The sequence below is a fragment of the Anser brachyrhynchus genome, assembly GCF_964034855.1.
Source record: "Anser brachyrhynchus genome assembly, chromosome: 13".
Classification (NCBI taxonomy): Eukaryota; Metazoa; Chordata; class Aves; order Anseriformes; family Anatidae; genus Anser; species Anser brachyrhynchus.
In genome coordinates, this window is record NC_137708.1 from 17,693,871 (window position 1) to 17,980,052 (window position 286,182).

The 286,182-nt window shown below is 42.4% G+C and overlaps 8 protein-coding genes and 2 long non-coding RNA genes across 29 annotated transcripts; 6 read left to right on the plus strand and 4 right to left on the minus strand.

Moving 5' to 3' along the window:
* Positions 1 to 353: 353 nt before the first annotated feature.
* Positions 354 to 23,776, minus strand: LOC308177150 (uncharacterized protein). Of its 8 annotated transcripts, none has more exons than XM_080553947.1 (6): positions 23,639 to 23,763; positions 22,563 to 22,710; positions 21,306 to 21,387; positions 4,908 to 5,091; positions 1,335 to 1,566; positions 354 to 692 (listed from the first exon to the last, which is right to left on the minus strand). In XM_080553947.1, the coding sequence occupies exons 1-5, from the start codon at positions 23,647 to 23,649 to the stop codon at positions 1,548 to 1,550; spliced, it is 444 nt and encodes a 147-aa protein (XP_080410073.1). In that variant the 5' UTR covers positions 23,650 to 23,763; the 3' UTR covers positions 354 to 692; positions 1,335 to 1,547. The 8 variants fall into 8 exon arrangements, 3 of the variants coding, with proteins under 3 accessions (XP_080410073.1, XP_080410074.1, XP_080410075.1); XM_080553948.1 differs by lacking the exons at positions 354 to 692; positions 1,335 to 1,566; positions 4,908 to 5,091 and adding exons at positions 7,753 to 8,714; positions 10,086 to 10,184; positions 11,033 to 11,883; XR_013938922.1 differs by lacking the exons at positions 354 to 692; positions 1,335 to 1,566; positions 4,908 to 5,091; positions 22,563 to 22,710 and adding exons at positions 7,753 to 8,714; positions 10,086 to 10,184; positions 11,074 to 11,883 and having other exon boundaries at positions 23,639 to 23,776.
* On the plus strand, positions 23,298 to 34,465 carry FGF16 (fibroblast growth factor 16). The gene is made up of 3 exons (XM_080553946.1): positions 23,298 to 23,747; positions 29,895 to 29,998; positions 33,848 to 34,465. Exons 1-3 carry the CDS (start codon positions 23,474 to 23,476, stop codon positions 34,091 to 34,093), a joined length of 624 nt encoding a protein of 207 aa, XP_080410072.1. The 5' UTR covers positions 23,298 to 23,473; the 3' UTR covers positions 34,094 to 34,465.
* Positions 23,980 to 26,331, plus strand: LOC308177152. The gene is made up of 2 exons (XR_013938926.1): positions 23,980 to 24,115; positions 24,205 to 26,331. It is a non-coding gene; the product is annotated as an uncharacterized lncRNA (long non-coding RNA).
* Positions 34,466 to 40,118: 5,653 nt separating the features above from the next.
* Positions 40,119 to 126,224, minus strand: ATRX (ATRX chromatin remodeler). Of its 6 annotated transcripts, none has more exons than XM_080553916.1 (35): positions 125,951 to 126,224; positions 115,633 to 115,745; positions 112,485 to 112,540; positions 111,097 to 111,149; positions 109,293 to 109,417; positions 107,895 to 108,014; positions 104,203 to 104,312; positions 102,043 to 102,110; positions 98,238 to 101,158; positions 94,855 to 94,933; positions 88,248 to 88,378; positions 87,541 to 87,720; positions 86,445 to 86,538; positions 85,784 to 85,892; positions 84,946 to 85,125; positions 84,411 to 84,552; positions 83,173 to 83,282; positions 78,186 to 78,332; positions 77,803 to 77,980; positions 70,307 to 70,444; positions 69,186 to 69,361; positions 66,992 to 67,109; positions 63,112 to 63,242; positions 62,729 to 62,817; positions 62,374 to 62,546; positions 59,979 to 60,132; positions 59,586 to 59,689; positions 57,435 to 57,543; positions 56,390 to 56,567; positions 54,718 to 54,912; positions 46,962 to 47,111; positions 45,638 to 45,763; positions 44,594 to 44,689; positions 43,922 to 44,050; positions 40,119 to 43,084 (listed from the first exon to the last, which is right to left on the minus strand). In XM_080553916.1, the coding sequence occupies exons 1-35, from the start codon at positions 125,968 to 125,970 to the stop codon at positions 42,806 to 42,808; spliced, it is 7,281 nt and encodes a 2,426-aa protein (XP_080410042.1). In that variant the 5' UTR covers positions 125,971 to 126,224; the 3' UTR covers positions 40,119 to 42,805. The 6 variants fall into 6 exon arrangements, with proteins under 6 accessions (XP_080410042.1, XP_080410041.1, XP_080410044.1 ...); XM_080553915.1 differs by having other exon boundaries at positions 87,541 to 87,723; XM_080553918.1 differs by lacking the exon at positions 125,951 to 126,224 and adding an exon at positions 113,797 to 113,925 and having other exon boundaries at positions 87,541 to 87,723.
* LOC308177153 lies at positions 118,230 to 125,708 on the minus strand. Its single transcript, XR_013938927.1, has 2 exons — positions 123,110 to 125,708; positions 118,230 to 122,570 (listed from the first exon to the last, which is right to left on the minus strand). It is a non-coding gene; the product is annotated as an uncharacterized lncRNA (long non-coding RNA).
* A 4,486-nt stretch (positions 126,225 to 130,710) lies between the features above and the next one.
* Positions 130,711 to 144,462, minus strand: MAGT1 (magnesium transporter 1). Of its 4 annotated transcripts, XM_080553358.1 has the most exons (10): positions 144,308 to 144,462; positions 143,272 to 143,441; positions 142,313 to 142,430; positions 140,814 to 140,954; positions 140,049 to 140,189; positions 139,649 to 139,738; positions 137,141 to 137,204; positions 135,604 to 135,678; positions 134,069 to 134,159; positions 130,711 to 132,396 (listed from the first exon to the last, which is right to left on the minus strand). In XM_080553358.1, the coding sequence occupies exons 1-10, from the start codon at positions 144,386 to 144,388 to the stop codon at positions 132,381 to 132,383; spliced, it is 987 nt and encodes a 328-aa protein (XP_080409484.1). In that variant the 5' UTR covers positions 144,389 to 144,462; the 3' UTR covers positions 130,711 to 132,380. The 4 variants fall into 4 exon arrangements, with proteins under 4 accessions (XP_080409484.1, XP_080409486.1, XP_080409485.1 ...); XM_080553360.1 differs by lacking the exons at positions 130,711 to 132,396; positions 134,069 to 134,159 and having other exon boundaries at positions 135,677 to 135,697; positions 137,118 to 137,204; XM_080553359.1 differs by lacking the exons at positions 130,711 to 132,396; positions 134,069 to 134,159; positions 135,604 to 135,678 and adding an exon at positions 135,837 to 135,872 and having other exon boundaries at positions 137,118 to 137,204.
* A 945-nt stretch (positions 144,463 to 145,407) lies between these two features.
* On the plus strand, positions 145,408 to 147,652 carry COX7B (cytochrome c oxidase subunit 7B). The gene is made up of 3 exons (XM_080553362.1): positions 145,408 to 145,567; positions 146,774 to 146,898; positions 147,461 to 147,652. The coding sequence occupies exons 1-3, from the start codon at positions 145,531 to 145,533 to the stop codon at positions 147,533 to 147,535; spliced, it is 237 nt and encodes a 78-aa protein (XP_080409488.1). The 5' UTR covers positions 145,408 to 145,530; the 3' UTR covers positions 147,536 to 147,652.
* Positions 147,653 to 147,860: 208 nt separating this feature from the next.
* Positions 147,861 to 176,379, plus strand: ATP7A (ATPase copper transporting alpha). Of its 2 annotated transcripts, none has more exons than XM_080553356.1 (23): positions 147,861 to 147,986; positions 155,442 to 155,578; positions 158,623 to 159,112; positions 159,797 to 160,537; positions 161,718 to 161,924; positions 162,977 to 163,140; positions 163,515 to 163,676; positions 164,283 to 164,359; positions 164,551 to 164,776; positions 165,204 to 165,437; positions 165,859 to 165,950; positions 166,340 to 166,467; positions 166,653 to 166,807; positions 167,115 to 167,249; positions 168,060 to 168,254; positions 168,447 to 168,629; positions 168,793 to 169,006; positions 169,675 to 169,821; positions 170,047 to 170,189; positions 170,528 to 170,731; positions 171,301 to 171,418; positions 171,954 to 172,056; positions 172,883 to 176,379. In XM_080553356.1, the coding sequence occupies exons 2-23, from the start codon at positions 155,471 to 155,473 to the stop codon at positions 173,157 to 173,159; spliced, it is 4,503 nt and encodes a 1,500-aa protein (XP_080409482.1). In that variant the 5' UTR covers positions 147,861 to 147,986; positions 155,442 to 155,470; the 3' UTR covers positions 173,160 to 176,379. The 2 variants fall into 2 exon arrangements, with proteins under 2 accessions (XP_080409482.1, XP_080409483.1); XM_080553357.1 differs by lacking the exon at positions 147,861 to 147,986 and adding an exon at positions 148,123 to 148,239.
* A 6,154-nt stretch (positions 176,380 to 182,533) lies between these two features.
* Positions 182,534 to 195,003, plus strand: PGK1 (phosphoglycerate kinase 1). Its single transcript, XM_080553487.1, has 11 exons — positions 182,534 to 182,695; positions 184,935 to 184,985; positions 186,086 to 186,241; positions 186,360 to 186,504; positions 188,254 to 188,357; positions 189,083 to 189,202; positions 191,060 to 191,174; positions 191,452 to 191,631; positions 192,349 to 192,526; positions 192,782 to 192,880; positions 194,520 to 195,003. The coding sequence occupies exons 1-11, from the start codon at positions 182,631 to 182,633 to the stop codon at positions 194,558 to 194,560; spliced, it is 1,254 nt and encodes a 417-aa protein (XP_080409613.1). The 5' UTR covers positions 182,534 to 182,630; the 3' UTR covers positions 194,561 to 195,003.
* A 2,973-nt stretch (positions 195,004 to 197,976) lies between these two features.
* AMOT (angiomotin) lies at positions 197,977 to 259,973 on the plus strand. Of its 4 annotated transcripts, none has more exons than XM_080553483.1 (13): positions 197,977 to 198,210; positions 222,776 to 222,937; positions 224,324 to 225,242; positions 231,032 to 231,482; positions 233,341 to 233,485; positions 234,956 to 235,048; positions 237,716 to 237,861; positions 247,384 to 247,533; positions 249,374 to 249,564; positions 251,762 to 251,884; positions 252,523 to 252,755; positions 253,616 to 253,840; positions 254,901 to 259,973. In XM_080553483.1, the coding sequence occupies exons 3-13, from the start codon at positions 224,371 to 224,373 to the stop codon at positions 254,999 to 255,001; spliced, it is 2,730 nt and encodes a 909-aa protein (XP_080409609.1). In that variant the 5' UTR covers positions 197,977 to 198,210; positions 222,776 to 222,937; positions 224,324 to 224,370; the 3' UTR covers positions 255,002 to 259,973. The 4 variants fall into 4 exon arrangements, with proteins under 4 accessions (XP_080409609.1, XP_080409610.1, XP_080409612.1 ...); XM_080553484.1 differs by lacking the exon at positions 197,977 to 198,210 and adding an exon at positions 208,837 to 209,572; XM_080553486.1 differs by lacking the exon at positions 197,977 to 198,210 and adding an exon at positions 209,590 to 217,804.
* Positions 259,974 to 286,182: the final 26,209 nt, after the last annotated feature.

A 286,182-nucleotide genomic window follows, 5' to 3' on the forward strand; every position in this document is an offset into this window, starting at 1 on the left:
TCTGGGTTATCAGTAATAAACTGTAGGCCCAGTCCTGCGAGAAGCTGAAGCTAATGGAAGCGCTCAAGAAAGGCATTTATCACTTCTCAGGGCTGCACCTGTGTTCCACAAACTACAGAACAAATTAAATCCGTCAGCTCCTGAGCAAAAAACAGCCATTAGGAAAATATGTGAGAGTAATGACTAAAAGCAGCAACGCACACCATTCCCCCCATAACTTTTCCCCATCTAATCTTCTGACAGAAGACTCACAAATACTACGAATACATTGCAAATGCACGTTCTTCTGTCCGATGACACTGTTGTTCAGATAGCATTACATCCAGTTTCATAATGTATAAACTGAGGTGCAAAATAGTTGACATAAAGACTTCAAACACAGCTTTGGGGTAGGAACCTACGTTCCAGCAGCACTGGGAATCCAGAGCTTTCACTGAATTTAACAGATTGACAACACAGGTAGCTGCATTAAGGCTATTTGAAATAGGCGAATAAATAAGAAGCAACTTTCCACTCTCAGACTCCAAATGCCTTACTGTGAGGACTATGTTGATAGCAAGAAAAGAGAGAGTACCTTTGCTTTATCAGAAAATGCCACCTGCTTGGTACTGTAGCAAAATTCCCTCAAACAGAAAAGATTGAGTAGTAGTAGTATGTGGCATCCACCTCCAGCTGGGGAAGACAAACATCAGCTAGGGCCAAACAGCATACCGTAAGAATGAAAACAGACCCACACTAAGGGAGACAAAAATGCAGCACATAGAAAGGTAACAAATAGACCAGCGTGAACATTTATCAGACTGGGATGAAGCTTGGGCTGACAAACACAAATGGCATTGCTCAGAAAAGGGGTTGGAAAAGATGACACTGTCTTTTAGAATTACTTGCTGAAAAGAGAAGGGGGAAAAAAAGAGCCAAATAGCAACACGTCCCTGAATATCAGGCTTCAAAACTACAGACTGGACCTAGTAAAGGTCACTATTATTTTTTATATAACAGGAAAGCCTTTCTACTTTTAAGCCTATAATTAGACTTCAATGGAAAGTTACTTTGTAAGCTCAAGAAAATTGCCAAACTTTCAATATAATTTGGAGAATAGTACAATCTTTATTCAAGCCTGGTCTAGTCTGGCCTGGACACGTGTTGTATTTTAACAAGTACTTTGCATTGGAAAAGTTCTCAGTCACAGCAAATTTTTAGTACCATTGGAACCAGATATTTCAAAATACATAAAGAAACAGATCATTGTAAAAGGGACATCAAAAGTTTTACCTTGAAGCTCTCCAAGGCATGCAAGTATAGCAGGGTAAGAATAATAAAGGCCTACTGCCTACCTCCATACCTCCCGCCCTGTGGGACTGCATATTTTGCAGTCCTCCGTGAACGTCATTGCCTCATGGAGGCCTCAGTGGACGATGGGTCCTCATCACATCATCATCATAACTTTGTGCAGTTGGCAGGCTTTCTTCCAAGGAAGTCAGAACACATTTAGCTCAGATATTGAATTTCCTTTTGCCTCTCCAGAGTATGGTCTTTCCAACTCAGGGTTAAGCTTGTTTGCAATTCCTGGGGAAACAGATTGCTGCTGTTGCTGTAGTCTGCACTGTGTATGGCTTACGAACAAAGAATTCAGGTTTCTAGGGTTCTTGCAACACTTTAAGCAGTCACTGCCCAAATGAAAGTTTCCTGAAATCCAACCCTCAGATACAAATTTCTTCAAAACTCAGGGATAAACAATCTGGATATAAATCATCAAAAACCAGTCTTGTGCTTCTTTGTTTTTAATTTATCCAGACCTTGACTCAAGACAAACAGATCTGACCCCAATATGGCCAAACCAGAGACCTCGGCCTTAACAAGTCTCACCCCAAAATGACAGAACTGTTTGTGGAGGAGAAAGTTGCTCCTGCAAGAGACCTGCCATCTTCCAGTCTAATCGTGCAAGACCTGGAGGTGAGATTTCAGCAGTCAGTAATCCCTGTCTCACCAGATAGGCCTGAACACACAAACCTAAGCTGAACACCACCTCTTCAGGCACTCTGCAGTCCTGCAGCATGGGGAGCTGGACACTCCTGCAATCAACAAAGCCATAAGCACTTCATTAAAGGTAACAGTACCTTCCCCTTGCTTGAAAATAGTAGTAACAACATTAACCTGTACTTTAATACTATGTACTATTGCAGACATTCCATAAACACCTAATATTGCTCATTTATTAAAGATTAAATATAGCTGCCGTTCTCTGCTGCTTTCCAACAGCCAACGAGACTCTCTCCAGACAGAGTTTTGATTTTCCAGACAGTGGGGGTCAACCATGGGCAGACAAAAACTGAACTTTGAGAGCTCTGCAGCGCTCCCTCCAGTCATCATAAAACTGCTCTGATGGGATCAAAAGGCAGCGGTGTCAGATGGGACTCGGGGGAAGTTACATCAGACCTGTATTTGCCCGAAGAAGGTCAGCAAGTCAGAGGGTAGAGAAACAGCATGCAAAACATGGCACACATTGCAGGGCGTGGAGAAAGAGGAAGGATCTTTCATAAGAAAGAAAAATAATTGACATGGCATATTTCATCTAACTACTATTTTCCCCCGTTTCCTGGAGAAACCAAAGCACGGAGATAACAATTTGCACACATTCATGCACAGCAAGTGTATCAGGACACATATCTCTTGGTCTACAGAACACACCCTCTCTGTTTCCTAACGTGCCATTTCGGCAGTGCTTAGAAATGAATGCACTGGAGACTACTCTTGTAACTCTCCTTCTTTAAGCGTTACCTTTTTTATGCTTGTCACCCTATTGCTTGAAAACCCAAGCAGTTCCAACTGCTGGTCGTCTCAGTCCCAGCTCTGCTCAGCTCCGACCAGCTGTGCATGTATTTAGACCCTTGCTGGTGAAAGAACCAGCAAGTCCAACAGCTACTTCTGCTTTCCAGAAACTTAGCACTAAAAAAAAACAGCAAGTCTGAACAAGGGAGGACAGCTTGTAGGTAACATTAACTGCGCTTGACAATGGAAGTTAAATTGTATTATCACTTATTATTTGTAGCAAGGTGTCATCTTTGCCAGCTTTTCTGTGTGCAAGATGAAATTTTCTGTATATTGTCACCACACACCTGGGTAGTACTCCGCCTAAATGCTTGACCAAGACTAACTGGCAATTAAGAAAGAGGTAGGCATGTTCTGACAGTACAGCAGAAGCCACCTAGCAGTCCTTTCAGATAGTTGCACTGTCCCCTAACTGCCAGGCGAGAATTCTAGGGGTGAAGGCTCTCGGGGCAGTCGGAGAGGAGTGGGACCCATGACCACACCGGTCTCACCAGCCTCACATCTCGTCTCAGCTCAACACCCCCAGGTTGCCCTGGAGAAACAGAGCTCAGCATCCCCATTCTTGCAGTCTCCCCTCCCCACTAAAACTGCCTTAAATGGGCTTATTGTGGTACTGCCTGTAAACTACAAAACAAAAATCACTCCAGAAACCCTTCTAGTTGTTTCCCAGAAAACATGTTCACCAGTTCTTTTCAGCTTCATTACAACACAGTGAGTATTTTTTTTAACCCAGAGATTGGATGGAGGCTCACAGGGGTGAAGACTCCTGCTGTTACTTAATTCCCTCTCCAAAGTTTGAAATAAGGTCTTCTTCCTTTCCTATCTCAATATTTTTTAAACTCCTCTGCAATGTATATGAGCTTGAGCTCTCACGCCATTAAGAAAGTGTAACTCATGTTTAGAGAGACCTATTTAAAATGAGATGAATGCACCAGAAATTCTATTCTGCTGTTGAAAGGCACACTGACCTTGAGGCTTGCAATAACGTCCAGAATTAGCTTGTCAGCAGCCCAGAGATCCAATCTCAGTTTTCATGGAACCGTTCCCAGAGCAGGTAGATAATGCCGTCTTCAAAGTAACTATGTCTCAAGTTTATCAAACAAGCAGAAAAAAAAATGACAGACCAAAGGGCCTATTCACTAAACAGTGGCTTACATGGATCGGCCAAGCATGTGAAGATCTATTTTTCTTGCTTGGGTGACAGAAACGTTGCACTAAAAAGGGCAAGAACACAAGTCGCAGGTAGATTAGGTGGGTTCAGCAGGGACAGGATGAATTATTTCAGCCTGATCACAAATCCACTTTGAACATCAGAGTTTAGAATTTGATTCAAGTATTAAGTTCAATTTGATTAGTGGAGACCAAGAAAAAGAAAACTAGAAAAAAAGAAGGGAAGCTAATGAAAAACGTAGACAGTCTCAGCAGCTCAAGAAAAGCACATTCCCTTAAGCTGGTGTAACACTTGCTGGACATTTCTATCCAAAGACTGAAGAGGAAGTTGTTTCAAAATTTATTTAAACAAGATTCAAACCCCCTTGAAGAAACAACAACAACAACAACAAAATTAGTTATAGGCTTGAACTACAAGAAGCAGGCACTGAGACCTCCGGGCAGTTTGGGGGGTCTGTGTAAATGACACACACAAAAAGTTCTCCAATGCAAAGAAAACTTGGTCTACACCTCTGCTGAAGCATGGATGTACCTGGAGCAGAGAACAACAGCCATCATCCTCAGGAGGGGTAGCTAAGACATCCTTAATATAAAATTAGTATCTGTAATCCTCAAACAAGCAATGAAGACAAACCCTGACTCCTACAAAGCTGTACTTGCGTTCCAGTAAAGGGGAGCCTAAACCTCAATCTTCCTAGCTTTTGCTACATACATTTTATTCCCTGCTGCCCCTGTACATCACCACACTGGCTGATACACCAAGAGACAGAAGTAGACATGGTTTTCAAGTAACTTACTGCTTCTAAAGTCTTTGTGATGAATTCTGTAATCCTCACACAATTTTGGTCACCCCAAAGCATCATCCCCAAAACATCAAGATAGCTCTCAGTTCCACTCTTAGACTATACTTATCAATCTGCAAATCCTGGAAACTCCTGCCTCTTCTCTTCCCCTTCTTAGTCAGCATGGACAGAGTCTCAGAGAAGATCTGCTCCTCATCCCAGGGCTGAGACAGCAGCAGCAGCTCTTGGCAAGCAGATGGAGATGTTTCAAACCAATTCCCCTTCAGCCCACAAAAGATGCACAGCAGAACTGGAAACGCAAGAGCACAGGGTCAAAAAAAAAGCCCAGACCCCTCCCTAGGACCATAAAGAAAATGTTAGACAAATGTTTCTAGCCTCAACTTTTTTTTGGGGGGGGGGACAAGCCCAATTCTTTGACAGCGTCTGATCAAAATCCTTTTGCACTCTTAGGTTTAGGGAAAAGGAGTGATTATGAGGGCATTACACTTTCTCGCTGCCAGGGATGAGGGAGGGCAGCTGTACTGAGAGGTGAAGCTTTGATGTGAAGCAACACGCAAGTATTTGCCATAGCCTCTGAGCCTGACACTAAGCTGACTAAAGTAATCCACTGAAATCAATTAAATGACATCAGTGTAAACCAGAATAAGTAAAAATAAGGTCTAGGGGCTCCTCAGCCTGACTGCAGAGATTTGCCAGCAGCGTAGAGATGTTTCTGATTTAACATCTTCTTTGCAGGTCTAATTTTGTTTTGGTGCTAGGAGGAAATAATCAGTAGAAGAAAGAAAGAAAGTTGTGAACATGATAGGAGCATGTCATAACATTTTCCTTAACAAAGGTGGGGATAGTAAAAGGCACATGAAGTATTTGGTGCTCAAAGCCAGAGGCTGAAGCCTTTAAGTCATTCTGTGGCAACACAGGCAGGAATTTCAGAGCTGGGAGAGATACACTGCAGGAAGTGCATTCTTGTCTCTCATTCTTTCCAAAATTTCTGAAACCCAATTGCTTCAAATCCAGAATTAAAAAGCCTCACCCCCCCCACACACAACATTGTAAAGAGACTAAAAGCTCAGTTAAGCTGATAACAGCCTGGAACAGCTCCATTCACCTCCAGTGATGGAGCAGATGACCAAACGTAGGCCTCCCATTTCAGGCCCAAAACCTTGTTGGTGAGTGCACCTCTGCCATTTCGGTCCTGAACTTCACAGCTTTATCCTAGATTCAATCCAGATCTAGACACTGCTTCTTCAACGCATCCGGCCTGATGAACAGGAAGAACTTTTTGCTAAGAATATGCCAGGACTCAGACAGAAGTTACCACATGCCAAGTAACGAGGTACTGTGTAATGCACAACAGGTAGCTGATGCTTGCTCTGAAATGCTGGCAGTGTGCAAACCAAGGTAGAGAAGACAGACAAGGAAGAGAAGGCAGAGAAGCTGATGTTATTTTAACATATTGCAGCTTACTAACTCTGAATACGAATGAAGATGTGAATTTAAAGAAGGTTTCTGAACCCGAGAAGTGGTAGTTTAGGAAACCAGAATGAAAAATGGGATTGGCATTGAGACACAAGTGGGAGAACCACAGCCTGTAATACAGAAACCAGTTGAGAGGAGAATGTAGAAGAGGCCTAACAGGAGACAGCACAAGCAGAAAAATAAAGAGCTTAAAGCATGTTAACCACACAAAATGTAGTTTTGTGCCCAATCTCTCAAGGACCAACTATTCTTTGTGTAGCTTAACAGAATTTAAACAGAATTTAAATCCTAAAAGAAACAACACAAGCAAATGTGTGTTTTCCTCTAGACTGAACTCTCAAAGATCACAACTTAATGAACAGTACAGTAGAGAAGGAACAAATGACCTCACAGTTACATTAACATCTGAATATTTTTGGGGGAAAAAAAAGAAGTCCTTTATAGTTTCAAAACTTAAAAAATTGACTTGCTTGTAGAGTCGGGTCATGCCATTTCTGCTGTTCCCATTTGGCATAATTAGAAATACTGTTACTGAGAGAAAAAGAAAAAACACGCAATTCACACCAGCAAATACCAATGTTGAAAAGCAGAAAAACAGATTGGATCAAAACTGCAGCCTGAATGCATTTGTTTCTATCCATAATAATGATTAATACTACGGCAACACCCTGTATTGAGGATATAAAAACAAAATCCTCTCCCAAGAAATGACTCAATGTCTTCACTCTCAACTATCTGTGAGATTCCTTGGAAAGAATTTGAGGTCCTTAATGCACAGCTCTATTTCATCCCAAAAAGCTGTCAGTCTTCACAGAGCTGCAGGGCAGCGAGTGCTTCATCACAGTCTCACACCTGTCCCTGTACCTCCTGACAGCCACTGCGGCTCTGGAGCACAGAAATCATCTCGCAGTTTCAGGTTAGGCTCCCAGTAAGCATAAGCATCTTCGCTGCAAATGACATGGACAGAAATTTCAGGACATTTTAAAAGACAAGTCAAATGAACCGTGACTCTGAGCCAACGCCCACTGCAGTCTACTGGAAAGCACTGCATTAAATTTCTTTTCTTCGTGGTTCATCTTTTTTCCACTCCTTACAGGATTACCTAGAAAACCACAGATACGGGACTAAGTCCTACCTTATGTTTCATCAATTCTTTTTAATTTAACTTCAATTATATTAACTAAAGTTTTCTGCTTATGCACATTTTACAAGAAAGAGTAGTTTAGAAAAGGTTCTATTCTCCTCTTTTAGCTCAATGAACTGCCCATAAAATAGAAAGCCCATGACTCATCCCTTTTCACTGAAGTTTCAATTTTTGCAGCAGAGAAAGTCAACTGTCTTCCCAATTCAGTCTTCAGACATCATCTTAGATCAGATCTGCTGCTGAGTTTTCTGGTAAAGAATCAGAGAGGAAAAAGAACAACAACAAAAGAACAACAACAAAAAAAAACACACCACACTTCTGCTATGCTAAAGCTGGGAACCCCTTTCTGCTAAACACAATTCTTCCAGGCTTTTGAAAACAGACAGAATGACCTAAAATCTGCTACACCTGACACTCAGAATAGGGCCTATGTTCCAAACGTAGGGGTCATTTGAACGCTCCTGGGATCCCTAGAAATAAAAGAATTTTTCTTAGGCTTGACAGCATCTACCCAAGTTTTATTTGCACAGACGTGGGGGATCAAGCCATGGCTCCGATCATGCCCACATAGCCTCCATCACTTGACATTGACTTCAGATGGTGCATGGCACCTATAGCCCCACTGAGGAAGTGGAACTGAATACAGCATTTAAAAAAAAAGGTTTGGCTCTCAATTGGAGCATAAAGTCTAACATTCATGACCCAAATGGATTACACTGCATACATACAAAGTGGGAGGCTGAAAGGCTTTCTAGCCCCAAAGTTCTCAAAGGGGCTGTGTAGTACAAAGGAATGTGCAGTAGCTCCTGAACCTGCACTGTACCCAGCAGGGATGCAAGTCCAAGCTGTGGCAGAAATCTGAAAGGAGACAGTGCTGGGGGGGGGAAGACAGTGTTTGTGAGAATTTTCCTCTGTGGAGGCCTTTTATTTTTTAATTATTTTTTTCTGAGCATAACAGAAAATGCTGCAGGAGCAGAAACTATTTCTGAGAGCAGGATTATGTCTGCAAACATCACAGGATGATGGAGAGGACATTAATGCACTGAATAACAAAGTGGATCGGGGAAAGGTAACTGGATTTAGGACAAACATTGCGCATTGAGTATTCAGGATCTCCCCTATCCTCTTTCCATATGAGCTGAAGGGTGTCAGTGTCATTCTCCCAATGTGATAGGTTCTGAGGAGATCACAGCTCGAATCAGTGCATGAGAACAGCCTGGCCATTGTTGTTTCAGTATCTCTTCCCGTTCTTCCTTTTGGCCCAGGGCATTGGTATGGTCTTTGAATTTCACCTTGGAAAAACAAATAAACACATAGTACACATGCCAGGCATCCACGTGATTTAGTAGAGAAATACTTTTTGTATTTTTCCTTGTTCTAGGAAACACTTCAGATGCTGACGTAAAACAAAAAGCAAATGAATAAACCTGGTGAATTTTCCTCAGACACCTCAGATTGGGCAGCTGATTACTCAGATGAAACCTACTTTCCAGGTAGATTCTTACCTGCCAGTCTGACAGGTTCTGCACAGCTAAGCACCGATTTACATTACAGCCTACATTGACTTCCGTGACTTTTCATCTAACAGGTATCTATTTTCACAGGTTTTGACAGAAATTGTAAGTCCTATGAAGTTAAGTGTGTTCAAGTTTTGCTTGCTCTAAGAGTCTTAGAATAAAATTTAAAAAGTCAAAGAAAACATCAGACAGTCATGCTTTTATCTGTCCCTGAATTTGTTTACTGGAATTCATACAATTAGCCAAATTTTCCAAAATATCTTTATGGCCATCTCTTCAAATTACAGAACCCTGTGGCCACTGCTGCACTGCAAATGCAGCTGAGAAAAGAACTGCTTAAAGGCCAGCCAAGTTGATATTTTATGTAATCTTTCACAGTGATGAGATCATATTCTACTACCAAGCTAATTCTATAATCAAGATAAGTCCTTGTTTTAGAGGGACCATGACTGGCACATTCCTTCCTTCTGCCTTAAAGGCACAATCCTGCTCCTATAGCAATCAAGTGCCTGATGCTTTAGATTTTGTCAGATGTTTCAGAATCCTATCTTCAGATTTTAGAAAAATAAATATTCATTTTACCCTTATATATAAAAATAGAAGAACAAGCTAATTTAATGAATAAAATATCCTTGAAATCCCCGGTCAGATTTTAACTTGTGTAAAGTTAGCTGATCTCCATGCTGGCCCACGCTCCAGTTAACCCTGCACACAGGGCTGCCTCGATGTACGGAAAAGGCTTTCGGAGTGCACGCTACATTAAACTCCTCCAGATAAAGCTCTTCTCAGGCAACCTCTGGAGAATTTATGCTGCAGAATTTATACACCTTATTTTTGAGTGCTCTAGCTAGGTTCACTCAAGCATATTTAGTTTTCAACCTGCGAAAAGGCAAATGTGTTTGTAATTAAGCAAGTCCTTACTTTACTGTATATAAATCAGGAAAAGGGAAAGATATTGCTAAATGAAGACAGCTACCAAAGGAACTATTTTGCTGCCAATTAGGTTCATAAGGAAAAAGCCTTTTCAATAGCTGGTTTCCGTTGTGTCTAAATAGATGCTCTCATTTGTTTTGCAGGGGCCCAAAGATTAGCCCTTCATTAGGGCAAAGTTTCGCGAAATGGCTAATTTAAAACTCATTCCCTTACTCCACAGGTTTTTGTCTTTGTCTTCCTTTTAAGTACGATGATTTGCTGGTAAGTCATTTATCTTCTCTGACAGATGCTGCTGTTCAGCTTCTGATCACTCTGTAAAGTGCATACACCAAAAAAAAAAAAATCAAGGAAATTTTTAAACAAGAAAAAAAAGTCAGTTTTGTAATGGTGTTTACTATTCTAACACATTACCCTCCACAGTAGTTAGCTAGCTATATTCTCCTTGATGCAACCTCCTCCCCTATTTTATATGTCAATCATAACTAAGCAATCACTCGGATCAAACAGGCGTAGTCAGTATTTGACAAGGAAGACAGCCTTCCTAAAAGCTCTTAAGAAACACCATGGAAACTCATACAGGTAGACTTGATGTACAACAAATTTTTCCTTCCAAAAAGGATTAAACAAAAAGCATTGCTAAACGTATCCTTTTCAAGGACAAGTCCAAAACAGTAACTCTCACTATTTCTTGCCCTTAATATAATCCGGCCTTACTTCATTTTTTTGTGTAAACTATGTTTGTTTTTTTTGTGTAAACTATTTTTTTGTGTAAACTATGTTTCAGAAGGCTTCGGTAAGGAAGAAAGCAACTGCTTCCACAACCACCTCTGAAGGAAGGGAAATGCTACTCTGCTCTAATTAAGTTATACTGCAAGAATTACTTCCACTCTCTCAGACTTGCCCCATCTCATTGCAGCTTCTGATTCACTTCCTGGCTCGAATGGCTAAAACCTAGGTGCTGTGGTAAACCATTCCTTCATTAAATCTACAGAGGCAGTAGCAACACGCAGGCAGTTAAAAGAAAGATCTTTCTTCAGGTTTGTAGGCATCATTCTAGGTAAACCATGCTGTTAGTCACTGCATTAATGAACACATCCAGTGTTATTCACTAACTCTAAGCTAAACAATGTGGCCCTGGATAGCATATAATTACACATTACCTCTCTTCTCTGAACTCTGATACTGAGAGGGTCTCCCTTACCCAAAGGAAAGCTGAGTAGAAACATGCTGATGTTGTTTTGCAGCTCTGTGCTATTTGATTAAATCCCCATTTGTGGTGTTCTTTTGCCACCCCTTTTCTCAAGGCTGTATCTATCACAGCTGTTGCACATTGAGTTGGGGAATTCATGTGGAGACTCAGGAAAGCAATAGCTTGGCAATTCCAGTGCTGCAAAGGCAAAGCTGAAATGCCTTTATGTAGCACCTGCTGAGGAGACCTTTTACTGCTTTCATAATATGGAACAGGAGTTTGGCCCCAAGGGGAGGATCTCACTATACACATGCAAAACCCCAGGTTCTGCCTCATTATAGTTATTGGCCTACCAATTAACTTGCTTCCTGTGAGAGCTGGGAGGAAAGCGTTTTGTTCATGAAGATATTCAGACTCTACAGTTGGTGAAGTTTTTTTTTATTTTAAGGACTGTTTATGTCCCTAATTGGCATTTGTCACTAGCCATTCCAAACACTTTTCCTAGGCCAGAGCCTATACAAAGCATCACACTCGACTTTTTTACAGATGGGTAACCTGAGGCCCAGGACAGGACATCCCATCCCAGTTCTCCAGACTCAAGACACAGTGTGCAATCTGCCCCCGTGCAGCTTCTCTGCTGGCCTGGGTTTCAGGTAACTATTTGTACGTGGTTCTAAATGGGAGTGACAGAAATACTCATTCCTAGAAATGTTCTGTGTTTGGGAATGTTTCTGGGATGCCCGGTTCTTAGAGAGTTTACTCTAGGTCATTTTAAATGTCTTTCTGGTACGATCATGCAGAATTATCCATTGGCGGTACCATCTGCAACGATAAGATACTTCATTTGTAATAAGAGTGGAAAAAAACATTAATGTAAAAATGCCTGAAATAAAAATTCCCCTCTAAATAAACTGTGCAATGCTGTTTAACTTGAAGGCTATTTAATACAAGCAGCACCTATGATGTAGCACATACCTACAAAGTGTTAAATTACGCTACTGCAGTAAATCTGTCGGTCTTGATTATTTAAAAGCTGACGACCTGTAGGCTTCGCTTTCATTAGCTGCTGTTATCAGTACATCCCACCTGTCTGATCGGACTGCCCAACGATCCATGTTGCTCATACTACATTCGGCCCCTGCTTCTGGTTCATCAGTCATAAACAAAAGTTTGGCTCACACTTTCTGAACAGCAAAGACTTACTCTCGAGGCATCTCTCTGCAGTCAACTAACAGTAACGCACGCCAGTTCTCGACAAATCCACACCACTGCCATCAACATGCAGCAGCGTTGCAGCCAAGACGATGACTGTTTGTTGTGACAAAAGATGCAGATCACACCAGTGTTGCGGTTGATTTTGGCATATAATAGAGCTGACGTGTGAGCCATGGTTTCCAAGCCCACTTGTTCCTTCCCACCCACAGCTTTTCTTCAGGCTTTTCCAGCTCTGTCTGTGGCCCCGTCTCATTCTCTACATCTGTAACTCCCATCTGAACTCAAGTCTAGCCTCTGTTCACTCCATGCACCACTGAAAAGAGGAATACTATCTAGTCAATCTCTACACCGGAGTTCAACAAGTATGCTTTAAAATAAATACAGGCTGGATTATCTTTGATGTGAACCTATAGCTGGGATTTGTATTGCTTACCAGATTAATTAGTCCAGCCAAAATTTTTAATACCCTTTTGCTTGCCTCAGAGAGACAGAAAGATAAAGATTTAATTTTTTCTGAATGGGCCACTACAAACTATGAAATTGCTTGCTGTTATCTGCAGCAAAGCTCTTTGTGGTCTAGCTGTATTTGTTCTGCATAATGAACAGAATGCCAGTGGTTTCCATCTACATGCAGCTCTTCACTCAGGGCACTTTACAGACACGGCTGACTAGCTTTGCTTGCTACAAACGGAGTAACCAGAGGCAAAGAAAGCTTTAGCGGTCAAAACCCACTTCTGTGGCAGAGTCAGGAATAGACCTTGGAGCTTCTAAGCAGCTCCCAAGGGCCTGTTTTAACCACCACACAGCACCACGCTAGTAGGGTGCAACCACAGGTCGAGTTCTGCTCCAAAGGGAGCAGCTGCCTGCAGTGCCGTCAGCTCCCCTGGAGCTGTCTGCCTGCATGTGTACAAACACATTTCCCTCCCATCCTCTCAGAGCTTTATGGAGGTGGGACTTTTTGTTTTAATGTGTCACCGGAGAATAAATGCCTGAGACATTATCTGCCCCTTCCAAGAGTTCAGAGAATGTGTATGACATCATGGGCACGACTCCCCCACTAATCACATTATATGCTGTTTAACTTAACACTGCTAAGCTTTGTCTGATAACGTTGTAAATACCATTTTATTGTAAATTAGATTATACAAACCTTCCCAGAGTTTAGGTCAGTTCTTGCATGAGGTCCTTGTTCTCCCTCCCCTGTACTATCCCAAAGTGAATCCTTTCAGTGTCTAACCCAGGGCATTTCTACAGGAGGAAGCACAAGAAGAAAAGTCTAACCCATTGCCTATTTCTAAGTCAGTACTGCAGACTGCAGTAAGTGGACAGAAGACTCCGTATATCTGTTCTTTTTCTCATTCTTTCCTCGGAATAAAATCAATATTTTTTGTTTTTCTCTTGAAGCTGGCTGGATTTCATTACAATCTTCCTGTGAGGTAGCTTATACCTGAGACCTATCATTTTCTTCTATCAAGCCTAAGCTGAACTATTCCAGTTAGTAGCTGTTGTGTTCTTATCCAGCCTGGCCTTAAGGTTTCTGGTTTGTTTACAAAGAAAGCTGTAAATTTTATTTTTTTTTTCATTTGATTCTGTTTTCTCTAACAGAAGAACCAGATTCTGACCATGGGGTCTTCTGGCTAGTCTAACCATAGCCCCACCATGAGCAAGATTTTCAAAGCAATTGACATATTGATGCTTCCTTGTGTCTGAGAAGTAGATTATTTTAATTTTCCACATTTTGACACATTTATTGCTGAAGGCGATGTCTGAAAAGTTTCTAATCTTTTAGAAAACCTCAGCAATGGTATATCTCAATATTTTTAGCCTATTGCATGAGAAGATACTCCTCATCTTTCTTCCCTCATTTTACCAAGGCCATAACTTCCCATGCTATTAAAGCAGAGGCCAGAGGAGCCAGACTTCTGGGTCTATGCTCAGCTCTGCCCAGCTCTGTGTTTCTGTCCTCACTACAGTCAACACGGTCTCTTGGTGTCAACCTGAATTCTGCTGCACATCCAGAAGCAAAACTCTGAGGCTCGCGATGCTTCAGACACAGCTATACCAACCCAGGACCAGAAATCCCAGCTCCCAACACCGAAAGGAGGCTTTGATTTTGGCTGGTGTTGGAACCACTTCTCAGGAAGGATTTAGACCAAGCTGTTGTGCCTTCCCCACCTCCCATACTTGAGGCAGATAAATCTTATCATAATCAACTGAGAAAGAAAGCATAAGCAAGGCTTATCTTTCCTCAGCACAAATGAGAGACATGAGAGAGTTGCCTGTGCTTGTTGCTCTGGGCCCTACACATCCTTAGGACAGCCTTCCTGCAAAATATGGTCTTAAGGAGTGCTAGCAGCTCGCAAAGGGAATGCAACACAACCCAGGTGACTGCTCAGACCAAAGCAAAGCTAACACAAGTGCTAGCAAGGCACCAGTTAACTCCACTAAAGATAGTTTCTCACGTCCTTGAGCAAGCCACCTGCCTTTTGCTTTCCCACGTTCCCATCTGGAGAAAGGCCACAGCAATGCTATACAAACATAGCGAAGGATGCTGTAAAATAAACATTTTGGGATCTTGCATGAAACTCAATCTGCGATTACTATATACTGCAGTTGTGTAAGGACAATGCTATAAAAACTGGATCCTATTAACTCCTAATTTCACATGACATTTGAATGAAACTCATATAACAAAACTCAAGTGGTTGTCCTGAAAAGAAACACTTCTCATCCCAAAGAAAGTTAATGCACATTTCAAAGGGTGTCCATCAGATGCAAGCAAGTCTGTGCTCCCTTGGATACCTTCTCCCTATCCATTGGCCACTTGCAGAATTCATCAAAAATGTGTCTTTACAGTGGTTTTCATAGCCAGTTAATTCCGTTCTTCACAGACACATAGCGAGGAAGCAGTGTGACTTGTGGTGCAGCTGGCTGCTGGATCATGGAAGTCTCATACAATGCAACGTTACTCTAGTCGAGTTTGCAAAGTACCTCGCTGTTTTTCCTCACAGCAGGTGTGTTATGATGTAGTTTAGTTAACTGATTCACTGGAGAAGAGAACAAGCCAACTGAAGTATAGAGGATTTATATACAGAAAAGAGTAATTACAAAATAATATGCAAATCAGGCTATTCACTTTTTTTTTTTTTTAAAGTTTCTATGTCTCGTAAGCATACAGCCCACTACTATAAAAATGAACTTGAGTAATGTTACTCATGTGAACCATCAGCAGTGAGGCTGAGAAGTTTCAGTCATCACAAGTGCCACAACCGTGGCCTATTAGCATATTTAGGAAAAGAGTGTATTTATTTATTTTCGCCCTTTTCTGTCCTTCTGTTCACTTCAGGCTATTCCATAAAAAACTAGTCACCCAATTCTAGAATAACTTCCAGCACAGACTTCCTGACCCCACCCCACATACTAATGCATTCCAGTTTTAGTTCTGCAGGGAGAGAACAAGTGTCACTGTCCTCAAAGACACACACAGAGAAGTTCAGCTACAGGACCAAAGATCCCAAAGCAATTTGACCACAGAAAAATACAGAACTCTGTTCCAATTTGTAAATCTGCACTGCAGTCGCAGGACAAAGTTCACAGAAACAAGAGCTTGTGGAGGTATTTAGAAAACACTTCCAGGCGATAAGGCAAGAAAGCTCAATGAATCTTTGTATCTATGTTAAATACACAAAGCTACAGCCCTTTAGCAAGGAGAATGAACTTGAGGCAGCAGCACAGATAAAAATAACAAACTCATATGAAGAATTAACTGATAATCCCTACAGGTACCACTTGGGAAATGACCAGACTATTAGCTATGGCATGAACTCGAGCTCATAAATGAACCTTGCTGTAAGAAGAGAGAAAGAGAGAAAAGGCGACATCATGGCTGGTGAAAACATCGTAGCCAAGAGAAAAAGATGTTCTGCATCAGGGATGTAGGGAGCTCCCCCGAGGGCTCAGAACAGGGTCTGTGATGTGCCTATTGCTGTTTCATAATCCATAAACTATGTGGAAATGCTGCAGGCAGGTTGCTGATGATACAAAGTCATTCCCAAAAACGAAACCTAAAATGTATTCAGTGAGTGGGTGTTAAAATAGTAAATTTAATTCAAAGTTCATAAATGAAAAATAACGTATGAGGAAAGAGCCAACCTCACTGTTCTTTAAATCAGCAATTGCCACTTCTGAAAGAAATCCTGGAGAAGTGGATAGTTCTCTGAAGAGATTGTCAGGGTGTTAGAATCTAGGAAAAAGACATCTCATTAGGATTTGTTTGGAGAACGAAGCAGAAAATGTCGTTATTCCTCTGAATATACCCACAGTATGCCCACCTCTTCAACACTGAGCAGAGTTTCAGTAATTGTGGAAATACACAGCTACAGAAAGGACAAGAATAATGGTGCTCCAAAGCTGCAGGTGATGTTGGGAAGCCTTAGCCCAGGGAAAACTTTAGCAAGCCGGAGCCTTTCAGCTTGGAAAACAAGAAGAATAACAATGAAGTTCTAGACAAGCTGTTACAGCATGGAAAAGGTAAACAACAATGATTATTTAAAAACAGTCTTAACAGAAAAAAAAAATAGGGCATCAACTCAAGCTGGCAGGCAGCAAGCAGGTTCAAAAGCAAACAAAAGGAAATTCATTTTCACACAATACCTAATGATGTTGTGGAACTCTCTGCCACGGGATGTCACGGCAGCCAAAAACACAAGTGGGTTTCAAAAAACCGATTAGACAATTTTATGGAAAAAGGTCCATCAAGGAGTATCAAAAACAATGATACAGCTACAGACTCCAGCTCAGGAAGGTGCCTACACCAGAAAACGCTGGAAGGCTTTGCCAAAGGAAGTATCACTCCATCCTCATCGTGTTTTCCATACTCTTTCCATACACAAGTTATTAGCCATTATCAAGAAGCAGGATATGGGGCTAGACAGACTTTTGCTGTGACTCTTTTATATTTGACCAATACCAACTGATACAGATACAGACATACACGCCCCCGTGGTCATGGACAATTCTGTAAAAATTTGATATAGTTAAAAGACACGCATGTAAGAATAACATAATAAATGACATTTTTCATTGGAGTAGGACTAGAACCGGCTTTTGTGTTTCCTTAGGTATGTTCTGAGTCTATGCTTTCCAGAGAGGAGTTACAACATTATCCTTTTTATTACCTAACTACAGCAAGAGACGGATCCAGTAGAAAGAACTAGCTCCATATTTCACCTGTAAGCCACAGAACAATTCACATCCTGGTGACTGAGAGCTTCTCAGCCTAAAACAGAGAAGTACTGAGGTACTGAAGTGCCTATCAAGTCTGTTGATCACAACCATGCTGCACAGGTGCTTCAAAACACAGATTACAGCTTTAAGTCCCACTCTAGGTCTAGGATATAATTTGAAGTCACAGTAAGGCTCCAACACTAGTGAACACGAGTGAAGCAGTCCTTTAATTTGTTGTTGCTTACAGACTTCAGCAGCCTGAACGCACTTTGCAACTTGAATGGCCTCCTTATCTTCTGCTTCTCCAGCAGTGAAAACAGAAAAGGAAGTGACTCACTGCTAACTGGGCACCCCCCCACCCCTTAGCAGCCATGACAAGCCTGCTGTAACAGATTACTTACCACCCCTAATTGTTTCCCAAAGCATGCTTTTAAAAAAAAAAAAAAAATAGATGATGACAAAAGGATTTTACCAAGATACCCTTCTTCTAACTTCTGTCATGTTCCTTGGTTCAACTGGTCTGAACTGAACTGAAGGAGATGAAGGACTCTGACTGAAGGAATCAACTGAATCAACTGAAGGAGATGCTGCTGTCTTGGCATGAAATTACAGTACAGACTACAATGTAAAAGGTATGTGAAAGATACGAGCACCGTGGACAGAAAAGTTGTGCATCAGTCAGTGGCTACGTGGCAAGCTGCACTGGCATTGTAATACACTGAGTGGCACAACTACACAGGTAAGTTTCTTCTGGTACACTTGGCCAAAAGCAGAAGCCTAACAACTCAGCAGTCCTGTAATTCCAGCACTAATCCCAAGAGAAAGTTCCAAATGGAAACTACTGTAATATGCACCACTTTCCCCCCGTAAAGATTCCCCCTCCGTTCCTGACACAGCCTCTAGTACTGGGAAATGTATCAGTATTTGAGTCAGGAACCAAACCTGTGACAAGGAAAGGTGTAATTTTTCAGGGTGAATAAGCCCCTTCAGTTTTCAAAATGGGAAAGAACCAAAGCAGAATTGCATACCTGAGGATCAACAAAGCGCTGATGTTCCTTTACACATGCGTGTACATAACTTGTTCCCCTATACAGGACTATAGAGAGCTGACTTAGATACAGGAATTCATGCTAAGTGGGTTCTCATGAGTCAGCAGTGAGACAGAAAAACTCTGCTTCCTACTTACTGATTCATATTGGGATTACTAAAAGCAGCAGATCCACGTCTGACGCTGAAATAAACAGTAACTGGAGAAGGTGGGATTTCCCCCTTTGAAAAACACATCATTCATTTAGGCACCTGATCCCAAGACCAAGGCAGACAAGTCTGGACCTGTATCTTCAGACCCATACTTTAATTCTGCCACCAATTCTAAACTTGCTGCAAAAATATATACATACTTCTATATATTGACTGAAATCCAGCTGTTTCATTCATGCTGCCTTCCATTATAAACCTTTCCAAAAGAGAAAGCAGTGATGTTTGTAACACACTTCTTAATGCAGTATCTGGCACAAACCGGGCCTACGCTGGGTTTAGGGCCTGGAAGTGCTACTACAAAAGATAATAATAATACTAGCTTAAGTAAAAACAACCGAAGATAAAGACCAATAAGCCATCCTTCACCCCCCTTAAGAAAATGTGTTTATTCACCCCCTCACAAAGGTGGTTGCCCTGTTTATCTGCCGGGGAACTTCAGACATTCCTTCCATGTGCAGCGCAGATGGTCGCCACACAACAAAAGGCAGAAGGGCTCCCTTCACATGCGGAGTAGACGTGTCTGGTTTCTGGATAGACAGATGCCTGGTTGGAGCTACTGCTCCAGCAGGGCTGCTGTGCATTCAAAATCCCCCAAAAATACAGAAAACCATCAATATCCTTTGAAAAACATCTCTTAGTGGAAAATGAAACTGTCTGGGAAAGCATAGATGCACAGTGACCTTGGTTGTGAGTCTTAATTCATTAGTGTGCATAAATTGTTTTGAGATCCTGCAGTGGGACGTGCTAGGGAAGCAGAAGAATTATTTTAAAGTACAAGGCTCTGCTTTTTTCTTTATCCTCAGATATTCTTCATGTCTGATTTTTAACTTATGGTCATTGTTACTTCAATTATTATTATTTTTTTTTTTTTTAGCTATCCTGACCTTTTCTTGACCAAATGGAATTGCCCCAGGCAGAGGATATGCAGTACCTAGGTTTGCTCACTGCATTTGTTTGTCTTACTCTTTTCTAATTAATTTACTGCTTTGACCCCAGTCCTGCTCTTCCTATCATTTTATGGCAAGATATCAAATGCAGCTGCTCTCTGCAAATAGTAATTATTTTGCAAATAAATGACATTAGTATTTTTACTACCTAGCTAAACATCACAGTGTATGGGAAAGGGCCTACAAGGTTCACATTGGCCAGCTGAGTATAAATATCATTGGTAGTTCTTCCGTAAATTGAAATACAAGATAGTTTGGCAATAACCATTTCATTTACCAAGGTAGACAATACAAGCTTTAATCAACAAGTAAACCAGGTGAACTGCATAAACTATAACACAGCAGAGCAGAAAATTAATTCTGTAACACATCACACCTTGTGTTGCAAATTGTGTAAAAGTTCTATCCTCATTCAAGAAATTGCTGAGTGAAGACCTGTTTTCTATCTAATATACAAGAAAATACCTAAAAACATTTCTTTTTTCAAAGAATTTATTCTAGCTTTGAGCATTCAAAATGCATACTTTTTCTTCAAACAATACAGGGCACAACTCTCTCTGCTCTTTCCTCAGCTTAGTAAAAATGTAAACAAACCAGGAAATTAAAAACAAAAAAAAAGAGAAAGCTACCTTTTCTGCATCCTGTTGTGCCTAAATAGAACATGTTGTACCTGCCCATACAACTTCCCAATAAAACGTATTGCGGACACTTCAAAAGCAGACCATAATAATGGAGAGTTAAGTGAGGAATGCCAGCTTGGATGAGGGATTTCTCTGATTTTGTTATACATTATTTAAGTATGGAGATTTGTGGTTTCTTACTTTATCTTGGATTTTACTGTAATGTAATTGAAATCTGTTACTTTTTTTCAGTTTCCTAAGTATTCCTATAAGTAATTGTATGGATTTGGGTTTAAGGATATTGTAACGGATCCAGAGCCTGTTGAAGTCAGTGGCAGAAGCCTCCACAGCGTTTACTTAGTCCTTTCATAAGAAACTGTTTTTTTCTCTCTCTTCTTAATACCCCTATGATCTACCTTCAGACATATTTAGAAATTAGGTGAAATCCTGGTCTCTATGAATCCAGAGGCAAAACTCACTTACTTAATTCAGCAAACCCACGTTTTACAGAAGAGCGTATTTGATTGTACTGGGATCATTCACATTATATGAATTTCATGCATTAAATTCACAGCATTAACAGGATTATGACCTTAGCAATTATTCAGATTTGGGGTGTTCCTCCTCCCCTCCCCTTCTTGGGCTTCTCTCATTTTCAGCAGGCAGAGTTTGTTTCCTTCAGTTACCCAATCACACCTGAATCTTCATTATAAATAACACAGACATAAAAACACCATCTTTGCTGTGGGATGCCTGAACTCCACAGACATTGGTATCCCCACGTAACCATACATGACAAATAGCCAGCAAACACACTTGCGCAGATTTTACTACCTCAGGAACAGACTACGCTTTAAAAATACCCATGGTTTTAGGCTTCATGTGTCAAGTTCTGCATCAACTACACCCCTTTTACAGCTGCAGCTCTGACAGGAAAAAACACCCCCATCTCGCATTTAAAAACCAGATCCCTCACCCGCTGCAGATGCACGTGTGGATACTCCATGTCGTAATATCACAATTTTCTTCATGTCTTCACAACAGAGTGTTGCCCAGGCCTGTGGGCGAAAGGGGGATGCATGTTACGGTCATTTCAACCCTCCCTCTGCCTTGGGATAGATGTGGGGAGAAGCATCCCACTGCAGGGGGGGCTTAGGGGTGAACCCCCCTGACGGGAGAGCCTCCATGAGAGGAAGCCCATGAGGGCACAGATCCCACTGAGGGGAAACCTGCTGAGGGCAGAGACTGGCTGAGGGGTGAGTCCTCCTGAAGGGGGCTACCTGCTGACGGGAAGAGACCCCACCGAGGGGAAACCTGCCAAGGGGAGAGACCTACCGGGGGGAGATACTTGCTGAGGGGAGACCCAAGAGGGGACAGACCTGCTGAGAGGGAAAAAAACAGGGAGCGGTGAGTCCTCCTGAGGGGAGCTACCTGCCAAAATGTGAGGCCTGCTGAGGGGAGATCCATGAGGGATCGGACCCGCTGAGCTGACAGACCTACTGAGGGGAACCCTGCTGAGAGGCGTCCTCCCCTCCTGGTGGGAGCTACCCGCCGAAGGGGGAGATCCCTGAGGGGACAGACCCACTGAGGGGGAAGAGACCTACAGAGGGGTGAGTCCTCCTGAGGGGCGCTACCTGCCAAAATGTGAGACCCGCTGAGGGGAGATCCATGAGGGGACAGAGCTGCTGAGGGGAACCCTGCTCCTCCTGAGGGGAGCTACTTGCAGAGACCCTGTGAGGTGGAAGACTTGCTGAGGGGAGACCCACTGTAGGGGAGACCCATGAGGGGAAGGACCCGCTGAGGCAGAAGAAACCCACAGAGGAGTGAGTCCTCCTGAGGGGAGCTACCTGCCGAAGGGGGAGATCCGTGAGGGGACAGACTCGCCGACGGGAAACCCGCTGAGGTGTGAAGCCCCTTAAGGAGGCCGAGACCCTCTGAGGGGGGGGTCCGATACTTCAGCCCTGCCCGCTGTTGCCCCCCTCGAGGATCCACCGAGGCTGCAGCCCGAGGTGTCCCCAGCAGCAAAGCGAGCTGCCGCGTTTGCGGGCTGTTTTTTTGGGGGCTGTTTTTTGCCCGTGGTTCTTTCCCTCCCTTAGCGTGGCACGGGGCGATGTCGATCTCCGGCTGCCCTCAGCGCCCGGCCCCGGCAGGGCAGCGGCAACGCGGCGAGCAGCGGCAGCGCCGCCTGGCGGGGCCGGGCGGTGGCGGGGCGGCTCCGGCTGCGGCTCCTCACCGAGGCGAGGCACGGGCGCTGCCCGGCCGGGCTGGCGTTTTCCCCTCCCCTGGCGGGGCCCGCACGTCTCCCCGTGCCTGCCTCCGTCTGTCTGCAGCGCTCCCGGCAGCTGCTGCCACGGATACGGTGTCGGAGGGCGCGGAAACACCTGTTTGCAACGGGAGGAAGGTGGGGAGCGAGCCCGGGCTGCCCAGCGCCGGCCCCGGCCCCTCAGCGCCCGCCGCTTGTAAACCCGGCCGTAAAAACGCCGCGGGATCACTTTTCAAAGAGATCGCTTTGCAGCTCGGACGCTGGAAAAAAAAAATAAAAAAATAAAAAAAACCACACTCCTCGAGCCCTCTCCCCTACACGTTAGTTTTTCCACAGTGGTCGGTGTGAGGGGGGGGGAAGGACACGGCCGGGGCTGGAGGGCACTGACAGAACCTCGGGGGCCACGGCCGCGAGGCTCCGGCCTCAGGGGGCCCGGGAGGGGGCTCCGGGCCCCGCGCACCTCCTGGGAGGGAGCCGGGCCGGGGCCGGGGCCGCGCCGCATCCGCGGCTGCGTGCGGGGGCTCCGTGCTTCCAGCCGGGACCTGCCCGGAGCCTCGCGTGTAGCTTTTCCCTGCCGTTTTTTTTTTTTTTCTCATAATAAAAGAGGGAGTGAAGCTTTTATTTAAAAAAAAAAAAAAAAGGATTAGAGAAAGGAAAAAAAAAAAAAAGGCGATAGCCAAAGGGGATGCCAGTGAGGTGTGGCTTGCATTTAAATATCCAATATGTCAATGTAAGGGGAGTGTGTACGTATATAAAGTGCCGTTTGCATCCGCGAGCGGGCCCCAGCCAGCCATGGGAGGCGCGGGGAGCCGGGGCGGGCCGTGCGGGGCCGGCCGGGCTCTGAGGGGGCCCTGAGGGGGCCGCTGCTCGCCCGCGGCCCCATGGCCGAGGTGGGCGGCTTCCTGGGGGCGCTGGACCCCGAGCTGCACGGCTTGCCCCCGGCTCTGGCCGGGCTGCCCCTCGCCGACCCGGCCGGCTTCCTCAACGAGCGCCTGGGGCAGATCGAGGGGCGGCTGCAGCGCGGCTCGCCCACCGACTTCGCTCACCTCAAGGGCATCCTGCGGCGGCGGCAGCTCTACTGCCGCACCGGCTTCCACCTGGAGATCTTCCCCAACGGCACGGTGCACGGCACCCGGCAGGACCACAGCCGCTTCGGTAAGGGCTCCCGGCGGCAGGTGGCGGCCCGGCCCGGCGGCAGGTGCCTCCCCCGGCCCCGCTAATTAATTAGCCCGGCAGCCTAAAGCGGCCGGATATAATTAGCCTCCTAAACAAACGCGCTCGCTCGCCGGCGATGCGGGCGGGTTGTGTTTTCCGATTTCCTCCCCTCCCGGCGTCCCCGCAGGTGCACAGGGACGAGCCTTAGGAAAGAAAAGAGGGGGGAAAAGAGAAAAAAAAAAAATAAAAGCGGATGGGGGGACAGTGGGACGGCCGCTTCAGCTCTGCCTATGCCCCTGGACTTAAAACTAAGGCAGGCAAAAGAAAGGAGGGAGCACGTCGGAAAAAGCCAGAAATTTCTTTTTCGGGTATTTTTTTTCCTTTCTCCTTCTTCTTTTGGCCTCGGCAGATATTTGTGAGCTAACGTGATTTCTTCTCCTTGCGTGAATTTCATTAGGAATGTCTCCCCCAAGCAGGCAGGGATCGGTTGGCTGGATTGGCGTCTGAAGCTCTGTTTTGGGAGGTTGTTGGAAAGGAAAGGGGAAGCTGAAGGGGAAAAAGTGCTTAGGGGACCTCCAAAAGGAGAAGACGGAACAATAGGCAGAGCGCTGTGGATTTACCTTGCTGTCTGGGATAAAGCTGGAAGACTTCAGAGCTTGTATCTGTGTCACACAAGAGCAGGGATCTCTAATGAGACTATATGTAATCTTCAAAAAATGCATCCCAAGCCACAGGCGAAGGAGTACAGTAAGTTTGAGCAGAGCTAAAAAAAATTCCCGCTACTTCAGCATCTAGTGCAGGTGTCTGGGTAAGCTATCAACAAGTCCCATGCCAGTGATCTCAGCTATGTTGTCAACAGGTTGCAAGAAGTGTTCGCAAGACTTTTTACAGTTTTCAAGTGATTTAACTCCTCGGTGAAGGGAATTCTTTTTTGCCTTTAATTGTTTGCAACCGGTGCTTTCTGATACTTCAGGAACTCCGCCGCTGCCGCTATTGTTGTTGTTAGTTTAAGGCAGGTTTTTGGAACAATTGGAAAAGCTTATCTGTGAACTGTGCTTTCCATAAACACCAGGTGTGTGTGTAACATGTCCCTGCCTAAATCAACAAGAAAGTCATAACCTGCAGGTCAGAGTAAGGTACTAATGGGCTCATGGGGCAAGTGTTCTTTAATTACCTCCCGAAAGACACATATCTTTTAACCTTTTAAAAGAAACTGAAAGCGAACCCACTGCATCTGTTTGCTTTTTAGTTTAATCTGCCAAGTTAGTTTAATCTGCCAGTTCTTTTTTTTTCTTTTTTTACCTATCTTTATATGGGTAAACCGTTTCAGATGGCTACATCTATCTCAGTCCCATTTTTTTTAAAAGATTGAGTAAAATAAATGTATTTCCAAACAAATTTTGGAAGAATGCATTAAACAGGCTAAAACTTTTCATGAATTTTGCACACTTAAGCTTAAGTCACACAGTGTGTTCAATAAATTGAAACATTGGCATTCCCTAAGCGTTTTAGCAGTCAGCATCCAGCTACGTAAACTAGACCAGACTTCAGATATAAAATATTATAGTTTTCTGCTTCAGGGTTTTCCCAGAGGCAGTGTAAAATAAATAGTTATTTGTTGTAATTGCAGGACAAAGCCCCACAGGATTAGACTGGAATCCTCATGTTCAGATAAAGTTGGACTGAATCTCGCTGCAGCAGAGACTCAAAGCAATAACGTATTGGCACACAGTATTCACCATCTGCATTCAGTAGCCATGAATATTTAAATTCCAATGTTACTGGTATGGTTTGTATTAGGATGTCGTGTATCGATGCATTCCTAAATTTTGCATGCAGCAGGCACAAAGCAGTAACTTATTACAGAAACAGGCAGGCTGTACGGTGCTGGGGAACTACAAAACTAAACTGAGGGATACGGAGCTAGAGAGGTTTTCAGGGTAGCAGTTTGAAGCTGCCTTAAATCTAGGGGCACCTGGGGAAATACTTAGAAACCCTGTATGATGGTTTGGCAGATCAAGCGCACATGGCTGGAAGGTGCTCCCTGATCTCACGAGCAGATTATTAATGTGCTTGCTCCATGGATGGCTCGCAGGGACGCCCCGGCACAGGCATATATGCAGCTGCAGAAGGGATGTAGGTTGGAACTGGACTTTGTATCCCTATCTCTGATTACTGGAAGGGGTTCAGGAAAAGACAGGCAGTATCTGCACCTTCCCAGAAGTTAGCAGATGTGTAGGACATCCAGGTCTTTCAGGGAGAAAAATAATGAGCTGAAGCCCTGGTGATGGCAGTCGAGGTCCTAACAGGAAGGGTTAAGGGAGAGATTAATTCGTACCACAGAAGTCAAGGGATGTGCCCGTAGGAAACAGGGAAAGCAGCAGAAGCATCTACCCACAGCTCCTGAGCAGTCACAGCAACTATTGCCTCTCATCTGTTGAGGACTGGAGCTTTCTGAAATCACACCTGTCTCCTGGAATGTGACATTTTATACTTGTAAAAATACAGATTCACACAAGAATGACAGCGTGCAGCTTATTTTTCCTAGAGGAGGCTTAACGCAAAGTTTGGTGAAGCCCTTCAGGATCCTTGGAAGAAAGCTCATTCTTAGACGAGAGGAGTGCCCAAACGCTCTCTGAACTGGCAGCTCCACCTGAGTCATCCCAGAAAAAAAATGGAAGCGTTTTAAAAAATGTATCTGTCTTCTCACTGCATCTGCTAGGAACCTTCTTGTACAGAGACATAAAGGATGGTCAAAGGTTGGAGAGGGTTTGGACTGACATTACCACCCCTACGAGAAGAATCCTTCTGAGGAGGGAAGTGAGATAAGTCTGCCAGGAAAATCCTTGCCAGGAGGAATTGCTCCCCTTCTGCCTTGAGTCTGTTTTACACCAGCATTCAACAAGCGACTCCAACAGCGCTTCAGTGCAAGGGAGGAGAGGAAAAGGCCTCGAGTTAGTGCTGGAGACTACTAAAGGGAGTAAACAAAGCTCTTCTCGGGTACAAATCTGGTAATGGATCTGTAACAGAGCCTCTTAGAGAAGCTGGTGAAACCTCCAGAGAAAGTTTTGCAGTAGATTTTGACATTCAGACTCCAGTGCACCTGTTCCCAAACAGTTGTTGAGGTTTTTAGCTGAAGCTTTAGGTTTGTAGACATTGATACAACATCTGAGGTTGTTTCTGTACCCCGGCTCGTCAATACAGTCATGTAGGAAGAGACAGGTGCAGCAAGCTGAATTGTTCTTTGAGGGATAGTTTATAGTAATGCGAGAGCGTGTGGGGCTGGCCGCCACAGCGCTCAGGAGATCATTCAGTGCTTTGGTGTTAAATGAATCCAGTTGGAGCCTTAATCAAATCTCTCCTAATATTATCTAAAAAGACTCAAAGAACAAACAGAATGAATAATCAAAGCATGAAAAATGAAGCAAGTCCTGAGGGAAAAGAAAACAAGAGAAATGGGAAAAAAAAAAAACACCTCATGGTCTACCACAAAAATACACCGCTACAATTCGAAAGAAAATTCTTGATCTGGCCCCAGTGGCCACTCCCTGTGCTGCTGGAGATCAGATGTACGAAGCTGCAATTTTGTCTAGCAATTGGAGTGAGCTAAGGACAGGATGGATATTTGCCCACATTTTTTCAGCCTTCACTCCGTCTCCTGACTTTTGTGGGTTTAAGTTACGTTCTTAATGCTATTTCAACAGAGTTGTCTTCCGTGCCCGTCTCCAAGTGCCATCAGAGATCAGGAGAGGGGAGTACTGCAAGTGACATTGTCAGAAGAGGTTGTCACAGGTCCACCTTGCAGAAATCTCAGTTGCAAGAACAGCAAGTGCACAGCTAACGTGCACCAGAGGAGAGGTGTCTCGCCCTCTGGGAAGGGCCAGCGCTGCTCTGGGATGCCCTTACCAGGTCTTTGGAGATTGGCTTCAAATGCCACAGACAGAGCCTGCTGGTGGGTAAACTCAAGAAGAGCTTTCTGCTTCCCTTTCTCAAACATCCCTCAGTTCCTAAACAGGACTGGGAGCATTTTCCTGCTTCCCAGGGACGACTGAAGGTAAATCTAAAACCAAAAGCAAACCAACCAACCCAATTAGTGCCAGTAAGGAGGTCAATCTATGGCTCTCCAGTTATCAGACATTTTTCACTTGAATATCCACTTGTCATCAGCCTGGGAAGGACACCCCATTTCTAGGGATCCCTCTACTCCTTTCCCCCTGTATTACTTTTTTCTTTATTTTTCTGAATAACCGTACCACTGTTCAAAGAGGGTTGAGTGAAGTTCCCGTTACTCAGAAATAGCGGCTGTCCTCATTTTTGTCCTACAGGTGGGGAAAGGGAAGTGCACAGCGGCTCGGTAACTTGCTCCATGTTTCAGGACTGGTGGGGAGCGGAGGCAGAAGAAAATGCTTCATCCTGCACCTCTTCCCTCCCTGCTCATACCTCTTTTCAGATAAGAAACCCTGAAGCTAGGTGCCCGAAGAGCAGAGCCAGGTCCTGGTCTGCCTGCCCTGGAAGGCTGCCCGTGCGCACTGCCTGCTCTGAAGGCAACGTGTGTCCCAGCCTGGGCACGCGGGGGAAAGGAAAGAACCGACTCTCTGGGAAACCAGTAATTCTGGAGTCCCTTGAAGAAAACGTGGGACATTTGGAAAGGCTGTGCTTTCTTTGTGTTTTGTAGGATCCGATAGAAAACGAATGCAATGATGCATTGTGCTGGTCTCCAGGAGCCCAAAGCCCCACGGAGGACAAGTTACCCTGCTCTGAGTGTAGCTGGGCATATTTCAGCCTGGCAAATTTCTGCACTGGTCTAAAATTCAAGTTGTCTGTTAGCTTTCGTGTTTGTCTCAAGGAATTCCAGCTCCTGAGTCCGAATTTCATCTCCACCCCGCAGCACCTGCTGGCTCCAGGGAGGGCTGGATCAGACACACGAGCCGTAGCGTAGACAAAAAGTCTGACATGAGGCAGTAAGACTAATTCTTGCAACTGGTGTGGCTGCCAGCACCTGACAAACCCGTCTGCGCCGGGCCGAGGGGTCCGTGGCTGTGTATCTGTCCTATATTTAGGCGGTGACACCCTCTGAAAGTCATCACATCCACACCTGACCGTGCAGAAGATCCATTTCCAGAGCCGAGGGCTGACTGCCGCTGGAGTCAGCCGGCTCAGGTGGCCGTACGTCACGCGGTGGTTTTAGACCCAAGGCATACTTTTCAGAGGAGCTCTGGGAGGTAACCCGATCGGAGAGGCAAGGGGCGATTGCTCGGGACTGGACATTTTGGGAGCTATATTAAGGCACCTGGAGCCAAGCTAAAGGTTAGAGCAACTTTGCCCTCCTGTCAATGGAAACGCCCTACCCATTCATTAGACATATCTGGGATGGTGAGAACCCTCTTCCTGCCTCTACTGCAACCTCCTGGCTAACTCATTCAGTGCTGGACGTGGGCAAAAACTGCCTGCGACCTCTGGATTGGGAGCATGTGATATATTCAGAGTCTAACACAGTCCCTCTAGCACCGCCGGGAGGCTTTTCCATGGAGCTTGAAGGGGGCAGGTGGCAGGTGCGTTTCTACCTGTGCATATCTGAAGTTGGTTTTATCCCTGAAGATTGCATACATTTTGGGGTGGCAAGCACCTCACTGCAGCAGCGGGAACAGGGCAAGCCTCACAAACACCTTTTCTAGTGCTTTTTATTTATTTTTATTGAAATCATCACTTTAAATTGTGTGGGGCTGTCTTCTCATACCAGAAGCTCTGTGGGGACAAAACTCACTTTGCTTTCGGTGAAGAAGAAAGACCCAGTGTGGTAAGAGTCTTGTAAAACTGCTAGTGGGCCAGGCACACGTTTCTGCATCTCTCTTTTTGGTGATTAAAAAAAATAAATAAAAGCAACAGCTACGCCTAGCACTCCTTTTCTCATTAGTAAAGGTCATTTCCCTTGGACAAGTCAAGTTCATAATGCTGGGGAGAAGTTTGGAGTGGAAATTGAAGGATTGCATGCGTGTAGGACTAGAGATTTAAGAACTGTGCAGTTATAAATAAAGCAAGCAAGGTCTGTGAGAAGCTCTGTGTTTGGGAAATGCTGTTTCATGTTTGTCACTTGAGCCTGGTGTCAGTTTTGTCACCTGTATGATTTGCATTCCTTTTCTGTTTTAGGGATTTTGGAGTTTATCAGCCTGGCGGTGGGGCTGGTTAGTATCCGTGGGGTGGATTCGGGACTCTACCTCGGCATGAACGAGAGAGGCGAGCTGTATGGGTCGGTAAGTTTCAGATCTCCTGACGATATGAAATATACAGCATTCCAGGCTGTGGGGCCTCATCAGTGACACCAGCTGTGTCCATCACAGGCCTCCAAAGTCCTTGTGGTGCCACATTCCTCCATCTTACCCACTGGTGTCAGAGCACCAGTGACAGATACAAAACAGGGGATTACAGGGAGGGGGATGCACTCACGCAGCGATGTCCAGCACAGGGTGCAGCCCCCGAGCCCTTTGTGGGAGTTTACTGGCCTTCAGCCTTTTGGAAACAGGGCAGGAATGGTCAACTAAAGGCACAGGAGGGAAATTTAGTATAAAAACAGGTGGTATTTGAATATTTTCACAAGTAACATCACATTTATTGCCCACATGCTCAGGATCTGCATGTATCTGCAGGTCTTACATTTGTGTTATAGTTCTCTCATGGAAGCTGGAAGTGTGGTATAAGTGTTATTTTTATTATAGCATTTTCTACAACTCCTTTTAGGACTTTAGGGAAGTTTCTCATAATTTTCTAAAAATACCCTTTCAGACTGAAGTTTTTCTTGTTTTGCCAAAAGCCACAAGTAAACTTCTTGCTAGCTTTCCTCTCAACACAAACTCCTTAACACCTAATTCAGTAGATGGGGCTGAAATGCTGCAGGTCCCCCATGGGTGCACCCAGTAAGAGCTTTGCCATCATGGGTTAAGTCCCCATTGACTCAAAGAGAGCCAAGCTGTCCTCTGCTCACTTCTACTTGAGTGTTTAGGCTTGTAATCAAAATGCCAGGTCTCAGTAGCTGGGCAGAGTCCTTCCTACAGGACTCAATTCCTAATTATTTAATTCAATATAAAATAATTATTTCTAGTTAGCTAGAAGAATTGCTTCTATTCTGAAAATTAATTGCATTCTAGATAGCTTTTTTTTTAAGGTTATTTTTCTGTAGCTGCTGCACTGCATCAGTGCTTTTTCATCAGATGCCCCATTGCCTTGAATTCAACTCATCACCAGGGTGTGGTTTTTTTAAATGCATCTTTCTAGATCACCACCCTATGTGAGGACACTGATTTTTTTAAGGGTGGATCACAATAATTTTAAAATGACAAAATAAATCGGCTTTAAACCAAAGTGGAAGGCACAAACTTCCTCTGCCCAAGCCAGATCAACCTCATAGTGTAGAACTTTTAACCTCGTGTTCAATGCACATAGAGAAGCCTTCAGAAAACTTCTTCGAGAACAGTAATGATAAAACATAAGTTTCCATCATCTTTTCTTCTCCGATTCCCATCTACTGAGACTGCTATAGCCACTTTCACTACTTTTAAGGTTCAGGTACTGAAGTTTATATGAGATAATCAAGTACTAGCATTGATTGATAACTTTTCTTTTTCCACTTCACTTCCTTAATGATATCTACCCAAAACAAAAGAGCAGAGACAGTGATTACATTACAAGCATGCAAGACAGATAAAAGGTAAAGTCACCAGGAATCCATAAAACACAGAAATTTTAAACTTCAGAAATAGGCTCAAGCCTAAAACCATGCAGCAGGACCCCTCCTGTTAAAATCCAAGGCTCTTCAACAGCTCCTGGAATTGCAGCTTGTACTCATTCACGCTGAAAATGAGGGCACAAACCTGCGTATCTCCTTTGCTTTCAAGCCCTGCAGCTCTGATCATGAATCAACAGAGTTAATTAAGTTCCAGGGCCTGTCTTAATGCTACCTCACAGAAATAACAAAAATACAGTTTTACAAGACTACCTGGAAACAGAATTGACCTTAAGGCATAATCATGAGAGTTTTCTCTGTTGTTGCATCCTGCACACTAGAAAACACACTGGACACTGCAGGGATGACAGTGACCACCAATCTGAATTGTACAAAAGTCACAAGCCAGGTCCCCAAATAACCCTGAAGTTTTAAAATACGTAATATGTGGGTTGTGCAATGATGGCTTTTCAAAAGGGAAAGCCACTACAGCATTCTTACTTACAGGTCCATAAAGCAGTGTGTAACAACAGCATTAGCATTACAATGGTATTTGAGGAGATTGCAGGGGAGTGGTATTTTTAAAATTTCTGCAAGTGTAGTGTTCCCCTCAGTGCCAACTTTGCATGCTGCGCTTATTGATTTAGCAGCATCAAACACCAGAGTCAACCACTGCCACAAAGACACACGAGGTCCTCTGGGGAGTGCCCGTCAGCCTGCCCTGTTAGCTGTGTCCCACCGCTTCTGCTACGTTTTCCACCGATTTCAGGAATAGAAGCAAGTACCTGGAGCAGTAAGAGTCCTGGGCAGTGCCCTGCATCGCCTCAGGCTCAGTGGGGACAACCCAGGGCTGGGAGGAAAATAAATGACAACCTGCGGAGTCACCCGGGACCTGCAAAATGTTGTACAGAAACCCAGTGCCTCCAAACAGCCCAGTGAAAGGCATGCAGGTGGGGACAACGCAGCAGCGCTGCACTTCAGTTAGTCAGTAGCTTCCAGTGTGTTTTGAGTAGGTGCCATCCTAGGAGGGGAAGAAGTGCATGTTCATTGACAGATCTGGGAAGAGAAACCTGCAGTTCCCCTGCTCTCAGATGACACGAGCTGTGGCGGAGGCTTTTGGAGGACTCATGAGTTTCCTCAGGGTTTATTTAATTAGCAGCAAAACATTCAAAACAGGTTCTGAGCGCAGGTGAGCTCCTGTATCTTATTACAAAACATCCACTGCAGGCAATAACATTTACTTAGCACTCCATACAGCATAGATAAGACACATTCCCTACCCAAATAGTTTACCGTGTGGGTACAGTCTTTGTAATGTTCTAGCATCCTACGTCTGCAGCCCGCCTTTCATCTGAAAGGCCTGAGCCCCTCCTGGGCGATCCCCATGGGGTCTGCGGGTCCCCTGGCACTCAGTGCAGCCACCCCAGAGCCCCCCAGGTCCTGGTGGGGCTGGGGACAGCCCCGCTCCTCGCTGCGACCCGGCCCAGCCCGACAGCTGGCACGGGAGAGATCAGAGCCCACGGATGATGGCCACTGCCTGAAAAGCCACCACGTGCTGCCAGCAGCCCCCGGGGTAAGGGCTCAAGGGGCTGTGGCTACGTGACACCGGTGGCATCCATCCCCCAAACCCGGCGTGTGATGCCCCGGCCATGTGCTGGCCTTGCGCCGAGGCCGGTGCTGGCACGCACTCATCGCATCACCTATCGCCGCCGTAAATCTTCCCTGGGGTTAGGCATCCCCGGGGCGCTGCTCCCCATCCAGACCTCCCCACGTCTTGTTATGCCCTCACATCACAGCTATCTGGCGCTTCAGAAGATGAAAGGCCTGAGGAATGCTTTCATTCGTATTGCAGTGTGTATTATTATGTGCCTTGAACTTTCAAACATGCTGCTCGCTCGTCCTGCCGGGAGGTGCCTCGCGCCGCAGCGTGCGTTCGCTGTGTGTGTCACCTGTGCGTGGGGCTGCCGGGGGGACGGCCCCAACTGGACACCCCCTTCCCCAGACAGGTGCCGGTCCCACAGCCAACGCAGCAATCTCCACGTTCACACCTCGACCACAGACATGTGGCTGCCAGGTTTGGAGTTTTGCTGCAGCCGTGTTTTATTTTTAATGGAGGGCCTTTGCAAAATGCACACCCACCTTCTCCTTCCGTCTCCTTCCTCCTCCAGCTTTGGAGGTCTTTGGGCCCGGGCTTGTGCCCATTTCCAGCTTTCACCCATGAGAATCATCCCCAGCAGCACAGTCCCCTCCTCAGGGGAGCCAGAAGCAGGTAGCTAGGAAAATTATAGGAAAAGAAAGTGAAGGAAATAGGAAGAGATCTTTTTTTTTTATTTTTATTTTTTGACACCCATCTTTTTCTTCTCACATCTCTGCCCCAACGCAGAAGAAGCTCACAAGGGAGTGCGTTTTCCGAGAACAGTTTGAAGAGAACTGGTACAACACGTACGCCTCGACCCTCTACAAGCATCCCGACTCGGAGAGGCATTACTACGTGGCGCTGAACAAGGACGGCTCCCCCCGTGAGGGATACAGGACTAAGAGACATCAGAAATTCACTCACTTTTTACCGAGGCCTGTGGACCCTGCCAAAATACCTGCAATGTACAGAGACCTCTTCCACTACAGGTGATGTTTCCTGCAGCTGCCCCGTCAGTGTACATACTTGGGCTCCCAAGCTTTTTCCCAGAGCACTATATTAATAGTCATTCCATCATTCCTGTAAATGTAGATGACATAGGAAAGCACTTACATTGAATTCAGACACTGCTGTTCCTCCTTGTTTCAAGCGTATATCGAACGTGGGTTATTTATGGGGGTGGGGATAGGGGAAGGGAGGGAACCCTACATATAATCTTTCATTTTCATTCACTTTCTTTACTCGGTGGCTGTCAGAGAGGCTGAATATTCAATGTTATGGTTGCTTAAAGGAACAAATAGGCGAGCAAACTTGATCACTAGGGGGGGGAAAAAATAAAAACAACTAAAAAAAAAAAAAGAGAAAGGAAGAAAACAAAAGACCACAGAACTGCTACAGATGCTGCTGATAAGCTTGGGATAGTTACCGGCAAAGAAGAAACCTTTCAAATGGTGCCCTGCTTCAGCGGCCCAGGAGTTTGCTACGTGGATGATGCTACAAGGACTGGTCCTGATGTGTGGGGTGTTTCCTGCTGTTGGGGTGGGAAGGGGGTGAGGAACATTATTCAGATGTAAGCATGGATACTGTGCATAGGGACAAAACTATTTATAAAATGTATATGATATTTATTTTATATATTTATTTATTTCAAAATAATTTTATTTTTAATGAGAGATGCTATGACCGGATTTTCATCAGGAAGAATAAGGTCCTACTGAAACAGGAAAAAAAAAAAAAAAACAAAGAGTTTTAAGAGCTTATTGGCAATAAAATTGTCTTTATATTGTAGATTTCTTGCTAGCCCTTTTTTTTGGTGCTCCTTAACAACTAACCATGTATTTTCTGATCAATGTGAAGATTAAGACCATCTATAAAAAGGCTTTGGACTTTTGATAAATTTCCTAAACTCCAAACTCTTACAGAAGGGCAACATCAAATTATAGCTGGAACGGCTCTGGGAAGTGTGACCCCCCCCCTGAAACAAGCAGCTGGACATAAAACGAAGCGTGGGAGCTGAGAATGGCAGAGCCAATCCTCCCCTTTGTGGTGCCAGGGACAAAGTCAGCCCTCAGGCCACACCAGGCACCAGGCATGCCACCACTCCTGAAGACCTTGTGTAGGATTTCCCAGGAATACGCACCCCTGCTGCGGTGCAGGGAGGAACCGCCCAGTTCACACCTGTTAAAACCACCCGGCCTCACACCTGAACTCTTACCTGAAGCATTGTGGAAAAATCAGTGAAGAAAAAGCGGAAAGCAACAAAAGCAATTAAAACCCACTCATTTGTAAGTAATTGCCACGGATGAAGATTATCCCTGCAGGCAGCGCTTGGACATTCATGGCTGCGTGGTGCAGAAAGTGCCTGGGCACACAGTCCCCCCAGTTTCCTCTGCCTCCCGGCGAGCTCAGCCTGAGGTCAGCAGGCAGGGTTTTCAGTGCAGGGTGGGAGCAGGAATGTGTCACTGCTACAGCCCCTGCACAGCACAGACAAGCACCTGGTATGAGACGTAGTTCTCTGGAGCATGCAAAAATATGTACAAATGCAGATGTTGTGGCTTTGGGTTGGGGTTTTCCTTACCACAACTTCATTTTTCACGGTATAGTTTCTCAGTCTCCACTTCACAAAGCAGGCTAGGGAAGATCTCAGCTCCTTCAATTCCCAGGACGATTTCACTGAAGTAGGAGCGACCCACACCAGCTTCTTCATGCGCTGTGTACCGCTAACAGAGCAGCAGCTCCTCCTGGCCATCTCTTGTCCTCTCCGCCACCTCCCAGGTCCCTGCTGCAGCCTTTGCTATCCAAACATCCCAGCCGGTGCCGCAGCTGTCCCAGACAACAGCCTGCAGACTGCAGTGAAAAGATTAAAGGAGCTTTACCTTGAATGATCCAGACACGGAGGAATTTAATCGTGTGTTTTAAATAAAAAAACGTTTATTTACCTTTTTCCTCTGAGTCATCGCTGAAACATCTAATCCTCAGTGGCCATGTCAGAAGCGTGATCGTGAAAAGCATCCTAAAATGTACTTTTTATGTTAGCAAAGGGAAACTCTCAGACCTTCAGCTTCACTCTGCAGCCTTCTCACAGCCTCATTCCATGGGTGCTTGTGGCCATCCACGGGGTCCCAGCGGCATCGCTGCTGCAAATGCTGTCCCAAAGAGCCCAGCTGCCTCTGCAGGAGTGGGGCGAGGGATCCTACCTGCCGGCTCACCCCTCTCGCCAGCTATTGCTTCCTTTTACATTTGAAGGTAGTTGTAATGCTGAAAATGCCGCTTCTCATCTCCAAAATGAAAGTCAAAACTGAATCTCAGCAATGTGCAGTACGTGTTTTTCACCAACCTGACAGGGAGCTGATTTGGCCCATGGGCGCAATGCAGCGGGCTCGTTCCTCTGGCAGCAGAATCCAAGGTCTGCCGCGGAAGGAGGCTCCTCCTGCAAAGGGCTGCGCAGGCGTGAGAGTGGAAAACTTTTCAGGCTTGGGGTTCGAAAACACAATACCAGCAGTAAAATGCACCAAGAACTCACTGTAAGGGTTGGTACCACCACCACCACCAAAAAAAAAACACCACAAGAACCAACAAAAACAAAACCTAAAGATTTTTTTCCTCCAGTAGGAGCCTTATGCCTACGTGTTTCCCTTCCCCCCGGGCTGTTTTACATGCAAAAAGCCATGTATCTTAATACACAACAATAAATGCAACAAAAGGAATTGTTTTTAACAGTTCTCCAGCTGGAGAGAGCTGGGCATGTAATAACTGAGACCTGCACAAAGCAGGAGGAAGGAGGTAAGCAGCAGAGATGGACAATTTCCCAAGTCTCGCTGCAGCGTGGTGTGGAAGTGGAGGAAAGCCCTTGGCATGAGGCTGAAGCAGCACCCAGCGCATCACAGCATAAACCTGGCAAAAGCAGTCATCCCCCCAGCTTTAGTGCATGATTGGAGGCACGGGTTGCTCTCCTGGGCAGGAGAGGTGGCTCAGGGCTGCCCAGCGCCTCCTCTGGAGAATGCAGTGGAGCCCAAAACACGAATGCGAGTGGATAAACTCCTTGTGGACAGGTGAGGAAGGTGCCCTCCAGGGCAGGTACTGCCCCGCTGGGCTGTCTGACAGAGGTGTGTCAGCTGCTGACTGTGGCCGAGACGTCCCTGAAAGGACACTTGGCTACAGCACGTCCCCGAAGGAGAAGAACCGAAATTCTTGTTGATGGCGAGACAAAGACATCTGCATCCCTCAGGACAGCGCCGGCAGAAGACAATCCTGGGGACCCGAGCCGAAGGGCGATGTCCTCTCCTACATCCCAGCACCTGGAGTTGACTCTCAGCCTTGAGGCTTTGCTGAAGCGTAACAGTCTCGGCAACAGGAGCTGTCTGGAGGGCAAAGTCTGTCTCCAACTCAATCCAGAAAGCTTCATAAAGACAAAGACACTGCAAGGAAATAAAGGGAGGTTACTGAGCGCTCACCCTAAGCCACAGGACATACAATACACCAAGGGTAATAACTGGGTTACCTGATAGCTCAGGGTCATTATTAGCCAGCAGATGTGGGTAAATCATTTCTCCACACTTTGGTGAACAAAATGCTTGCCACAACCTTGCTGGAAAAGCATTTGGACAGAAGACAAGGTGGTGGGGACCTGTGCTGAAAATAATTCTGCCTTCCAGGGCAAACATAGAGCATAGGTGTGATGCGCTGCTCAGCCAGCTGCTGCAGGCACCCAGGGCAGCCATCCAGGAGAGACACGGTCAGGAAGGCAGGCACAGAGCTCGGTTTGTTGGAGGGAGGCAGGCAGGACCACAGGAAATGCGGCCAGAGTTGAAAAAACGCAGGCCCTGGTCCTGATTTTGAGATAAAAAACATCTGTAGTCAGGTGGGGAGAGCAAGCAGCCCAAGTCAGCATGATAGCCCGCGATCTGTGCAGGCACCGTGCTACTGTGTTTGGTAACGTGAGAACTTGGAGTAAAGTCAGAGAGAGGGACGTAAACCCAGCAAACCGTGTTGTGCGCGGTACCACGTAAGACTTATTTTTCTCTCAAAGCAAGTAACTGCTCTGGAGGTGTTCAATCCTCATCATAAAAAATACAAGGGAAGTAGTTTCTAACCTGTGCTGGGTAGGTTTGAGAAAACATCTGCAAAGCCAACTCCACTGAGGCATCTCAGGTCATTCCTGAATCACACCAAAGTATTTGTTACCAAAAATTTGTGTCCACACGTAACCAAGTGTGACTGATCACCCTGTGAGCACATGCTGGTGCCAAAAAGAATCCCCGGGGACAACTTTTTGTGTAATTCAATTAGAAAAGTAGCCACATCCCCGGATGAAGCTTTAAAGCCCCAGTTACTGTTTCACATTCAGCATCTCAAGCAGCAGTGCTCAGGTGTGCCAGTTACCCAACACAGAACCAAGGAAGCCTTTGGAAGAGGCTGAGCACAGAACGAGGGGGGCCTCCCTTCCTGCCTCCCTCCTGCCCTTCTCCAGCAGTGTCCCCATTTTCTGCCTCAACCCCTTGCCAAAACTCCCCTATGCCCCTCCTGCCATCACTGCCACTCGCTCGACACCCCTTATGTTCCCTTCTCACTACGTGCAGCAGGAGGGGAGCTCCGACCTGCTCAAAAAACACTTTCTTGGACGCTGCTGCATGGCAACAGCCCACATGGAGATGGGCTGGGGTCAGGCACAGAAGTGTGAGCGATCTGTCAATCCCACGAGTTGCAGCGGGCTCCGGCTGTGGCCACTGGAGGACTTCTGCAGGCCCTTGAGACCCAAACCCCCTCCGAGTTTTGCTCTCAGCCCCTCCTGAGGACAGGGCTGGGCAGGGAGCTGGTGCCTTACACCAGGACGCGCCTGCAGGGTACACCTCACAGCGTAGGTGGGGCACGGGGTTATCGCAACACCTGCACAGGTTTGGGTGGGAAGGGAGTACTGAGGAGTTCAGCACTCACCTATATACACTGTATCCCGCTGCAGCCGATGCTGCAACACTAATTTTTCCAAGCGTCTCCAGCTAGGAGTATTTAGGACATTTGTCTTTTCCATAAACACTGAAAATTTACCCAAACTCAAAACTCGCTTTGCTTAAACTGATAAAATGACTTTTATTTACTCCACTCGAACTGGTTCAGGATTTAAGGATCAAATGTGAGTTTTCTACAGACCAAAAAAAAAGCAGAAAAGGAAAGCATTCAGCACCTGACACATCAAAACGCCACCACTGACCATCGGCTCTGACCGTGCTGGCCTGACATATAGCAGCCTCCAGCCCCAGCGCCTGCCTGAGCCTCCTGCTGACCGCGGTGGGAGTTTTTCCCCGTTCCAACTGTGAGCAATTTCCAAGGATATTTAAAAACTTTACCCACAGTGTCCTTTATGGCACCACCCGATTAAGAATTGTGATTATTTTCACTTTAAGCAGCTTCCACAGCACTAGCCCCTTGTCAGCCAGCTGCAGGACTGGCCGCACCTCATGGGGCAGCAACACGGCTGCAGCACTGGCTAAAGAGAAAGCTTTAAGCACAGGGAACAAGGGTAGGGACAGCTTTAAACATAATTGCCACTTGATTTTTTTTTGTGGTTGTAGTAAAGGCTTTTTATTTTTTAATTTTTGCCCAACAGGAGGGATTTAATAACTACAAAAGTAAAAAAAAAAAAAAAAAAAAAGTACAGTTACGAGGCTGAACTACCCAGGTACCTCATTCTGATTTGACCAAGCAGAACTTCACCTCGCTCTGAATGATTTATTCTTGTTGGGCAATTCCTCCCTGTTCATCATTTTTAACAGAGAGATTGGCTGCAGAAGCCACTGTCAAGTGTTTATTATTTGAAAACCTGTCCCACAACTACCCTCCCTAAAAATAATGACTGAATTGAGTAATGGGTACCTCGCTGTGGCAAAAAGAAAGAGCTTAACTCCAGCACAGTGCAAGTTCACAGCTCTCAACAGACAAGTTCTCTCTCAACAGACAAGTTCCCAGACCACGTCCCTGTGGAATTCATGCTGTACTGCAAATGTAGCACAAGGCACATGGATGTATTTTGGTCACTTTATTAAATGAGATATTAAATAGTTTAAGTTTCAACTACTAAACAGCACTTTGAATGGTGAAAACACAGATAGTATATCGTCCTACTTGAATGCTTCTTTTCTTTAAAAACACATTTCCAGTCCTTATATGTATTACAAAACAGCCTTATAGGAAGAGGTGACACCTTTTCTATAGTAATTAAGATATTTAATACAGAACTGAAAAGCCATCTAATAGAAACAAAGGCAAGTCTTCACAGCTGTATGATTTCAGCAGCCAAAGCTGGTTGATGGACTGAAACATTACTATACAACTGGGACAAAACATATACAATATCACAATACTAAGCAAAAACGCTTTACATCCAAAGGAATAAACAGGTTACAAAATGTGGAGAATTTCGCAGGCAAAATTGTATTACAAGCAACAATTTTATTCGTCATCTTAAGCCATCTCATCTAGTTAAAACATCTAAAACAAATATAAAAATGAGCCTTTTATTATCTTATTGATGTACGTTGTCTTTAAATATTTGTTAAAGCTCGATGTTATACTCAAAGCACATTGTTATGCAGCTAAAATGTCAAGTGAGAAACATGTATGCAAAGTGGTCCAAGTTTTATTTCAATGCTCATCTCCAATTTCTTCTTATGCATTAGTCTTCTGTTATCCATAGTTTTGTCCAGAATGAAAAAAATGTGCCTTTAAATGTTGCCTAAAACTTCCACATTTAAGTCTTTGAGTTACTGTAAAACTCCATTGAACATTCCCAGGTTTGGTAGAAGATACTTCTCTTACTCATGACACATAGGAACATCAGTGAGAGTTGCCCGGAGTACATTTGCCTTCGATTGTTGGTTTCAAAGTCTCATATTTTCATTACTTCTAGTGTGAATAGATCTCTTTTTGCTCCCTTCCCCCCAAAATAAATGTAATTGTAGAGCTGGCAAAACACTAGAACATACTGAAGTTCATTTGTGGAATCTTGTAATAAAGAGTCCAAGATGGCAATTTGTTAGCTGGTTTTGCAACAGATCAAAGAAACTCTGTTCAGATCACAAACCAAGTTTTTATCACAAAATGAAATACCACGTAGTATTTGCATATTTAGATGCAAAAAAAAACAAAAACAAAAACAAAACAAAACAACATTTGTCCATTCAGGGCAAGATCTCAAACTCCTGCAAGAACGGTTCCAGAAACCAAAACAATTTCAGTTCATGTCAGCAAGCCAGAAGAGTCCAGCAATATCTACAGCAAATGCCTTCATCCGCTTGTTTGTCGATAATTCTCCAGCTCTTTTCTATACTTGACACACCGTTGCCTCAAATGCTCCTGTCGTTTATTTTAGCCCCAGATTATAAGCATTTTTTCGGGGAAGAGTCCACAAAGCTATATTCAAAGAAGAGCCCTATTTGTGTTTAGTTAGATCTCCACAAGCACAAGAAGTGTGGGTAAAGAGAGTGCTGTTGATATAATAATAAACGAGAAGTTTATCTCTGGTCTACATAAAAAACAACAAAATCAAGCTCTTTGTGTACTAAATTATGTTTTCACACAAATGAAAGGGAATGGGGAGGAGTGCATAAACAAAACTCTTATCTAATGGAGGAAAAGTTACTTCACTGTTCTGGTAGCTCAGGAAGTTGTTAGAGCACTTTTTGGTATCGATTTTAAATTTGCAATGGTTCTGCCATTTTAAGGTTGATAATGTAACAGGGTTTGACCCTGCCCACCATCGGCATCCTAACTCCCAAAATACCAGGAATTTAAGTATTCTTGGCCTGTCTCCCATTGCTGGCAACGGGCAAAGACAGTAGCACCAGCATTAAGGAGTTAACAGAAATGTGCTTTGCATTGGACTCCACGTAGAGCGAATTCAGGTGAAGGAGAAACATCTCCTACTCCCAGATCACCAGCTGTTTTTCCATGACATAAAAGTGAAAATAAAAAATGGCAGAAGACTAAGGAAGAATAATTTTCTTCCCCAAGTCACTATTTAAGGCTGTAGACACAGTTTCTATGTAACTGCACGACTCAAAAGTTTCAGAGCAGTAGTACTTAAGAATATTGCACTCGATTCTATTCCAAAGAGTATTTTCAGTTCCTATGTTTCGTTCAGCATAGATGCGATAGTACGAGTCCAGACCTCAGCCAAAAGGAAACTGAACTATTTCTGTTACAATATTCCCACCAATTTCAAGAAATGGGTAAGCAGAAAAGTATTCCATAATTTGAGGAATCAACTCTAATCAAGAACTCAGCTGTGTACAATTCACATATGGTATACTGAAACATACAGACCTGCAGTCCTTCCTAAGCTTCTCAAATATGATGACAGCTTCACAGCTACTAAAAGCAAGCATAGGAGTTTAGACAGGAAACCTGTGGAGATGCTACTGTTACGGGAGGACTTGTTTTCACTGAAAACAACTTGATATCTCCTGTACTCAACATATGTAAGAAGATTCTAGGCAACATCACTGACAACAAGGGAAAACATATGTCCTATTTAAACAAAGCTGAAACGCTAACATGGAACATGGCATTTAAGGGGACCAACCAAACTATTTTTTTTAATTACTTTTTTTTATTTTTTTTTTACAGTTGAGTTCTGTTAAGCCATTGATTCCTAAAAAAATAAAAGTTCTTTCTCTGATTTTAACAATCCTTTAGGCTTTTAGTGCAAAATCACATTGATTTCCCTTGGGAAGGCCCTGGATTTTTGCCTCTCATTGGGGGTGGTGCTCGTTGTAAAGGTGGTGGTTGCATACCACCCGACACTGACTGATATATTCCTCTCATATCTATCTGTTGGTAGTTGGAAGGATTCATGATTAAATTTGGAGGCTTTGGCATCATGAGATGACTCATTGCTGCTTGCTGGTAAGACATCTGCTGCTGTTGCTGCTGATTGTACTGATGCTGTAGTCTTCTGTTCATAAGTATCCTCTGAACACAACCGATTAACTGTGAAGGGAAAGCAGAGCTGTTAGAAGTGCACGACCCGTCTCAATGCTGCCAGTATCAAGTTCAGAGTTAAAATCAATTTGTTCGGGATAGCATGGCTGAAGGAAAAAGCACTATTGTTATCACCATCACTAATGTGATGGTATTCACAAGCTGATTACTGCAGAAACCATTTAGTAACACCATTTAGGGCTGAGTTCTCTTAATGACTTGCCTATTGTATTGCATGCAACATTTGGGTAAGTTCCTACAGCAAAATGTGCTATGCTGTGAAATTACTCTCAGGTATAAATTACAGCATTTTTTTTGTCAGGTACCATTTATCATCCCTTTGAAAGTCCTGCATGCAGATTGTCACTAAATGTTTGCCTAAGAGAAAGTTCTACCACTTGACATAAACTGGGCAGCTTTCAGATTTTGCAAAAATAATTCTAAGCTAAAAACCATTACCAATACTTTCTATGATTTGTGTTTTGTAAATTGCTTTCCTAGCACTGGAGTTAGATTTCTCTTTAAGCCTCATGACCTTCAGGCAAACTACTTCAACAGAAAAATCTGGTGAGTATCTTTTGAAATGAACTTCTCATGGAGCCTCCGCCGATGAGGCTGAGCGATCCAATCCAGCATACTGCAGAAGTCAATTCCTGATGTTACATCATATACACCACTACACAATGCCAGCAAATACTTGACCCATGGAAACTCATACTCTGCGAGTACATATTTATACATATCTAAACATACACCTCTATTTTATAAACACGCACACGCGAAGTCCATACTCAATATCCCAGTTCAAACTTGGACAGCTGATCAAATAATTGTTAGATATTTTACCATCTGTTGTTTAGTAAGGACGTCGTTATAGATGGCTTCTCGGCGCTTAACATCAAGCTCCTGGCTTGCCTGCCTGCTTAGGGCCAGGGCCTGTACTTGGCTCTCTGTGAGTGTTACATTCTCTTTCCACTGAAAAGGAAAAAAAAAAATCTTGGCATTAGTCATTTTGACAAAAGCGTAATGGTGACTGAGGTCTTGCGTTACATTCTGAGTTGCATCAGGAGTTAAAAAACAGCACAGTTTCTGGAAAACGCAAAATTACACTTGCCCAGAATCAGAACTAAGAGTTATCAGTTCTTTAAACTATTAATTGAGGTAATATGCCTCTAGATTATTGGTAACAAGTGAGACATGCAGTCTAAGATAGATATACAGGGACAAGAAATAGGCAGTATTTCTTATTTGTGTATGATTATTACACTTATTTGTAGAAAGCCATGATTTTCAGTGCATAGCAAGTAGTCGTGGATCTGAAGTGCTAGTCCCATAAGGCTCGATGACATCTATATGCCATAAAGGGTTACTGCAAGCTGCAGTGATACACGTTAACACACACTGGAAATGACATAAATTAATAACAACTAATTAGCTGAATGACATATATAATGATAATTTCTTTGCCTGATAATGTTCAGCTGTAGGTCTAAACCTATAATGAACTCTTTTACTCACTATCGTTGAAATGATGTCTTCAAGGGGCTGAATTCTTGCTGCAGTTACATTGTTGGTTGCTTCCACAACTTTCTCTCTTCCTTGATTAATGAGGTCCTGAGAAAACACCAATAAATTAACTATAATGCACAGATGCAAAGAACACATTTCTTTGCCAACTGTTTCTAAGTTTTCCTCATCTTTGGCTTATGTACCTAGAAAAATTACGTTTTTCTCCTCATTTGCACAAGTCAATTTGTGAGTAACAAGACAGACTCGGACTTCCACACAACTGAACTTCAGTTCAGAATAACTGAACAGCACATACAAAACTGGCAACCTACACAGGAGACGGTATTTATAAAGTAAACAACTATTTTTGTACCTAAAGGTTTTCAGACCATCACAGGAGTGATGCTTTTCTGCTCAGGCAAGTTTTCTGCAACACTGAGTTTGATGATGTCACAACCTCAGCTCATTCTCTGTGCTCAAACTACTGTGACCTATTTTAGCATAATACTGGCATGTCACGTATTATTCCACAGATGCATTCAATATGGGTCCCCCTGATTTGCATACTTTGCTAGAGATTTTCAATTCTTTCACACAAACTCCTCACCAGACACTAGTAGGCATCATAAGACAACCAAATGCCCTTCAACTACTGCAGTTTACAGGGTGGTACGTTAGGAAGAAACATCAGCAGCTGCTTCAGCTAAGACCTGAGGTAACTGGGAGCAGAGCACACTTTCCTCCCTCCCACTCCTTCTCAGACAGAAGGCAGATGGAGGCACAAAGCTAGATGTGGTAATTAATGTCTGCAAGGAATGCAGTTAATCTTCCAGAACCCTGAGATACTACCCAGATAGAGGTCTTGCAGGTTACATTCATACAAGTTAGACTTCAATTTACAGATATGTAACTAAGCAAAAAGTTAGCTATTAAAAGTAAGAGACCGTTACATAAATATCAGAATATTAAAGAACGACATGAACCACCCATGTGTGACAGAATAATACACGCATGCTTACAGCAACACAGATGTTCCAACAGATCGCTGCTTACCTCCAGCTGCTGGTTGCTCATTGCTGACAGAGCACCCAAATTGAAAGGAATATATGGGGTCTGAGAGTTGAAATTTGTGGGAAGCATGTTGGTCCCAGTCGGCATGTTGAAACGCATGGTCAAGCCCTTGAAAACACAAAATGCACTTGTCTGAACAACTGGAATAATTCACGTTCTCTACCAACCCTTGAAGCAGCACACGCAGACAAGTCAGCCCGTAGAGATGAACACGGCCACCATACATGGCACAGGGAGGCTGAGCTATCCCACTGCACTGAGGAGCCTTTCCAAACCCCAGTTCAAAAGGACATCTCAATCGCAGGGGAACCTCAATTCTAGTCTTAAGTTAATATGGGCATTGAGCTTAATTATTCGGTCATTACTAAGACAAGAATAGCCAAGGTTTATTATTATATCTAAAGTTATTTAAGAAGCATCTTTTAATTGCAAACCCATTACTTAATGTTGATTTTGACTGGATTGTAATAAAAATCTAAAGATGTGAAAAAGATAATTTACTAACAGGAATATAAAGCTCATCTCCCAAATTGCCTTGTAGAAAGCCATGTAAGTGCTCACTGAAATTTATTGTATCTTCCTATTTCTTCTCCTTCACAAACCCTTTTCCCAATACTCCATTTCATTTGTCATTTGTTCATTCAGGATTGTCAGTGGCATTTTATATATCCAATTTTTGTCATTTCAGATTACTGATCAGGTATGAATACCAAACTTAGCCTTTCCAAATTTTTTTTGATGTTATATTCCAGTTACACCAAGTTACCAATACTGCTTTTACAGTTTAAAACGACAACAAAACCAAACCAACCCCCACAGAACCCACCGCTCTATCCAATTTAGTTTTCTTTCTACCACCTGCTTAAATATGAAATAAACAAGATACAGGAAATAAGGGGGGAAAAAGGCAAGATTTTAAGCCCTTTCTAGCAGATGCATGTATGTTAGTAAGATTGTGGCAAAAAGTTCTGAAATCAATTCTACACCTTTAATGGATCTAGAAATTTCCTCAAGTTGTAAAAGTGAGCTATTAAACAGGAGACCAGTTGAGTGTTATTATGAAATGGCAGATTTCTGTGTGCAGAAGTAAAAAGTTACTTATAAATGGAAGTAATAAGGAAGATACACACAAAAGAAAAGCATCAGAAGAGTAAACAAGACATGGTATCCTTGTTTTTCATGAGTTTACATATCCATTTCTTGGCCTATGAGAAAATGATTTTCCCCTAAACAAACTGAAAAGGTGAATGGTACTTATATAGAAAGGCTATTTTCATATACAGAAAACTGGTACAGATAGTTTTACCTTCTTTTCTGCTTCATATTCTGCCCATGCTGCCTTCCTTTCTTCTTCAGTGAGCTCCTCTTCCTCCTTATGGTCCAGGAGCGAATCATGTTCATGATATCCAACTATATACTCTTTATTGATCTGAAGCAATTCTGCCAGAATTGTATCCTGATCAAATGAAAAAGGGATGAGAGAATAAGAAGTCACTCAGTTGCTCTGTTATATTTACTCTTTGTGCAGGCCTTACTGCTTTGACCCAATTTTCATGAACAGCAGCTCCGAGCACTTCAGGGAAACAAAATTAAAAAATAATTTAAAAGTAGAATTTTCCTCAGAGGGAGGGTAATGGATTAACAACCTGCTACAGAGATGACAGTCAGATCACTTAATGAACCACAGGAATGTTCTCAGATTCCACAACAATAAATGCACTTTAACAACCTAAAAAGAAAGGAATGTGCTAAATGATTTTTCCTTTGCTAGGACCGGATACCTGAGAGGACCTATCAATAATCTGCATCTGTAATCTATAAAGAGCACTGCTGCTGGTTGCAAAGCTCTAAGTCATACTTTGGTTCATCAGCTGTCTGTCGGTACTCTGCAAAAAAGGCTGCTTTCTTCAAACTGTCAAGATGCATGTTGAGATAAATAGTCCCCCATCCATTTGGGCTAAAAAAGTTCAAATCTCTGTTGTGAGCTGGATTTTAACAGCAGGTGGCAAGTTCGCTTTCTATATTTCACAACACCCTTACATTTAACTGCTTTTAAGGTTAAGGGAAATGTTTACAATGCCCTTTACAACTACAGTCTATTGTGAAGGTTTTGTTTGCAGACATACTGAAATTGGTAGCTATATTAACACCAAAAATCCTACTCCTGTTTTCCAGTAGGCAGCACTACCAGAATGTCACATAGCTCCTGGGTGAAGCAAAAAGAAGCTAGCTGCCACCCAAACTGGCTAGTGGCTACTGCTCTCAACTGGACCACAGATGCCACATTTTGGTAGATCGTTATCTCAGTTCAGAAGGGAAATAAAAACAGAACATGAATGGGAAAAGCTGGGATTTCAAGGCAGTGTGTTAATAATGGGTTTGCAGTCCCCATTGTCACCGACTCAACATTCCTGTCTCCGCAGCTGTTCAAAGATGACGCCTCTCTGTAGTAAATAAAGGTAATGCTGCAGAGGATCAAGGAGGCTCTCTACAAAGACTATTAAAACCTGCCCCTCCCTGTACCACAGGAGTCCCCATTTCAGAAGGAATGACTGAATGCTTTTTTTTTCTTTTTTAATGCACCTGCAGCACTGATAAGCCCGCCTAACTGAGAAGCTCCAGTACCCCTCAGCATTCCACCTAGGATTAATAACACAAAACCATCGTTCCATTAAACTTTCTGATCCACTCCTGAAACAAATTACGGTGAATGCAGTGAAAGAGACGTCTTTTTGCAGCAGAATTACACAAATACCTACAGACCCAATCAATGCCAAGCCCTTCTTCTGCCAGACCTTTGTACTTTGGGAACCTTGTACTTGGGAACTGCACTTGAGAGTCCTGACCAGTGGCTTTGCCATGACAGCTACAGAAAGTTGTTCCTGTGCATGTTTAAAGCTCAGTTACAGTAAGCAGAAGGTAACTGTAGGTAACATAAGGAACTATATAAGCCAGTCTTTGTTTTATCCTTCTGTTATCAACTAGTCTTCCTAAATTTTGACCCATGCTTTCTTCTCCAGCTCTTCAAGAAAACATTCAGTGTAAGACCTGCATGACTCATGGGCACAAGAAACACGTAATGGGATTTTGGGGTGGTGGGAGAGAAGGACAAGAGAGAGAGAAAAAGGGGATGCATTAATGGGATGTGCAGAAAACGTCTAGAGGAAGGGGGTAAAGAAGTCAAGGAGGTATTACAAAATTAAGTTAACACAATTAAAAAGCACTCTCAACACACTGTAGCTGTACATCAGTGCGTGGAGGGTTCCAGGCCATGCACATGCATTAATTTCCATGGTAACACTACTATTGAAAATAATACTGGAATATAATCCACACTCACTTGGCCAAGTGTCTTCAAAATGTGGTTTAAATTACATCCAACTGCGTGTTTGCTTTTCTTTGTCTAAACTTTATTTTGCATTAAATATGATGGAGCTTGAAAACTGGTATATGGAAGGTACTGCCATGTGATTTATTTTAGAGTGAAGAAAAATAATAAATTCACCTTATATACAAAAAAATGCAGCAGATTAACATTCCTTTCATTTGTTTAACTTGTTGATAAGAAAATTATTATTGTTTATAAGCTTTTAGGTGATATCCTGGTGATGAATTAAAAATTTGAAGAGAGATTTTCAAGTTTTTTATTTTTTAAAAAGGATTAATTTGTCATTTATATAGAAATTAAATGCTATGGAGAGATAGATATATTAGAAAGGAAATCTTCCACAAAGGAATCTAAGTTATGCTGTAGTTCATAAAGGTGTGTTTTTTTTTTTCCTCCACCAATTTAAAATTCAATACCAAGGTTAGAAATAAAAATGAACGAAAAATAAAAGCCAGCAAATTCTTTGGGTTCTGAAATTAAAAGCCTTCCCAAAATTCACAGAACTGTCCCTTAGTACAAAAATACAATAAAAATCATGTCCTAGGAAGAACGGACAAGGAACAAGGTGCCACGGTGCCAGTTGCGAGGGTCGCGAGGGCCCCTCAAGCCCATTTTGTCCTTGTCCATCTCCTACCTCACCTGCACTATTCTGAAACACTGCACTGGCCAGAGCAAGCCGTGGGCATTGCACTGATCGCAGCACCCAATTATCAGCATTTGTGGTAAAAAACTTCAGTGATAGCTACATGATACCAGCCAAGTCTCCTGGATACCCCAGTGTAATCCTTTGGGAGCTGAGTGTTAAGGGTCTGAGAACCTGCTTTTAAAAAACCAAAACAGCCTAGTCATCATAAATCACACTGATTTTAAAAAGGACTCAGAATCTATTGTTAAATTCAGGGCAAAGTGATACGTAACACCTGAAAAACAGTCACAATGCACCAAAGAGTATTTTCGCACTTTACACTATCTTCTCCTTTTACTATTTCTGTAGAGTAGCAATTTAGAGAAAGTTTTTATGCCTCTAGTCTGTATTAGGCAATGAGTCACTACATTTGCATAAAGCTCATGGGCTATATACAGTGATTAGTTCTAATTATTTCTATACTTGAATACAATGAATCTGAATCGACGATTACTCAGTCTTAAGATACCTGTTATGCCCTTCAGACAGCACTTCTGCGGCAGTCATTTTCAAATCTGCAGGGACAGCGGATGAATGAAATGTACTTTCAAGCAGTGGAATTTAAGACTAATTTAATAATTCAGGTGAATAGCATTCATGCTAAAAATACTGTGTTGAAACCAAGTATTTACATTCTTCAAGACGTAGCAGGATTTTCAGAGGGCTAAGGGCAGAGAAATGGCACTGTGAAGTTACTGTTGTAGTGCAGCACGCCTTTTCCCCCGAGAGGGGCGTACACTGGCTCTTAGTGCTCCCGGGAAACCTGCAGGTCTTGCTCAGACTGCAGTGTGCGGAAAACTGCTGCTAAAATTAAAACTTGACATGAAACTTTGATAAGCTTCCAGGAAAACCTACATATTCCACGTTTGCCATGTGGCTTTTCATATAAAATAGCAACATTCAGCATCTTCCCCTCCACCCCCACCTATTAACAACATTTTCTAAGAAAACCCTTCTTTGACTGAAACTTGGGATTATTGCATAAAGGAATTCTCAAGGACGTATTTTGAAAATCAAGTAGCACTCGTTTCTTCACTCACATTAAGGCTTTACTTCTTTCTTTTAAAACAATCCACAATGAATTCTCCTAATTTTTTAGTAAGAAATGAATTAAAAATATTTTTTCTTACATCAAAGCTGCTGGAAAGCGTGTCAAATCTACAAGTTCCAAGAGCAACCCTAATGCTCAGCTCTGAACCACTCCTCCTCAGCACACGATTCCTGACTGCTGACCTTCTAAAAGGTGGCTTCGCTGAAGTCAAGAAGTAAGGTGACTTAGCAGACAATCCGCAGAAAACTTATTTCTCTAGGGTTTTCCACATTTATGCTTAGACAATCAGAGGAAAGATGGAAAACACGTCACCTAATTCTTATTTATAATTCCCTCTAAAGAACATGCATTTTGGAATTGAACCCTTCAAAGCACGTTTTCAAGTACTTATGCATCCATATTGTGAGGAACCTGTTCTCCAGATCCTAGCTGTATCTCTACTTGATGATTTTATTATGTTTAGGTGCTTTTATTGTGCACTTCACACCAAGGCTATGGATTACAAGGGTAACCCCCGATCTTGCTGCCTCCACAAGAGTAGAGCTACACAATGTTATCGTTCCTTGTTAAGAGACTACGCTTTGGAGATGTAAAAGAGACGAAGAGGCCTGAAGACAAGACAAATGTATACGTAAAACCTGTAAAAAGCAAAACAAAAGCCTTCTTTTAGCCTCAATTCCTACTTGGCTTTGCTGATAATTATAAAGGAACAGCTCAGTCTTTTTACGTGAGGAGCAGGCAGCTCAATGCTGGAAAAGGGTAATTCAGGTGAAGTTTTAGTGGCCTCTGCCTCCAGCTGAAAGCTGCAGAGATCAGGCAGGGCATGCTGAACTTAGCACAAAGAAAGCATCTTAAGTGAAGTTTTAAACTCCAGTTGCTGTGCAATTAAGGGCTGTTACAATAAAATGCTTCTGAAAGCATATCAGTCTTTATAATCAACTGTTTTCTCTCCAAAAAATGCAACAAATGCAGTGTTAAATTCATCAAATCATTAAAAAAATTATTATTATAAAGGTAAGTCATGCATCTCTGCTCTAATTCCACTGAAATAAGGAATAGTGAGCTTTCTGGATGAGTAAGATTACATGATTTTGATATTTATACCATCCACTGCAATGTTTTCTACAGCTGGTACTTGCTTTTCGTTGTTTATGTAGAACTTCTAGAGAATTGGACAGAGCAAAAGAAATAGGTAAATGAAACAGAAGTTAAACAAATGATATTGTAAATAAGGTATGAGCCACCATTCAGTTAAACAGAACACAGGGATCAAGAAACAAACCGCTGCAACTGCTGCGCTAGCTCACCTGTGTGCAAAGCAAGAACCTGACTGTGGATAAAATGAAAATAACAGATCCCAATCAGCTGAGAAGACACACAGCCAAAATAATAAAAATTGGGATAATCAAAATAGTTAAGGGGAAAGAGTTTTGTCTTTACATTTTTTATAGTAAATATAAGAAACAAACAAAAAGTTCTGTGACATAAATTACTTTGCAACAGTTTACTACCTTGGCACTAGTCACCCAGGCACCCTAAACGTTCCTATTGCATTTCTTCTTGGATGAACTATCCAGGAATCGCTAATTAGATTAAGCTGCTGCTCACGCGTGTATGATGCCCTTGCAGGACAGATTGCACTCCTGCCCTCAGACTGCCTGGTCCAATCCCAAACCACAAGTAATACTTTGTGCAATGACAGCTACCGACATTATTAACACTCCTGAGACACATCTTTCCCCACTAACAATTTAACATCATTTCACCACAAGCAGCCCAAAGACACGTGAAAACACTGGCTACCACGCATGCTACAGGCAACACTGCTCCCAGCTACCAGAAGTTACGTTACTTCCTGTGCCACCTTCACACCTCACCTCCCACTTCCCCAATTCAGCAGGAACTGAGGGAGCTCAGCATCCCGCAGGATTCTTCCTCACTATCGCAGACCCAAGCCTAATTCGGGGACACAAAGAAAGGGAAAAGATTATTTAGGGGCTAAACTAACTGCTAGCCTTCCACATTCTGTGGAATCAGAATCAGGAATACAAAAGCCTGCTTCCAACAAATAAATACAGAAACTGCTAAAATAAGATGAATCTATCTGATTTAGAGCCCTTTCAACCATCAAATGAAAACAAAACAGATTAAAAGTGTGCACGAAGATGCACATCTTAATAATAATAATCCTGTTCAATACCATTTGCTAAAGCTATGAAAAAGAACCACGCAGAGTTCCTATACACAGATCTGCTTCACTTCTAGCCAGGGACGTGGTTAAAGCTTTGTATTCAACTTCACTTATATGAACCACATGTTGATGGCTAAATGGAATTAAGTAAGTACTATTAATTAAACTAAAGGAACATGTTTTAGGAGGTAAAAAAACGAATTTGTAAATTTACAAAATAGTAAAAATTGAATCTGTTATCTACAATTTACTGCTTACAATGTGAAACACCGTAAGAAAAAGAGCTTAGATACAGTCATTAAAGATTGTTTTCAAGGGTTTTAAATGCATGCGTAACAGCGACTAACGCTTTATAGGGCTACTGCTTCCTAAATCCCCCTGACAGCTGCATGGACACTGTAGGTGGTCAAATAAACTCCATTTCAGACAAAGGCCTAAATATTAAGAATGCCAGTGTGATGCTCAACCGCAATTTATTATATTACAGTGGCCTACAAACAGTTTCGAATGAAAAGCATACCATTTTTCCTTGAAAATTAATAGATGTACAAACTAGGAAACCTCCTTCTCCACACCCAGACAGTGTGTAATGACCTAAAGCTAACAGCTCAGAGATGTAATCAGGTAATTAGCTACAAGCTGTACGTTTACTTGTTACTATTTACTAGCTATTCACCTGGTAAGCTAAAGACAACTGCACAAGTTATTAATCGATTAGCCTTTGGCAGGCCACATTACATTAGTGTATGTGAACAACACCTAACACAAAAAATATAAAATAGATGAAGTACAAACCTTAGACTAACCTTAAATATAAACTGACTTGGAAAAGGAAAGTAAAATAAACGATCTGATCATTCTTTCCCCTGAACTTCACAGGCAGGAATAAAAGTTACAGTTTATACTTTCAAATTAAGTTCATAAATTTTTTGGTTCCCCAAGAACTGCACAGGATACTGAGACATTACTACGTAGCCAATAAACCACTACAATGAACCACTACTACATGTCACAGCCACTACAAATAGATTAGGGCAAGCCTCCGTGAAAACAAACTACTGTGATCTTAGAAGTCACTACTTTGTATTACCCCAGAGCACAGAACGTCAGCGCTCTCACCATGTGCAGTAAATGACCGTCTGCAAAAGGAACAAAAATGTCACTGGTCTCTGCTAGTACTGACAACACTAAAAACACATTAAAACCCTTAGCTTGTCCAATTTTTCTTCACTTAAACAATAAATATCTCTTTCCCTATCTCTACTGTATTTCTATTAATGGTCCCTACAAGAAGACAGTAATAAACAACTAAAAAAAAAAAAAAAAACACACAAAAAGGCTTGGCAAAAGAGATCATGGATTAATTTGACTCAAAGTCTTACCTAGGGAAATAAAAAACAGACCCTGAAGCCCAGCATCTCCTGATAGTTTTGTTATCACTAACTGAGGTAATGCTAGGTGTCACCAGCACCCACTTACGCATTCATCTTGGCTTCCCAGGTTCTGTTTGTTCTAATTTAAAAACTCTGTCTTTTAACTGAAGATCTTTTTCTTAAACTGCCAATTAGACTGAAGGGCATTAGAGCATCCATGATATTGATCACACGTTTTATTGCGTTATCTGCAATCTACCACTTTCAAAGTAAAAAATACAGCACTTCTCCTTGCAAGATCGAATACCCCACATCCTTCAAAAGATGTAAGTTTCTTTATAGAATATAATTCCCAGTGATCTGCATCAACTTACTTTAGGCAGCATCGGTGTATCTCTCTTCTTTTTCTTTTCTGAATTAGGGTCATCCAGCAAATCTGGCTCAAAGGTATACAGCTCTGTGAGCTCATTCATAGTGAAATGACGTTCAACTTGCTGTTGGTCAACAACCCGGAAAGACAGCGACTGCTTTGTTACCTGTCGATCATAGATCTTATCTTCCATCGTTCCCTAGAAAACACAGTTATTCACTTTTACACAAAACCGACCTTCTGTTACATAGGAAAAAACTAACAGACAGAGAAGAGCAAGAACAACAACAAAACAGTGCTCTATTTCCCTTTTTTCTGTGCTCCTTATCTACAAAGTAACCTGAAAACAATGAAGAAACCTGAAAATACTTCACTGTTTGCTGAAGGGAAAAAAAAACAAACCAACAAACAAACAAAAGAACAAAACCCTCCTGGAAATGAATAAAAAGTAGCGTGCATTGTGTAAGCGACAGAGGTCATCTAGTTGTTGACTAAGTGTAAGAAACATGTTATCAGCAGTGGCCTGAAGAGATCAGGTTTTGCTTTATTTCCCGAAGTATAATTATGACAAAAATGTTAATTTCCACAGTATGTACCTTTTTTGTACATTTTGCTGCTTTGGGCAGCCCATAAAAAAGGAAAACAGATACCAAGTCACTGGAGTGGGAAGGACAGGGCAAGGGAAGCAGTCAAGTCTAATTCATCACAGCTGGGTACGAACAAACTAGATCTTTGATGAAAAAAGGAAAATTACATATTTAAAAAAAAAGATGACAACTACGAAAAGTATGAGAACAGCACAGCTTGTTCTAAACACTGCAACTTAAAAAGGATACCAACAGTTCAAAAGTGCACGTAGAGAAAAACAGACTGAAGCCTGAAGAAAAAAAATCCATGTCTGACAGTAACATGTTACAAAAAGTGATCTATTTAAGTTGGCAAGTGAATAATGATTTGATCATGAGTTAATTACTGTTACTAGGGAAAAAAAAGTCTTCAGTTTGTCCTGTGAAAACCTCAGAACTAGGAGATGAAGCAAGACACTACCTGTCAGAAGTAATGGCATTATTACTTATAAAGAGGATAGATCGGTGACCATCGGAATCATTACAGATCTTTGGGCTCTGATACAGGTTTTCAAATCATGATTGCATGCCTTTTTATAGAAAAAAAAAATCTTTAGCTACCAGCATCTTCATTCCATTTGGATTTTCAATGACCCAGAGACCAGTTTTAAGGGGTCTGTAGAAGTCAGTCACATTCAGCAAGGCTACTGACAAATGACAGCCATCCTCTATGTGGTCTATACAATTAAGAATTTTTCGTAATGTACAAATTAAAGCAGTAAATAATATTCCGAGTCTGAATGTGTGAATCCCTGCTAGAATTCCAGGATTTGTGAAATACAAAGTGCCAGATGAAGTGGGCTTAACAGCAAATAATTTCAGTGTTGTTTTTTTTTAATTATTATTTTGCAATTTATTTATTTATTTTACCACCATTTCCTTCAAGATTTTTTTCAGTGATTTTGGGACAAATACTGCTATCAGATTAAAGCTTGAAGATGACTGGATCAGTGTGGACCACTACGGACCTCAGCAGAAGTCCAAACAGTTACAGTTTACAAATTTGACTGCAGAACCAGAATATCACAAAAAAATCACACAGAAACCTACCTGAGCCAAAAACCTGTACACAAACACAGGTTTGTTCTGCCCAAAGCGGTAAACCCTGAAAATACTCTGGATATCATACGATGGGTTCCAAGAAGCATCAAAGATGATTACTCTATTAGCAGCCACAAGATTAATTCCAAGGGAGCCTGCTTTAGTGGAGATAATAAACAAGCGGCCTCTGGAACAGAGAAAAGTTGCAATTTTTTAATATTTTGGAAATGTATTAAATATATATTTTTATATATTGAAACAATGTCAACTGAGAGACTAGTATGGTTAGTATATTATTAGAATTAACAAAATGTCTGTTTATATAGAAATGTCTTTTCCTTCTACTACAAAACGATCTATTTACTGTTGTGCTACTGGAATAATATTTGGAAAACAATCAGAACAGTACCAAAACGTAGGTATTACACTTTTATAAAATGCACCTAGCAGACTTATAAATGGTGAAGAAAGCGTATTTACAATACTAAAAGCATATTTTATCACTTTTCATCTTCATGTTTGAACTGACTTAGAAAGACTAGTGAAGTACACCCATGCCAGGTTAAAAGCCAACTTTGCTACCAAACAGCATTTGCCTGTTGTAGCAGCATTGCTAGATAACCTGCGAAACCTCTCTGACCCAAGGCATGGAAACTGCTAGAGGATAAACAGGCAAAACGGATAGAAATCCCAAGTCTATTTATTCTTAGTTCCTTCTCTAACATGGAAGAACCACTTCAGCTGAAATTAAAAAACAAACTGAACTGCAAGGATAGAACAAAAGAAACAGCTCATCTCTGCAGACAAAGAAGCTCCAGCCACAAATAAATAGTAATATGCAATTGAGCCACAAGCATCGAAATAAAATATACACACTGAGGAGTGGGGACAAACAACAATAACTGCCTAAAACTACTATATGAAGCAGTCCTGTATTTGGCAGCACTGTGATGCTTTATTCGCACAATGTTAATAGGTCAATAAACTAATACAAGTAACAAAGAAACGTGGAACAAAGAGGGAAAATCAACACGTCTATCAGAAGAGATCTCACCTCACATTAGTTTCATCATTAAATTCTTCAGCCCATTTCTTTCTTGACTGAGCTGTAGTTGAGCCATCTAAGCGATAGTAATCAATGTTTCTGAACCATTTTCCTTCACCTAAAAATGTTAAGAGTCAAATTATTAAAATGTCTATTATGTAAGTAACCAGACTGATAATGCTGGATATAAACAACTCTCAAAATAGTACAAAAGCAAACATGGAACATGAAGTATGCTACTCTGACAACTTAGAACAATGGGAAAAGACTACAGGTTATTCAAGACAGAAAATCCAGGATAGAAAATATTTTGGGAGAATTCAGGGGTTTTCCACAGGCATGCCTTCAGATTATATAGTGAGGATTGTATAATAAAATGTAAAACGTAACATGAGAGAATATAATGTCAACTGCATCTGTAAGAATAATGCTCCTACAACCCTAAACCAATTCTGTCTAAAACAATTCGAAAAGTAGACTAAATGTCAATAGCACTTTACTTTGACAAAAGCATCCAACGTCTATCACTACCCTTTTCTCCTTAAGAGTTTAATCTTGTAAAAATTAACAACTGTTATTAAATGAAACTCCTTAAAGCAGCTTTATAAAGATTGGAATTTCAAGATGTGAAGTTATAATCAAGCTATGTTTCAAGGTTAAAATTTAGATGAAGTATTTGAGAAGACCTTAGCTTTTTTGGATGGTTCCTCTGATTTCTAACCAATTCTACTTCTATATCCACATTTGTATAGAGATGTTTGGAGATAAGGTTACTTTTTAAAAGTAACTACATCTAATCTTCAAGTATTATACTACTAGTTGCTTTACTAATTGATCTCCATAATTTCATATTTTTAATTAACATAACAGTCTCTCCCATACAAATAGCATCCATAAGTAAATACTCAAAAGGAGATTTCAAAAGTCAAGGTCTAACCATTTTGGAACTGAATTCAGAACAGCTGTTTGAGCTTAAATATACTGTGACTTATGGCTATTTCTTGCCAGATGAAAAAAAATTATATAGAAGATTCTTCTCTCCTGAATTCAGAAGTAGCCTTTCATTTTCTTGACTATCAAGGTACATATCCACAAAATGAACCCCACTGTGCCATCAGTTATAAAGAAAACAGCATTTTTAGGAGACAACACTGCTTCATACAGTCAATTATGAGAAACAGATTTTTGAGTCGTGCCTGGAATATATAAACGCACACATATATAAAATACAGTCTAATTGCTTATTGAAAGAACTATTAAAACCAGAAAAAAAGGCCTTAAAAATTATCTCCAACTAAAGGCAGAAACCTGAAAAAAAGACAGCTTATAATATTTGAAGATAACAAATATTCAGAAGCTAAGGAAAGCAGCACGTGGGAACAATAAATCAGAGAGACACTGGAGATCTTCATCTAACTACCGTGTTGATACCACTAAGCCACATTTCTCTTATGCAACTGTTCAACATGTTTATACTTAGAAATGAGATATTTGAAAGGAATGACAGATTCAAAGAAATTCTTCAATCCACACACACTGAGCACTGGAACTTCACATAAAAATTAACTGCATCATCAAGAGCTCTGGGAGGGCCACACAGAGGAAACAAAAGAAACATCCTGCACAGAGGACACATCTGGCTGGTGACAAATTCCTCGCCATTCAAGCATCACTAGGATAATGATTAATTCAATACATTGCTCTCTTTACAGAATCCATAAAACAATCTGCTGCAGTATACATAAAGCCTAAATTCACATTTCGCATTCAACATCAAGACACACCACTTCAAAATAGTGTAATTTTCCTTCATTATCTCTCTCCCAGTAGGAAGCATCAGAATTTGCCATGCATGAGCATACAACATCACTTCTGTACAGAATTTAATAAAATGCCTTCTCTCAATTTTGGATGATGAACATTTAATCTGCTTAGGCTACATTAAGCACAGATGATACAGAATGAAATCAGAAGCAAGAGTCCATAATGGGATAGCACAGACCTCCTGCAGAGTAGAACAGAAGTCCTGCCAGCTTCGGGAATGGCAGAGAGCACACAATGCTTCTCATGCAAACAATTATTTTAACTCCATTCCCTTCGGACCAAATAGAGACTTGTAAGAGAGTTCTTAGCTTTGTAACTGTCCAAGCTGACACTCACCTTTATAAATAGGAGCCTTATCTTTGTCAGTTTTCTCCCTGTTGGCCAGCTCCAGAAAATCTTCTATCAAATCCAGTGATATTAGTGATTGGCTAAATACTAGGCTGAAAACAGAAACACAAAACCACAACATTAACCTCTGAGGTTATTTTAAATATTGTACTGCTTTACTTTTCTCCCTTGTTCACTCTGATAAAACCTTTGAAATGAACAATCCACCTAGATACAGCAAGGGGCTTTGGTGGAGTACGTGTATGGGAAAACTCTCCCATAAAAAGAGCACACACATTTGGTTCAAAAACCTGAGCTACAGCATTATAAAGACTGAATGAAGAACACTAACAGACTGATGTATTTGTAAGATTGCTGAAAATGCTTCTAAAACTGACTTACACTTTGTCCCCAAGCTCCTCTGCCATTCGAAGAATTTCAAAGAGAAGCACCATTTTCCCAGAATGTTCCAACACTTCAGCATCTGCATCAGTGACGAAATCTTTGTACCAGTCTGGAGCTGGGCTACCAGGATTTGAAGAAGATGTAGCTTTACCTATAAAAAACACAAACAAAAACTCAGAGATAAAGGCATTGTGTCCATTAAAATGCTTTGAAATGTCTTTATGTTGCAGAACATTTAGAAAAATAGTTCTACTATCTGCAGCTTTTCCCCATGAGTATTTTTCAACAGCTTTGTTTCCAACAAATACGCGTCTTTGAAAACTCAATCATGTTCCAGCAATTAAAAAGAAGCTTTTCACAAAGTGATTTTGAATCTGAAACAAACATCTGAAATTCCTAGAAAGAGAATGGTCTTTTGGGTTACACCTAGGTTGTCTATCAAGATGAACTCTCAGAAGAAAGCTTTCAAATGCTACATATAATATTGGTTTTCAAGACAAAACATAAACCATCTCCTCTTTTGTTATGCTCAGATTTAGAATCTTTTTCCTAATCTATTTTAGAAGACAACATTAGTACATACGGGGGAAAAATTGTAACTTTTTCCCCCCTTTTTATTAATTTACAATTGAAGAAAAAAGAGATTCCACCAGTATATTCTGCTTTTCTGCAAAGTTCTTTAGGAAAGCTTCTTGCCTGCTGATCTGCTAACACACCACTGGAATAACAACAGCTGCAGAACACATACATGAAAACAATCCCATTTTTAACATGTCACCATCTTAGAAATTAAATTAACTTTTTTCTTTATTGTTGTTAATTTGACTCCTAGAAATATAAAAATACTAGAACTATAAAGTACAGTTTCTCACTGAAAACTACACCAAAATAACTAGCAACACCAAGTCCTTCTGGGTTTAAATCATCACTCAAGAGTGTCAGACACCAACCATGCTGATCTTTAATGATATTTGCATTATGTCTACTCTGAGACAGAGCTGAATTCAACCAGAAAAAGCTTATATTCAGCACTGTAATCAGAACCAGAATGGCAGACAAGAACCACGAATGATCTTTATTTGCATTACTTAATTTCTTTTTATGACATTGCAATTTAACCTTCTTTGCATTAGAGTGATAAAAATTGATTAGATTTATTAATGCTATGTTTTTTCACATAAAAACTTGTATCTTACTGAAATATTTACTTACATAGGAGAAAACTGTTCTATCTCATGAATAATTCAAAATGCTTACGTTTGAAGACTATGCACAGCAAATCAATTGTGACACACCGATAAATTTCAGGTGCAAGATAGAACCGATCTTGACAAAATTCACAGTTGAGCCCTCTTTCACACAAGCTTTTAAAGAACGTATTTTTCAATACCAGACTGAACAATGAACAAGTTAAGAGATTTAGTCTGACGTGACATAGGAAAATCTTATGCACACCACCTATTTCTATCCTCACCCCTAAACTTTGCAGAAAGGCCTTCAACAGCTGAAATGAAATACCAAGTTTGCCCCCAAACCTCATCTGATACAGCATCAAATGTCTGTTTAGAAATTTGCTACCTACATTAAATTGAACAAGATTGCATGAGAGAGATGTAAAAATTTCAGTGCTCCACAGACAGAAACTCATGCTTCCTGTAATGTTAGTAATGAATTTAATACACTTAATCTGTACATGTATGTATTTTATGCACACACACTCATTCTCTCCCCCTCACCCATTTTTGATATCTCTGCTGTAGGAATAGGGGACAAAAAATAAATTCTCTCCCCCTAAAAATACTTATTTAGGGAAGGTGATTAGGCATTGATATATCTGTTAAACACATGATAAATGATAGTGCCAGAAAAATAGCTTTATGATATTAGATACAATGTTAGAAGTAGATTATTAAAGGAAAAATAAAAGAAAATCAAATATATAGATATACATAGCTTGAATAACAAGTCTTTAAAAAGGTTTCTTATGCCTCTGCATTATACCTGCTTGCTTAGTTATTTATTTCAAATTCCAGGTGCAACAAAAAAGGGCATACATATCTATTAATCATTCCATTCATCTTTCATCAACATCCTAAAATAAAGATGAAAAGCATCATAGTTCTCTGTTAACCTTACACTGTTTTGTACTTATGAATTAAAGTATTTGTTCAGCTTCTCTGTCACAAGACCCCTCACTTCTAAATTGATGCCCTTTATTTTTCCTGTAGGAGATTATTAGGAACAGCAGGAACTGTGAGCATAGAAGCACTTCACGGATTTAAGAAATTTGCTGTTTTGCAACAAAGCAGAACTCTTGACAGCAGCACTCTCAAAACACATTTTCCAAATGTCAAGCTGCATCGTATTTGATTTACTTGTATACTATACTCACCTTCATCTGATTTTGTAACAGACGGAGGATTGTTTACAAGTTCTTCTGCATTTCCTTCTCCACCTCCACGAGATCTTGAATTCCAGACTTTGATGACTTCTACATCATTATCACTGCCACTCCCACTTGAGCTACACTCTTTCTTCACTTTTTTCCCCTTGGATTTTTTTTTCCTATGAAGATAACATCGTACATCCCATTATTATTTTTTAAGATCATATTGCTAGAGGATATATTCTAACAGAGATATATATATATACACACATATATATAAAACCTTTTACTTTATAGAAATCACGTAAGTTCTATTAGGGAAATAAATCCAACAACAAACAACAAATAAAAGCTCAATTACTTTGCATAATCATCAGAGCTTAAACTCATTGAAGTTTCATCAGAATCTGAAGCTATGAAGTCATCCAGACTGTCTTCATCAAAATAGCCCTCAAAAGAGAAAAAAACAGAAATTTTATTAATTATGCTCATCCAGAAGCTCTTATTAAACCTCTAGCCATCTGCTTATTCTTCATTTGAAGAATGTTAAGCTCTACAACAGCATGGCCTTTCAAAATGTTTAAAGAGTGACAACATATCCAGAAACTAAAAATACGACAAAACCAGCGGCACGATTACCCCACACCAAAGGTTTCCATTAATTTGATGAAATTTTACCTAGCATTTAGCATAGCTTGTTTGAAAAATGTCTCAATAGAGAGTATTTTAATACATCTAATTTACCTTATTTTCTTTGCTAATATAGTCCAGCTGCAAACACCAGGGGTGAGTCCAGATTCTGCTCAACATCTGGAAATCCTGGAATAGTTTAGCTCCAGCTTTGCCTCGTCCACCTTCATTGCCGCTACCTACACCTGACAATAAAGTTCAGGTATGAGAATGAAACCTTGCAGTAAGTTAGCCACATAACATTCCCCCTTTGAACAATCTGGTGGTGAAGTACTGAGTGTTCTTTCCAGATGCACATCATACTGTAATGTCTGTTGTAAAAGAGATCAAATTACTCAGTCATAGGCATTTTTCTCCTAGTTAAAGTTGTCAAAATTATATTTTCCCCTTTTTCTTGACAATAAGAAACACGATTTCATTTTTACATAAAAGCACATTTCTTCCCAGTATAGGAAAGAATCCAAATCCTCTCTAAAGGAGTCATGTCCATGCATTTATTTGTAAAATCAGCTCTTAAAGAGCAGCCCAAGCTACAAAACAAAATAAAATTTGCACTTAATTTTCAATGAATTTGACTTATTATTTTAAGCTACTTTTTTTTAAAACTTGCAACTCTGCATTAATTTGCTACAATAAAAAAATGTAAAAATGCCCAGCCTATTTGCATTGTTCAAGCACAAATTAGAGCAAAGTAATACATTATGCAGAGTTGAACATTTGTTGTAGTCTTAATGACTCATTAAACAGTACAATAACTTGAAATTGATTGGCTTTCATATGCATTGTAAACATAATTTAAGGTATGTATACCTAGCAGAAAATAGTATTTGCTGCATCAAAATTCTGAAATGTTTATGAAATGTTACGGTGAGGCAGGCATAAAGCTTGTTCAGTGCATTTGCTCAACAAGTCAATCAAATAGATGTATACAGAGCACAAGTAATCAACAAAGTGACTTCTTGCTATGTTTTAATCATAAAACACAGCTTTAGAACTAACTTGTACTCCCCTACGATGCTGGGAAATTGAATTATAAGGAAGACAAATTCTTAGGTTCAACTTGGCTAAACTTGAGCTAATATGACAGAGAAACGTCCTCAGTTAACAACTCCTACAGACTTCTTAATTTTCTGTATTACAGAAGCGTTCATATGTGATATGTGTTCACATATTATTACAGAAGTGTTCATATACAAACATGTTCATTAAATGAATTAAAAAATGACAACCTTGGAATATTGCATCTAAAATGCGTATTTTGGTATATGCCTCTGTTACAGGGCACAGGAAAACAACTTTAAACATTTGCAGAGAAGCAGCAACTTCCCTTGTATATTCGTCTTCAGCAGCAAGACTCACTTTTTATTTAATGAAAATCAGAGAGCACATCTTCCTCAGTGGAACTCTCTAAATACAAAGGTAATCCAAAGAACTCATGCAGGCCTCAGTAACCATTTTAGAGATTTCCTCTGAAGACCTGGGCCACGGTTAGCTTGCACAGCTTTTTTCTCTGGAAGAGGCAGTTCTTCCTGCCTTCCCCTCTCGTCCTCCTCTCTCTCATGTTGTCTCTGGCCCTAAGTACCAGATGATTTGACTGAGCTCACCACAGTGGCAGGACACTAACCCGAGAAGGAGAGAGAGAAAGTAAATGATGCTTTCTACTAGCTCAGGGTGTTGAAGAAGCTCACCAAGGGCTAGTAACCCATGAAACTGTGCAACCCGTTGTGACAGCTGCAGATTTCAGCTCAAATAATTGTGTCGAGCCCTCTAAGTTTGGACAGATTAAACTACCTGTTAGGGAGTGTGTTTTCTCAGTTAGTTACACACACAACCCAATAATAAATTAATTGTTCCAACAACAGAACAAACGTGAAGCTCATTATATTAGGCTTTTTGCCTGAGGAAATCCTTTCCTTAGCTTTAAGGGACACCAGATTAGAGGTTACTTCCTCTTATCGGCTGCCTGCTTTATTAGAAAAGGAAGCACCGAAAGCCAGTGTCTGCAAAGATTTCTGCACCAAGTAAAGCAGTTGTAAACAAACAGCGCTAGCTCTTATGTTAATCAATGATCCATAAAAGATTTACTTCACCATCTAAAAGCATGCCAGACCAACAAAGTCAGGGTTGTAGAGTCTGAAATTGCAAAACCAGTCCTGCTTTGTATTAGAAATGGGCCAAAGGAAACCTACAAAACTATTGTAACTCTTGAAAGTTACAAGACACCATGAAGAACTAGGATGATTTAACCTAAACCATTTGGATGCATGCTTGTAGAGTAAATAACTAATGCTCATAATTTTAGGCTACTTGCTTTTGGAATGCATTTAGAATGATGAAGGACATGGAATGCACATAAGCAGCGTTTCAGCACATTTCTATAAAGAAGAATCAATGCAGCAATACAGGACAGACTGCAATATAGAGCTCATTAGGTGTGAGCACTGCATAAAAGTTTGGGCTTGCTTGTGTACTGCTTTGAAGTACTATTAATCTAAGAACTTTTACTTCCTTTTTTTTAAAAAAAATACATAAAGCAAGAAGTTTTTACTCCCTTCGAATGAAAGGCTAAAAGGAGCAACCTGCATGTAGATGTGCAATTATTACTGGAGATTATCAGTGGAAGTGAAATTGCTTTCACTGGCCCTTTAAAACTCTCTACGTCCGTAACTTACACCAAATGAAGGCATCACACAACACAGGTGTAGAAAGGGAATCTAGCTGGCAGTTTGGCTAGGTGATAGAAACTGCACTAACCAGAACCTAAAGCAATCAAGACAACACAGTGAATTTCATACTGCTGTAAATCACAGCTTGATTTGAGATGTAATTAATCTCTGTAATTAAATTTGGGAGAGTAACCAGAATAGAAAAATACAGTTTAGAAATTCCTGCAGCAGCAACACGCGGGCATTAAGGCAGGTGGCTTAACAGGTGCAAAAAAAATAGGAAAAAAGGATACTAATACTACTAAACTGGCACAACAGTCTACGTAATACATTTTGTAGCAACTGCAGAAAGGGAATATATGTTTCAAGGTTTAACAAAAGCCTATCAGAGCACCTTAAACATGACAATGTAATTCAATGCACAATCACTAAGACAATTATTCTATGTGGTATATAAACAAACTAGATTGTTCCAGAACCCAAAAGCTGCTGCTGAGGAATCTGGCTGCACAATGCCCAGCAGTACAGAAAAGCTCATTTAAGAGTTCCTTGAGATTCCCACTCTAGTAGTCCTGTCTGGCACCACCATATAGAAGTGTTGACATTTTGACACCTTGATACACTAAAATTACAAGCTGCAGAGTTTTCTCTCTCTTAAAAGTGAACAGTAGAGTAGCCCACTGTGGTACATTTCTTTTTCCCCCTCATACACCTTACTTTTACAGTTAACCAAATTTACATTAATTGGAAAGAAATGAGAATGGTCATTGTGAAAACCAGACTTGAGGGGTTTAGAGCACAACAGAAGAGACAGTTCCACAAAAGAGCCAAATGTGACAAATAACAGTTTCGGTTATAACAATTAAAAAAGAAATTGCAAGGCTTGGCAGTGTGCTTACAGCAGTGCAGCTCAATTTTAATTTCTCTCCCTCCAATCTTAATGCAAATATTTTGTTTCTTACATGAATAAAATATTAAATAAATTACATTTTATGTCTAGGAAAGGAAAAAAAGAAAGAAGAGATGAACCATGACCTGAAGGAGGACTACTGTTGAGATACATATATTACTATTCCTCCAAGAATATTTACGCACAACCAAATGTTTTGCTGTAATTCAAGTCTCAGAGCTAAGGTCAACCTTATAGGAAGCAGAAAAATATCCCTATAGGGCTGATTTTATGTATCTAACAACCCTTCCAACCACAGCAAAAGCCCCTTAGTAAATAACCATTAATCTTGTTACCTGAGACAACTGTAGGCACATACCTGTCAAATGATCCAAGTAGTATTGGTAGAGTTTGCACTGAATAGGTGTCATTCTAACTTCTAGAACATACTCATATTTTGGTGGGAGGAACTTTGTTAATGCTGTGTAATCTTTCCTCTGTAATTTTAAAAGTGAGATTTTAGTCATTATAAACGTGAAAATGACTACTGAGAGTTTAAGAACTTCGGGCATCTCCAACGGCAAGGCACCACACATAAATTACAATGATTCACATTCTCTCCTACCTCAAAGAAGAATAAATAAATAAATAAATAAATCCCTGTACAGGCGCTGTAAGGCCCACCTTACACAGTAAATGCAGTTGTCTAGTTACAAGATGGCCTATCAACCCCATGTCCCATTTCCAAGTCCTTGCAAAGTTGACTGCAGAACAAAATTTACTCGTTTTCATCTTCTCTACCATTACACTAGATTCTGTATCTCTCCATTTGCCCTTTCATCCAAACGACACAGGGTGCTTTGATCCTAACCGAGACACTGCTCAGGAGTTGGGGACCCACAGAGCAGCCCCGGGGAGCTTGAGCCTGTGCTGCGCCACTCGCCCAGCGTGGCTTTTGGGCTTGTGCCGTGCAGCACAAACCCCTGGGCTGCAGGATAACCCCAGCCAGCCTGCTGCAAACAGCAGAGCCTGCTGGCAGCTCCCACCTGGCACCAGCAATTACACCACCTGCATGGCCTTGCTTTTATCTGGAAGGGTAGCGAGAAGCTCCCATGCGAACATTCCTTAGGAATAGAGTTGTTTTCTTGCAGAGAAATTATACAATAGATTAAATGAGAGTTTCTCTCCGCGGACAGGACCTGCTTAGTGCAGCATGCTGTGGGATAATCCACCAGGCCCCATCCGATGCTGCATGAGTGTGGAGTGCCCAGCGTCTGAGGGACTCAGGATTTGCTCACCATCTGTGTCCCCCCAGCGCAGAACAACGGTAAGGTCCCCAGCTAACAGGACTGATTTTGTTGCAGGACTGATTTTGGTGCAGGACTGATTTATCCATAACAGCTTGTAAGTATTGATTCCAGAAAGTGTTTAAGGAAATTAAATGTTTTCATATGTTTATTTACAATAATTGAAGTTTTCATGCTACCTCTTTTATAACATGAGCAGACTGTAATGGGGAATAGTTTGTGTTCCTGTACTGTACAGAGGTGTAGGGTTGTGTGCTATCCTCTTGCTACTATTCATACTTCCAAGATACTCATCGTATGACAAAGTCCTTTACCAGCCCTACACACCGCCATAAACCTTTTTATTCCTTTCAAGGAGAGCTATCTACTCATGGGACTATCCCACTATGACCATCTGACCTAACTCAAGCCCACTGGGACTACTTAACCAATGATCAACAACACATGGAAAAAAAACCAAGACGACCGCATATGAAGGGGGCGGACTCAGCTCTGACATGAACAGAGGGTGCTGTGTCCCTGCCCTTGCCCCAAGCAAGGCTGTGCCAGGACAGGGACAGGCAGGTCTGCAGAAGCACAGCCAGGAAGAGGCCCTGGGAGCCTAAACAGCACCACACCTCTCCTGGTGCCCGGGTTTAGAGGGGAACAGCAGTAACATTGTGCTGATGGCACATGAGGTGCAATACTATAGCAGGTAAACTCAAGAGATGGAGGCCAGCCATCATTCTGGAAATTTAGGGAGGTTAAGGTTTGTTTGTTGTTTTGTTTGTCTTCTCATTTAAGGTTAAGTTCTTCACCCTTTTAGACCCAATTAAACTTCCTTCTCTCCTCTTCCCAATTGTTCTCATTCTCTCAAATCAAAAAATAGGAATCCAGAACCAAGTGACAAACTATGGATCAAACTACAGATCACAAACTTTCTCTGCAGTTTTTAGGCAGATGAATTTTCAAGCATGTATACATGAAATTAAAAGAGGATTTCCAAGTAATTGGCATCCTACTCCATCATATAATTTTTTTACTCTCCTAACAGAAAAAGTGTTCTCTAATATCTGTATATATCCTGCTTAGGAGATACTGGTATCAGGATAAAAACTATGATTTTTTTAAAAAAGGTTTTCTAGCTGCAGTGAATAATGCAGAAATCTGGTAACCTGTGAAAGTATTTAAGTCAAAAGTAACATGCACTTTTATCAGAACAAGAAATAACTCACCCCCATCCCTGCAGCTAATTCAAGTAATTAGTTATAGTAAAACTGTTCTCACCTGAACGCATCCAGCTAACATCTCATAGAGAATATGTGCACGCTTCTTCATTACTCTGACATCTACCAGAGTGGAGTCTGCACACTGACCGTTCTGAATTGGATTTATGAATCGATTTCGGAATTCTTTAATGGAACCAAGCAAATTCTCCTTAATAAAGTTAACCATGCAGTGATCTGGAACAAAAAGATCAGGCTCCAGTTGTTGAAAAGTGAAAGTACAGTACTGGGATTAATTCTAACACAAAATGAATGTGTCATATATAAAGTAAGAGCTTTCTCTTAAGCAAAAAAAAAATGTATATATAAACCCAGCATTTTCAGAAAAAGGCATCTTAAATTGATACACACTGTCAGCAAAAAGGTAACTTCTAAACTTAATGTCAGATTTAACACTACCTCATCTTAGATGCTAAACAAAGTTTGAGAGCTTCTGTACACCAAAGCAATTAAATGACAAATCATATTTGTAAATATTTGGAAACAGATTCAAAAGCATTAATCAAAAGAAAGAAATATTACCGCATTATTAACAAACAGGAGCAAATATTACAAGCTAATATAGAATAAAATTCCTGAAGCAATAAAATAAATTACTGTTTTAGCAAGTTTTCTAAGAACACTGCTCTATAATAGTTTAAAACAATTTAAATTTATGCTCCTGCTAGACCTGGTCCACCCATTTCCCCTCTAAATACTCCCTCCCTTTCCCTTTGGACATGTTGAGACTCATCTGATCCTTTGGTGAGCCACACCAAGGAACTGAACTGTCAGAAAGCTATTCAGCATTCATGTTCTGATACTCCTCACACTGGCTCCCTGTGGAATCAGATGTATGCAAGGCCATGCCAAGGAAAGGGATGGAGGAAAGGCCAGGCTTCCAACAGCTTCGGCTTAATTTGGCTTAAGCTATCATAGAAATGCATCTCGAGACATTAATTAAATATGCAAAATGAAAAACAAAACAAAAAACTTGTTGTTTTTCTGTTGTTGTAGAAACATAGCAAACAGCTTCATCATGTCAAATTTTAATCAAACTAACTCTCTCTCTACTAATATATTGCTGAAAGGCAGGAGTACATTCAAAGAAATAAAGCTGTCTTAAACAAGAAAACTACTCACATTCTATAAGATTATTTTGCAGTGGTGTTCCTGTAAGGATTATTCTTCTCCTGGATCGAATAGAATTCATCGCCTTAGAAACAGCAGATGCTTCATTTTTTAATATGTGCCCTTCATCACAAACAACAAAGTCAGGGCCTAGAAAGAAATAAGAACATTAGATCTCTCCCATCTTTTATAACCACAAAGAAACTGGCAGCCTACAGAAACTGAAATTTGTTCTACTAATGTTTATTATGGGCTTTATTTATTTATTTTAAAGCACCATTAAGGTTCTTTTTCAGTTTTTACACAAGCATTTACAGTAGACGTTCTGGTAAACTGCAGACCATTACTTGTAAAATTTTCAAGGCAGGATTAAATACAACTTTCGAACATATTCCTGTAAAAATTGTCTATCCACAGAGCTAGTGCATCTGTGTCTGTATTTTCATTCACCCTGTCAAAACTTCTTAAAGCTGTTCCCTAAATTCAGCTTATGCTGCCATCTACTGGTGCTCAGGCAATTAAAACAAAACCCAAAAGATAAGGTAGCCAGCAATTTTTGTGCAAGGCAACAGATCTGTATCAACACAGGTAAACAGTGCGACTGGAAGTCTAATCTAAGATTTATGAACACCATCAAATCTGATTTGAATTAGAGACAACTGAAATGCCACCCTGTAGCTAAAAGTCACTGCAGAAATTTCCTCTGCTTTTACCGAAGATAAAACCAGGGATTCCAGACTACAAATTTAGAGGAGTTGCACAAGGAATGGCAAAACCACGCCATAAGATGTTTGCACTGTATGAGAAGCAACTCTGGCAGAATTATTAGGACTCCAAATTTGGGGTTTACAAAAAATACCAAATTTGGCAGAATACACTTACACATCCTAACATTTATCAGAATTGGGTCAAGTTCTGGAAACTATTTCCTTGGAAGGACATATGGAAGATGTTCTAGGATCCTACTGGTGACTGAATGAATGTCTTACCAGATCTAAAACTGACCTCAATTCCTGTACTATCAACCCTGACGTCAGCTGAACTCAAGTTTACACACCTCTGAAAAATACTAACCAAAGCCATCAGCTGGGTTATCTATTCAGCTCTAAAAAAGCTGGCATTTGAGATGGCAAAGAAGAATTTATCAGCATTACCAATTTAATCTCTTGTAACTTATCGATAAACGTTTTCTTCAGTAAAGAAAATCAATTCTAGTAATCAACACAAATCAACAGTCCAATCACAACTTTGACCAACCGCACGATTTAGTGCCAACCATCTCAATTGTGCCATTTAAAATGTCAAGCTGATTTCAATCTTACACGTTAATATGAAAGGAATCAAGAAGGTATTCTTTTCTAAGCAGAAAGAATAAGTCTTCTAACCAAGTCTAGAAGGCAATCACGAAAATCCAGTACCTACATTAATTCCCAACACATTCGACTTGCCCAAGTCCGGTGATTTGTAAATTCTCACACCTTCCCCAGAAACATTTCCCCATACTACTTCACAACTTTTGTACCTTCCCCAGCAAGGACAGCGCTGAGAGGCTACGCACAAAGACCTTCTTCAGTTTTAGGCAAGCACCTCTTACTGACGGACCCTTTCTGTAGTCCTCATTCTGAACCGCCTCGGGGCTAGTGTTTCCTGAAGAGTAAGGAGCTTGCCAGAACTGAAGCATTTGTAAAGACTTGCAGCATCTCCCCACCAGATCAAACAGCCTGCACATTAACACAGCATTCTCAGAAATGGATTTGGTCTGGAACATTGCATTTACAATCAAAGCACATCAGAAAAAAGGATAATGAAATTTTAATGATGGTTAGGCAAGCAAAATGGTGCCAATAAATCCAGAAATCCATTTCAAAGACTATGATTTTAACACGAACAAGGCAGTTATTTAAAAAAGGTCAATGTTGCTTAGACTAAGTGAATGATAGCAGAAATATGAAAAAACTATCTTAGTATAATTTTTGTGGTTTGTTTGGCAGTCGTGTAGCACCGATATTGAACTCACATCTTGGCTACAATTCAGTGACATGGACTTTCATACATTTGTGTTTTTTTCTTGTTCTTAAAAATCATTACAGACAGAGCATTTATCAAAATATCGTAAGGGAATGTAAAACAGAGACCTCAAGGGATTGTTTAGTCCATTTTCTTCATCTGAGATAATAGATACAAGAGTAGGATGCATCCTCCCCAGAAGAAGTAAAACTCTGTGACCTCTCTCTTCTCCTAAAACACTGTGTGTAAAGCATAATATAAATGATCTCTGATGCAACTCCAGATAAATTCTGCCTCTTCCTTTCTCCAACTCATGTAAAATCCCACCCAAAGTCTCTCACTAACCAGCTTTTACATGGTGGAAAGTTTGTCTGGTTAGTAATCTTGTTTTCTAGGCTAGAAAGCCTTACTCTTTCAATCTTTCTTCAGAGATCATAGTCTTCGACTTCTTAACCTTCTTGCTGTGCTTGGACACATTAATACGCTGATACAAATAAAACACACACTGATAGATACATAGGTATATAGATACACACACAGTTCTTTTACTCTGAGGTCTACAAGAACTTAAAGAACTTCCCAAGTTTAACAGTAATGGGATTTTTATTAGCAGTAACAAGAACAAAACGACACAATTACTGAAATGCTGCAAGCACAGCACAGCAGCTATTAATAAACAACTCGATAAAATGCTGTGTGGTACAAAGCATTATGGGAAATAATGTCTTGCTCTGCAGGAGTATACAATCCTTCCATTATTTCATGTGGCAGAGCTAGTTAATTAATGAAATCACTTCTCACACTATCTCCCCACCCATAAACTTTGGCTAAACCTTCCCTCTCTGGTCCCCTCTCCTGCAGCATACAGCACTACATAAGCTTCTACTACAGAACACATCTACCCTAGCAGTATTCATTTTAACCAGACATAAACCATTAAATTATTGCTCAAGTACCAAATTTGCAACTTTTAGTTTTAAAAGTGCTCCCAGAGACAAAGCTTGTCCTATCTGCAGTCCCAGCAGTAATCCAGCATGCAGATTTATAACTTTTACTGGCAGTCTGCTCACTGCCAGGGCAGTCACAGATAGCAAGAAGCTGTTGCAAGAGTCTTCTCATCAGTTTCGGAAATCCAAACGTGTCCAAAAAGTAATGGATAACAACACAAGAACATTACTGTCTGTTTGTATTTAGTTTAAATGGAGAAGGATATGAGGCAACATAAAAATAACTACTGAGTTATTGCAAGGTTAGTGCTCCTAATGGCCTGACTCCACACCACCAACCAAGTAATCCAAGAAGAGACCAAACCAGGGTTTCCATGTTCATATGAAATTAGTCAAAACCTACAAGGCCCAGTGTGCTGCAATTTGTGGATTATGATTAAACCATTAGAAGTTAACCTAATCACAAATGTTGCTCTATCGTATTGTCCTAAGGTGTCTACATAGGCTTGGAAGCAGAAGAGGACCACCCCACGAGCAGGATGTAAAACCCAAAAACGACTCGGAAGAGATGGGATGGGGTACGTCACAGAAGGCACAAGGTCTCCTCTGTATAAAATTCCACGGTGAGCATGCCACCTCCCTCTACAGTCTGATGGTTTTGAAGTTACATAAATACAAACCCATGAAAGAAGGGGCAACATTATTGTAAAGACATGTAAGTAAGAAACCTTACACCATGGCTCCCTTACACTTTCCACAAGAAAAATAACCTACAAAAGTCAGTTACTATAAGAGTATCTCAACTCCTCTATTCTTTGCTAAAGTCAACAGAAATATAGCAGGACAAGAGATCCTTCAATTCTTCCATGATTTTGGGGTGAAATTAGATGGAGATGTGAGTTGTGTTTTTTTTCATTCATCATTACAAACAAAATTTTAATTGAATATAAATACACCTGAACACAACCAACCAAGTACAAAGCCATCATCGGGCTACTGCTACCACTGCTAGACACTAGCTCATACCTTTTCTTCTACAGCTGTGAGCTTCCTGGCAACATTCTCAACCCTAAGCAATTTTCCTTCTTGCTTAAATAATGCTTGTGGCTTCAATGTGATCACAAAAACAGTTCATCAGCTATTATACAGGAGCTTTCCTGAGTCAAACTGGCAGCTTCGCAAACTGGAGCTGGAAATGCCAGTGCTGCTAAGAAGGCAGGGGATGGAAACGTGCAGAGTATGGGTAGAAGAAAGAACCAACCCCTTAATAGCTCAGCTTAGCTGTTGGATCATTTCAGCTCCAGCACCAAACTCTACCTCAGGAAGGCTCAGCAGGAACGTAAGCAGCAGAGGGGATTTTCATCTCTGAAGGGACAAAAGCTCAGTACAGAGAAAGGCCAACTAAGAGCTACCAAAGCACATTATCAACATGTGTCAGTAAAAACCTGCTAACAGAGCCAGATGTTTCAACCTGTGGAAACCATCACATAGAAGGATGCTTATCAGACAATTTTTGAAAAGATAATCCAGTGAAAACAAGAAGAAAGGAAGTAACTTCTGATGAGATTTTAGAGAGAATTTAAACTAAAGGAATGGAAATCTGAGAATTGCTACTATCAGCTTGCAATATGAAGCCCAAAACAACCAGATCATAAGACTTGTTGAAAAGTCAATTTCTGATTTTTAAAACAACTGCACTATTCACAGTCAGAGGTAGCTTTCACCGCCTCTAGAGACAAAGTATTTTGTAGTATTTTATCCGTTTTATCTCTCAACCAGCTTATAAGGAAAAATCACCTTCGTTACTACCCATCTGCCCACAGCTCTCTGACCTAGATGGCAGCACCCAGCAATGCTTTCAATTATCTCGAAGTATTTCTTTAAACTACTTACTTTCCATCTCTGACAAGCTGTCATTATTCTGAGGTTTCCCAACTCAGAAGAAGATCAGTTTAAGTAGTAAATTAATTTCATTGTTGATCTGCTCAATTTTTATCAATATTTTTAAATGACATTTTCACCGGGCTTCAAGCTTCATAACTTGATTCACTTCCATTTTTCTTCATTTCTTTTTTTAACCCAAATTCAATATTATCAGCAACCTTGAAAGATTTTAGAAGCCAGAGCACTGACCTTGTAATCCTGCCCAAAGATGGAAGACTACAAATTAAGCGATGATTTGTCCACAAAAGGAGTAGGTGTGGATTTATCACACGTAGTCAGCTTTGACTTGTATCAGCCATCAGTAGGCCAGTATGAAACAATTTTCTATGCTTTCTTGGAAATTCCTAACTTCTTCCTTTGGAACTACTACTCCAACTTTTTTTTCTTTCCTTCTTCATCTTAATCTCAATACATACATGTCTTTCAGAAAAATTATTCCAGAATTCCGAGTTATTGACATGAAGAATAGGTTTTCATTTCTGTATTTTAAACAACCTCGACAAGAGCTGCAAAATATCAGAAGTGCTTTCTGCCCATTCAACTCATGAGTCACACTTAAGCTCAGCTCTAACCACTTACAGTTTTAAAAAGGCTCATCTTATTTCTAGTTAACTACGCTATTTTTAATGTGAATGAAAACCACCATTCTCTTTTGCAACTTAATCAGAAGAGCATTTTAAGTCTTCAGCAAATGTGTCACCATTTACAAATATGCTAAATGTTAGCAATAGCAGCTAATGCTAACCCCTTTTGAAGCTCAAAAAGCAACACTATACCTTTTTTTTTAAAAAAAAAAAAAAGCAGGGGACTTTTACAATAATATATTGCCTATAAAGTCAGAGATCACATCAGTAGTATGCAAACAACAGGGCTCTGAACAACTGTTTGGGTCAGGGAGCGGCTCTACGAGAGATGAAACAGATCTAGAGTTGCTGCTGCTCAGACCCTTTCCGAAAGGCCCAGCATCACCGTCCTTCTTCACTATCTCTGTCAACCAGATATGTGTCTGCTCAATCTGAGCCAATTCAGAGAACTAAAATACATACAAACTGATCATTTTTGAAAGTTTACTTTTGGCTTATCTTATGTTCCTGAACCAATTCATAACAGGATCAGGGAAACGCCACTTTCACTGCAATGGAAGAGGCAGGAACCTGCAGAAATAGCAGGGAGGTAGTATAACAGTAATAATTAATCAGGTAATAACAGCAAATGAGACATACGAATGAGACAAACTTCCAGACTAAGAAGGAAACCAATCCATCATAAGCTAAACATTAGCTTACGAAACACAAGAATGAGTAATTATTTTATTTAAGAATCACAGAGACTGAATTTGCTCACCTGTATTGCTGAAATATATGTATACAGAGAGCTACGAAACAACCTTTCATGGCCAGGTTACACGTAGAGCTGTTTGATTTTCAGTGTCTTTTATGACTACAACATACAATCAGGACCCTAGTCAATTACGCCTTCTCTCTAGTCAACTTCTATTGTACCTCATCATTATGAAAATGTGATTTTTAAAGTTCTGTAACAATAATCACGAAGTGGTTTTTCCCCATTTGTGAAGTTCGTAAAAATCAGTCAGCAAGACCAAGTACAAGCAAGACCAATGCTGTTATTTCACATGAAATCGGAATGCTTAAATAAAATAAAATCAACCATACGCTAACAGTCACATAACTTAAAGTCCAATCAGATAACTAAACCCCAAGAACATCTACCTGAAGAACCAGATAAATCATTTCCCTTACCTACCACATCAGCATTCCCAAATTTAATCAACTGTAAGTACAATATCAAAGTTATGGCAAAGGTATCTTTTAAATACGGTATTTAAAATATATTGTGCTGTGAATAATCTTAGGTAGTTCTCATATCAGTTACTAGGTCAGAATTTGGAAGAAAATTTTGCCATTTTGGTGAAACTTGCTAATTCCGAAGTTTTTAGTTGTTTTTGATGATCACCCGATAAAACTGGTTTTTATCAACAGTATTTTCAAGTGCTTATATACACATTTTACAGAAATTTGCCCCATTCAGCTCAACTTAAAACCAAACATCCATTTCACAGACTGGAAAAAAATATGAAAAAGTGCTTTATCTGCAATCAACTAATTAGCACTTAATTAATACTCATTTCTTCACACTTCTGAGGTATATGTTTTCAACTATTCTTTATGTGTGCTTGCTCCTGTACCTGCAGAATTCTAGTGAAGATCAAGTAGTTTGTGGTTTTAATAAAATTGCGGATTACAGTAACCATCAATTCACACTTGAAATTACCACGCAAAGAAAGCAATGGTTGCAAAAAAGATACCCATGAGAAAAAGTTTCCAGTATGTGTTCCTGTGGCCATTTCCATATTGGACCTAATACAAAAGACCCTTACAGGCAGGCTATTTACAAAAGCACTGTGCAGCTTCTGAACAACCACCTCTGTAATTCAGCAAAGGGGAAAAAAAAATTGTGATAAATCTTGCCAATGTTACTGTTTAAAATCATCTGCCCAACAGACTGCCATTTCCGTGATTACTTAGCTCATATTCTGAAACATAAAAATTCATTACATATAATGCATACCTTCATTAATTTTCCACTTACCTGGATCAACTAAAGCTTTATTAAATATTTCTTTAAGTTTTCTACTCTTCACGTTCCTGCCTTGTGCAAGATTACGATACATCTCGTAGCCTATTATCATCACACCTCCCTCATCTTGCCAACGCTGGAGCATATAGCTTCTCTCTTGGGGGCGTTTCACAGTTGCTAGTTCACAGACCTTTCAAATGGAAAAAAACATGCTTCAGTTCCTCTTAAAATTCCAAAGTAGTGGTGTAACTTAAATACCTTAAGGCATATTAATGCTAGTGATTTTTTCAAACAAAGTGCATTCCTTAGCCTGTATTTTGAGTAGTGGAGCTTCCCAATTATGCAAATCATTCAGTTATTTCATTTTTAAGAACTCTTTTTAAGCCTTATAATACCTCTAATTTCTCATCATCTTCAAAACCTTCTTGCCATTTTTCAAACTCATTCAACCAGTTCAAGGCAGTGTTCAGTGGACACACTACCAGAGCCGTCCGGAAATCCAGCTTGTCACAAAGCAAGACCGTGTGAAGAAAACTTACTACCTGCAAGAGGAACAACAAACAAAATGCCAAATTAAATGCCGAGCACTGAAGGACAGGAAAGAAACACACAGGTACATATTCATTCACATATAAAATGTACCAACCGCAATCTTACTCGCACATACTTTTTCTGTTTGTTAAACAACTTGATGCTTAAAATTCAATACATGTATATTTTGATTTCATATGATTATTAATTTGGGTTGCACAGCTGCTTAAATCCTTCATATAGTGATAGAGATATAGTTTAAAATTGTATAGCTGCACTATTTGAATAGTTGAACTGTAAACCTCCCTTTACATTTCACCAATCATTTTCATAAACTAAGAATTTCTATTAAGTAATTTGTAAGCCTTCCCCCAGTAGTAACCCCAAACCTTAAATAAATTCACCTCTACGGACTTGATGACTGTGTCAAATTTCTTGAAAGTGACTTTCAGTCTTAAATTATGTTTTCCATGGTGTGTTTTTTTTTTCCAACATACTGGCAAATTATGCATGGGATTTATTTTTTTTCAGGATTCAAACCCAGGTTTTGCTCTTGCAAATGAGCTCTGAAGCAGGTTATTGAAATGCTTTATGATATTCACCCTAAAGCCAGCCTGGGTATATCCTACAGATGATAACACCTTCTTGAGGCTTGGAAAAAAAAAACTAACTCTTTTGCTGCCATTTAAGAGTATTTCTGTTGGGCTGCCTGTTTTTGAGCAATAGCAAATAAAACCAGGACTGGAGGTAGCACGTAAGAAGTCAGGAGCAGAGCAGCCAGAGATCCCAGAACAGCCCCAGCTCTCACTGCCATTTAATGGTGAAGGCTGCCCCGTAATCCACAGCCATACAACACCCAGGAATTTCTTTCTGGATCAAAACTTGTTATCTTACAACCCTGATTCAATACACCGCATCAAAGTAATTTTAAACTGCATGACTAAGATTTGAGCACTGGGCACCAAACTGTTTTTAGATGCTCCAATACCAGAATAATTACTAGTGGTTTTGCTATCAACACAAAAGCATCTTATGTTCAGATGCAGAAAGAAACTACCCATGAAGACTCAACAGGAAAGTCCTATTAAGAGCTAAACAACAAATGGCATTGTTGAGTACAGTGGGAGGACTGGCAAATAACCATGTAAGGGAAAATAAAAAAGATTATTTAGCTACAAACAGGATCCATAAAAACATTTGATTATCAAGAAGTCACGACACAGCCACTGTGTCATGTTTGCAATCACATATAAAAATATCTTCCAGTGTGAAACATTTCAAGCTATTTACTGAAGTTTAAAGTGTATCAAGTATAAATGTACGAAGTAATCCAGGTTCCACTGCCGCACTGAAAAGTTCTACACTTCTGCACTACTTTGCAAATCTCCAGGAAAAGCTGGGATCTAACTCCTGAGGAACCGTAACATGTAAAATCAGAATTAAGCAAGTAAAAATACACTCTTCAAGGTACGTATGAAAATTCTCTTCTATGGGATTCTGGATTGTTTTAACAGGTGAGGTCTTCTGCCTCAGCTTCCATCAACAAAGCAAAGAGATATGCTGCAGCTGGAGTTCTAAAAAAAACAAAAACAAGAAACCAAACCACACACACTGTACTGTCCATGTGCTGTGCATCACAATCAAGATTGCAGCTTGTTTTACCTAAGCAGAACATAGAGGAATCCAGGGAATGACTGCAGTTTCTCTATTCATCTACAGCTTTGTATTACTCAAAAAACCAAACCAGAAAAACAAAGAACGCTAAAAAAAACAAACAAAGCTAAACTTTCTGTGATTCACTTCTTTACAAAGGAATCCCAGGAATCTAAAGAATCTGAGGGAGCCAACTAAGCACTCTGTGACTATATCCTGCAATTCCCAGATCATGAAAAAAGATTTTCAGGATCAGTAAGTCTGAAATAAAATTCATCTCAACTAGATCAGAGGAGGGCAGGATTAGGTATTTCCTATGTCACTTCACTTGCTGAAGAATCCTGAAGGCTCAATTGCAGATGCAGAAATGGAAGAATCCACCCTGAAGACTGGATTAGAGGGAAGACACAAGAAGCAGGAAGCATCTGACCCAGTAAGGCACAGCTAATGCCAGCAAAAAGCAGATACCCCCTGCTAGATTTGGAGATACCTCTCTGAAGATTTCGTCTTGGAACACATCTCAAGACTCTAAAACTAATAAAGGAGGACATCAAGTCAAGCCAAGCCTATGGTCTAGCAGTGTCCACATGCTGACTACGCCCAATAACACCTCGTAAGGCAAATAAAAACTACTGACAAGCCTCATAAGCCAAACACAAAGGTGTCAAAGACCAGCTGTCAACAACACTGTACAGCGTTTGGTTTGCTAAGTTACTACCAAGGTTGTAACGCTGGCTGTTGTCACCTGCGGATGAATCCAGCTGTGGCACAAAAACGTGGAGACATCTTTCATACAGCACGGAATTCCAGTACGTGGGTATACTGACCTCTCTAGGAATGAACAGATCTTGAGCCTTCAGGTCAGGTGAGAGGGCTTCCCAATCCAATGGGGGAAGCTTTCACCACAACTGACCAAGACAGAAGAGGCCAGTGAAATGGCATTTCCTCACAGACGCTTTGAGGATCCCATCCTCACTGTAGGAAGAAAACAACCTCTTTGAGAACCATCATCACCACGCCAAAGAGACTGCACTCCAAGAACGACTGAAGTGCATCCAGACTCGGAGCATTTGAAGAGGGAATTCGGAATGAAGCGCTGCACAAGTGCTGGCTGCTACATCGGCTAGACTCAAACTCACCAGAGGCACCTGGCGGATCTCCTGTCAAGCGACTTTACAGCTAAGGACTGCTCCTGGTGGAGGAAGGCCCTGACTGAACCCAAGCTGAAGTCAATTCTGATCAACTCCTGTGTCCGCAGAAGTAGCAAATTAGATTTCTAATGATTCACCTCAAGCTAGAGATCAAAAATGTTCACAACGACTTGTTTCAGCAGCCAGTTGTCCTGGTAAAGATGTGGGAATACCTCCCTTCTCCATAAGCGAGGAAACACAGCATCAATGAAGGCCAATGACAATGAGACCACAGCGGCCCTGCTTTTTATCAGCAGTGATCTTAGACTAAGAGTAAATGGTAGACTTTTTTTTTGATATAAACACTAATGGTCAGCTTCCTGCAGGTCAAGAGGCATTAAACAGTTTCCTTTTTGAAGGCAAGTCATGACACCACCTAAAGGCACCATCTTTTCCACCTATCGATGTGAGCATTCAGCCTTTTTAAGCACTGATAAGACTGTTGTCCTCCTTTCTTTTCGAGAGCTCTCTAAATTTTCCACTTCTCCTCCCCAAAATAAAAGGGAAAGGTTCGTCTGTCAAATGACTTCTGCTAAAGGAATTCTTGGGAACAGACTGGGCAACACGGCAGCAAGACAAGCAACTTGCCCCAGTTCTCTGCTCATAGCAATGCTAAATATGGCTGAATGCGAAACCAAAATTCATGAAGACAGATACTTGGAAACAAGCAAAAAGAAAAGGAATTCAACACTCCCAGTTCCCCTGAAAAAGTAGCAGCATGAATACCGAGAAGCGGGGAACTCAAGAAAACTGTTCTGTATCTTTTCTTCCTTTTGAAGGTCAAGGTAACCTGACAGAGGGCATAAGCATCTTCTAAGAGACTCAAGAAAAAGAGCTGTGAGTGTTGTTTTACAACAGCTGCTTGGGTGATCAGTTTCAAAAGAAACATCTTAAGATGAGGATTGAGCTTCAGGTTTTAAAGACTTAATAGAAATGGGAAGCTGTTCACTGTGCAACTTTTAATAAGGCAGAAAAGCCAATTGTAACAAAATGGAAATCTTTTTAAAGAAATGCCACAGTATTCTGGTTTAGAGTTTTAAGAAGCAGTCTTCAGCAGTATAAAGGAGAAGAAACGCACTGAAATGACACTGAAGGCTTGAACCTGAAGATCTGAGAAAGCAAAGAACTGTAAAGCCAAAGAAAACAAATAAAGAAGCAAAAAAAGGCTTTAAAGTGTATCATATCTTTTTACTGCTATGGCAATGAAAGTTCCTGGTCTTATATGTTTGTGATGCACAACAACCCAGAAATAAGAATGTACATACGAAAGATTACTGGAAAAAAAAAAACCAAACAAAAAACCACAACAGATTACTGAAAAAAAAACGCAAAAAAAGAAACAAAAAAACATAAAATAAACCAGTGTTCCCCTTCTCCAATCCAGAAGAGTCTAAATTGTAACAAAACATTGTTTATGTTATAGCACAAAGCATCTGAGTTTAGACAGTAAAAGCCTGGCATAAAACAAAAAAACAGAACCCAATGAACAGATAAATATCTACTTTATCAATGCAAAAAAATTCCAAAATCCAAAAACTAGTGAGGAAAAGAAACAATTTAAAGGGCAACGCATGAATGAAGAAGAATAAAGAAGACAGTAAAGAACAAAACCTGCTTACGGTTATTAAATTGGCTTAGAAACAGAGGTTTCTGAAACTGTTTCCTACCAGCTGTATTTTGTTATTCTGTGTTGTGAGCGAGCTACACATCATTTACAATTACATATGAGTTTTTAAGTGACGATTTAAGTCAACAACTACCTTATTTAATTTCAGACTTTTTTTTTTAAGTGGAGGAAGCACAAGTGCTTATCAGAACTTGCACACCTACATACTACCAAACACAACTTCTTCATGAGAATCTTTTTACAAATCCTTTTCTCTAGCCCTCATCAAGTCACTGCCTAGTAAATTTTACTATGTTCTGAAAGTCATTAAAATTGCCTTTTGCTGGATCAGATTTGAGAGCAAGCTACAGACCAGAAAACAAGAAGACTTTTGTTCCTTACCTGTAATGTTTTCCCCAGACCCATACAGTGAGCAAGAATGCATCCTGAACCAGGAGACGTCTTTGTCTTTTTAACAGATTCACAACAGCAATCCCACATGAACTGAACACCTGAAAAAAAAATTGTTGAAAAATTACTTATTAATCATCCATTTTATTACGGTTCACCTGATTAGAGCAGTCACTGTAAGATCATGATAAATCTTACAAAAGCAGCGCTCAGGGTAATTATTGATTAATTTCTGTCAGATGGCTAGCATGCGAGATGAGCTTTGCCTTGAAATCAATTATATTCAACAGTTTTCACTAAAGATGTGGCAACTGGATTAAAGAGTACTACTGTGCAGACTGCAGATGGCTTCAACCTTGGGGGCAGGGAGAAAAGAGGAAATAGAACAGCAGTGGCAAATGATCCTGGTAATCTGCAAGAAGAAATTCTGTCGAGACAGATCAGATGTAAAGCTCTATGCTTAAAGAAAGAAAATTCAAATAAGGACTATGACAGCTGAAAAGGGAGAGAAAATATAATCCTAATAACAAAATGTGTTAATATGAAGGTCTGCTGGGTGATTTCTTCTTCTATGCCATGTATTTACTGGGGAATTGTATTCTACAATGCTATACTCAGCACAGATGGAGCTTCAACTATTGTGTCTGGTTCATGGCACCTCCCTTTAAGTGCTGAAATAAGCCCAGAAGATTCTTACTAACATGGAAAGATATATTATGAACTTTCTGGAATTTAGGAGAACAGAATGAGCTATGAAGAAAGCTATGATTGGTCATTCTCTTCTCCTTCTTCACTAAAAGTAGAAAACGAAAAGAAGTTGGGTTAATTTGCAGTCAGGTCATGCCAAGTACCAGAAAAAAGATTCTGGATGAGAAAGCCAGGAAAATACTGTGGGATTTCTAAATCCTCACTGAAAACTGTAAAAATCAAACAGATTGTCCTCAGCAAAATGGTTAACTTATATTTGATTCTGCCTCAGTGCAGAGAGCTGTATGATTCTAAAGACTCTTCCAACTTGAAATATCTAGGACTCTTTGCTTGCAAAATAGAACTATGTATTTATTCGTGATCTCATTTGTTCAGATCTTCCAAAATAGAACATTAAACACAATGCTTTGGTATTTGCCTGCCAAGGAGTTTCTCTTATGATTCTTATTCAGATTGCACATGACACTGTGCCAGTGTAAAAAAATAAAATTAGAAAAAAAAAGTTTTAAATCTCTTCTTACCATCTACTTGGTGTGGTTTCAGTCTGGTAACTATATTCCTGTGAACCTGCACTAATGGTTCTTTTGTTTCTTCATCTTCATCTAAAACCAGCTTAGTTGTAATGGGACATTTCAGAGGTGAAGCATCTTCTATCTCTATCACCTATAAGCAGAAACAGTACATCATAGGAATACTTTACAAGTGAATAATGCCAAGCATTTGACAAACACTAGCTTTAGCAAAAACGGATGTCATTATTTAAATAAAGAGAAACCTTTAATCCTTTACCACGCATCATCAGCTTGCTTTGGGGGATTGCTTTTTCCCACGGAAAAGTAAAGCAATAGGCAACTGGAACAGCTTTCTAAAGATCTCAGTAGGCTTAAATAAAAATGCAGTGTTACCTGCAAACTACAAACTAAACTTATGGCTTACAAGTCTACATATAAGTACTTATAAAATTACTTATCAAATTAAATTGAGGTAGAAATATGACATCTTAAATGTCATCAGCAATTCAACTTCCTACCATTTTGCAATGAAAACAGAACATACCTCTCTCAACTTCTCTCTCTCCCGTTCTCTTTCTGCTATCCGTTTTCTTCTTTCTTCTTCCTCTTTAAGTGCATTTTGTGTTTCTGTTCTAAGCTTATCATCTTTAATAATCTTCCTTATTTTCTTCCTGCCTTTTCCAGGAGATTTTGAATCGTCGTTTTCTTCATCCTCAGAATTACTCTATTACAAATTAAAGCATTACCAAGAGAATTATGACATAGACCATGAAATCCTTGATTTTCAGATAAGCTCTCAGTAATTTCAATACACACTGGTAGAGTTTAGCTCATAGGACAAAAGATACTGTTTTTTGTTTGTTTGTTTTTTAAAACGGGTAGTCAACATGACAACAGAAGTGGCACCTTAACTATAATGTCTTCTGAGATATTAAAGATTAACCCAGCTGTGCAAAAGCAGTACTGAAGGTACTGTTATCATATGGTATCAAATAATGACTTAATAAAGAACTGTTCTTCTGTTTTAGTGCTGCTAGATCAGCCAGCACCTACACTACATAGGAAAAGAAACTTTATTACTAGAAAAATCTTAACCTACTATGTGTCATCTTCTATATTTAATTTTTTTTAATTCCATTTACTTAAAAGTTGTTTTGCTTTTTGTTTCCAAATTAACAGATAAACAAGGAAACGAGAAATGTGACGTGGTTTTTGCCCATTGTAGTGCTAGTTTACAAATTTTAACAGTTAACACTGAGAAAAGTTTTAACTTTTTACTGTGCTTTGTATAGAGCTGTTTGAGATACCTACACCCCTGAACAATTAGCATACAAAACAGGAACTCCTTTTCCTATTTATTAATTCAAAACACAATACAGTACCTTGTTATTGTTTTCACTTGAAGAATCCTCTTGAACCTTTATACGCCTCCGTTTCTTTTTCTGTTTGTAACTGCGCTGGTTTTCTTCTGCCTCAGCTTTCTTGGCAGATCTATAATAAAGGCAGTCTTACTGACAAACAATAATAATAGATTGCCTCATTGACAAACAATGATAAAAAAATTACACGAACTACACTGCTAATCAACAGAACATATACTTCTTTTGTGCAGTCAGGGTTTTACTTCCAAATCCTCTCCTCCCCCTCATCTTACTGGACACAAACAGTAACAGACTATTCCAGACAACTCTGAAGAAGGTCAGACTCATTAAATATCAGCTTGCTACTGCAACCCATCATTCCCCAAATGACATAATTGGCACAAAAATGCTATTTGTTTTGCTACATTTTTCCTACTGGCTTATCAAATTGCCATGTACCACATGCTGTGATGCAATTGCAAAATTCTCACATTTGCTGCAAATTTAATTAGCAGATAACAAATTTATATACAAGAAGAATCAAAGGTTTTAAGGACTGATCCAATGTCTCCAAAGTTACCAGAAGTCTTTATGTTTTACCGTCTCACTGCCTAGATGGCAGGGATGAAAAACAAAACCAAAACCCAAACACAAGGTAAGAATAGCGAAGTTTTATTTATACCTTGTTCTTGGACGCTGGTCATCTTCAGACTCGCTGACTTCTTCACTAACGGCAGATTCGTGAAACTCCGATTCATTTGAATCATCGCTGCTCACTTTAAAAATGAAGTATGATTTCGTGTTGAATATTATTGCAAAGTAAGCAACATGACATTTTCTAATCATACAAAGTGTTTGAGGTCAACAAGCACTTGTAGAAGTTCATTTCAGACAGTACTGGACCCACTGAACATACCAAGAAGCAGCATCAGCAATATAAGGGGTACAGAGCAGAAAAGCTGAGTCCTGATAGCATATTAGGCCAACAAGACTAAGCTTTTTGCATGAAAATATCTAAGCATGACTTATAGGCAAACAGAATTGTACTGGAAAGCTTCAGAGACAGTGAGTGAAGAGGACAGAACATAATGGGGAACAGCGCTGAACTTAAAAAAAAAAAAGATGATTTTTAGTTAAATAGAAGCTTTCCTTTCAAATGTTTCAGATGTCATTTTAAAATCACTCTTCACACATAATGCAGACAAACAGTTTACTAACAAGGTAGGCAATTATATTACTGTGTTTATGGCTTGAAGTTTCTTCAGGCATAGCAAGTTTAGAACTGACTCAAAATGTTAGGGGTTGACAAATTCTTTGCTCTTGCATGCAACAAGGAAAATGAGAAAGCTAAGGCAGGCAGCCCTTCAGAGTGCCATCTAGTGTTCAGCTGAAGCTCACAACATTTAAGCCAGGTGAAATTCTTTGATGACACAAGGGCCTATTAACAGTCCAAGGAAAGGAGAAATCACATAAAAGGCAAGATTGATTTTCACAAGTGAGACCTACTGGGTTCCACTCTGTTATTAAAGATTAATATCATAAGACTCAACAGGATTAATCCAATTCAAAGGATACAGTAGTAAAGAGCTGTAACCTGCTGCATGCACATTTAACATTTTAAATAAAACTGTTTATCAAACAGAAAAATGAATTCAGATTTAATACATAAGGAAGCTTATGCAGAGATTAAAAATTAACAGTTTCAATTCTACATTTTGACACGCTTTGGGGTTATTTTATAGAAGTACGTTTTTGACAGAAACATTTGGATTGTGTACCTTTCCTTCTATTTCTGCGCTTCCCTTCTTTTGTGTCTTTAGGTTTCCCCTTTTTTTCTTCACCAGATTCTCCATCACTCACTGTCAGCTTGTGTCTCAGTAGTCTGTGTCTGTATCTGGGCTTCTTTGAGTCTTCTTCCTCTGAATCTGATTCGGAATTATCCTTCTCCTTTTCATTCTCTTCTGTCGGAGATAAGAGTCAGTACAACATGCACAATGGTCATTTTTTTCTTAAATTTGACAAGAATTAACATCAGAATTAATTTAGGTTAATTTCTCTGCTTTTCCAGGAAGATACAGACAACAACATAGAGTTGTTCCCTCAAACCATATTTTACATTGCCTGAGCACTTAAGTGTCTGTTGCAATGACTACATCTGTTAGCCAAATCACTCCTGTATATTTGCATATCTTACTGTTCTTCACGGAATATTCCTCACAAACCCACAGAATTTCTTAATTGACTATAAAATAAGTATTAAAAAAACAACTCACAAAGACAAAAAAATAAAACCACTTTCAGAACCGTAAAAGGGATGATAATCCTCATGATCATGTACACGGGCTTTTATTTATTTGTCTACCAGAAAGCAACATCAGTTTTTTGTTGTTGAAAATTGAAAACATTTTAATAATTTCTCAAGTGACCTTTGAAATTATGACAGGCATGACAGCACCACTTTTTTCCAGATGCGTTTGGTGCTCACCATCATCTGCTGTGTTTTCATTTTGTTTTCCAGTTTTCTTTTTTCCTTCATCCGACTCTTCATCTGAAGATGCATCCTCGTCAGAGGAAAGATTGGCTTTGATTTCTTCTAAAAGCATTTTCTTGGCAATTCTTTGAAGTAAAACAGAAAAAACTATGTATTCCATTGTTCAAGCAAATCTATGAACGATAAATGTAATCCTATACCACTCAGAACTTCACAAAAAGGTTTGAAAGCTGAACAAAAAAACGTATGATGAAAAGTCACTGTGATAAGACAGGATATAAAAGCAAAAACTCATGTTAACTAAATACATTGTGTTAACTTGCTTTTAGAAAGCAGATCTGTACCATGCTTGTTAAAAGTTAAGTACTTCACAGTAAGGCTGCAGATAGTTATAAAGCGTAGAAACAAACATTTCATTGTATTCATGGTCTATTTGCTTTATTTTTTTCATTCTCATCTCTTCTAATCTCTGCTGGGACAGGCACCTATGTGAATTCTAATCGTAACAAGAAGGTGAAGATCAAATCTTAGTACTCAAATCATTTCCCCCTGTCAAGTTATCATTCTTGATTGATTCACGTCAATGGGATTCAAATGCCTTAATTTCCCGAGGCACTGAATTTACACCATTAAACAGCACTAGTTTTAAAAACAATGCAGCACTGAATGCACGTTTTAAGCACAGAGAAAGGATTGCTGCGATATGCATTAATTCACAGGTTTTAAAACATATATATTACCCTACATCTATATAATTAGCCTTCAGTTGGGTTACCATACTAAGTGTAGGACAACTCTATTGCAAAAGAGATGCTGTAGTAATGGATGCAACCCATGATGTCTGAAGATGAACAGCTAATAAGTGCCTGGGGGGAAAAAAACACACTGAATCCCTCATGTAACTACAAGCACTTGCCTTACAGTAAATACAGCAAAAAATATATATGCATGACACAAAAGAGATTTATCAATCATTATGGGACCTGAACTTTCAAGGAAAATAATAATCTTATTTCCTGTTCCACAAACTGCTCAGCTTCCCCCAGTTTCATTCGTCTCAGCACAAGAATGTTTTCTGCTAATATGCAAAAAGTTACTATGGAAAATGGTTTCTTTATGTGCTCTTGCAACATTAAAAACCAAAAATCAAACAAAAAAAAATCTGTGTGAATATACATCCAAGGGAAAATATGAAATGATGTATCAAACACACAGGAAAATAGTGGACTTATCTGAGAACACTTACTTCCACAGGGAAAAGTCCTGACAGAATGAAAGCAGGACTTCCCCATATTAATATTAGAAATATTATAATTTTCATTCTGTGGTTATCCATGTTAAATGATGTTTTTTTCCCTAGGTTAGATCTGGTCTGTCTTGCGTTTCAGAAGAATTAATGTATACTGCATGCACAACGTTCAGAATGGGAAAGTTTGTGCCAGTCAAAACAACCATTTCAAACCCATGAATCTCAGCCACCATCAAGGCTTCACTTGGAGCTGCTGGAGGAACAATGATCTCTTAAATACAGCTTCTTAGGCATTAGAAAATTAAAGTTGTTACTGTTATGGGAGGACAATAAAATCAGTTTTAAAGAATTTCATATTTCATTTTGCAGCATGTAACATATCCCTAGAACAAAAACCTTCGAAGGGAGTTTTCCCAAGGCATCCTTCCATACACTTCTAACAGTATTTTCTGTTTTTGGCTTAGTAGTATATTCTCTGGAAAGATTTTAAGGCTCATGTATACTTAGTTGGTATTAAAAGATGGAAGTAAAATGGTTTAGTAAACAGCACAAAGCCATTTAAGATTGCTCAATGAGTCACAAACCATCCAGCATCCAAAACACCCCTCTGTGCCTCCCCCTCCTTTTTGTAGGAATGGCTTGCAAAGTAATTGAAATAGTTGATTAAAACTTTAAAATGCAGTGTTCTTGGTAAGCTTTTAATTCTACAATATATCAACAGATCACACTGTAAACCCTATGAACACTTACTGAAGTCCACAGATAAGTAACATCCTCTTCTGAAAGTTTTTGCATTAGGTCCTTCCAGAGAATTTGGAAAAGGGACTGCCTTTTTATTTTTAAAATAATCATCACAACGTGTGTATATAAGAAATTAAGACTATGTTTCTTCCATCTTTTAATGGTTTGAAGAACTTTCTGTTGAAATTGCTTGAAATGCCACCGATTGGCTTTTTCAGAAAGCTTTTTACATAAACTATCAACACCGAATTCTACTCCAGGAAATGGAGACAGAAGCAGTTTGGTCAATTTTCTCATTTAAAAACCAACAAGAATATCACCGAAGTTTTTTTTTTGGCTAGAGGATAAAAAGCAGCAAAACTAAAAAGAACTGCAAAATTTTCAAACGAAATCCTGAACGTACTGCCTAGTAACACTGTCTCTGACTAACTTCATGTCATGCTCAATTGTATTAGCAAAATTAACAAACTTTGAATGTGGATAATGATACTTACCTTTCATATAAGTCACCTTTAAAAAATCATTTATTTTTAAACAAAGATCGACTTTGGTTCTTAAGAAGAGAAGATGGGCATTTTTATTTGCTCTTTACTTCCGCGAAATGTTTAAGAAAAAAATTAACCGCAAATGCATCATTCACCAAGAAAAACCATGCATAAAATAGAGTGTCCATAAACAAAAGATGCTGCTCTTTACCTACTGATCATCCTCATAACCACCAATCATCTTGACCTCTTCCGACTGGACAGGTTTATTAGTTTCTAATTAATTATCATAATCTTGATTAAAAAGTTAATGCTTTTATACTCTGAGATACGTATTTTTAGCTAGGATAAAGATTCAACCCCTTTGAATCAAACAGAAATGGAACTGTTTGCTCAGCGAAAACACCTACATTCTCTTCAATGCTGGTATGATGTTGGGCAAAAACTGTAACACACTGTTCAGACATGTTCAGAATTTAAAAGATTCCTACTTTTTATGTAACCGCAAAACTGATTAGAATTAAACGCGTACGCAATATTAGAACCAAAGAGATTAACCCTTACAAATGCATCTGAAAAAATGACTGATGTAACAAATGGCTTAAATGATACAGAGGAAGTTGAGTACTGAACTCTTTAAATTTGTTTTCAAGTTAAAATATGTCACTCAGAATAATATAGCACATTTCTATTTTAAGATGTAAAACCATTTAAAGTGACCGGGTTTCCAAGCAAGGAAATGGAATGCTCTTGATTTAACATTTGCGGGAACATCAAACTGCAAGTACCAAGAAAAAAAAAGTCATGGTAGTGTGAAAACTCCTCCCTTCCCATTCTCCCAGAGAAACCCATAAAAAACAAAAGATACTGTAATATTTAAGGATTGTGTCAAGGATTTAGAACATACTCTTGGCCAACCAGATTTGAACACTACAAAGAACATTAAATAAGAAAAAGCACAGAGCTGCGTGACCTCCAGCAAAGGACTTCAGGTAGTGAAAACACCTGCTTTTCATTCATTTCTGCCACAGTGCTACTGCGATCTTGAGCGTGTCCTGTTGCCTAGACCCACTCCATTTTTATCTAAACATATTGTAAGATTTGTAAGAAGGACATTTTTCCAATTTTACGCAGTGCCTTAAAGAACGGGGCTATAATCCCACCAGGACATATACGCCATCTCTAGAACAATAAGTATATATGTTTAATTTTATATAAATCATTATTTAAATACACTACACTTTTGGAAGAACGATACTGAAAACACAAGTTTATAAATTAATTGGTTACCATGTATTTTCTAACTTAAACTAAAGGAAAATACCATTTGAAAACAAGAGGCAAATAGGAAGTTACCTAGGAGTTGCTTATTCACAGCACAGGACTACCTTAAATTACCCTTCAGACATTTCAGCAAAAATGGAATAGTAGGTGCAGCCTCTCGTGACGTGGAGTTAAGTCCACAGGATAATTTGCACCATTCTTGTTTATGAATTTTAGAGTGCCAATATGATGGACTTGTAGCTTGTCAAAAACCTTGATGAGACAATGCTACATTGTAAAATAATTTTCTTTTTAAGAGTTTAAAATATTATTTGAATGTGATGTATTATTATTACCAATTAGATATCAACTCACACGTAGTGTTCATAAATACCTACTAATTGTATGTAGAAACAAAGTTGCCCAAAATAAGCCTTTGAGGACAAAGAAGAAAAAAGCCACATCATGTGGCTAATAAAAGCCACCTTTCTTTCAACTAGAGCACTCCTGCATTAAATGGGCTGCTGGTACATTACTGAAAACTTAGATCCATTTAAAACATATTTTGGGAGATGAATGTTTGGATGGAATGTCATACATGTTTTTAAAAAGTCAAAACTGCCAAACACCTTCTTCTAAACACTGTACTGTCTTTGTTGAAACAGTCTGATTTTCAAGCTGTCAGAGTTGTATTAAATTAAATGCTTGGACAAGAAAAATGTTTTACAAAAATTTATTGCATCCATCAAATACTTAAAGGCATTCTGCATTAAATACACTATTTACTTCTTAATAAACAAAACTACTGCAAACATATTAAACAGTACCATTTGAAAGATCAGAAGGACCAGTAATAGATAATTACACAACATAAGATGAAAGCATACAGCACTGTCTGTCATATTATGACCCACTTGGATATTGCATTTTGGCAAAAATGATTTCAAGACTATTAATATTCATGTCATGCACATCCAAAGGTATGCAAATACAGAACATCTAAACTAGAGACTTGCAAACATGAAAGCTCCCACACTACAAATACCCAGTAGGTACTACATACCCTCTTTGGCCTGGAAGAAAATAGGCAACTTATCTGAATAGTAGGTAAACTATTTAAACACTTTGTGTTGAGTAAACAGTAAAACAAGCTTTTAACTTCTGGAAATTTGTTCCATCTTTTTACATTTTATCTCTCTGATTTTGGTGCTAAGTACATTGCATGCTGAATGTAAAATTAGACTGCAGTTACCAGTTAACATGTCTGAAGGTTGACAAAACTGTTCATTGACAAAATACCTCCCCGTATCATAAATATATATTCAAAATATTCCCTAAATATAAACTTAAACAAATATTCAGCTTTAAAAGAAATTACAGAAACTGATTTTTAGAACCTAATTTGATATTACTGATTTGTTCATTATCAGTTGGGTTAACTCTTCAACTAACGGTGAAGGTCTGTCAGTAACATTTGTACTGTGAACACTGAACTTTGACAAAGTGTATTGGCTTAGTTATCCACCAGAAACACTTAAGAAATAAGCAAAAAAGAAAAAAAAATCAAAACAGGACTGAAATTAAAGCATCATTTAAAAAAAACTTGTATCACCATTGCTTACACGTTCTGCTTATGACCCTGTGCTGTCAAGACCCTAAAGAGCATCTTTCTTTAAAAGTTAAATTGATTAAATTTGATGACTGAAACTACATCATCAGCACCATTTTGATGCCAAACTGAGGTCCGTAAAGGATATAAACCAGTGTTTGTAAAATTTACTTCAGCCATATACCAAAAGATACAACTCCGTGAAACAAAGATATCATGTTCCAAACTAGTAAGGCTCAGAAGCAGAAAAAGACTCCATCAGCAATTGTGCAAAGCTACAAAGCTGGTCCCATACATGCTATTTGGCAAAAAAAATCAGTTTCTGAAATACTGTATAAAAATTTGTTGAACAGCTCTTTAGTCTAACTACAGTAAGTTCAAAAATCAAACTCTAGCTCATAACTGATCAATACTTTATGTTGTGCATTCACTCGTTAGGAAATGAAGCTTTTACATTTTCTAGCCAGGCTAATTTTGATACCTACAATGGTATTGGTAAAATATGACATGTCTTAACAAACTAACTATATCTTACATAGATCTGTTTTTATTGAACTCAAACTGAAGCAATACATAAGCCACAAATCTGAGTACACTTATGCAAGACTAAAAATTTATATGCATACTTAGTCTCTTTGATACTCTATGCACAAGTGCTTGTAGAATCAGGTCCTTAGCTAACACATTAGTGACTTAAGTTTTTCTTTAATGCATTAAAAACTCATTTTAATTAACAGCTGAAAGTATCTGTAATACTGCTTTCTCCACAGTTTTCTCTTTATTGAGAAAAGACGTTTCAAATAAAAAAAGGTAAATTAGACAAAAGCAATAACCAAGTGCAATCTGTAAAGATCTCAGCACTGCATATTGCACAGATGCAAATTTTTACCTTCTACTCACTAGCTGAAATTCACATTTGTCAGAAGTAGGTTTTAGACCTGCCTGAATGAAAACAGTTGTCACAAAACCCACATTTTTCAATGGGAACATAAAATGGACAGTGCTGCAGTGCATTTATAACACACCCTATGCAAGGTGTGTTAGCTAACACTTCTAAATACTTTCTTTGCATTTCTGGATTTTGGCCTCTGTTTTCTGGCCCCTTGTTCAAACTTGCGGGAAGCCTGTGAGCGAGTCTTTACAAGGCAGGCAGTCCTGGTTTTTACAACCTGCTTGCTCTTCCGTTGCGCCGGTTTGCGCCCACGCCTAGGGTGTGTTATAATCTTTTTTAAGTCCTTATGGATGGAATCATACCTATTCTCAGGATCGTCATCATCATCATCTTCCTCCTCCTCCATTGGAACAGCCCTTGATTTAGGGTCTCCCTCATCTCCTGGGGGAGGAAGGGGAAACAAACAAAATAAGAAAACACTTGATACACGTAAAAGCAGCAATAAACAACACAGCACATGAACTATTATCTCCATCAAGGTATCCCATAGTAGCCAGGCTGGAACTAGAGCATCTTCAAGGTCCCTTTCAACCCAAACCATTCTGTAATTCTATGATCAAGAATTCCCATATAAAAATAGCTTGTTAACACCACAACTTTTTCACTATATAACCAAAGAGCTATCTGGACAATACAAATAAGTACTTTTATTAGTACAAGTACCTAGCTTTTCAAGTAGCCCTTTCGTCCACGTTATTTTTGCTACTACACACAACATGCTATTGTTTCCTTATTATATACTATGAATTTACTTATTGTTTTTACACTAAAACATATAAATACTGAAGACTCCAGTTACAGAACTTCATTTCTGAACTGTAAGAAGTTACTAGCTCCATTTCAGAAGCTCTGCCACTGAATTTGCAGAAGCTGAAAAGAATATATATATAGTATATAGAGTATATACTATAATGCAGAATCACTTACTAAACTTCTCACCTGCCTTGCTGCTATTAAGAATTAGCTGAGAACAATAATCCTTGCCTGTTTTTCCTTTCTATCAAAGACAATGCACATACATTTGCTGCGTATTTGTGAAGACCTATTTTGAAAAATAAATGTTATCCTTACAGTAACTATCAAAACTCAGTTGTACAACACGGTTATCATCTCGGATGGAAAGCATGTCGTCAAAAGTAACAGCACAGGACACTGAATGCAACACAAACTGGGAAAGACTAGCACAACAGGACACCTCCTCGTTCCTCCGCACTTTCCTAGCTGAACTGAAAGAAATTCAGATAGCACACTATTTTTAGCACACTGCCAGGCCCTCCCACTTTCTTTTCTCTGATCTGCACACAAGTCAAATCTTCAGGATAGTAATATTAAGCATTCGGGAAAAAAAGAGACCTTAACATCCTAATCAACTGAGGTCCCCTTGTTCATTTCTACAGTGCATTTCTACCTGTCGGGAGCAGACCAAAATTAGGCTGCAAAAGGTTTGCTCTGAGTTGTTTCAACACACCCTTGTCCTGGAATTAGTACTACATGGTCCTGTCAGACATCTGGTTAAGAGGTGATCAGAGAAGTCCCTCAATCTCAGGCTTGGATAAATAGAAGTATCCTGCTGGTTAAAATGGATTCTAAGTCTCATTCACTCAACAACTTGAGCTTGTTCAAACACAGAAGTAAACCTGAAGTAAACTGAGAGTAAGTGCAAGCTTGCCTCCTCATAAAGCAATATAATCAAGTTGGCTTCTCATAGAACGATACAACAAACAAGGTTGGAGGAGACCTCTGAACATCATCCCCTCCAACTCCCTCCTCAACCCAGAGCTAACTGCAAAGCAAGACCAACTTTCTCTGGGCTTTGTCAAGTCTTGAGTACTTACAAGGTTGGGGATTCCAAAATTTGACAGGGCAACCACTTTCAGGCTTTGCCCATCCTCCATGTGAAGAACTTAATGTCTAATTGGAATTTTCCTTGCTGCATGCAACTTGTATCTAGCCTCTCATCCTTTCGCTGTGCATCTGGCTCAGCCTTCTCTATACCACCCATAGGGAAGTCAGAAGGCAGCAGTGAAGATTCCCCAGCTTTAGCATTGACTCTCCAGGCTAAACCACTCAGTTCCCTCTCAGACTAACTCTCCTATCAGTCATCCCACATCACCGTCTCATTTTTCTCATTTGTAAGCTGTTAACCCTCAGCCTACTTGATGATCAAGCGATGCTGAGAACTGCTGCATATAGGTTACTGTCAGAGCACAATCAATTGTGTATCTATAGGAGTGTTAGTCCATTACTATGCAAAGAGTTCACTATTTGCAATCTTCCTCAGCGGTGGTGTCATTGGGGAATTACCATTTTGGTAGCTGTCAAGGAAAACCCCTGAAAATCCCAGTACTATATGCAGAGATTCAACTGAACTTACTCCATCACATGATCTTGAAAAACAAGCTCAGTACGGGGCAGTATAATATGCAGATTAAGAAAGTTATTTTCCATCTGTTATTCTACAATGATGCAAAATACCATTAATCAAGCTTTGCTTTCTTACAGGGTCATAAATCCAAAGAAGCATATGAAATGCAACCGTTGCATCTTTAAAAATTAACAGCTTCCCAGAAACTAAATTGCAACATAACCCCATGAAGAAATGGGTGGGCGTCAAGTTGGTAGGAAAAAAAGAACATGATGTTTTATGTATAAAATTTTAATTTGTCTCTCCCTAGAAAATATCCTCACAAAAATAAACTCCCTTTGCACTCAGCAGTAATACTTAGAAGTGTCTGTCTACAGAGGTTTTCCGGGAAAGCCAAAAGGCCACAATGTCCCTTCTGCTATCTTCACAAATATATTGCTGTTTTATTGGTTGTTTAGCTGCAGTTTCACCAATGACTGGAAGTATCTGAGCCAACAGTTACAGTAAAGTCACGTACAGAAAGTTCTATGAAACATCATCAGAAGCAAATAGAAAACATCTTCCCTGTCACTGTAATCAAAATAACAAAAAGATTTCTTTTTTTTTAGTTGCAAATTAATTTCCTAAAAACACCTGTGGCGTCCAGCAACATGAAAACTACCCTTCCTTTTCATGTTCTCTAAAGCCAAGCACTCAAATCCAGCAGTTCTGTATTTCTATTAATTTCCTAAAGACATTAGACATCGGTGAAGAAGCAGTTTATCTTGGCAGGAAAAAAACAATTATTACTATTAAACCTGCTATGAAAACATTAATCGGTGACACTTCTGTTAACAGGTGCTCTAATGCCCCATGGGTCTCATGAGGAACAATCTACATGGTTTTTAAGATGTATACTCTAATGCCACAAGTTTGAGTCATCTCCACTGCATAACCAAATGTCATTGCAGTTCAATAGATACCTACTTGCTTAAAGCTAGCTTCTGCTGAACGGTACTGAGGCAACCATAGAGAATAGACAGGCTTTTGAAAGCCATGCAGCAAGGAAATACCTGCTGGGATTAGACTATGACTATAGCTTCTCAAGTCTCTCCATTTCCTGAAGATATCCACTGACATCCTTTACTCCAGAAGTGACAAACAACACAATAAATTGTAATGGTGCTTCTAAAATCAGCATCAGAAAACCTAACTGGCTACAAACTTTTCAATGTTTGCTTATGAATATTTTCACTGCTAGATTAGTAAACCGTTACCCAACTCTTACAATTTCCTCCATTCATATGTTAATAATAGGTGTAGATGAAGATCTTTGCACACCTGATGACTGACAAAATCCTGTGCCAGCAGACAGCATTAAATTTTCAGTCACTGGCATAATTTTCTGCTCATCGCTGCTTCCATCACCTGTTGAATTCTGCTCATCATTTTCTTCCTTATCAGATGAGGATGAAGAAGTGACAACAACCTTTTTTGACATTTTCTTTTTTTCTTTTAAGTTATTCTTTTTACTTTCTTTCACTGACCCTCTTTTAATCTTTTTCTTATTGTCTTCATAAGACTCCTCATCAGAAGAGGATGAGTCATTCTGTTCTTTCTTGGTGATTTTCTTTTTGTGACTTATTTTCTTCTTTTCTTTAGTTTCACTTTGGTTTTTATGCCGCACAGCATCTTCAGAAGAACTCTCCTCTTTCAGAGGAGATTTCTCAGCATCGGAAGACAAATCAATCTGTTCTCTTTTAGATCCTCTCTCTCTTAAATTCCTCCTTTTCTTTTCTTTAGCCATTGTTTCATTTTTAGTTTTGTCATTTTCAGAAGAATTGCAACTTCCTTTCTCTGGGGACGACTTTTCAACATCAGAAGAGGAATCATCATGTTCTTTCTTGAAGCTTTTCTTTTTCAAATTTTCAGATTTCTTCTCTTTTCTTTCTAATCTTTTTTTGTTCTTGAATTTCTCTTTTGGTGAATCCAAATTCTGTTCTTTCTTTGCATGTTTCTCAGCACTCTCTGAAGAGGAATCTTCCTGTGCCTTTTTTTTCTTCAAATCCTTATTTTTCTTAACTTCACTTAGCTTTACACCTTTAGGAGAGCTCTCCTCTTTCTCCAGTAAAGACTTCTCAACATCAGAAGACTCATCTTGCTTTCCCTTTGCAGCTTTTTCTTCCAAGTCTGTGTTTACCTCTTCCTTAACATCCGACCCCACACTAATTTTTTTATCTTCAGAAGAATGATTAATCTGCTTCTCTGGGGATGACTTTTCAGCAGCATCATCTTCAGAAGATTTACCTCTCTGTTTCTTCAGATTTGTCTTTCTCTTGCTAACTTTCTTCCTCTGCTCTTCCTCAGAGGAATCATAGCTGTCATCTTTTCTGGAGTATTTTTTCTTAGCTTTTTTTGCAGACTCAATTTTACTCAAGCTTTTTATCTCTTTTTCTAACTCAGAATCATAGTTTGAAGAATCTGAATAGTTCTGTCGTTTCTTTTTTGCAGCAGCAGAATTTTTGGCAGATTTGCCCCTTTTAGCATCTAAATCTGAACCAGAACTGGAACTTTTTCGTTTTCGTTTTCCATTTTCATCCTTTACTGGTTCTTTCTTCAGAACATTTAAAGGCTTCTGATCATTTGGTAGTGCTTCGCTATTGCTATCAATATCCGAAGAACTGCGACTCATCATAGCTACTTCTTTAAGAACAGCTGGCATCTCATCAGAATCTGAGCTGTTATCTAATATATCTGGCTTTTTTGATTTAGAAAGCTTATTAGGGCTAGGACCATCGACAGTACTCTCAGAAGAGTTTCTTTTATCTTTTTTCCTCCTTGGTTGTTTTGATGATTTTCTCTTACGTTTTTCATTACACGTGTCATTGCTATCTTCTTCTGAATTTGACGTTAAAGGATTCATGTCTGTTTGGCGCCTCAGAGGCGTGGTCTTCACACGGGGTGATCTCCTGAGATCAGATTCCTCTGCAGGTGAAACGGTTTCATTCTCTGTGGAACGTTCACTGCCAGCATTATGATTTTGTTTTACAGAGTCACAGTTTTCTGTTGTAGGTAATGCATCAACATCCTTACTTCCCTTCTTGAGACTGCTGTCTTCATCTTTAACTGGAGACTCCGAAAGGGAAACTGGAGTCAGTTTTACAACCAGTTCCTTTGTTCCCTTAGCTGAAGCTTTTAACTTAGTTCCACTTTTGGTATCTTTCAAAGGAGTGTTCGATTTCATATTTGAATTTAGAGTCTCGTGATCTGTTCCTGCATTTCCACTGCCTTGCTCATCCGCAGTAGTCTGAATTTCCATAGCAGATTCTAGAGTCTCAAAAATATCTTCAGGAACGGATGAGGGAACAGACACTATATCCATGTCTAAAGCCTCTGTACTATTAGGTTCATACTGAGGTTCTTCATTTGTGCCAGACTTTTTCTCTTCACCAGTTGCACGTTTGTTATCTGTTCGTTCCATTGTTGGAACACTTTGATCCATTGGCTCATTGTCAGGCTGTTCTGATGCAACTTCTTCTTGCTTCTTTACAGTGTCATCCTCTTCTAATGCCGCATGTTCCTTTCCTTCATCTTTCTTCACCTCATTTTTTTCTGATCTAACATCAGTTTTTTTCTCTTTGGTATTTTTCTCTTTGATTTTAATATCCAAAGCTTGAATCTCCAGGTTCAGACCTTCTTCTAGTGCCAGGTGACATTTTTTGATGTCACCCAGCACAGATTTAAAAGCTTTTAGCTGACGAAGCTGCATAGCTGGGCTTATTTCTAAATTCTCTGCAGCCTTTTTCAAAAAGCTTACAAAGCTAGAATTCATATTTGCTGTAGTCTCAACCAGTTTTTTTGTTTTTTTAAGCATGTCTTTTGGCACCATTAGTGCTTTGTAAGAGTATGTCAGTGAACCTGAATATGAATCATCTAGTTTTTTTTCTTCACCATTGCAATTTGAATTATTTCTCTTTGGAGAAAATTTGACTGTGTGGTCGTATATTTTACTTTTTTCACTTTCTACTTTGATCTTTTTTTTGTTTTGCTGTAGTAACTGTTCCAAGTTTTCAAAGACACTGTCACAAGCAGTGACCAAGTCCAATAGAGGCTCTGGATGGCAAATATAGCAGTGCCACTGATTATTTTCATCCATTATAGTTGATAGCTCCTTTCGACCCAGATTGCGCAAAATGCACTTTTTACAGAAGGCGTTATGGCAAAAGTCACAGCAAATCAAGTTTCCACCTTCAGCACACCACCTGAAACGAGACATTAGAAATATGAAAGTCTTATCTCCATATAATCAAGGCCACATATTTGAGAAGTTTGCATATCTTTCACTACTTGATAATGAATCTACACTTTAAAAATTCAGGTGATAAACATTAAGAAAAGCATGACTGAAAAGCATTCAACTGAATTAGAAAGTCAGAATATTGAAGTGTTCAGCTAACAGTTCAAAAAGCTGAAAGGGCCAGAAATATCCAAACACTTTCAGCACCCATCTTAATCGCAAAAACAAAACTAATTGAATTTGATTTTCCACGTTCCTTATGAGAATTAAGAAAGTTTTTCTCTTTTGTTTTAGAGCAAAATAATCAGCTTAAATCTCTTTCTAGACTTAGCTGGTGTATTACTAGTGCACATACATAGGAAAAAAAATCACCTACATATAGATTGCATGGTCTTCAATGAAGACCTGAAAAGTGACTGATATGAAAGCTCACGAGCAGCACAAACTGCATAATTTTGACTGGATTACTCATTTAAATATTTGGCAGGTAGACAATAAAAATACTTCGTATCAAAAGTGGGAGATGCATCTGGAAAAATAAAGTTACTGTGTCTCACAAGGCTTAAAATGTCGTATTTTATCCCCAGCTTTGGATTAAAGTATTTGTATGGTAGATGCTATTTAGTTAAAAATGTGTTGTCTTGCAAGTGTTTACTACTATATTTCTTTATACAATGTTTTCTTGTTCATTATTAAAAGCAACAGTGAAATATTTACAAAAACCCTCTTGGTAAGAAACAACTGTTAATTAAAGCTCTTTTGTACTAGTCTTTATCCGTCAATAATTTCATTAATGCAAGAGAAAGAAAACAAGAGCTGGGGGTGTTTATTCAGTATCTAGATACCTACCTACACTGTTCATCCATTCCATCTGAATCACGGCTTATGTCATCACTCATGTAATACTTGTAGCAAGTCTATAACGAAAGACAGAACAAGGAATTTTTCATTCAATCTCAAATGCACTCCAGTAAGCCATATGATTTTAACATGCAGTAGGAGCAAACCATTAAAAGCACCAAGTGAAAGGTATTCAGCATTCCACCCTTTAATGTTTGTTATTAATCTAAAAAGAAAAAAAATCATAGGTACAACAGGTCCTAAATCATGACTTATTTAGATAGCTCCAAGTTTATTTGAAAGTTATGTAACAGGCTTTTGTTTGATGGCTGCATATTTGCATATTCTAGAACATGAACTGAATGTTTGTCTTCCAATTTAGGAAAGATTTTCTGCCTACATTCTAGGGACATCAACAACACAGTAAAAAAAAACCACGTCTCCCTGATACGCTTAATCCTACATAAATTAGTTTTCAGCTCTATGTTATTTATTGATCAATCCCATAAGATTTTAAATTAAAAGGTCTTCAGTATTCATCCCGATGTTAACATCGAAGGCTTCAATTTCCAGGTGCAGATAAGCATTTTAATTGAAAAACTGGTAACAACAGGAAAATAATACAAGCAACTCAGCTAGCAGTAGCAGTGGCTTCAGGTGCTTAAGTTTTTAAACCAAATTTTCAAGTCATTTTCCAGTCATTGGTAAAGGAAGTTCTCCTAAACTTGAAGGTCTACTTCTACTCCTGGGGATTAATACAAGCTATCAGCTAAATTCTGCCCTTACACCCAGTGAATTCAGAATCCAGAAGAGACTTCCACACCTGAAATGATGATGCCCCTTAATCTGGAATGCAGAGTTATACACCAGCCAAACACCAAAAAAGCCAACAATATAAGCTGATGTTTAGACTCTTGGCAGTATACTTGAAGTCAAAGGAAAATAGTCTCTGAAATAAAACTGAAAAGTCTAGGGCTTTTTACCTAAGCAGGAGGAAAGAATACATGGAAGACACAGAATATGCAGGTCAGGGACTTCCATTCCTCTCAACACATTAACGTATGGCCATGTTCAATTAAGAAAAGATAAGAAAATTTGTGGGAAACAACAAATGACATCGTTAATTAGCAGAACTCAGTCAAGAGCTGTTAGGAAACCCAACAACCTAAACAAGTTTCAAAACTGAAATGGATACTTGCGCATATCACATGAACATGTACAGTTACATATTAATGATTCTCAAGTCTTGGAACAAGAGTTAGGACTCTAATGGAGATTGAAAACAGTCATCCTGAAAGCTAATTTTCCTGAAGCATGCTTTATAAAAGAAACATGCTAGAATAAGTAAAAGAAATGAGCCAGAACATTAGACTATATGGACATGTCTGAGACAGTATGTCAGCCGAATGCCTAACATTAATCGGGATCTGGGGGAGAAGCAGGAAGAGAGAAGGGGAATGCTAAACATGCACAAATCTTTATCTCTTTATCTTCAGAGATATCTTTATAAATACAGAATCTCTACAGATATAGAGATATGTAATAGAGAGAGCTCTATCTCCTTGAAAATCCAAACGTAAGTCTCTGCAACAGGAGGCAAAGCCAGTTTCTTCCTCCCCTGCTCCTCATATCTTGCATTGCTGGCAACTTACAACCTAACTGAAGCCACCATAAGCTATGTAGCTGAAGACCCAGAAGTTAGCTTAGGGCTATAGACTAGATAATCATTACAGAGGTTGCCATAAATTATGACAGTCCTGGATCTGTATGTCAGGGAAACTGAGATGGCTTTGAAGCTACCTTTCTACTTGTTGCTCTGATGTTGTTTTACATACAGTGCTCTTTACCAGGAGATCCAGAATTGAATTTGTTCTTATAATACATTACAAGTAGGAGAAATTTCAGACAGACCATTTAAGATCACTAATACTCCAGTCTTAAAACTGTAAAAATAACTTACAAAGAAATCACAATGAGTTTAATTGAGGTATACAAAAATATTTTTTGTTGCTTTCTGCTTTAGTTTCCTTAATTATAACAGTTGATGACTGAAAGGTTTTTAAGCTAAAAACCAAGAACTACTCCCACAAAAATCCCACCCAAATCAACTATTATGACACTTCAAACAAAAACAAACCAGTACAAACTGTAAAACTGTTTACCACATACCTTACAAATAAGAACTTTCAGTGTAGGATGTCTATAGATTGAATCCTTTTGAAAATGGTTCACCTGTTGCCCACAAGCTGTACAGCTTACAATTCCATGGAGTCCTTCCTCTATAGAGAGGATTATAAAACACACATTAATTCTTTTTATTATTTTTTTAAAAGAAATCTGTATATATCTATTTTATTTTCTTACAGTATTTTGGCCTGTTACATTCTTTACCACTCAGTGTCAGAGAGATGTTTCTGCACTGCTCACCAGTTAAAGACTGAAAGAATTTTCCTCTAATTATTATACTCCACTTGGGATCAAGATACATCTTTTCCTTTGGGAGACCTAATTTGAATTAACTGGTCATCTCCTGAGAAAACACCTAAATATGCAAGTCATCATTAAAAATCTTTCAAAGCAGCCCTGATATCCTGTATAACCTTCCTCTTTCATTCTTTAAATGGAATTTTATGAACACGGTTTGTATTATGATGGTTCTTTCCCACACAGCTTTAGTTTCTCAATGAAAAAGACTGGAAACCATTACAGAAGGCATATGTAACGCTCATAAACAATGTCTGAAAAATCTTCTTTCAGTTTTTGTTCCCTTCTTGATTTCTTGTTTTTAAAGCACAGTTTTGCTGTAATACGTATGTTCTCAACATCTTGCTGACTGTTCCAATAGTTCTGTACCACTCTGGTGCCATATATTCATTTGGTCAAGAAAGCATCCCTCGTTAATCCCTCAGCTCACTTTCAAAGGCGGTGAACTTCGGGCTGGAAGGCTTGCTCTCTGCCAGGCTATTAAACCAACTAATTAATACTATGAGACTCTTTTCTTTTCAACAGCAATGATGCTTCCAAGGAGGAAAATCATTTGAGAATGCTTATACGTTAAATTAATATGCTGTCAAAAACTTAATTTGGGATCAAGTAGACAGGGGTTTGATACACACTTAACTGCGACTTGCCATTTGCTGTCATGTTCAGTAAGTAGTACAAGGAAATTGCCTCAAATATTTAACTTAATGGTTATAGTCTGAGTACAGACTATAAATAAAAAAATAACTACTACACAGAATGAGAACCAAGCACCAATAGAACAATGTTAAGGAACTGAGTGAACATATACAGAATACAAGCTACTAGCTATTAGCTCCTGAGGCACAATCTGAAATAGATTACAGTCCAGTGAGAACAGCTAATATATCCTCACAATTCAGTGAAAATCCCAGGTCTGAAATTATGAATGCAGTATTTGTTGATTTTAACTTCAATGCATGCAATCACGCATGTACTGCAGAGCTTGTAGATTTTCAAAACATCCCATATGACCTCAAAAGCTCAAGTGCCTATTCCAAATGCTGCTGGCAAATCTCAAATACACACATGCATCATATTGTACTACTCAGAAAAATAGATCACCTTCTCTTATATCAAGCAGCACAGCAGCCTACCCAGACTTTTTCAAACATCACTGTCCTTAATGGGTATAAGAAATGGAGGGAGAACAAGCTATTTGCTGTCAAGTCCCAAGTCACTTCCACCCTCTCTACAAATTTGAGCAGAAAAAATACTGCCTTCTTCCTAAAATCTGCAAGTTAGCACTAGAAAACAAAAAGATATTTTTGAGGCAAACTTTTGTAAACCACATTACTACTACAAATGATGGAGGTCTGAAGAAATGAAGCAACTATTTATTCATTAATACTGAGAAACTACTTAAAAAAAACATTCCTAACTATGAGTTTGTTAGTAAAAACACAACCATAACCATTCTGCAGACACAAAAGTTGCAAATAAGGACTGACACAATGCCTTTTAAGAGTACTGGGTAAGACCATTTGGATGCTAGAAAGGCAAGAGAGTTCCATTACTACTGATATTTCTAACATAAACTAGACACGTAACTCCTAATGAAAATGTGTAGATGCAGTCTGCAAAAAACAAGATGCATTGGCTTTTTTTCATTTTAATTTTTTTTGTTATTGTTTATGTATTCATGCTGTGCATAGAATTCAGGATGTCAAGCAGCTGGGACTACATGCTTGCCTGCTTAAATCTGTAATGATCAATCTTGCATGTGCACAGGCCAGGCACCTCATTGTGGCAGCAAGAGAAAGGTAGAGGGCCACGTCATTTAACTAGACCTGCTGCATGCAGCAGGTGCAGAATAAATGGATCTACACTATCTTTTCTGCACAACTGTTTAGATACATTCCTAATCCGTCTGTTCTTGAGGTAGGCTGTAGCCACAACTCTCTCCTGGTTACTCTTCCTGTTCTGGAAATGGGGACAACAAAGGAGAAGGCACTACCTATTCCATTTCAGTCAAAGTCAACAGGAGCTTAACACATATATGGGACAGCTTTAAAAATAAGTCATACAAAGATTACCAGCAGTGACACAAATATAGCTGAGCTTGCCCTGGGTAAAGGCATGGTCTAAAACTCTTGCTATTCCTTCCAAAACAATTATCTTCTGCAAGGCGTCAGCACGTGAGTAACCAGTCCACATACACAAATGAGGGCCCTCAAATTCTCTAGGGTCAGAAAAATAAAGCTGGAAGGGCGAGTTATGAATTGTCCTGAGGATGCGCACACAGTCCACAAAACTCAAGCAGAAGTCCTAGCTTTCCGATATTATAGCCCTGAAGATTTCAGTTGGACCTCTTGTAAAAAGTATTTCCCTACATGCTAAGTAGGATGTCTTCCATTAATACAACTGAACTTTCAAAGATAAATAATTTAGAGAAAGCATTAGTGCTCAAAATGTGATTAAACACATGCATGAGCCCCCTGCGTATGCACAAGCAAATCTCCTCGCAGTTGTGTTTTACTTCTCTTCAACCACATATGACAGAAATAACACTTATAAAATTATAATGACTTTAAAAGAGAGTAAGTATCTCATATGACACAATGGGAAAAGTTAGGGTCCTGGGTACTGCTGCTCATATGTGAACTAAGATACTGCTAGGAGTATTAAAGAAAATACCTGACTTCTTATTGGCTAGTTTGTACGTAACTCCCCCCTCACCCCCTTAAGTTTTGGAAAAATATGAGAGAGAGGAATTTGTTATCCTTAGAAGCTACCTAACTTCTTCTGAGTTTTAGTAGAGGTTATGAAAAACCAAGCTAGCAAAGCAGCTTCTCAAAAATAATCTTTAGAAGGGCCCACCAATGGGGAATTTCCCCCAAGTTTAAAAAAATAAACAAGAAAAAGCCTTTGAATTCTCTCAGAGGCTTCAGCTTTCTTATTAGCTCACTGATTGGTAGCTATGTCTATACGTGCCCCTGCTCAAACACAATCATTTTCTTGGTGAGTCTGTGACCATTCCCTTACCAATGCTGTTCCAATATAATTCCTTAAAAAAGGAACCATTAACACCTGCTTGCAAGCAAGCAACTGTTCTCAATACAAAGCAAGAAGGGTCCATATGGAGTACCTAATGATGCATCCTATAGCTACTGAAAATAAGAAGTGTAATGAGAACTAATCTTAGCTTTCACTGCTGCATTGCAGGGGCAGCAATGGAGGCTAATTTCAGCCAGCTAGAATCCTTAATGAACAAAAAGCCAGAAGAGTGGAGGTATTTTTAGGATAATTTATTAGAAATATGAACAATTTTTAGATGTACCAAATGTGGTCATAAGCAGCAATTTAAACCCGTTTTAATAAATGTTTTAAATTGTATTTACCTCCACGCTTTTTGGGAGCTTCAGGTTTCATTTTAACGGTATTTCTGCTTCTAAATTCAGGCCCTTTAAAATCATCTTTGTCTTCATTCAGCACTGGCTCAGGCTGTACAACCACTGTACCTAGAATAATTCCATTTAGAAATTGGAAACCATTACACATCCAAATGAAGTGCAAGAGTCTTGTTTAAATAAATGCCAACATAGTATCTTTAAAAAAAAGTGCAATTTGTTGACAGTTTCAAATGCACAGGTGTTCACAGCACAAAAAATTAAACACCACACACTTCAAACTATGTCCATTTTGTGACTGTAGGACAAAAGCCAAAGACTGAACAGGCTATGAGGAGCAAGTTGTACGCTCTCTGCCCTGATGGGATATGTGCAGAAGTGGATTATCATACTGCTGGGAATTTTTCAGTACAGGAATTTGCAGTGCAATGCTGCAACTAAAGAGCTTGGGTTAGGTCACTTAAACCTAGTAGAAGCCTAAAAGTAACTACTCTTCTCTCTCTCTTCCCCCTTCTACCCAGTTTCCCTCATGTTAATTTATTTCAGCATGTAATAAATAAAAGAACAATAGAACAAAACCTTTTTTCACCCTAGTAAAATTCAGAAAATCACTTTTTATTTAAACAAAGAACAGTAATAATCAAAATTATGTGAATTAAAAAACATCTTTCCTACTTAGAGCTTAGTTTTAATACTTTTGGTGTGAGGACACTGGAAATAATCCAACATTCTGAAAAAAGTAATTTTCAAGTGACTGTTTTAATGACTGCTACTCATGGAGTAAACAGTAGCAGTACCTCCAATGTTTCCCGTAACTTTCAGAGGTAAGAAATGGAGAAGATTAATCAAAATCACGGTATAGTTAAGAAGAAAAGGATGTAGGCTTATAGTAACAACTATTTAAAAGGATGCTTAAAAATAGATCTAATAATTAAATTTTTCCCCCCACATTCAGTTTTACTTCTGTTGATCTATTTCTCAATAACCTCCAAAAACAGAACAGTAAAATAAGTAAGACTTGCAAGTGACAGAGCTTGAGACTTCTACCCAAGAACAGAAGTATTTTCTCTGCTATATGGTGGTTTTGTACACATGGCCATAGACATCTGAAATTAAGCCATCAGCACATCCTGGTATATCCACGTATTACAGTATGCTGGGTTCAAAATGAAAGGTGCTTGGAAACAGGACTTCCTCTTCTAAGTGTTGGTGCAGGGGTAGGGCAGGGGGGTGTGCATGCGTATGTGAATGTGTATGTTTATACATAAAAGCCAACAGGACCTATGAGAGGTATTTTACTAATACTTGCGCATTCTAATTAAATATTTACGCTGCATCATAATCTTCGCTAATTTGCTGAATTCAGATACAAAGAAAGACATGAACTACCTTTAGGCAAGCTTTTCATATCAACATCATTTTCTGAGTTTTCATTTGAATTATCTTCATTTACAGTCTCATCTAAGATTTGTTCATCATCTGATCCGACATATTTTGTTACAATTGTAGGTTTCCTGCATAGACAGAAAAAAACCCATGCTGTGACAAATAGTACATACTGTGACACAGGTAAGCCTTGCACTTTGCAAGGAGAATACCATGCTAATTGGGGAAACCTCTATTTTAATTCATTTAAAACGCAAGGGGGGATGCTCTGAGTTATTATAGTAAGTAAGCTGTATAGTAATTTTCTTATTAGGACAAGGAACTCTTCTCTCCTATGCGAAATAAAAAGATATACTAAGAAAGGATTTTTGTTTCACATTATTTGCTGTATGATTTTTTGGTCATATCAGTGTTCCACATGCTTTTAAAAAGGTATACAGGAAGTCACATTTTTATAAATACAAAAAAAAGCCAGAATGAAACCCAAGTGGATGTCTACTCAGAAACGTTATACATGGTTCCAAGTTTAAGAGGCAGCCCAAAGAGAACACACAGATATTAGCAAATGACAAAAAGCAGCTTGGCAGAAGAGACATTTGCAATGAAATAAAGGAAATGCAGAAAGAAATTAAAAAGCTGACTGTTGAATATAGAGATCAGTCTCCAGAACTTCATACAAAAGTAACTCAGAAGTAACACCTTAACATGAAGGAATACACTATGTCAGGGCAGGAAAAAAATGGGCGTAATTTCAATAATTTTCAGTAATACCTAGGTATTACTGAAGGTAATAAAGACTACTTATGTCAGTGCAGGATGCTGTTTTTCTCAGTATCAGGCACAGTGTGGTAAGTGTATGAGGGACACTACATTTAATGATAGACAGGAAGCAAAAACAAAACTCCCAAAATTATATAAACAAAAAAGTTTGTCAGGAGACTGCATTCAGAAGATGAGGGAGAAATTAAAGTCAAATACGAAACCACACTTGCAAATACAGAATCAAGCCAAATACAAAAAGGGAGAATGAAGAATGTTATTTAATTCCAGCAGATATGATACAATAAACAAACTTGGATAAATATGAGACTGAAAAGAGATATATACCGCTTCAGAGCACTAAGAAGAAAGATGTTCAAATTGTGCACTTAGAAGAGCTCACCTATCTACACAGCATATTAGGATAATAAAAAAAAAATCATGAAGGAAAAAATCATGAAGGACATAACCTGAATGAGCATTAGCTGAGAGTAAAAAATGAGGAGTTCTATTAGAATAAGCCTGCTGTTATTTAGGTCACATATAATTTGTCTTCTTCAAACTGTGAACAGTTAACTCCATACTTTTTTTACATCAAAGAGCAAAAAGGGATTATGCAGAGATGCAGCAAATGGCAGCTGCTGCACAGGACAACTTATTAGCACATTTTGATTCTACAGTCTCTTAATAAGGTACATAAAGCTTTTTTTCTGTATGCCTTAGCTTATGTTTTTGGGAGAATCCCATGTGTTGAAAGAGCAAGAGTAAAGTAATTGTATAAGCACCTTTGTCCTGAAGAGCCTGAAGCTGCAGGATAATCTTGTCATCTCGTTATAAATTAAAAAAATTAACTTTATGATCTTAGCTTCTTGACCCTGAAAGACTATTGGAATTGTAAATGTGCTATAAGGCATTTGTTTTACCAGAACTCTGTTAACTTAGTGGACCTAAACTGGTATACACCAAAAGCATCTGGCATAGTACAAAGACTTGGCAATACTTTCACATGATTGAAAGTAATTTATTTCCTTTTATTTTCCAAACCAACCTTTTTGAACGTGATGATCCTAAGGATTTCGTTCTTTCTGAAGAGCTGCTGCCCTAAAAACGAGAAAAAAAAGTCACCGCATTATGACCATGACACCTGTCAACAAAACGAGCTTCTTACATTAACTCAAACACCACTGAAACATCTCAGAAGTCACCGGCTCTTACAAAATAAAATAAATCAACAGAAGCATTAATAAAAAGTGACACAATTTCAATAGTCAAGCCAGTTCAGTTAACCAAAACCCATAGATTTAGTTTAAGCAGACTTAAGACTCCAAGGAGTCGTAATTCCTTTACAAACATGTTTTAAAATAGGTGTAACCGAACTCTAAGTCACTAATCTAATGCTCACAAACCTCGCTAACCATATATCTTGAGAGAAATTAAGAGAGAGTGCTGTTGTAAATTGAGACATTCAGAGAAAGACACTGCACATCTCAAGCACTTTCTCCATGAAACTGAGGAAATTTTGCCCTTGCAATTGTCAGCTCCCACCAACGTGCTGCAAGTTCTCAGCTTTCTGGAGCAGGGAAAAGAACAGGTCAGATCAATGACCATTCTGAATCACAAACAGGTCTGGGGCCTCTAAGTCTGTGCATCTTCACCGCAACGTTAACTCTTCCGCGATTAATGCACAGAAGAATGGTCTAACTCACCTCACAGTGTAAAACGACACTGAGCACACACACCTGTCTCCGTACTGCTGCACATTTTCACTTTTTATACAAGTCACTGGGATTCCTCACAGCACCTCAGTGCTGCAGTAGCTTACACAGCCCTATGAGCATCTATTGTTATCTGAGTAATATGGTGTGAGCGTAAACAAGGGAGACCAATTCTTTTAAGCAAAAATTAAATAGGAGTCTGTTTACAAACAATCCAAAGAACAGAATTAAGGAGAAAAATATTAACTGAATTTCTTTAAAAAGAAGTCACTTTGCAATACACTCGGTCTGAATAAATTAACAACACTGTGTTTCCTAGCAAAAACGCAACTGCACGCTTTAGGTAAGCATAAATTAATTCTCTGAAGTGCATTAGAGACATTTTACCCAGGAATTATTGTACATCAGAAAAAACAGTAAAATCATCCAAGTAAACTTGTGTATTTCAATAATTTAAAGATGGGGATGAGGGAGAAGCAAGATGGCTTGCATATGCCTAAATCACATTATCATTCAGAATTTCAAATTTACTTTTAAATTTATTTTATAGTATTTTACAACTAAAGTTTCTACTCAGCAGACAGAGTATTTTCTGCATATGGTTCTGACAACATTCTTTAAGCATTTATTGTAAACAGCAACCAAGTGAACTCTGTTTCCTACACACCATACATTCTGTACTAGTCACACAACTAAAATTCAAAAGCATTTTTATTCTTACCTCTTCTCTGTTGTTCTCCATTGATGTCGGACTACTCTCAGGTTCTCTACTTTCACCTACAGAGAGAAAGGAAAGGAATCCACTGAAATGCAAGAAATATTAGCAGTTCTTCACATTGCATCTCATAGTGTTGTTTATATTTCATCAGCGTGAATAAAGATGACTGTGTAACTTCCACAGAACTTTGCACAACAGCAAAACACAGCTGACTGCATGGCATAAATTTCATAGAAACCATACAGGAATTATTTTCAGGTTTTTAAGTTGCTGCTGGGCTGAAAGAGAGCCTTCCCATTGTTGAAGAAATGAGAGTGCAACTGTATATGCAAGGATAATAGAGTTGGTGTATTTTTTTTTTTTAAACTCTAAGAAGTTACGTATTTTTCTTACACGTTTTGACATTAAAAACACCATCTTAAGTCTAGAATCATGGAACTGCACACAAAAATCAGTGTATGATAGAGAATTCTCATTTCTTGATCTTAGTACCTGTGGAATATAAAACCTAAAGACAGGTAACTTACGACTATCTGTTCCATCCACCAGTCCTGGTGATGGAGGGGAGTTTCTAGTTCAGTGGTTTAATGATACTCATACAAAGTTGCTCAAAAACATAGTAATAGCACTATTTTAATAGATGCACTACTAAGAAACATGCAAGTATAGTGATAGTGTAATTACAGGATGAGTATCATTACCATTTGTGACAATAGCATAAGACTGCTGGCCTTGCAACTTACTATTTCCTGATCCTTTACTCTTGGGGAAAAAATAAAACTATAGTATTTTATGTTAAATAAATAAATAGAAAATTTCATGCTGAGTATTTGACTTTGGCTAAAATGTCGCCAAACAATTTAGCCTAAATTATCCGGCCATTTCTGCATGCAAAGCTGGAGAGGGGAATCAAAACAGATAAACAAAGCTTCTGCCCCCGCCCCCTTTAAATACATAAAATCTCCTGTATGGAATATTAGTGGCTTTCCCCCATTTTGAGGGGAGAACCTGAAATCTGGCAGAAGGGTTCCATTTCCTTTGGAGATGGGACCCTGCGTCACTTCTACTTTTGACCAGTTTTGCCCAAGTACTAAATCTATTGAAGATAACACAGTTTGCATATGCTTAGTACAGGTTTCTTCAATTCTGGTAGATAAAGTCTGCAGATTCTGCCTTCTGACTGCCCGTGCGCTGTTCCCAAAAGCAACTGAACATGCTCCCTCATCTCAGCTTCTACATGTGAGCGGACTGTACATGCGCCATCCCCACATTATGACCGAGCATGCTGCATCCCCTCCCAGCTCCTAGCGCTGACCAAACTGCACATGCTCCATCCACTCCAGGGCTAGGGGAGCACAGGATTTCCCCTGTGACTGTTGCTCCAGGGCTGGTCACTTGAAACAAGAGCAGGAAGTCAGTCTCTCCTACGCTCTCAGTGATCCTCCTGCTGGCACCCACGCAATGTAGATGGAGACATCCGATTCGAATGCAGAGAGGATAAAGAAACATTATTAAGGCTGTAAAATCAAGTGCTCAAAAATTAAGAAAAGCCAGAATCAGGGTCATATCAGTGTAATTTCACTTATCACTCCTACAACCTAAGCATTACAGTACAGTTAACTCCACAGCAGTGCACAAGATCAAGTGCTCAACGGGCAACTGTTTCATATTTCAATTGACCTGTGTTCAATTGACCTGTGTGTGTGGCAATGACATGCTCCAGCTTCCTTGAGCCACAGCTAACCATCTTCATCATCATCATCACCTCTCTCCATACAACACTCCAGTTAATAATTTATATATCCTCCAAATTCTGGAACACAATGAGATCCCTGACTATGAACAACTGATTTCGCCCCAATCTTGTCCAGTATTTACACTGAATAAGCATTCTGTGGTAAAAAAATATATACATACATATATATCGTGTAGTTCCTAGAGACATTAAAATTATGCACAGAAAGCTGGGAGGGGAAGTAACTCTGCACAGTTAATTCTGGCATTTCCTAATATTTAATTCTTGACTTTTCAACTTTAATAAGTTCTCTTTTTAAAAAATAAAATCTCAAAAACAACACTGAAGCATGTCTGCTATTAATTAGTCAGCGTACCTCTGTCTCAAAGTAAATTTGTATTTTGAGGCAAGTAGCCAAATTCTACTTCATAACCACAGTGGATAAAGGGAAAAGAGTTCTTTCAAAACAGTATACTCCACAGCTAAATCTCACTTGGAAATACGTACATCTCCATCAGTTTAATTTATTCTTCTGTTTACGAAATTATTCGTGGGATACTTTCTCCAATGTTAACATTTAATCGGACGTTGACACAAGGCAGATAGCACCACATTGCAGTAGACTCTCAAGATGAAATACTGAATGAAAAGCTGCACACACAGGTTCATTACTTGTGACAACAGTTTGAAAATAAACTCCATAGCACAGCCAATACACTCTCATTCTCCTGCACCCTATCATTTCAGCACAATTTTTAGCTCATGGAACAGCAGAGTCTGAAAAGTTGTGTACCTGTACCCAGTCCCAGTTAAATTTGGAAACAAACTGTACTTGGTACTGTTATGAAATAGTTTCACTTTTTTTTAATGACTGTAACCAAAATAAAACATTTACAATTTGTTACTGATTTCCAACTTGTAAGTAAAAATTTCTAACACCAAATTTGACATATTATAGCACTGTTTTTTTTGTTTTCTAACGTTTCCAGATTAAATGTAGAAATAGTTTTTAAGTAATTATGGAAGCATAACCTTAAGAACTTCTTCCTCAACTACATGGACCACAGAAGCTTTACTTCAGAAGAAGAAATAAAATACTGCCCTTAAACCTTGAGGAAAACTGAACATGGAACCCCTACCACAGCAACCACGTGCATGTTTGCCTTCTCATATTTCCCAGAAGGTAGAATACACCACCAGTATCAGCTCTATTCACATTGAGAAAACATTCATAACTGAACGAAATATTGCATCAAAGGCTAGACATATTTATCAAGATACCGCCACTTGATTAAATCACATTAGGACTTGGCATAATTGCCCCAGTGAAGTGTGATATAATGAAATCACAACACAAAGCTATTTGACTTCAAAATCACATGTATGTTCAAACTGAAAACAAAAATGTCTTTTTACCTATGGTTTTGTTTTTAGATGATGCTGGAGGAGAATTTGCGTCCTCAGATTCTTCCGATGAGTGAGCCAAGAAGTCATGGAGTTTCTGCACCAATGTATTCAACTTGCTTTCACTGTCAAAATACAAGTAAAATTTCAAGTTACCTACAGATCTCACACTAGTCCAGCAAGCCTGAAAGAAGAGATGGTAAGTCCCGATTAATACATACCTATAGGAGAAACACAATTATTGCACAAACATTTGGTTCCACAAGGGGAATATCAAAGAAAATTAAAAAAAGATGTAGTTTTATTAAACATTGTGTTTAAAAAAAAAAAGCAAACACATAGGTGCAGCCTTTTTGACAAAGCACTAAGGATGTGTTAACGGAAACAATAAATATATTTTAAACTGTTTTAAGCTAGACAAACATGACTTAAAAATTCAAAAAAATCTGAGTGGCAATGCTACTATGACATGAACATAGTGGAAAAACTAAGATTCTACTTTGTAAAAAGAATCTAAGGAGGTACGAAGCTGAACAGGTAAAAAAAATAAAATCTTGAATTAATTATTTAAAAAATAATAACCTCTGGGGATATAAAGCTCTACAAATAATATACGTATTTTTTTAATCTACAATGTAAATAACAGGTCCATTGAGTGTGACGGATCTACATGCTTACATAAACCTTATAATAAATCAACCTCACACATTTACACACACACACGCTGTATCCTATATTAGTTCTGCCGAAAACCAACCAGGTACGATCAGATCACGTCATGATCTTTGTGTACCAGTATTCATAATTAATTTATACAGTGTACTACCCTGGGAATTTTCACTAGGCAGTTTCAGACACCAGGAACTGGTAGCCATGTATCAATGTACTCAATGTAATAAAAAGGCCCCGCTTTTCCCCTATGTTTCTGTTAAACAGGTACACCTCCTCATGATGAACACTTTATTGCCTCACATTTCATGTTGCTTATTTCAGACTCTTTTTTTCCACCTGCAGTTTCTACAATTTCCCAAGACAAGTGTGTTTTTCTAACTGCAAGTACCAGACCAGGGCCAAGGGCAGCCATCCCCCAGACCACCGCTATCAGAAGTCACCACTCTCGGCTGCTTGTCTCTGCTTCCCTCCCAGCCGCTATCAATTCTCCGAAATCTGCCAGCCGATATGTCTGAGTCATCATACCTTATCTGCTATTAGATACGGCTTCCCAAACTGCTGAGCTGCACTATCTTCTTCATAAGTTAACCCAGTTAAAGGATAGAGGCTTCTCTTCACTGTTTTCTAATCTCCTCGTTATTTCCAAAACAGTCTTCTGATAGTAAGAGGAAATAAGATTTTCTGTCCCCGTTCTACAGTTTGTAGGATCTTTTGAATATTTATCAGAAACTCAATCCTCTCACCTTTAGCATCTCTACTGTTTTTCTGAACACATCAATAAATTTATTAACTCCTGACTCTCAAATTAACTACTACTGCTAAGGAAAATCACCCGCTTCATAAAAAATAAACATGCAGGTGAGAGATCCCTTGAGCAACGTGTAGAGGGCATCATCATATTAATTCAAATAACTACTTAAAACAGTGAAAAGTAACTGTACAACAGCATTAATCATCCATCTTAAAAAAAAAATGTTTAAAATGATTTTCTGAAGGACTCAAAACAAAATTGCCTTTTGTCATGAGAAGATTTTTGTGAACGAGGACAGTTTTCTTTGGAGACTGTAATTTTGGACTATATACCATCAATCACTCGAGCAACTCTGAAAGACAGTAACAAAGCCTGGGTTATTCTCAACTGCATCTTAAAATTGGTCTCTCAGTCTGTCTAAAAGTCTTCGGCTCTAACTACCAGATGCACACTGCTACACAACTGCCAGTCCTGGAACCTGTGCTTCCCTTCTTGTCACAGATGGAGGGCACACCTGGAAAACACTGCAGAAGATGACAGTGGTACGCACACGTCAGCTTTAAGAGACTGCATGCTCTTTAGAAAGGAGCTTAAATGATGATTTGTTCACATTAAGTTTAAAAAAATGAAATAGTTGCTCAGGATTATTTGATAGTAGAAGCGTGTAAAGAAATTTTATTTCCTTTCTAGGTGAAGAATTAATGCATATAAAGAAAGGCCACACAAAGTTAGTCCTTGGTACTAATAAAAAAAGCACGTGGAATTTAGTTTATAAAGCATCTGCTCTTTTAGTTTATAACTAACTTGTTTTGGTAATAACATCTTAGAAAATAAAATGAGAACTTTAGCCAAGTTATATTATTTTTCTCAACATAAAACACTTAGAACACTGTGCATGCATCTTTGTGACCAACAATTTGGAACATGATCAGCAGCCAGCTATTGTCTCTTATCCTAACTAGCCTACAAGCATTGTTTTCCGAGCAAAAGCATTCATGCTGACACACAAAAAAATCTACGAACTAATACTAAAGAGCCTCCTCAGCTTGCTTTTCTCCTAGATTATTCAGCATTTTGTACCATAAGCCTGTATTAGTAGTAATAGGTCAAATTTAAGTAAAGGCCTTATACTTAATATACTTCAACACAAAGAAATCATGATTTAGGGCAATGCTTTTGCACAAAATCCTTATTCCTTGTAATGTATTGTCATAAATTGACTCAACAGATTCATCCCAACAGTTAAAACAGGTACTAAAAAAATACACAGGAGCCTAAAAACTTCAAAGCATCTCAGGAGCACTAAGGGAAGCAGTCTCCCTCTACCGTGAACCAACTGTGCCTACGCTATTTCCTAGAGCTTCCAGGCTCACATGTAAAGAAACAGCTTCACCACCAGTCTAGAGCTATCTCAACACCGCTCAGCCTAATTAGAACAGCAACGAAAGGAGAGGTGTCCTACTATTATTGGTTTGGCCATGAACCTGATTTGTGACCTTGAGAAGTTATCGTGCAAGAGCACAATTTCTTACTAAAGCTCAGAGCGAGTGCTGTAAACTTAACCAGCGCAGTCCTGGCCCTCAGTGTGAGAACAAAGTCTGCATCAGGCAAACCATGCAGGAGGCTAAATGATGTTCCAAATGAGCAGAAAAGCAGAGAAGAAAAAGGAAGTGGGGGCATGGGGAAGAGGTGGAAGTGTGGTATCCTCATCAAGCTAGCCAAGACACACCACACCTGATTCCATCTGGCTGTCACCCACCATCCCCCTGCACTTACCCCGTAAGAAAACTTGTCATTGCATTCGTTTTCTGTCTGCTCTCCTCAGGCACCCTGAAAGCAGAGGTGGGGAATGCCCCATCTACCATCAAGATCTAGAAGAACGTTTTAAAACTATTTTCCTTTCACCAAATGAATTCCCCATTCTTCCACAGCATCCCACCAACTTTTAGCCTAAGTGCTGCTCATCTGAATTTCAGATGGCTCTGGCAGTCAGCGGTACAGGAGCGCTTCCCAGCTTTGTATCTATCTCAGTTTGTTTACAAATACGTCTTGCAGATTTCTTCCTTTGAGAGTTCTCAACTGCCTTAAACTCAGCACTTGTCTGAAATCTTTGTTCACACCTTAAAAGTAGTTCAAGGGCACAAGTTTTTTAATCCATCTTTACAGTTGCTTCATGTGAAATCCCAATTATTTTCACTTTGGAAGCTGAAAAGAAACACTGCAGAGCAATGACTATTAAGCGGACAAAACTAAACAATCCTTAAAAAATACAGAAAATTAAAACCAGATGTTCTTTTAAACCCCTGAACTGCAGACTAGCATCCTCTCCTTCAAACAGTACTGTATGTGAATGACAACTACACAACCCACAGCAGAAGTCTGCATGTTTTAATTAAGACAATGGCAAGAGTAAAGGCGAAACAGACTGCGTGTGTTAGGACACAGGAAGGTTTGGTGCTGCTGACCCAACGCAACTGAAGGCACTTCTGATGTCAAGTGCTAGCAGAGATGCACCCAATGCTCTCAAAGAGACCAGAACCCATTTTTCCTAACCTTTCCTATTTCTAAGGCATTACTAACAGAATCATCTTTAAAAATATCTGCTTTACCATAAAGAAAGATGAAATTGATGCATTTAGTTAAACATCCAGTTCCAAAACTGTTAGGAGGCATTCCTTTCCCCCCAAAAAAAGTGTCATTTGCTGTGCTACTGCCTAAGTCTGAACGTAATCAGGCCACTATTCTGTCACCTGCAGACCTTCATAAAAGACTTTCCTGAAGGAAACGAGGGGTGTTAGACTTGCCCCAACACCACAATTACAGTTAAAAGGGCAGAGCCTGTACAGTAGTTTCATACAAAAACGCATCAACATTGTGGCTGAATACACAGGAATGAAATGGCTCAAAACTCCTGGAGCAGAAAGATGATAAAAATCTACAAAAGAAGCTGCTCCCTAATCAGAAAAGGAGTGAACACACCTGAAGTGCCATAAAAAAAAGCCTACTTCTCTCAGAGAAAATACATAACCAGAAAATAAAACAGCTTATTGTTGTATCACTTGAACACGAGCATGTGTTTTACAAGGGCAGGGCCATAAAGCACTATTATCTTTTACTGGGTTTTGTGGTTTTGTTTTTAAACTCGGCAATGGTTTTCCAAGAGCAAAGCAAAATGATACAGTATAGCTTAAATCAGATGACTATTCTGCAAAATACTCGTACCAATACACCAGTCACACCAAAACAAGTGCAGCTTCACAACCAGGGTTCTCGCAGTGTGTTCGGGCTGACATGACCCAGCCCCACTGCCCAAGGACACAAACCCTCAGCACCCGTCCACAAACGCCTGGCGCCACACTCACTTCTCTCCTTCCCCCTCCACTGCAGCACAACAATTGGTGTGATCCACGCGCTGAAACCAATCCAAATTAGAAGTAACTGTTCCTTCTGCTGAATTCATTTCCCTAATCACTGCTCATTGTACAAATGTCTCTGCAAGCGCAGGTGACTGAGATTTATGAACTTCAGTGGCAGCAATACCTGAACTTGAGCTATCGTGCTAGGCTAGAGCTGGTCAGGTAAGGGAGACTAAGGAGCAGAGCAACCTCTAGGCTGGGAGGGAGCTCTGGAGATCAGCTAGCCCCACACCCTGCCAGCAGGCTGCCCACACACACGTCCAGCCGGGCTCTGGACACCTCCAGACGGAAACTCCACCACCTCTCGACAACCAATTCCAGCGTTTGGCCTTTCTCACAGCAAACGAGTTCTCCTGCGGTCAGACAGAACCGCACCACGCTGCACTTACTGGATCGAACACAGCCAGGAGATACCTGAACACTGCAGCTCTGACTGAAAGCAGATGCAGTCACCAGCACTTCACTGAACTCGCAGCTTCTATTCTTAAGGCTTCATTAACGCAGGTTCCCTCTTATTTGGGTTAGAACTGACTCTGATCCACAGGGGCTTAATCAAGTGATACCTAGCAGAGTTCAAGACACTTGATGATCTGGATGAAATAACTCTGGAGTGTCAGCACAGCACAACAGGCTCAGACAAGTAAACAGAATTAGTTCTCTCCAGACACACAAGGGGAATGGTTCGAAGTCGCTAAGAGACCCTTTATCACATTCAAGGAAAATTACACGATTTCTTTTTCTTTAGACGGTACCCAAACAACCGTAACATGATTTGGCTGAGTTACCATGCTTCGGTGAAAAGTGAAGTTTGTTTTTTTTTTTTTAAATATACACACACACCTCTTTTGTTAGTGGGCTTGACTGCTATATGGAAGTCTGTAACTTCCATGGTAAAATAGTCTGCAAACTTAAAACCACTGACTGAAGTCAACCCTTTGAAAACCTAAATATTGTGTTTTCATCTTTATGAGACAAAAATCATGGCAAACTGAGTATCTTCATACATTAATTCAGGAAAGGAAGCTGAAGCTATCACGTACTTAGCCTGCAAGACAAAGTACTCCTAAAAAAGTGGAAGTATGTTTCATTTAAAGGAAAAGAAGGGCTCCATCCCATGACATCACGTGCCTCTAATTCTAAAATTGCCTTCTCCCTTGTTTCATTTGTCTTCCATTTTCTGGAATTTGTCAAAGACTCTCAATGAGACCTTATTCATTACAAACTATAAGAAATAAAGCGTGTTCCTTAAAGTCTTCCAGACACTCCCCATCGGGTTTGTTATCAGGTTTTAAGGGTTATAATATTCCTGAAACTCAAGTTTTTTATTTTCCAAGATAACAGTCATCTCAGTTTGCCGCACTAACAATGCTGAATTTATTGCCAAAGTTTTTGTTTCGCTTTACATGACCGATGTATCCACCCACCAAGACTTCTACTGTTGGATGTGTTGAGACAAATTCCTACAACTGTACTGCTTTCAGACAAATAAACTGCCTAAACAGCACTGAAGTTGGCACTTGGAAACAACCTGGGAAATCAAGGTCTTGATTTTCAGTTTCACTCCTTTTCTTTAAAAATAATAATAATTAAAAAACAACATCAATCAATCCATCATCCATCTTGCATGACAACTGCCTGGGGCTAGTTGTTGTAACTAATTATGACAGCTTAGTACACTTTCTTTAGTAAATTAGAGAGCTTTACCTACCATCTCTGAAAGTCAATATAAAACCTACTATTATATTCGCCACTGACTTTTTGTCAATTTCATCTTTTCCCTCCTGACTCACCACTAGAACAACTTGCAGTGACCTATCCATGAACCAGTTCGTACTTCCAAACCACCTATGGGCACAAACTCCAGTGATACGAAACATGATTTCCTGAGGTTCAGCACTATCCCTAGGCCTCCCTGTTTATACAAGACATATCTGGAGATCCCATCTAGAAACATCATTTGTCATAGGCATTTGTTTTTATGGAGAACACAACACGTTAGTATTATTTTATGTTTTGACATTTTCTTTTGGCGGGTTACACGCAAGCAAAAAGCACCAACTCTTCCTCCCTTCTGGCAGAGGTCGCGAGTGCACGTGGAATCTTATACTCGTCTGCAATGAAAATGGGAATTTCAAGTTACAGAAGTGTCAAGGTATCCCTGTATTACAGTAAATTATTCCACAAAAAATGAAGGTACCTTCAGTCAACCCCTATAGAGACCATGAGATAAAGTTCACAAAACCCTAAGAGACGGGGCTATACCGAAACAGAAACAACACAGCCACTGCAGGAAGATTCTCCCTGAAAGGGATTTCACTTCAGCAGTGTGAACGCATTGGCTCAGGGGCATCTAGGAGAGAAGATGACAGCCAGCCTAACGTTTTGATTCTTGAAGAGCAAAGGTTCTCCTTACGCCCAGCTCACAGGGCTGTGTAGAAGACTGCTAACTTCCACTGTACCTTCAGAGAACGTGGATGATTACTCTGGACTTATTTCCTGTTAGATTACTACGGCATTAAATAGCACACCTCATACAACCCTGTAGTGACTGGCATTCAGGACAAAGACATTCAAGGGACTCAAAAACTTAAAACCATACTGCAAGTTGGAAAGTCTGACGCATAAAAAGTTGACATGAAGTTTATTTTACCAGCTTATTACTTGGTATCACTACGCTGCCTCCTCGATAGTCCAAGCGAGTAAGATCCAAAATTTCTTCTTTTTCTGTTGTTGTGCTTAGACAGTATGATCTACAAAATGGTAGGAACAGGTCAGGTCACTATGACAAAAATTCCTCCACTCTTAAAAAAAAAATGATCAGGTTTTATATACAACTTTGGTCCAAATATCTTCATTGACGTTTACAGAAGCAGGAATTTTTATGTTTCTTAGTCAGTCACTCCAGTTTTCATCATGTTTTTCAGCATTCCAAACTTCTCATTTGGATGCAGAAGATTCCTAGGTTCTTAAAATTAAATAAGGTTATTCCCTGCGTCGCTTGAATCGCACTCGAATGCTCCAGAATCAGTGAACTGGTATAGAACAATTACTTTCCTTTTAAACAGGAGAAGTCTATCTTCCAGAAGTAATGGGAGATTTCTGAAACTCTACTGCCTGCATATCCTCTAAACAATTCCACCAACAATCCCCTAGCTGTGTTTCTGCACACTTCTTAAACAAGCAGATACCAGAAGCTGAAATGAACATGCAGGGATACAGCACAGGTTGACAGCAATACAGCAGCTGCCAGGCCAACAGGTCTCGCTGGAAATGGGAGCAAAGTGTGTGCGCGTGTGCGAGGTCTTGCTAGAAATGGGAGCAAAGAAGTATGTGTGTGCATCTGTGTGTGTCTGCGTGTGAACAAAAGGCAGGGAGAGCACTTTTGCTTCTCCATCAAGACATTACCACATCAAGGACTCATTCATGGTGCTTTTCTTTTCCCTCTCATTCTCTCCAACTCCAGTATTATTAGAACTTGAATTGACATAATAAGAAAAAGCCCTTGCAATGTGTTCATCAGCTTACAAATCCTATGGCACCCGACAACATCGTGCCTACTTCCTAACACAGAACTGTTCTTACACAGTAAAAACAAACTCTTCAAGATGAGCTCCGTGTGGGATAAGGATTACCAAAAACATTTGGACTGACTGAGAACTGAGTTCATGAACAGGAAAAAAAACCTCTGGAGCACCAAAAAATATGATGCCATACTACTACTGAACAGTTTGTCACAGGGCCCGCTTACTACATGGGACAGATTCAATCTCAAATCTACCTTGTACATACTTTTTGTTCTTTGAGGATACAAATGAAACTCTGCAACAATCCCATTTACCTTTCTGTCTGCACGTAATCTGAAAAATTGAGTGGAAAAGATATGAGCTTCTGTATCCTCTTAATTCCACTGAAGCATAAAATAAAGCAGCCTCTTGGCATTCATGCCAGTTACTGTGCTAATGACAATTTAAGAGCATGGAAAGAGTTAAGTACAAAACATTCATGATGTAGACCAGGAACAAGAGGTTGATAAAAAAGGAAGACAAAACAGAATATGGGAAAACGGGAAAAAAAAACAACAGCCATGATAAAATAAAAAGCAGGGAGGTCCAAATGGAAGAGTGTTTTTCAGAACATGCAATACTAATTATGACTGTAAAGCAGTCAATAAATATAAGTAGGCAAGTTCTTTCTGCTACAGAGAAATCAAACTCTACCCTTGATTTTCAAGGCTTGGAGATAAAGCAAGCAAAATCCGTCAACTAGTATTTCAGTCTACACATAAAATAAAATTGATCCAACACAAAACTGGTTTAAGCTGTCAAAGTACTTTAAGAACATGGGGTAAAGAGAGGAGTAATAAAGAGAGGGAGAGATGGGCAATCCCTGTCTTATAAAATGAAGAAAACATGCCGAACAAACTTAGTTGTTGGGAAGTCATGCACCAAATAACACGTATTTGTAATGCTTATGAATTGCACCTAGCATGTGATCAACGTCAGTAACGGTGACGATCGTCTTGTAAACGTTTTCTGTTAATTACACATATATAATTTCCTCTTAAGTTGTAAGGCTTTAATACCAAGTTGTACCCAAGAGTAAAGAACTACCATCCCCCTAAGTTTTGGCTGAAACTAAATGGTGGTTGTGAACTGCTCAGGTCTGAGACGGGTGAAGATATACAAATACACAGAGAGGAAAGTTTACCCGAGTTTCAGTACCTAGGATGTGTGATGCTCACGCTAACGTTATCATATCGAAGAAACACGCAACATTTGCGAGGGCCCAGCGGTGACCCCCCTTGTTTACACACCTCCTCAGGCGCTTTGCACACTTGCGTGCGACTGACAGCACCGAGCAGAGACCCCTGAGAGACATGGATAAACCGAAACCATACAAAGCCAACTCCGTTCACGCTTTAACATGGCGTCTCTTTTTTAACAGGGGCTTGGGCAGCTGCTGTACTTTATGCAGCCCCTCGTCAACGGTGGCTCGGGACGTTTGTTTAGTGTGGGGAGCTTATTTATTTTGGGGAGGCCCCGGGAGGGGGAAAACACCTCGGGTGGGACACGCCTCGGGGGGGACACACCTTGAGGGGGAAGCACCTCGGGGATGGAGGGAGGCGTGTGAGGGAGTACCCCACGCCAGCCCTGCCCCCGGGGGGCCGCTCCCCGGGGCGCACCCCTCCGCCGCCGCGGCCTGAGGGGCCGCTAAGTGGTGCCGCCGTCCCCTCCCCCGGACCCCCGCCGCCATCCCCTCCCCCTGCCCGGCCTCCGCCAGCCCCGGGTCGGGCCGGGCCGAGCGCAGCCCCGCCCCAGGCGGGCCGAGGAGCCGCCGAGCCCCGGGCCGGGCCGGGCGGTGGCGCCGCCGAGGCCGCCCGGCGGCGGGGGCCGCGCATGAGGCGGGAGCGGGGCGCGGATTCCCCCCCCCCACGCCTCGATCCCTTCAGGGCCGTTTTCTCGCCGCGGCGGGGGCCGGCGGGCGGCCGTACCTCATGGGCTCCGCGGTCATGTCTCCGCCGCCGCTGCTTGGGGCGGCCGGGCCGGGTCGAGCCCGGGCTCAGGCGCTGGAAGGAGACAAAGCCGTTAGGGCCGCCATCGCCAGCCCCGCCGCCATCTTGTCGGAGGGAGGCTGAGGGAGACCTGCCTCCTGCCGCCTTCCCCTTTCGCCGCCTCCCATTGGCTCCTTGCCGCCCCCAGCGATTTTCCAATTGGGCGGCGGCGGAGGGGGCTGTTGCTAGGGTCGCTCACGTCACGGTCCCGGCTTCCCCGCTCTGATTGGTGGCGGGGAGGGTTACATCAGCGGGGGGGGGCTGACGTCATGCAGGGAGGGGCGTGACGTCATTTGGAAACAAGGTGCACTGAACGAGGCCGGCCGGCAGGGGGCGGCGGTGGCGGCCCTGGGCTGGGGTCCTGCCCTGGCTGCAGGGGGGGCAGGAGCAGGGTGCTGAGCCCGGGGGTGCTGAGCCCGGGGGTGCTGAGCCCGGGGGTGCTGAGCCCGGGGGTGCTGAGCCCGGGGGTGCTGAGCCCGGGGGTGCTGAGCGGCCCCAGAGCCACCCCCATTCCTTGCCGAGGACCAGCCGGCCAACGCCGAGCTGCCCAGGACATGGGTCCAGAAGAAATGCCGGCCGCCCATCTCGTTCTCCAAGCACGGCCCAAAGACAGCGTGCTACAGCCGGCGGGCGCCATGCTGAGGGCAATCGAGGCTGGAGGTGTTGAACAGCGCCCAAGGGAGCCCGCTATGGCCTCATGTCAGCCCAGCCCTGCTGGAACCATCACGTTTTCTACATAGAGTTCTTCAGAGACGCAAACACGGCGGTGCTGACTTGGTGGCAGCATCTCTTGAGAAGGCTGCTGGACTCTACTGGACTCCCCTGGCTGCAGCGTCCACGTGAACTCATCTCCTGCCCAAAACAGGAGGGAGCACCCATACCAAGTCCAGTACGGGTCAGAATTACGAACGGTTGGCAATTAGTCACCTCTTAGAAAGATAACCTGCTCTGATAGCTTTTTTTTTTTGCCCCCCCCCCCCGCGGAAATAATAAAAAGTTTCACTTCGTTTCATATTGCAATGTGCAAAATGAGTAAAAAAAATCTTAAGGGAAGCCTTGTCATCTGAAGCATAACTTCTCCTTAGTACATATTTTATTCTAAAAGGCAATGGCAATAGAATAAATAGCATTCACAGACTTCTCAGACACATACAACCCTGTAAATCCCAGTGAAATTCTACAAACTGGTCTAGAATTTGCTTTAAAACTTAGCTTTTTACCCAAGAACTGCACCCCGTATTTGCTGATTTTTATTAATGCCAAACAGCAGATTTAATAATAGCTTTTGGTAACAAAGGCTATCTCGTGGTCAATACTGCCGTTCTAAAAGACGAAAGCATCACTTGCCTTTTAATCTAAGTCTTAGAAGGAAAAACAAGTCAGCGTTAACTCTGACTGCTACAAATTCACTCAAGAAAAATGCCAAAAGCCATTGTAATTTTTGGCCACCCAGCAGATTAAACTGGAAACATTACCTATTCTTAGCTCTGCATCAATATCTCAATTGTGTGATTAAAATAAGACAAAACACTTACTTTCAAGGGATTCAGTCTTCTTTATGGCAGACTATTGATTTAGAACTACACAGAAACAACACTAAAGTAGTAAATACATCTATATCCTTGGGAGCTGGCAGCAGGTATTTAAAAAGCAGTTTAAAAATAAATTTGCCTCGAATTCCTAACTTCTACCTAAACACACACATTACAAGGAAACCGTAGTGTGAGACAAGGCCCAGATAAAGTAAGAATCTCCCAACTACTACTCCAAAAGACAAATTCTGATCCTATCAAGTTGTCAAAAAACAGGTTGCAGGAAAACAACAAAATCCAGATGTGGATAAATATTGTGTGCATCTCTAAAAACCATTCTGCACAGCTAGCATACCTACATTCCAGACTGCCTCGCACAGAGGACCACTTCCCCAGAGGCTCTAATAGGCACTGCTGCTCCAATGTACTTGGAGGAATAAAGATTCAGAGCTTAACTAGCAAGAGAAACCAAGGACCGCTGTTGAGCCCCATCACTGATTTCTGTCACAATAGTAGTAATTAGTTTTCTTAAGTAGATATTAGCCTACTTTTACAGAAAAATGGCTGAAAGATGTGTATACTTATCAACTGACAAGAGAATATTTTAACTGTATGTGCTCTTGACCTAGAAATACGAACTATGTATACTTTCAGATTCTTCTCCATGATAAAAGTAGCACAATTAACTGAAAACAGCGTGACACTGTTTGAATTCATTTTATAGGAATGCTCAAGATCTGAGCTTTTGAATAATATAGATAATGTGCAATGAAACTCATTCTCTATTCATTAGAGAATAAGCATGGTAAGAAATGAAAACAAATGACTGCTTACTCAAGAGCCTGAGTTTGTTCTTTTGCTGTTATTCCTTTCCCACTAATAAAGTTCAAAGTGGTGGTGTGGAACCAATTCAGCAGTAGTGTGTATTCAATAGTTGAAGCTTTTCAACATGAGAAAGCAGTAAATATCAGGGTACAATAAAGAAGACAAGTGCCAGTACTTTTCCAAATCATTTGTGGGAATTAATTTCTCACAGCAGATGAAATTCTAACCTCTTAAAAACCACATACACACATTCAGCATGTGATTTATGGGTAAAGACCTGTTAGTTTTTAAAATGCACTATCAGAAACCATAGCTAATAAACCATGTAGAACTACAGATGATTATTTTCTTCCCACAGTTTGCATACAAGATGATCTAGCATAATACGATGGAGCAGCATATCCAAACAAGCCTATGAAATTCAGGCACCTGGTTTTCCCTGGATGTTCCAAAGCATTTAGGAAGTAGAACAATTGACCTTCTTCAGCACTTCTAAAAAACCCTACTTCGATTTGTCAGGAATATAGATCATCGATAGAAGTGTACTGTCACACTTACTTTTACACCTTTTAACTAGGCTCAGAATGGGTAAGAAGTCCAATAGTTGTGACTAGATAACTTTTCAAGCCTCCAGGCAGCCATCGTCTTGTAATCCCCAAACACGGATGGCTATCCTGTTACCTGCCAAAAGGTTTAACACATTCTTACACTCGCGTTTAAACGCATACCTTAATCATGTGATTGCTTATACACATCTAGCCATGCAGACATCATCAGCCGTGGGATGATGAGCACCAAACCATACACAGCATACAAACCTAAGCATATTTTCCATCTTATTGTAGGACTGTAGACAGCCACGCCCCTGAATGGCATGCGCTTCTGAAGCTCCTTTGTAAAAGGCCAGATATGAGGAATGGTTATCAGGCACCACTACTAAGATGTTCTCTGAACAATAGTATGGTTTTAAAACAGGAGCTTCCAGTAATCCATGGATTAACAAAATACATTATCTAGATTAATCCAATTTGATTTACTCACTTGCTTTGGGCTCACTTTGTCAGAGAACTGCTTTAATTTTAGCTGTTCCCAAAATACTACAAAATACACCACAGCATCTTCTCAAAAGTAGAAAAAGCAGCAATCTTCACGGCCAGCCACATTTTAAAACCGCACAGTCCATTTGCAAATACAGACTATACCATTTTCTGCTTTTATTAAAATAAATGTTCTCTAAAAGGTGAGCTTTTAGTTATTTCTGAGCTGTTTAATGGCTCACTTGGTAAAGGAGATGGCCTCAAACACCCAGTTTTGGCATTTCAGTTTTCTAATGCATTGCTTCTTCCACCTTTGTTCTACTGGTCTAGAAATGTGGTATACTAGCCAGTCAGGCAAGATGCATGTGCTGACGGGCCAAAATAATCACCGTGTCCCAAATATAGCTGGCTATTGCCTCAGCTGCTGTACAAGCCAAACAGTTTTTTCTACGATTGAACGCTCTCTGAATCTGCTACAGGTTTGTGGAAGCACTCAATCATCCTCTGCTCAACTACCACACCTGTCCCCTTCTCCTTGCGCTTCATCTTCAGCCTAGAGAGCAGAAAAAATGTTGGGAAAAAGTAAGCATTGTTTTAATTTCACACATCAACATGGGAATAGAAGAAAATCCATAATACTCGTAACAGGTATACCACCTTAAATGAAGTCCAACATGTCCCCACCATCCAACAACATGATGCACAACTGTTTAAAGTTGGTCCATATATGACTGAATGCTTTTTAGAGAAATAGAATACAAGACACATCACATCAAAAAAAATCTGAAAGCTTAGGAAAACAACATTACTTCTTTACAATGAGACTGTACATCACTTTTGCCTGCACAGCTAACAACTGAAGTACGACCAACCAGCCTAAAGGTTTCTTGGAAGCACTCTCAAAATACCAAAAGGGCAGAAAAGCAAACAACAGCTATAGCAGCCCAGAATTGTTCCAGGCAAATCCACAGTGCTCATGAGATTCCACCTCTGCAAACATTATCTGTCTAGGACTCCAAGAAGCCAAGACTTAGCTCAGGACAGCTGTCAAAGACAAGTGAAAAAACATGCAACCTTTATGGCATTAGCTGACTACACGAAAAGACCTCTATTAACGTCACTTTGGGCTGCAGTTTCCTGCATAAACACCATAATATAATACAATGCACTGTTAATCCAGTCTACTCAGCCATATTCAGGTTATTTACTATATACAAACACTTATTAATACATCGAAGCAACGGTAGAAGAAAATGGATGCTGTTTTTTGTTTTATGATGATATTAAAGAGACAGAGGAGCATCAATTAGATTAAAAAAATTTATTGAAAGTTGTCCAAAATCCAGCCAAGCACACATTTTATCCATTCCACTAGGACTTTGCATTCTGTATGGCATCAAAAAAATGCATCTCACCAACAAGTTGAAATGTCAAACAACTAAATTAGCAAAGTTAAGGCACTTGAGCACTGTGTTAATTTCGCAAAATTGCATAAGAAAAACATTCTACTCTGAACAATATAGTCCTTTTTGAGCTTAAATCTAAAGTGGCCAAATCCTATAACCCCTTGAGACAGGAGAGAGGCAGAAGCAGAAGACATTTTCCTCTGACTAGAAACCTCCAAGGCCACCATAGTCTACAAGAGGGAGTATTACTGAAATAGGCCACAGATTTCCTGTAGTACAGATGCTGAATTACACAACAGTGGGGGCTGAGGCACAAGGTCTTCTATTCGAGAATCCTTAAGACAAAGCACCTTTGTGAGATGAGAGCGCAAAAAGCACATCCGTTCAACTGTAAGGCTAACAAATCTTTCCTGGAGTAACAATATTTCTCCTGGAATTGGATAGCTCTGCCCAGTCCCACGTCTTCCCAAGTACATAAGGCTGAAACAAAACTTGGAGAAAACAGAGACCGTGAGAGCTTAAATAGTGACCAAAATCTGACACCAGGTGGTTTGAGCAGTAACTTTAAAGCCAGTTAGCAACCTGTAATTCACATGACAGATAATCAGTTAACTTTGAAATCAGCCTTTCAGTTTTGGGTTTTTTTTTTTTTTTTTGGGGGGGGGGCAGGAAGCGTGGATTGCTATGTGAATATTTTTTCAGCTCTAAGCCAGTGCTTACAAGCTAATTCATGTAGTTTCACTATTTGGCAAAGAAAGTTTTTAATTAATAATTAAACAAGTTGCTCTATAACAAGTAGGGACTTCAAACAAATCAAGAACAGCAGAGTTTATCATATTTTCATAATTTAGTGGGGGGAAAACAAACAAATGCACCTAGTTGTTTGTTTTTTTCCAGTCCTGAATATCAACTATAAAACTCATTAGTAGAACACCCTGTGAAATGTTAATTTAAGTTTTTATGAGTCATTTCTACATGAAGAATTCTTCCTTCATCTGTGAAGCGATCTCTTGCGTCATACAGCAGTTCAGTGCTCTTCTCAACATTCAGATCCAGCTCTAGGACACGCACATACCATAACGGAATCTGAAGTATGCTCAGAGGGTCACACACAGACAGAAGGAAGAGATATGCAGGTACGTGAGGAGGTTTCATCAACCATGAAAAGGCGTTACAGAAAAGCTACCGTCACCTGTTACGTGTGAATAAGTAGTAAGTATTTGAGGGGAACAAAACCATGAAAAACAGATTATCCAACTGAATTTAAAGTACTGTTTCTGGTTAGTCTAAGGAAACATAGTAGTTCTAAACACAAAGTTCTGAACTTCGTTAGATTCAAAGTTGTTTCAGAAGATGTAAAGCTTATGAGAGAGATTGCATTCTTAATACTCTGTCCTTCAGAGCACATTGCTTGTTTTATTTAAGGCACTACACGTTGTCTTTGGTTCAGTGTTTAACTATCTCATTCAGTGTAAAGAGAGGTAGCATGAACCATACATATTGAGCTCTTCCGTTCCATCCCACTCAATTTCAGAGCCACCGCCTTTCTGATGTTACATTCTGGAATCCTTTAACTCATTAGGAAACTGCAGGGAAAAAAAGAATGCTTATTAATTCTATAAGAAACAAAGTTGTACAACATTCTATTTAGCTTTCACATATACCTAGAAAATCAGAACGAGAAACTGGGCCTGCTGCAGCTAAGATATAAATAGCTGTGGAGAAAACCACTTAAAAGCAAGCCTTCTAGTACGTCTAAAGCCAGAGCAACCACATTGTGCCTTCTACAAACTTAGAAGTAGTATGTAAGACCACAGCATAGAACAGAATAAAGGCCAACCAGTTATTCAACAAGGAAGAAACTCAGCTCTCTTCTGGTCTTACAGATGTCCTAGTGACTAACACATTTTATTAATGAGATATTCACAAACGCAAATGATCTGACTTCTGCCTAAGCAGTTACCCAGCCTGTGGATATAAAGAGATTGCAACAGTGGATTCATAGGATTCCTTAATACACATCATGGATGCTTTTGAGGAGTCAACAGAAGAACATCAAGAAGTACAAAAGGCTTTTTGAGCAGAATTTCAGTATTGACATGAAAATATTGGGCTGGCATCACACACTGCAACCGTATGCACTTTGCTAAGGGCTGTTAGACAAGAGCACGAGATGTGAGCACAGTGAGTTAGAGCAGCTGCCCTTGAACCTCACAGTTATGATAACAGCCAATAATTTCAGGAATTATAAACTAACTTCAGACCTCTGGCTTCACCACGGCTACAGCCGAAACGTACACTCCCAGTCTCAGAAAGCAAGATCACTGAAGAAATACTGGAACTGAAAATAAATAGTGAGGAGAATGATTTTAATTTTAGCAACCGGCCTTCTGCCTGAACCTCACTGCTTGAATCTAATCCAGATGAGATTGCTCGTGGTGACTGGCGTTAATCTGTAATAAGTAGAAATCTTGTGAAAATACATCTTCCATGTCCTTGTGTTATTACAAACTCACATGAACCCACCGATGTTCTCTGCATATACCCGCAAGGTAACCTGTCATGACAACTTCTCCGAGAAACAGGACCATGTTTGCCTCTGGAAACTAGGATCAGCTTTCCAGACACATTAAACTCTTGGCAGAAGCTGAGATGGTTAGAAGCTGGCCCCTCAAATGTACTGATTCCTTCAAAAAAAACTAAACCCGGTAAAAACACCCAAGACACCTGCACCTATCAATAAATAAATAAACAAACCACTCAATGAAGAGTGCTAGACTCCTTACAGAAGCAGTCGTGGAATATAGGCAGCTTTAAATATCGGTATGAGAATAGAAATATTTTGTATGCATAATGGCATGAAAAGGAATGTACTGCAATCCTGGCTCTGGCCAGACTGAAAACAGTGTTATCCACCAAATGCTGTGTTTCTGGTCATTGTATCAGCCAATATTGCTACTCTTTGAGAAGCAAGGGAGCATTTTTTAAAGAGTACTTCCCACCAAACTAGATGGCAGGAAAAAAAAAGTGCTTTGCTTCTTTCTCCCTTCTGACTTACATTAACATTACCAGACAAGGAAATACCAGCCTACAGGAACAGATTCATTCATAAATCCAGGTAAAAACTTCTATTATTTTTTCTCAATCTTTATGCCAGTATTTTTATTTTCTCCATTCTCTACAAAGCAGACTGCAGTGATGTATAGCTGCACTGCAATGCACACGAGAACAACAACCAAAGCAGCAGCAAAGCTGTACCTGTACGGGTATCCGTGGTATTTTGATCTGAAGACGGAGAGCAGCCAACTGAAGAACAACACCACCAAGCCAATACCAGCTATACACATGACTGCAAGAGACACAGAGTAAGATTATGGCAATGATAGCTCTCTCCAAAAACACCATGGCAACTGGGGTTTTTAAAAGCTTTCTGCAATATTTACAAGTTTGGTTAGATGAAACCTTTATTATAATCCCTTAGAAGAAGTCAGAAGGCCAACAGTCCTGGCTCGTATCAGAAATAGAGCGGCCAGCAGGACTAGGGAAGCGATTTTCCCTCTGTACTGGGCTCTGGTGAGGCTGCACCTCAAATACTGTGTTCTGTTTGGAGTTCCTCACTACAAGAAGGACATCAAGGCGCTGGAGCATGTCCAAAGGACAAAAAAGCTGGTGAAGGGTTTAGAAAAAAAGTCTTATGAGGAGCAGCTGATGGAACTAGGGTTGTTTAGCTTGGAGAAGAGAAGGCTCAGGGAAGACCTTACTGTACTTTACAATTACCTAAAAGGAGGTTGCAGCAAGGTGGGGATTGGGCTCTTCTCTCAAGCACCAAGTGATAAAGACACAGGGAAATGGCTTCAATTTACACCGGGGAGGTTTATGTTGGATATTAGGAGGAATTTCTTTACTTAAAGGCTTGTAGGGCATTAGAATAGAATAGGGAAGAGGTCGAGTCACCATCCCTGGAGGTTTTCAAGAAATATGTAGATGTAGAACTTAGTGTGATTTAGTGGTGGATTTGAATACTAGGCTAAAAGGCTGAACTAGATGATCTTAGAGGTCTTTTCCAACCTGAATGATTCTATGAAATATATCAACATTAATTTTCTTTCAAATTCCTACTGTAAGTCAATTTTATACCATCAGTTTAAGAGGAAAAAAAAAAATCAGTCCCTTCTTCCCTCCCTTACTAACAAAATGGTGTGAGGCATCTTTACATCTTCCTTTCTCCCCAGACTGCTTTGAATTCTGCTGAGTAGCTCCAAATGCTGGTGAAATAACCAAGGATTCACTTGTACTTAAAGGTGGAAAGTATATGCACACATGCATGCTATGGTACGCATTCCTGGAGTAAAGCAGAAGTGTTTCACTTCTCTCCCACCAGAAGTCCAAGTGTACCAATGAAATATGAGAAGAACTCAAACTACTGCTGCTGCTTCTGCTGCGAACAGCAGCAAAAGAAAAAAAAAGTTCTTGAGCCTCAGATATACAACTCGTGTGGGACCTGCCTGCACTTTCGGATTACATACCCCTAATTAATAGCAGTGGAAAAGAAAAAAGATAGATCCACGTACTCCAAACTGGAAATAATTCCTGTTCTGACAACTGCAAGGTTGAAGGACCCCGAATAACATTATTTGCTGGAAACTAACAGGAAAATATAAAAAAAATCAAAAAAGTCAGCTGATATTCACAATAAAAACCCCAAAGTGTAAAGGCATTTTTATTAAATATCATATCAAAAATCTTTATGGAATCTAACAACTCTTGATAGAAAGACAAGTATTAGTACTCACTTTTTCTTTTCCCCACATCCAGGTCAGAAGTAGCAGCTTCATGGAGGAGAACCATTCCTAAAGTAACACCACCATCTACAGACACTGTTTAAGGCTAAATCAACAAAACACACTAGCCTTAATACAACACACTCACTCCTCCTTTCCTATGTTAACTCCCACCCCATACCTGGGAAATTAACACTCACTGGAAAAATTAATGGCTTTCTGGACAACAACAGGTCAGGGGGGAAGAAGCAAGTTGAAAGTTACTCAATAATTGACAACATCTAAGAGAAAATAGACAGAAAGTTTCAAGTACAAACCAGAAGACACAGTGATACATCCTCTGCTATCTTTACTCAGCTAATAGAATAAATAAAATGCATGCAATATTTGATCTAATGTGGTGACTTTCAAGTAGAAATATTTCAGTCTTTTCTAATTCTTCCATTAAAGGAAACTTAAGTCCCCTTCTAAATGGAGTTTTCCAGTATTAATAATTAAAAAAAATCTTTGATAAAGAATACAGAGTTGAAAACTCCCCCCCGCACACACCAGTGTACTTAAACATCAATTGCTTACTTTATATTGATGAATTAAAAAGGAAAAACAACAAAAATGCATCTCTTGCTGAAATTTAGATATTAAGATCTAAGAGAAAAGGAAGAAAGCAGCTGAAGTCACTCAGCTAAAGAACCTTGCTCTTGCAACAGAAGGAACTCGTTAACCACAGCAGAGCACTGAAGAGGACAGGTACTTTGAAAGAAGTTTTGAAATGAGACAGTTTAAGTGAGAAGCTGGTTGATGTGTCTGTAGTAAGTCTGCAGATATGTATGCTTGGGTACCATAAAATGTAGACAATTTGGGACACTGGAGCCGCAAGGCCAAAAAACAGGATTAAATAAAAGAGAGATAAAATAAGGCACAGGCTGATACAGGTGGCAAGACAAGGAAGAAGGGCTTGATTCAGAGATGACTCTAGGTACAGATGATTTCAGAGTACTACTGACACTCAAAAGAAACACTTTTATACAAATGAGAAATGAAAAAACTCAGCCAGCAAGATTCTGCTTGCCTCTCTTAATGGCTTAATACCAGCATGGAAAAATCCTGACTTGTTAGCATTAAAAAGAGCTAAAATTAAAAACAGAGAAGGTAAGCAAAGAAATTAAAGAAGAAACACCAGTAACAAAGGAAAGAATTCAACACCAAAGCAAGAATTAAGTGAGACTGAAGAGACAAGACATGTAGAAAAGAACAGGGACTGTCCTGAAGAACCTTACAATGCCACTAGGATCCACATTTTTAATGTTATCCAGTTCGGTCACTGAGCAAGGCAGAAGTTAGAGAGAAAGCAGTAAATGTTTTTCTGTTCAGCTTAAAGATCACTGTCATTAGAAAGGCATAGCTGTCAACACAGAAAGGCTCTACAAGCTTCTGCTCAGCATTAGGTGACAGATACGAGCCTTGACAAAATGCTCTCAATAAAAGAGGCAGCAGCATAAGCTAACAGAAAAATTGTCACCACCAACTTGCATCTCAGGAAGAAGGATACTAAACAGAAGAACAATGTGCGTTTCTGCAACGAATTGGGCTTGGCTGCTTCCATGGATATAGCTCTGTAAGAGACAAAGAGCAACTGAATTTTAGAAAGACTGGAGTCAACTTTGAAACAATTAACAACAGCTATTGAGCTGGGAACTGGGTTTTGCAGTGTCTCTTTCAGGAGACATAAAAGAAGTTGTAGTGTGAATCTGTTGTATATCAATTTACGTTATTGGTTGTGCAGCAATTTATTTTGCAGCAGCATCAGAAATCCTTCTCCTATTGCGTGTAAACAGCCCAAAGTACCGTACAGATTATAATAACAGAAGTGCAGCTACAACCTTCGTGATCCAGATTGCCTGTTTGACAGAGCAAAATACCACATTAATACACGCTGCCTTCCAAGTCTGAGCCATACCCTGACTTGGATCCTTATTCTACATATATCGCTTCTCAGTTCTGGGACTGTCTCTTCAACTTGCACATGAACCCTACTCACTTGGCTCCAGTGCCCAACATTTGAAATCTTTTTCATGGCATCACAGTAAAAGGAACACCACTACCAACATCCTTTAAGCTTTACTCTTCAGCCTTTGTATTAAGATCAAAAAGGGTTAGGAATAAGTTAAACAGAAGTTTAATACAAAACAAAAAGAAGAAATGCTTCCAAGAAAACATTTCAAAGATGAGAACTTCTACTCTAAGCTGGCTCAGACAGGTTTGTTTCTTCTTTGTTACAAGTCTACCAACTGACTTAACAGAAAGTTCAAAATTTGTAAAAGTTAAAGACTACTGTTGTTCAGTCCCTTACGGGAAGCTCTACTTCACTATGATTGCGATGTAATATCCAAGTAGAAAAACACATTTCATAAGCAGATTGACTTTTAGTGGAAGAATACAGAGGGCCTGACCCACCTAACCAGGCATGAAAGGCCATCTCACTAAATTAATTCCTAGCAAACTGCACAAGAAGAGCCAATACACTGTGTGTACCTCGAGAGATGCAATGCTCTTGGCACATACAGACTACTCTTACAGTGCATCTCCTTCTGTATTATGTGCAGGGCAGCGTGTATCAAGACATGCTAAAACTGATTTTTCCCCAATAACAAGATTTTATGGGTCTAAGATCAGTAGACATTAGTTTACCTTGAGAATCTCAAAGCAAGGTGTTTTGTATGAAGTTGTTACACAGGTGTATGAGCTAGAGAAGACCATGAAATATATGAAATCGCCAAGTTCAACAATAGCACTGTTGAGCATGTAAGACCTAACAGACACCTTTATTTTGCATTTAGTAATTTAGAATGATTTTTCTTCAGCACTAGAGGTACTATACATATATACACATATATATATATGTGTATAAAATACATATATATATGTATTATATTCAAGACAGGGGAGAGCAGTATCACAGGTAAATAAATGCTGCAAAGAAAACACGAAAACAAATAGGAATGGTAAGAGATGGCAGAGATCAACTCACTTAAAATAACCTACCTTCAGAAACTAAGAAAAAGCATTCTCATCATCCTGCTTCCAAAACCTACTACTTTTTTGTTAAATATATATACACCTTTATACTTCGGGGGAAGATAGAGAAAAACAGGAAAGATGAAATAAATGCTTACCTTAGGTTCTGAAGCGGGGGGAAACCCCTATCCCAAACATCTTGTTAGCAAACAGTTTTGGTGACTCTGTATGCTATCCTCTTTACCCTAGAGCATTATTTAAGGATCTTCTTAGCTTTCTGCAATCACTAGAATAATCAATGTCTCCACAAAAAGTCCCCAAACTCTCTGGGTATTAAAACAGCAAAAATATACTCCAAGGCAACACTTCCAAACCAGGCTGTCCTGTTTTCTGCAGAGTACCATCCATATGATGACTAATGCTTTACTGCATGGAAAGCACTTCAAGCTGTTTCCAACATGAAGCGGAGCATATTGCTAGATAGTAAATTAATCATCATATTTCCAATCTGATTAAGAATTGCTTATTCTTAATCTGGCTCCCAAACTGCTTATTGCTGAACGCAGAAAGCAATATAGCTAAAAAAAACCCTAGACAGTGTTTGTCCTTACCCTTCAAACATCACAGAACTAACAACATCAGTCTTATAGAATTAATCAATCACTGAACTAAAAATCGTAGCAATCACCTTCCTCTCAAGATGGAATTGGAGATAACCATTATCATACAGCAATGACACAACAGATTATTCGATTTTGGATTAAGATCAGTATTCTGTGATTGCTTAGTAGCAAAATAACTTGAGCTGCAAATTACCTACAAAACCCCTCTCTCGTGGGTATATTTTAAGAGGAGGCAGATCCTCTCTGAACCAAAACTGAAGCTAAGTTGCCTTGCTCACAGCAGGACAGGTTAGCCTCATTGACTTAGTAACAGTGCAGATTCTATTCTTGGCTTCTTTCTGACTTGCCTCTTTTAGTATCGAATTTTAATCAGTAGAAATATAATAAAAATGTAGAAAAGTAGATAAAAAGAGACTTACCACTTGTCCTGTATGGGGATTCTTATGAGCATAGGGTGGCCCTCTAATGTGGTTCCACATCTGGCCTGACGTCATTGCTAATACAAAACACTGAAAAGGAAAAAAGAAACAATAATCCATAAGGATTTTTTCCACCCGATTTCCTTTTCCTTTCATAGTAAGAAGTACTTAAGCTAAGCACCATCCTATCTTTCACTAGTAATAAAAGTAGGTAACCAAGCATCAACTGAGCTGAAAAGACAGAGATCAAATTATAGTATCAGACTACTAAAAAGAGAAGCTAAGTGCACCTCATTTTCTTCTAGCATGTTTAAGCTTCTTTAAATACAATAGCTTTGAAAGATTTGAATTGCTATGAAACTCATATGACAACAGGCAGACAATAGCTAGAATTACTCACCAAAGCAGCAAATGCCCAGCCAGTTTTGTTGTACAGAAAATCCAGATTGCTTCCACGCAAATACACAAGGCCTCCAATGACAGCCAGCAGCAGTCCTAACATCAACGGTCCAGCGTAGTTTGGTGGCCTTATCACACGAATCTACACAAAGAAGATCCGTTATTTTACCTTAACAGCATTATATATTATATCCTTACTCCTAACAAAAAAACACATTAGAGTGGAAAAAATATAAACACAAAGAACATCCCCACAACTTTGTGTATAATAATTCTGACTAAAGAAGTAGGTAAAGCTTCTTCTCCCTTTACTGGTTTATGCACCATCACCTTACCTACTACTTGAAAGACTGTTTTCCTTTAACAGGAGAAGAAAAGGGAGGAAGTAAGGAGATGAGTTTTACCATGTTATTAAACAGAGAATTACACAAAATATTGGAATATGGGGTAAGGAAGATTTAAGATGTAGCATCACAGAATCAGAGTGGTTGGAAGGGACCTTAAAGACCACCTAGTTCCAACATCCTTGACACAGACAGTGACAACTTCCACTAGACCAAGCTGCCCAAAGCCCCACCCAACCCGGCCTCGCACGCTTACAGGGATAGATTATAGATACTCCAAATGGCTTTTGTCTATAAGAGTAGGCTTATCAACAAAACACAATTACTTCATATTTTGGGTATTTTGTAGCCAGAACATGTAGTGAGTGCAGAGCTGCTGGTGGGTAAAGTCTTAGTATACATGTATAACTACACACACTTACATTGACATCAGTCCTGTCAGCCACCCAACGAGCAAGCTGCTCAGCTGCAAAGCCGCGCACCTGAAGTTCATACGTGTCACCCCGTTTAGGCTTCCCTTTAGCAGGAAAATTAATGAAGGTTGGAGCAGAATTCATGTTTAGCTGTATTTAGAAAATTCACAGAAGACACAGCACCATGAAAGGTCTACTTCACAACACGCTTCCATTTCATCTGCATGGTGCAACAGTCACCAAGTCAATCAGAAAGAACAACTATTCAATTAACATATTTCACAATGACTTTAAAAAAGTATACAGCACACAGTAACTCGCACTTCCATACCTCATAAAAACAGAACAGACAAGAATTTGATCTAAGACAGTAATCAATAAGCTCCTGTAAATTCCCTCATATGTTCCATGCCGTTTCCTCTCTTAAGCATCAGAAACAACTTTTTTGATCTCTACCACTAGGTGTCCTGGATGCCTCTGGGGAAAACAAAACATTACTACTTTTTTTTTTTTTTTTAAATTGAGCATACTTTCTAAAGTGATCGACATTTCTTCATTAGTACTCAGATCTGTAGCTACGATTTCAAAAGATCCAATCCAGTTAGTAGGAGACAAGAGTAAAAAAACAGAAATAGTTGTTTTTAAAATGAAGTTCCATCATCTTTTCCTAATGAAGATACTTCCCCAACACTGTTTTGCCCATAGCATTTCAGTTTTTACTTTAATCTGTTTGTTCTATAAATACTACTATTTAGAGAGGAACCTACAAAATAAGAATACATACAATAATATGTGAAGGCCATAGCTTAGTGTTCCATCAAAAATTAATTCATTCTGGGAAAAAAAATCTAACAAGAATGTTAAAAAATTCCATGTCTCCTTTCTAAAACTTCCATTTAACGAAGTACCATCACCTAAATTAGGTGACTTTTAAATACTGAGGCAAGCATCTCCTTAAAAAAGTTACAATTTGCAAAACTGTGATTAATTATTAATTCTATCATTCCATGCACGTTTGCAATTGTTGTTCTAGATTTTTTTTAATCTTGTTATATAGTCTTAGTAGAAGAGCAAAAGAAGTCTCCAATTCTGAAAGCCTAATCGACCACCCCCTAGTTATACAAAACTTTTATATCCAGTCCTAAGGAGTTCAGTGTTTTCTATCTTACTTCTCCCTGTATTTTGAGCAATTCTATTAAAAATGACACTGCAAGTTATTACAGGAGACAGATCCAGAGAAAAGTCAGACAAGCTAATACACTCCTTACACCTATTCCACATTTGTCAGTGCTGTTAATACTACTGCCAAAATGCTGCTGCTCTCTGCTCTTCAATTTTCTTCTGTATCAGTGGTAGCTTTTAACTTTTCAATTTAGTCACTGTGATACTATACAACTTAAGTCATTGTAATACATTTTGTATGGTTTGTATGGTTTTTGTATGGTTTTACCCTCCAACGCATGAGCTAAAAATAACATTAAGAGATAAAAAAAAAAAAAGAACTTTACCATCTGAAACACATCTGAGCCTTCATCAAAATCAACCATAGCAAAAAAGATCTTATTGGTAAATGCACTGGAGTATCGCCAGGAGTTTGCCAGAATCTGGTATTCCTCATCAGCCTGCCTGTAAAAACACGCAAAGTGAGAGGCTCTATCATGTGTGAGCTCAAAACACAAACTACAGAACAGTTTTAAGACCTGTAGCCATCCACCCCCTTAACAGGAGCATCTCACCCACTCCTCCATGTTTATTTTCTCATGTTTAACAAAAGAAAAATTGAGGTCAGGTATTCGCCTAACAATCAAAGCATATGCACTTTTTTTTTAACGTAAATATAAAGTGCAAGTTTCGTTGTGTCCATAACAAGAAGCAGTGCTAACCATGGAAAACAGACACGCAACCCAGTAGATCACAATTTGCTAAACCTTGGAACACTGAAACAAACACAAGCACACCCACTTTTCTGTGTCAGAAGATAGCAAACTAATTAGTATGGTAAAAAAGTTATCTTCTGATATCTATTTGAACCTTATCACCCCCAGATTAATACATGAAGGCCTTAATATATTTAAGGATCCAGCATATTATCAGTGTAAACAAACATCAGTCAACATTAATTAACAGCAACTTTTAGACTGCAAGGCCAGCAGTAATTCTGCAAACATTTCCTCAGCAGCTCACGCCAGGAAAGCTGCGTTTCCACCCTCTCTCCAGAAGCCTACCAACAAAAGTATTTTCTCTGCATAACGTCAGTTATTTCAAGAGGAGAATAAATAATTAAGGACTATGCTGTTTTCCCACATACATATCACACACATTCCCAACAACTTCAAAGATAACCCTCCTATAATGGGCGTTAGTATCTTCCTCCTGTGCACATGAAAGTTTTACCCTCTTGTTAAATTTAATGTCCTACAAAGCATATGATGACTTTCAAAACCAAGATTACGAATTAAGCCCGTACTTGCACACGACACATTGTCTGTGAGGCTGAAGAGCGGTGAACATCACAATCACAGAGTAATTTCTGGGTGGTGCCTTCACAAAGCGTCGAAACTTGTCTCCGTTCATTCGAATTACAGATCTTTTACTAGCCCACTCCATCAGCTGGTTCACTTTTTCTGATAATACCATCTGAAAACAAAGCCAGAGAAATATTGCTGAGGTTTTGGTGTGTTTTATTTCCTCCAATCTCTTACAGCACAGACTTGAAGGTCTGTATTTTTACTGTAACAAACTGCTGCACACTATTCATTAAGAATAACGACAGCATGATGGGATGCTTCATAAAGAGTCTCAAAGGCATTCACAGAGCCTCCTGACAATCACATTAATGATGCTCATTTACTTCAAGCACTAATGTGGCTGTCAGCTCAGAAGTACTTTCTCACAGTGCTAACGATAAGATTTATTTTAGCCACACAAAGCACCCCAAACCTAGTCTTGTTAGTATTTATTTGATATGAAGCATCACACTTGGGGGAGATTTCAAAACTCAAGAAGTGGAGCAAGCGCTAGTGCTGGAAGCACTACGAAAAGGAGCTCAACATTTAATTTTCAGGATAGATATAAGAAAAAAAAATGATTCTGTACATGCTTGCAAAACTCATGAGTGCACAATACGTTCTCCTTTAAAAAAAGAAAAAAGCAAAGAGTGTTATAATGTCATACAAGAAGCATAATTAACAGAAAATAAGCATTTACCACAAGCTACGTTTGTACTTCTTGTGAGCACTCTCAGGAACAAACATGTTTTGGTAAATAACCAACTACCCTTCACTGGCTTGAAACATATACATACATACAGGAAACCTTTAAACCCTGAGAAAGAAGCATGGAGAAATAAGTGGTATCTTCGCGACTACAGCCAGAAACAGCTATCTAAAGCCCTCAGTAAACCCTGAACCCCTCAGGGCTCCCCTCAGGGCTCCCCTCAGGGCTCCCCTCAGGGCTCCCCTCAGGGCTCCCCTCAGGGCTCCCCCCCTCCCCCCGCCCCTCACCTCCTTCCGCTTCTGCCCCGCCGCGCGCGGCCCGCCGCAGGCCGCCAGCAGCAGCAGCGCCAGCACCCCCAGTGCCGCCATCGCTGCCCCTCGCTCCCACCGGCGGCTCGGCCCCGCCCGGCCGCTTCCTATTGGCTACAGCGCCTGCCCGTGCCTGGCTGCCGGGTTTCGATTCCCTGACGCCGCTGTCAGTAGGGCTGCTGTTGGCCAATGGGAAGGAAGCAAGCTGGAGCGTGTGATTGGCGGGCGGGCGGGCGAGGAGCGCTGAGGGGAGGGAGGGCGTCGCGACATGGCGGCGGCGCTCCCTCCGGGGTGTCGTCGTGTGTTGTCGTGAGGCTGCCGTCAGACCCCGCGTCTCCTGCGTTAAACACCACAAAGCGTCGCCCTGCTACAGCGTGCTCGGGCTGCCTGGTGTGGGGTTTGTGTTCCGCCCGTAACTGTCCACCTCTCCCTCAAAAACCCCCCAAAAGAAACACAGAATAAAACCACGAGGAGCTGGTTAGTGTATGAAAAATGGGGGGTAAAATTATTAAGTCGCTTGGCAAAACGGTCGGTGGGGTCTCAAACGCCTCCGGTATTCACGCTCTGTGTGTGTGTGCTCGGGGGCGTCTGCGGAACAGAACGCCGCTCTGGCGCAGCGAGCCAAATCTTTTTTTTTTTTTTTTTTTTTTTTTTTTGCGCTAAAAACCTTCTCCCTTAGCTTTTTAGGTCTTCTAGGGATTCAAATTTGTGGAGTTAGACCGAAAAAAAAATTAGAAAAAAGTGGTGTCAGAAGTGGGATTCGAACCCACGCCTCCATACGGAGACCAGAATACCCAGCGTCGCGGGAAGGCGGAGATGCCTTGAGTCTGGCGCCTTAGACCACTCGGCCATCCTGACACTGCGACAGGAGGCGCCGCGCCGAGCCACTTAGTCCTTTCGTCACGGCTGCGCCTGCTCACTACCAACTCTCTTTCCTCTGTCTTTTCTTGAAAAAGCGTTTCTGAATCCGTACAGCAGAGAAGAAGAACCTCTGCCGTGGCTACAGCGCTCTCAACGCTGCGGCTCCGTGACAGCCAGGAGGAGCTTTTCCCCCGCCTCCCCATGCCACACGGGGAGAACTACATTACCCAGCGTGCTCCGCTCGGCGGCGTTGCGCAGCGGCGGCACTTCCGGCGCGGCCATTTTGTTTTTCAGGGCTCACCAAGGGTAGCGGCGTCTCGCCAGCCGCGCTCCCCGGCACCATGTTCCCCGTGGCCAGGGCCGCTCTGAGCCTCGCCGGTAAGCAGGGGGCGGCTCTCCGGGGTGTAGCAGTGCTTGGGGACGGCCGGTTCCTCAGGTGTCTCTGTTGTTTCCTGCTGTCCCTGTCAGGGGTGGTCCTGAGCTGTCCCCGGGCTTGCTCTCCCTGAAGGAAGGTTCCTGAGGGCAGGTGAGGGGCTACAGGCAGCTGTCAGCCCTTTGTCCTCTGCTGCTTTTATTTTTTTCCTTTCTTCCTCTCTTTTCTACCTCGTGGGTGTTTACTAGAACTGACCTTGGGTTCCCTTTCTCGCTGTTTTTCCTCCTTAATAATAACTAAAGGCACATAAAGGTCTTGTAATCTGCGTAGTGAGGTAGCAAAGCCCTGTCAGTGCTAAATGCTTAAACTCAAGGGCTAAGTAACCTCTTCGGTAGGGAATCACTAGTGTTACACCCAGTCCCCTTAAATGTGGGCCTGGTTCATCAGTACGTATGATGTGCTCAGTCCAAACAAATGTGCTTAGGGGTGTTTCTCTATGTTTAAGATTCTTTTGTCAGTTTAAAAAAAAACAAACAAAAAACCTTGTGTGGGCTCACTTCTTTTAATCTGGTGGTTTGATGCTTAAGTTTGTCTTCTCCTAAATAGGAGTGCCTTTTATATTGTACACTTGTATCCACCCGTCCTGTCACATGGAGAGATTCTCTTGTATTTAATCCTCTATTATTTACATCACGCAAAGGCCCCCAGGTATTTCCACTTCCTTCTTCACCTCCCTTCAAAAATCTTAAAGAGAATGAGAAAGGTGTTACCATTTCTGACACTTCATTTAATGGTGGGATTCATCCTGAAAATGCTTATATGAAGTACATGTACTAAAAATATGAACATAAATCTCAAACATATATACTGAAAATAAACGTCTAAGTACTAAAATTATGCCCTTAAAGAAATGGTCAAAACTGTAGTTGAACTTCTGCACTGAAGGTCTAGAGAAAATGTAAACGAAAAAGCTAACTTAAAGGATTTACTACCAGAAGCAGACTTCAGGAATACTTTTCTACAGAGAAACTGGGAGAGCTGAAATGAAATGCAAGAGTTTCTGTACATCCCATACGTTGCAGTCATTGCAAAGCTCTAAAGATTATTTCCTTGTTTTTTTTTTGCCTTTCTGTTGGTGGGAGACAGTGATTGTAAATGGTTTGTATGCATATTTTAGTTGACTCCTGTATTTTTAATTTCATTTTCCTTAGCTCGCCGCGTTCAGCATACTGCAGTAAGGCAAGCTCATCACAAACATGAGCCAAACTTCCATGACAAGTATGGAAACCTGGTACTGCTTGGTGGAGCTGCAGTTTTTGCTACTGTCTGGGGTTATGTAAGTTTTTTTTTCACCATTGGGTTGTGATGTAGCTGTAAACTTGCAAGCTATTTTCAGAAGGGCTTACTTGTTACAAATATCGTAAGTGATCAGAATTTTGGAGGTTTTTTTTTTTAAGTGAGCAGTAATGTGACGTGAAAGTTTTACTATTTCATCTTTTGATTTTGAATTCTTACACAAATTTCAATATCAGGCTATTCAATGATTTTTCAAACATAGAAACAAGTGTTCGTTATGTTGGTTGTCTAAGCTATTCAGGCAGAATTTTTAGCAGAACTTGCAGGTTATGGTGAAAATACAGTATGGATTATGTGCAAGAAATCCATTTTAGTGATGTGTTTTGACATCTCGGATTATTGGTTATATAGCTAGATATTTTGAAATAGAAAACTGAACCGTTTAAGTAATGCTCAATATAAATATATTCCACTTGCTTTACTGAAAGGTGAATGAGATGTTCTGATATAAGAAATCTAAACGGAAAACAACAGAAATAGGCCCGTATCGGAACGTTTCTTTGCTTTCAGAGCTAATAGTCTGGATTTTTGTCCTCCTGCAGGTGTTTACACAAGCTGGAGTCGAGTGGGGCTTGTCGCCTGTTGGCAGAATCACTCCGAAGGAATGGAGGGAGTGACAGCCCCTGCTCGTAACGAACCGGTCCGAGCTTTCACTGAAATCCTGGCGGCATTTGTTCCCCGAGCACCACCTGTACCGTGGCATTCCTGCTCTAATAAACATACCTAGAAACCTGTGTGGCTCTCCGGGCTTCCCTTTGCGTTCGGTGTCGCTTTCCCGGAGCGGCAGCCCCCGCCCAGCGGCCGTGAGGCGGCGCGGCGCGGCCGTTACCGCCCCTCCTCGCCCGCTGCGCGCCGCGCGCGCTCAGCACCGCAACCCCCCGCCCCCGGCAGCAGGGCAGCCACGTGACAGCGGCGCCTCTCCCGTCGCGTGACGCGGGTGGGAGGGGCGGGGCGGGGCCCCGAGCGGGGACGGGCGGAGCGCGCCCGCGCGTCGGGAGGCGGCGGGGGAGAGGCGGCTCCGCCGTTCTCCGTGAGGACGCTGAGGCGGGCGGCGGCTGGCCCCGAACCGTGAGTAACCGCGTCCTCGGAGCCCCCGCGGCCTTCAGGATTTCTTCCCCGCTCCCTTTTTTCTCTTTTTTTTTTCCCACTTCTAAGTGGAGGCGCGCAGCCGGGTGTTGTGCCTTGTCACGTCGGCGCTGTCGGTGCCCAGCGACGGTTTTTCTGCTGTTTTCCCCGTTTTTTGCCATTAAAAACGCGGTGTAAATAGCCCAGGGGAGGGCAGAGCGTCGCCTGTGGGCCTTTGGAGTGAAATACCGCTGAGGTAAAGGGAGCGCAGCTTACCCGCAGCCCCTCTGCGTTGCCTTCTGGAAGTCCCACCTAAATCCTGTCAGTGCAAGGCTGTAATGTTTGAAAATATTTCCTACAGCTGCTAAAGTGTACCTGACTGCTTGCCGCTTTGTGTCTGTGGGTGTAAATAGACCAATAAATACCGTACAAGTTAGGCGTGTGCATGAAGATGCGCTCTAAGCACCGCCACCATTCAGTTAGAAGTTCAGAAATAGGTTGTATTTACCTCTGGAGAAGAGACACGGACCTTTCTTCCTTCCCAGGTGGTGAGCAGGGAGCGTAAAAGCCAGCATAACGTGTCATTTACAGGTTTTATTCTTACTTTCGCTTGCACGGTGTGTTCCGCATTCTTCTGCCTTGCGTTTTGAGACAGGAATGAGGAGCCTCAGCTGACCTCGTACAATGAGGGGGGCAAAATTATATTTTCTTCCTAATGCTTGTTACAATTCTTCCAGGGGGATTCCTGTGTTCTCTGGAAATCTGCTCTGAAGAGTTAGTGCAAGGACAGGAAGAAGTGAAAGGATTTGCGAAGAGTTTGTCTCAAGTATTATAAAATTCTCGTTAGAACCTAATGGAATGTTTTTTAATTTATGCTCTGTTTGTCTTTTTTTCATCTGTCTTGTATAGAAAAAAAGTTCCTTAGGGCAATTTCCATAGTCTGCTGACGCAGCAGGAGTTGCTAAAGTCTTGAGCAGCACAAATTGCAACCTGCTTAGAGCCTCACGTCGCTGTCTGTGCGGGATGTTTATTACAGGCGTGCAGTTTCCCCTCTGATAAAGCATCACGTATATGGCCATACTTTGAAAAGTGACTATTTGCCTGTGAAAGTAGCAGAACCCCATTCTTGTCTATCAGACCAGACCACCTGTAACCAGTATTTTCATAAGCTCGGCAGGGTCATAAACCTTTGTCTCTTTATGCTGTCCTTTGTTCTTTTTTTTCATGTTTTTGGAGACCTTTAGGGATGGGTACCTGTCTTCTGCTAAATGTGATTAGGAATCTTTCTTTTTGCTGTCAAAAAGAAAGCTATAAAGTAGGACTTAGCCATTTGGAAATTTAGTACAGTCCTAAATTAAATTTGACAGATTCTGTTCCTGGCATTTGTTTGTCTTTACCTAGCTTTTGCTGACATCTTCCAGCAGCAGCTATAAATTCAAAATATGTATGGAAAACTTTGGTGAAAACTAAGGTTGTACACTTGGAGAAGCACACAGTATTTCTGTTACGTATCTGTACTGATCCGTACTTCATGTACATGACGTGAAGCATGCTTGTGGTGCATGGTGAGTGCAGTGTTAGACTGAGATGCCTGGGTTAGCTCAGATAATAGAAGCTCTTAAGCATTTTTGGGGGTATAAGATGAGCGTCTGGGGTTTTACCAGTGCGGTAGCTGTACCACTTACCTTTTTTTTGGTAGCATGATGTTGTGACTGACAACTTTGACTTTACCTAGACTTACTATGCTTCGAGATGCTTTACTTACAAAGACTGCTGTCAGCACGTCCAAGCAAATGATTTGTTGATGTGAATCCAAGTTTCTCAGTTGCCCTGTGTCTAATCACTGTTTAATTTTCCTTTCCCTTGGAAGAAGTTGTTATTAAAAATAGAAATTGTTTCTGTTGCCTCTTTCACTTAATAAAAACTCTAAATGACTTTCTTGAAGAAAGTGGAATGCTTGGATTTTAACACAGGCAACCCCAGCGTTAAGCCTCAAATTGTCCCTGCAAGCACTTAGGTCCATTTCCAAAGATCCTTTCGGTTTTAGCTATCCTTGTGCACCGCCTGTTCTTTCGCTGGGTGCTGCAGCTCCGGGGTAACGTACGGTGCTTGGTTCTGTGCTACTGCAGAGCCCGATTATTTCTAGGGCTCTGCTGCTTCATTGATGGTGTTAATACACGTGCAAGGAAGTACTATTGGTTTGTGTACTGCAAAACACAGGTGAAAGAATACTGAAAGGATTAAAACAGCTAAAAGGGGAGTTTCTAAAGGTGTTAAGCTGTAAATAGTGCACTAGAGAATACAGTAAGCTGACAGATGCTTTCACAAAGTGTGTTCAAAGCCAAGGCTGAGATGAACTTCAGATGGTATTCCAGAAGAGCAGTAGTTGAAGCCTTGTGTTTTCTTGTGTTCTGAATATGTAGCTGTTAGACTAAGTGTGTGCAGAGGGGTCTTTGTGCTGCTTGTCTGCACTGCCAAATCCCTAACCGGTGATCAAGATGCTCTACAGGTGGAGCAATGCCCTGGTCTAGAATACAGCTGTCACTTCTCTCTAAACCAGGGGTGATCTATGACTTAGCATCTCACCCCAAAAATGTGTCTGTAACTGTCACGACCGAAAGGGTTACCTGGCCTGTGGGTCTGCAGGGATCTCAGAAGCGGGCTTATAGGATTTTGTGATGTACAAAGGCACAGGTTTATTTTCTCAAGGTTTCTGCTTGTTACAGATTAGCACCAATCAGCACTAGCAAATACAATGATCAGTAAGGTGAATATATGGACAGATAATAAGCAATTACAGATATTACCAGGATGCAAATAGATGTGTAGTAGATATTAAGAATATAACACTAATTAATAGCAGCAGCAATTAGAGGTAGTAGAAAGGCAATTAGGGGTAGTAAAAGTTCAGCGATATAATACCTACAAATACAGATTAGCTTTGTAGGTTCAACTAGCTTACCAGTTCTGTGACAATGAATACACTTAGGGGTTACAAAATTAGCGACACTATACTGATGACAGATTATGTACATACGTTACAAGACTCCTTACAAGACTTACAAGACTCCTGGTACCAAGAGCATCAAACCAGTCCCAGAAGTGGGGGAAGGAGGGGAGGGATAAAACTGACCTCAAAAAGGAATAATTAAGAAAAATGATAACAGAAGAGATGGTCCACAAGGAGTGGGAGCAAACAAATACTGGATGGAGTCCCGCATGGAAGTTGATCTGTGCCACAGAGCTGGGATCAGCCAGGGGTCCCCAGTGAAGGTGCAAGTTGTACAGGATGTCCTCTAGGAGAGACAAGTCTGTGCAGTAAGGAGAGGTCCCAGGGAGAGAGAGGCTCTGTTTTGGGTAGAAAGCAAGTCATTTTTACATTGCAGGGACGTAGGAGGTCATAGGCCACCTCCTAGAGCAGCCAATAGATGCTGCTAACTTTTTTGTTGGTTTTGCCCTCATCGATGGTTCCTTGGGGATGCCATCTGCCTTGCTGTCGGGTAGTTATGAGGATCTTCAATATCAGCATATAAGATAGATATAGTCACCTAGAAGGCTTTTTAGAAAGCTTTTAATTTGTTGGTTGTTTCACCTACGAGCTACCAGAACCATAATTGTCCCTTCTACGTTGAATTTCTTTTGAGTGAGTGTGTGTGTGTGTATGTATATATACATATATATATATATACACACACACACTGTAGCAAGAGTAAGGAAATGGGAAGTTCTATGTTCACCGTACTGCTGTAGCTCACAAAGAGTGCTGCATGCTGTCACGAGATCGTTTGACTTCTGCATCCATTTTCTTGTTGACTTGGTAAATATTAACGCATTTGAGGAGAAGGAGGTTTATATTGTCAATATTTATGTTGCTTGTCTGCAGATAGCCATAACTTAATGGTGTAGCAAAGTTTTCAGGCTGTTTAGTTGTGAATTTATCTCGAGTTAATGTTGTCAGAAGGAGGGAATCGTGACAAAAATACTTCTTTTAAGTTTCAGCCAAAGTATTTCTACAGGAAGCACTCAAAGGGGAGATAGAATATTAGAAATGAATATAACCAAGTGGAATATTAGCACAGGGAAGAATGTGTTAGCTTGTCAATTTAACTTGTTATTGTCCTGGGGATTTTTGTACTTGCAACAAAGCGAATCAAAATCCCTGTTTGTCTGATATGCCTTTTTTTCCCCCCAGTAGAGAGCTTACGCATATGTCTTATAGCTCCAGTAGTGTTTCTTAATGAAAAGCTGGAGAACAAAAAGAAGAGAGGGAGTTTGATCCAACAGATAAATTCTGTGACGGAAGTTTTGGATTCAGTCCTAGCACTTTGGGGTCTTGAGGGGGGAAAAATGATTTTCCTCTTAAGCCTTTAAGCCTTGTGCATGTTTGAGTCACGGTTCTCTCCAGGAGTGGGTTTTCTCTGCCATGTTTATGCAGTGCTTAATGCCATGAGGCCCTGATCATCGGTCCTGGGAGAGCAGACTTGAAAAAGCCCAACCAAACACGCAGAAAACTCTCCCTGGGGCAGTGAAGGGAATGAAGCTCGGTTGGTTTTGATTTATTATTTAAATTCAAACGCAAGCAGATTGTGTTTTATTTTAAAGGAAAGATTGTGTCTATACAAAACATGCATATGAAATTTTATTGACATAATAGGATTTTAACATGCTTTATGGGCCTAACATGCTTATTCAGGTCCTGAATTACCACAATCAAATTATTTTCTTTCACTTCCGTAAATACCATCCATCATATTTGAAGTCGTGTTTCAAAATTTATTTGGTTAGATTAGGCCAGGGAGGCAGAAGGACTCTTTATTTCCCTTTCCACGTGCTGTCTTTTCAATGGGAAAACATGAGGCTGTGTAAAAACTGGTGGAGCTGACTGTATGTAACATGTCACATCCGTGGCAGATGATGGACTGGGGTGTCTCAGTTCTCTGGTTGCTGTGCTCACAAAACACTCTGCAAGTCAAGTACTTCTGGACACTTTACCTGTACTTTAGCCTTTTGGGAAGATTCATTACTGCCTGGAATTACAATTACGCCCTTGTTTGCCCTGTGGACTGAACCTTCCTTGTGGAAGAGCTGAAGTGTCAGTGAGGGCCATGTGATGAAATGAAAGCACGTCTTTTAGTTAGCTTTACAGTCTTCTTAAAAAAATATCTTGTGCCTCAGAGTATGCAGATGAGCCTGAGAAAGGGCTGGTCACATGAAGCTCTTAAACCACACTGCTCTCCCGATTCCCAGCTCCCTTGTGTGCTGTGTGACCCTGCTGCATTTCTGTAGGTGTGTAAATAATTATGGATAAATATTCCTGTGTTGCTAAGAATCCAGCTCTGGTAAGTTAGGCAAGAAGTGAGATCTGTACCACCTCCTTGAGTAGGGATATCCCATTAGTGCTTCTCGTAGCACGAGTTACTGCTTTCTGCTGACTATGACATGATGGGGTGCCTCTAATGCAGTAACTTGCTGTCGCTGTTTTACCTTCTGAGGCAGCAGAACCCGATTAGCACCATCAGTGCAAGCGTTAATACAATGCTTTGGACCCATTTTAGCATTAATCAAGGCCCTCGTTGCCTGAGAGCTCTCTGGGTGCTCTTGGCAGCGGGACCACTGTGTGTGGAGCATGTCCCCTGCGCTCCACGCGTGTGTCCGGAGGCAGGGCTGCAGTGGGAAGCAGCTTTGGGATGCTCATCCCCAGCTGCCCTCGGTCTCCAGTTCCACGTGCAGCCCTTGTGCTTCCCGACTTCCCCGTGCTGTGGCTGGAAGGGTGGAGTGTTAGTGTTGTAGGATGCGTCCAGAGCAGGTACTTCAATTATAAAGCAGCTCACCGAGGTGTGCAGAGTCCTGTGACTGCGAGGTTTTCTTCATGCTTGCCAAACCTTCCTGCCTGCTAGCTGCTCTTACCAGGTTGGACATGGTGCTTAGGGACATGGTCTAGTGGGTGATGGTGGTGGTAGGGGGATGGTTGGACCAGATGATCTTGGAGGGCTTTTTCAACCTTAATGATTCTCTGATTAATGTACGCTAATTCCTATTTTCTCGTGCTTTACTGTGTAGTTCTTGAGCAAAGCTCCTGTTGCCCAACAGGACACGAGGGGTCATACTGGAGTTCAGGTCCCTTACCTGGTCGTTTGAGAGTTTTAGGGGATGCATCAGGGGGAAAAAATCAAGTGCTCAGACTATCTTTTACAACGTTTACATAATTAATTTATTTTTTTGACCTAGTAATTATGGTTAAGTTTTCCCACATGGTGGCTGACAATTTTGCAATGTGTTGCTGGCACTTTGCATAGAATGCATTTAAAGAAAAAAACAAACAAACATACTTCACCTGTTGGAAAATTCGCTGTAATTCAGAGGGTTGTGCTGTCTTCTTTATAAAGCTTCAGCATTTAGTTTTTGAGGTTTTCAGCATCAGTGAGGTCAACCTGGTTCTATAATGAAACATTGCAGTATTCATGTATGGTTTTCTAGTGTCTTAGAGCAAAACCAGAAACTTTCAGACCTTCTATAGCAGGGAGCAGTCGTGAAATGCCACCAGGGAGAGAGCAAATTAATTTTATTAAATGCTGCTCATACTTAGGGTAATCTAGTTTCCCAGACAAGTCCGCAGGGTAATAAACCAGTTAAGCGCGTGTTCAACTTTGGCTGTTGGGTTAGTCATCAGAATTTGGTATTGCTTTCACTGCAGCCAAACACTAAGCAGCTGACTGATTATTTTCCTAGTCATAAACCTCCCATGCAATGGAAAAAATAATGCAAAATTTCAAAGATGGAAAAATCTTAATCTCTTCTTTGTCCTCCTTCCTTCTCTGTTACTTAATTTATGCATTGGACAAACAAACTCATTTGCAGCAGCCATTATTTCTGCAGATTAATTTCATTTAGATTTAGTCATTTTTCCGCGCTTGTTTTTACAAGATAGAATAAGCATGATAATCTGCAGAGGAGCAGAAATTAGACTTTCCTGAATGAGATTTGGAAAAAGTTGGATTTACTCCCTAGGACCAATTCCAGCATTCCTTGTTCTCACTAGCACAGGGTGATAACGAAGAGATACAGATGTGGACAAACACAGCAGGCGTCTGTCACTGTGCTTTCCGTGCCCTCCTCGATCGTTCTGACGTTCCAAGGGCTGGTGTCTCCTCCTTGCTTGCTTCTCCCAGCAGTTGGGTCACACACCACTGAGTCACAGCTTGCTGCATGTGATTAAAGGATCTTGATTGTAATACAAAGTGAATTATGAATGTCTGAATAATTTTCTCTTTGAGGATACACGGCAGCAAGTAGCTAAGTGCCTCCTTCCTGTTCAGTTGTGCTCAGCATCAGATTTTGATCAGGTTTTGGTATCTACTAGGGTACATCATCTGTTAAATTCCTGCATATTGTTTTGATTTTTATCTTTGAAATTATTTGGAGGGGGAAAAAAAGTCCTAATTCTTTTTTGGCCAACAGAAATGAGAAGACTTGAGTAGAATTTCACAATGGAGGCAAGATCCATAGTCATCGGCGTGGAGGGAATGACGTGCCATTCCTGCGTTCAGGCCATTGAACAGCACCTCGGGAAGAGGAATGGTGTCCATAACATTAAAGTAAGTGGCACTACCCACTTGTTTTAAAGTATTGCTCTTGTACGCGAAGCCATGGTAAAGTGTGTACCAAGGGGGGAAAGTATGTGGGAATACTATATCCTGTACATTTCATGGGGAAGTGATCTTTGAGGTGTTTTACTGTATTTCTAGTACAAGCAAGAGAAAAACAAGTGCTTACTGTACTTCAGTGGGAGCTGAGTTGTCACCTGTTACTCCTTAAGTTACTTTCTGCCTCAGTTTAATACTATGAATTTCTATGCTTGATTCAGTGTTACAAAGTAATGAGAAAAGTAAAATAAAAATAAAATAATAATAATCAGGGCAGGATTATCTTAAATAAGATGAAGCGAATGCCCTAGAATTTACACTCATTTTAAAAAACAAGTTGTATTTGCCCCTTAAATTCAATAAGTATCAGTATTTTGCTCTCAAACCTCCAGGCCTTTTCTTCTACGCTGACAGTATACACAAGTCACTTGCACATGTTCAAAGGCCTGAGGTGTCCAATTCATGATGAGTTGGTTGGCCACCATGAAGAATGCTGCTGTTTTGTGGTAGTAATGGAATAAAGGTAGTAGTAGTCCAGGGCTATCCCCTTCAGGCATGAGAAGTTCCCTTCCTTTTGTGTTGTCCGTTTAAGGAATGAGAGAGCAGCAGAGCCATAGTCTTGAACTTTTGACAGAGCTACTTGTTTTGCCCTTAATTCAGACTTCCTTAATCTGAGTTGATTTTAACCTCTTTTTTTTTAATGCTTTCTTGATGCAGAGGAGATATCAATGTCATTAATCTTTTTTTCTATCATGAGCAAAATGGTGGATTTTAGAATATTCCAGGGTGAGCCAACTGGTCCTAAAAAATACATCAGTCTATGGCAGTTTTCATAATGAAAACAATTTATAATCTGGGAGATTCCTTTTAGTCTTATGACCTAATTTGTGTAAGAAGGAGTAGTCCTAACAATTATGGCTGCAGAAAATTGCCATGTTTAATTACTGGGTATATAGATTATGAAATCCTGCTGTATCATTCTGTAGTAGTTGATTTTTACTCTACAGAAAATAATATTTTCCTGGTCTCTTCAAAAGTTGTTTCCATTTTAGTAGACATGTCAGAGATGAAATCTGTGCTTCCCAGAATCAGCTACGCTATCTTATTTGGGGGGCATGTGATTGTTGCCCGGAGCTCACTTCAGAGGGCTCATTGTGGTTAACCATTCTGCACAAAGACAAAGGTACACCACTTAGTAGAGTTACCTTTGCATGAAGTAGGAGTTCATGTATGCTCACAGAAACTTTGGTGAACGACAGCAGTACTGACACGTTGTTTTTCATCTTCAAGTTTAATGGAGCTTTAATAAGACACGGGGCTGTTCTCTGACACCAGACCCTTGGATCACTGAACGGGCTCTTAGAAACAGGGATTCCACTGTAACGACTTCTGTCATATGGGAATGTCACACAAATCCCTAGGTATTGGCAAACACGAGGTGAAACAAAGATTAAAATTGGCTTGTAAAGTAATACCCTCAAATAACCTGGCTTCAGAAGTCTTCTTTCCTTCCTTCCCAAAATTACTCTAGCAAAAGATGTAATTTCTACAAAGTTGCATTTTTGTTTCAGCTGATTTCTGAAGATGCGCAGATATGACTTGAGACAGTAAGAGGAGAGACTCTTAATTTAACATGTAGAAGTACATCCCATCGTGCTTTTTACATAAGGAGTGAAACAGTTTTGTAAATATAAAACCCTCAATAGTTTCTTTTTATGTTCTAAGGTAAATAACATCTCAAAACTGAATAATATTTCTAAAACTACTATTGGCAAGAAAATACATTAGAAAATCTTAGTCTGAGTAAAATAGCACAATAATACATTTCAAGAGATTATATTAGTAATTATCCACGTTGCAACATCAGAACTTCAACTTAGGGTTTTGTTTAGTTATTATGAATTAGGTCAGCAGGAGAGATGAATGTTGGATGGCCAATACAGACAAACAGCTGCATTTAGGTTATTTTGCTGCCAACGGTAATGAAACCAGTAAATGTCCATGTTCCTAATTCTGCTGAGGCCCATAATTGGGACAAAAATGAAGAAAGGTGGTTCTTAAAGTCATTTAACTGGTGTAATTTAATCACAGCTCTGGTCTTTAGGTTGTAGCTTTGCCCAAAGTAAAGATAAAACTGAATGATAATGTGTAGGGCCTCTGGCAGGCATTGGCTTTTGCTTTTGGAAACTGCAGTAATTGTGTTTGATGTATCATCAGTTGGGAGCAAATTAAATTGAGGATATTTGTACCGTCAAATGTGAAAGGTTAGTACTAAATCAGGAAGTCTGTGGGTCACAAAAACGTACAGAGAGGAAAAACAGTTTTCATTGATGTTTGTCATGTATCTAATTTCAAAACTGAATCTTGCTCTGTTCAGTCTGCTGCGCTTTATTCCTCATAGCAAGGTAATAGCCTGTGCCTAAGACACCAAGAATTATTGGACTCCTTTCACTGCTACTTAAATATGTGGGATTTTTCAAAGAGTGTTTTCCATCCTTGCAGCCTAAGGGTGATTACTTCTAACTGCAAAATTGTACAAGTGATTAGATTTTTTTTCTGTGGGCTCTTTTGCTTTTGATTGAATTACACTGACTAACTAAATTCAAGAGAGTTTGGCTCTGGAAGGTTCTTTTTTTTTGTTTCCCATAAAATGCATTGATGCTGTCTGGATATCATAAGTTAAAAAAAAAAAAAAAAAAAGACCAGAGAGACTCTTTGTAAAGGATTCTGAAACTTTTTTGGGGAAAAACAATTCTGCGTTGTGTCTAGCCATGTTGTTTCACAGATGAGATGAAGTTACTGTATGGTGGCCATTGGTATGGCCTTACTCTTCAAGGTAGGTAGTCATGGATAAAATGCTACAAACAATACTGGAAAAGTACTCCTAATGTCTGCAAATAAAAGCTATTCATAATCCCATGCAGGGTTTTACTTCCTATGTCTTAATATTGCAGTTTGCTAAATTGGTTGGTTCTTTTTTTTTTTTCCTTTGCAAGGTATCTCTAGAGGATAAAAATGCCATCATTATTTATGACTCAAAGCTACAGACTCCAGCAACACTACAGGAAGCAATATGTGACATGGGGTTTGATGCTACATCAGCTGGTTCAGACCCACAACCTGTTTTACCTGACACTATTTTTCTTACTATTCCTGCTCAGTCAGCTCTAACATCTAAAGAGATTCGTAGTACACTACTGAAGAACAAAGGTATCCTGGATGTTAAAATGTCCTCTGATCAAAAATCTGCAGTGGTGACTTTCCTTTCTTCCATTATAAATGGCAAGCAGATTATCCAGATGGTCCCAGGAGTAGACTTAAATATTTCAGCACCAGAAGTGACTCCAGGAACATGTGAAGATTCCAGCTGGTCTCAAGCAAGTAGCGTTTTGTTGCGCCTGAAAGTGGAGGGGATGACCTGTCATTCCTGCACCAGCACTATTGAAGGGAAGGTTGGCAAATTGCAAGGAATTCAGCGGATTAAAGGTAAAAACTTACATTATCTCCTCTCATGGCAATGTGGAGGTGCTTTGGATTTATATTAGTTTAATACAACAATTACTCTTTGTGGTACCTGATATGTATCTAAATGTTAATTTGGGCTAGCAGTAAAGAAGGAGGCGTAAACTGTGGTGAGGCTCTTGCTGTTACATGTGTGACAGCATTCAGTGATTGCTTTTTTTTTTTTTTTGTATTTTGGTAGGGAGGTTGGAGTAGTAGAGTTCCATAACTTCATTTTTCAGTTTTAGAAATCTCTAATACCAGGTCTCTCTTTGTATTGTAATTAATGTTAGTTTATATTTTCTTTTCAATTAAAAATTAATATTGTTATGTATGTGATTGTATCCAAAAGGTAAGATGCAATAGGCCCTGGATAAAAGGATGTATTTAGTAAGAAACAGTAATGTTGTTCGTGAAAGTCCTGGGAAAAGAGCAAAAATTGAGAAAAAATGGTATTTGAGAACTGTTTTATTGTCTAGACAATAAATGGTTGCACTAAATTGCACTGAGATTTTCCCAAGCCACTTAAACCTCTGTTACATTGCAGTTAAGTTTCTGAGTGTTTGAAGCGTTCTCGGAAGTCTTTGACAAGATCTGTTGCTCTTAGGGCAACATGCTTGTTATACTTAGGGCAGTAATGCACGCTTATTTTTGCTGTTTAATTTTCAGTGTCCTTGGACAATCAGGAAGCTGTTGTCGTGTATCAGCCTCATCTAATTACAGCAGAAGAGATAAAATGTCAAATTGAAGCTGTGGGCTTCACAGCATCTTTCAAAAAGCAGCCTAGGCCCCTCAAACTCAGTGCTATTGACCTGGAAAGGTTGAAGAATACTCAGACCAAAGGCTCTGAGACAACATCACTGAAAGAAAACTCCAAGAATGTGAACGATACGAAGACCGTTGTCTTCAAAATTGATGGCATGCACTGCAACTCGTGTGTCTTCAATATTCAGAGTACCATATCAGCACTCCCGTCAGTAACAAATATAGTTGTTTCATTAGAGAAGAAATCTGCCATTGTAAGCTATAACCCAAACTTAATTAGTGTAGAGGTACTGAGAAAAGCCGTAGAGGCAGTGTCTCCAGAGACATTTAAAGTCAGCCTTCCTGACCAATATGAACATGCAGCGCTTCTTTCTGCGCTGGCATCTCCACTGAAGTCTCCTCACACAGCTTTGAAGGATGCTACCCAGCCACTTACTCAAGTTGTTGTGATAAATATTGAGGGAATGACTTGTAATTCTTGCGTGCAGTCTATTGAGGGAGTCATATCCCAAAAGGCAGGTGTAAAATCTATTAATGTCTCTCTGGCAAATAGTAATGGGACTATAGAATATGACCCTCTGCAAACAAGCCCAGAAGACTTGAGATCCTCAATAGAGGATATGGGATTTGATGCATCTTTATCAGGTAAAACTTTTAAGCTTAAAAAGATTATGCAATTCTGTTTGAGATTTGGTACCACCCAAGATGAGATTTATCAGTTTACACATTATACTTCCTGCATGTCAAGAGAAGCTTTGTATTTTCACTGTCAATGAGATAGTTAAGTAAATCTGTAGCACTTCCTTTAAGACGTTAGATTAATTAAAAAGTACTGAGATATATGGAAATATAAATACATCCTGTAAGTATTGATATTCAAATGGTGCTTCAATTTGCCACTGTTTAATGTTTATGGAATGAATGTAGAAAGTAAATGGAGCTTTGATAGCTGCTAAGAATGATAATTCGCTGCTAAAGAAACTTCGTGGCAGCAATCTACTAGAGATTTAACTTGTGTGAAGTAACTGAGAGGTTGTTTAACCAGACTCAGGCATGGCTGAGGAGTGACAAGAATCTGTAGAGTGTGGATATCACCGAGGAAGTTAAGATTATGCTTACCATGATGTCTGGTACACTGAAAGTAATTGTGCAATGGGAACAGATGGCTAGGTAGTGGTGTCCAGAATATTTACAGCGAACACAGATCAACATTAATGGGAAGAGGCTTCTCAAGGGAATGCGGAGGCTCCATTTCTTATTTGCTAAGATTAAATTTAATACAGCAGGTGAAATATTTTATGTCAATAACTGAAGCAGTGAAGTCAGGTGCTCATATTTAATCCCTTTTATACTGCTCCTGCCTAAACATAGCTTGTCCTGAATTGCTGGAAGAAGCAGCGATCTGTGGCTTGAGGTCCCTTCTCAAAGGTCAAAAACATTGAATTTGCTTGCAAAACATTCATTTGTTTTGTACCCCAGGTAAAGTCAACAAATTTGCATGTAAAACTAAGGTTGTAAGGCAGAGGCTTAGCTTGCGACCTGCCAAAGAGGACAGAGGATGTGCAACAGGACAGATGAATATAATGAGGAAAAGGAAAAGAAAAATTGTAACAAAACAATCAGATAGAAAGTTTATCAGAGGCCTAACCATTGTTGCTTCAGTAAGCAAAAGAAAGCAGACTTATTCCTGTGCTCGAGAGCCTTAATAAGGCACGTACAATTACTGCTTCTTGGTCTGCAAATTTACAGCAACGTGTATTAATGCCAGGTCATAGCTCATTGCAGTGTCTATTCGTGGTGTCATGAATTTCAATCTCTTCCTCAGCAAAGACAGAACTCCCTGTGGGGATAACTCAACCCTCACCTGAAGAGCAGCTGGCATCTCACAGAACTGAGCCTACCTCCAAATTGTCACCAAACCATGCTGCTAAACAAGAGGCAAAGAGCGTATCTAAGTGCTATGTCCAAGTCACAGGAATGACATGTGCTTCATGTGTAGCCAACATTGAGAGGAATTTGAGAAGAGAAGATGGTAAGATATATATCAGTGTAACCTGTTAAATTTCTGAGCTTTTCTTTTAGAGAATCCATCTAGCTTATGTGTACTGTTTTTAATTAGTGGGTTGTTAAGAGAAGTACCGTTGCTGGTACTTCATGAGGGAGAACATAAGTTGACTTACAGTTGGTTTGTAGGATGAAAAGAGAATGTAATTCTTGCTGCTTTGTTGGCGTGCTGGCTGGAGACTGCCCTTGCAAAAGCAGGAGTTGAGGTTCTGTGAAGAGAATATATAGAGATCAAATATGGATCCTCATGAAACTAAACTAAATCTCTTCAACTGGAGTGATTTACCCTGGTCTGCAACTTAAAGGCAGAAGTGTACACATCTGTATCAGAAACAGAGCTATTGGAGAATGACAGTATTAGTATGGATTAAAGAGATGTAAGGTAACTTTAGCTCCGCAAGTCAGGACAATGATGTCTATATTTCTGTCAGAGTGATGATTTTATTTGCAGGAACAAATAGTTGCATAACTATAATGAAGGGTTATTATTATAGACTGTGTTTAATTATTATAATGAAGATGGACATATTCCAAGTTAACTTGGAATTTTATTTCTTCATTCTAAAAGCTTTTTGTACTTTCCTTTTAACTCAGTGTACAGTAGGATTGCATATTGTTAGATCTACCCTTTCTGAAACATGTTCACTCAAGTTCTTAAAGAAAGGGTTTTTAGAAATTCTAGAATTAGATCAAAATAATATGCCAGAGTCTATTTTAGAAGTGGTTTTTGAAGTCAAAATGGTCATCTTTTCATACAAAGTAAATTGAATGTTTGTAATGAGACAGATGGTAAACATGAATTGCATGTTTTTCTCCTGGAGTAATATATTAATTCTTCATGCTTGCACTCCCAAGCTTTTGTTACACTGCTTATACATCTTCCAAAAATGCTTGTTTTTGTTTTTATGTGCCTATAATGTGGTAGGTTTCTCAGTTTCATTGCACTGCTATTGTGCTGTCACATTGTCATTAAGTGTTTTTCTTAAACATGAACTGCTATTTGTACATTTTGTTTTCTAGGAATACATTCAATACTTGTTGCCCTAATGGCAGGAAAGGCAGAAGTGAGGTATAATCCTGCTGTCATACACCCTTCGGCTATTGCAGAGCTCATACGAGAACTGGGATTTGGAGCTACTGTGATGGAAAACTCTGGTGAAGGAGATGGAATTCTGGATCTTGTTGTAAGCTAGTAATTAAAAACAACCACCCCTGTCTTTATTTTATCTATTGTACTTGCTTTTGGGGGATTATTTTGCATATGGCAGGATTTTCTGTGATTTTTTCTTTATTTTTTTTGGAGCGGAGTCTAGCTTAGTGTTCCAGCTCTCAGCATGAAGAGACAGCAGAGGTTCATCAGAGCTTAAAACGTTGTGTTCTGCGCCATGCTTCCCCTGTAGGGCTTTCATCCTTCACAAGTGAGCTCCATCTCACTGCTTCAGACCCCAACCATAGGCAATAAATAGTTCGGGATGGCCATAACAACACTTTCTTTTCCCATTTCGTATGATACATTATCCTTTGGTTTCGATAACCATAGGGAACCTTTATTTTACAGGTGAGAGGAATGGCATCTGCTTCTTGTGTGCACAAAATAGAATCTACCCTCATGAAGACTAATGGTGTTTTATACTGCTCAGTAGCTCTTGCAACCAACAAAGCACACATCAAATACGATCCTGAGATTATAGGTCCTCGAGATGTGATACAAGTGATAAAGGTAAGTTTCATGAAGGCAACAAGTCTAATAAAATATGAAGTGTCCTTTGAACCATTACATACCCCACAGTAGAAGGGAAGAAGGCTATTAAAGGAAAAAAAATTGTCTCATCCATCATTATCTTGCTCTCAGGTTTCTGCAGATAAGGTGTGTGTTCTGGCTGAAAAGCAATGATCTGTAGTGACTTTGTCCAAGTGTTTAAAGAGAGACTGGGAAAGCTAGGCTATGGTAGAATTGAAGATAAGTCAATAGGTTGCCAAAAAGTAAAGCCCATCCTTGAGTACTGTAGCAAAGGAAAGATTACATAACTTTCTTGGTATTCTCCCTAAATTTTTATACTTCTGTGCTTCAGGATTAACCATTTTGGAAAGCCACATTTTAGAGTACCTTTTGAATGTTCTAGAAAAGTTGATTTCTACATCAGGCTATTACTTTTTGGGTTAACTTGTGCAGAGAGAAAAGCAATTGTATCAGAAATGTTAACAAAACAAATCAATTGCAAGGCTGGCAAAATCAGTAATCGGTCCATAAATTTATAGGAGTGCAAGTTGTCTTTACAAATCAACTGTTCTCTTTTAATTTTTGTTCTTTTTTTTTTCCCTGTAGGATTTAGGTTTCACGACTACTTTAGTCAGAAAAGATAGATCTGCTAGTCACCTAGATCATAAACGTGAAATAAGGCAGTAAGTATTCCTGGACATATTTAGATTCTATATAAGCATCTTGTAAACGTCTTTGATTACTCTTTTTAATGTTTTGTCTTTTAATCAATAGTAAAATTTATGGATTTTTTTATTAGTTTGTGCAGACTTGCTAGCTAAAATGTTACTCAGCACTCGCCTGCAAAACAAATAAATTTTTTTTTAAATTTGAGGTGGAGAAGGGCTTTTTTTGTGAGCCTGGCTTTCTGTATTCCTGTCATGGTGATGATGATTTACATGATGGTTAAGGACAGTCAACTCTCGGATGCTCGCGCACATCACAACATGAGTGATGAGGAAATGGAGGCCATTCACTCCTCTATGTTCCTGGAACGCCAGCTCCTGCCAGGATTGTCTGTTATGAATTTTCTGTCATTTTTACTCTGTGTCCCTGTACAGGTAAGTGAGAACGTGGCAGCTCTGAGTTTGGTGGGGTGAGACAATCAAAGTGGAAGACAACAAAGAAATTAAATTTGGCAAGTGACCGTAAATCTGCTGCTTCAAATTGTTTTTGAGGCTGTTAGATGCTAACACTGCCGCTAAAATATGCGGTGCTAGGTACTGTTTTGGGCAGGGCAGTCAATGTGTAGGTGCTGTGCAGTCAGAGCATCAGAGGCAGCTTGCCTAGCTCTAGCAGGTGGGCATGGTGAGATGACCTAAGAATACTGAGGTGAAGATACAGCTCTCACCTAATGCTAGGACTTCAGTAGGTGATGGAGAAAGCAAATGACAAAAAAAAAAAAAAAAGGATGTCTTCCTCTCAGGGAAAAACTGCTGCTGTCTGTTAGAAGCGCACAGAATATAACTGGTACTGTTACTGTTACAGATGTTTGGAGGCTGGCACTTCTATATACAGGCATACAAAGCACTGAAGCACAAAACTGCAAACATGGATGTGCTCATTGTTCTGGCAACCTCCATTGCGTTCGTCTACTCATTTGTTATTCTTCTAGTTGCAATGGCTGAGAAAGCAAAAGTAAACCCCGTGACTTTCTTTGACACACCTCCCATGCTGCTTGCGTTCATCTCGTTGGGCCGGTGGCTAGAGCACGTCGCAAAGGTAAGGAAAATAAAAATACTTGTGATGTGTTGGTCAAAATGAATGTAGCGGTGGAAATTTTATTTCAGACAGGTTGCACTAGTAAAATATAGTAAAATAGGTTTAGTAAACTAGGTATGTTCTTGACATCTTCACTGAATGGAAAGCATCATATTTGCAAACTATAAGACACTGAGTATCATTTCTGAATGTTTTATACTTTAAAAATCAGATGAAAAAGCTTTCCTAGATTCTTCTGACCTTATTTGTTATAAAATCATCTACAATAACTGAAGTAGTAAAAATATGAAATGATTTAATATTAATCTGTTTGCAGGAAGTATTTTCTTAACAAAGTACATCACAACATATCCGGTTGTCATTTACCCTGTGATTTTTTTCCAATACCATAGTCAGAAAAATAAGGAATTTCTTATTCTAGGGTAAAACATCAGAAGCACTGGCTAGACTAATTTCATTACAAGCTACTGAAGCAACTATTGTTACCTTGGGCCCTGATAACATTCTCTTAAGGTATCTTACTTTGTCATTTGCTTTTTCTGATGTTCCTTTTCTGTTGTTAATATTAGTAATTCACATACAAATGTTATCAGTCTGTAGAACTATGAAGAAAATAACTTCAGATTTTGCTGGCAGATACGTAAGATGTAAATGTTAAAATTAAGAAAAATTAATCCTATTCCAATTTGTTTTATTGGAATCGTGCTAATTTTTGCTAAGATAAGGAATGTAGTGGATTTTCTCATCTGGGAAGTAAATAAAAATATGATAAGCTTAGTGCTCTATAAAATGGCCTTTGTATAAGTTAACAATGTTAACTGGTGGGATTATGCTTTGTGTATAGTGACAACTGCTTTTGCCTGGATAACTTCGGTTAACAGTCTCTTGTTTAAAAACTCTAGTGAAGAGCAAGTTGACGTTGAACTGGTTCAGCGAGGTGATATTGTCAAAGTGGTGCCAGGAGGCAAATTCCCAGTGGACGGTCGTGTTATTGAAGGACACTCAATGGTAGATGAATCTCTTATCACAGGTGAGCCTGCATTTTTTTTTTTTCAAGTATGAACATGTTCTTCTTTGCTTTTAAATAAATCTGAAGAGAAGTTGAAACTGATGTTCTTTCATTTTTTTTACCTGTATGTTAGGAGTTGGTAGTTGTTAAAATAAAAAACATCAGCAAAAAAGCTCCTCCAGCATCTGTTGTTGACTTTTCCTTAGGTGAAGCGATGCCTGTGACTAAAAAACCTGGCAATACAGTTATTGCAGGTTCTATTAATCAGAATGGATCACTGCTGATTTCAGCAACCCATGTCGGAGCTGATACAACTCTTTCACAGATTGTTAAACTCGTGGAGGAGGCCCAGACCTCAAAGGTAGAGTAGTATCAACTTAAGCATTTGAGTCTCGTCTTACTTAGGCATCAGTGTACCAAATAATTTGCAAAGTGGTTAAGATTGCAGCTGCAATTCAAATCTCAACATAATGAAGTTCTTTTGCTGAACAAGGACTTCGATATGGTCCACTGTTCCAAATCTCGTCATCTTATTGAGTAAAATGTAATTATAAAGTGTGGTATGCCAAATGTGCTGAAAACAGAAGGTGTGATTATATCTATGTCTGAAGGCATAGAAGAGAATAAGCGTGATGTTGCTGAAGCTAACACTCATTTCTTCTTCCTAGGCTCCTATTCAGCAATTTGCAGACAAACTTAGTGGCTACTTCGTGCCTTTTATTGTGGCTGTTTCTGTGGTTACCCTTTTTGCCTGGATTATAATTGGATTTGTGGATTTTGAAATAGTAGAAAAATACTTCATGGTAAGTAAATCTCGTTAAACACCTTCTGAAATATTTCAAAAGTAATTAGTCTGCAAATGTATTAGGTTGCAACAGCTCCATTTTTGGATTATCCTTGGAGGCAGTTCCTGGGGGGGAGAACAACCCATATGAAATGATTATATTTTTCAGCTATATATTACACTGCAGAACCATTCTTACATTTCTACTTAAAGAGAGTTTGTAGTAATTAATCAACTCCTGAAAGTTAGTTTTAAAAAGGAAGAACAGAAAAAAGCACAAATACTAACCCTTGAAATTTCCCAATTTCCATTCCTTTTCTGTTGGGAAAAGAAATGCTTTGTGTCACAAGTTCCAATTCTTATTCTATTTTTCTTAGTATATCTTTGTGTAAATTCACCTTTGAAATCAGTGAAATTCATATACCTTACAGATGCCAGAGGAGGATCAAAATCTTAATTTGTACTTTGTGGTTGCTTAGATCTCAGGTTTCTTGGTGGACTAGTATTTCTCGTTAGAATTTATGAGTTGCAGGAGAGCAATCTTCATATCTTTGCTATTGCATATGGCATAGAGTGTAGTACCCTATATAAGGAAAAGTCCTATAATAAAACAAACCATGGGTATGCAGTATAGAGCACAATTTATTCACTGGTCATTAATTTTGTCATTAATCATAGCTTTGGCATATTTTTCCTGTGCTTTACTTTTTAATTCTAATTCTTTAATTTGCATGTTTGCATTTCTTTTTTTTACATCAAAGGCAATGTGTAGTTGAATTCCTTGTTTTCCTTGTTTTATTTTGTCACTAAAATGAATTTCTGTCACTAGGGTTACAATAAGAGCATTTCTGCAGCAGAGGTGATAATCCGCTTTGCTTTCCAAGCCTCTATCACAGTCCTGTGTATCGCGTGCCCCTGTTCCCTGGGATTAGCCACCCCAACAGCTGTGATGGTTGGTACTGGTGTAGGAGCCCAGAATGGCATACTGATCAAAGGAGGAGAACCATTAGAGATGGCCCATAAGGTAAGAAATGTGGGTTAATTTTACAAGAACTCCAAGGGCGGGTATCAGGAGCATTTTGCTAATTCCTGTCTGAGCAGATCATTGCATGTTTGTGAGTGGCATATTAGTAAGCTGGGTTAAAAGTGGGGTACTCTGAGGAAAATATACATTAAAGCTTTGTTCATTGAATGAAATCTTCCTGTTTTACTGCAGGTAAAGGTGGTTGTATTTGACAAAACGGGTACGATTACTCATGGGACTCCCGAAGTGACGCGTGTGAAATACCTAGTAGAGAGTAACTGGATGCCACATAATAAAATGCTGGCCATCGTGGGAACTGCAGAGAGTAACAGCGAACATCCTCTTGGAGTAGCAATAACAAAGTACTGCAAAAAGGTAAATTGTGTAGGAAAAGACATTTGTATTACAGAAGAACTTCTGCCTTACTTAATATGTCTGAATAGACTGGCATCATTTAGAAAGTAATCGATGTATTCAAATGGAAAGCTGGAAAATTTTGAGGCCACTTCAGTCTTCTTTTTGCTACCACTTTCTTTAGGAACTGGACTCAGAAACCCTTGGGACATGTACAGATTTTCAGGTAGTTCCAGGCTGTGGCATTAGCTGTAAAGTCACCAATATTGAAGCACTGCTCTACAGGAAAAATAAAATGGTTGAAGAAAACAATGTTAAAAACGTGACACTTGTGAAGCTTGAGGAGAATGTGGAGGAATCAATGCAGCCTGCTTTGATTATCGATGCTGATTTACCAAGTAAGCTAACTCCACTTTATAGAATAAAATGGATAGCAAGATGGACTTACGTTTTTGGTCTTAGTCAGGAGCCTTAAGAATGAGAGCATTTTTTTCAGCCCTGTAGAACTGGGCTTGCATCAAGGCATATATGAAATAGAGGCGGTAATTTATTTATTTCATGCTCACGCATCACTTGGAACATTTGGATAAAAACATTATGTTGGTATAAATACAACTGGAAGTTGTTAAATGTGGAGCTGAAAAACCATATAGGAGTTTTCTCTTAGCTGTCTATTTTGCTTCATCCCAAGTCACTATTTGCTAGCCAAAATCACGTATGTTTACACATTTCACTGGTTTTCAATCAAGAGCAGTTCACTGTTAGATCTTTCAACTATATTAGGATGTTAAATTAAAGGCACTGATAAAGGGACTTTGTCTTTTATTGTCTCTTGATCTGTGATTCTTGGTCTACTGAAGTGGTAACTACCTATTACTGAAGAAATGTCAGTACTGTTCTTTTCATGAACACATGAAAAGATTGGCTTGGCAAAAAAGAAAATCTCTCTCAATATTGATTAGACTCCTTAATGATATTTCAGTGCATACCGAGAGAGCTGGATAGGATTAGCTGGAGGGAAACTTGCTAGTTATCTATATGATGACAAGACTTGTTCTTCCTTCAGCTACAGTGACGTCTCAAAAATATTCCGTTCTCATTGGGAACCGGGAATGGATGAACAGAAATGGACTTCTTGTTAAAAACGAAGTTGATAAAGCCATGATTGAGCATGAGAGGAAAGGTCGCACAGCAGTTCTTACAGCTATTGATGGTAAGTTCATTGCTGTCTCTTCATTCAGAGGTGACTTGTCACCACTTAAATAGAAACTGGTAAGTACCAATGCCTTAGCAGTTACACCTGAAGTAGACTGATGGGGTGGAGAGACATGAAGTACTAAAGCTTTGTTACACTGTCTTACAGGAGAAAATGTCACTTTCTTCTTCCCCCAAAAGAAATGAACAGTATTTATTACTAACTCCTGCTTTGGGTTTTTAGGAGTGCTTTGTGGCTTGATAGCTATTGCTGATACTGTGAAACCAGAAGCTGAGCTGGCAGTCTACACTTTGAAGAGTATGGGATTAGAAGTTGTTCTAATGACTGGTGACAACAGCAAGACAGCACGATCTATTGCCTCTCAGGTAAGCTGTTCTGCGTATGTTTGGGATGGAAGCTTGCCACAACACATTCCCAGAAAGGATGTTGTCATGCTGATAATGCTTGTGGCTAGTATAGAACTGGTCTATGGTGAAAAATGCTGACATAAAACTCAGAATAAGAGGGTAACTAAAGAAGCCTTTTTGAGTAGGTGCAGTGTCAACTTTGAAATCAGAGCTGTTTTCATATTAGGGTTTGGTCTTTTGACTCAAGAGCATAATGTGGGTTTTGGCTTTCATAATTGCATTATTAGAAGCAGAAACTTTGATAGCTAGTAGGAAAGCTACTCCTGTGTTCTCTCTCTCTCTACCCCTCCGCATAGGTTGGCATCTCCAAAGTGTTTGCAGAGGTTCTTCCCTCCCACAAAGTAGCCAAAGTGAAACAGCTACAAGATGAAGGAAAGCGGGTGGCCATGGTTGGAGATGGTATCAATGACTCCCCTGCACTTGCTATGGCTAATGTGGGAATTGCTATTGGCACGGGTACTGATGTAGCCATCGAGGCAGCTGATGTGGTTCTAATTAAGGTAAGAAAGAAGAATGTTTCTTGAAAATGAGATGATGTCTTGAGTGATTCAGACCATTGCTGAGGTGTAGTACCTTCATAAGCCAGTACAACTGGAGATTGTCTTTGTCTTGCTTGTTTAGTAGTGGTACGTGACCTGTAAAGGAAACTTTCCCCATTTTCTTGCTCCTACAAATTCAGGGGTAATTCAAATTTGAGAGTTGGCAAAGGAGGAAAAAAATGGGGTGACCTTTGGTAAACGTAAATCATATTTAAGGAACATGTCAGAATATCTGTAAGGTTACGGTCACTTCTTCGTGTGTATCAACAATACCTTGACAGGAACTGTGTTGTCTAGACCTGTGCCCTACGGATAGCGCTGTATACATTGTTTGGGTTATGGTGGCATCTGAAATAAGGCTGGTGCTCATTGTATGGGCTCTATGCAGATGAAATAGAGCAACTTACAGAATACTTATTACATGTAGTCTGTTGTGTCCGGTGTATGGTAGTTAGCTTTAAAAGGGGGGTATGTTGACATTATGTGTATGCTTTTTATCTCTGACTTCTCCTATAAACATTAATTTCCAGGATGACTTAATGGATGTGGTAGCAAGTATAGATTTGTCAAGGAAGACTGTCAAAAGGATCCGGATCAACTTTGTCTTTGCTCTAATTTATAATCTCATTGGAGTTCCCATAGCTGCTGGTACGTGAATGTTTTCCTGTGGTAATAAAACTGTGCTTAGCCAATAGCTTACATGGATTTACTATTGTATGGAAGAGTATCCATTTTCTTTATTTCTGATAGACGTTAAGAGCAGAGCTCTTATACCACTGCAACCTCTGCAGGCAATTTGTGCACTGTCATCTGCCACATTACAGCTGCTGTGGATATGCTCAGCACATCAAAATGACTGTAAGATAAACTGTTTATTAAATGAACTTGATCCCACAAACAAGCAGTTTACTGCAAGGCTGGCAAGACATGCCTTCCTATGAATTTTCAGATTATATGTGACATGGTCAGCTGTATTCACATGTGGGTTCTGCGCGAGATGGGACATAAATACTTGCATTGAATATTTGTTATTTAATACTAGACTAAAATCATTTAGTAACATAATAGAAATGGAACGAAATTAGAAAGTCCTCATGAAGTTTTGTGTTTTTACATAAGGCGTTGGATTCATATATGAAGAATGCTGTGTTCCTGCTCTAAACTCATTATTTTCTTTTTCTAGGTGTGTTCCTGCCCATTGGTCTGGTTTTGCAACCTTGGATGGGATCTGCAGCAATGGCTGCCTCCTCTGTCTCTGTTGTGCTTTCTTCTTTGCTGTTGAAGATGTGAGTATGAAAAACTTATTTGTTATTTGTAACTTGGATTTGAAGCTCAGGTCTTTTCCTTTAAGTGGCAGAAAATGAGTGTGAGGCTGTGACAGATTTTGAAACTTTTTGGAGAACAATTTGGGCAAGTCTGTGCTTGGCAGTGGTTGATTCTTGCTTGAGAAGAGGAGTCAGCCCATAATACTTCAGAAGGTAGTATTTAAAAATTAAGAGAAACGTAGAACTCAAAAGTGTGTTCAAAATTTCAAATTCCTTAGTGCCCTTTGTATATTTCTGAGAAATCTTGTCTGAACATGCTGACTGCTGAAAAGTGAGGCTTCTAAGACAACGCAGCTGTACACTCTGCACAAGCACTGAGGACCAGTGATAAACCAAGCTGCACTTGTCAATGAAGAATTTGTTTCCTTACTTCACAGTTAGGAGCAGTGTAGCACTGAGGTAGGAATGGTATCTTTTGCTGTCCAGTTAACACACTTGGTTTCAGAGGAAGCAGAGCAGAATACCTGGTAAGTGTTAGCAGATACACTTTGCTGTTACATGTTTTGCAGATGCTCAGTACCACTAAAGCAGTTAAATGCTGGGTGATACTTGTCTGCTTTACCTGTTCTTCTGCATCCTGGCCCAAAAGCACAGAATCAGCTTCTGGTTGTATGGTAGACTCACAAAGTCTGAGACTTCAGTCACTGTATAATGGATCATGTTATAAATGTCTCTGGCTTCCGCGTGATTATAGCACATAAAGGCTAGCTTCTTTCCATATTTTAGTGTACTTCATCCTGAGACACATTGTCCTCTTTTTTTTTTTTTTTTCCCCCCCTTCCTATAGGTACCAGAAACCAAGTTCTGAGAAACTCGAGTTCCGGGCCCGTGGCCAAATGAAGCACAAGAGCCCATCAGAAATCAGTGTCCATATCGGAATTGATGAGACCGGCACAAACTGTCGTAAACTGAGCTTAATGGATCGCATCATCAATTACAGTAGAGCCTCCATAAATTCTCTCTTTTCAGACAAGCGTTCAGTGAATAGCATAGTTCTTAATGAACCAGATAAGCATTCATTGTTGGTGGGAGATTTTGGAGAAGATGATGACACAACATTATGAAAGACTTACACACATGCCCTCAAAAGAAGGCAGAAGAAAGAAAATGGAAAAATAACCAAAACAACCTTAGCAACTGTCTACAAGTCTGTGCAAGCAATGATCACTTCTGGAGGTCGTTACAGATGCTTTTCTACCTTTATGGGGTTTGATCTATACAGGTGTTTCTTCCTTAATGTAGAAAATGAGTTTATTAGTGACCTCCCAGTATCCTTTTCTATTTTTTTTAGTTAGACTTAACAAAAAAAAAAAAGGAGTAGAAGCCGTTAATGCTTGTGAACAGAGCTGTGTTACCATTCCATGAAGTTTGCTTTTTTTGGTGGAATATCAAGATACAATTAAGGAGACTAAGGAACCAGAAATGCATTTCCCAGCCTTGTAACAGGCTTCTTTATGCATAGTCAAGTTTAGTACTGTGTTTAAAAAATTATAAACTCCCAGATCTGTGAAATACTCAAAGTTCTGTGTTTGCAGATAGATGTGCCTTAAAAACTTCAAGGACTGCTCTTGTATTTATAACCTGCCTTGTGCCAGGAATGGTTCCTCTTGAATGCCAGTCTTCTTGTAAATGTCTGGTTCCAGCTTTTCACACTCCTAGCATCGTAACATCTCACTGTCCGTGATCTGGATTTCTGTTAGACAGATGACTGAGAGATCTGGGGTTTCAATCTTAACATTGTACCCATGTTTAACTCCTATACATCCCTTTTCCAGTACACTCCTCCTAAGATTGTGTGCTTGAAGGTTGAATGGGTTGATGCTTGCTCTTTCTCAACTTCTAAGCCAAAAACTCTGTCATCATCTGAGTATATGAACGTGATGTGCTATTAGCTGAAATATTTAGCTTTTAAAAAAGCAGCAATGTAGTTAGTGCTTGCTTCCAGTATCAACTAGCACTCCCCAAATGAGCCAGAAGAGCTTGGTGTCACACAGACAACCCTTAAAATACTTACAATTCAATCTCTGCGGATATCTACCATCATCAAAGAGTTCATTATCTGTCAGATACTGCACTGACACCAGTTGCCTGTAGAGATAAGTGGGCCAGGAGTGGTCCCCAGCCCACTCTATAGATCCAAACCTCCTTAGTTTGGGATGTTCAGATTCAGGCTTTGTAAATTAAGACCAACTTCATTTGTTACAGAACTGAAATCTCAAAATGCAGGTTTTGATCATTAAATCTTGAATATTAAAAAATTCTCAATGAGAAATAGAGTTGGTGTTCATCACCCAGTAGCTAGCTACCTGTTTGTTACTTAATAAACCTTGTTCTTTAAATCCTGTGCTTAGACAGCGATCTAAAACAATTACCAGGTTCCATAATGTTGAACTAAATAATAAAATACAATTAATGGTGTAAACATGTAATTCCCAATAGTGCTATTAGAGAAGAAATACCCAGTGCAGAATGACAGATCTCTGTAATAGTCTAGTTTTTTTAACTTGAAGTCTGTTATCAATGCATAGATCGTGCATGTAGGAAGTCATAAGTAGGGGGTTTTTACTATTTTTTTAACTACCAGGAAAAGTACCAGTGTATGAAAGCAGCAAAGTTGTACTGTGGATTATGTTGTTAGTGAATCAGTATACTTCTTAAATTGCAGTGAGAACAACATAATTTGTAATTGTTGCTGCCACTGGTTTAAGAAACAAAGTATTTCTGTTGCAGAATTAGGTTCTTAGTATCTCTAAGTGAATGTTTTAATTTTAATTAGATTCTATGTATATATTGTGTTAAGAAGTGCTGAGATGCATTACTGCAAAGCCATTCCATGAGATGTTTTTCTCAGTTTTCAGCAAGAAAGCAGTTTCTCACAAAGCTGTTTCTTATGAAGTGCATAATTACCTGAAAACCAGCAGAATGCTGTCAAACAGCTTTTAGTGCTTCAAGACCATGTAAACTGTTCCCAAAGATTTTGGTTTTCTCGTTAATCCATGCTCACTCTCAGTGTTGTTCTTGGCAAGATTCTGCAGATGAAACAAAAGAAGTGATTTGCATTTTTTTTTTTTGTCTGGGTTTTGCTGATAATTGGTCATCTTAACCATACAGTGGAGACACAAGGCAGATCTAGACATGCTCTCAGCTGGGAGTTTCACTACTGCAGGAGCTGGTCCAGCCCCTGGCTATGGTACATGTGGAATATAAGTGACAGAAATCATGTTCTTATTGCAGGAAACAGAGTAGTAATATAAGGTTATATTCCTGCTTGATAGATAAAGCAGCATGAAGAGTTTACTAAATTCTTTCCAAATTAATTTTTAGAGATAGTATGAGTGGAAACCAAATTGCTCTGGAGTTTCTGAAAGGCTCGTATGAAGTCATACCTACAGCAGCACTGGTCAGGACTTACTGGCCCAGGAAGTCCCTTTCAATCCAGTTTTTTTCTTTAGGAAAGTCTGTCTGGAAATGTCTTTTGAACCTGAATTTAGTACACAGTACATTTGAGTGTTGTATAGGTGATTAAGGAATTCAGAGTCTAAGTTTTGAAAACAGGTTCTGTCCAGTCCTGCCCCTCTTCCCCCAAGCGTATAGTATTGACTTAAAGAATGTTTGTCATGTGATTAAAATATTTTATAAGGTGCTTTACAGTGAAGAACCAAAGTATTTTTCAGTTTGAATGTACAGTACAAGTAAAATCATGCGAAAGGTAAATGTTTTCCTAAATATAAATGTTTTAATATGTAAGTATCTTATTCCTGTTAGAGACTGTTTGGATTCGAGAATTGAAAATATCACTTGGAAGCATAGTTACAAATGAAATTATGTATTACTTGTCTATGTTATTGTTTTCTATAACTAGCTATTTATAAAACCTGTACTTTATTTAAAAAGGGAGAAACAGTACATATGCTCAAGGCTTTAAAAATTGCTCTTTGAATCTTGCCAATAAACTTTTAAAAGTGTAGACACTTGAAATTTTAAATGAAGAATGTGAAGCTGACAAAACACAATGAAAGCAAGTAAACAATTTTATTTATTACAAGTATTGTTTAAAACAGAAGTTCCATCCAAATGCTTTAAACTTAAGATTTTTAATTCATTTTTTTTGGTATGAAAAATGGAGAAATGAATGTTGTTATAGAATGTTAATTTAGTGCTGTTACATTTCTTTATACCTGGAAAAAAAATGTAGTCTTGCACTTTCTATTAACTGTGCCTCTATCATCATAATGACAATTATAAACTATGTAATAAAAATGTAGCATCCAAAGACTTTTTAAATCATGTTCTATGATTTCTTCAAAATATTTTTTGTGCTGACTTTATAGATTCTACTGCTAGCTGTGCAGAATTTCTTCCCGTTCCTTACACCCTGTTCAATTTAAAAGGCAACACATGGCACCTCTGGGGCATGATGATGCTGGATTGCCCTTCAGCAGGTTGAAATGGGCATGTACAGGATCAGGATTTCAAAAGCAGCCTTTGCATGTTGCATGCATTTCATCTTCACACAGTAAGAGCTCCCTCTGAAACTGGAAAGGTGAAACAATGTCTTTTTTTGCTTATTTGGCAAAAAGGTGAGGATCGGTGTTTCCTATGTATGTTTCCAGCTCTAGTAAACTGCATGACCTTGAGCAAAATGCCCAGCCTACATGAAAGAGTAGGGCTGTTGGCAAGTGGTATTAGTGAAAGTTGGGAAATTTGTGGAATAATCCTCTCATAAAGAGTGTCGCCTTATTACAGAATCAGAGTGGTTGAGGTTGGAAGACTGCTGGAGGTCATGAAGTCCAAATCCATCCAAGCAGGCCAGCTACAGCAGATTCCCCAGTACTGTGTCCAGTCAGATGTTAGTATCTCCACCATCCCTCTGGGTAAATTGTTCCTGTGGTCAGTCACCCTCAGTGTTTTATTGTTTGTGTTTTTAAATATATATATTTTTTCTTATGTTTAGATGAAATTTCCTTTATTTCAGTTTGTACCTGTTACCTCTTGGCCTTTCATTGGGCCTTATTGAGAAGAGTCTGGCTAAAGCACAATCATTTATGCAGTCACTGCATGTCCCAAAGCAAAGTGTCACGCAAGCAGTGATGAGAAAAGTTCAGTGTGAGTACTCCCCTGTTCCTGTCATGGAGATGGCCAAGCTCCCATCCCAAAAAGGATCACTTGAATGGGCCTCATCTAGCACAAATCCCCTGCCACAGCATAGGTGCTATCCTGAGCAGTGAGGAGCAGCAAGCAAAGGAGAAGACACCCTTCTCAGCTCCTCGGCCCAACTGCCCTTTTTATCCTGACTGGTCCTCAGGCTGTGGTTGCTGATTGACATTTTTCTGGAGAGCTTTCTACCTTCAGCTTATGTCAGGATAGGAAAAAAAAAAGTGCAAAGCCTGAAGAAGACTCGTATATTTATGAGCTTTCTCAAAGCATCTCTCCAGCATTGGAAGTAAACAGGTTGAACAACTAAAAAAACAGAAAACCTGCTCTGTCGAAAACACTGTGTTCCCTGTTTGCCAAGGCCTCTGCCTGCTCCCCCACCATGCCATCTCGAGCGTATCCCTTATGCCTGTCTGCAGGTAGATGGGCTGGAATGGTTTCTCCTGGAGTTTTGTGGTGCTGTTTTTATTGTATTACTGGCAGGGGAGTTCTTTTTTGGTTTTCTGGATCACTCAGGCCAGAGTCCCATAAAAATCACTCTTCATGGGACCCCAATTCATCTTTGCTTCGCATTGAGCTGGTCTCACATGGAGATAAGGAGTTTTGGTGGGCAGATCCTGCTGCATTGGGGAACAGATTGGGAAGGGGCCGTAAGATGGTACTTCTAGCCTTGTTCTAAAGGAGCAAGGTGTGAGAGATCCCTTGTGCTGTACAGACAAGTCTAGTGACTACTAAATTTAGGCATAATGAGCCTTTGTCTCTGCTAGGTCTGCTGTCATGTAGAAAGCTAAGTTTGGATCCAAGTCTTACCAAGACTGAAAATTTTGCTTTCAGTTAAGACACAACACTGTAATTTAGTCATCTTGGACTGGCTCTTGTTGGCCTAATATGCTCCAGCAGGTGTGGAAACCTCCAGGTTTTTAGCCCCTGTGGTTTTGAAAATACATGCTTGTTGCACAGAAATAATAACCAAAACATTTAGGTCTGTTTTATTTACATCTTCAGTTATTTTGGGTTAAGAGAGCATGTGAACTTTCTTGTTTCAATTTGAACAGCCTTTTTTAGCTATGACTGAGTTTATTTATGCATTTTAAGAAAAGATTAACTAGGCCACTTTCTTTGGCACTTATGTCCAGCTACCGTTTTGCAGCAAATTGTTTAGTGGATCAAAAGCACCTCAGTCTGCAGCCTAAGGCTTCTGTCTCTGTGCACAAGATGGATACAATACCACATCACTCGTGTAGGAGAGTTTGACTAAAGCCACAACCAGTCTCCCAAGGTATAAAACACATCTCAACTGCATTTAGGGTAAGATCAAACATTTTTCTACCAGTTTTTGTCATTCAGGAGGTTTTATAGACAAAGCCAAAATGGAATAACATAAGCTATATTGGTGAAATTGTGTCTTGAAGTCGGGAAAACCTTAATCTTTCCATTCCCACTAAAAAAATCTCATTCTCATGAGCTAGTCCAGCTTCACTACACTGGCCAACCTAGCTAGAGTATCACCATAAGAGGATCACATCAGTAAAAACAGCTTTTATACCTGCTGCAAAATTTGAACTCTTCTTACAGCCATATATCCACATTGCCCCATGTCTCTGTAAGTGTTAAATATCTTAGACAACTAAGTTTTAAATTAGCTCATACAGCTGTTTACTACAGCAGCTTCTTACCTGCCTCACATCTGCAGGTGCTTGCTGCCACCGTGGGGAGCGAGTGGTAAGGAAAATCCTGATATTCAGTATTACTGCTTTATTGAAAAAAGTCAATTTACTTGGATCAAATATTGTTTTGTTTTACCCTGTATGAAATCAGTGGAACAAATATCAGCTTGTAGAGCTCTGATGGGAAAAAATATTGTAAATAACACTAGGAGTAATATTATTCTAAAGCTTTGTTGTTTGGCATTACAGAGATACGCAGAAATACTGTACTTCAGCAGCCTGCCATAGTCAGGTAGTCCATTGGTAAATTCTGGATCCTATGCAGCTGCTGCCTGAAACATCACATTTTCAGGTTTGATGGAGTCCATCTTATCAGGACACAGTTCCTGCATAGATTTTTGTATTAACCCCTGCCTAGGTACTTTCATTTCAATCTGGATAAATTTTCTTTAAATATGTTCTTCCCACCCCCCCTTTTTTTTTAATTAATGTTTTTAGAAAGCATCTCTATAGAACAGTCTGAGAAGCCCTAAAGGTCAGGCTTTGATTCAAAAACACGTACGTTTCTCTCATCAAAAAGTGCTCACAACGGAAGCCTTTGGGTACACCTGAACTCCCTTGGGGAGCCTTTACACAACCCCACACCGAACAGGACTCTGCACCTTCTGTCTTTCCTCACTGAGAGGCAGAAAAAGCTTGTCATTGTTCCATGCAGGAACGCGGAAATCCTGGCGAAGTTATTGGTAGATCATTTCCCAGTGAGCTCTCACCCACCTTCCCCTAGAGGGCCCTGTTTCTTAAAAAGTCAGGAAACTGCATCTGCTTCATAAAAAGTATGGGTGCTCGGACCACTTCCTGGGCTTGTGCAAGAGCCTGGGAGGCTCATGCTGCTGCTGGTTTATTCTGTCTGCTTAACTGTTCACTGGGTTTGATTATGTTCGTTTACTGTGGTCAATGACAAGCCTGTTGGGAAGGATGTAACTGGGGATTTGTCTTTTTATTTAGTTGCTGACTGTTAAATTAAACTAATTTGTTACACAAACGCACACTTTTTTTTTTTTTTTGGTTTAGTTAGGCAGTAGTAATGGCCTAGAGCAAAAGATAACAGCTGGTTGAATTAAAATAGATAAATGTGTAGTTAAGATTGATGAGGGCGGTATGGCTGTTATTTAGACTGTACATAAAAATACATGCCCAGACTCCATCAGCATTGAGAATCCAAGAAAATCTGTTGTACATCAGTTAAAGAGGTTTTAAAACTTAAAATAAATAAATAAATATTACACTGGTATTGGAGGTTAAAACCACAAAGTAAGCTACCTGTTACTTGTGTAAAAGCCTTTTCGTATAAGTGATCTTACTTCACATCTCTTCTGTGATGCTTCATGTCTAAAATCTAGGCTGAAACCAAGCTTAATGTTTGAAAGCTGGTATTTGGAAAGGAAGGCTTTTCTTTTTTTCCTGTCTCCTTCCATCTTCCGTTTCAAGGACAGAGAGATAGAGAAAAACAAAAATACCATCATAACATTCTTTTAAAATACGTATGCTTTTGTATATTGCACTACTGCAAGCAGGGGAAAAAAAAAAAAACTTGTAGACTGTGCTGAAGCCTGTTTTTAAGTAGAAACTTAGAATGCAGACAGTAGTTATAAAAGCAGGAAGTTTTTGAAGACTGGATCATGTGATACAGATGAAGATGCAGATTATTGGTCTCCAAACCACAACCCTTTAGTTTATTTAATATAAATATGTAGGCCAGTGTACCAAAGCCCGTGATCTGTGATCTGTCTAAACTTGCCACAGTCTCATTCCTTTTTGCTAGGCAAAGCAGGCAGGATCATGCAGATGATGGCTGTGTCAGTCTAAAGTACAGCTTCTGTTTTGTATTTCTAGAAATTAGTTCCTTGATGGTCACAGTCTAATACCAGATTTTTTTCTTCATTTATCAGTCCTCTGCCCTCCTGTCTTTGTTGTATTGGTTAATTTAAAAGTGCGGGTTTTGAACTGTTTGCATGGGCTTTTTTCTTTAAATATTTGCAGTATATTCTAGATATTTCACAACAGGTAGGAAGGACAGAAAGGTGACTCAAACGTGGAAATGAGCTTCAAGTCTCGAACACGTGTCTGCAGTACTTTTCCTTTCTTTATTTTTTTTAATTATATTCTGTCACCCCCACATTCTCGTTTGACTTTCTTCTCCTACCTTCTTCATAAAAAATGGAGAAAGAACAAGCAAACATAAAACCTGAGTACACCTTACAAACTAAGGCTGCCATTATGCCCCAAATAATAGATCCTTAAAGCTGTACTAAGCTTCAAATTTTTGATTATTAAAGACATAATACAGTACTAGTCTGTTATATGTATATATTTTCTGTGGAGTTAGTCCTATTGAGTGGCATGTTCCTGGTTATTTTTAAAAATAAACCCTTTGGGGCTTTGATTATGCCCGACCTCGTAGGACTGGAAGTATATGGGCAGTACTCCACAAATTCCTGTATCTCAGGTATTTTTACCATTTGATTATTTTTGAATTCATTCAAAATGACTTGTGTAGTCCTGAGCACCCTCTACTAACTGAGGATTAGCGCGTGTCCCCCTGTCCCCTTCTCCTCGATCAGCCCTCCTGTGTAAGTGCCCTGCTTCTTATGTTACTGTGGGTGCTCGGGTTACCGTGTGCCTGCCGTGCTCCGTGACATTTCTCCTCCAGCCTTTTTTACCTCGAGGAGATGGCACGCAAGCTCTTGAAAAGAAAGTCTTGTACTACTGAATGACTCCATTTACTGGGGAAAGCAACTCCAGGCTCTGAGAAGGCTGTGTTCAGGACCAGTTTAGGATTTGATGCTAATATCTTTTTATTCAGGCAGTGGGAGAAGGCCAACGGCATCCTGGCTTGTATCAGAAATAGTGATAGGATCAGCAACTAGCGATAGGACTAGAGGGAATGGCCTCAAGGTGTGCCAGGGGAGGTTCAGGTTGGAAATGAGGAGAAATTTCTGTCAGAAATTGTGGTTAGGTATAGGGACGGGTTGCCCAGGGAGGTGGTGGCATCACTGTCCCTGGGGGTGTTTGAGGAAAGGTTGGACGTGGTGCTTGGGGACATGGGTTAGTGGGTGACATTGGTGGTAGGGGATGGTTGGACCAGATGATCTCGGAGGTCTTTTCCAACCTTAATGATTCTGTGATTCCAGCTTTACTTTCAGCAAATATCAAGACCATCACCAGACCTATTTAATTTAAACCCTGACCATAGGATTTACAGCCACAGACAAAACACGCAGCCACATGCTGACAAACGGAGGCGACATGCGTGCCTGCCCTTCTCCATCCTAAGGGGGGATTTTAGGATCTAGCTTTTTACAGCCCCACGGATGGCAGCGAGAGCTGTGAAGCTGAGGAGACCGCGGGCAGACCGACCCCACAACCCAACGGCCCCGCGGCCCCACTGCGGCGGCCTGGGCTGCCCTCAGGCGGCCCCGCCCCCGCCGGCTCCGTGCGGGACGTGACCAGGCCCGGCCGCAACCAGGCCTGACGGCGGGGCTGGGCGGCTCGGCTGACGGGCGGGCGGCTCGCCCAATGGGAGCGCGCGGCGGGCAGCGCGGCCCAATGGGCCGCGTGTAGGGGCGGGCCGAGCGTGAGGCCGGCGGGGCGGGCCGCGCAGCGCCTCAGAAGGCGGGTGGCAGCCGGAGGGTGCGGATCGCAGCGGAAGCAGCCATGTCTCTCTCCAACAAACTCACCCTTGATAAGGTGGACGTGAAGGGCAAGCGGGTTGTTATGAGGTGAGGAGCTGGGCGGTGGGGAGCGGCTCTCCCCAGGCCCTGCCCGTGGCTCTCAGCGCCGTCGGGGCCCCGTGAGGGGGCTGTGGGGAGGGGGCTGGGTGCCCCAGCAGCCTGTGCAGCCCGCTGGGTTGGGTTGTGGGCTCGTTTTTATGGGAGGGCGCTCCAAAAAAGGTCCTTCCAGAAGAATCTCTTCCCCAGCTCCCCTTCCCTTAGCGCAAAGCTGAAATGAGTGACGATAAGGTGAGAATACAGCTCTGCCCCGCTGGGAATGGTTCTGCTTCTTGGGCCGGGAGCTGAGCTGTAGGCACCCCGTGCTTCCTACTGCAGAGCCCTGAAACAGGAGTTGACCGTACAACATCGGGGGCTGCGGAAAGCCTGGCGTGGGAAGGGCTGCTAGGTGCTGGCAGATAAGGGCACCCAGGTACACCGCCCTAAATTCCTGTAACCGTGGGTTTCTTTGTCCAAGGTCACCTTACTGCGACCCGTTTGTATCAGCCGCCCTGTGTGGTGAGGAGGCGGACATAACAAAGCTGCAGCTTCTCTCCCACGTCTCTTTATTTGGCCTCTCTTGTCTTATTTTGATGTAGTTCCCTCAAAATTAGATGGCCAAAAATCAGCTCTCATAATGAGAAGCTAGCTTGGGATTTGCACGTGTTTCCTAAATCTGGTACAAAAAAAAGACCTTTATCTCTTTAACAACATACTTTTTTTTTTTTTTACTCTCTGACTGGTCCGGGGTTTTTTAGCGAGCTTGTGGGCTCAGATAATGGGCATAGCCCGCCTGCAGTCCTGTGCCTGGCTGCAAAGGCTGAGTGAAGCAGAAGTTGGTGCTAATTTGTGAGTTTCCTGCCTGCATCTCATTTCCTCCAAAAGTCGCCACGTGCTCTTAGTACTACTAAAATCGATACCCTTCTTTTCTCTCTTAATGTTCATTGTAATTTTGGTACGTTCATAATGTTGCCTTCCAGGCCTAATGCCAAAGGCAGAACCTGGGGAAGATGTTAGGACTGGGGAAGAGAAAGGGTTCAAGGAGAGCTCAGATTTCATTGGTCATAGCTGTGGTGGGGAGAAAGGGTGAACCTGGTCTTTCGTAGCTCTGATGGCTCTGTAAAGCAAACTGTTCTCTTATTGCCCCTGTTTCAGAAAAGCAGCATGATGATGGTGCTTTTCTGTCCCCTTTATGGAATTAGTCCGCTGTACCATGGGCTGCCAGTTCAATTTCTTCCGCTCAGCTACTCCTGCTTTGCTGGCAGCTTTTGTCATCCTTCCCATATGGTTCTAGTGCTGAGCAGGCTACAAGAAAACTCGAGCAACTTCCAGAATTTCAGCGTTCTGTATATAGATGTGGAGTGATGAAGGATAAACTTGAACAGAGCACTTCACTTTCCTCATTCTGATGCGCTGTTACAGTCAGTTAGACGTTCCCTTCCTCCCCGGAAGAAAAAGATCTTGCTCATAAGTGGTCACGCCGTGGCCACGCTTTCTCTGAGTGAGACAGGGAGGAGGAAAGCGGCTTGGTGAGTAATTTCTGCCCTTGGCTGTTACGAAACAGCCTCCTGCTGCAGCTGGTCACCACGTGGGCACAAGGTGTGCTAGAGAGAAACTGGTAGAACTCCTCCCTGCCATCCCTTCCTCTGGTGTGTGTAGGGAGGGAAGCGACCCCTGGATCTAGTCAGGTCTTCCCACAGGAGCGTGGTAGCTGCAGTACTCAGCTCTGGACAGATCAGATCTGCTGAGAGCAGAAACTCAGAGCTGTAAGCAATAATTGGGCTGCTTCCGTGAGCTTGCTTGCTGGCCATAGTAGTCCAGCTGGGTATTTCAGAAGCCTCTTTGAAGAGCACGATGTCGCCTTTCATTATTTGCTTCCTTTCCCTTGGAACCTGCTCGTCAGTGATCTGAGAGCATGGCTTTTAAAAATGAAAAAGCAAGCAGGAGCTTGTTCAATCTCAGTTTTATTTTCTGTTTCAGCATCATCACTCCTGCGGCCATGAGAGTTGGGTTGGATTGATGGTGTAGCTTCACGAAGTCACACAACCTGATGCTTTTTCTCCATTTGTATTCATTACAAGCACAAATGGCTGATAAGATACTGATTTGGAAAGCACAAGGCAGCTAAAAATCTTACCCTAACCTTAACTGCAACATTGCTTTTCTAGGCAGCTCCCTTCCTGGCAGGTTACCTTGCTCTTTGTAAAAACAAGTTTTAAGTATTTAATTTTTTTTTTCTGCTTTTTTTTAGGGTTGACTTCAATGTTCCAATGAAGGATCACAAAATAACCAATAACCAAAGGTGAGCCTTTGATTTCTGGTTTCTGATTTGAAGGCTGGTTCTGTTAGCAGTACCTGCAGTGCTGCTGTGGTTAAGCTGTCACCGCCTAATCACTGAGTATTAGGTGTCTCAGAGAAGGTCTGACAGCTGTTATTTAAAACTCCTGCAGCTATTTGCAAACTGTAGTTACTACGAGACTTACTCTCACTGTAGCTGCTGCGGAAAGCACATAGAAAACATCACTGAACTGTACAGATCCTAAAACTTAATTCCTTAAACATGGTTGCAGCATTATGGCCATGTCACAACCACGTGTCTGTTCAGCTCTGTTTGCCATTTTTGATGGTAGTACCAGAAAACGTCCTGGCTCCTTACCCTGGGGTTGTGTTCACTTGTTGTCTAACGTTAGTGTACTTGAGCAGCACACAGAGACACACGGTTTAGGAGCAGCGATAGCAAATGTCCCGTTTAGCTTCTCCAGCATTTGTGGGCAGGTGCCAGTTCTGTTCACCACTGGTCAGCATCCCCGTCATTCCTTTTTTTGGCTCAGGATCACTAAATAAGGAAGCCTGGTTATGTTCAGATGTTTCCTGACGTTTCATAGCTACAAACAATCATCAGAATTTGGATGACGAGATGAATTTTACTTCTCTCTCCTACATCTCGCAGAACATAACAGTAGAACATGTGAAAACGTGCCGGGACAGAGAACTTAGCTGATGCATGATGTGTGATGGCTGTGCTTCGGGGATTGTCACAGTCCTTAGGAAAGGAATAGGCTGGGTTAGCTCCGCAGGGAAAGATGTGCTCTGTAGGGTGTGATTAGGCTCCGAGATGTTTATCCTGGAGTAAGTTTTGGAGCCCGCTGTCCCTTTTAGGGGGTCCTGGTGACAGTGCCCTGCTGTCTTCAAGGGGGAGGCTGAGCTGTGTGAAACTGTTAACAGCAGTTAACCTGTTAACCGTTAACAGCGGTTAAACAATCATTGTGCCCAGCTCTTGTGCTTTCTCTTGCCCTTTTTGAGGGACAACTTCCAGGGCTCTTGTGTAAGTGCTCAGTAAGTCTGCTTCTACAGCAAACACTCCTTGAATCCTTCTTCACTTGCTTTTCCCTGCCACTACAGAATCAAGGCGGCCGTCCCTACCATCAAGCACTGCCTGGACCATGGAGCCAAGTCCGTGGTTTTGATGAGTCACCTGGGTCGCCCCGATGGTGTCCCCATGCCCGACAAGTTCTCCTTGGCCCCGGTCGCTGTGGAGCTTAAAGCGCTCATGGGCAGGTGAAGTAGAAGAGCAGCTCAGCACGCGTCAGGCCCACCCTGTGCGTGGCCCTGGATGCTTTCCTTTCAGAAAGGAAGAGTCGCTTGTAGGATGACGGGGCGTGTCTTCTGTTTGCAGAGAGGTCACTTTCCTGAAGGATTGTGTTGGTCCCGAGGTGGAGAAGGCCTGCGCTAATCCTGCAACTGGCTCCATCATCCTGCTGGAGAACCTCCGGTTCCACGTAGAAGAAGAAGGGAAGGGGAAGGATGCTTCAGGGAACAAGGTGAAACAGCAAGTCTAGTGTTGTGCGTGCCTAATGTTTTAAACTGATGCTTAAATGTTCTGCAATACAGAGATTGTCAAACCCATTAGAAGCCTGCCTGCTCCCAGAGCAGCCATCGAGAGCCAGGCTGCCTTGCACCTCTGACATTTTCTTGAAGGTCAGGGAGAACGCTTGCTCCAGACAGCTGCTTTTCTTAGCGATGGTGACCCGGTGACTTTACGCAGGCCTTGGCTCCTCACAGATTTGGTGCGTGCAGGGGAATGCTGACATCGTGCGGTGCCCTTTAGGGGCTGACACAGGACTCCTGGCACTTAGGAAAATGGCCCAGAGAACTAGTGAGCCTCTGCAGCTCCAGATGGCAATGGGAAATTGAGCCAGTCTGGAATTACCACAACCTTGTGCCACTGAAAGCTGATGTGGTGGCTGGGGGAAGAGGGGGACAAGAATTAAATTGGCTTTGGGAAACTGATTTTATGCACTTGTATGTGCACAGAAGCGTGCAAAGCAGTTGGGCACGACAGGAGAGCTACAGCTGGCAGACCAGCTTTGCGTTTTAACAGGTGAAAGTCAGTGCTGTGGAAATAGTGACACAGTGCAAGACTGTGGGTTGCTAGCTGGTGCTTGAGAGTTGTCTTTCCAAGGCAAATCAGGTTGTAGGGGGTTCCTTCATTCAGAGCCTCTGCGTTCTGCTTACAGATGTTCAGGAATTTAATCGGAGCATTTCATCTCTTTGTGTAAAGTCAGGAAATTTAGCAAGTGAAGGAGCAGTTGACAGCATTATTTCAGAATCTGTGTAGTCCCTTTGGCTAGGCTGTGTGAATAAAAGGGCCCCCAAAGCTGTGTTGAACCTGTCTGGCATGTCTTAGAGTGCCTTGCTGCCATCGTCCCCGAGTTGGAATTAGAGCTGTGTGCTAGCAGAGGCAGCAGGAGAAGAGCCCTCGCTCGGGGGGGGTGAGCTGATAAAGCAGTAAGGCAGTCAGGGACTGCCTAACTGCCAGTCCAGGAGGTTCTTTAACAGCAAGTGGCAGTGAACTCGCTCTGAGCAGTCACTGTTAGAGAGCTCTGCTGTTTTTTCTCAAGGTGGGAAGGAAAATTGAACTACTTGAGCCATCCCATGAGGACTTGGAGGGTGGAGAAGGTCTCTCAGCAGAAATGCCTCTGGTTTTGCCCACTGCCCACTCAACCCGTCTCCAGCTTTCCTTTGTTGGCTGTTACAGCTGTGGCCTGTCATAGCCTGCGGGCTATTTATAAGTTAATCCTCAGAGCAGACACTAAATGAATCCCTCAGGAGCTTAGATACCACGCTTTCTCTGGTCAGTAGGTGGGCACGAGTGAGTTTGTTTTCATCTTGGTAGCGCCTCGTCTCTGCACACCCTTCCTGTGTTACCTGGGATCGCCACGCAACTGGAGATCTGTTAGGAGACCAAGAGGTTGGTTGTGATGCAGCTTGTTCCTACCTTGTTGGTGTACGAAGATCCTGAAATGGGAACAGTCCTCAGGGATGTAGGAGCAGGCTCGGGGAGATGAAAGTGGAGTTTAAACCACTTAAACGTTTTTGTGGCTTCTGCTGGACTGGAAAAGAGCATATGAAATGCAGCGAGCCCCAGGATGAACAGATGAATTTCTCCAGCTGATTTTTCTTTGCTTTGGGGTTACAAGTCAATTGCTTGTTAATTGCTGAATTTGACTTCAATTTCAGTATCTACTCTGTGACTTGAATAGCACAAACTTGTCATTCTTTCCCTTTAGATCAAGGCTGATTCTGCTAAAGTGGATGCTTTCAGAGCCTCTCTTTCTAAACTGGGAGATGTTTATGTTAATGATGCTTTCGGAACTGCCCACCGAGCTCACAGGTACATATCCCTTTTCCATCCACAGGCAGAACTGCAGAATGATGCCTGAGGTTTGCCCCCAGTTAAAATTACACACAGAGCTTTGCCCCCAGTTAAAATTAACTTATTTTGGAGCTTATCCCATTATCGTTCTGCTGTGTTTGTTCCTGAGTGACATATTTAGTGAAGACAGTTCTCTATAGTGTATGCTATCTGAAGTTTTCCTCTGAGAACAGTCAACAGCTGAAACTCCTAAGACTTGAATGAACTTCTTAGGCTTTGAAGATACAAAATTACTTGTATTAATTGTCCTGCGATTCCAGCAGACCTGTTTTCCTAAAGATAACTCCAGGTGGGTTATTCTCATGGAGTGTGGTTAGATATGTGTGTTTGAAACTCTGCAGTGCTCATCTTGGAGCTTGATTTCCTAATCAGTGTTACTGGAGGAAGACACATCTGTTCCTCCTATTCTTTTGTCCCTCATCATTTTGGATTACTAATTAATGCTATAAATGTATCACATATCAAAATGACTGTGCAAAAGCAATGCTGGAAAGTCAACTTTACAGCTGGCTTATCGAACTAGGAAAAGAAAATCCCCGTGTTTGTTTTCATGCAGGTAGGAGCTGCTCTCCTTGCTGTAGCTGACTAAAGAATTGGCTTTAGAGTGCTGTGAGACACGTGGATGTTTGAACCTTCACTAATAGAACGTTTTTCCTTTCCTCGCTCTTATCTTCATTCTACAGTTCCATGGTAGGTGTCAATCTTCCTCAGAAGGCTGCAGGCTTCCTGATGAAGAAAGAACTGGATTATTTTGCTAAGGCCCTCGAGAGCCCAGAGAGACCCTTCTTAGCAATTCTGGGAGGGTAAGACTCAAGAGCGTACCAACTTTTTATTTCTCTTCAACACCTCTGTCAGGGTTGTTTTGGCTTGCTTCAAACAAGTGCTTTCCTTTGAGCTGTACCTGCAGTTCAGATTTGTAGATAATTCTTGAGATCTCTGTAAGATGCGGGTTAGATGGGAGCTAGCTTACCCTGTGCAGCCCTGTGGTGGTACTGTCAGGGCCTGCTCATGCCTTGTGGCCTCTCGCATCCTCCTGAGACAGCCCACAGCAGCTCGCCGGACGGCTGACCCAGAACTGACACACGTGCTGGCCCTGAAATATTGTCAGTGACCTTTCCTCCATGGTTCAGAGTACAAGCATCCTGCAAGCTCAGCGCCGTGTAAGTTGACACGGTCTGTCATTATGCAACCGTGGCCTACTGTAGCTGCCCGGGCCTCTGTTCTTTAGCAGCAGCTGGTGCGCAAAGAGAATCGAAGGTGCAAAACCAAATGACTGCTTGTGTGTAGAAATAAATTATCATTGCTGCCAGTTTTTGTCACATGCACATTTTTATGGAAGTGTTTCAGTTCGTCAGGTGAATTAAAATACTTTGTAAAATACAGTAACACAGAGCTTGGACACAGTAACGTCCCCGTGATGATAAAATTATGTGGCTTATTCCTGTTCTTTGCACCCAAAAACATGCTCTGCAAGAAGTAGTACTCAGTTCTCATTCTATACTTTTCCTGTGATCTTGGTTATAATGAGCAGCGCTTTCTTTTTATTAGTACCCTTCCAAGATTTAGAGCTGCAGGTGACCCACACTTGCAGGCTGTGTGTGGTTCAGCTGCAGGCTGGCTATTGCTTATACATAACAAAACTGGACCCAGAATCTGTACTGAGAACAACTGTACTAATGAGGTGGAAATAAAATGTGTTGGCAAAGAAAGACCACGTGCAGGAAAGTAATTTCAGTGTCAGGAGCAGGATGTGCACAACAGAAAGAAACAAAAATCTAATTTACCTTGAGGCTGGTGGCTGGTTTGCACCAGAGCTCTCTGCAGTCACTGAGGCTGGAATTGTAGAGGCACCTGTTTATTCTGATGAGGTCTGAAAGCATTTCATTAATGAAATCTGTATCATTATCACTGTTTTAGAGATGAGGTAACTAAAGGAAGAAAAAGAAAGGGTCTTGTCTAATGTCATCAAGCAGGGCATAGCCATACAGGTATCAATGCAAGGCTCTTGAGTGTCAGCCTAGGTAATTTTCTAGGGTCTTTATGAAGCTTTCTTTAGGTAACAATGACATGGGGCATAAAGGGGGAGGGTAAAAGACTTGTCTATTTACTGTTGCTTCCTGCCATTCCCATATGAAGTAATTTTGGCATTGTTATTCCAAATGATGGAATGTTTGGGCTATGAGTGTGATGGGGTGCTGGGCCCGGACTGGTTACAGGAGCTGGGCACATGGCAGCTGGTACAGTGGATCTGGGGTCGGGCCACAGTTGTGAATGGTGGAGATCTGATCTCTGCTCTGCGTGGATGGACAGTCAGGGGAAACCAGCCTGTAAAGTGCCGAATTAATTTTATATTTAAATAGGAGAAAAACAGAGGGCTAATAATGCTCTTGTAAGTTGCTGTTTAATACTGACCTGCTGATTTGCCAAATTCCCTTTCTGCCCATTCCCCGTAACTTTTCTGTTGGACCATTCTCTCAGAAAAACCTTGAGGTATCAGAGAATTGCCTGTACTGACTAGCAGTTGGATAATTCTGCCTCAAACTCTTATCCAAGAAGTCCTTGGTGAGGCTTCCTGCTTAGTTCAAGATAGAATAAAGTCTGTCTGAGAATTTCGGGCAGTGACTGCACTGTTCATTCTCTTTCCTTCTCTCCTTCACCAGAGCGAAAGTTCAGGATAAGATCCAGCTAATCAATAACATGTTGGATAAGGTCAATGAGATGATCATCGGTGGTGGAATGGCATTCACCTTTCTTAAAGTGCTCAACAACATGCAGGTATGAAAAGAGCAATTCTGGGTCTGCTCCTAGGAAAAAAATATGGTCAGTATATATGGTGGGATCGGAAACTAGGCGTGTCAACTCTGCAAGAGCAGGGAGCGCTCAGAAGTTATTTGACAATCAGGTTGCAAAAATTGGATTGCAGTATGTGTCTTAGTGCTCTAAGAAAACTTCCCAGAATTGCTGAATGGTGTGGCTTCACTGCTGCTGTTCTTTTCTGTACCAACCAGTAGCTAAACAAATGCCTTTCTTTTTTTCCAAATAACTTCTGTAGATTGGCAACTCTTTGTTTGATGAAGAGGGATCAAAAATTGTCAAGGACCTGATGGCCAAGGCAGAGAAGAATGGTGTGAAGATTACTCTGCCTGTTGACTTCATCACTGCGGACAAATTCGATGAGCATGCACAGACTGGGGAAGCCACGGTGGCTTCGGGCATTCCTGCTGGCTGGATGGTATGTTTCAATGGACTAGAGAAAATAACGGGGAGCACTGGGGTGGGAAAGGCATGTCTTAAAGGAATAAAAAGAGTAATTGAGATCCTTTGCTAATGTTTCTGAAGGCAGCCTAGCTGCATGGAGTTCTCAGGCTTAATAAAAAGAAAGCCCTGTGGCTTGTCCTGATTTTTTAAGTGTAAAATAGCTTTTGTAGAGATTTGGATTAAAACAGCAAAAATCCTCTAAAACCTTCAGATCTGAATGCAGTAGGAGTCTCTTTTATTTGACTCGAATTTAATTAGTTGGCAAAAGCTTCTAACTAAGACTTTATGCTTCTGACATTGATTTTAAAATGACTTCTTCATACTAGGAATACAAATACCACTCCAGACTCCATCCTACAGCAGCAGCTGCTGGCAAGTTGCTTTGTTGCTTAGCATTCGGTGCATACAGAGAAACTCTTGCTTCGTGTCTGGTCTGCTATATCTAAGTCAGTGGCAAGTTTGATGCTATGAAAAATGGCACCATCCAAGTCCTACAAGGCCTGTGGCTATAGGCTGCTTTCTTTGGACTTAGCAGGTGTTTGACAACGTGGGGTGAATAGCAGGGTTGTTAGCTTGGACCTTTAATGAAAGGGGGGGGGAGGAGCTTTTGAGGATCCCACCAAAAAGGCATTGGTGATTTAAGCTGAGGCTTGGCAGGAGGTATATCTCTGAATTCTCTTGCTTGTCTTAGGGCTTGGACTGTGGCCCTGAAAGCGTTAAGAAGTTTGTTGAAGTTGTGGGAAGGGCCAAGCAAATAGTGTGGAACGGTCCAGTGGGTGTCTTCGAGTGGGACAAGTTTTCCAAAGGAACCAAAGCTCTGATGGACAAAGTGGTGGAAGTCACTGGCAAGGGCTGCATCACCATTATTGGTAAGTAGTTGCACATGTTCTTGCTTTTCTAAATGCAACAAGGAAGCTTCTGTCTACTAGCACCGCATTAAAAATGTGGTCAAATTGTTTTTCTTCATACTGCTTTCAGTTTTCCTTCAGTGTGCAGACGTGACTTTAAAAACTGCCGTATGTACTGAGGATCTGGGAACAGAACCAACCTGCAGCAAGGCTTTGTGCCTTAAGCTGAACAAAATCTTAATTTCTTCTGTCTCATTTCATTTTCATGTGCTACAGGTGGTGGAGATACAGCTACTTGCTGTGCGAAGTGGAATACTGAGGATAAAGTTAGCCATGTCAGCACTGGAGGTGGTGCCAGCCTGGAACTGCTAGAGGGTAACTGTTCTATTCTCTCGTTTGAGCAAATTGGGCAGTTCTGGGTGCTCTGCCTTGCTTTGATAGTCAGGAAAGCACAACAAAAGGGTGGATGTCTTCTCTGTTTCACCAAGCGGAGTTGCAGGTAGCTTTTGAACAATAAGAGCGATGAGATCCTCATCGCTCTTTTTTTCTTCCTCCTAGAGGAAGAGGAAAGAAAATGGAGTATTCTTGCAAATAGCATAGACTGCCACTCCCAGGCAGCAAAAAAGCTGGAATAGAAAGTAAAACAGCCTTGACAGCGGGCTCTTTATTTATAGATGATTCCCTGAGACATGTTAACCAGGCTGTTTATAGTTCCAGTTTCGGTTAGGGAAATCTCATCAGAATAGTCTGGAATTTTGGTTTAGAAGCTTCCTTTTGGGAGCATTGTTTAAAATCCCCTGGTTTTGGGGAGCCCTCTAGTGATCACTTAACAAATCTGCACAGGAATACTCGGAATCCAAAATGGTGAGAATTTACAGGATTCTTCTAATGAGTTGCATTGTACTCTAAATGAGTTTTTATTTCCTCTGGTAATTAGCTGTTTCCCAATATGTGTAAATTATCTAATGCTGTCAACTTCTCTGTAGAAGAGAAACTGCAATAAACTGCATTGCAGCTGTTGGTTTCCAGCAGTTATATGTGAGACAGAGCTTTTGTTTCTGTTGCCTAGGGAGTGATGGTAAAGGGAAAGAATGCAGATGGCTAGAATGAAACTGTGCAACTGATTTATTCGCAAGGACAAAGTTGTCTAAGTTTTGGCCCAAAATGTGTGTGTGTGTGTGTGATCTTTTAAATGTAACGGAAGTCCAGCTAATTAGAAAAGCCTCTGAAGATTATTTGAATAAGAAAAAATAGTTGGTTGTGAACAGTGTTAAAATTCAGTGCTGCCGCACAGCTTGTGCATTTGAAGGTAGGTTGGGGGGGAGCAGAAAGTTCTCCATTATTAAAGTAGGACAATAAGCTAAGAAGATGCTTTAGAAAGCATTGCACTTTAAAAAAAAAAAAAAAGCGGGGCCCCCATGCCCAAAGAGGAGCGTATTCCTTACTCCCCTCTGTTGGAATGAGGTGTGCAAATATCTGGACCTGGGTGTTTCAGTCCCAGGAAAAGACTCAAGTCTTAAGCAGGCTCTGTTCCTTTTTCTGAATTCATTCTTAAAATTTCCACCACACGCTCCAAAATACTATTTACATGCCACTAGGGATTGAAGAAGGTATGCAGCAACTCCCTAGGTCCAATCAAAAAATCTGTTTGCCATCAAGCTTCATGGAAAAATATCTTAGGTGTTTGGATCTGACCCTAGCAGGAACTTGGATAGAAACTTGGCATTATTGTTAATTGAGCATTGACAACTGTGGGACGTTAATCTGCTGCTGACACATGAGTGCAGCTGTGCTCTGGATACTCACCACAGCCCCAAAATGTATTTGCTGTGTGCAGCAGCTTAAATGTAACCCATATGCCTTCATAGCCACAGATGTCAACGGGAGTGCACGTAGAGCCATCTTTAACCTATAGTTTCTGTTTCTTATCTGTGTAAATGTTGCAGCTGTAAGCATAAAGCTAAGTACACTTGGAGGGTCCTTAACTTTATTGGAATTTTTTTTTACCTAACAGGTAAAGTTCTTCCTGGCGTGGATGCCTTGAGCAACGTGTAGAGAACGGTGTATCACCCCAGTTCCTGGTCCCGTGCACAGCCCCTGAGATTCAACACTTCAGCGCTTCTGTATTTCATCTCTGCGATAGGCAGATCACAGAATGTAAACCGAAACTGGACAGGGTTGGAGGAGAAGACAGGAGAGAGATGATATGACTGCAGCTTACATGATGTGGATTTGTCCACTCTTATCCCACTTGAATTAATGTAGTGCGTTTAAACCATTGTTGTGGATTTAGAGTGTATATATTTATATTTTGCCTTTTCAAAGAGATTAATCCCTAGTAGACATGTCTGTTTCTCAGAAAGGAGTGCACCGTGTAGCTTCTTCAATGTTCCTAGCAGGCATTTTCATCACTTGCCACAGTTCAGAAACAAGAGGGGACTCCAGTTTTTTGGAGGCTGATTGTAATAGCTGCTGAATAAACATATTTAAAATGCCAACAACTTGTATGTGGTCCTTCTTTCACATTTTTGGAACAGGTTATGTTACAATACCTTTGTCCTAAGCATCAGGAGTCAGATCTTTTTTCTTTTTGTGCTAATTGCAGTATTTGTAAATATCCTTTTGTTTTTATCCATGGATTTGTAAGCATCCAGTCATCAACAAAGTGAACTTTGTTGGTAAGGAAGTTGTTGCAGATATACTGTTATGTCAAAACTTCCATACCATCAAGTAATAAGATGAATTTTTGAATGTGCAAGAATACTTTAAAAAAAAAATGTGCGAATTTAAAAGCGTGGTTTTCTCTAGAGAACTTGCTGTATAGTAGGTATCTAATCTGAGTACTGGAACCTTTGAAGACACAGGTGAAAACTTGAAGATTCTTACCTCTCCTCTCCTTTATATGCAAAGAGAACTGCAGTGCTCCTTTCCCCGAAGATGTGATCCAAAAAAGCACTAGAACTAGCATAGCAAAGCACCCACTTTGGACAATCGGGTTTGTGTTTGGGGACTAAGCACACTGCAGACCCACGAGGACTGTTAGTGGAGGACCACCAGCGCGGTGCGTGCGGTGCAAATGTATGCAGTTGGAATTCCCATTTTGGCTGTCAGGGGTTGGCTCCTATCCTTGCTGTAGGACCCAAATGCAAGCACAGGGTGGCTCTAAACCAAAACCAGGACTGTGCCAAACTTCAGATCGGTTTGAAATCAGCCAAAAGTGTGGTTTGGATTTAGTTAGTCATAGCTCCACTCCAGAACTGCAAGAGAACTCAGTGGTCCAGCTGAACTGCCTGTGCATCTTCTAGCTGGATCAGAGAACAGAAACTGCTGTAAAGCAGCGACTGACTGCTTTGTCAGGGTGCCATCTGGGGTGTTTTGCATGGTCCGAGTTGAATAAAACAGCTGGGATGAACCAGGGAGAGAGTCTTTGAGGTAAGCAGCAAGCCACAACACAAGAGTATGCTTTTCACTTAATTGGTACATATATACATACACAGTATTACCAAGACAAAATGAAGGTATGTGCTGGAAACAGACACGGCCTATCTGCCAAATTTTGCTGGGTCTCAGTGGGATGTGAATTAAAACCCAATAAAGTTAAAGTGCACATAAAGTTGCATATGAAACTTATACTTCATGCATTTTAAACCTAAAAGTGACTCTTGCAAAGAAACTAGAAATAATGCAAATGTCTGCAGCACTGTGGTTTTCTCCTCCTCCCTTCCTTTGTAACTCTCCCAAGCATTGTCTGATTACGCATGAATGATGCAGATTTTTGCTAGGATTGCTTTCTAGCTGTTACTCATGTTTTCCAGGCAGGGGTGCAGACCTCCGACAGCTGCAGTAACGAGGCAAAGAAAAGAGTGAGCTTGTCGGCCACAAAAAGACTATGGATTTTGGAAATCCAGTACTACAAAAACAAACATTCCACCATGTTTTATAACAGACCATTCTTGTCTGGCTCTGGCAAACAAGGCCTCGTAACAGCACAGCCCATTTTAGTGTCACTCTTACACCCGTGTTGCTGGATTCCCATGGAGCAAAAACAAGACTTTCCCTCCATAGTTCCTTTCTTGGTGTTTACAGTGAAAGGTCGGTGTGTGGCCACTACCTCACTTTTTTTTTCCCTCCCTCCCCTTCTTCATCACAAGCAACAAAACAAAGCTGTCTGTAATCAAATATAGCAAGGAGCCACAAGGCTCCATGAACACAGATGTCTGCACTTAAAAACATTTTTGCACCTGACTTTGGATGCTTGCTATTCCATCTTTAAAACGTTGGGGGTGGTGGTGGTGTTTTTGTGTGTTTATTTTAACTATTACAACTTTCAGGTCTGTGTGCTCACCCTGACAGATGCTTGGCTTTAAGGGTTTTAAAGTGAAGGGGATGAAGTGTAGACTGCAGGAGCTGTATACTTGATGACCAGCAGTTGATTATAGACAATTTCCAGTTATTTAAGCTTTACCTATTAAGTTTTTGTTTTAGTAACCGCTACTGAAGCGATAATTTTTTGAGGCATCTAGAGCACACTGTTCTTTCTAGATTATTTTTGTGTATGTTTGGAGATAATTCTAGACACACATCTTCAACAGTTCTGCCTTTGGGCGCCTTTTGTTGAGAGTGGTTTGGGGGCAATGATGCTAGTTAGAAATGTGGAAGAGAGGTTAAAAGATGAAGCAGTTGCAGAAAGCTTGCAATGTGCAGATAGCAGATTTAGCCCATTCAGCAATGGGCTGATAACCAAGTGAGATGAAGAAAGAAAAATGTGAAGAACTTAGGTCCTCATAGCTGAGATCATTAAAAAAATGTTGATGCGAAAGACTAAATTTGCAGTCAGGAAATTAAAATAAGCTTCTCTTAGGCAGAAATATATGGGCTTTTTTAGGAGTGTCTCCCTGTATAAATTACAGTCTACTGTAAACGGCACGAGGTAGAGAAAGTGTTTCCGCATAGTAAAAAGCGTAATTGATGGCAGTTTTTCAAGTTACTCAGTACTGAAAATTGCAGTCACAGGTAGCACTGGTGACTCAAGGCCACAGGCAGAGCCATCAGCCCTGGTGTGCCAGAGGCAGGGCAAAATATCTTTAATAATTGCAGATCTGGCCAGCCAGGAGGCCAGCTGCGTGGCAAATGTACCTTTGTACATCAGAAACATCAAAACTTTGCGCTCCAGCGCTGCCTTTCCACAGAGGGGTCCTCGGGTGGGCAGCAGCCATTTTGTGAGGCAAGCCACCCCGTGGGGCGCATCCCGCTCCCTCGGCGGTAAAACCACCTCCGTCTTTTTATTTTATTTTTGGACACCGGGCTCTGCTGCGTATCTCACAGCCTGGAGAGTGTTTCTGAAAAGGACTTAAACACTTTTAACCCTTCAGTTGCCTGCTGGCGAGGAGCTGCGGGGGGACCCAACAGAGCCTGACAGGGCGGCTCCGTCCCGCCCTTAGCCGCCTCCCCTCGGCCGGGCGAGGCGGAGCTGGCCGTGAGGAGGAGGAAGAGGAGGGCGGACTACGCCTCCCGGCAGTCTCCACAGCGCCCGGCCCAACGAAGGATGCCGGGTGCCGTAGTCGGGGCCGCCTGGTGAAAGTTAATAACCGAAGGCGCCTCCCCGAGCTCCGCGGCGCCTCTCGTTGCCATGCCGGCTTTGTCGCCTCGGCGGGGGCAGCGGCACGATGGATGAACGGGCGGCCGCCGGGGCAGGCGCCCGCCGGGTAAGAAGCGGGAGGGGAGGAGAAGGGGAGGCTCTGGCCGCCGCTGTGAGGCCGGCTCCGGGAGGGGAAGGCGGCTTCGTGGTGCCCCGGGTAGGGCCCTGCCAGCCGGGCTGCCGGGCTCGGAGGCAGGTGCAGCGGAGAGTGGGGGGACGCGGCCCCGGCCCTTTCCTTGGAGCCCCCCGACCGCTCGCCCAGCCTGAGGGAAACGCCGGCCTCGTACGCACACCCCAGCTGGTCCCCCTGGCTCCCCGCTGCCCTCCCAGAGAGGGAAAAGTCCTCTCGTGGGAGGGGAGAGGGCTGCGAGGGTTTGCTGTGGGTATCCGTTGCGGGGACCTGGCTGAGTCCGTGCAGAGGAGAGAGTGGAGCTGTCCTGACCCTTCCCAGGTCCATTTTCAAGTCCAGGGGATGTTCTGCTGCCCATAGTCCTGCAGAAGGGGTCCCTGGCCTGTCTGGTGCCTCCCGACCCTGCTCGCCCCCAGCACCTGCAGCAGCCCAAACCCCGAATCAAGTGGAGGTGACTCCAAGTCCTCCCGCTTCCATCTCTGAGAGGAGAAGGCGTCAGCGTGTGGGTGATAATCTCACAAGTGCTGAAAAGCTCTGCTTTTGTGTCCTTGCCCTTTACAGAATGGGGTCCCACTTAGCCCCTTCGGGTCTGGGTTTAGCTGTCCCTGCTGCCGCTTCACAGTCTGCCCTCAGGTGCAAAGATTGTGCCTTTTGTTAGCAGACTGATTCAGGTAGGTCTATAAATAAATATCCACCATCAGACTTAACATATGGTTGAGGCAGAACCACAGTTCCATCTGTCTCAATACCAGGATATCTTTTTGATAAAGGTAAGGGCTGGAAGGCTGAATCTTTAGTCCCACAGGAACCTGGTGGGTGACCTTAAACATCCACTGCTTTTGCTTGGTGCTGTAAATAGCCCCAAATCAACTGAACCACCAGCATATGGTAGGATGCCCCAGCATTTCCATGGAACAGGCTCCTGGGGGGGTTGTTCTCACTTTTCACAATATTTGGGTGCAGGTTCCTTGCCTGGAATCCTCCATTGTGCAAAGCATAAAGAAGATCCCCATTCGATATTCAGGTTAAAAGTTTCTGCGTGTCACCTCTAAAAAATGATCCTCAGTTCAGCCCTAATGCGATAGAAAATAACAAATTCCATTTTAATTCACTCCTCATCTTTATTCCACTTTTTAATAATAATTTTTCATTAAGCTGCTAATCCTGTCCTAGCACTTCTAATCAGTAAGGCTCAAGGTGCTTTACAAAAGAAGAATATAATTATTCCAATTATCCTCATTAAGGCCGATATTCTTAACTTTTCAGCAGCTTCTACAGATAATATAGGTCATAAATAATTAAGAGTATAATCTAATTAAAATAAATCCCCAGTCATAAACCAGAGTGCTGCACTGAAGTAGCCAGCCTTCAAAGGCATGGCCTTGTAACCTAACCTCCCTAATCAGAACAGTATCTCATTAACCTGTGACTCCTCACTCTCCTGACCTCACTGCCCCCGCAGCAGGTACTTCCAGGTGCCTGTGCAGGACCCCAGAGAGGGAGAGGGCCAGGGTGGTTGTGACAAAAGGCATTCTTGTGAGTGTTCTCCTATAGAAGCCCCTTATCTGGTCATTTGAATAAAGGTCTGGTGTTTGGAGGGTTATCAAAACCTACAGTCGGAACTGAGCAAAGGTAGGCATGGAACTAGTTCAGTTTTTTAGCGGAAGAGAACTAGTTATTGCAAATTAGAACTGTTGCTCAAACTGGATTCCAGAAGATACAAAGAAGGTTGTGTCCTGGGTCAAGTTCATATGTGACCTAAATAGAATTCTGACCCACAAAACTCATTGCACGCCAACTTCATCAAAGTCAACGCGAACTTTCATGTCTGGGAGTTCAGGCTCTAAACTGCTCCTACTGAAGTGGATCTCTGTATTCTAGCACCTGGCTGTCCCCACTGGAAGCTGACTATCTCAGGACTGCTGGTTGTCTACAGAATTCACCAGCAGGGCTACACGGGTGAAATCCTTGTGCTCATTCCAAGTACCTGCTGTCACATATTAGTTATTCTGTGGGAATGTTTGTGCTCTGATTTGTGGTTACGCAGTGTTTGGTGATGACCTAATTGCAGTATTCTCATTAGGCAGAGAAATTTGAGTTTGGCTTTATAGTTCACCTCAGTAAGTCAGTCATTGCTCTAGAATACGTCTACATCAGTACTGCCACTTTAGCCCAATGTTTTATGGGGGATCATAAGGCTGATGGATGCGTTTTGAAATGTGTGCATCTATAACAGCATCTCACACTACCATTGTAGCGTGTAACAGCAAGCATAGACCATCTTGTAGGTAGAAATGGCTGAATCTGATGAGCTTCAGCAGCTTTCTTACCACTGAGGAAACCACCTGTGTTAGTGTGGTGTTGAGTAATTTCCTTGAAAGTTGGCGATACAAGAAAAGAGCTATGAACAAAGCTGGAAAAGGCCAGCCTGCCTTTCTGAGCCTCTCGTGAAGAGGCTTAGTCTTGGCCATGGGGATGATGGTGTAATTTTCAGAGGCAACTCAAAGGGATGCTGACTGCATGTTGTATTAAAATGAGTCCCTGAGACCCATAGGGTCTGGTAGAGGCCTGATTTTGATCCATCTGTGCTGTAATTTCTTCATTTGTAAAACTCAAATGCATTGTGTTAAACTGTAATTGTCTGGTATGCTGGGGTATTTGAATAGCAAGGCATGACTGGAGCTCCAAGAAATGCTGGTGGTACTGGAAATGTGCTGCAAATGACTGGGGAACCCATGGAAGTGAGGCGGCAGGGAGTGCAGACACCTTGAGCTGCAGAAAGAGGGCGAGAACAGGAGAAAGGGCCAAAGAACTTAAAACAGAAAAGAAGAAAGTGTGTGTGGGGCAGATGGCGTACAGAGGAGCGTGGAAGAGCAGATCCGGAAGGACATGGGAACGAAAGTAAACCACCGGTGTTCAAAAGCACATTGGTGTGGTGTGGACAAGGCTTTGCATCTGTGTATTGTAATGGTCTCAGGGAAATGTGGTGCCACTTCTGGGAGGGAGGAGGGAAGAGGATTCCTGGAAAAGTGCATATACACACAAAGAAGCCTTTGGTTTCTTCCCTTTAACATTTGTAGAGAGCTCACGGCTTTCCCTTACCCCCAGAGACATTCCCATTTCCTTTCATTTACCGGTGTTTGGAAGACGGAAGGAGATCAGGCACTGTTGGGTTCCCTTATTAACTTAATCTGTGGGAAGCCTTACATAAATCACTGAATTTCCTAGTCTTGATAGGACGAGATATTTGTACAGTGAAGTCAAACAGAAGATCGAGGTTCCTGCACAGGGAGGCTTTGACGCTGTTCCAGTCCTGTGCCTGTGACTCTTACGCGTGTGTTTCTTTGAAGTCTGAAGCTTAGGAGTCTGCATTAATGATCAAGGGACCGAGCTGAATATGGAATTCGAATGGTACGAAGGTAAAGGTGTGGGCATGAATGTGGGAAGAGAATGTTTAAGAGTAGTTTGGCATCTATAGTTAATAATAATATTATAAAAAAAGAAGTCAGCATGTTAATTTCCTACGGTTACTCAAGTCCTCAAGGCTTTCGGCATCTTCATATTTCATGTAGATCAGTGATCTCCTGCTGGGTCCTGTCATGTCCGAAATTCTAACTTCCTTAACCAGTGGAAAACTAAAGGTTTGAAACCTTTTGCCGTTTTGTGCGATGGGAAACTCGCTCTGATCCCTTAGGCAGGAATTTCTGTTCCCCACACAGTGTTTTAGAGCCCTGTGCTTGGCACTTGGCTGTCGCTCTCCATCCCGCTCTGCCAAGTGTCAGTGATCCCTGAATGCTTACAGAGTTCCTTAGGACTCCCAGCAGATGCGAAGCACTTCTGAAGTTGAGATTTGTCAGGAACAGAATGCATTAGAACATTTATTTCTGACTTTGACTTATGACTAGGGTAAAACTTACCTATTTTTACCACTGTGTTTTTTCTCTTTAGGGCTCTAAGCTGTTTCTCTAATTCAGGAGCTCTTCTTCCTATTTTTTTACTTCATAAAGTAAAATAGTTAAAGGAAAATGCGGCATGTCGTGCTAAATTTAATATACAACCATCTCCCGACTGAAACAGTGAGATAGACCCTTGGTTTCAAATTCTGACCCCCCAATTTTAACTTGACTTTTCCAGAACTCCACCCTAACTGCTGCTTTTACTTAATTGCAAATAATTCCCCTATAAGGATCACTTGAATTCGGCTTTCTTGGAGAGCCTGAGCACAGATTTCCGGGCTAGATTTTCGATTCTCATGTTACGTAGGGACCTTATCAGGCAGATTGCAAGGTGAGGTGGTATTGATGTCCTTCGGGACATGGAGCAGCTCCCTGGGGGACCTGCAGAGCAGGGCAGCTCGGAGCTTGGCAGCCACTCTTCAAAAATGGCTTTACTGTGACAGGACTGCATTATAAATCCTCATGTATTTTTTTATGCACGAGATTTCTTTATGTGGATATTAATACCATAAATGAATATTTATGGCGGTGCTCGAGGTCTTTGGATCAGGTATGTCATACAAAGCTCTGACCCAAAGCCCGCTGTCACCCAGCAGAAAACCCCATCTCTCACACTGCGCTCCCCTCTCGCCCCCAGGGATTTAAAAATACAAATTATTTTAAGCAGTTCAACATGTACTGAGCCTTAGTTTGTTAGCTAGAGCATAATGTCTTTCCAGAGCGATGTTCAAAATGAAAGAACAAAAAGCTACCTTGAAAAATAGCCATTGGGAAGCAGAGCAGCAAAAGCCAAGAAACTTGAGCCCTTTGCTAATGAATACTCTGTCCTTAACTCACATTGTCTCTTTTGTTTCCCACACTTTCATGAGCTGCACATGGATTCAATTTGCCAGTCTTTAACCCTTCTTGCCGATGCCTGATCTGTGTGTAGTTTGGAAACTGGGACAGCTGTCACTTAGGTACTCGGCTTTGGTTTTATTTTATTTCGCTGCTGATCTGTTTGTCCCTGCTCTGTCTGTGGTGTGGATGCAGTGAAATAATCCGCAGGGGTGTGGACGAGGCTCGGGTACACGCTGGACAGAAGGAGACGAGGCTTTGGCAGCCTCCTGGGAAAGGGTGTAACAGAGAGGGCTGCGAGCAGGTTGGCTTTGATGAAAGCATAGCAGCATTTCCACTGCGACTGCCGTCGGGGAAGATGTTGGTGCTGCACTCAGACTTTTTTACGAAGAGCTGTTTTTCTTGGCGTAGCTCTAAAATTGATGGAAAGTCAGAGTGGAGCCAAGGGATTTGGCATCACGGGAACTTCTCACACCAGCTTGCCTTTGTGCTGCAGCACAGCAGAAGTGCTTTCTGCAGAGCGAAGCATTAAACATCAGATGTTTATTTGCACCAGTGAAATTTATTCCAGCGAATGATGATTGCCTGTAGTAAATACACTTCTTAGCAATGACTGTATTGTTTCCAAAAACATAACTAGCTCTTAGTTGCTGTTTGCTAAATTGATAGGGTTCTAATTAATCACCCTTTTAAAACAAAAATGGCATTTCACATTAAGCATTTTCTTTTTTCCTCTAGATAACTCCTGAACAAAGATCACCAGCAGAGAGTGCTGGTGCTCTTCCAGAATCTGCAGCAGATTCTGAAGTAGATTGTAAAATCAAATCAGACTTTGTTCTGTAATTCTATTTTTAGTTTTTCTTTTTTTTAAATAAAATGTTAATCAGCTATCTGTTACATGATTATCTTGCTGTCTCTAATTATCAATCTTTGTAGCTCACTACAGGAGAAAGACAGCTTTTAGGAGAACAACTATGTACACAGAAAATCTCTAATTGCCACTTTTTCAAGCAATTATAACAGAATTTCATATATCTTGTTCTAATGCATTTGCTCTTTTTTATGCATAACATCTCTCCTTTCATTCCTCCTCTTTAATTTCATGTTAATGAAATTAAGTAATCTGTTTACTATTCAGCACAGCTTCTCTCTAGTGGGAGAAGGTGGCCGTGCTCCTGCAGTTTGTAGAGCTCTAGCATCTGTGTGGTGCTCACTCTATCACCAAGATCATTTTTTGACCTGCCAAGGCAGTGGGAGATTGTTTTTGGTTGGGCCTCTCCCAGATCTCAGGCTGATTCTGACATCAGTACCAAAAAAGAGTTGCAAAAGCTTTACATCAAAAAGGAGCACTGGCCCTGTCCCCATGGTGTTTATCAGTGTGTTGGCACCGTTATTAGTCCTGGAGATATGAAAGTGGTGAAGCTTTTTGGTGTTAAATCAGACATGTTTTTCCCCTCATAATATTTGTGGTCAGGTCAGGATTGTTAAATCTGTTTTTGCTGCAGAACCTGCTGTAATCTCACTCTCATGTGATTTCATACATTCTTTAGTCATCGAGAGCAAACAAAGGCCGTGTTGAAGTGTAGGGCCTCTGTGCCTTGTTCTTACACTTCACTCTGATCCAGACCTGTTGGGAGCTTAGAGAATCTCTTAGTTCATTTCAGAAATATCTGAAGTGAGATCTCCTTAGGAAAAAGAGGCATGAGATGCAAAGAGTGCAGAGAGATGAGGGAAATGGTCAACTTTCACACATTAGGGACCTTACTATACGGTAGACATCAGGCTTACAGCACTTCTGAGGGAGACAAGCATCTTGTAAGGAAATCTCTGTCCAAACTAACCCTGCTGGCCTTATTTTGCCCAAACTGCATTTAAGTCTACAGGACTGGGCTGTGAATTCATGTAGAGCAAAGCTGAAACATTTTGTTTGTTTTTTACAAAGTTGGCAGTTGTTTACCACTCTTCTAGTGACACCACCTGCTTTCAAAATGCTCCATAAAAAGGGGGCAAGGTTCACCAGTTAGAATAATTCTCTTTACAGGTGGTACCTGATCAATCAGCTCATGGGTGACACGTCTCTGCTGACCTCTGCATTGCATCTCTCTGCAGTAAGCTGTCCCTTTTCTCCCCCTTCCTGCGCAGGCCCTTTCTTCACCCGAGGAACCATGCTGAACTTGAGTTACACTCCGTTAGAGGTACCGGCAGGACTGACATAATTTTAAGAAATCTTCACACGCAGGAGCCATGATATGGTGCAAAGCTCAGCAGAGACATGAGGTTGTCCAAGCAAAAGCCTCTGTATCAGCTGCTTCCCTCCCATGAGTTATGTGGTCGTTACAGTTTCATTATATAGAATTGGTAGAATAATTAACTTATATAGAAGGACACAGTAAGTGCTTAGAGAAGGACAGAAGAATAGGTAGTAAGTAACTATTCCTGCTGCTCTTGTGTTTTGAAGAGTATTTTTCTAGCATTTTTTCAGATTTTTTTCTAGCATTTTTTCTATTTTTTTCTAGCAATTCTACGAACGTTGTTTTATGGTGGTAATTTCTAGTTTGGTTGGCATATGAATATTTGTCATTGCCATCTGTTGGTGAACGTTAACTGGTTTTACATATAATTCATGCCTCAGTCTCATCTCTGCCAGATTGATTTCTTTATTTCTTCCTCTTCAGAAGACATAGCTGGTCTCCAGCTGCACCCAGTGGCAGGACCTGAGGGAATTTTTCAGGGTTAGTTACAGCTCAGGCCTGACAGCAGCAACGTCAGATCCTCTGAACATGACTTAAAGCTGGCCATGCCTGCCCTGGTGGTGGTTAAACGGCAGCAAAAGCTGCGATGCTGCAGCAGAGCTGTATGTCCGAGGTCACTGCATGTGCAGGTCCAGTGGCCTCCAAAAACTCTCCACATCTAGACTGAATGCCCAGGCAAACCACTTCACCCTCCTCTTCCTTGGTGCCTTCTCCACGTGTTTCTTGTGATTATGTGGTTTTGGAGTCTTCTGATCTTACTTTAATCTGTATGCCCTGGCATATTTGTTCACTTTTTTTCATATTGGTTCATTTACCTGCTTTTCTTCTTCCTTATCTGCCAAACTATTTGACTTCTGTGGCAGGAGAGAGAAAGAAATCTCCCTTGTCACAGTTAACCGTTCTTAGCTCCTGCTCACCTAATAAACCTCATCTCCTCTTCTGAGTCTTTTTTACTGTTGCTTGCATTGCTGTTTGTTTACTGTGAGGCCATTATTTCACTTAACAGTGTATTTACAGACTAGACAAAGAATTCCCAGCCTGGAGGGGTGTGGGGGGAGTCCTGTCTGGCCCCACGAGCTAAATGGCACTTCTGAGCCCTGTGAACGGCTTATTTTTTTACATGCCAGAAGAAAAGCGCTGTTAAACTGGCGCGGGATCAGAGATGCACAGAAATTAATTTCCCCCCCTCTCAGCCGCGCTGAATGGAAGCAGGAGCGAGCGGCGATTCCTCCCCGTACATGAGGGATAATATCAGCAGCTTCCTGAGCTCCAGCTGCTGAGGACAAAGGACGGCAGAGCTGCAGCGATTCCTGGAGGGAGGAACTTTAAGATGGAGGAATTTTAAAGAATGCCAAGGACAACCTCTTAAAAAAAAAAAATTTGTAGGTGGAGCAATTCCAGGTCATCCGAATGCTTTGTAAGCTCAAGATTTATTTTCCTCCTTTGAAATAGTTGCCGTTGTGGCATTTATCTTTTGCGCTTTTTAACACACCGCCTGTGACCTTTGTATGATTGCATAAATTGGCCCGAGGACGCTGGAACAGTTATTAGGAACCCCTTTCTTATGTTGTTTCCTGAATTCCCACATTGTGGCGTGATGTGTGTATGGAAACTGCTCGCTTCCTCCCCTGGCAGCCGTTCAGACAGCCCTTGTGTGCTGGAGCTCCTGAGTGCTGGGCTGGGCGCGAGCTGGGTGCAGGGGGGAGAGTATTTGAAGGGAGAGAATTTGGTTTTTGTGCATCTTTGTTCTTTTCCAATTGTGATAAAGCTGTTATCTCAATTGTGTGGGTTAAACACGAGCAGCGCTAGTGTTCTGTAGAATAAACAGCAGCAGATGACTTGAGGTTAACATGCCTCGGGCACGGCTAGCTGCTTTTCAGTGTATGAATGAAGCAATATTTTCACTTTCCGTATGAGTCTACCTTCTCTCTTTACTCCCCACTCTATTTTCTTACAGCATGTGGGAGGGAGACGGGATGTGTGATTGAAGCTTACTTTCTAACTCTTTAATTCACTGTAGCTATATATTTCCCTTACAACTCCACCCCACAGCATCTAGGAAATATGTGCTTCATTAACTTGTTCTGTCGTCTTTTTTTTTTTTTGCATTTGCAAACTGTAAGGTTATGGGATGTTAATGAATTGTTTACATGTGCTTCTACATTTGTTCCACTGAGTAGTTCCAATGCATGAATATCAATTACAGGGGGAAAAAATAGATGTTTATATACGCTGCGTTTGGGATTTCTGAAGTTTGACTTCCTGAAATCTTTTCCAGATCCTTCTTTTAAATGGGAAGAGTTGCAAGTGTTGGAAAGGAGTCATTTCCTTAGAGCAGCTGAAGGGTAGATGGCTGAATCAAATTCTCTCATCTCGCACGAAGAGCCCAAATGAACTCAAGTCAGTGGGCCAGGTCCTGCTGTGCGAGGATTTGATGTGTGGCCAGTTGTGGCACTTTTCATTCTTTCGGAAATAGATGTTGAACCTTCCCAAGCGTGTACTACTTAATGGGCTTAATATTTAGGTGGTCAGGCCATAGTACTGTACTCAGCCTGCTGGTGACTGCTTCTTGTTCACTCCTCTGTTCTTTCTCGAAGCCGCCCTTCGGTGCTCGTCCTGCAGCATGGACAGCAGTGGCCTCACCGGGAGGGCTCAGGCACATTGTATTAAAATGTGGCGGTGAATTGTGAGCAAGGCAGGGTACCGTGGTTTGTACACAAATTCTCCCCTGTTGAAGGACCAGTTTGTTACCTGGGGCCTTGTTTAGACTGGAGATTTGCCCTCGTTGCGGCGTGGGTCTCGGAGAAGTTAGAGTCACTTACCCCATCTCGAAAGCAGAGTGCTGCCCCTGCTAAGTGGAGGTTTGCAGCCTGCTGGTGTCCCGTTTGCTGCCGTTACCCCGTTTGTTGCATGTTCCGAAGCAGGGGGACTGGACCGAGGCTCTTTTATGAACACAGCATTTTGGGATCCTTTGTGGGGAGATGGGCACAGAGGACATGCGTGGTTTTTTTTGTTTTTTTGTGGAGTTGTTACATGTTTAATGCCAAACTACTTTTAAAGTTGAAATTCTGTGGTAGCCGCGTGACCCCAGGCGCTGAATCCTTCATCAAAAACCCCTCTGAGTGCAGTTAGTGCCTTTTAGCAAGCGACAAAGTGCTAAAAAAAAAACAACCAGCAAAACCTTGGGGAGCACTTGGGGAGCATGCTGAAGTCTCTTCTCTTCCCACAGCCCCCTGGACCCACGCGTGTCGGGGCAGCAGAGGTCCGAGCACCTCGGAAGGCGTCAGGCTGGCTGTTCTAGGAGCTCGGTTTTGAATTTTTATGAAATAGGAGCGGCGGGGCGGCAGCTCCGCGGCGCTGTGCCCACACGCCGGCAGGCAGCGCCCGCTCTCCCTGACAGGGCGGCGGGACCCGCTCCTCAGGGGCGCGTAATGGCGGGGCCGGGGGGTTGTGGGGTTGGGGCTGGGCTTGGGGTTGGGGTGGTTGGGGTTGGGGTTGTTGGGGTTGGGGCTGGCGCTGGGGTTGGAGCCGGGGGCGGGGGCGCTTCCTGCCCGCCCTGGCGGAGCCCCGGCCCGCGGGGCGCCTCAGAGGGAGGCGGAAGGAGGCGGAGGAGCTGAGCAGCCCGGCCCCGGCTCTCTGTGTGTCCGGCCGCCCGTCTGTGCGCGCCTCGCCGGCCCCGCGGCTCCTCCGTGCTCAGGTAACGGCGGGGAAGGAGGCGAGGAGCGGCCGGAGCCCGGCTGCCAGCCCCGGCCGCGATGCTGAGGGCTGCTGCCTGCTGCTGACAGCGCCAGGCTTTGCTGCCTGCCATTCCCCTTCCCCTTTCTTCCCCGTCTCGGATTTCCACCCAGCCGAAGGCGTATTTTTAATAAAAGTCGAGCCACTCATCCAGCCCGGAGCACGGCCCCCCGTCAGAGCGCGGCTTGGTTCTGCAGTTAAAAAAGTTTGTGCCCTCCCCTCCGGTCGTGTTGACACTGAGGATGAAGAAGGATTTGCAAGTGAAAGCGCCCTGAAACGCAACATCTTCTGGAGGGAGCGTTGCTGCTCGCTTCTCGGGTCGCCAGTTCCACCCTTTGCCCCTGCTGCATCCACCACGCTGCCCTTTACTCCCGGGGGTAAAAACCCAAACGGCAACACCAAAAAACCCGAGGAGAATAACTACCTTCGGCAGCGGGGAAGCTTTGTGTGACCGACCCAACGAGCTGCCCGTGTCCAGTTGCTGAAAAGAAAACCCTTTTGTCTCCAGCGGATCTGTAGGTAAGAGCCGTGCTCATGGCGCAAGGGACTCGGCGTTCGTTCCTGCAGCCAAGAGCTGGGAGGCACCCTGGCGTTTGGCCGTCCTTGCTCGCTCCTTCCTGCAAAGATTGCTCTCCACCTTGCAAAACTGACACAGGAAAAATACGCTCGCCCACCCGTTTCACCACCGGCAGTGAATATTAGCTAAAATTGATACTTGTGTGCTTATGTGTAATCAGAGTAAAATTCGGTGCAAGTCAGGGAAGTGGGTTTGTGTCGGGCTGTGTTTGAAAGCAGAAGTGTTTCTTGCGATGCTCTTTTCAGAAAATAATCGCAGGCATTGTGCTTGTAATCCACGTGTCAAGATTGTCTTTGCTCGTCATGCTTCACGGAGAAGTATGTATGTGTGTTTACGTATGCATGCGTGCACATAGGGCTTCCACGATCAGCTGAGATTCCTTGTTTCAGACTGGAGTTTGTTTTACATTAAGTGCTTTATTCCTTGTGTCACAAGGTGTAGAAGTGTTGAGCCCGTAATTAAGGTGTATACACATCTTAGCAGATTATCGAACGTGGCTGGTAACGTGCTTGGTGCTGTGCAGTGAATGTAAAGATATGTTTTCTTTGGGTTTTGTGTTTTTTAAGTAAGGCTGGGAATGCAGCAAGGACATGTGCACATAATAATTGGATGGAGGCCCAAGCTCTGTGCAGGGAAACACATTTTGTAGCTTACTCCTTTCTCTGGGGGCCAAGTGCTGGATGTGTTCTGGTTTATAAATGATAATACCGCTGTGAATTTCTGATTTTTTTTCCTTCTCCTCCAGCTCTGTGTTCATACCCACTTCCTCTAGGCCAAAATTTCATCACTACCAGGCTTTTGTGCAAGCGAAGGACCTGTGGAATTTCGTGTGGCTTGTAGCCGGACTCCTCCTTTGCAGGGAGGATTACATTGTTCCCTGTGGAAACACACAGCATCCATCCCCCAGCGGGAGGATCTGGCTGTTTGTGTAGTGGAACCAGCCTTGACATCACGCTCTTCCCCACTGCGTGGGTTTTTCCTGTGGATGATACAGGAAATGCTAAATACCGCTCTGTCGCACTCCCTGTTCCTCTTTTTTTTTCCCCCTCCTCTTCCTCTCCCCTTGGAGGGATTTCTGTGGGGAAGATGAAGCGGAAAAGACGTTCCGTTCCCCCTGCGGAGGGAGGGCAGAAAGTCAGCAGGTGCTCAGCTGAGGGACCCCCGGAGAGCTGTAATAGCCAGCAGGGCAGCTGTGAAGGTCCGAGCAGGATCTGGCAGAGGACATGATACAGGTATTGGCTGCTCTCTCACCACCTTTGGCTGCCTGTGACTGTTTCAGGTGACAAGGTCTCTCCACCAAATCAAGGGTGGGGATGCAAGAACCATCTTCTTGAGCTTGTGCTGCAGCTGTGGAGTGATGGCAACACTGCATTGGTTGTTCAGGACTGATCCAGAACTATGAACCCTATCGTCAAGACCATGACTCTGTTAAATCTTTGGGTCAGATTTTCTCCAGGGCTGCCTCACTGCCTTCTCTTCCTAGCAGTAGGGTCATGAGCTGACCCTGGAGAAATCTGTCCCCTGGGAGAAGTCTCAGTTGCAGGTTCATTTGGGGCACTTGGTCTTCCCTCTCTTTTTCTCCAGGACACTTGTTTGCAGCATAAACTCAGTCCTTAAAACATTCCTGGGAGCCATAAGTACGAGGCAGAATGATTTGTTTCCCCTTTATTGAGGAAAGGGGAGGATTTTCAGGAGGGAAAGGGGTGCCTGCTCTCCCCGCGAGCTCTCTGTTTCTGATTCTGGAGATGCTCTGCAGGCAGCACTGCCTGCCCTGTTGAGCTGGGCAGTGCAGGTAGGCAGAACGGGCCATACGGGGGGACACGGGGTTGTAGGTCCCTCGGTGGTGCCGGCACCTCATAATTTTGGACTTGTTTGACCCGACACATATTTGAGTTTTGATGGCTGGGCAATATACTGATAGCAGGGCTCATTATTCTACCTGCTTACGGTGACGCATGGCATCGGCTTGTGCTGTAAACATTGCAGAATCAGTATTGCTCTTTCGTAAGGCAGGCTCGAGCGACTCTGGACTAATGTATGGTCCGCTTTGTATTGCAGAGTGCCGCAGCTGGGCCACAAGGTTTTCATATGCCTGCAATAAGAATGTATAAAAAATCCCTGCAGTCTGTAATACAGCTCAAAGGGCAGCTGATTTAGATGTGCTTGAGTGTTAAGGTCAGGAGATCACATTCCACAGGTTGCTAGATGAAAGTTCTTGAAGAGGGTATAGCATAAATATTTGATTCGTATAGAAGGGATTGGTGCAAATCCGTTTGTCCCTGCTCCAAAGATATTTTATAGGCAAAGCACAGGGCAAAAAAAAGAACCAAGAAAAACTTACAGCTGCTTTGTGCTAGAGGAAGTGGAATGGTAACACAGAGAATTGTTGTTGAATTCCACTAAAATTCCTCTTGGATACCCCATCTTCAATAACAGCTAAGAGAACTGATGTTTTTAAACGTAAAATGACTCATAATGCATGGGCTCTCAAAGTTGGGTTTAACATTGTATGCAAACATTGCCAGCTGGTGGGGATCTTTCTGGATAAATAAGAACTATATTTGTACAAGAAGGCTTGAAGGATATGTTTCAGATGCATCCTGATTAGCATAAGCCATTCACTTTGTAAAAGAATAGCAAGAATCTCAGAAGTGGAGATAATTTAATAGTCCCCTTGTTCTCTTTATCCTGTCCTTCATCGGCAAACTGACTGATCTTTTTATTTGGAAATAAGGTTTGATTGCTTAACTGCCACATTTTCCCAATTGTGATGGTGAAACTGAGCACTTGCAACCCCCAAGTTCTCAAAACACAAACCCTTCTCCCTCTTTTATCCCTTCCTTTCATCTCCAGTTGAGTATAATGTAGGGTTGTTTTTGTGTGTGGTTGGTTTTATTTTGGAAGGAACAACATGCACTATTTAACTCTGTACAGCATCCAGCACAATGGTGTCTTGGTCCATGGCTTGGACTCACTGTCACTGTAATGAATGACAAGCTGAAGTGAAATTTCAGCTCATTAAAGGCTTTCTGTTATTAACGTAGAGCAAAATCTGGTGTAAGCTGTAGGTTGTTGCCCTATCAGTGTATATACAGAGATGAGTCTTTAATTCCAGAATTATCAACAGTCCAAGTGTATGTTAATGTGAAATCCTTTTAGCTGTGAATGAATCTATCTGCTCGTACCTCTCCTGGGGCAGGACTCCAGTCTGCAGTTCCTGCTTCATTCATACTGACAGCTCCTAAAGAGCTGCAGAGCTGTAACCCGGCGGAAAGACAAAGCCCACGACAAGGAAGTCCCTACGTGGTAAGATTTCACATTAAACTAACTAAAGCCTGGCTCCAAACACCTGTACGTTATGAGACTCTATGCGCAGGGCAAAATAGGGTGTACGTTAGGCTCTGTGCTGAATTAGAAAACTGACCTTGTTCTTGGCAAATGCTTCTTGGCTTATTAGACGTTCCCACGTTGGGGTGAAGTGCAAACGCTTTCTGAATTCAGGAAGATGCCTGTCTTTCCCCCATCTAACTTTTGTTGCACAGTCCCATATTTCAAGGTATTTCCAGACACTTGCTTTTGAAGAAGTCTCCTGAAAGGTTTCCGAACTGCGACAGCCTTGTGGATTTTTTTTCTCCTCGCTATTGTGGACGATACAGTGGAGTGGAATGTCCTTGGTTGCCAATGTTTGCTGCTAGGTATCCCCCTTCCATGGAGACCAAATGTTTATAATAGGGTGAGAACAGCCATTTGTGGGGATTGGCAATAAGGCTGAAGGCCCTCTTTCTCCTCTTCTCTTCACTGAAACACGAGGGAGGACTCGGATCTCTCGGTCCTTCAGAGAAGTGTTACAAATGCCCATTGCCGGGGCTGTAAAGGTTCAGGAAGCACCCGAGGATTTGTCAAAATGATTTAGTCCGTTGTGTTGAATCTGGGCCACAGCCGAATTCTGTAAGCTCGTTTTCTGCTTTCAGGAACCCTTTGCTCGTCTTGCTTTTTGATGTGTGGTTGTTTTCTAGATTTGACTTTTGTCTACCTCTTCTGCTCGATCTTCTCTCCGTACATGCCCCATGTATCACATCGTAGGCTTTAAATCATTGTCTTTATGAACGAGCAGGCACACAGCTGCCCTCGGAGTCCAGGTTGGCTGCAGGAGCTTCTCAGTCGTTAAACCCTGTTGGACAGGAGAGCATATTCCCAAAAACTGGAAGGCAGTGCCAGCCACAGGAAGAGTTGCCGTACCGCCACCTCCACGCTGTGGCTGCGTCTTCAGCTTCTGCAAAAGTTTTTGGCTCATGCTTGGAACAGATCTGACGCTGAAGTTGTGTCCACGTGAAAACATTGTACTGCATGGTAGGAGAGCTGAAAGTCAGCAAATATCCAGGTCTTGCACGTTGCTTGGCTCTTCTGAGTAGTCTTGAAATGTAATCTTCAAGGCAAAAGGAAATAAATCTCAACAGCTCTGGAGAATACTAGTGTGAAGGAGGCCCTAGGAGCAATGCATTTCTAAATATGCAGCATAATATTTGTCTGACTTGCCTATTACGCCTTCAGGTGAAAGGAGTTTTTCAGGATTGCTGTAATTTGTGTTTACCTAGACACTCAGACGTAATTTTCTAGCTAATGATATATTTGAAACTTATCTGTGTATAAATGGGCATTCAGGGCAAACCAGACACCTGATTTCAGTGGGAGATGGAATGAGGAATGAATGGGCGAGTGAATAGGAATAGGAGAATGAGAAGAAAGTCCTGAACAAAACAGAAAACTGAGACCAAAATAAAAAAGACCCATGGAAGTTCTCAAAGCAGTCCAATCTTGTCCTAGGAGAGCAGTGGTTACATGCGAGTGCTTAACTTAAGCAAAGGAAGGACGTGTGTTGGAGCCTCCTGCGAGGCTCAGGGGTCCTGGGTTGTGCTCGTGGATTTTAATGGTTGTCTGACGTGTTGTGCCTTACTGGGGGCAGCTCCTCTGTTGCTGGCCTAGCGCTGGAAAACCAGGGGCTCTCTTCTCTCCCCACGAGCTGAAGCCTTAGCTTAAATGAAGAAAAGCACCCTGATCTAATAAAACTGGCCTTTGATACAAATAATAGCAAGGCCTTTAGTATAGCACTTAGAATATCTGGTTGTAGACCAAGATTTTGCTGAGCAATTCTATTATATGAATGCCTATGAATTAAGCCAATTTAAGTTTTAGTTTAATTTGTTAGCTTTTGTATCACAGGAACTGTTGTTTGCTTTAAAATGCTTTGTTTTTCTACACAACTTGTTTTTTTAATAGATTGCTTAACCTTTTAGGATTATTTATTGCAACCCCCAAGTAAAGTAATTCCACATTTCAATGACTTTGCTCTCTTCAGGGTTTGGTGAACATTTCTTCCTCTTTTAATTTGGGCAGTTCTGTGTCCAGCTGAAGCAAATTGTACAGCTCCATACTAGGACGAGCCCGTCCTGTCGTAGGGCTTGGGAAAAACAGGGTGGGAAAACATCTCCCTGGTTTGGCAATTTTTTTTCTTAAAAAAAAAAAATGACACAAAACTAAAACCTCTTGCATATTTCTGGAGACACAGGACATGAAAACAATGCGAGATGGCTCACGGCGCTGTACAAGGATTTGGTAATCTGTAGTTTACCGAAATCATCACAGCCAGATGCTCACATTGGCTGCGCGTAATCTCTATTAGGTTTAAAAAAACCCACTCTTTTATTGCAGAATGACAAAGGTTTAAGAGACCAAGTGCAATCACATAGTCTGTTCCACCCTTCCCTTGGGTAGGATCAGGGGACTGTGGAGAGCAGGTGGAAAAACTCTCCCAAGGTGCCTGAAAATACCTGGCTTTTCCTGGTGATTGGGCATGGAGCACTTGGATCTTGTTTAAAAATAATAAAAGATGTTGGCATCCATGGGGAGGAGAATGTTCTCCAGGTGGTAAATCCAATCAGTGCGTTTCTGATTTGGAAAGCAGGAGACAAGAGAACATCTGATGTGGGAAGCCCCGGACCCCATCCCATCCCGCTCCGATGGCATTTTGGAGGGATGGTGCCTTGGAGAATTGCAGAAGGCTGAAGTGGCGACCCAAGGGTCACGAGACATCGCTTGTGGAAGGCAGCCAGCCCCGAGGCAGCACCCCAACTTCACCTTGTCTCAAGAAGTCAAGGTGCCAGGTTTTCCAGCCCCAATAAGGCCCTACGTCACATCCCCTGCCCGTGAAAACAGGAGAGCTCCGCGTGCGTCCTGCTGCTGCCATTGCCTGCAGCCTGGAGTGGCAGCAGGGACACCCTGAGTTGTTTTGGGGTGGCTTCTGCACCTTCAGCAAGGTTCATTTCAGCACATTTCTGCTTCCGTGGCGTAAGATCCTGGTGTGCCATTCGTTCCTAACTCTGCACCATCAAAACCCAAACGTGCAGATGCCCTTCAGCAGGGGAATATGACATAGCTCCAACTTCTTGTTTCCCCAGCTGCTAGGGATACCTCGCAGGAGTATCTTCTCCAGCTGCACAAGATATTTAGAAAACTCCCCTGCCTCCTGCTTGCAGAGGTTCTAGGATGCCTACATCCTCAGTCAAAGCCGTTTTGGCAGAATCTGTGCTTAAAATACTTGCTGCTTCAGTCATTATGGAAACTCCTCCTAGTCGTGATGAAGTTTATATTAGCAAGGACATAGTTTTGCTGGTATGGTTTACACAAGGCTTCCCGAGTAATATACCTAAAACCAATTATTTCCTGGTGTAGCTGCTTTAGAGTGGTTGCTGGAATAGTTGCAGTGAAAAAATTCAATTCCCTGAGTGACATAGTTGTGCCAGCAGAAACATAGATGGAGCTGTGCTGAAAGGAGCATCGTAATATCTTCCTCCCAGTGTGGGGCTGAGGCTTAGTTAATCATCTTACAAGTAATTACAGGTTTTTTACAAGGTGCACATGAAAAACCCAGGTGGTTATGATAAAGAACGACACCAAAGCCACTTGGAAAACATCCTTGCTTTCTAAAAATTTGGTGGTCTGGATCTCCTCTTGGGTTTTACTTAAAAAAGAAATAATGCAGATCCATCTTTTTAACCCGTGCTGCCCCGTTTGGATCACGAAATGGGCTCGGGTTGTCCGAGCCCTGCGGTAGGGTTTGTTCCTTTTCTTGGGCCGTGGCATCTCAGAAAGAGCATCGCCTGGTCTGCTGGGATGAGCAGCAGCTGATAAGTTAGCTGTGTTTTAGCTGGTTCCCTTTATAAAGGAAAGAAAAAAGAGCAGCCTTGTGGAAAAGGAGGGCCCATGCCCGACTGCTTGCCCAGCTTTGTGACTAGTCCCATTGAATTCTGTACGACTGCTCTGTGAAACGAGAAGAGCTCCTCCTTATGAAAAAAGGGCTTAAAATAGTTTAGATTGTGGTAATGCTGGAAAAAGCCAGAAAATTCCATGCTAGCTTTAGGCCGTGGTGATTTCTTCCCTACACCCTTCTCTGCCTGCAAGTTTTATTTGTATCAACTTCTTACGCACATTTTCAGGATGTCTGGGCTGGCGGCGTGCTACCTTAAGGTTGCACCAGACCCCTACAGCTGCTTGGGGAGTGTATCTCCGTTGTTTTCAGGACTTAAAGTCAAAATCCAAGCCCAAAAGCTTATTTTTAATGCAGATGCCGATTGTAATCTTCTTTTTTAATCTCCTCAGCAATTAAAAGAGCCCGATGCTATCAGTAGGGACAAATGATGCGCTGTCAACGTTTTGCTCCCTTCTGATAATGCACATGAAACTGGTTTGCATGTTTGAAGATTACATTTTCCTCTCACATGGTTTTCATTATCTGAGAGCCCCGAGGAGAGGCCTGGATTAAATCAGTGGAGGAATGGCGAAACCACACAATGCAATGAAAATGGTGCTGAGGCATACTTGGGATAGTTGTGGGACAGGGGCTGCTGACGACAGAAGCAGGGCGCTGCCTGAGTGCTAGCAGCAGCAAGAAGCGGAGCTCTCTGAAAAGACAAAACAAAGCCTGATGCCGAATTCACATTGCGGCTTGGGCTTACAACAATTCCTAAATTCTGCAAGGATAATTACTGGAAAACTGTGAAGCTCGAAGCAGATGAATTTCGCTCGGTACGCGCTGGGAGGCAGACCTCCGAAATGAGACGTGGGGTGACTCAAACCAGATCGAGCTCACGCGGGTTTATCGAGACGGTGTCTGAGAGGTGAGATCTCGGCCTTTGTTAGCGCAGAGCTCCTCTTGCTTGTGTTGGAACTGGAGCTCCGTGAAACGTGCAGAAATCGCAGCACAGGCCCCTACAGATGTGTGTGTGTGCCTGGTAGTGCTGCCTCACAGTTTGAGTAAGTGAATGGTGCGGTGTGTTCACTCAGAAGTGTTCCCAGGACAGACAGCTGGGTGAATGCACCCAGACCAGTTTTCCTGTTAGAGCAGTATGTTTGGAAAAATGTCCCTCAGAGTAACGCTTTGGAGTTCGGTTCTGAAATGTTGTGGAGGAGCTTGAAATTCCAAAGCTTTCTTCCCAAAATGCCTGAAGTCCTGAAGTGTTCCTATTTATACCAGCCTCTGTAGGGCTTCCTTCTTTTTCTTTTTTCTTTTTTTTAATGCACAATCTAAATTATGTTGGTTAAGATTATAGGTACCTCCGTGGGAAGAAATTGGCACTTAGCAGTGAGGGAGCAGTAATTTTGAGGTCTTCTGAGCTTTCCCTCTGAGATGTTATTTAGAGGGGTGGGTTCTTCCCGTGTTGCTGTCTTGACTTCTTGTTCGAAGCTGAGCAACTTGCTGCTTTTTCGTGAAACCTGCCAGGCTTTCTCGGGCTTCTCTGTGCCCCATTCCTGGTACTGGGAGCACTGGAGGACGGTCGGTGGCTCCTGGCACAGCTCTCTGCTTCTTGACCAAGGTGGGCTCGGAGTCGTCAGAGCCGCGATCGATCCGCGGGTGTTCTGCTGGCCTCTCACTCTAATTGCCAGGTGATCTAATCTCAGGGGTATGCGTATTATTTGCACCCCTCCGGGTGACATTGTTCTTGTTTTTAGTGAAAAGGAGGAAGTTTTTCTTGTTTGCCCGGTGACTCTGTCCCTCTGGTATGAAGATGAGTAATGCTGGCGCCGCTCCATGCACCTGCTCGGTGCCACCCTCCAAGATCACCTGAGCCAGTCAGCAGATCCAGGCAAGCAGGGACGGGATGCTTGAGTGGAAGCTGGGGAAGTGCTTATGGCTGGAGTCTGAAACCCACTTTGGTTGGGAGCAGGTGCCAGAGCGCTGTCAGGATGCCGGTACGCCTCGTGTGCCGCCTTGTGGCTTTGGGTGTTGGCACAATACCTTGGGAACCTTTATCCTCGAGGGCTGTCATAGCGCGTGCTTCTCCTTCCCTCCTCCTTGGGTAGGGCTGGAACAAAATGGAGAGCGTTCAGTGATAGCCTGCACTATGCATTAAAGAATTTTTGGACCGCACCCTCGTGAGTCCAGTGCTCGCAGCCACTTCAAAGCGAGCGTGTGTGCAGAACAGCTGTGTTTCCAGCGGTCTCACCGGCACTCACGTTGAGCCAATTGTGCAGGATCAGGCAGAGTGCACGCTGGGCTTTGCACAGGCCGTGTAGCAAAGGCATATTTCCATGAAGCTCCGGGTGACTCAGCATGTGAGCTGGGCTCTGCGATTGCCCCGGGGGTTTCCCAGCCCGTCCTTGCTGTGCTATCTCTGTTCTGCGTTCCCCTGCTCTACTCCAGCGCGCAGGTATGTCTGAAGATAACTCCACACCTAAAAACCAACCTGAGACTTCATCCAGCTGATAATCATCCCATCACCTGTTGCCAACCAGGCTAAGTAGTAATACATGCGTGTGTTTTACAAAAAAACCCACAGAATTACTTAGCACGACCTTCAGGCCACTCAGAAACCCAGTGCCTGAAGAAGCTGTGTTTACCAAGCTTTGGCAATCTGTCACTGGATCGCTCTGCATAAGAATGGCCCAAAACTTGGTAGTAAAACTGAAAGTGCTTAACTGTACTCCAGCCCTTTGGAGGTGGTGAACCTGTTCCCATCCCACCTGATGTGTAAGCTAATTAGCTTCTTGACTAAGCACTCATCCTGGGCAAGTATGCACAGGCTGCCCTCACAGGGACTCTTGCATTCCTCCCGGTTTCACAAGCTAAAGAAAGATGCTTCTCTTCACTTGTGAAGTAGTTATTGCTCCACGCAGGTTAATTGAGCCCTGGCGTTATAGCCACTCATCAAGCAGTGGTGAGTAGCTCACTTGTCTAAGCTTGTTTATTTTTATAATGCTGCAAAATATTTGCATGCTGTACAGAAATGTGCTGCTTTGGTTCCTTGCAGCCTGGCGGTATTATCATTTTAAATTCTTCATTAATCTCTTTCCCTCATGAGGGACTGGCGAGGCTCCAGTGCATAATTGCATGATGTTTGAGACAGAAGCCTTGGTTACTGCAGTTTTACACAATGCCCTGTGAACACGGGCCTTGTCTTCCTTACGTAGCGCTGATGCTCCCGCCCCTTTACGTCCACCTGTGATCTCAGCATGGCTGCGTGCAGCACCTTGCAGTTCCTGGGTTAGTTCTGCCAGCTCTGGACTCAAGAACGTACAGGTACGATCTTACGAGAGACAATTTCAGGCTGGAGATTAGAATAAGGTGGTGAGATGATAGAGCTATGATGCCTGGGAACAATCTGCTGAATCTGTTCAGCCTGGGAAATGTACCTCACGGTGCTTCCTTGGGGCAGAATTGTTCTGAAGCTGAATTTTCCACTCGGAAAGCAGGGGTTTTTGCTAAGCTTTGTGGTTACGAAGAATGCACTGTGCAGTGCAAAAGCCAAGACAGTTTCACAGAGTTTTTGGTAGTCTGAAATGAACTAAGTGTAGTTAACTATCCATCTTAATAGATTTAGGCTAAACCCCAAAAGATGTCTGTTTAAAATGTTTACAGAACCTGTTCCAATTTCCTTCCAGCTCTATCATAACAACTTTTCCAGTGCACCTCACTAATTTCAATCTTTGGCACGCTGGAAACTGAAATTGCTGGAAGAGCCTAATACAAACAGAATTTGGTGTCCAAATAAATAACACATGGGCTACAGTACCGATTGTACTGTTCATTTTTTTGTGTTTCATTACATAAAATAGTTTGACTAACTGGTTCTGCCATGAGTTTCCAGCTTGCCCAGAAAGCAGATTCCAGGAATGCTGCCACCCAAGTTAGTTGCACAAGATTTTCTTTGTTAATTAAAAAAAAAAAAAAAAAAAAAAAAAAAAAAAAAAGGCTTAATTCTAACAGATTTCCAGTTGGGACAAAAGTCATTTTTGGGTGGAAAGGCAGCATTGTACTGAATATTTAAAGAAACTGCATTCGTTGCACAGACTATCTCCATGTTGTACCTCCATCCACCTCTTGTTCTGGATTTCCAAGCTGATTCCTAGTTTGCACCCACACTAAAATGAGTTTATTCAGCCCCAGCAGATCCTTTCAGTGTGCTCTCCCGTCTTTAGATCAGCAGCATGAGCTTGTAGGGCTGCGCAGTGAAGCTGGGTGTGTGAAATGGTTGCATGCAGCGTTGCCTCCTTGAACGTTTCAAGGAGTCAGGCGTGCACAGATTGAATTTGTCTGCGGAGAAAATCTTCGAGGCAGTGAGGCAGGATCTCAAGCTGGGTTGTATCTTTGTATTAAAAAAAAATAAACACACACACACCCCTTACATTTTTCCAGTCGAGACAAAAGAAATCTTTGGGTGGAAAAGCAGCACCATATTGCATAATAAAAGCCTTTTTATGCTCTAATAAAAAGGGTTGCTTAGGGCAACTTTGTTTAAAAAAGAAAAGAAAAAGCAGAGTCGATGATAGTGGTGTGAGGGGTACAAGGAATCCTCCTCTGCTGTTGTGCAACAGTGGGAAAAGAAGCTAGAAACTGCTCGAGTTATCTGCTATCTTAATGCCTGGTTTAAAGGTTCTTTGCTGCATATTTGCTGGCAGCTGTTTTCAATATATCCCACTCGAGCTAAGTCACCAGTTAAGAATTTGACATTAGATGTTTTTTTCAACCACCATCTTGAAGTACCATACCACACAACACAGCCTTGTTCCCTGCTCAGATATTGTTCATGTGCCTTGAAATTGCTGTTGACACCTCCAGTATTTAACGTACAGATCTGAGATAATTTTTGTTGGGTGTGGATATGTGCCATAATGAGGCAGAGACAGGCATCCACGGCTGCGTTCCTTCGCTACATCTGCTCGTTTTGTTTTCTGCTACATTCCAGGAAAGTAAGTTAAATGATACATCCCAATGACTGTTTGTAATTTCACTATTTTTGTTCTTTTTACCCTTAAAACACAAGCGCACCATGTGCACACACAAGTACGTTCCCCTTCTTTTGCGTCGTTTGCCTTTTTATTTAGGACACCTTTAGCAGTAGATTTAACTTCTTGAATAACACACCGAGCTGCACGTTTTCCTTTGTTCTCCTCATTCTCCCCTCAATGGTTAAAGTTTCTTTAGTGCTTTATATTCTGAAAGGGAAAAGTAACGTAATTAAAGAATGTTTGGGGAATTGGAGCTGGGCTCTGCAGTATGTTTCTGGCATATACTTTGGCAGTGTCCTTTTCTTTCCCTCGCTTTCCCAGTCAGTAAAATAAAGCTAATGCTCATATACTGATCATTCTCACAGTCATTTCTGAGGCATGATTCGTGGAAGTTAATAAAGTACTTAACCACAGCACCTTTCGTCAAAGGATTTCTGCTGATACAATTTGCAATATACAGTACCACTGAAAAGGGAGCTGTAAGCACAGGGTATCATCATCTGTGCTGCAGCTTTCATTCTTAGCAAAAACAACCCCCAAAAAAAAATCAACAAAAAAAACCAACAATGGAGTTAAAGAATTAGAATTAGCGGGTTTTAATCACTGTTTCACTTGGAGGCACAGATGGGACAGAGCATTACTTGGCAACATTTAATCTTGGAGCAGAAATTGTCATGATTAAAGCAGCAGCTGGAGTAGATTGTTAGGGACAGGGGGGTTCATTCATCCTAAAGGGATCAGAATTGCTGGGCTCTGGGAGAAAACAAGAAGCTACAAAAGGAATATATGAAATATGGGCCAAGGTTTGTTATTTCTAGGGTCTCATCAGCCAATTAAAACGATGTTTTCAATGCTTTCCTCAGAATTATTTTGGAAGCGAGGAGAGTATCAAGTGATCTGGCCTGCTGAAGAGGATACTGAAGCCGTCTCTGAGTGGAGATTTTGGACTTGCAGGAGGAAGGCTGTGTCCCCCCATGTGCCAGAACTGCTCCTCCTTACCAAGGAAGTCAAAGTGAAGGACATAGGTACGTGCCACTTCACGTAGGGGTTCAGAAGAATCACATTCCAGGTCGTTTAGCAGGGCCTGAATTCCAGGTTTGGTGAGGCAGCCTGGAAAGAGGGGGATTTTGACTTTCTCTTCGTTAACATTTGCAGAAGGGTTTTGTCTGCCTGACACATCAAGGCCTTGTGTTATAGGGGTAGGCTCGTGGGGTAGGTTGTCCTGATGGAGGAAACGGGGTGGTTGTGGAGACATGGAACAAAGCAGACCCTCCAGGTCTCCAGACGCCAGCAGTCCGTCCCTGGTTCTGCCACAGAACAAGCTTGTGTGAGCAAGCTGCCTCTTCCTAAGAGACAGAAAAATGGTGTCAGAATAAAGTGCTGGAATACCAGCATGAGTTTGTAAAGCATACTCTCTATTCTGTGCTGTTCTAGCTCTAAAGTAGCTCTGCTTTTACTTAAGTGTCTCAGAGGTGTCATTCACTTTGAATATTTTGGCTCATGCAAGGCCAACGGGTTATGAGTTTCCTCATCAAATTCCTGCCTCCACTGGGAGACGGAGTGAGGTATAATTGCTGTTGGTCACTGGTTGTTGAATCTTTTCATAAGATGTGCTTGGCACTGGCTCTTTGTATTTCTCTCGTTGGTACACGATGTTTTTTCCTGTCACTTACAAGTCTTTGCCTTAGATCAGACAACTCTTTTTCCTCCTCTCACATTTGCATGCATTCAGATGATGACATATGTGTGAGGATTTGGTTGCCTTTGTGTAGTAGGAAGTCAGGCGTCCTCACTTGCACCAGTACGTGGTATTTTCTGCAGCGGGGAGACTAGGAACTAATCTCTTCCTGGGTATTTATTAACTCTAAAAATCTGCTGGCTAACCAGGTATTCATACTTGCTTTAAACGTTCTAAACTAAGATTTCTTTACTTCTGTGAACCGTATACTATCTCAGTGTAACTCTTTTTTTCCCTGTTCTTCCTTAAAGCTGACAAATTGCTGATTTCACCCTTTTATCCTTGTCTGCCTTTAAATATGGGAAACATATTTCACTGTTGGTAGCCCTAAGTGTAAAACAAATAGGGCTCAGGCATTTTTACCATCACCCTGTGAATTATAGGTCTCCTTTCTGCCTGAAAGCAGCCTTGCTGTCTGAGGTATTCATCATGTATCTCTACAGCTTGCAGTCGATTGATATTCCTATAAACTTGCAAGTCACCTTTCATCACCTTTTGAGGCTTTGGCCCCTAGCATGCAAGTCCTTCTTAGGTAGAAGGGCCTTAACGACCCCCATTGTTATGGGAACCTTTGGTAATCTAACCTGCCTTTTTTCTGTATTTCCAGCTATTGCTCTTGAACGTCTTCTGCTTGATCCACTCAGGCGCTAATAGCCGTGTCTCCTTTCCTTAGGTCAAGGGCAGCTTTTACATTCCACCCAAAAGGCACCACGGTTTGAGATGAGGAATTCAGAAGAGCAAGCAGCTACGACAGTTTTACAGCGCCTGCTGCAGGAGCAGCTCAGATACGGAAACCCAAATGACAACCGTAACCTCCTCGCCTTACACCAGCAAGCCACGGGAAATGCCCCCCCTTTCAACAGCACCGGGAACCCAGCGCCGCAGAACGAAGGGCTGAGCTCCCAGGACCACCAGCTCGTGACTCATGCTGCCCGTCAGGAGCCCCAGGGCCAGGAGATCCAGGTGGACAACAGCATCATGGAGAAGCAGCTCTCCCCGCGGCTCCAAAACAGCGAAGACCTCCCAACCTACGAGGAAGCCAAAGTCCAGTCGCAGTATTTCAGGGGCCAGCCGCACGCCAGTGTCGGGGCAGCGTTTTACGTAACGGGGGTAACCAACCAAAAGATGAGGACTGAAGGGCGGCCCACGGTTCAGCGGGTGAGCCCGGGGAAGGTCCACCAGGACGAAGGACTTAAGGACCTCAAGCAAGGCCACGTCCGCTCCTTGAGCGAGAGGCTGATGCAGCTGTCCTTGGCCACCAGCGGTGTCAAGGCGCACGCACCAGTCACAAGCGCGCCTCTCTCCCCCCTCTCCCCGCTTTCCCCTCAGCAGTCGAGCGACCCTTACAAAAATTCTGGCTCCAACGAGTTCTACAAGAACTCGGTGCAGCCCCCTTCCCAGCCCAGCATGAAAGGGATGGAGCAGCGGGGTCCTCCTCCAGAGTATCCTTACAAAAACGTGTCCACCCCATCCATGAACTGCAAACCTCAGGACTCGGGGCATTTCTATAGCGATCATCGTGTGAGCCAGCAGGGAAGATCCGATGGGCCTATGATGAGGTATCAGCATCCCCCTGAGTATGGGTCAGTCAGGTAAGCACGATCCTAAAATGACAGCCCAGTAAGGAAAGAACCTATAAAACAGTCCACTGGCACTCCCGAGGCAGGTTATCTTTCAGCAAAAATCCCATCTCTATTGCATGAGACTACATATTGTGTTCAGCTGCAGACGGTGTCTGGAAGGACTGTGAGCTGTTTCATTAGCTTACCTAGAGAGGCCTGACATGTTTCGGAGAAGAAAAAAACACACACAAAACCAAAACGGAAAAAAGGCCAGTTCGATTTTCTGGCACAAGGAAGTTTAGTGCAGCTCCAGAGCCTTGCAGAAGGTTTGTAAAGAAAAAAAAAAATAGAAGCCAAAGTTGCAGTGCAATTCATTTTAGGAACTTGCAGTTACTTATTGCAATACTTGTGCTTTAATTACATCTGCCAAGAAAAAAGATATTTTTTTTAGGTTTAAGCTGCACCTGAATGCCACGTGGGAAAGGAGAAAGTGAACGAAAGCAATAATGGTGAGGGAAATAAAAATAACCTGAGCTTCCTTTAGGGCTTTCCAGAGTTTTCAGTGGACCGAAGCATGGGAGCGGAGAGTGGTGTGTGCTTTGTGCCTCATCCCAGGCTTGCTGGCTTAGCTTTTGTTAATTTTCCTTGCATCATTTGAAATCCCAGCCTGTTCTGGTTTCCTCCAGATTAGAAGCTAGATTTGGCTAGAGCCAATGTCCACGTGGGTGAAGATAAAGTTTTATCCAGGTGGGCTGAAAATCTTGGCTCTACCTTCCTTATTTCCTTATCTCAGCCCTGTCCTAGCCCCGGGGGGGGAGGGGGGGGGGGGCGGGCTTTGGTGTGATGATTTTGGCCTGGCTTTGAAGCTGAAAGGGTAATATGGAGGAGCAACAGGAGGGCATTGCTGCATAAGTAAATGGTGAGGTCTCTGTGCGCTTGTGTTTGCGCATACTGCTCTGTGTTTTGAGGGGAGCGGGAGGAAGAAACCAGCCTGTAGTTGGGAACGGAGTCTGAGCTGTGGGGAATTCGAGTCTGCTCAGAGCCTTCTTAGTCCTATGGGGAGCTATTTTCAGAGTTTGTCCACCATTGTTTGTGATCTGAAATGACTTCAGCAGCATACAAGCCTGATGAAAAGGCCCTTTGATCTGGCTAAATAAATAATAAAGAGGCCAGGAAGAGGGGAAGTAAAGGGTTTGTGGGGGGGTGGCAATGATTGTCGAGGCTCGTTGCAAATCTTTTTGAAAATTCAAAGGCCTCAAATCTTCTGCATGCAGGAAAGGAAACAGATCTGTAATGGTGCTGCTGCATCAGAAATACTTGGGGCATTAAATATAGTGAGGCTGAGACACAGCCTGCTTGCTGTGTAAGGGAGAGGTATTTGAAAACATGCCAGCAGCCAGCTCCTCTAGACAGGGTGATTTTTGTCTGTATGGGATGGATCCTGGCTGCCTCGAAAGAAAAGCGGGGGGAGGAGGAGAAAGGTTCAGCTGGCAAGGTTTCCAGTAGGGGAAGCAACCGAAATTTGTCTTCAAAGCACTGGGAATCTAATGAGGTTACTTTTTAACCTAAATAGCTGCGCCGAGAAGGGGTTTCCTTTGCAAGCAAATGCTGAAGCAGTGGAACAATTGCAAGGCTAATCCATAAATTACAGAGCAGCGGAGCAAGGGAAAGCAGCGAGTCCTCTATTCCCCTTCCCTCTCCCACAGGCTTGGAGAGGAGCTGTCATTTGGACAAGAAACCTTCTGTGTTACTAAAGGTGCAGCTGGGTAATGGGGCAGGAGTTTAAAGCCATCCAGCTTCTAGGAGGGCATTTGCCCCGCACCGGGCCGTGCAAGCGAGCGTCTTTGCAGCCTCTCCGGGGTGATGAAGTATTTTCAGGCACTCCAAGCTGCCCTGCACTGCAGCCCTGCGTTTATCGGGATTAATTTGGATTGGGAAACGTGTGTGCATTTTTCCAAGCGTGTGTCAAGGAAACAAAGCCCCTTCTTTCTGCTGGGGAAGCCCCACCCTTTTCTGCGGGTTTTTCCCCTCATTGTTCGGGGGAATTTGAGGGTGACCTAACGATGCGGTTAAATAAAAACTCGTTGAGCAAGATAAACATTGGGGAATTCACAGCATTCTCATGCTTCACCCTCCCCGGTCTGGGAAAGGAATGGGCCGTGTGGTAAGTCTAAACCAGTCGGCAAACATTTTGCCTCACCTGCTCCTGGGCGGTGTAAGTTTGGGAACACATACATGTTCCTAACCAGGTTGGTTTAATGTAAATACCAGGCACGCCGGAGGCGTCTGCGCTCTTGTTTGGAAATTTTACAGTTCAGAAGAGGGCTGGCTGCATGCGAAGCTCCAAAACCCCTGCTCTCTTCTTAAAATCTGCCCTGCAGTACTGGCGATTGAAGCAAACCTTCAGGTGGAAGAGAAGGAGCTGGGGAGAAGGGGCTGCCATGGCACAGAGAGAGCTGCCGGTGTCCGATCCCAGCACCATCCTCTGTTCAGAGCCTAAATCACCAAGCGCTTGCTGCAGGGATAAATCCCATTTTCGAGAGGGAGGCCTGCAGAATGTGTCCCGTAATTAGTAAATCGCCCCCGTGCCTCCGGGCTCCTGATGGCTGGGTTTGCTCGCGGAGCTGCCCTTACACCATATCCCCGTCTTAAAAGCTAACGTGACCCTTGGAGTTGCAGAGCCATAAATCCACGTTTGTGCTTGGCCCCGGTGCTGCGTTTCTGCGATGCGTGCCAGGGGCTGTAAGGGAAGCGGAGATTCTTGTGTGATAGTCTTCAGAATGAAGTGGCCCTTAAGTTGTGTTTTCAAGCTTAAACATTTCTAGGAATTATTGCAGGGTTGTGTTTTTTTTTTTTTTCTGTATTTGAGGTTTTTAAGTCTTTACGGTGCTGAGGCAAATTGAAAGATATTGAGTAATTTTGTCTTCCACGTATTTTAAGAGTCTGTCTGCGTTCTTGCCTGAAGTGGCTAGTTGGAAGTAATTGTAATTACTGCTGCAGGGTTACCTGAGGACTGATCCTCGCAGGGAGGAAAGCTCATATAACCATTCTATCAACAGTTCTGTTAGGTGACCCCAACATACCTTAAAATTTCAGAGCTTTAAAAACCTCAAATAGTACAGTTGGGTTTCTCTACCTTTCTAAAACCTCTGGGTCCCAAATTGTGTTACCAGAGAAATAAACTCCACGATTCTCATGTTAATCTGAGGGATCTCAGAGCCAGCTCATGTGAGCCCACAAAATACATGTAGGTATTTTGGGAGACAAAACTGAAAGTAGTGGGGATGCTGAAAAGTTCTTTGAACATGCACGTGGAAGTTTGCATACAGGATCTTAAAAGGTTTAGATGGCACTGAGGTTACTAGGAAATACCTGTATATTATTTTTATTATATTTTTGTTATTTTACTTTCTATTACATTTATTTTCCAGCAAAACACGATCCCCAGTTGGATGATCTTGCGTCGCGGGGAATGCAAAAGCATTTGTGACGCTTGGGAAGCTGCAGCGCAGCAGAAGGAGAGGCTCCCAGCCTCGTGTTGTAGCCTGAACCCCCCAAACTGGTGTATTTTCAAGATGTGCGAGGCTTTGGATGTGCATGCCAAAATGCTGGGAATCTTGGAAATGGATCTTGGTTAGAAATACTCGGCCATGATTTCCTAGAGTGCTTCTTTACAATGAGGTTTAAAAAATGTTAATATCGGGCATCTGTTGCTTTCTTCGCCCATTTTTGCATTCTTTTCACTGGGGCTCGAGTCCTGGGGAAACGGCAAGGTTCTGCCCGTGGGTCTCTGATAATAACGGGATGCCTTGAGTCAAATAGCTCGAGTTGTTAACGTTGGCACCCAAATAGGCCTTGTGAGGCTTATAATATTAGCACACGGCTCATCAGTGGAGTTGGTTCTCCCTGAATCACTGCTTCAGGTTGTTTTCAGACTCGGAGGGGGTATTTTGCGAGTTCGGGATCGGGAAGGTTTGGGGTGATGTTTTTTTCAGCTAGGAGGCAGACTGGCAGCGTAACTATTTTGGTCTAACCTCTGCAGGTCATCGGAAATTAATTGTCACAGCAGACTTGTTCCTTAATTGATTACAACATCCAGCAGAGGAGCATGACATCGTGTAAAGAAAAAGCTTGAGGAGCTGGGGGGGTTCTTAAGATGCAGAGTTTCAACTTTGCGTGTACCCTGGGTGAGCTGAGAAGGTTTATTTCAGGTAGTTTCCAGCCCCTAGGTGATGCTGAGCATGTGCTGTGGTGCTTTTGCCTTCACTGTGAGAAATGGCAAATAAAAGTAAGGAGCTAAGTGCAGTGATAAGTAGAGCTGACCTCCCAGGGAAGGAAGAACCAGGCTGCTAAGCTGAACGTTCCTGAGGAAATTAATTGCACGTCTCTCTTCTGCATGACCCTCGGGATCCCCACATTGCATACAGTCGTTCCTGTGGAAATACAGCTCCTGAAATGCTGCTGCTGACAGGGACCGTAGTAATTAGCTGTTTTTCCCCTGAGTGAGAAAGGCTAGATTTGTTTCCCCATTGAGGAACCCGAGCGTCAGCTGGGAGGTTTCCATGCACCTTCCCTGCTGGAAAGCAGGGAAGATGAGACATGGGATGCACAGCGCTGAAATAGTGAACCCCGCGCCGGCCTGGGAACCTACAGCCTCCTGCAGGCGCTGGCAGCCAGATGTGAGTAGTGCAGGCGTTTCCTCTTTGGACGGCTCTGAGGAGTTGATGCGTTCGTTCTGCACAGCACAGGAAGGACAATGCCGAGTGTTTGCACATCGGCCCAGGAGCCCTTTGTGTAACCCTTCGGCTCCCAGTTCAGCTCCACGCTCGCTGTTATCGATCTGACATGCTGCTAACCCTCCTGGTGTGGTGGCAGAGCTGTGCCGGGGGCTCTTTTGTACAACCAGCACCCCCAGATCACAGCACAGCGATCCCGTAGGGTCCCTCCTGGGAATGCAGACGACCGTGGGGCTGTTGGAGGTTGAATGTCTTTGGAGGAGGAAGCAAAGCCTGCCTCCTGAGGTCATCCAAGTACGATAAATCCACGCAATCTTCTAAGAAAAGTCTGCTCCTTGGCTAGCACAGCGGAGTTTAAGCTGGGGATCTCCAGAGCTTGGGAAACGTGAGCCAGGGTAGCTTGGGGTTGGTTCTGTGAGTAGGTACAAGCGCGTTGCAGATGGCTCGATCCGGGTTCGATATCCTGCAGAGGTTATTGTTAGGAGCAGTGAACACAAACACATCACGGGGCTACGGGAGGTTCTGAGTCGGGAGGCTGCTCCTGACTCTTGGGCTGGCTTTCACGTCCTGTAACTCGCTCGTTTGACCAGGCTGCAGCCTGTCAGTTGATAGTTAGGAGAACTTGTACCAGTGGTGCTGGAGTAGTAACAGAGAGCTTAGCTGATTCCTTTAACTTTGTATCCTAATTGCAGAAGATTCATTGTTTTCTCCACGAGAGATTGCACGTTTCAGCGTGGAACAAAAGAACTCATTCCCAGCAGTCCTCAGTCGACCTGTTTTATCCACAAAGTGTGAAAAAAAAATGTAAAAAATAATTTTGGTCAGTGGTTATTGATGTAGTTTCTCTTGGTGTTTCTGTACAAAGTAGACTCATGAGGATGACCGTCATGTACTTAGTATTTATTTTCTGGTAACTCTTTGATTTTAAAACATTTTTTAAACAAATGTTAAAAAAAAAACATGAGTTTTTTGTGTAGGAATAGCTGTGGCTAGGAGCTACACGCATCATCTCCTGCCGTGTTGGTTGGTTGACACATCGCCTTCTGCATGACTTTGACAGAGCCTCTTCTCTTTGTTTTCCAGGCAGAACCCCGACGTGCAGCTGCAGCTACAACAGAGACCACCTCACCACCACAGTCCGACGTCGTCCTTGACGTCCTTGGGATCTTTGACCCTGCTCCAGTCTCCACCGCCATCCAGGCTGTCCCCTTCCCAGCACCAGCAGCCCCTGACTCCGAGCCAGGGAGATCCTGGCCTCCTGCCACGGACCCAGCAGCCCTTCTTGTCAAACCAAGTGCATCAGGGAGATCTGTACCGACTATGCCAGCCTTTTCTGGGCCCGCAGCAGCAAGGCGATTCCTATTCCGTAATGTCCAGGGCTCAGCAGATACCTTCCCCGTACCAACAGATGCAAGTAGATCCTTTTTCCATAGTTTCCAGGGCCCAGCAAATGGTGGAAATCCTGTCAGAAGAGAACAGGTCTCTACGACAGGAGCTAGATGGGTGTTACGAGAAGGTGGCCCGGTTGCAGAAGGTGGGTGTTCTCCAATTTCAGGCACTCTCCTGTGTCTGGTGTCATCCATAATTGAGTGATCTCATCTGCAGTTGTTACATTGCTTGCTTAAGGGTTTGATTTGTCTACTTTAGAGTCTTTTTTTATGCAGATTGATTAGTTGTATCCTGTCCCTTTGGGGGCAGCAGCTTAACTTCATCAGAAGATAGAATCAAATCCTTCGGTTTAATTCTAACAGCTAATTGACCATGCTTAAAAGAGCGTCCTCATCAGCTGTCTCAAAAAGGCTGGCTGTTCGGCTTGCTTGATTAAAGCCAGTGTTCCTGTTTCCAGGATAGCAGCAGGCTTCCTTTTCCCATCAGTCTGAAAGAGTTTAGAGACCGTGGGCAGGGCTCGTCTGAATCAGCATGAGGACATGGTCACTCAAGTAGGCAACAGGGGGCATGGCTGCCAAACTGGCTGGCAGGACAGAGTGCAAGCAAGTACTGCTGCTATGGCTGCGTTAGAGACATTCGGACTGCAGGACTGAGACTAACAATTTTGTCACTGAAGTCACGTAAGAAGACCTCCCTTGATACCACACAACTTCCATGAAAACTTACTGTCCTCTTTTGGATCAAGCTGTTTGCCACCTTTGGCTTTATAAAAAGAGAAAAAAACGAACGAGTGATGATAAAGCCCTTCTCCCACACATTTAAAAAAATAAAAAAAAAATCCAGTGAGAGCCATCAGTAATAGGCATGTGTGCAGATATTTTCACTACAGCCTCATAGAAATAACTTCTTGATGACCAGTGGCTTAAAGTTGTGCAGCAGGTCAGCCTTGCTTTGCCGTGCAGCTATGAAAAGGCTCACGCTGCTTGCAGTTCAGGACTTCGTGGGCCTTCCAGTGCTCTTTGCACTGAGCAGTCTCCCGGGACAGAAGAATGTGTGGCTGATTAAAACACTGGAGTTCAGATGACCAGTGTGGCTTCCCACGCTGATTTATTTCCTACGTTACCTCTTTCCAGGGACATATGTTCATTGTGTTGTATTTTTTTTGGAAGGTTCCTGGCCAGGAAATGCTTCAGAGAAATGTTTGACAGCTTCCTGATAATGAAAGAAGGATAAAAATGAACTCCCCTCTGTCCCTCAGTTGATCGTTTACCGATGGGGTTTGCCATTACGTGCATCCACGCTTCCGCAGCAGTGCAAAACCCTGCCTGGCAAGGAGAGTCAGAAGTGAATCTCCTCCTGCCTGGGTGATCAGCTGCTTGCCTAAGCTCAAACCAAGAAGCTTTGCACTGAAGGCTAGCAGGAAGGAGAAAAAATCTTTTACTACAAATGTTCCCCCCACTGAAGTAAATTGAATATTTAAAAATACAACCAAATTGTGGGAGTGCAAGCAAAGAACATCAGGAGGTTTTGTGAATTTTGGACCATAACAGTGACATAGCTACAGGGTTCAGCAGCAGTGCAGGGGCTGACACTTGCATTTTTTAGCATAGTTTTGTTCACCTTTCTTATTTAATTTTACTGACCCAACTCAGTATCACATTAGCTGCTTATCTCATTGTTTTTTGCCCAACTTGACCAAAGTAGTGCCCAGTTTAGTAAGGAACAGGTGGCATTTGCCTCCTTCAGTTCACTCTCTCTGTGCTCTGATCGAATTGGAGAAATAGCGCTGGAGTCTAGAAGGAGAGCCCAGATCTTTGTTTCAGCAGTTCTCGTTCCTAATGTAAAAAGATCCCTCATAAAATGAGATTCTGACATTTTATTTGATATATAGGTGGATTTTATCTCAACAAAGAAAACAAGAGAAAGTAATCTCCTTTCTGAGGCTAAGTGAAAAGAATTGTTAGTGATAAAATAGTAAGTGCTTGTTTTCACTTTCACCGCAGCTGGAAACAGAAATTCAACAAGTTTCAGAGGCATACAAAAACCTGGAGAAGTCATCCTCGAAGCGGGATGCCCTGGAAAAGGCCATGAGAAACAAGCTGGAAGGAGAAATTCGTCGGCTTCATGATTTCAACAGGGATCTGAGAGGTGAATGAAACAAAACTTCTTTTCTTCAATGTGATCTTTTTACTGCTGTGCTTACTCACCAGTCCAGCGTGGTGCTGCAGGAGTGTGTGTTGTGACAATTGGGATATATTCAGTGTATTCAGGTATATTCAGTAGTCTGGGATTTTAAGTGCTTGCTGGGAGCGTGGAAAAGCCATGTTTAGAAGCGTGCTGTTGTCTCTCATTCCCAGCCTGTTTCTCATTGAGGAGAAACATGTGATAAGCCAAATACCATAAACCAGATGCAAGCCTGGAATTTTCTTGTCTTATATCCTAGATGCAATTTGTACAATTTGTTCAGTTTATACAAATGGAGAGACGTTTTGCTGACTGCCTAATCCCACACCAGGCATGTTCACTTTATTTCCTGTCCAGTGACCCCTCTGCACTGACATACAAACTGCAGGCTGTCTGTTCTTCCTGAAGGTCTTGTCATTCCTTATCAGTGCAGGCATCTGGTTTTTTGGATCCCCCTTTCTCTTGCAGAGTGAGATGTTGTTAGTGTCTGCTTCTTGCTAGGAGGCTGCGGGAGTACGACGGCTGGCGAGGGAGAACGGTGTCGAATAGTATTTGACCTTAACGTGGGTCAAAGTTTAGGCATTAGTTTGAAAGGCAAAAACCATCTGCAATGCTGGATGTGTAAAAGTGTATAATCAGTCTTTTAAAATGTAAGTTTAATTTTTTATGAAAGCTGTCTGATTGTCCTGCGAGTCATATGCTTTCTCTGCCCTTAGTCTCGTACTGTGTTCCCAGAAGCTGTTTTGCATCCAAGAAGTAAGGCCGTGCAGTGCCCAGTGCTGTCGAGAAGGACAGCACACAAAGGCCTGCATTAAGTAATCTTATTCATAATAAAACACAGCAAAAACATTTCATTTTTATTTTTATAGACTGATATAAATTTCTAGTAGCCTGCAGCAGCAGAACATTTAAGCTATCCCTGGAATTGTATGTTTTTCCCTGAAGTCAGGTCATTAGACAAGAGTGATTTAATCTTCTAGCTATTAAGATTTAGTGGAGGATTATAAGGGAATCTTTTAATTGCATGGTGAGATTTATTTGGGTGGGAAAAATAAGTTTATGTGGAGAGGTTTCTGAAACCATTCTTAATAAAACTTGTGACACAAAGACTGAAATGTATCTGCTTCTTATACTGAAGTCTATGAGGAGTCTTAACGCTTACAAAAACAGAAAAAAATAAATTTATAAATTGTTGTAATTGTTTAAAGTAATTTCTTTGGAACTCCAATCTGTTCTGTCTCCTTGAGAATATTTTCTCAAGGACATAATTAGAAACGTTTCAAAAGTGAGTGACAGCTGCTGGTAGGCTTTTGACTTTGGGCTGTGTAGAAATAGGAGATCCATTCCCGTAGCTTGCATGTCCTGTGCAGATGCGAGTTTAATGCTTGAAAGTTTTTGATTCTTCAGCATTTCTTTTCTTGAACAATTCTGCAGAACGTATGGAGACAGCCAACAAGCAGCTTGCAGAGAAGGAATTTGAGGGTTCTGAAGACAATCGGAAAACCATCTCTCAACTCTTTGCACAAAGTGAGTTACGCAGTCATTATGGGTCAGGAGAAGCGCTCCGGTCATCCTGGATAGGGTAAAAATGAGCAGGGTGGCGTAGTTCAGATCTGTCAGTTTTCTACTGGGACAGAAATCAGGGCAGTGGCAGTCCAAAACTGGCAGTGGAGGAAGGAGGACACATTCAGTAATTCTTTTTGTATGCATGTATGGTCCATCTGACAGCGTTTACTAGGGATTTTGGAGCAAACAGAGCGTGTAGTTGCATTATAAAATTAGTGTTTGCTCCATAATGTGTAGGATAATTTGAGCAACTGTTTTGCTCCCTGAGAGCTTTGGAATTAAACCTTTCCAGGCTGGCAAGAGTCCTGGCATGAGTTAGGGCCGGTGGGACTGCAACACTGTAGGTCTTGCATCTCTTTCCTCTTTAATCTGCTGCTGCACTATCCAGCACAAATAAGGGGGATTAATCCTGCCTGCAGTATGCTGTTCTGTGTAAGGCCATGAATTTTGTCTGCAGCCGTGGATTTATCACAAGACAAACCAAAATGACAGATGTGAAATGCTGCTTTTCCTTTGTGCTAAAATGTCTTGAGGCTGACAGCAGCGAGCCAACTTTCCTCTCATCCCATAGCGTGCTCCGCCCTTCTGACAATGCTCGCTTTTCTCCAATTGTTATATAAAAAGGTAATGCAATAATTTTGCAAAAGAGAGATTTTTCTGTGATGTAACACGTACTGCTGCTGCTCTGACAAATTCTGGTATCCCTCTCTTGTGTTGCCTTCAGCTTATTCCTCGTGGCTTACACTGCAAGCAGATGGCTGCCATGGTGTGAATTCAGCTCGCCTGGTGGCAGTGGGCAGTCTGTGAGTTTAGTCTGGCTTTTGAGTTCCGTAGGTCTGCCCAGGGAGGTGGGGAGGCCAAAGCTCAGAAGCTTTAGGTGCCATTCCTACTTTTGGATGAACGTGGAAACCTTAGAGCTGTGTTTTGGCAGTCCCAGCATTTCCAGGGGTGCTGCAGGTGCTTGTCGGTGCAGCGGTACTCGTTTGGGGGAAAGTCTGGAGCAGAACCTCCAAAAGCCTTGCTGCAAGCAGTGACATTAACAAACAGCCTGCTGGTGCTGATTGATACCTTCTGGCTTAATGCCACCCTGCATCAGCTCTGCCCATCTTCTCCTGCAATGCATTGTAACATGCTGACGCTGTCAGCAGCTCATTTCCTGGGTGGAGGAGAAATGCTGGGACAGGAGAGATGGGGAAAAGAACAGGCTGAGAGTGCCTCAAGCCTTTATCCCTGTGTCTTCTGTCAAAGGTTAGCTTGTGGCAGTAGGGGTTTGCCCTGCAGAGTTCAGAGGTGCTGTTGGTGGACGGGTTTCTTCTGCAACCTGTGTGTGGGCTGCACTGATTCCCTAGCAGAAGGGAATCTTTAGCTGCTCCACGTTGCTAAAGCTTTGCTCTTGGCTCTCTGCTGGCAGAAGAAAGGGAATAATTGTGGTCCTGTAAATATAGCTATGCACATGCTTGCACAAACGGGCCTGTGTACTCCATATGCAGTCTGTCCTAACACCCAGGATCTAGTTCCTGTTTTTCAAGCCTTCCACTCCTTGTCCTCATTCCTTTGTCGTGGGATATTAGTTTCTGGAATGCAGTTTCTCTGGTGTCATCAGTGCTGGGTGTAGATCACTTGAGGGAGTATTCTGTGGTTATGTATATGCAGTGAGTGTGTTAATGTTATCATTGTAGCTGGTTGGCTCGAGCTGGGAATGACAACATATGCAGAGGACACCAGCTCTGTGTTGTGGCTTTGCTTTACGCCCTTCTGTGATAATTTCTCCAGTCCCCAGTTACTTTATCCTGTTCACATTTTTTTTTTATTTTTTTTTTTTACAAAGGCAGTTAACCTGTTCCTTGAACACAGAGCATAGCTGCTCCCACTAGGTCCGGCTCTTTCTGGAGAGCAGGAGGAAAGGACCAGAAGTTGTGCTTGGAGAGACTTTAAAGCACTGGGCATGAGCTCTGCACTGGGCAAAAAGCTTTCCTGAACTGCAGGTTTGCTTTGAGCAGTTGCAGAACAGATACAGGTGCCCAGGTCCTGGCCCAGAGGGTCGTTTTTAAGGGCAGCAGAGGAAGACCAAGGAACTTTATTGCTCCATCCTTTGGTGAAACTGCCAGCCAAGTGGGACAAATGGGTGTTACTTTGAGCAGGAGGGCAGCTGACCCAGGCAGAACAGCCTTCCTGTTTGGAGGGTCAGCGTGAAGAAAAGGAGCACAAGTTTTTCAGGCACAAAAGCTTGCTACCTCCCTTCCCCAACCTGGGACATTAAAATCACCCAGTTTGTTTTCCAGTGCTGAAAGCTCAGAGGTGAAGAGGTGCCTACCTTTGCTAACCATCTGTATAATCAGAGCAAATTACCTAACTGTACTGAGTGATGCACCTTCTATTCCTCCTCGTTTAGCACTGTGGCATATTGTTACGTGAAGGTGCCGTGCTTGTTTTTCAGGGCTATAAATCCTTCTCTTCCTTGAAAGCCACATGCTTTTTTTCCCTATAGCTACAGATTTGCATTCTCTGTCTTGTGAGAAGTCCTAGCATGAGGTGCCCCATCTTTTCCCCACCTCTGGAGGGAAGGACTCCTAAAAGCTGGGTAAAGAAGGGTGCTGTCCGTTGCTAACTCTCACCTCATTTTGATAGACAAGGAAACGCAGCGGGAAAAGGAGAAACTGGAAATAGAACTGGCTGCTGCACGCTCCACCAACGAAGACCAGCGGAGACACATTGAGATCCGAGACCAGGCCTTGAACAACGCTCAGGCCAAGGTGGTGAAACTGGAGGAGGAGGTAAGGCAGCTGGGAGGGAGAAACTGGGGTAGCTTGCATTCCAGCGAAAGCGACTGTGGGAATAAGTTCGTCTTGTGCAAATTACAAGGAAATCTGCTTGCTTCAAAGCTGTTTATATCGTCTTAGCTTTGTGTTGGTTAGCTAAGCCACTGAACAGCGCACAGATAAGCCACAAATCTGTATTTCCTTGCAAGTGCTTTCGTCTAGGCAGCCATGTTTCATTTTCTTTTTGTTTTAACTGATAAAAGTGGGCTGGGACTGAAATCCCAGCCCTAGCAATTTCCTGAACTTGGCAGAAATTCAGATCTGAATGGACTTTTTAACTAATAGCAAATGAATGCAGCTTGTCCCCTTGCCAGGTGTTCCACTCACACCAGGTTATCGTGGTACACAGTGCAGATCACTGCGTGTGCCCGGCCTTCATAATAAGCTGGGCATGACAATGACCTTGCTTGTTTTCTGTCCCTTTCCTCCCAGGAGAGGATAATGAATTTGAGCTGCTTAGCTGGGCAGCTTTCACAGCAGTTTCTTTTGTAGCCTTGTCCCTGCCATTCGCACATGGCTCTCACCTTGCTGCCCTTCTGCGTCATAGTGGCCGTCCTCTTTCCTCCCGCCTACTCCTTTCCTCTCCAGGGCTCCATTTCCCACTCCCAGACCCTGCTTCCTTTACTCCTACTCTTCCTCCATAGAGAGCCCCTGGAGGAAATCTCATGGCCAAGCAGACTTCCTCCAGGGCAGGTTTGTTCTCTCCTTCAGTTCTGCCATCTTCCTGCCTACTGGTGCTCATCATCCCCCTCAGCTGAGCACTGTGCCTACACCCACCTGCATCTTGCATTTTGGAGACATTCTTTAAACCTTCCCTTTGTCATAAACCCTCCCTTTGTCAGCCTCTACTCTTTCTGCTTAGGATCCCGGTGTGCCAGCAGAGGAGGGATGGTCAAATACAAAGTGAGCATCCTACTGTCTTATCTTGCCTGCCTTCTTTCTCTCCCAGGTACAGATGCAGCTGCCTTCTTAATTTTAGTCTGCTCTTTTCTGAGCTTTTACTTGCTTCAGTAGCTCCTCTGTGCTTTCTCCTGGAGCACCCTCATGGTCACTGCAAACACTGGTGACGCCATCTGAAGCATCCACTGGCCGTGGTTCATCACTGGGGAGCCAGCTTCCCTGCAATACAAATTATAACAATGAAGAAAGAAGAGCAGATTCAAAGGAACTTTCAAGTATCACTGTCCCCATTCAGCCCCGCACACAGCTGACAAGTCCATTGATTTCACGAGGACTGCAGCATTTCCTGGCAGGGCTGACTTGCACCTTGGCTGCTTTGGGGGACAGGGAGCATTAGGTATAGGGGAACTTTAACAGAACCACGATCAGATCTCCTGTTTGGCTCTCTCTCAAACTGTTCTGTCTTTTGATTCTGTAATGTATGGCAGCTCCTTGCCTCTCATTCAGATTTTTCAGTGCCTTAATGATTCTAGAAGTCTCACGTGTGACCAGCTTTAAGTACACAGGACATCCTGGTGGCTTCCCTGGGGTCATTCACATGCTTGGAGCTGGCTTTATAAAGATGCTGTGGTCAGCCGGGGCCAGCACGCACAGCACTTGGCTAGGACAAGCTTCTGTGCAAAGTTGAAGCCTTCAGAGGCAATAATAATTGTATGTTTTCTTTTCGAAAGACCTCTCATTTTACTAGAAGAATTGTTTTCAGTGCTGTTGCAAAGTATTTCTGCTTAGGTAGAACAGGAAAATGGGTAAGTAAATGTGGCCAGATTTGCATGACCCAAACACACCTATGCCGATAGAGAGTGAAATGCCCTGCTCTAGATTGCACGAAGGTTTCTGGTCATTTGCATCCAACCTTTGCTTGAATCCCAGGGCGTGCAGGAAGTGCCACCCTTCCTGTTGTAGATAAATATGGAAGCGTCTCAGTGAGGGAGCAGGAATTAACTCTGCTTTTTCCTAGAGGTGAGGGGGAACAAGGGAAAAAAAAAAAAGAAGGGGTGAAGAGTCACTTTTGCATGTTTCCCAAATCACTTTTTAATGAAATGCTTAGGATTATGAAGCATTTGTTGCCTCATTAGCATTAAGTTGTGGGAACTTCAGAAATCCCCAAGCTGTTTGGTAACTTTCCGAAAGACAGCCATACGAGCTGCTTGGTGCTCAGGGCACCGTTCAGAAGTGAGTCTAAATGTCAGCCTGAGTTTCTGACATTCAGTGACCAAGATATATGAACAATTTGTCAATTACTTCTTTTATTCCTGCCAGCCTCATCTGGGTTGCTAGTCCCTGTAATTGTCAGGAATTTCCAAACTAGTCCTGCAGAAGAGGGTGGAGTTTCTTATGTTAAGGTTTGGCAGCCTCTCTGGCTCAAGGCCTGAGGGGGGTGTGCATATTTCAGTTGTTGCATCCTGTAATGTGAGTTTTCAGCTTTTTTTTCCCCTTCCGTTTTGACTTCCTATTGAGCAGAGCTACCCTGCCTTGTATTCACCAGATCCTTTATAAAAAGAATATTTTATTTCTGTTTTAATGAGACCTGTAAGCCATATGTCACCATGGCTGGATTTACATGTTGCGTTGGAACTGGAACGTACACATTCTTTTTAAAATCCTTGGCCTGAATTGCCAGTTTGGGCAAAACCACCCATCTGTAAAATGTAGGTACTTGTCTCCTCCTCTGGAGCTTGGGGAGTTCTATACGTACTGGATTTTAGCATCCAAGTTAGAGGGAAGGAAGAGATAAAGGCATGCTAAATGTGATAGAGAAAGGAATGATCTTAGGTACCTTTGCTTTTGGAAGCAAAAGGAGGTATTCAGAATATTTCCCCTGCTCTGTCAGAAGTGGTGAAATGACTCCTCAGGTTTAGAACAAGCTGCCATTAAAATTAGATAGTGTGGAGTTTATTTTTGCAAAGTGCTAAAAAGAGTGAGTGACAGTGGGTATTTAAAACAAACTTAAATATGCTCTTAAACAGGCTTGCAGAGTATGTGTATGTTCTACGTGTAATATTTAAACTTTACTATTTTTCTACTAGACATAAAGATACCCAGTAATTAACCCCTGTTTTTATGTCTCTATTTTCATCCTTCCCTTTAATAGATGTTGCACAGGAATGCTTAAGTCAACAGCTTATTAAAATCATTTCTAGTGAAGTATATTTATTTTTTTTAAATCAAAACTTCAGATTATTTTCATTACATGCAATAATTTTGAGATAAATTGTGTATCTTTGAGGTAAAATGCACGTTGGCTTAAACCCACATATCCCAGAAATGGACAGTGACAATATTTGCAGCGGGAGTATCCAGAGTTCCTCACGTTGAAGCACGGATTGCCACGAGGGTCTCAGCTGCAGGCATCCGAGTGGCAGCGGCATGCAGCAGGTGTGCAGCTGGTAGATGGTTACAGCTGGCCTGGATCTGTGAGCTTAAAGCAGTCACAGTACCGCACTTTAACCATCATCTGCTAGCAAACACCTCGAGAGCAAGCAGGACAGATGGTTAAACTTCACTTTGCTCTGGGCCAAAGGCAGAACTGCAGGGGGACACGGCAAGGTCCGTCCTGACCAGCCGGGTAAGGGCTGCCCTCTGTGAGTCCTTACGAGGCTCGTGGTACTGCACCAGGGGGCTCCATGCCAAGTCGTTGGCCCAACCACAACTACTAGACAGAAAGGCTACAAGTGCTACTGCTTTTAAGCTCTTCGTAAACTGGATTTTTTAGAAGTTTTAATGAACTTGGTCATTTCTGCTTGCTCTGGTTAATTTGTGCCGTGTAAGACCACAGTTCAAGAAAAAAAAAGTAGTAATTTTTTTTGGTCGTGGTTTAACTTGTACTCCTTTGCTTCACTGCTTTACAAAGCCACCGTTTTAACAAGTGCCTGAAGGAGACAGCTTTGAAAAATAGTGACTACCATTAAGCAGATATAATTATCTGCTCTGCCATCCTCGTGTGCACACCTTGCAATAGAAAGAAAAGCCTGACAGCCTGTCTGGTGGGTGTGAATTAGGGGCTGGGGGAAGGGAAGGAGTTTGGGTGAAATATCTCTTCTACAGGCGGCTTGTATTTAGGGGCTATAAGATCTTCCAGCCATCAGAGTTCAACACAAACCAGATACCAGAGCTAAGATATTATATTCATTTCCCACTCAGCTATTGTGGGGAGAAATTGTGCGCTATTTCTGATAACACTGGGGGTTCTGTCTGGGGGGAAATGTAGAAACATTCGTTTCCAAATGACTTCTATTGTACTTCACATACTGTATCCGAGATGATTTCAGAACAGAGCTCTGGCTTGTAGGGAAGAGACCCAAAGGAGAGTTTGTGCGCTTGAAGGCTTGTCTGTTTTTTTCCAATCACTTCTGGGTCTATAAAAAGATATTCCTAGTCTCCACCAGCTTTCCCTCTCGTGTGCTTGGGCTCTGAGCTACATAACTGCTCCTTTCAGGACAGAGCTGTTCGTGGATGGGCAGGGTAGGCAGGAGACAAAACTCCCCCTCTTACCTCTTTTAATGACCCGTGTTCTTGTAATGCTGCAGAACTGGCTTTTTATTGCTTTGTCTCTATCCTGTATTCTGCCTGTTAGTGTTTTTCCAGAGGTGGCTTCAAGAGTTTTAACTTATTTGAAGGCAAACAAACGGCGAGACGACATTATGACATTCCCATGCAGCAAGCACTGCTCCCTAGCAGGAGGATAGCGTTACCAAATTGCTTCAGCATGCGTTCTTGCTGAAGCCAGTCGCGCCTTCTTGGGCCTGGATTCAAACAAACTGAGGGTTCAAAGGCATCCTAGAGGAATACATCCCTGCTGCAAGAGGCAGAGGTGGTTTAAACGTGCTTGCTGTCCTCTTTCTTTACTACATTTCTGCCATAGCAGGCACATTCTTGTGGGGAAGCACATTTTCAGCTGCATATGAATGGATTCAGCTTTAGGAGAAGCCCAGAATGTAATGAAAACACCCTGAATATATTAAACAAAGGACTTTGAAGCCATCAGAAATAGTGGGTGGGAGACAGGCAGATGCTGACGAGTGTTACCAATTTGCTGAAATAGGAGCTGTCCAGGATGAAGAGGGTAATCGCTGGGTTTGTCAAAATGCCTGGAAGGGTTTCTGAATCATTGCTAGCTAGGCAGGAAGTCCTCTCTTCTTCCCCAGAAAAACTCTTTGCTGAGTAACCCATCTGGAAGCGATGAATCTCCACAAAAGAAGAGCCTTTCTTCCCCCTCACCTGCTATGCCAGGACCACGTTTCTCCTGCAGAAGTAGCTCTGGTCCTGAGGATATTAGAGCCTCTAGTCTCCATGCATCTAGCAGCTTTACATGGGAAGCTCCTCATCTCTGTTTGCCCCTGCTCCCTGCACTGTGTGCATGAAACCTCCGTGCCTTCTTCTCAGCCTTTCGCCTGCAGGGACTGAGATCCCTGACAGAAGTTGCATGGTTTGTCAAAGATGTGCCTGAGAAACCTAAATCAAACGAAGTGACACGATTTGTTTGGTTTCTAGAATATTAATCCCTTTTCTGCTGGGCAGTTAGGGTAATAATGAACTGTCCCTATCCTGGCAGGAACGCTTTGTCCTTGGCCATTGTTTTTAGACCACGCAAAGCTCTCCGTAGCAGAGGAACCTTCAGGTTACCTGCTGCCAGGCGTTACGTTGTCTTAGGGAGTCTTACCAAAATCGTTTCACTGAAGAAAAGTTTCAGTTTTCTAGGTTTAGTGCGTGCATTTGTTTAATCATTTTGTTCTTGTCTGTTAAGGGTGGTTAATCGTTTTCCATTGCTGGAAGCCCTGCAGTTGGGGGATGTGGGTGTGCAGGCATCATCAGAATATAAATCTGTCTGGCTAACTTGGAAACAGCTCGCTCTTCGGGTCAGCTGGACTCTGAGCAGGGAAGCCTCCGAGTCCCAAGTGTATCTGCTTCGCTCAGCTGGCTCTCAACTGCAGAAAGCAATCCTGACACGGGAAAGAGGAAAGGAAGACTGAAATTCTTGTTCAGGAGGCCAGGGAATCTTTTTAGGGGTATTACCTGCAGCAATTCATGCTTTTGTGTGCTAGATTTCTACAGAGCCTGTCCTTGCCTTGCCTATTTTGCTCAGTTCTGTTGCAGAGTTTTTGTAAACATCATAGGGAATGTGAATGGGAGAATGACTGCTCTTGTTTTAAATGGTTTAATTAGAAAATCTTGCTGATGAAGCCTGACCTCTGACACCTGGCTAGGACATTTTCTGATGCAGTCAGGGATGACCTGGAGAAGTTGTGTGTGTTTATTGAAGCTGTGCCATGTGCTGTAGGAAATGCAGAGGAGGAAGGTAGCCATGCTGAAGCGCTCTGCTCTGCTTCCAGACGTGCACCACGGCTAGCTGAGATCGTACGGTCTTACAGAGGTGTTATAATACAGATATTAATGTAAGTCGAAGTCTCTGTTTTTTCAGAGCACCCTTCAAGGCAAAATAGTTACATTACGTGAGCATGAGCTTAGTGAAATGCAGCACCATCAAAAGGAAAATTACTATCTTGTCAAATTTATGTAAACTCACAGACAGAAGGGCGTGACTGCATCCTTGTAAAGCTTCAGGAATGAGCTCTTATCTGGAGCACGTGTTCCCTGCAAGGCCTCTTGCAGAGGAAGGAGTTCCAGCATCCTTTGATGCCATCTCCCCTGTGGTAGATGTTGCTGCAGCCCTTGGCACGGAGCAGCCAGGTTTGGTTCTTTGCTGGGCGAGAGAGGGTGGGGAATCCATGGCAGCCAACCAAGAACAAGCCTCAGCATGCTGCCTTTTTTCCTTCCTCCCATCTCACTGAGGTCTGCAGCACACTGGCAACACTCAGGGAACTGCTTCCAATTCCTGTCTTAGGAAAACGTAATCATATTCTCAATTTATGGTAAAGAAGTCCCTCTGTGCTTGGGAGAATTATTTCTGGGCCTCTTTACATCCAGAGGTCAGAAAAAGTCAGAAATCTTACCTATATATGTAATAATAATAAAATCAGCCTTCACTAGTACCTCTCCTGCAGAGAATCCTGGTTCACAGAAGGTAAACTGTTCCTCACAAGTCCTCACTGTGGCAGAGCTGGCAATGAATGGCACTGCCAGAATAAGCAGTGGACTGAGTCAGTGCAGCAAGTACATAAAATAAAACAATTTCCTATGTAAAGGATAATTATGGCAAGATACCTTAGGAAAGCTGAGTTGTCTGGAGCACATATATGCCTTTAAAGCTCGCTGAACATCTGGGTACTGCAAAATTGAAGATGATTTGAAGGATTTCTGAATTAATTCTGTTTAAACCCTAAGTTTTTAAAAGTAGGTATTTTTTACTGATGCAGGAAAATGAAGTGTATTTTGTGAAGAGAAAAAACAAAACTCCGTGTGAAAAGCCACTGAGCAAGCCATGCCTGTGCTTTAGGTCTGGTGCATGCGTTAGGCATGTGCAGGCAGTGCTGGGAAGTTGGGCAACAGCTCGTGTTGCAATGTTTCACCTGCAGGTTGGGCTGATGGGAGCGCTTTCAAAGTGAACATTTCAGCGGAATTTCTCTGTCCTAATTCTCTTTCGGCTGGGCACTTGGTATTCTTTGTGTGCAGGCCAAAAAGTTAATCCACACATACACATTCTCAGATTTATTAATTATGAAACTAGTAAAACGTTGTCGGTTGCCTTTTGGAAGAAGAGCTTTACCTGCCTTAGAAAACTTTTCAGAGATTTCAGTGCTTTGCAGTAGGTAATGAGAAACCAAAGGTCTGTCCTTCCTCCCTTAATTCTGCATACAGAAGAGGGGGAGAGATCTGATTTTCAGGAGGTTATTTTTCAGCTTGATGCACGATATTTCTCAGCCTATTAGGTTGTTTCTTGTTCACACGCAGGTAAGTAAGGTCCTGTGCAGAACCAAGGTACTGGGCACTCTCCGTGTCCAGGTTCTGCTGCTGACTTGTAGTTTATCATTTCTGGCTAGTTGGAGCTACTGTTAATCAAACTGTAAAACTGGTGTATTAAATGCACGTTTTGGAGTCTGACAAAGCTTAAATCAGTGCTGTTGAGCACTATAACCCAGAATAAAAAGATCTATTAATTACAACATTTTTTTTCCTGCAGAGTAGCAGCTGAATATTAAGTTGTTTTAAAATGTTCTTGTCCCTCCCATTCCAAACAAGTTGGAAATCTTGAGCAATCAAAGCATTAAAATACCTTTCTGCTGTACATGCACTGGTGGGAAGGCCTTTGGCTGGATTACTCACTCGTTACTGTAACTTTTATTATAAAATACTTGTTTGGGGAAAATCCTCTAGGGCAGCGACATTCACGCTGTGAGGTTAGGTGCCTGCTGACTTTATGAAGAGAAGAAAGGGATGCCACGTCTGGGATTAATAGTGTTTGGAGACTTCTCTCTGGTGCTCACATTGCAGTCTCTGGGTTGCCTCAAGGAACAGGAATATGAAAAGGGAAAAGTTTGAAGCATCACGTGGCGAGACCTTTTGGGAAGGATGGCGTGGCATAAGGATGGCTCGTTTCATTCAGAGCCAAGTCCTGCAGGTCTGCTCTCCTGTCTCCCCCGTAACTACAAGCAGATTCCCAGGGAGCGCTGGAAGAATAGGACCACCAAACAGTGGTGTGGTACTTTCCCAGAATACTTTCCGCTTCCGAGAAGGACTTCCTGAGCCCAAACAGCGTCTTTTGTCTTCGATATCCCTCAATGGACTTCTCTTCCATGAAGCTCTAGAGCAGCTCTTTGAACTCTCATAAGGGAGCCTGTGTTTTGCGTTGTGGTGCTTCTCTAGGCTTTGGCTCTGACTTGGGAAAAGTTGCCTCCTTCCTGCTATTTTGTATTTCAGAGTTTACAACAATCACAGCTAAAAAAGCAGTGCCCCGGATTTGCTGTACGAGGCCAGCTAGTTGTGATTGTTACGGACAGTTACGTCTGAGTGTGCAGCGTTCTGTATATTAGAATAGGGTTGTGCTTTATTCTGACATTTTTAATTTCATATTTTAGTTTGATTTTGTTCTGCCTGAAGTGTGCTAAGGTGGTTACTGGGAGGAGAGCTCAGGCTGTGTCTAGTGTACACCTTGAGCCTGTTCATAATTTTGCAGTGGGACTGGAATGGGATCCTGCGAGCAGCTTTCAATATTGTACTGAAAAAAAACCTGTTCTTAGCTCCTGGGCTGGATCTAATCCTTGTCTTTGCTACAGTTACCTCAATAACAGGCACCAAGTCAGGTAAACGCCCTCTGGTACCAACTCAACTTAGCCAATCTCAGTCATTTGCAACAAATACTTGCCTCAGTTTCGCTGTCCCTACCATGCAGATGCTGAGGACGGCAAGAACAAACACACCTAGCAGGAAAGTGGGGATGGGGAAGAGCTGTAACCTCCAGAGTGTCTGGAGCCCAGGATGGAGTCTGAGGCACCCTGACAGCTCCAACTGAATGCTTTCCTCCTGGCTGCCGTTGCAGCCTTCTGCAATGCGTACGAAGCCAGAAGTTGACTCCCTTGTTCTCCTTACTTAACTTTAGTTATATTTTCCCTTTTGTTTCAGCTCAAAAAGAAGCAGGTCTACGTTGAGAAGGTGGAGAAGATGCAGCAGGCCCTGGTTCAGCTGCAGGCAGCGTGTGAGAAACGGGAGCAGCTGGAACACAGGCTGCGGACGCGGCTGGAGCGAGAGCTGGAATCTCTCCGGATGCAGCAGGTATCCTTTCTCCCTGCCTTGCCAGGCTTCTTATCGGATTGTGCGCTACACCATGCACGAAAGAAGGGCAGTGGTTTTTCTCCATCGTGCAAAGTGAGCACATTTTTCTTTTGTTAGCTATTTTCTTCCTGGCCATGTAAAATGAGCAAATTTTTCTTTTGGTAGTTATTATCACACTGGCCTCTCTGTTGGTTTTTACTTGATTTAATTATTCCATTCTAACCAGAAAACGTAGATAAGGTAGCAATAGGGGATCCATCCCGTGACAATATTCAGACATAGACATATAGCTACATGGTGTTCTATCTTTAAGTAACCTGGTTATATTTACTTTTGTATTATTTTAAAAATATTACAATTGAAATTTTATGTAAAATTCATTAACAGCTGGTCTGAAAGAGAGGCCCTTCAAAAAACTTTTGTATTGAGAAAAAAAAAAGCTACCAAAACCATAAAACCAATTCCATAAAGGTAGCTGACGGAAACAAGCAGAAGTTTCACATAGAATATATTAGAATTGTAATTTGAGTCTTTTTCAGCGGAATGAATGAGTGAGAAGTAGATTGTGCGGGGTGTTATGGTGATGTGAGGTTTCAGGTGGTGTTACAGTGTGATGCATTTCAACATGCATCAAATACAGGCCTGCATCCTTCTTCCAGAAAAATTTACAAACCTGACAGTTTACCTGTTTGCTAAATCACATTTAGTTCCAGGTTATGTTTAGTCCTCGACTGCCACATCTGTGTAGGAACAGATACTTAAATATTAATTGTATTTTGTATTGGTTTGATAGGAGTTACAGTAATTTGATAAGCTTTCTTCCGTGTTACCATGCAAGATTATTTGCCCTGAACCCCACAGCTTTTAACTGTGAAGCTGATACAAAGCAAAAACATAATTTCTTGTCATGGTTTAAGAATTCTGAGCTGGACATGAAACACTTTGCCTGCCCAATTTCCTTCTTTTCTTTTAAAGTAACTTTTTTATTTTTAAGTCAAATATCATGCCAATCGCAGATGAGACTTCCATATAAAACTATGCAGTTTACACTTTGAAATTTTAGCACAGCAAATCTCCACTCTTTCTTGATTTGAGAGAAGAGGAGCAGTCTGTCTTCAAGTCTTCCTTTAGAACTAAAGTATTTTTAACTCCCAGCTACTTAATCCTCAAGTGTACACTGATCATAGTGATTTAGTAATCGAATACTAATATATCCTAATATATACTATATATCCTAGTATATTATATATCCTAAGATTTTGGATTTCTTTTTAAATCTGTGATAATTCTTGTGTTTTGTTGGAACAGTGTTGGAAATAAGTTTGGGTTACTTCAGGCAGTATGGATGAGCTGTAGGCATCAGAGCTGAGTAGCGTGATCCAGCTCTCCGGCACTCACTTGGGGCTTTGCATGTGGATAAAAGTTTTAAGGAGTGTTTTCCATCGCAGATATTTGCCTGTTAGTACTCACCAACTGTGGAGTGGCACGAGGAAGCACTCTAGCATGAGTAAAGGTGTCTTTCTGAGGAGTGGTTCTTGGCATATTATGACTTTTGAGCTTCACCGTTTGGAAAATAGAAGCCTGGCTTTGCCAGGTTTGGACAGAGCGAGGCTGAAAATGTGCCTGCGGGCATTTCAGGTTAAGCTCTAAAGGAGACTGTGACCATCACCTGGTGTGCCCAGCACAGCACAGGCTGCTGTGTTTCCCTCTGGGGGGGCTCTTGCATTGAGCCAGTGCTGCTCCCGCCCAGCCTCTGTCTTTCAGACCAAAGCAAACAAACCAACCCCGAGTCTTACAGGTGCATCCTGCGACTTGTTTTTGTTTTGTTTTTGGGAATCAGCGTCAGGGTACATCTCAGGCTGCCAACGTATCGGAGTACAATGCCACGGCGCTTATGGAGCTCCTGCGCGAGAAGGAAGAAAGGATTCTTGCTTTGGAAGCCGACATGACCAAGTGGGAACAGAAATACCTGGAGGAGAGTGTGATGAGACAGTTTGCTTTGGATGCAGCTGCGACTGTGGCTGCTCAGAGGTAAATGAGACTATTCATAGCACAGGGATTATTTTCTTTTTCCAGTTGAATGTTGAATTTCCCACCGAGGAATGTTGTCATACCACCCTCCCATGATACCTTTCCTTGTGGTCTGAACAGCTTCACAAACTTCTGCGTGCAAGTGGAGCTTGGCAGCTTTTTCCTGGGAGCTGTGCGATTGCCAACAATTAAAAACTTTTTTCCAGGGGAAGATTCCCCCAAAAGCAAGAACCATTTTCCAGACTAGAATTGTTCTGAGCCGTTCCTCGAAGCTGTTGCTTCAAAAATAGATGTATGAGGAGGGTTGTTGTTGTTTTTTGTTGTTTGTTTTCTAAACAGGAGTCAGTCCTTGCTGAAGTCATGTGGGATGGGGTAAGCTTGGTGAATCACATCGCTCACCCTGAATGGCTTGCTTGTTCTCCAGAATGTTTTTGCAAATTACTTTGTGGTATTGTCCTCAACATGGTTACTAACCAGAAAAGTCTATTAGGAAATTCTGCTCAAAACCTTCTGCTGTGTGTAGAGAGTAGTGCTTGTGGGGGTGCAAAGGAAAAGGTGTCTGAAATTTGCTAACAAGGTCACATTCCAAGACAGCTCTCCAGGAGCACGTAATAAATATGGTTGCAAATAGGCCCAAGTGCTTCAGCTAGTTGGCAAGCAAGAGCTGTTATTGGAGTGCAATTCTTTAATGTCAGGTAGTGCTTACATGTAATTTCATTGATCACTGGTTTCTGCTTCTTGACAGCAGATTTTATGTTAGATTGTTTCAGGAACCAGATTCAAATAGGGATGTTATCGCAGCTGGCTTCCTAGCACATAAGATCATACTAGAATTACCGGGGGAAGTCACAGATCTGCTGTGTTAGCATTTAAAGGCTTATCTTATCTTGCTCCAAAAGCTGGCTGTTATTTTGGGGTATTGATGTTTCTTGTGCACTGTTCTCTGCCTCCCCAGAGATTCTCTAAAGGCTCTCGCTACTGCTTGTCCCGAGAGGCTGTGTTATATTTTCAGCACGTGCTGATAAACAGGAGTCTGGTCTATTGTTTGTCATGGAATGAGAGAGGATGTGTTAGGCCTGTTCGGGTTTGTTAAACGAACAAGAACGCTTTCCAGTCAGGAAAGAGCCAACCCCTGGTTTTCCATTTCCTTCTAGCACCCTCAAAAGAGGCTGTTCTATCAGCATCAGTGCTTCTGCAAGTTTCTATGCAGTTGGTACCTACAGTGTAGCCTTCTCAAAAACAGGCTGTGAGGGATTTCATTCATTTCAGTGGTAACCTCATCTGTGCTGTGCACAACTTTGCTTTCCTTTTTCTTTGGTAGTGGAAAACAGCACCCCTTAGGAAGCTGAGGTTGCAGGAAGGCTGCTTTACAGCACAGGCTGTACCTGGGTCAGTTTAGGTTTCTTTGACGATGAGCTTCTCGTGCCCGTCACGTTGGTGCTTTGCCATTCCTGATCTGAACTTTTGTAGGGTTAAATGCACATTTCCAGACCGTTCTTAGGCCTTGTTCTTGTTTGAGGGAACAAATTTCTTATCACAATGAATTGGAGCTATTGGTAACTAACTTTTTTTAAAAAAATATTACTGTATTAATGCATAGCTATGTCAGTAACGTGCTCTTAATGCTATAAGTCATGCAGTGACATAAAGCATTGCACAGTGACTTCGTTCTGACTACAGCAACAAGTAGGCTGAAATACTCATTATATTTTGGTTAATGGACTGAACAACCATCACAGCGTTAACATCAGGCACTGTGTGGAGTCAATCTAAAGCTGTTTTCAGTTCATTCCAAGTATTTTGGACCAAGCTGCTTAAATTGCTTTAAAATTTTCGTGACTATCTCCCTTCAGTACATACTTAGATACCCTGTTGTTGGAGGGAGAAGGGAAAAAACTGCATTTGAAGTGCAGTTATCATTCTTTCAGTTGAAACAGTGGATTCACAGTGAATCCATTAGATCACAGCCTGGCCTGGGATGGACAGAAGATTGACTATTGTTACAATTATTTGGATATGTTTATAATCCTTCCTTCATTAGGACTGGGAGATGGAATTTTGGAAGACACTGAGATAGCTTAAACTCAAAAAAGAAGTGAATGCTCTTGTTTGTTACTTTTGAGCAATCATTTTGTGCTGCTAGGAGGAAAGGAGCATATTCAGCTGGTCTTTCATCTGCTCTGCTGCTTGTTCCCAGGGACACGACGGTGATCAGCCACTCACCTAACCCGAGCTATGACACCTCATTGGAAGCTCGCATTCAGAAGGAGGAGGAAGAGATCCTGCTTGCCAACAGGAGGTGTCTGGACATGGAGGGAAGGTAAAATGTAGTTTTGATCCCATCCGTCTTTAGGATGGGGATTTTAAATGAATTATCTGGGTAGATGCCTCAGAACCAGAAATTCGTAGGTTTTCACCAGTGGCAACAACATAGGATGCCAGATGCTCATTTGGCCAAGGAAGTAACTGCACAGCAATCCAAAACCCATCTTAGATTTTTGTATCTAGCTTATTCCTCTTCTCTCGTCACGGCATCTTCATCAGAACTCAAGCCACCTGTTAACACTTTCACAGACCTGTTTTCCCCAACATTTTTGCAGTGCAAACTCCCTGGTCTATAAATACTTTTTTTTTTTTTTTCCTGTTGGTCTCATGTCCAGCCCATAACTCTCAGCCTTGCCTCAAAGCCTGTTCCATGCCTGATGAGAGCAGCTTCCAGCACCCAGAGGCGGGTGGGTATCTCAGGGAAGCTCTGTTCATGTATGTACAGGAAGTCTGAGGCATCATCTGCTGTGGTGGGGCTGTGAGCAGCCAGTGCTCGGGGTGATAAGCTCACCGGCGTCCTCTCTGTACCTCTCTGAATGCCATGGGGAGTTCAAGTCATAGCCATGGGGAGCTGAGGTCTCAGTCTGAGGACATAGGAGTTCAAAAATGTTGTTATTTGTTCTTCTCAACAAGGATCAAGACTCTGCATGCTCAGATCATTGAGAAGGACGCCATGATCAAAGTTCTGCAGCAGCGCTCCCGCAAGGAGCCCGGGAAGACCGACCAGCTCTCCTCAATGAGGCCTGCCAAGTCGCTCATGTCCATCTCAAACGCGGGCTCAGGCTTGCTGTCCCATTCATCCACGCTGAGCAGCACTCCCATCCTGGAGGAGAAGAGGGAGGACAAGAGCTGGAAAGGCAGTCTAGGTACTTTTTAAATAACTGTGGCACTTCAGATAGGCGAGTCACTGCTTAGAGGGGAGGCAGGAGCAACAGAAGGAAGAAGGTGTCTGACAGACAGATTGACTGGCCTAGCACGCAGTAAAACTGACTGCAAGCAAGGTGGAACATACTTGGCACAACTCTTGTTTGAATCACGTTTGGGGAAACGGTAACTTGTGGTGTTCAGGCTCTGTCATTAAAATATTTCAGCCTTAATTCTCACTCGGTTTGGTGCCTGACCTTAGGGATAGTTGGGATCTCGTTTTCAGAGTTCCAAAGCACGTGCTTTCAGGTGGGTTGTTACAGCTGTCTGAAGGTGTAAAGTCTCCTTCAGTAAGCAGCCAGCACAGATAGAAATCGGGATTGCTATCCTCTGGTGTTGTGCCTGCGCCAACATGACTTCTGTCTGGAATGGCTCAGCACCATTGTTTAGAGAAAACGAGTCGTATCAAAGCAAATCTTAGATTATGTCTTTCTTCCTGGAAAGAAATTAGGCCCACAGGTCCTCCCTGCGAGACCAAATGGCCCTGACAGGTGAATGCAATCTCTTTCAGCTGATTTCAGGGTGTGCAGATTTACCCAGGCATAGCTGGGCAAGTGTTTAGAGTCAGGGAAGCCTGGTGTTAGGGCTGACTTATGTATCCTTGCATGCAGCAGCATGATGCTGCTTTTCTTCAGGTACTTCAGCACCCACTGGTGAAAGGCACTCTAGAAAGGTAAATTAGAGCTGGTTGCTGAAGCACAGAGTGCTTTCCAGACCCTAGAGAAACTGCTACAGAGAGGGGCAGAACTGATTCCAGTTGGTTTTCTGAGACTGTGAAATTTCCTTCCCTTTTTCCACAAAGGTGTTCTGCTGGGAACAGAATATCGCTCAGAATCCATCCCCTCCACACCCTCTCCTGTCCTTCCTTCCACCCCGTTGCTGTCAGCCCACTCGAAAACAGGCAGCAGAGACTGCAGCACCCAGACTGACCGGGGGAGCGATCAAAGCAAAGCTGCTCCTCCTGCTGCAGCTCCCACACCAGGACGACTCCCCAGTACCGGCCTGGCCTACAGTGCGGACAAAACAGGTGAGGAACCTCAGCTGCCCACCCGGAGGGGCCCTGCCACTCACTCAGCGTCAGCTCTGCTCCATGGGGCAGGCTCCTGAGCTTTATCTGTTCAGGAAAACTGGGTTTACTTTTGGTGAGGACAGATGGTTCTCAGAGACAGGCTTTTGGTCTGAGGAGTCTCGAAATTGAGAAAGAAAAAAGCTTTAGGAGTGGTAGGATAAGCATGGGCACACCGGGCAGGGAGGTATAGCAAGACTGCAGAATTGGAGCAGGTATATGCAAATCCTGGGACAGTCTCTGAGTCAATCTACTCTGAAATAAGTTGTGAGCAGCACGTGGGGTTGAAGCAGGTTACGAAAATGGGCTGTAGAAACTGGCCGTTGTGTTTTAGTGGGTATTCAAAGCAAAGTGGACTTCGGTAAGGAGGACGGAGAAGAAGGGAAGGTAGCTACCATGACAAAACTGTCTCATTCATGCCCTGTCCCAGCCGTGGGACCGACTTCAGCCTTGCCGTAAGTAGATCTGCCTGACAGTGGCTATCCCAGGGGCTGGATTTGCTTCCCACAGAGCTCCGAGCTGGCAGGAGCTGCTCATTTTCCAGCTCGCTCTGCCAAATCGATGCAGATTACACAACCTTGCCTCTTCTACTTACAGACACATTACAGTTATATTGTTCTTTATGGAAGAGCGAATTTGGCTGGTCTGCTGCGCATCTTGCCCATGCTATACTGTTTAATAGGTATTGAGGGAGACGGGAACAGGTTTTGTGGTGAAAGCCTACACTGACTGCATTGGTTTAAATGTAGTTGTGCCATTTTTGTAGGCCGTTGTCTATCAGCAGGAGATACCGAGGGGGAATTTGAGAAGATATCTTCATTTGTCTGGCTACATACATGCAGAATTGCTTTTTTTTTTTTTTATACTATTTAATAATAAGTTGTTAACTGTTTTTTGGCCAATGACAGAAGGTGTCTTTTAAAATGTTAACCTCGTTTTTCTAATCCTGTGCTCATGGTTGTTGCCTGTGATTGAAGTTACAGCTTTGATTGTCTGTCTCTTGTTTTTCCTCATTGCATAGATGGGCCACTCTTCCACTCCAGCACCCTTGAAAGAAAAGCCCCTGTTCAGACCATGGGTCAGGACCTCCCAGATGGAGAGATGGTAGAATACCTCATCTGAAAGGCTGTGCCAGGATCTGAGCTGGGATACAATAGCAAGAATTTTTTTAAAAGACATTTTTATTGGGAAAAAATTTGTAGTACCTGAGTAATAAAAGAAAACTCAGCTGTTTGCTCTTGTATATTATGTCTCAAAAGTATGAACAGGTTAATTTATAATTTGTTCTAAATTATAAAAAAAAAAAGTCCATAACGCTTGTTCTTTGAAAGTTTCCCCCTTTATTTTTTAATTACTGGATCTGGTAATGTCTGGATAAAAAAAACAAGAACTTAGGCGCACTACATCTTGTATTTCATTTCAGTATTTTGAAAGTCTTAAACAGAAGTACCTGCTCTCACAGCTCTTGGCTAATTGTCTACTTTTAACACAGTACGATGGGCATGAAGGCCTTATAATGATCAGAGCCAGGGACTTAGTTATCAGCACCACTTAATGGTTTCAGATCACAGGTGTTCAGAAGAAGCTGAGATGAGGTATGATCAAGGGAGATTTCTCTTTGCAGTCAGAGTGAGAACTCAAAATAGGTATTTCACAGTCATAGGCTGGAAAGATTTGCATTTTCAGTAGGGTATTTTTTTTTCCCAAGTCGTGTTATTTCTATTAAAAAAAAGGAAAAGACAAGACTCCGGTGATTAATGTCACATTTCATGTTTTCAGTTGCATCGAAAGATTTGCCATGCTTTTATACTTTTTCAATAATTTATACAGTGGATAGTAATTAATATATTGCATTCATGTTTTACGTAAATTAAAAAGGACATTTTCCAGGCTAGGTCCTGATCTGTTAGGTCAGATTTCTGCCATTGTAATTCCATTGGCTTTAGTGGAACTACTCCCACTTCATAGTAGTGCAAGTGGCGAGCGCTGTTGCTTTTCAGTGTTAGCAACTTCATCTGTGGAGAACTTTCTCTTTACAGGTTTCTCTATATTTCACATGCCTTCCTTTGTATGTCCTGCATTCTGGGAGATAGCAGATGCTTTTTTGTATAGCAAAACCTCAGAGGCAGAGGTTTAAAGGGGAGCTCTGTGTAAAGTTTCAGATGGCAAATTCTGTCCTTTCAAATTATTTTTTTCTTTATCTAACTGGAGAGAGCAGCTTAAATAACCCCCCTGAGGCATTATGGAAGGAAGTTACGCGTTCTAGTTGTCAGGTTCTCTTTCAGATCCTTGGAAACTGCCACAAATGCAGCAATGCTTCAGTCGCAGGTGCTGTAAGGAGATACTAAGACCAATAGAAGTAAATGTTTGAGTATTTTTTGTTACTGTCTTTGCATTTTATTAAAACAGTTCAATATTAATTTCTGTTAAAAACTTTTTTTTTACTTGAATGTTTAAATGTTTAATTAGCTCGTAGTCATGTGTCAGGAACCTGGCTAGCCTCAGCTTTCTGTGCAACATTAGAGTAGCCAGATTTTAATTTCAGATCACTCCAGAAATTAGAAAAATTAGCCGTTAATCATCCAACAGCTAGTGAATGTCCTCAATTCTTATTTGGTTGACACTGGTGATAAGGTGTCCTCTTGAAATGGCCTTACCAGATCAACAAATATAATGTGAAGTTTGCAATGGAGGGTTGGGAGATGGAAGGAGGTGCCTTCTCTCACCGCACGGGTGTCTTAGCAGTGCCTAAAGATCAGCTCCAAGTTGGATTCTGCTCGTCTTCTAGTGGTCATCGCTTAGAAAAACAAGGCAAGCAGTTCCCATCATACCTGGCAAATTTACTGCTTGTTAGTACTCTCCAGCCAATATTCCTGGACCCAGAGAAGTCCGAGATGGTAGAATGTGTATGTTGTAAGATCGGGACTGAGCCTAAATAGCCTGACCTTACTGCAAGATACGACCAAGTCTAAATAGCCTGACTTTGCCCAGTGACCTCTCTAACAGGCTGCACAACCTTCCTTCATCACACTGCATCAGACACTCCAGAGCTGCACTTTACGGCTTGGACAGTCTCTGCCATATGGGACAATGTTCTGGAGTACAGCAGACCTTTTCTAAGGGTATTCTAAGAATTTGATTTAGTTCTCCACCCTTTTCTAGACAAACTGTTCACAGCCTCTTTGTTCTCACCCCTTGCATTTATTTCTGTTGACTTAATTCCATCCTGTTACGTGAAGTTATGCCCACTCTGGGTGATTTTAAGTGGTTTCCCTTCCTCTTCCCCAGTTGCTGGAAATGCAGAAGAAGCTTTTCTCATTAGGTCACTATGTCCATTCTTCTGCCCTTTCAGCTTCATTTTCTGTATTGGATTTTGTGGTTTGGGCTTAGAGTGAACCATAAGGGAGATCAAATGCCACTGGGGTGTGTGAGAGAGAGGAGAGAGGTCTGAGTACTTTTCTGCTCTTCTAAAGTCAGAAAAAAAATGATATTCCATCTTTACAAGTGCTTCTCAGCAGTAGGAAAGAAGTTTTGCAGCTGTAGGGCTCTGGATAAACAGTTCCAACTCACTTGATTCACTTTAATTCTGAAGTGCCTAGGACATTTTTGATCTTTTACAGATAAAATCTGTTTCAGAAAACTGATTTTCCCCAGTTGGTATTGGCTGTTAGCTGGACTAGGTAAAAACAATTTGTTTATCCTCCTTGCAGCTCATTGTTTTCAAACTGAGCTCCACTGCAATCTATTTTTGTATACTTTGTAGAGAAAAGGACATAATAGTCTTATGTGAATGTAATGCAGATGATGCATAGCAGCTGCCTTCTCAAAAAGTGGCAGCCAGGTGGTCTCTGACAGAGCAAGCCGTCAGGATCGCGGTAGCCTTCCTGTTTCTGTGCCAGTAGAAGTGAATTTGGAAGCCAGTGATGCATTTTCACAGTCCTTAGGTCAAGTTCTTTGCCCTGTTTTACAGTTTTGATTTCTCCCAAAAGCAAAGCCCCTGAAATTTTTTGACAGGGAAGTTTGAGGTAATCTTCCTGTGCTGATAAACTAGGAACCGTGAGGAATGTAGTCTTCCCCTCGAGCTTCCTCAGAGCCATCCTGATGTGAATGTAAACGAGCTGCTTGCTTTGAGGAAGGTGCGTACTATAGTCTTCAGTCTCCCTGTACAGATTTTTATTTTGTTCTTAAACAAACTGCTTTAAGGAGACAAACTGCACACCTAGTTCTTTCTGTAGAGCTTATTACTAGTAGAACGTGATTTTTAACAGGTTGATTGCAATGACCTTCTTTGCAAACCAAAATTTTAGACTAAGAGTTTTTCTTAAACTCGGGTATTAGAAGCAGAATTGTAGCTTTTATTAAAAATAAAAAAAAAAAAAGCCACATATTCTTCTTTGTAGAGCAAAACAAGAAAATCAAGTGTAGTTACTTCTCCTCTTTCCTTTCACTGCGTACAGATTGGCCAAACGCCCAAGCCCTTTCCGTGGGCAATTCCTTTGGGATTTGAAGGCTCAGGGCACTGCCTGAGATCTGGAGGTTTTTGTTCCTATCCGACCCGGTGTCGTCATTAACTGAACAGCTCCTGCCTGGCAGCTCCTGTGGGGTCTACAGCTGTAATTCTCTGGTCTGAGTACCCCTGGGGATCTGAGTTGCTCCTCAGAGTCTGCCAAGTGTGGCTAAGGTAAGCAAATGCAGTCAGGGAGCTTAAATTCTTTCCCTTTTGTAGCAACCACAAAATGTGAGGCACAAAGCTGGTATTAGCTTTGCTTCGTTTCTTTGGCTGCCTGAGAGAGGGGACTTGCAGGGCTTTTGGCCAGGACCATTTCCAAGGATGCCTCCTGCTCCACGAGCCCGTGCCAGCGAGCAGCGGTGTGTTAAGGTGTGTGACGGCCGCATCCCGTGAGCCAGCCATGATCCCGGCTGCAGGAGCTGCGCTTTTCCACCTGTAAAGTGACCACATAAACTTGGAGCAGCAAGGACAGCGACACCCCGGGGGTATTTGGGCTCCTCTGCCTTCCCCGGAGGCTGGCGGCTCTGCTCCGTGCCAGGGCCGGGGGCTGTGGGCAGGGGTTCTCTTTCCATGTATTTGTATAGGAACTTTTTTTTTAAAAAAAAAAGCTAGCGTTTTCATGTCTAGAATGTAAAAAGACATTGTAAAATGTAATTGTACTGTATTTATGAAGAAAATACATTTCTTTTCAAAAAGATCTTATTCTAAGTTTGTTTTAGAGTCCGACTTCCAACAGCATCATCTCTTAGGCTTTCAGAAGCATTGAGACCCGTCCGTTTTGCACCATTGTGTCCGACACTGTTAGGGCCACGCTAAACTTGAGATCCAAGAAAAAGAAGCCCACCTGCCCTCCAAACTCAAGCAGAAGCCGTGTTACCCCAAATTCAGAGGTATTTGAACACTCGCTTTCACTCAGCGTGGTCTCTGCTCAGGCTCAGCAGTGGAGATGCTGAAATACCTGGAGACCAGCGTGGAGCAGGGCAGCTTCCACACCCTGCCCCTGGAGAGAGCCAGAAAGCGGCTGCCTGTTGGCTCTCTGAGCCAGCAGCACAGCTCCTGCTGCCTGCAGAGCAGGATTGGTCCCCGGGAGAGGTGTGGTCAGCACTCCTGCCTCCTTATTCAGGTCTCTTCCAGCTGCAGAGTCACAGCTTTGTGGGGCACGTGGCTTAAACCCAGTTTCCCTTTCAGCACGCTCGTGGTCCAAAGTGCCAGAAATGAGTGAACTGCGTGCTGCTTCACTCTGCGATCCAAACCATCCAAGCACAGGTTGAAATACTAAAAGTTTGCCGTTTCACGACCTTAGAAAATGTATCAAGAGAATGACCTTCTCTATATAAATCTATATTAAAGTGAACCTTGTGGATTATTTTCTCCTCCTTATTTAAACTAAGTTTATTTTGTAATTTGTGAATTAGCTCTTTTGTAATTCAGCTGTTGAAACAGCCCTAAAGTCTTTGAAGGTTATGGCAGCTTTAATTCTAGGAAAGAAAACAAAAAGTAAGTGTAAATATGCACTAAGATACTTTGTAAATGTCTATTGTTATGTTTGTAGCTAGCTATAAAAGTATTTTGTGTGTTTTTAAAGATCGAATCCTGTGTTTTCATTTTTTTCCACCAATCTGCTGGTTTTGTGATAATTTTTCCAAGTATGAAAACCTTATTGAACATAAAACAAAAATAATCTTGATCTCGTCTAACCCTTGCTGCCATTTGGCCTCCGTCTTTAAGCTTCCAACCCCCTGATCGGAGGTTTTGCAGGACAGAGGAGTAGTTCATCCCGGTCTCTTCCCTTACCCATTGCCGTTGGATTGTTCTCTGAGTGTCCTGCAGCTGCACATGAGGCTGCAGCTTCCCTTTTGTAATGAGTAGACCAACAGCACCTGCTTGCTGCCGCTTCCAGCTGCGGGGATGTTGCTGGTCGTCTCTTCTCTGATGGCGGGACTCTTTGAGGCTGCCTCAAAGTCCAGCTGCACGTGAGCAGCCTGAAGTCAGGTGAGTATTTCTACACTGCAGCCTTCAGCAGCCCAACGCACTTTCTGTTCATGTAATCTTGCTGTGTTTCGTTGCCTCCGGTTTATTCTCTCTTTGTGCTGTCAGAGGGAAGGAGCAGGGACTGTGCTCACTGGAACTGGTCAGACTTGCTGCAGTTTTCACTGCTGGCTTTTGGAATTGATCTTAACATAGTTATAACCTGCCCTGGTAGCCAGTGCTTTAATAAATACCAGCTTGACAAATTTGGAGGCTGCTGGTCAGTTTAGCACAGACATCCCCTACACTTTCAGGGCTTTTGATGTTGATTCTATAAATCTCTCTGGCATGCCAGAGCAGAAACAACAAGACTGGGGGGAAAAAAAAAGAAGAGAAAAAACAGCTACAGAAGCTTGCTAATAGCTGTCTTAGTTAACAAACCACCTGCAGCCGATCTGCAGATGGGTGTGAGCAGAGTTGGGACATCGAGCAGCGCCCTGGTAGCATGCCGGGCCGCTCGGCATGGATCCGACCCAGGAGGCTGCAGCGAAATGCCCGCTGACAGCGAGCCGAGGTCTGACCCTGGCTCCACGCAGGGGTGGTTTGGGTTTTCATGTCCCCTTGGCTATTGGAAACACGTTGGCCAGCCCACTTGGACATCACCACCATCTACCAGAGCTGTCCCAGATTTGGTAAAGACATCTCCCTCTGTATGCTAAGATTTGGGGCTTAAAAGGGAGAAAAAAGATTAAAAGGTTGGTTGGTTGGTTGGCAGAACCTTTAAAAGGAAAAAAAAGACATTGCTCCAACCCCTCACTCCTTACAACCCTGGTGCTGCGCCGCTAGTTGCAGTGTTTTATTCATCTCTTTGCCTCCAATTGCTTTAAAATGCCTGTGAAGAAAAGCAAAATGCGAGAATAACACAAGACCTCTACAGAGGCAGCTCTTTGCCTTCCCATCCTGCTCCCCAGGAAAACCAAAATGCGAGCAAGTTGTGTTGTGGAGCACTGCTCTGAATTTTCCAGGAAGGAAAAGGAGATGGCAGCAGCGGCCTTGTGAAGGCTGCTTTAAGGTGCATTTGGATCCAGTGACATGTTTGTGATAATCTTCACTTCGTGTTTTGGAGGAAAACTTTAGAGGAAAATCTTCACTGATCGTTTGCCAGGAGGAGTACTAACCTTTTAAATATAAGGCCTTTATATATGCCTATGTATACATACACACACAGACCCACACAAATACAATATCTGAAAGCTGGTAAATTTGAGAGCCCTACTGTACTACCTGAACTTTTTTCTCCCCGGTCATTTTTTAAAGCACAAAAGTGGGCAGTTCTGCAACTTAGTTATTTTTTTCTACTCTCCTATTTTCTGTGGCTGCATTTTAGAACCAGAAAATAACGATAAGCCCTCTGGTCTGCAGCATTTCAGCTCTTAATTTTGTATCTTGGGGAGGTGCTTTGGTTGCTCTTTGTGCTGATGCCCAAGAGGCCAGGGCAGGGATTTGGATGGTGCTGGAGAGGTGAGAGCAGGCCGAGCTGCTGCGGCTGCTCATGTGCTGAGCGGGGCCTGGGGCTTGTCTGCACTGAGCTGCAGCACCCAGAGCAAAGGGGCTTCGTGGTGTGCAGCTTCTGTCCTCGTTAGGTTTCAGAGTTAACAGGGTGCCCCCAGGCTGCACTTTTGCTCTGCTTTCAACCTCACATGGCATCGCTGCGAGCACCCAGCATGGGCTGTAGGGGTGAAACGCTTCCATTTTACTCATTTTGAAAGGCATCGCATTCAGACCGTGAGAGCTAGCAATGATTTTTGTTAAATTACCGTTTTTGGAGGTTGGCAGGAGGGTGCTGCACATCGGGGTGCCTGGGGCTGTGAGACAGCCCTGCGAGCCGGTGTTCCACAGGGCAGAGAGGGCAGCAACCCCAAAGGGACCCAGCCCAAGTCACTGAGCTTTTTTGTTTCCTTTGTCAGAAAGTTTGGGGCTTTTGTGAACACCACGCATCGAGAGCTGTTCCCAGTTTGGGGAGAGGAACGTTTTGCCCATCTCCCAGCTTTGCAAAAGCTCCGCGTGTGGCCCTGAGCAGCTCCCCGGCCGCGTGTCTGCTCACTGCTCTCCTGCTCGGCCCTCCCTGCCCTGAGCCCGGCTCCAGAAGCAAGAAGCAGCCGCTGATGTCCTCCTCCTGGAGCAAACACCCGCAGCCAGGCAGCCTCCAGCCTCCTCTGGGACTTCAAACTGCATCGGAGCTTTCCCTGCGGGAAGCGTTCCTCCCTTCAGCTCAGCAGGACACTGGAGCCTGTCAGAAGCATGGTTATGGCTTGCACTGGCTTTTTCTTTTTAAAAAAAAAAAAAAAACACTGAATGGCTCCAGGAATGTCACTTCTTGGGGGAAAAAAGCTGTTCCCTGGGCCTGCCCTGCCCTGCTGCCAGCCCCGTCCCCAAGGCAGCAACAGCTGAGGGGGCACCGGGGGCTTTGAGAGAACCAGAGAAAACAGAAGGATTGGGAATTGCTTAATTAGAAACAGTTTTCTCCTTTAATGTTCTGCAATTACTTTGAGGTCAGCAGAATTATTAGTATTATTAATCACCGAATTTCCCGAGAACTGAAGTTAATAGTACCATAATTGGGCCGTGCCGTACAGCAGTAATTGCTGCGTGCCAGCAGCCAGCTAATTAAGTCTTCCAGCCCTTCTCTCAAGGCAGATCTCTTATTTCTTCCAATTCTGCATCACGAATAACCCAGCCGTGGAGGGTTAAAATTTGGGGAGGGATCGGGGCAGCCACGACCTGAGGTCCACTTGTCCCCATGCCCAGGGTCTGTGGGGCATGAGGGGGGCCAGGGACTGAGATGCGGCCGCGCTCTGAGGACGATACAAGTGACAGGGAGGGAAGCAGCATGTGCTGAAATGGGGGATTGCAGTCCTTCGTGGAGCTCCTGGTGGACGTGATGATCCTTGGCAAGGTGGACGACCCCCAGCTTCAGCCCCTTGATGGTGCACCGCAGGATCGCTCCGCGCTGAAGCAGCAGCCCGGCGCGCCGTGAGTAGAAGAAGAGATGAGCAGGGATAGAAGGAAATAGGTAGGTTTCCTGGTCCTGCTCCCTGAGCCTTGCTTCCAGGGAGCTCAGGGTTAGGATGAAGGGTGAGCCTGCCCAGCACCGGTCTCCTAGATCGCCTTCCTCCTCCTCCTCCTCCTCCGACCTGCTCTGCAGACCCCAACCACACCAAACCCTTGCACTGCCTCTATAAATCATTCCAAGGTAATTGCGTGAGCGCCAGCTGCAAATTACCTGCAAGTGGAAGACCTCGGCGGAGGCTGCAGCCAAGCGAGCAGTCCCAATTGAAGACGTGCAGACCCGACAGCCAGCAGAGCTACGAGCAGGTGCTCGCGCTGCAGCTCGGTGCCTTCCAGCGCAGAAGCACGGCTCAGCCCAGCGCACTGCTGGGGACGCGCGGCTGCAGCCGATTTGCCTTTTTCTGCCTTTTTTTTTTTGTGTGCGTGTGAAGGAAGGAAGAAACAAAACCATATGTCTGGGGAGGCCGGGGACAGACTCCAGGAAGGTTTTATTCTTGGGTAATGTTAAACATTCCGCTGGCACTTTTTTCCCCGTACGTGTGCACGGTGTTGGCCTTTGTTTCAAGCAGGCCATCGTAGCCGTCCCCCGGCGCCCAGAGCAAATAAGCCCCAAACAAAGCATTTCAGCAGCTCTCAGAGCTCCACTCAGCCTCCTACTACTTTTTTTTTCTTTGCACAGTGGCCACTGGGGAAAGAAAGCAATGTTTATCTTTGAGGCACAGAGCAGGGCTGGAATCATCTGTATTTTTTTAATTATGGGTTTCCAGCCCGATCCCAAATGTCGCCGGAGAGCTGGAGTTCCTCTTGCCACCTTTCCTGTGGCCACTAGCACAGAGCTCGGAAGCCCCGGAGCTGCGGCATCCCCAGGGACACACCAGGGCAGGGGGCCCGTCCCCAGCACACTCTGCACAAAATGCCACCTGGTTCCCCTCCTGGTCGTCACAGAAGAGCCTCGTTTAGAAGGATAAAGCTCCAGCCTGGCACGAGGTGATGGAAAAAGTGGCAAAAAAAAACCACCGCGGGGCACCGAGCTTCGTCCACACCCACCCGGGGCACGGGTGCAGAGAAACCTCGGTGGTTTGAAAAAAAGCCTCTGCTTCCCTGCAGGTTTTTGGCAAGCAAGGTCTGTTCCAGAGAGGTTCTCCCAAAGCTCTGAATTAATTCTGCAGCACCATTTGGTTTTGCAAGGGCGTCTCCACCTGGAGCTCAGCAGAACTGCTCCCCACCCGGAGCTGGGAGCAGACAGGACCCGGCTGCTGACTTTCCTGAATATCGGTGCTTTACAGAATGAGTATTTCGTGCTTCATAAAGATGCTGAACGAGGGGCGCATCCCATTGGTCACCCAAACGACGCTCCTGGTGCCTGCTCGGTGCTGCAGGCTGGTTCTGGCGCAGTGATGGATGGCGCTCTCAGCGGCGGCGATAAACAGATCGATAGTGAAGCATGCCCGGGGGCCAGAGGTGCGACAAGTCAACTGTGGCCTCAAAGTCTTGCTGGGACCCTTATTAAATTCATTTGTACTTCTGAAAACAATTGGAGCCTTGCTGGTAGCTGAGAAACACTGGGCTGAACAAGGTGCAAGAGGTGCCCAGGGGAGCATGCTGCTCGGGAGCAGCCGGTGCTCCTTGGGAAGAGCAGGAAGCAGGGAAGCCTCAAACACAATTAACTTCTGACCCTAATGAAGCACGCCGTCTCAGCAAGCACACCAAGCCCGGAGAACAGGGGGCAGGACCGGATGGAGAAGGACGGATGCAGGCTTGCCCTGGTGTTGCCCGAGCACCCCCGAGGGTGGGTGCCACAGAGGCACCAGAGGATCACTGAGGACGAGTCCCCGCTCGCCAGCTCCGGCAGCCAGGTAACAACTTTTCTGTGAGTCCAGGGCCAGGTTTCTTAAGCAGAGGGCCAGGGCTTTTTCTGCACCCCAGCTGCACCCACTCTTCACCCCGCAGAAACCACTTGCAGGTGCAGGTTTGGGATTCCCTGATGTGCAAGAGCTGTTTGCCCCCAGGGCTTGAAGGCTATTCCGCACCGAGGACAAAGGAATGATAAACAGCGCAGTCGGCAGTAATTAATTACCTGCATTCACACTGTGCAGCCTGCTTATTGAGTTCCATGTGCCCTCAGCCTAAGCAGCCCTGGCTCCCTCGGGATCTGCCTGGTTTCCCACCTTCCCCTTGCCAAACCCGCACAGGGACCTGTCCCACCTGGCACCGGCAGTGCATCGTGCAGCTCGGGCTGTGGGATATGAAAACAACCCACAGGTGAGCCCTGGGAGCAAGGCACTGACATGGCCGTGTCCCTTGCTGGTGCAGTGATGTCAGAGACACCAGATGTCTCGGTTACTGCCCAATTTAACAGCGCCTAAATGAGGTCACTTCCATAAAAGAGGCAATTATTTCCTGGGAGCCATTTGCTAACGTGATTAAGCCAGCTTTCCTGCCTGGTTTTAGCGACTGGCTGAGAGCAGCACTCTTGGAAAAAGCAAAGCAAGGAGGGAATGGTGCAGGGCCCACCATCGAAATGTGCCAATCCACCCAAGTCAGCAGCTTTTTGGCTTGACTGTACCAGGAATGGGTCGGTTTGTCTCCAGGAGCGCCAGCACAAGGAATTGGGAGCAGAGACGTGGAGCATCGCGGCATGCGGTACCTGCGAGCCCTTGCTCAGCTTGGCCAACTCACATTTGTCCGTGGCTGCAGGTGCTGCGGCTCTCTGATTTTTATTTCCCACCATATTTCACTCCAGAAGTGACAGAAAGGCCGTTCTGGAGTTACACCACGTGCCTTGTAATTTGTAAGCAGAAAAGATGGGGCTTAATGACTTGTCAGATCTGGTGTGTTTGAGGCAGTGGAGCCTGGGGGAATTTCTTTGCTGCCTTTTTTATTTTTTTAGAAAATTGTCTTATTATAGATGTCACTCTGAGTATTTTCATTGCAGTAAATAAGTAAATGCCACCACAACGGGCTGTGCCCCAGGGGCCACCCCACCACCCCGCTCCCCCTTCCCAGCCTGGGGGTGATACGACCATGACCATGAGCAGATGCCACAGCCCTTCCCCTTCCAGCTCCAGCACAATCTTAATTAAAAAATAAACTGTGAGACACCATAAAAAATTAACACTTAAATATGCTCCTGGGGAAGACTTTGTGCAGGGCATCAGGCAAAACCCTGCCGGCTGTGGCCAGAGGAAAGGCATGGGACACGATTTGCCAAAATGTTGTGCTGCTTCCCTGCCAGGCTGCTGCTACGTTATTTAATCTCTTCTGAAAACTCAGCCCGCTGGGTGTCGTGCAGGGAGCCCCCCGAGCTCTGCCTGCAGCCTCAGGCTCTGCTTTTACAGCGCTTTTTTGCATTAAGCAGCATTTTGCTACTGCTGCTCTTGGGCAAAGGCAGACGTCCCCTCGCCCAGCACACCAGGGCTGATAAAACTCACCCAGCTCCCAAGTGTGCTGCTGCTCACGTGTGATGATTCCTGTTAATAACAGCTCTCACAGAAGCCAGATGCCAAGCCACAGGCTCTGGGCACCGCTCGGTGCTCGCCCTGCCGCCCGCAGGGATGTTCCCCGTGGCAAAGCCCAGCCCCACTACGTGCCTCACCGCCGGCCCCGGTCCATGAGCAGAGCTGGCTGGAACCCCCTAATATTTCTGGAGAAGAGGGCTGGGCTCTCCCAAATGCCTCCAGGCTCTTTGGAAAGCATCATCTTAGTGCCATCGCAGAAGCAGGGAATGTTATCCCTAAATATTCCACTTCCGACCGGTGTTCTGGGTGTTTGGGTGTCAGAGAGCAGGGATGTGTGGGCTGGAGGATGTGTTGGTTGGAGGATGGAGGAGCAGCGGTGATGGCTGGTACCAAACCCATCACACCAATCCCAAAATGTTTTGTTGTTGTTGTTGTTTTCTGGAGAAAAGGCAGGCTTTTGTGCAAGAGTACCGCAGTCCGACACGACCGGGGCAGAGGTGGGGTGCCCGCGGCTTCTCCTGGGACCCTGCTGCTGCTGCATTGAGATTTCCTTCATCAGGCTCGTGGCGGAGGCTCAGCCTCCCCGTCCTCCTCCACGCTGGGTGCAGAGGGGTCAAACACGGCTCCTGCTCCCGGGTTGGCTTCGCGGCACCGCTCCCCCCGCCTTGCGCTGCCCCCCCTGGCGCTGCGGTACGCGCAGCCTGTTACCGCGTTAATTATTGCACGTGAAAGGCTAAGACATAAATTACAGCCCGATGGGTTCTAATTGCATGTTCTTAACACACGGGCCTCGTTGCTAATTATCCCCATTCTCCCAAGCAGCTTAAAAAAAAAATCAGAAGCCTTGAACTGTGGCTTCCAAGAGGCATGGCTGCCGAGGCAGGACCACAGGTGAGAATTAGGGAATAAAATCATTGACCCGCGGAACCACAGAGTCATCTGGGCTGGAAAAGACCTTCAAGACCATCAGTCCAACCATCAGCCTGACCTTCTGAGTCCCACCACTAACCATGCATGTCCCTCAGTGCCATGTCCACACGCCTCCTGAATACCTGCAGGGACGGGGACTCCACCACCTCCCTGGCACCCTGGCCCAATGCCTGACCACCCTTTCCATGAAGAAACTCCTCCTGACGTCCGCTCTCAGCCCCCCCAGTGCACCTTGAGGCCGTTGCCTCACGTCCTCCACTGGGGCACTCAGGGAGGGCAGCGCTCCCCCAGGGCTGAGCACTCAGCAGCATTTTCAACCAAACACACAGATTTCTCCCCAGGTTTTCACTCGTGACACGGACAACAGCTTCATCAAACTGAGCCTCACATCCGTCTGTAAAAATACCTGCAGGTGTTAATTGCACATGGCCACAGCTCCGCGCGGTCCTGCCGAAACCTCAGATGAACCTGGGACTGAGCAGGTAACCACAATCATCGCACGGCTTGCTGGAGGATTTGATGCTCTTGACAGTATTTTTAGGACAGAGTCCACAATTTGCCAAAAGCATCACTGAGCTGCTTGGATTTTCTGCACGTGGGGTGCAAGGATTTAATGTAAAAACGATTGTTTTTGTTACTAGTTGACTGGAGAAAACATTTCTGACGACACAGCTTTTGCTGAGCCTTGTCAGGGCATTTTTTCCCCCTTTTATCTGAATTTCTGCAGGGGAGCCGCCGTCCCCGAGGTCTGAGCACCAACTACTGTCCTTTGGACGCCAGGGGCCGGTGGTGAGCTTGCACCAGACTCGTTCCTGCTGCCAGAGCGATGCTAACGGTGTGCGCAGCCCATAGCAGCAGTGATGGATGGCCCCAAGTCCGCTGTTTAACTGCTGGAACTGCCCCAGAAGAGAGGTTAACTAATCCGCGTGTGATTTATACGCGCTGGAGGTACCTCGGCAAAACAAACGCAGGTTTTATGTGGCTTTTTTCCTCTCGAAAGGAACGTGAGATCCATTTCTCACAGGCTGGTAATTTAATCAAGCGACTTTGCCTTTTAGAAAGTGCCGAGGAGGGCAGTGCTGCTGGCAGGGTTGTTGCCACCGCGTGCTTTGATCCGTTGCTGCTCCGCGATGGCTGCCAATCCTTCCCTTTGCCCTCGGCTCCCAGCGTGTCTCAGCGAGTTGGTTTCATTCAGCTTAACACCTTCATAGCAGCTAGCAGGATGTTTGGAAGGACGTCTGCATCCCCACAACTTGTCCAGGACTTGCGATGGTCGGGCATCAGGCTGGGCTGCCCAGGGAGGTGGTGGAGCCCCCGTCCCTGGAGGTGTTCAAGAGGCGTGGGGACGTGGCACCAAGGGACACGGTTAGTGGTGGGACTCAGAAGGTCAGGCTGATGGCTGGCCTTGATGGTCTTGAAGGTCTTTTCCAGCCCAGGTGGTGCTTTGGTTCTATGCCACGGATTCTGCTCCATGGGCATCGCCTCATGTCCCTGGGAAAGGAAACACAAAGTGCTGCATCTGAGCAGCTGGGGCAGAGCTAAGACTCAAAATTACTGGGAAAATGAGAACACCACCCCCTCCCAGCCTGGGCCAACAGCCCCAAGCAACTCCAGCCCTTCCCTTTCTCGTCCAGGTGAAACCCAGGCTCCAAAATGCCTCTTTGAAAGAATTTTTGAGAGCGTGAACCTGGAATGAAAACTGCAGTGGGGCTTGGTTTTGTGCATACACAAACTAAAACAGCTTTTTTAGTGGGATTTCTTAATTCCAAATACCGATTTGTTTAGGAGAAGCCCAAACCGTGGTGTGGTTCTCAGAGACCATGGCGCCTCACCTGCGGTGTGGGCAGGGCTCCTCAGGAGCGAGCTTCGTTAAGCTGCCTAATTAATTTTCCTTGTTAACAACCTTTTCTCCGCGGCGCATGGCGGCTCATAAAGGCAGCGAAGGCACCTTCCTGCGGTGGTGGCACTGGCGCTGCCCATGGCGCCTTGCAGCAGTTATAGACGTGGAGGCGATTTTCCCCGCGTTATCGCTCTGCCCTGCAATCTAGGGAAGGTGACATTTTCCACCGCACAACGTGGGTTCGGCTTTTGCTCCGACAATGTTTCCTTTGCCAATAGGTTTTTTCCCAGTGGCATATGGCAGGCAGCATTACATCTGCTCCGATTTCCAAGAGATACGCTACCCTTTGTTGAATTTTTACAAATGCTATCAGTCTAAATAATCCAGAAGGCTGCTATGGCAACAAAACGAGAACTTGCTTTCTCTCTCTCCCTTTTTTTTGTGTGTGTGTGTTTAACCCTGGAGCACAAGGGAGAGGGATGCTGGCTGGGCTTCCAGCAGCACTGCAGTGATGCTCTTCATGCCTCGCTGGGGCTTGGGCACGGGGCAGACCACAGGAGCAGCTTTGGCTAATTTGGGGAAGGGCTGAGCTTGTCTAGAAGAGTTCACCAAGCATGTCCAAAGCCTGGAAAGTCCCTTGGCCGGCTTTTCCTTTCCTGCTTCCCTGATGCTCTGACAAATTCTCTTAATTTCTGCTAGGAAAAGCAGCCAGAGCTCCAATTCCCAGCTAGGGCCCATTTTGAAGCAGTCCCAACCTGTCCATGGCACTGCCTTGAAACTCCCGGTGCCACGTCCCAAAAGCTCCTGAGAGTTTGCCCTTGCTTGTGGGCTCTGCAGCTTTTGAAATCCCAGCTGTGAGGGACAATCAGGGCACGTGGAACTGGCCAAGAGTCAGCTCCGGCACTGAGGCAGGTTTCTGTGTTAATTATTTACCACCAATGCTGTTAACTGCTATTTTTTTAATCTATTTTTTTTTCTTGTGAATGCAGGCAAATGAGCCTGGGACGACAAGTGAGGGATGACACTTGTCTTTGCTGGGAGCTCCTGATGGGACCGATGCTGCTGTCTTTCATCCCTTACCCCGTTCTTGTTAGCGAAACTCCAGCAGATGCTACAACCAGGAGCGTGGAGGACCCATCTCACCACCCAGCCACTCTAAAGCAGGCTGTCCTGAAACAGCCCCGCAGAGGTTAATTTGGGTGATTGTAAAGATGTCTCTGCACAAGGCATGGGTTTCATTTAAAAGACTGAAAATACACCAAATATCCTCGATTTCCCAGGTTTCTGCATCAGTTTGGGCAACTGTCTCCCTTGCACCACCCCAGCCGACCATCTCTGAAATGTCCCCATGCAAGTGCATTTTGGGCAGCAGAAGATGGGCTACAAGCCCAAGATGCCTCTGCACATACGTATGTGTATGCACACACACACACAAGGCACAACTCCTCCCTCAGAGGCCTGCCAGGCTCCCCTGCACTGACTCAGCCCCTTCAGCCCCAGGGCACCAACTGGCTGCTGCAGACGGATGTGGTCTGCTCGGAAGGGATGGCGATTAATCACTTTTTGCAATCAAAAAGCAGTTTTTCTTGAAGGGCACGGTGCAATCTAATCGCAGGTCTTCTCCGTTCAGAAAGGGGCATTTGATAGGAGGTGGCAGCACTGGGTTTGCAGTGACCTCCCCGTAGCTGTGTGCAGCATGTGAAGGAAAAAGAGCAAGTGCCCGATTCCTGGCCCAGCGAGCTCAGATCCAAACACCCCAGAAATCCAAGAGACGTGGGGCACAGCCTCACTGATTTCCTGCATCCAAATCCTGCTGCCCTCCTCCAAATTTTCACCCGTTGCGAGATCTAAAAATATTACTATCCCACTGTGAATTTTTGCATCCAGTGTTTGAAAACCTGCTAATCATAGGCGAAAGCTGAGCTGATAACACACTTTTTAACTACAAGGACGCCTGCACCATTGGGGCTGTTCTGCTGAAATCAGTGACGGCTGCAAACTCAAACCAGAGATAATTAAAAACTAGTGGACAAGCTGGCTCATGGCTGGTGATGCTGAAGGACCATCACGGCGGTCAGCAGGTGGGCAGTCACGGGGAAGATGCCATTCTGTGCTAAAAACGGCATCCCAGTGGACGCCATCACTTTATGTTCGATTTTTACTCAAACTTATGGGAAGGGTCTGGCTGAGTCTGTTCCTAGACAGAAGGCGGCTCGACCTCTGTGAGCACTGGTGTGGTACAAGTGATAGCCCTGCGACTGCTATGCCTGCATGCACTGACTTCTCTGCGGAGTAAAGATCTGCTTGTAGATAAGATAGTGAAGTTTGTAAAGCAGATAACCCGCTACATTACTGCCTTACCATCCCTCCTGCCAGCCTGGAACGGGCCCAAATAAACAGCAATTGCTCAAGAAAATAACATGGAAATATGGCTCCAGCGTTGTAAAAGTGCTAATGCCTTTTACAAAGTTCAGAGTTATTTGGCAATTCCAAGTGACTTGGTGATGTGAGTTACTTGTGTTCCTTCAAATAACGATGTGTGGTCGTCTGCTTGAGCAGGTACAGTTTTGCTGATAACTTCTGCAGTTTGTGTGCAGGGAAGTGATGACCCAGATGGAATACTCCTAATTCTGTGTCCAGTTTAACAGATTATTTCAGTCAATTCCCCTTCTGTTTCTAGCAGGCAACCAACGTTTTTTTTGGTCTTGTGTTCTCCTAAAGCAATGTCTTGATTTGGGGCAAAGCAGCCCCAAAGGTGCTGTGGTGATCCCCCAGCAAAGTGAGCATCCCACATCTCTTAAAAGAGAAGAAATGGATCTTTAAAATAAATTCCAGAGCAGTGGTACCTTCCGGGTAAGATGAGGGAGCAATAGCCACCGTCAGTTCTCAGCACGGAGAACAAAGCGGCGTTTTATTTTCGCTGCAGCTATGAGTAAGAACATTGATGCAATTACCTGCAACACAGGACGGAAAACAAGGAGGAGGCAGCAATTGTAATGAGACCTCGGGCAAGGAAGAAAATCTGATTTTGAAGAATGAGGCTCCAGGGGATGCTGCATTTTCTGGTAAAATGCTTGTCCAGAGCTGGGAGCGCAGCCTGAAGCTATTCAGCCCCGCCTGCTGGGGAACAGCAGAGGGAACGAAGGCAAAGTCTCGTCTGGAGTTCACTGGGGAGGAAAAAGATGTGAGGAACAGAACGCAGGGGCACGGGGTGGGGTGCTGGGGTTTCATCCAGGGTTCCCCATCCCTGTGTTCGCGCCCGTGGGCTCCAGCTGGCACCCATGGGTGGCAGAAGGGGACAGCACGGAGAAGGCAGCATCCAGGAGATGGCCCCAACGCCCTTGTCACTCAGCAGTTATTGACAAGACTAATTCCTTCCTAAGTGCTGTAATAAAGCGATTCCCAGAATAGTGCAGCTGTATGATTAGGGAGAAAGTAATAATTAGACCGTATTTGTTGGTGTTCGTATATACGCATGCGGATGTGCGTGCCATGTTAAGCACTGTTGAGCAGGAAGGTGAAGCACCTGGAGGCCTCGCACACCATGGTCAGGCCCCATGTGGAGTCACTGTTCTCAGCACCGGGGGCTGGACCCGGTTCTGGATGAGGCCTCCTGCAACGCTGGCATCTCCAAGAGCTTTACCAACGTCCCCACACCTGTCCTTAGAAATGTCTCACCGTCAGGTGGGTATTTTGGGTGACCACAGCATGGGCCCATCGGGGGTTACCTGTTCCAAGACCCTAGTCTCATTTTCTATGACTTGTCAAGTAACCGCGGGGTTCAGGCCTCCATAATTCCTTGCTCCATCCCACATCCCTCCATCCCTAGAAAAACGTGAAACAAAAGCCTTGGGTGTTGTTGTTTTCTGACCCAGAATAAATGATAGCTCAGAATAAACGCTGTAATGCTTCATGACTTATTGTTCTTTAAAAAATCATTAAGTCAACAACTGTTAGTGCTGCCTCCTGGGAGCAAACTCGGGAATGCCATTAATATTAAAGTCCAGGACATCTGTCAGTGCAGGATATGTCTTTCCAGCTCCTTATATGCAGGTTGAAAATCATTTCTGCCACCAATACATATTTGAGTCACACTCGTAGAAGGGTGGAAAATTCTCCTGGTCTGTCAGTGTCAGATTCTCTGCTGGAGATCTGTGCCGATGTAAGGAATATTTAACTTTGAGGGAAAATTAAATTCCATTCACTGTGCCCTATAGGCAGCTATTTTTAAAGAAAGTAGGGTACCAATTTAGTGTCTCTCATGTGCCTAATAAAGCACAGTGAAAAATAAGAGGTGCTCCAGCCTGCTCAATGCCTGCAGAAAACGCAGTGTGAATTATTCAGGGGTGGTTGTCTCATCGCCGCTGTGCGCCGAGCGCCTCCATCAATCCTCAGTCCTTGGCGTGGGCTCTGAGCACCCCCAGCACTGCCCCCCGGGTGCCTAATTGGGATTTCGGGGATCACACTACCGGGTGGCCACTCTACTTCTCTCCCTGTGCCACCCAGCAAAGAAATTCCTGCTTGGATTTAGCCTTGGGAGCATGTTATCTAGGGCCTCAGGCTGCGCTCCAGCCCCACCGGCCTCCAGGAAGGAGGAAAGAAGTCCGAAAATCATTGCATTAATGTCAGGCTTCATATTTTTGGATGCAGAGGGAAAAAGTGCAGTGCTGCTGCTGTGGCAGGGATGGAGCATCCGAGCTGGGCACTGCCTGCAAGGACATGTCCTCCAGCATCCCTTGATCCTGTCCCTGCACCGACCCCAACAATGCTGGTTGTTCAGAGGCTGAGAAGAAGTCCATAAATACTCTCCTCCTGATGAAATCTGCTTGATTGGCTTGACGAGGGAGTGTGGTGGTGTGCTCCGTCTCCTCTCTGGGCATTTTTCAGGCTATGTACAGTTGTTGTAAAGCCAGGTTTTATGATCCTCCCTTGGTGAAATAATGAAATTACATCCCTGACATCCTATGTACCAGGCACTGTAATTCATAGGTGAAACAAGAGCTTGTGCTTGGGGCACAGAGCAGGATAGAAGGCAGATTTTATTTAGGATTTAGAGGTTTGGTTATTTTTTTTTTTTGCTGCCGCACTTTATTTTATCATGTAGCCTCTCACACTACATTCAACACTAATTCGTAGGGCATTATTTGAAATTTATAATATAAAGCCAGTGAACTGTGTAGGGGATGAATGTTTTATATGTGTGTACAATTACTCTTCTGAATCTGTTTTATCTGCTTTCAAGTGCCTCTTTTTCCTATAGCCCAATGTTTTAAACCACATTTTTATTTGAGTGTTTAGAGTTTAAGTAGATCAAACTATTGTGAGTGATGCTTTGTGGGGATCTCTGGCATTTAAGAAGCTAAAGCAGTGTGTCTGAGCTGGCTTAGCTCTTTCTGCTCTAAATGCTGCACATTGCCTGGCTGGGCTGCTGCGGGTTTGCCCCATCCTCAGCAATTAATTCCCAAACGAGCTGTGCATGGGACGCGCTCAGCACTTCTCTTGTGCTCCCTGCACCATCAGATGCCTCTACCCCTTGTATTTCACATCAGTGGCTTGCAAATAAGCTTCCTGGAATAGGGTTTGCTCTTGCTTTACATGTTATTAGTTTTTTCTGCTGTTTCACGGTGTCTGCCACAATATGCGTAAACCCCTAATGCTCTGGGAATTGCCATATATTAATAACATATTCCGGATTTCCTGCATCTTCATCTGTACAGATTAGAGATGCTGCAGCTCAGCAGTGACAGAGTAATTTTAAAGATGAAAAAAGAAAATATGTGGGAAATATTACGCGCGCAGGAGCTTCAAACAGAAATTATTCTTATGGTGTGTATTATTTTAGCTCCATGAAATAGATCAGTGCAGAAAACTGTAGCTTTCTAGTTGGTGGTGTACACACAAATCTTGCTCCCAGACAGAGACACGAACGAGGCTGAGGAAGGACAATTGTGTTTCGGTAATCGTGCTAAGGAGGCATTGACCAGCTTGGCCAGATGGGGACAAATGTGACACTTGGTGACAGAGAGATGATGGTTGTTATGTGTGTTTTCAGACCCCCCAAACTTTGCCAGGCTTCTTCTGTTCTGGGGGAACACAAACAGAAGCATCTTGTGAGCCAGAAAATCTTCTTAAAGACACGGTTTGGCAAAGGCTGTAAGCTTGTGAGATACTTCAGCCCTGCTCACTGCAGCACTTAAGCCACTTTGGAGACGTATTTAACTATAAGCTTGGCCATAAATCCCGGAGATGAGGAGATGGGATCCATGTTCATACAGCTAAGCAGGTGCTTATGTGCTTTGCTGAACAAGACACTCAGGAGCTGGAATAGATGTGCACCTTTGATGCTAAGAGCAGGATCAGGGCTTCCACCTGTATTGACTAATCTGACTTTAAAATGCGGCAAACCCACTCCTCCTGTAACACCTGGGAGTCCTCCTGTTGCCATCAGATTTTTCAGCTGTGGCAACAAACCCAAAAGGATGCCTGGGGTTTGTAGGATGAATGTCTGCCTATTAAAAGCATGCCTGCAAGAAGAGCACGGTGGTGGTCTGTGCTGCTCAGGACAACACATGTCCATGGGATTTTGGGTTTTGAAGCAAGTTGTCTCTGGGGTGCAGCTGGGAGCCCCAGCTTTGGGGACATGCTGTGGCACTGTCCCCACCTGCAGGGACATGGGCTCGGAGCCCACCAGAGACGTACCCCAACCAGAGCTGCATCATCTGCACGACAATTCAAGGTAGATTAAGGTCTGCTATGTAAACAGGGGGTGTCTTTCTCTCCAAACAAATCATCTGAACTTCCGTGCTTGTGCCCATCCGTGATACAATGCTTTGAAGACAGGAAAAGAAAAAAATGATAGATGCATGTGGTTGCAGAGGACAAATGTCAGACTGTGAAGTTTTGATAGGTACTGAAAGCCCATTTTGGTTTTCAGCCAGCTGTAACTTCATTTTGTGGCAGACAGAATGTTAGAAGATGAGAAAGGAAAAAATAATCCAACCCCCTTTTCTGGAGCAGGTGGGGCAATTTCTCACATCACCTGGAAACTCCCAGGAATGGTTTGGGTTGTTTCACATGGTCACTTAGGTTTCCAATGCATGAGATGTAGAGAAGATGTGCTTCCTTTAGCAAACACGTGCAGCACAGTGGCCAAGTCCCATTAATCCTTATTTAATCTGCTTACTGTATTGTCAAATCATATTACACCACTGATAACTGTTAATGTCATACTTCACATTGGGCCCTTCCTCCACCTTGGCATTGCTGGAGCCACATTTATCACCATGCCAGCTGAGCTAAACAAAAGCTGGTGCTGAGGAGCCGCTGAAGGATGCTCCTCATTGAGGGACCCTGATGCTAAGGAGCAGAAGGAGGCAGCTAATGAAGAAGGCTTGGTAATTGAACTCCTAAATAGTCCTGAGGAGAAGGAGAGTCACAGATCCCATGGCCCTCATCCCCCCTGGCTGAAAAGCTCACCACGTTCTTCCAGCACCATGGGTTGGGCTCCCTGCGTCTGGAGGCGTGCAATGCCCTTACACACCGTGCTGTCAGGTCCTTAACAAATATACCACCCCCAAGACAGACATACTGCCAGGTCTGCTACTCTGAATCCATAGTGCTTCGATCAAAATGCAGTGATACAGCATTTATCCTCCCCTTGTTTATTATTTCTGAGTTGTCTTTAAGCATATATCTCATTTAGGGCAAACCAAGTCACAGCTAGATTAGATTACAGCAAGGAAATCGGATTATTTTAAGTAGATAATATAAAACATGTCTATGGAAACTCCATGATAATTGCATTATCTTTGGTACATTGTGAGAGAATTATCTGTATTGTATTAGGTGGGGGAAGCATGCCAAAATGCTATTTAAAATGTGAGTGGGTTATGACAACGAGCCAGCCATTGGTCACAAGTAAATTAAAAGGCAGGAGATGTTTATGTCCATCATTTCTGGCCTTCAGCTTGCCCCTCCCGCCCCGGTGGCCATAGCAAGCAACCACATACTGACATCCAAAACACAGGGTGAAGCTCCTGAAGTTGTGTCTGCTGTCAGACAACCCTTGGACTCAGAGGGGAGGGGAAGGATCACCTCCCTCAGCCTGCTGGTGATACGTTGCCTCACGCAGCCAAAAACACTGTTAGCCTCCTTGGTGTCAAGGGCACATTGCTGACTCATGTTCAGCTTGGTGTCCACCAGGACTCCTCGGTCCTTTTCTGCAACTTTTCTCCTCTCCATGCTGTTTGGAAAACCTCTGGTATGGCTATAATGAGCACAGAAAGCAAGCGTCAGCAAAAGCCACTTGTAGCCAACACTTCTGTTTTCATGAAACATTAAAGTTTCCATCCTAATTTGCCCAATCTGGTCTGAATGACAGTGACAAAATCTGTAATGATTTTTTTCTCCTGCTGACAACTGGCTGGGAATAACACAGGCAGCAGTCAGCAGCACCATGGTGTGTTGGGAGCTGGAGCACAACCAAGCATCATCAGCGGGATGGGAGACAATTTATGTGACAGGCTACTAATGGACCTAAATATGACAACAACAATTGCTTTCTAACCTGCCCGAGAGTTTAGAAACTGAAGAATCTGCTTGGCCTCAGTCTGGGGGAGTCATGCTACCCTTGCCCCCCCCCCAGTCATCATCACTGAAGATTCAGAAGAAAATTTTAAAAATTACTGAATCACCAGCAATTTGGCTGAGACAGCTGGGAGTCAGGCTGTGGCACTGGCAGCCCAGCTCCCTCATCTGGTGCCATCTCTGCCAAGTCTCACCGTGCAGCCCTGGACAATTGACTTCCATTTTCTCCTGAAGGTGGATAAAAGCAATTTCTTCCTAAATAAAGCCTCATTTGAACAAAAAGTCATGTTATCATTACAGCAGGAGACTACACATTGCAGTAGTGGTGGGGAGTGAAGGTCGTACCTGGGTCTTGCAGGTAATGACGTCTTGCTCAAAAGGCACATTGTTTTTTCTCACTCATTCTTTCCTTCACTGTCATAATTGTCCAGTTCCTCAGAAAAGGAGCCTCAAATATTCAGCCTTTCTCTGCGTTTTGACGACCATCTGAAACAGTACATGCGGAGCGGTTAGAGGATGTTATGACAAGCTGGTGTCATCTAGGAATACTGGTAACAGTCACTTCTTGAATTCAAGCAGAGCAGAAGCTCCTGACTCACTTGGGACATCGCCTGCAGGCTGGTCACTTCGCTGCTGAATTTTGTGTCCTCTCTGGATGCGTCTGCCTTCAGGTTACCATCACACCAGGTGTCCCCGAGCCCAGTTGTCACTGTGGTATCCCAAACTGGAGCACTGGGTTGGTATTTATGGACTGCAACTGAGCTGGAGGGAGCTTCCCACTGATGCTACGGCATCACACCAGCCAGAAAAACCACAGGAGTAGAGGAAACTGCTGCCCACAGTGCCCCCCACCAGCAGCTCACGTGCCAGAGCCACTGCCAAATTTACAACACTGCTCATGTCTAGCCACTGCTTCAGCCGCAGATGACAGCTAAAACTCAGCACTAGTAACTTAAAAGCTCTTCTGCTGTTGGTAAATCTGGCCATCTGCTGGGAATGTACTTGGGACTATTTACTCTTAAAATTTTTTTTGGGTGTTGATTTCTGTTCCTGTGTGGCTCTGGAGAGCTTATGAAACACAGGGACTGAAGCCTGTGCAAAGAGCCTTCCCCTGCACCTGATGAGATGAAAAGAAATGCAGTTTTCTCTATTGTACTGGGTCTGGCTGGGATGTTAACTTTCCCTGCAGCAGCCCATACAGTGCTGTGTTCTGCACTTGTAGCTAGAACAGCACTGGTATCACACCAGTGTTGTGTCTGCTGCTGAGCAGTGCTGGCACAGCATCAGGACTCTCTCTAACCCTCCTAGGGGGTGGGCAAAAAAAGGGAGAAAGAAACATCACCAGGGCAGCTGACCTAAACCAACCAAAGGGATATTCCATACCATATGATGTCACACTCAGCCATAAAAGGTGGAGAAAGGAAGAAGGGGGGAGGGGTGGGCTCTCGTTGCAAAAACCTCTGTCCTCCCAAACACCAGCTATGTGCGTTGAGGCCCTGCTTCAAGGACGTGGTCAAGCATCGCTCATTTGTGGGAAGTAGAGAGTAATTTCTTTCCTCTGCACTTCCACATAGCCTTTACTTGTTTTGTTTTGTTTTCTTTTCTTTCCCCCTCCCTTTTCCCCTTTCCCTTTTTTTCCCTTTAGTTAAATTGTTTAATTAATAATAATCTTTCCCTAATAATTATTTTTTCCCTTTAATTAAATTAACCTTATCTCAACCCGTGAGTTGTTGTTTCCTTTACTTCTTCCCCTCCTCTTCTAAGGAGGGGGAGTGAGAGAGCGGTTGTGGTGTTCAGCTGCCTAGCATGGTAAAACCACCACATCTATCTAACACAATACTCACACCCTCCTTCTGTGATTCAAATGCTCCAGAGACCCCCAGCATTGGCAGGGCAATGGGACACCTCAATAGCCCAAAAAGCATGGTACTGGCAGGGCAGCACTGCTGAGTAAAGGGCGATCTTCAAGTCTTTAGTGTTCTTAATAAGGATGGGGATAGTGTTCACGAGCAGTTATTTTAACGAACTGTGGTGTAAATGATGGTATAACTACCAGAAGCAATTGGTTTCTGCTTGTCTGATTCCTTGCTTTGGTCTCACCTAGAGCCAGGAGAAACTCAGTGGTAAATTTGTTCGTCATAAAGAATAGATCAGAGGACTGACATTGGTGGATCTCATTCAGTGCATATAATAACTCTGGCTTGGAGGAAGGGAGATGGGGAACTTCATTTTTTTTGAAGGAGGTCAAAACCTTCAAGATTTTCATTAACAAAATGACATTGTTTTACAGTCTCAAGTTGTGTCAGGGGAAGTTTAGATTGGACATGAGGAAGAAATTCATTATGGAGAGGCGGTCAAGCATTGGACTGGCCTGCCCAGGGAAGTGGTGGAGTCCCCATCTCTCGAAGTATTGCAGAGACGTGTGTACATGGTACTGAGGGACGTAGTTTAATGATGGGGCTCGGTAAGTCAGGTTGATGGTTGGACTTGATGATCTTGAAGGTCTTTTCCAAGCCAGATAATTCTTTGATTCTACAGAAAACTGTCCCTCTTATTTTTCAGAAAGACCAAAGAAAGCTGTATCAGCTTACCTCTTTAACCCTGTGGAAATACCTCAGGTCATTCTGTTCTTCATCCTCCAAAGCTCTCTGCAGGTCTGAGCTCCGCAGCGATATTTCCCTGCCTCACCCCCATTTTCACCATGGCCAAGAGCTGGGAGCCCCTGGGGGCCCCCCTCAGGGCTGGGACAATCTCAAAACATCAAAGCAGCTCAGCAAGCTGGCTCCTTGTCCCCACAAGGTGTCCGAGCTGCCATGCTTTGCTGGGAGATGGCTGGCAGGCACAATTAAACCGGGCTTCCCAGGAAGTCTTTGCCAGTGCTGCCCAGGCTGCTCCCAGGCCTCATGTATTAATTATTCCTCTTTCCATGCTCTTCAGAGGGCCTGTTACAAAAAGATGCAAAATTAAAAGCACATTTCCCTGATGAAATCCCTGTTTTAGTCCGATTTGTGGCAGTTGTTCTGTGGAGTTTTCCACTGAGGCCTAGGCCGGGTGGGGAAGGCCAGGCCGTGCCGGCAGCGGGGCCTGCTCTGAGGCACGTGTGGGGCCCTGCAGGGATATATGGAATGTTCCAGCACCTTCCAGAGGTGTACTTGGGCACATGGGGTGTTTGCTGGGTGCACAGGGGAAATCTGCTGTGGGGAAACAGTTTTGGAAATGTTTGTGCGAAGTTACACAATTTTTTTTTTTTTTTGGCAAGCTTTTACAAACTGCCACCTATGAGTCTCAGGGAGCAGCAAATTCCTGGTTATGAGCCCATGAAAATTTCATCTGGTTTTGGTTGATGATGAAATACGAGATTTGATAATGATGACGTTGCGTGACAGCTGTTTGTGGAACTTTTCTAGTCTTTAAAGTTAATCTGCATCTCTTGTCCGTGCTTTAATCAGCAGAGTTTGTTGCAATGCCCTTGCCTTCTAGGAGAAATGATGAGAGAAATAGCCCTAAACTCAGCAAAGCATTTCTAAGAGATTTTAGCAGGATAGCCGGCTGCAAATTAGCTTTTTTTTTTTTTTTTTTTTTTTTGGTGTGAAAAGCTTGTTGTTTTGAAGATAAACTTCCAAAGAAAATTTTCCATTTGAAAACCTGCATGGAAGAATGTCTCCATTTTCTAGTTTGTTATAAATAACACAGTGCTATGGATCTAAGATAGCCATCAAATGCCTTAATATCTGTATATCAAATATCTAGTTTCAAATGTAGAAATTACTCTTTCAAAACTTTGGTTTTCAATAGGAACATGTCATTCCTGGTAAATGAGAATAAAGTCCATTATTTTCCTTTAGCTGTACATGTGGTGTAAAACATTAAAAGCATTTTTAAAATGTTATCGATTTCTCCATAAATGTGAAAATTCCAATAAATGGCACTTTCAGAATATACGATGTGTCATTACAGCCTTTTCCGGGTAGTGACCCTATTAAAGATATCTGCTGCCAGAATGCACATCAAGCACCATCAAGCCAATATTGCCCCCCTACAAATACTCTGCAGGCCAGGGATACACATTTGCTGAGCCAGAAAGCCCCTGGCCTTGTTAACAAAGTGACAGGAACACCACAGCATTATCTGCTGGTGCAAGCGCTGGTCTGCAGCACCCAGGAGCTCTAACACCTTCTAGTAACCATGCCCCAGGGCTGCCCCTGTTCCCTTAGACAGGCCTGTCCATCTGAAGCCTCCAGCTCGTTAGAAATTGCCACATGGCTGCATGAAGCTGTGTGGCAGATGTCTTCTAGTTGTCCGCCCCAGCTCTTCTGTTATCCTCAGGATGTTCTGGTGAGGATTAATGCACAGCAGGAGCAGCTGGAAAGCCTCGGATGAAGCAGATTGTAGTAACTGGATTGCTTTTGTAAGTGATAGCAAAAGTGCTATTTTGTCCCTCATGAAGACATTTTGGCCACACTGGCCAAGTGCAAGGGTTGCTTTTGTTCCAGATTTTTGGGGCTTTCAGAGGACACCACTGCAGATGTGTCCTGTCCTCTTGCCTAGTGTCTGGAGATCCTTGGACGCAAAACAGTGGAGCCATCTCTTTTCTCCACCTTCTTCCCCCTGAACTGTTTTCCTGCAATTCCTTGGGCTGCAGCTGGGCTCGTCCCCATGGAGCAGGTGGTCTGGGAGAGTACAGATAAAGGATGTGCTTTCTATTCAGTTCTTGGGCAAGGATGATAGCTCTGTGCATTTCAAAGGTTGTCTACCAAGACGTTGGCCTGTTATATGAGTTTAATTAATTTGAAAAGTGGGCTTTTGCTTTTCTGTGTTATTATTCTCTTAAAACCATTCTGCCTTTTCCCAGTTAAATATATTTCAAGAGCTGCAGCTATTTTCTTGGAGCAAAAAACCTGTTCCCTTCCCTGTTTCTGTTCTTGTTCTCTGTACAACATTGAGACTGTAAGAACATCACAAAGATACAGCTCTGTGACAGTGTTTTCTCTCTACATGCTAATAGACCTAAGCATACGTACATATATATATACACACACTAGTATGTATATATATACACATACATGCAGTGCTCTGACATTGGAGATGGGTGGTTTTTTACCACAGACACCCCAGAGACCTTCTGGAGCTCTCAGAGGGATGCTTCCCAATTCCTGTACAAGGAAGCCAGCAGTCTCCAAGCAGAGGGAAGGAAGAAGCCAGAAACAGCTAGTGACATCATTTTTCTCCACCACAGCCTCCTTTTTTTTTGTTACTGCAAACTGTGCACAAGAGGTTGGATTCCCACCAGAGAAGCTGCCCACTGCCACGTCCTGAGCCAGGTCTCAAAACACTGTAAGCCTCATCCCTCTTCTTCCAACAGCCTCGTGAGTGTGCATCCTCTCTTGATTGCTCAAAATAATGCACACATATGGTCTTCCTGGTATCATTTACATTTTACCTTCATCAACATCATCCAGAATTTAAAATGAATGAAATCAGAAATCAATCCTTTCTTTTCACCAGTAAACCAACTTTTTCCTTCACTTTACACCTCCACAGTCCACTGTCCTGATACTTATAATCCCACAGAGTACTCTCAGCTGCAGCCTGTATTACCTGCGCCATACAAATGAGAGCTGAGGTGCAGCAGTAGATTCCTAACGGCACAAACACTGTTTCTGTGGGTACACCAGGGACGGCAAAGACTGCCAAGATGCAAAACCGTGTGTTTTGCTCTAAATATGGGCTAGAGACACATTGTTCTCTAGTCTCGTAGTAGGGAAGAGCAACAATTACAGGATGAATGTGTGTATATATATAAATATATATATGCACATATATTTACAAATATTCACACAGAGCAATGAAGAATTTTTTTATCATGCAGGACGTTTGACATGAAATTGCAGATGAGGGATCCTGCACTTAGGAGATGTGTGTAATAGCAGCACCCTCTGCGCTGCGCTGCCCAGTGTCTTGGGAATGTGCCAGGCCTGGAGAAATCCAGAGAGTACTGCTCAGAGATAGGATGTCAGTTTGCAATTTTTCCTGTTTCTTTCTGCTACGAGTTTACTACATAGGAAATCATCCTCCAAACCATAGCAAAAATCACTGATCTGACTGTCAAAATGTCTTCATTGCCATTGTAACATGGGAAACCAGGAATGGCACTAATATGATAATGACTCATTTACATCCCTGTTAACGAGGTGAGGGACTGATGACTCCTGTATCACTGGGAATTTCCTTCTCCTCTCCTCCTCTCCCCACTCCTGCCCCATGCCTAGCTCTGGGACGTTGCTCACCCACCTCCCCAGGGGCTAAGGCAAAATATTTCTTATTCTTCTATAGCACCTGCTGGTAAATGCAAAGTGGCAGTAATATATTGTAGAGCTTATAATAAATCATTGAGAGTTTTTGGATCATGAGGCAGTTCTGAAGCTCACTGTCAGTTTACACAGGCATAGGAGAAAGAAATTAAGATTTTTTTTAACTGATTGTTGCTATTAAGAGACTGAAAAAAAGAGAAACGGGGGGTGTCCAGAATTCCAGCAGCTAATGCGGAGTCAAACACGTGATGAACCATCATACTGTTATATGTCAAAGTGAACTTACTTTCAAAAAGAGGTGAAACTTCTCTTAAAAGCTAAAAAATATATGGATGGCATTCATCTTCAGTGCACTCCTGTGAAAAGATTGGGCTCTGTGTGTCTGCTTGTCTTTTGACTTCACATCCACACATGAAACATTTCCTCAAACTGATCTCTGAGAATTGTTAGCAATGCATATCCATTATGGATTATTTTCCAACGTGTTTTAAAGTCAATGGTCAGAATATTTTCCTCGAGGGTTGAAAGCCTTTAACATGCCACTGAAAGAAGAGCTGCACCTGGGAAAAAGAGAACTTGACCTGTGGGCATGAGACAGCACTTCTTTGCCAGCAGCATCCGAACTTCAGGCTTGTTTTCTCCTTCTCCACCCCTGAGCTGCAGAGAAACCTTCTGCCTGGTCTGAGACTAGGAAAATTCCAGGCTGGGGAATTATTCACCAGTGTGTTCCTGGCTCATTTTAAGTGGCTCTGCAGCAGGGCCGACACAGGGAGGGTAAACGCTCTTGGCAGGGGTCGGCAGGACCCTGCAGCTTGCCCAGGCTTATCCCAGGACAGGAACCACTTGGTTTCAGCAAACGTTTGCTGAGGCACCGAGGACTGCAAGAAGCACTGCAAGCAGACACTGAGCTCCTCCCTGGCTGAAGCAGCCTCAGCAGGGCAGAGCTGCAGCTGCTTCCCCATTGCTGCCCTGGACCCTGTAACAGGAGCACTGCAATTAGCAAACAACAGAATGAATTCATTCTTGATTCAGCCTTTAATTTCAATGTCCTCCAAGGGGAAACTTTCTGAGATTTAAGACTTGAAAGCAGAGCACAATGCAAGAAAACGAAAACATGTTCAGGATAACTAACAACACAGACGACTTCCTCCCGCAGAAATTATATTATATACAGGAGCTTATTTCATCTTTTGCTCTGAGGGAACGTATTATAAATTCTGTTTACTAGAGCAGCCTGACACAAAGTGCTCGCCTCTCCTGACATGGAGGAGCCTGGCGGGTTCCCGCGTGCTGCTCGCAGCCCTCGCTGTGCCCGCTCACCCCCTGCTTTACCGCTGGAAGCGCCACGAGAGTGAGACATGCCGAAGGAAAAGCAAAGCTGGAAGCTCAAATGGATTGGTTAATTATTGTTAATAACTAATTTATTGGCACGAGGAAAACATGCCTTTCCAGGGCTCCCTGGATAGTAACATCTAAGAGGTGGGAAACACGCCGGAGAATTGCGTGTAGTGGTTGAGTGAGAAAAATCGTCTCTAAATGGTAACCTTGATTTGGGCCAGGAGAGGTCTTTGCAGCTACTTTCAGGCTTTGAGAAACAGAGCAGGCTTTTGCTTTTGCTAGCTGTTCAAGCA

What these genes read in the sequence shown, in the direction of transcription:
- FGF16 (XM_080553946.1), top strand. Translation starts at nt 23,474, where the DNA reads ATGGCCGAGGTGGGCGGCTTCCTGGGGGCGCTGGACCCCGAGCTGCAC. An exon ending in GCAGGACCACAGCCGCTTCG is followed by an intron (nt 23,748 to 29,894) that starts GTAAGGGCTCCC and finishes TTTCTGTTTTAG; the next exon opens with GGATTTTGGAGTTTATCAGC. An exon ending in GAGGCGAGCTGTATGGGTCG is followed by an intron (nt 29,999 to 33,847) that starts GTAAGTTTCAGA and finishes GCCCCAACGCAG; the next exon opens with AAGAAGCTCACAAGGGAGTG.
- LOC308177150 (XM_080553947.1), bottom strand. An exon ending in AGCGCCCGTGCCTCGCCTCG is followed by an intron (nt 21,388 to 22,562) that starts GTGAGGAGCCGC and finishes TTTCGCCCACAG; the next exon opens with GCCTGGGCAACACTCTGTTG. An exon ending in CACACGTGCATCTGCAGCGG is followed by an intron (nt 5,092 to 21,305) that starts GTGAGGGATCTG and finishes TTGCGTTTCCAG; the next exon opens with TTCTGCTGTGCATCTTTTGT.
- ATRX (XM_080553915.1), bottom strand. Translation starts at nt 125,970, where the DNA reads ATGACCGCGGAGCCCATGAG. An exon ending in GGAATGGATGAACAGTGTAG is followed by an intron (nt 101,159 to 102,042) that starts GTAGGTATCTAG and finishes GTCTCGTTTCAG; the next exon opens with GTGGTGTGCTGAAGGTGGAA. An exon ending in TGAAAACACAGCAGATGATG is followed by an intron (nt 87,724 to 88,247) that starts GTGAGCACCAAA and finishes TATCTCCGACAG; the next exon opens with AAGAGAATGAAAAGGAGAAG.
- MAGT1 (XM_080553358.1), bottom strand. Translation starts at nt 144,388, where the DNA reads ATGGCGGCACTGGGGGTGCTGGCGCTGCTGCTGCTGGCGGCCTGCGGC. An exon ending in CTGACAGGACTGATGTCAAT is followed by an intron (nt 140,190 to 140,813) that starts GTAAGTGTGTGT and finishes TTCTTTGTGTAG; the next exon opens with ATTCGTGTGATAAGGCCACC. An exon ending in ATCCCCATACAGGACAAGTG is followed by an intron (nt 137,205 to 139,648) that starts GTAAGTCTCTTT and finishes TGTCTCTTACAG; the next exon opens with AGCTATATCCATGGAAGCAG.
- COX7B (XM_080553362.1), top strand. Translation starts at nt 145,531, where the DNA reads ATGTTCCCCGTGGCCAGGGCCGCTCTGAGCCTCGCCG. An exon ending in GGCCGCTCTGAGCCTCGCCG is followed by an intron (nt 145,568 to 146,773) that starts GTAAGCAGGGGG and finishes CATTTTCCTTAG; the next exon opens with CTCGCCGCGTTCAGCATACT. An exon ending in TTGCTACTGTCTGGGGTTAT is followed by an intron (nt 146,899 to 147,460) that starts GTAAGTTTTTTT and finishes GTCCTCCTGCAG; the next exon opens with GTGTTTACACAAGCTGGAGT.
- ATP7A (XM_080553356.1), top strand. Translation starts at nt 155,471, where the DNA reads ATGGAGGCAAGATCCATAGTCATCGGCGTGGAGGGAATGACGTGCCAT. An exon ending in AGGAATTCAGCGGATTAAAG is followed by an intron (nt 159,113 to 159,796) that starts GTAAAAACTTAC and finishes TTTAATTTTCAG; the next exon opens with TGTCCTTGGACAATCAGGAA. An exon ending in ATGGAATTCTGGATCTTGTT is followed by an intron (nt 163,141 to 163,514) that starts GTAAGCTAGTAA and finishes TTTATTTTACAG; the next exon opens with GTGAGAGGAATGGCATCTGC.
- PGK1 (XM_080553487.1), top strand. Translation starts at nt 182,631, where the DNA reads ATGTCTCTCTCCAACAAACTCACCCTTGATAAGGTGGACGTGAAGGGC. An exon ending in GCATTCCTGCTGGCTGGATG is followed by an intron (nt 191,632 to 192,348) that starts GTATGTTTCAAT and finishes TGCTTGTCTTAG; the next exon opens with GGCTTGGACTGTGGCCCTGA. An exon ending in GGGCTGCATCACCATTATTG is followed by an intron (nt 192,527 to 192,781) that starts GTAAGTAGTTGC and finishes CATGTGCTACAG; the next exon opens with GTGGTGGAGATACAGCTACT.
- AMOT (XM_080553483.1), top strand. Translation starts at nt 224,371, where the DNA reads ATGAGGAATTCAGAAGAGCAAGCAGCTACGACAGTTTTACAGCGCCTG. An exon ending in TTTCAACAGGGATCTGAGAG is followed by an intron (nt 233,486 to 234,955) that starts GTGAATGAAACA and finishes ACAATTCTGCAG; the next exon opens with AACGTATGGAGACAGCCAAC. An exon ending in CTACAGTGCGGACAAAACAG is followed by an intron (nt 253,841 to 254,900) that starts GTGAGGAACCTC and finishes CTCATTGCATAG; the next exon opens with ATGGGCCACTCTTCCACTCC.